Source organism: Bubalus kerabau, chromosome 1, assembly GCF_029407905.1.
Source record: "Bubalus kerabau isolate K-KA32 ecotype Philippines breed swamp buffalo chromosome 1, PCC_UOA_SB_1v2, whole genome shotgun sequence".
NCBI lineage: Eukaryota > Metazoa > Chordata > Mammalia > Artiodactyla > Bovidae > Bubalus > Bubalus kerabau.
The window spans coordinates 265,945,537-266,233,894 of NC_073624.1; the positions used below are offsets into that span (position 1 = coordinate 265,945,537).

The 288,358-nt window shown below is 40.7% G+C and overlaps 4 protein-coding genes, 4 long non-coding RNA genes and 1 pseudogene across 20 annotated transcripts in view; 4 read left to right on the top strand and 5 right to left on the bottom strand.

Moving 5' to 3' along the window:
- Positions 1–15,218: 15,218 nt before the first annotated feature.
- ERAP2 (endoplasmic reticulum aminopeptidase 2) lies at positions 15,219–68,088 on the top strand. The gene is made up of 19 exons (XM_055565313.1): positions 15,219–15,431; positions 17,914–18,608; positions 23,360–23,498; positions 27,037–27,171; positions 30,061–30,181; positions 35,641–35,795; positions 38,994–39,107; positions 40,171–40,302; positions 40,526–40,657; positions 43,287–43,355; positions 44,369–44,544; positions 47,506–47,585; positions 48,648–48,831; positions 56,693–56,849; positions 57,331–57,515; positions 60,716–60,877; positions 61,383–61,523; positions 63,636–63,717; positions 64,412–68,088. Exons 2-19 carry the CDS (start codon positions 18,052–18,054, stop codon positions 64,553–64,555), a joined length of 2,865 nt encoding a protein of 954 aa, XP_055421288.1. The 5' UTR covers positions 15,219–15,431; positions 17,914–18,051; the 3' UTR covers positions 64,556–68,088.
- Positions 68,089–81,540: 13,452 nt separating this feature from the next.
- LNPEP (leucyl and cystinyl aminopeptidase) lies at positions 81,541–181,475 on the top strand. Of its 5 annotated transcripts, XM_055565325.1 has the most exons (19): positions 82,953–83,243; positions 83,992–84,179; positions 124,529–125,369; positions 130,384–130,522; positions 132,132–132,263; positions 143,588–143,708; positions 144,503–144,657; positions 146,243–146,356; positions 147,974–148,108; positions 153,022–153,153; positions 155,503–155,663; positions 157,238–157,326; positions 163,641–163,824; positions 165,389–165,545; positions 171,140–171,324; positions 173,238–173,399; positions 175,711–175,851; positions 176,720–176,801; positions 177,393–181,475. In XM_055565325.1, the coding sequence occupies exons 3-19, from the start codon at positions 124,552–124,554 to the stop codon at positions 177,522–177,524; spliced, it is 3,039 nt and encodes a 1,012-aa protein (XP_055421300.1). In that variant the 5' UTR covers positions 82,953–83,243; positions 83,992–84,179; positions 124,529–124,551; the 3' UTR covers positions 177,525–181,475. The 5 variants fall into 5 exon arrangements, with proteins under 5 accessions (XP_055421294.1, XP_055421304.1, XP_055421306.1 ...); XM_055565319.1 differs by lacking the exons at positions 82,953–83,243; positions 83,992–84,179 and adding an exon at positions 81,541–81,559; XM_055565329.1 differs by lacking the exons at positions 82,953–83,243; positions 83,992–84,179 and adding an exon at positions 81,923–82,051.
- On the bottom strand, positions 171,252–177,546 carry LOC129640127 (uncharacterized). 2 transcript variants are annotated; one of them, XR_008708691.1, is made up of 4 exons: positions 177,391–177,546; positions 176,704–176,771; positions 175,806–175,948; positions 171,252–171,391 (listed from the first exon to the last, which is right to left on the bottom strand). It is a non-coding gene; the product is annotated as an uncharacterized LOC129640127 (long non-coding RNA). The 2 variants fall into 2 exon arrangements; XR_008708689.1 differs by lacking the exon at positions 171,252–171,391 and adding an exon at positions 174,377–174,515 and having other exon boundaries at positions 177,391–177,545.
- On the bottom strand, positions 180,345–187,638 carry LOC129640134 (uncharacterized). Its single transcript, XR_008708692.1, has 3 exons — positions 187,507–187,638; positions 186,424–186,522; positions 180,345–180,479 (listed from the first exon to the last, which is right to left on the bottom strand). It is a non-coding gene; the product is annotated as an uncharacterized LOC129640134 (long non-coding RNA).
- Positions 187,639–193,872: 6,234 nt separating this feature from the next.
- LOC129632506 (FUN14 domain-containing protein 1-like) lies at positions 193,873–194,700 on the bottom strand (annotated as a pseudogene).
- A 112-nt stretch (positions 194,701–194,812) lies between these two features.
- On the bottom strand, positions 194,813–212,575 carry LOC129640142 (uncharacterized). Of its 2 annotated transcripts, XR_008708700.1 has the most exons (5): positions 212,457–212,575; positions 212,259–212,344; positions 211,610–211,737; positions 206,817–207,943; positions 194,813–195,190 (listed from the first exon to the last, which is right to left on the bottom strand). It is a non-coding gene; the product is annotated as an uncharacterized LOC129640142 (long non-coding RNA). The 2 variants fall into 2 exon arrangements; XR_008708699.1 differs by lacking the exon at positions 206,817–207,943.
- On the top strand, positions 212,352–241,831 carry LOC129640095 (2'-5'-oligoadenylate synthase 3-like). 6 transcript variants are annotated; one of them, XM_055565341.1, is made up of 10 exons: positions 215,468–215,626; positions 216,398–216,586; positions 217,374–217,560; positions 220,048–220,238; positions 222,921–223,081; positions 228,820–228,944; positions 236,582–236,786; positions 240,016–240,225; positions 240,892–241,053; positions 241,745–241,831. In XM_055565341.1, exons 1-9 carry the CDS (start codon positions 215,483–215,485, stop codon positions 241,046–241,048), a joined length of 1,569 nt encoding a protein of 522 aa, XP_055421316.1. In that variant the 5' UTR covers positions 215,468–215,482; the 3' UTR covers positions 241,049–241,053; positions 241,745–241,831. The 6 variants fall into 6 exon arrangements, with proteins under 6 accessions (XP_055421330.1, XP_055421334.1, XP_055421316.1 ...); XM_055565355.1 differs by lacking the exon at positions 215,468–215,626 and adding an exon at positions 212,352–212,492 and having other exon boundaries at positions 240,892–241,831; XM_055565359.1 differs by lacking the exon at positions 215,468–215,626 and adding an exon at positions 212,620–212,888 and having other exon boundaries at positions 240,892–241,831.
- Positions 241,832–248,813: 6,982 nt separating this feature from the next.
- The window catches only part of LIX1 (limb and CNS expressed 1), a 53,441-nt gene continuing 13,896 nt past the window's right edge, over positions 248,814–288,358 (bottom strand). Inside the window, exons 1-6 of one of the 2 annotated variants that reach the window (XM_055565399.1) lie at positions 282,613–282,741; positions 282,021–282,184; positions 264,903–265,043; positions 261,719–261,814; positions 252,841–252,918; positions 248,814–250,640 (exon numbers count right to left, since the gene is read on the bottom strand). In XM_055565399.1, coding sequence (XP_055421374.1) covers positions 250,353–250,640; positions 252,841–252,918; positions 261,719–261,814; positions 264,903–265,043; positions 282,021–282,170 — 753 coding nt within the window. In that variant the 5' untranslated portion in view covers positions 282,171–282,184; positions 282,613–282,741 and the 3' untranslated portion in view covers positions 248,814–250,352. Of the gene's footprint in view, positions 250,641–252,840; positions 252,919–261,718; positions 261,815–264,902; positions 265,044–282,020; positions 282,185–282,612; positions 282,742–288,358 lie in introns of those variants that run through there. The other variant, XM_055565396.1, reaches the window with a different exon arrangement.
- Positions 283,114–287,457, top strand: LOC129640168 (uncharacterized). The gene is made up of 2 exons (XR_008708703.1): positions 283,114–283,410; positions 284,320–287,457. It is a non-coding gene; the product is annotated as an uncharacterized LOC129640168 (long non-coding RNA).

Genomic DNA, 288,358 nt, shown 5'->3' on the forward strand with positions numbered 1-288,358 from the left:
GGGAATTCTTTCTGAATTGCGAAGCAACTGAGGAATGTATTTTCCTGGACAGACTATTAAATCCATTTGTAACATGTGGCTGATAATGCTGTATTTTCACTGTATTTATCACCCTCAATCTCCAGGGCTGGTAGAAAAGAACAATAATACTATTAAACCCCAACTGGCTAAATTTTCAGAGGCTTTTAATCTTCCATGGACAAAAGCTCTTTCCTTGGTTCTCCTCAACCTTAGGTAAACATCAATTGTCTCCCTTAGAAATAATTAATGGATGACCTATGCATTTAGAGGAAGTTATATATGAACCACTTCTTAAAAGTGATATTTTAAATTTTTGTCAGGGGCTCGAAGTGTTTTAAAGAAGATGAAACTTTAGTTAACTGACTCCTTCAAAAGTGAGCTCCATGAATACAAAGACCTTAAGGACTACAGGTGACAATCTAGAGATTTTGTCTTTCGGAAAAACATCAGATAAAGGACTCTTTACTGCCGTGTTGGAAGGGACCATATCAGATTTTACAAACAAACCTCTGTGCTGCAAAACTCAAAGGAGTAAACTCTTGGACTCACCTTTCTTACCTCAGAAAAGCCTCCTTCCCTGAATGTACTGTTTCTAAAACCTGGCTTCGACTGAGACTGACATCACCAAGCCAGGATGAGAAGACGACAGCAATGCCAGACAACTAACCCACGTGTCCAGACCAGGACTCTAAGACCTCTTTTATTTTTTCAAATTGTGCCATTTACCAAATGCCTATCAAAATTGCAAGTTGTTTTTTTTTCTAGCTATGTTTTTGCCCCGGTGTTTAAAGTAGAAAGAAAACTCTTAGTAAAGTTATCACAGGGGCAATTTAACTAATTGTTGATTTGTTATCCAACTCCTCATTCAGTTCAAGGCTGCTTTAAACCCCTTGTAATTCCTATTACTGATTTCAGATGTTCCTAATGTTACTATTTACTCAGATTGGCCTCCCTCTAACCTTTCAGGTCCAAATTCTCCAGTGTATTAATATGTCCATCTCCTGCTCGACACTATCGTAGGTCCTTAAGAGTCTGGACACAACTTGTCCTAAGACCACCTCAGTCTGTCCCTTACTTGATTAACAACTGTCTTAAAGAGAAGCATACAGGTCACTTATGCCAGCAACTCTCTCACATCATACAACAGATGTCGGAAAGCCTGCAAAGTGACCCATGATTTAATACTGTGTTAACAAAACTTGCAATTGATGAAGCTACCAATGAGAGCACAGGTGTGTGCTCCTCCAGGTTCTGTCTCCATATGTAATACTGGAATCGACCCACCTTCCCAAGGATGGGCACATAAATGAATTAATAGCTAGCAGGTAGAAAGTTTACACTTACTGGGGTGTTATATTAGCCCACTGTCTATATACACAGAGACAGATGGATCTTCTCTCTCTTCTCAATGAAGCCGGGAGAGCCATACTAGCAGGGTATCAAGAGAACTGATGGCAACAGCTTTTGGGAACCTTGGTTCCTAGTGCAAGAATATATGTAAACAGGAGTATGTGCAGAAGTCTACCAGCCACCATTGGTCAAATGGCCAAAGAGACTACAAAAAGCCTTGCAGCATAACAGACATTCCTAAACTCCTTAGCCCAAGTAGTATTAGATAACAGAATCGCTGTAGATTTTCTACTGGCCAAAAAAAGGAAGTGCTTGTACTACTGTTCAGATTATTCAAGACTTCTGGAGAAGTTGAGAGGCACCTAGAAAAAAAATTTCCAAACTGCAAAATGGTTACAAGATGTAAGAAAGACTGATCATTTAAATCATCTGTTCAGTTGGTTCCTTTCAGGACTAGGCAATTTTTTCTGCTCTGCTCTACAGATGATTACTATTTTCATAAAATGTGTCATTATTCTTTTCCTAGCTATCAAGTTACTCATGGCATGTATCACTTCTTGCTTCAAGTCTGCTGCCAACAGCACTGTTATACAACAATTGTACAGCAAACCAAGATGATTGATCAAGTCTATAATCTACAAAATGTTTCCCCATCAATACATCCTTCTCTGTGCTTGTCGGGCTTCCCAGGTGGCTCAGTAGTAAAGAATCTGCCTGCAAGTGGAGGAGATACAGGTTCTGTCCCTGGGTCTAGAAGATCCCCTGGAGGAAGGCATGGCTACCCACTCCAGTATTCTTACCTGGAAAATCTCATGCACAGAGGAGCCTGGTGGGCTACAGTCCATGGGGTTGCAAAGAGTAGGACATGACTTAGCAACTGAGCATGCTTGTTTACGATATTTGATTAATTTACTCAGTTCTAAAGTTCCATGATGAAAGAAAGTGAAAGTCACTCAGTTGTGTCCAACTCTTTGTGACCCTGGACTATACACTCCATGGAATTCTCTAGGCCAGAATACTGGAGTGGGTAGCCTTTCCCTTCTCCAGGGAATCTTCCCAACCCAGGGATCAAACTCAGGTCTCCCGCATAGCAGGTGGCTTCTTTACCAGCTGAGCCACAAGAGAAGCCCAAAAATACTGGAGTGGGTAGCCTATCCCTTTTCCAGGGCATCTTCCTGACCCGGGAATCGAAACAGGGTCTCCTGCATTGCAGATGGATTCTACCTACTGAGCTATCAGGAAAGCCCATGATGAAACAGTTTTATAAAACTGAATGGCTCTTAATTTAAAAGCAGCTTTACAGGGGGGGATTTATACTCTAATCCTGAATGAATGTTGTATTTTCATACCAGATGAGCCCTCTAATATGGCTCATTTAATGACTCACAGGAAAAATCACATTTCTACATTGAAGGATACTCTGCCTAAATGAAATCTCAGGCAAATAATTCAGCATTGGGATTTCTGGTTTAATCTCTGTTCATGACTTTACTATTGTTTTTGGCTATACTGATTGTGTTCTATATTATTTATAGAGTGATAATCCCTTGTGCTTTTTGATGTATATTTGCAACTCCAAATAAAATAATAATGTTTAAATGATCTGAAACTATTGATCATATGTATAGTTCTACTTAGGGTAATGGGCACACACAATGCACATATGGGATACACTTGGCATAAATTCTATTGGACATCCTAGAATTGAAAATCCAGTCCCTGGCAAGCATTGTATTATTAATAGTATAATCCCCAGAAGAAAGAAAGAAAAAACTGAACTATTAAGACCCAGCTTAGAGGGACATCATGGATTCATGATGGTAAGAAAGCACCCTGGCATCAAGGGACAAAATGTTTGATCACTTAAAACTTTCTATCCAAAGATTCATGCTCCAAAGGGGGGAAATAATGAGGAAAAATCATAAATTTCTCTGTGGCAGGACAATCAAACTAACTGTCAGAATTGAAACACACATAACATGCCTCCATTTGTGTCGGCCTTTTCAATACACTGTGTATATCTGTCCCTTCTCCAGGGGATCTTCCTGACCCAGGGATCGGATCCGGATCTCCTGCATTGCAGGCGGATTCTTTACCATGTGAGCCACCAGGGAAGCTCACAGGTTAACCAGACCTCCTCAAGGCAGGAGGACAGAAGAAACCTTGGAGAAACATGATCCCTTTTTCCTAAGGCCAGCATTGTAATTTTTAAGATTAAAATTACTTTTTCATCCTGCACAGCAGGTTGCATTGACCTAAAGGCTTGCTCTGTATGTGCATACCTGACCAAAACATCTCTGATGAACTTTATGTATAACATTAACCTGTCAATGTGACTGAGAATTCTTTGTCTTGAAAATGTATAAAGTTGCGCCCCTAGCTTCTGACCAGTGGACGAACTCTCAGAGCTTCTGAGAGTCTGTCTCCCAAGTTATAACCACTAGTTTGACTTGAATAAAATTCTTTTTTCTTCTTAGCTTGATTGCTAATTGAATTTTCATTGACACACTCCTCTAGTGCAAACCACTTGCTCTAAGCTGGCAATTTAGCAATCTCATCTCTTAGGGAAAAAAAATTCCCATCTCTATCACTTTGCTCATTTTGTATCATTTCCCTTTTCAAATTCTTATCTTTCTTTAAGGCCCAGTTTATACTCTCTCATCTCCTCAAAGCCTTCTTTGAGCCCAGGTATGTTGCAAATTCTGTACTATAAATTCCTAAGGCAAGGGTCAAGGGCCTAGACAGTACTGTATTTCTTACTGTAGTCATCTCTACCTCCCTTCCCCAAATTCCAAAACTTAGCAAACTTTCAAAAACGTTTCTTGATCATATAAAAGAAGAAATGAATGAAGAAAGGCCTTCAAATATTTCAAGAGATAGAAAAACTAGTCCTGGTACACTTGCTTCTGCTCAGATGAGTGCTGAGCCCTTAGCCGTGTCTGACTCTGTGCGACCCCGTGGACTGCAGCCCACCAGGTTCCTCTGTCCATGGGATTCTCCAGGCAAGAGTACTGGAGTGGGGTGCCATTGCCTTCTCCAGGGGAGCTTCCTGACCCAGGGATCGAACCCCCATCTCTGACATTGGCATACAGATTCTTTATCACTGAGCCGCCAGGGAAGCCCCATTTTAAGATACAGTGTTCCAAAATACTATTGAAAATTAGGGTAAAAAAAACCCAGAAAACAAAACAGAGAAGCTTACAAGTAGTTGCTTCTGGAAAATGTGACTGGAAGAAGGAAGGAGAAGAGAGCATTTCCATTGCTTTTCATTGTGACTTTTCTACTATAAATACTTGATTTTCTTACCATGTGCATATATCGCTGTGGTTTTTAAAATGTGGAAGCATTCATGCACATTCACACTCAAATGTACAAGATGCATCAAATAGGCACAAGGATTGTTTCACTCCCTGGATGAACCTAATACAGCATTTTGCCAAAATGTAAACACAGTAAGCACCTGTTAAATAATGTTGCCACCCTCGCTTGTATTTTAGTAAGGTTTGACACTGTTATTTGACACTGTTATCTTCCAAAGCAATTATGGTTGCCTTATTAATACAGTAACTGAGCTAAACATTATTTAATTTATGCCAAATACATCAGCCTCTGACTCTTTGTGTTTTCACTTAGATTATCAAACAAATGCTCCTTCTTCTCTCAAAGTAATACCCTGTGTTCTCAGAACTTCAAGGAAAATGAATGTACACTGAAAACGACATGTTTCTCAGTACAAAAAAAAAAAAAAGATGATAGTGATAAAGTTTTCAGGTTACTTTGCTACCTTTTGTATGCATCAGTTCAGTTCAGTTCAGTCTCTCAGTCGTGTCCGACTCTTTGAGAACCCATCAATCACAGCATGCCAGGCCTCCCTATCACAAACTCCCGGAGTCCACTCAAACTCATGTCCATCAAGTCGGTAATGCCATCCAGCCATCTCATCCTCTGTTGTCCCCTTCGCCTCCTGCCCCCAATCACTCTCAGCATCTGAGTCTTTTCCAATGAGTCACATCTTCGCATGAGGTGGCCAAAGTACTGGAGTTTCAGCTTTAGCATCAGTCCTTCCAATAAACACCCAGGGCTGATCTCCTCTAGAATGGACTGGTTGGATCTCCTTGCAGTCCAAGAGACTCTTTAGAGTCTTCTCCAACACCACAGTACAAAAGCATCAATTCTTTGGCGCTCAGCTTTCTTCATAGTCCAATTCTCACATCCATACATGACTACTGGAAAAACCTTAGCCTTGACTAGATGGACTTTTGTTGGCAAAGTAATGTCTCTGCTTTTGAATATGCTATCTAGGTTGGTCATAACTTTCCTTCCAAGGAGTAAGTGTCTTTTAATTTCATGGCTGCAGTCACCATCTGCAGTGATTTTGGAGCCCCAAAAAATAAAGTCTGACACTGTTTCCCCATCTATTTCCCATGAAGTGATGGGACCAGATGCCATGATCTTCATTTTTTGAATGTTGAGCTTTAAGCCAACTTTTTCACTCTCCTCTTTCACTTTCATCAAGAGGCTTTTTAGTGCCTCTTCACTTTCTGCCATAAGGGTGGTGTCATCTGTGTATCTGAGGTTATTGAGATTTCTCCCGGCAATCTTGATTCCAGCTTGTGCTTCTTCCAGCCCAGCGTTTCTCATGATGTACTCTGCATAGAAGTTAAATAAGCAGGGTGACAATATATAGCCTTGATGAACTCCTTTTCCTATTTGGAACCAGTCTGTTGTTCCATGTCCAGTTCTAACTGTTGCTTCCTGACCTGCATATAGGTTTCTCAAGAGGCAGGTCAGGTGGTCTGGTATTCCCATCTCTTTCAGAATTTTCTACAGTTTATTGTGATCCACATAGTCAAAGGCTTTGGCATAGTCAGCATGCATCAAGTTGGTACAAATTGCTTGGAAACATTCTAGCAAATGATAAACAGAAATCATATTTCAGGGTTTAAGGTTATTTTTCACAAAACATAATTGTAAAGCAAAATGTTAAAAGTCAATTAATTATAAAAGGGACTTATCGAAGCTCTTATAGGGATACAATGCTTTGAAATGGAATTCTGTTTTCGGTAAGCTATATTTTATCTGATCACTTGGATTTGGATGTTTTGAAGATGCAATTTCAGTAGTAACTTCCTTAGAATATTGGAAAGGTTTAATAGGTTGTGCAAGAGAACTATATATATTTTTTCAAAGTGATTTACTTAGGTGTAGGCTAAAACTTTAAACATTTTCTTAGCAGCCGTCCAATTCATGGAACCATGTGTGTGTTCAGTGATAATCTTATTGATATATGGAAAATGAGCCTAGTAATTTGAGAGACATTTAGGAAGGAGCAGAGAGCCAAAAACACCAAGAACAAATCCATAAAAGAGAAAGCGTATGCAAGCACGTCACACTCAGAGAGCTTCAAGGACCAAAGAGAGCTGGGTAAGCAGTATCCTGACAAGCACAAGAATCTTTCTCCTTTGCTTCCAGTCACCTGCCTATGCTGCTGATCATAGGAAAGATCCAGAGAAAAACAGGAGGTGGAAAAAAATGAAAAGAAGAACATAAAATTATTGAAGGCAATGCAAATTAGCTTTTTAATTATTATTAATACAAGGAGGAGGAAAAAGAAGAAAAAGGTAAATTCTTGTCAACTTTTTTAATATCAAAAAAGCATATCTGGAGATAAAAATAAAAGGTATATTTCTCTCCAGAAGAAAAAGAATCCTGGATTACAGCTAATATTGTATTTCAGTATTTCACCTTTGTTCTCTGTTTCCAGAACTCTTTCTATGGGTCTTTTAGGCAATAATTACAAGTACAGCGGGGGTGACAAGAGTGTGGTCCCTGAGATAATGCTGGGTTTTCTTGCCTTGAACTGACATGTGACTTCCTCAATCCTCCTTATTATCGTCAAAACAAGTGAAATTCTTATCCAAATAGTGCAAAAGGTCTCTGAATATTCTTGCAGACACAGGAAAAATCATTCAAGATCTGCAATTTGTAGAAAACTTTCTACTTAAAAAATGTGGTTAAAGCACCCAACCAGGACAGGTTTGAAGGGAGGTCCAATTCTTTCATTTCTAATGTCCCCACAGATATAAAGAAAGCTGGAATTCCAAAGCACAGTTATTCAAGTATCCAAGTTATGTGTAGTAGTAAACTCCTGTAAGTTCTGATCCCTAGTTCTCAAGCTCACATGTCAAAAATCCAAGCCTATAAATCTGATTATCTTGGGTCTGGGTTGTACACTAGATGAATGCGTCTAATTGTTTTTAGGATTGTGTGATTTCCATAGGATGTATGTTTGCCTGAAGAATGATCCTCTGCAGTTATAACTGTCACCACTAGGTGACGCTACCGCTGCTTTTGGTCTCCTCTCAAGAGAATTTGTTGCTTGGCCACTGGATGACATTGATGTGAAATTTAGGGTTGCTTTGTTCTGAGAGCAAGGTGACAAGTCTATTTTGCTAATTTCAGTAAGCTCAAAGGGCTAAGTATTGAAGTACATATAAATGGCCTTAACACTAACACATGACTTCTCTGTTAGATAAATTTATTAAAAATAAATAATTTTCCTACTGTACATTCCCTACTCTACACTGACTAGTTTTATACCAATTACTGATTTGGGGGATATATAAACAAGATATATCAGGAGAAAGAGCTAACTTCTAATTCCTCTTGGATAAAACAGAGAATTTGCTTACTTAACATAATTTCAAAAGTGTAACCATAAGCCCACTCACTTTTACATGATTTACAGATTTACTAGAGGGAACAGATAGACTGAGAATTCCCATAAAAGAAGGTGGCAGGAGCAATCCAGCTGCAAGGACTGAGGGCAGGGTGTTTGTAGCTGCAATGGCAGATGAAGGACATGGTTACCTGATTTTCTGGAGAGTTCAGAGAGAGAGCTGAAGGAGGTGATGAGCGTTGAGTTAGGAAAGACTAAACTTGAGTGGGATAAAAACTACTCAGTCTTCCGACCATCAGCTTTGGGGAGCTATTATAAAGTAACCAGACAGCTAGTCAGATTGAAACAGTTCTGGTAAATGAGGATGGTATCCAAGTAAAAGTTCTTGTAAGAGCCTTTCTGAGACTTAGGGAAGTTGGGGGAGTGGGCCGGGAGGGACCAACCTCCTCCCACTGAAGACAACAATAACACTGACAAAATTTATGAAAACATCTTAAAAGCATCAGAGACTAAGAATTACCAAGCTAAGATTCACACACACACAAACCCTGCACCGCATGGCATCCAAAATAAAGCAAACTCCTTCCCATCAACCTCGGCTCTTTATGGGCTTTTGAGCAGTGAGCAGCCAGGCCCCATTTTCGGTTACCCTGGGATACAGTGTGATACTTTCGGATCTTGCCTTTAAGATTTGTTCCATGGGGACTTCCCTGGTGGTGCACTGGATAACCATCGGCCATGGGACTTGATCCCAGGTAGGGGAAGATCCCACTTGCAGCCGAGCTACTGAGCATGAGAACCACAACTCCTGAAACCCGTGTGCCTAGAGCCCTGTGCCCCCAAGACAGTAGCTCCCCGCCCCCCACCACTCACCGCAACCAGAGAAAACCCTCCCGCGGCAATGAAGACCAGGGGCAACCAAAAATTAATTTTTTAAAAAATGATTTGTTTGATGGGACCAAAGCAGGGCTTTGTCTAGAGCTAACTGCTCCCCAGACAAGGCGATGGCACCCCACTCCAGTACTGTTGCCTGGAAAATCCCATGGACGGAGGAGCCTGGTGGGCTGCAGTCCACGGGGTCGCTAGGAGTCGGACACGACTGAGCGACTTCACTTTCACTTTCACTTTCATGCATTGGAGAAGGAAATGGCAACCCACTCCAGTGTTCTTGCCTGGAGAATCCCAGGGACAGAGGAGCCTAGTGGGCTGCCGTCTATGGGGTCGCACAGAGTTGGACACGACTGAAGCGACTTAGCAGCAGCAGCGACTGCTCCCCACTGCTGAGACAAGACCCTTCTGGGTACTTTACCTGCGGGCCCCGCAGATCTTGAGGTTCTCCAGTTTGACCGGTGGATGCAGGTCCTTCCACTCCCCAAGCTCTGGGCTGGAGCGGCGTAGGAGCCACAGCCTCTACTCTTTCCAATGGCTCAGCCTCGGGCTGTTTTCCGCACATGTTTGTGCAGCTCAGTGATCAGCTGAATACGCAAAGGGAGCGGGTCTCCCAAGTGCTGGCTCTCTCCCTTCCTCGCTCTCGTGTCTCAGTCTCCGTCTCTCTTTCCTCCTCTCCTCTCTCCCTGTCTGGTCTCTCTCTCCTCTCCGTCTCTCTCCTCTCCGTCTCTCTCCTCTCCTTTCTCCGTCTGTCTCTCTGTCCTCTGTCTGGTCTGTCTCTCTCCTCTCCTCTCCTCTCCCTGTCTCTCTCTCCAGCTCTGTCCTCTCTGGATCCGTCCTGTGAACTCCTCGGCCTCCCAGACCCAGTTGCTCTCCCTCAACCTGACAGTTGCCGCCCTGAACGCCTTTCTGTGCATCTTTTGGGGATCGCTGCCTGCACTTACCTGAAAACTGTCTTTTATCCATTTTGGGGGTGGGGGTGAGGTGGTGTTTAAAGTGAGAGGGTAAATCCATGTCCCTACTCGTTAAAGGCCAGAGTAGAAGTTCTTATAAACTTTTAAGTCTTCTTAGTAGTGGGAAGCCAAGCAATACTCATTTACATCAGTTCGTTTTATCAGTTGGAAGCATAAAATCTTTCTTTCAAAGTAAAGTATGTAACAAGCACAGAATCACTGGCTTATTTTGCAACATTGTTTCTTGTTTGAAAATGTATCGTCAGTTATTTAGATAATCTTTCACTTCTGGAAAATGCCAGAAGGACCAGAAATTTTCAGTTGTTTATTCAATAAAAATTTAAAATGTGGGTACAGTCACCCATCAGCATACCTGGGGCTTTGGTTCCAGGAGCCCCACAAACACCAAGACAGTGCAGTACTCAAGTCCCTGCTATGAAATAGTATCACAAAGACCACAGTCAGCCCCCAGGACCTGCATGCAGGCTTCACGTCCAGGCACTCACCCACCGGTGTATCACTCATGATTCCAGGTCAGGCTTGCTTAATTTGTGTTCTACTTCAGCAATGCAAGATTGTTTTTATTGTTGCAGCCTTCTATTGTTGTGTAAATGTTGTGTAAGACTTAACTAAAGCTCTACATTTTTGAAAAACCGTCTATCAGTTACTGACTTAAAATTCTACCATTATGCCCATTTAATCTTCGGCTGAAGCTGAATTTTTGAAAAACTATAAAATGCTTTCACAATAAAATGTACCACCTTGTGTTTTGCATAGACCCTGGGTCTTTGTGGTATCAGAAACCTTTTTTTCTTTATTAAAACTTTTAAAACCATGTTATAGATTCTGACGTCATTTTATTTGAAGTTGTACAGAGACATAGCAATAATTCCATGAAGTGCTTTCAACAGAGTTTTAGAGATCCTTTTGAAAAGAAGTGAGAGGCAGAGAAGAGGAAGTGGTTTTAAGCCCGTAAGTTGGCGGGTGTTCAGCATGATACCATCTAGCCTGGACAAATGCAGAGCTGTGTTCAGGGGAGGAAATTCAATGGCAGAAAGCGAGGAGGAGATTCAGGGACATCACATTTGTCAGGAGGCCATTTATCATTTCACTTATCCTGAACTCTCCCCACCTGCAACACAGGCAGCACTAGAAAATAATCTTTAAGGCATCTGGGTGTCTGAAATAGTGTCCAGCTAGCTTCATTTGCTGATTTTTCACCTTGCAGCCCTGTAGAAGGGACAGTCTGGACACAGGTCTAGGGAGAAAGCTGAGGATGTCTGAAGGTAACAACAAAAGGCAAATAAAAATTTGATTATAATGTGGAACCTGGAATAAACATTGCATAATATCCTTAACAATTCAGCAACATGGGAGTATTTGTTACCTTTCATTTGCCTCAAGGGCAGCACTTTACTACAACCCAACAGAATCACTGGTTATTGTTATTAAGGTAGCTGATACACGTCAAGAAGTTTAAAGTTTATTTTATAAAACATTTATAAACTGTCTTCCACATTACCTCAAATTGATTCCAATAGACAATGCCTGCATGCATGCTAAGTCGCTTCAGTCGTGTCCGACTCCGTGTGACCCCATGGACAGCAGCCCACCAGGCTCCTCTGTCTTCAGGATTCCCCAGGCAAGAACACTGGAGTGGGTTGCCATTTCCTTCTCCAAATAGACAATAATCCTATGTAATAATTAGGAAAGTATTCATGCCTCTAATTTGGAAAAGAAATGATTTATTTTCAGAAGATGGCTTTAAGTCCAATTCTCTTGATTCTAGGTCCAGTTTGTAATTAAAAATTTGGGTCACTATGATTCTAAATCTATTGGGGATACCCTAAGGGGATAGAAATAGCTGTGATTTTCATAAGAAAGATTTCCATTAAAATTAATTTAAAAAAAAACTTTGAGCATTTTGAAAAATAAGTGTTTCACCTTTTTGGAAACTTTGACTCACTCACTCTCGCCCGTTTGTTGAGGGCCTCCGCCGTACGCGATGCTCTGAGAGGTGCTGGAGAGGGGTGCAGGCATAGTGCTTGCCCCCAGGCTTCTTCAGGAGTTGATAGTTTAAGGAAAGACATGAAGAACAAGCGTCAGAGTGTGAAGTAAGGGCCAATGGAACTGACTCAACAAGTGCCTGCAGTTAGGGACTGGAATGGAAGCACGTGTCACTTCCAAGGTCACTTCCTGGAGGAGGCATTTGCCTGGCAATGAGAAGTTTACACAGGGGACATTGAGAAAGATGAACTGCTCACAGTGGCAGCCTCAGTAAAGGTGAGGGAACACTGGGTTCGCGCAGAAATGGAAAGTTCCCTGGTTTACCTGAAACAAAGGGCATGCATAGGACAATCCAGAAAGAAAAAAACAAAAAGTATTGCAAATGCACTCACCTGTCCAGCAGGTGAAACACATTTCACCTTTTATGTGTTTCCTGAAGGTCTCATACCCCAGGCTCTGCTCTAGACTCTGGGTGTTAAGTGGCAAGCAGAGCAGACAAACTCCCTGCCAGCAAGGAGCGCTTGTTCTAGAGGCATGCTGCTGCCAAGCTGTGCTCCGTCGTGTCTGACTCTTTGCGACCCTATGGTCTGTAGCTCGCCAGACTCCTCTGTCCATGGGATTTACCAGGGAAGAATTCTGGAGTGGGTTGCATTTCCTCCTCCAGGGGATCTTACTGACCCAGGGACTGAACCCAGGTCTGCCGCGTCTCTGGCATTGCAGGTGGATTCTTTACTGCTGAGCCACCTGGGAAGCCCATGTTCTAGTGGGGAGACAAATAAAACAAATAAATGAATACATAGTTACTCAGGAATAAGAGAGCAAGCTAATGGATAGACGCTGGATAGTGGCAGGGGTGGATTGAAGACTGCTACTCTTTTTAGAGCCAAAAAGGAGAGTCTCTGAGCAATAGACAGATCAGAAGACCAGAAGGAAGTGGTATGTGAATTCTATGCGGCAAATACCCAAAGCTTATTCTCTTATCAGGAAATTAAAGGATTAGAAACCCTTTTTGGTGAGAAATAGTTTTAAATAATACACTATGAAGTCACCTGGACCCTACTCATCTTCCTCTTCTGGAACTCAGTAGCTCAATCTGACAGCCTCTTCTCTCCATTCTCTGTCATCACTCCCATTCTCACAGGTAGGGGAGAGTTCTGAGCGCACACAGACAAACACGACTGGGCTGGGTCTGGTGACAAAGTCACAGAACCACTCCCAGCTTGCTACACTTCCTCATCCCCCCCTCCCCCACCACAAAATGAGACTTCCAAGAACTGGCACCAAGGGCCAGTTGACCCCAGTCTTCCCTGTGGCTCAGAGGGTAAAGAATCTGCCTGCAATGAGGGAGACCCAGGATCGATCCCTGGGTGGGGAAGATCCCCTGGAGCAGAGAATGGCAATCCACTCCAGTAATCTTGCCTGGAGAATCCCACAGACGAAGGAGCCTGGTGGGCTACAGTCCGTGGGGTCGCAGAGTCAGACACGACTCAGTGACGAACACTTACCCCAGTCACCTGTTTCCCTCCTCCGTCCTGCCCCGTGGTTCCCCTTTAGCCATAGGAAATTCCACTCTGAGGGATTCCGTTCAGGCCTGTGCCTCTGGCCCCAAGTATAGGCCACCTCCTTGGTTTTGCTCCTTCTGCTTTATTAGGGTTGGAATGATAAAATATAAAAAGAGGAAAGAAATGAATGCTTGAGAGCTAAGTAGGATTTAACCATGGTAGGATTTGAATGTCAAACCAAAGCACAGGTTACATACAGAGACGCACCACGGAGAAGGCATGAAAACCAGTGTGTGAAGGAGGCCTAAGGACAACAGGAGCCAAGCCTGTTACATTTCACGTGAGAAAACGTGTGTGTGTGTGTGGCCCTTTAATGTACTAGGATCTAAACAAAACCCCAGACAAGCCTTGTAAGAGGTCCGGTGGCCTTTAGGCTGCCAGAGGGCCACACACCGTCTCTACACGGGAACTGCCCCTGTGTGTGAACAGGGGAAGAACCCATGGAAAGGTTAGGCACAGGGGCATGGCGTGATCAAGTGAGTGTGTGAGTGTGAGTGCGTGAGAGTGAGTGCGTGAGATTCGCTTGGTCGTGTCCAACTCTTTGTGACCCCATAGAAGGCAGCCCACCCGGCTCTTCTGTCCATGGAATTCTCCAGGCAAGAAGACTGGAGTGGGTTGCCATTTCCTTCTCCACATGGCATGATCAAGCAGTGTCTGAAATAATCTGCTGCCCGGCACCATGTAGGCCATTGTGAGGAGTGATGAGGGCATGGTCTGCTTTCATGATTGTGGAGAACAATTTTTTATGTTGGATACAAAAAGATTAAGAAGGAAGAATCAACAAAAGTTGGTAGCAAACCAGAGTGGAGCAGAATCAAAACAGCGATATGGTCCAAATCATGGACAGCGGCGGAAGACGTGAAGCAGATGAAGCTAAAGCAAAAGGCTCCAGTCTGGGGAAAGAGGACAACGTGTGAGTTGTTAGCAGATCATCTGTGCCAAGGCCGTCCACCGGGCTGTTGGAATTGCAGCAGCAGAACCTGGAAGGAGAGACTGGGAGAGAGAGGTGGGATGGTTGAGGGTAAATGAGAAAACTCCTTAATGAACATATTCTCTGAGAGAAAGAGTAAAGTGAGACAAGAGCAGAGAACAGAGGCTTTTTCTCTGTGGAAGGCACATACACAGGGTGGAGAGGAAGAGAAGACTCATGAAAGATGGGGAGACGTAAAGGTGGGACACAGCCCCTTTATGCCCAGGAGGCAGGCAGTTTACAGACGGAGGGAAGGGGGTCTAGCACCTCTGTTAAAGGCCATTAAACCTGGCTGGGAGCTACCCTTTCCAAGTGGCTGGACCAAAGTCAGATTTGTTATCTTTTCCAAGTGGGTGGACAAAGGTCAGATTTCACGGTAATATGGTATGGAGAAATTAACTGAGAACACAGAGTCAGTCCGGCTCTCCTGCCCCACACTCTCACAGCCTCATACCTTATGTTCTGTAAACAGCAGTATTGCTGACCTTGGTAGCAATGGGCCTGCGTGCCCCTTTGGCCACGGGCCACTTTTGTCTGTGTTAGTATACCAACGTTCTTTGAAAACTCGCTGTTGCTGCTGCTACTGCTGCTGCCCGGAGAAAATAAACATGTGTGCAGTCCCCACAGCTCCTGAGCCTTCTTCCAACTTCCCTGGTCATGCCTTATCTACCCTGGGTTCAGTAAAGAGTGAGAGTGGCAAGACATAGGGACACAGCATGGGGAGGAATTCAATATCATGTCTTAAAATAACCCAGCATCAAAATAAAACAAAGCTAGGTTCTGAAGGTTTTGCACCTGGGGACACGGGGGTGGGGAAGATTAAACAGCAAGAGCAGCAGCCGCTGGGGTATTGGAGTCCTATCTGGCCTTGCCGTGGTCTGGCTTTTACTCTGAAGCTGCTTGTTCATTACAGTTATGCAAAGTTCTGAACCCTGCCGGAAGAGAAAGTGAAAGCAGAAATAAGTTCCCCTCCATTCAAATCTGCAACGACGTGGATTGAGGTAACACAGCTACATTTCTCTTGAATCTGTCTTAAAATCCTCATCTTTCAGTGAAAATAATGACCTGAACTGAAGGTATGAAACTTCTGTGTTGAGGAGCTCTTGTAATCTAAGCCGGGGATCTGGGGAAGGTGGGTGTATCTGGTACTGCTGTTTTAGGACGAATGTGCAGTTAGGATGAGATTTAAGAATCCATTTGACTGACTCACTCTCTTTTGGAGAGTCTCTTAGCTTTTCCCAAATGTTTGCTGCAGTTCTTGGATCTTCTATCTCCGTGTATTTTGTTCAATGCAGCAAAGCACCATATAAGGGAAACTCCACTGACAAGTGGGCCAAGAGCTACATTTCAGTCCTGATTCTGCTTCAGACTTCCTGTTTGATTCTGGGAGACACACTCACCCTCAGTTTCTTTATCTCACTGAGATCTCGTACTAGCCAGCCTTTAAAATTCTTACCAGTTCTAAAGTTAAAGGCCACATCAGTAAATATTGAGGCCTTTCTCTCTTCTCTTACCAAAAAAGAAATATATGTATATATATACTTTTCCTTTGGTGTGTCTGCTACACGTGGGGGAGAGGCTCCATAATTTAGGCCAGAGAATGTGTTATAATAATTACAATAATTTAATGTTTAACATTCATTATATGCTTTCTGTATGCTAGTTGCCGTGCTGTACCAAATTCTTCATGTGAATTATTTCACTTAATTCTCCCAATGTTAGTGTAAATCATTACACTATTTTAGAGGTGAGGAAACTGATGCTAAAATAAAAATCAGAAAATTTGCCCAAGATCATTCAGCATAAGTACAATGACGCTAGAATTGGAACCCTTGCACTCTGATTCCCAGGCCTGGGACCTAACAAACAAGTTATTTCATTTTTTAAATCATCAGAAATTCAAGCTAATTGACCAGTTATGGTTTTATGTATCAGAGGCCCTTGAAACATCGGGATTTGGTAGCAATAATTTAATACTTGTCTAAAAAAGAGGGCAGAAGTGTTGTTTTTCAACCATATTTAACCATTATTTTCTTTGCTTCTTCACTAATATTTGTTGATCTGGATTAATATTGCAAATTGCAGTAACTCTTTAGACAATTAATTCAAGAGAATATGTTACTGATTTGAAAAAAGGAAATGGAAAGAGAGCCATTCATGGGTTTAAGGTGAAGCAGGGAGGAGGTAAATAGAGGCAAATGTTTTCAACATTTGCCCACATCATTTCGTGAGTGTGTCTGGACATCTGAAAGTAAGCTGCACAGGTGTCTCTATTTCGTCTTATAAGTCATGAAGAATATTCAATATTCTTGGGATACTAGATGTTAATATCTAGATACTACACATGGGGGAGAAGTTCCACAATTTAGGCCATAGAATGTGAGTTATAATAATCACAATAATTTAATGTTTAACATTCATTACATGCTGGGTATAATGAACTAAATACCTAAATTATTTAGTGGTGGGTGTCAGAACTGAATACCTAAACTACAACGTATATTGTTTGTCCTTATTTTATATGTTTTGTAGTGTTACCCTTCTAATGAGAAGAAATTGCCTTAGTTTTATTTACAGAGGCAGTGAGTTCAATTTGATTTGTGTTTTCAAAGGTAGCCTGTGATGAAGACCAAAGTAACTTAACATTAGTTAACAGCTTAATAATTACTTAATAATAACTTAATAATCAGTTTGAATATTATAAATCCAAGCTTATTTCCATGGTTTTTGATATATTGGAAATAAACTGAAATAAAAGTTTAGCTTTAACAGTATTCTGTATACCAGCAACTTCACTTGCTCAGTCGTGTCTGACTCTTTGCAACCCCGTGGACTGTAGCCCACCAGGCTTCTTTGTCCATGGGATTCTCCAGGCAAGAAGACTGGAGTGGGTTGCCATTTCCTTCTCCAGGGGCTCTTCCTGACCCAGGGATTGAACCCAGGTCTCCCATATTGCAGGCAGACGCTTTAACCTCTGAGCCACCAGGGAAGTCTCTACAGAATAGGGCCATTCAGCCAATCTTATTTATCAAAAGAGGTGAAATTCAATGCCATTAATGATAGTAATATCTAGTATCCCAAGAATATTCACTATTCTTCATGACTTATTAAGACGAAATAGAGACGGCTGTGCAGTTTACTTTCAGATGTCCAGACACACTCATGACACGATGTGGGCAAATGTTAAAAACGTTCAGCATGCAATGCCTTACACACCTACCATCTCTTCATTGCACAGGAATGCAGAAGGGATTCCACAGATGCAATTTTAAGGCAGAGTCCTTTCATTTGAGTTCTAAAAATGTTTATTTGTAATAACCAGATGATAGCTCACTTTCTACTTTATTTTGTGGAGATTTGGCCTCATTATGACAAAGTAGATTTTCCCCTTTCACATATATCCTTTTGTTGTTTTAAGGTTTTATTTATGAATTGAAATGTTTTTATTTTCATGCTATACATGCTTAATTTTTTTCTTTCTAGATTAAATCTGTTTATTGAAACATATTGTTCGGATCCTGAATGACCTAACTGGAGCCAACACGGTGCTACGGAGGACTATTAGATTTAGCCTGAACATTTGTCTTCCAGAAAATTGATTTAGTATTCTATTCCTCTGTCATGGCTAATTCATGCAGAAAATTAATATTTAATATTTACATAGTATTTTACTGCTCAGCAGTCATCATGCCCCAAATATGTATTTGTTCTCAGTTCACAAGTTCACCTATTGATCAGTTCAATAAGGACCCCAAGGCTTTTCCAGTAGCCACCAATGGGGAAATATTTCCTTGGCATGAGCTAAGGCTCCCCACTGTGGTCATTCCCCTCCACTATGACCTTCTCATTCACCCAAATCTCACCTCCCTGGACTTTGTTGCATCCGAGAAGATCGAAGTCTTGGTTCGAGATGCTACCCAGTTCATCATCTTGCACAGCAAAGATCTTGAAATCGTAAATGCCTCTCTTCAGTCAGAGGAGGATGTGAGATACAGGAAACCAGGGGAAAGCCTAACTGTTTTGAGTTATCCTGCTCATCAGCAAATTGCCCTGCTGGTTCCAGAGAAACTTAGGGCTGACCTGAGATACTCTGTGGCTATTGACTTCCAGGCCAAGCTAGCTGATGGTTTTGAAGGCTTTTATAAAAGCACGTACAGAACTCTTGGTGGTGAAACAAGGTAAGAGGCAGCTCCAATTGTTTACCGTCTTTTGTAATACTTTCCTTATGGGTTATGTCTCTACCAGTAGCCATTTATGAAAAGTCAAAAAACACCTGGAAAATTCAGAAGGAGAAGCTCTGCCATTCCTAAAGTAAGTCACGATAAAGATGAAACGACAGAACCAGAGGCATAAATTGCTAGAGGAAAAATAACCAACAGGAAAGGCCAGTATTTGACTATGACAAGATTGACATGCTTATCTGCTAGGGGAAATGATCTGTGCAGAGAGAGCTAAAGTATGGAAGGCTTCTCAAAGACGGTGAGCCTAGATCTGAGACCAAAAGGAAATGTGCGTAAGATTTGGGTTAGGAGGGAGGAAGTGAGATCATGTACTTCGCCCAAAAACAGCATAACTCAGATCTAGAAGGCAGGAACAAGTTAGTTTGGAGAACTGAGAAATATAGTCTATTCCATCAGCTCATACTGAACACATGCTATGTGCCAGCACCATTCCAGGCACTGAGTGTATAGTAGCGAGATATAGATGAGGAGTTTGGAATAATTTAGCTGAGTGGTCAGAGAAGTTCTTGCTATGGAGGAAGTATACTTAAACTGAGATCTGAACTTTTTTTTAAAGGAGACAATCCTGAAGACACCTAAGTGCACAGTGTTCCCAGGAAAGGCATCAGCAAGTGCAAAGTCTGTAAGGCAGGAGTAATTGAGAGATGAAGGCCAGCGAGGGTGAAGGAGACATGTAGAGGAGAGAGAGGTCAGATCATGCAGAGACTTAGAGCCTCTTGTGTTAGGCTTTGACTCAGGGACCATGGGAAGTCATTGGAGAGTTCTGATGTGATGTATGTTTTATAAAGATAACGTGTATGTTGATGGTAGATTATAGAGAGGAAAAGGTAGAAGCAAACTCGTCTTTCAGGAGGTTGTTGCAGTTGTTCTTGTTCGGGTCAGAAAGGATGTTGGTTTGGACTGGCTGGTGGCGCTTCTTATGAAATGACTGAATTCAGCATTTGTTCCAAAGAAGGGTAAAATAGAATTTGCTGACACTGGTTATGTAAGGCAAGAGGAATCAGTGATGCTTCATGGGGGTGGGGGGATGACTGACTTGGCTGTCCAGGGCTAGGGTCCATCTCAGGGGTAAAAAGGAGTCTGGTTTTGGTGTTCTCCTCTTTTTTTCAGCTGCTTTCAATTGCCAATTTGAGAACCCCCAGTACAATGGCTTTGGCATACAGGGGGAAGGGGGTGTCTTTCTCATGCAACAAGAAATCTGGAAGCAGAGCCTCCCAGGTTTGCTCCAAAGTTCACTAATATTATCCAAGACGTAGACTCCTTTTAACTTTCTGCTTAGCCATCTTTGGTAGATGACTTTCCTCTTAATACAAGATGATTCCTGCACCTCTAGGTATCAAGTTCACATTCCAGGCAGGAAAACAGGGAAATGGGAAAGAGAAAAATGCTAAAAGAAACATTCCAGTTGAGTCTGACACCTTTTCCCAAGCTTTCTCATCCAGTAATTTCAACTAGATCAGAACAAGTTATGTGCCCACCAAGCTGCAAGAGAATCTGGAGAAATGATTCTTTTATCCAGAGACATTGCCTTCCTGAACAAAATCAGGATTCTGCTGAAACTGAAGAAGGGGAATGGGTATTGGTAGGTGATTTTAGCAGCTCAGTGTCTCCTGCCACAGTGTCTCCTCTCCCCTTCCCCACCCCAGATGCTTACTGCCCTCTGGGACTCACGCATGCACCCCACAGCCCCCAGCAGTCCACTGAGGACAGCCCGTCCCCAGCCCATTCTTACCCTCCGCCTGGGAATGCGTTTCCCTCATTGTATCCTCAGTTCTCAGAGGCCTGTTCTCAGGTCTGGCACAGTATTGGATAGGAAAATTACCAACTCCTCACTGAGGCGCCACAGCACTAGTGATGATTTATTTCACTTTCTCAACTGACAAAACCTTCACTTAAAGGAAATACAATTTAAGGATATCATTTAGGGAGACGAGGGAGACCAGTTCAGTTCAGTTGCTCAGTCATGTCTGACTCTTTGCGACCCCATGGACTGCAGCAGGCCAGGCCTCCCTGTCCATCACCAACTCCCAGGGTTTACCCACACTCATGTCCATTGAGTCGGTGGTGCCATCCAACCATCTCGTCCTCTGTCATCCCCTTTTGCTCCCTCCTTCAATCTTTCCTAGCATCAGGGTCTTTTCCAGTGAATCAGCTCTTCACATGAAGTGGCCAAAGTATTGGAGTTTCAGCTTCAACATCAGTCCTTTCAATGAACACTCAGGACTGATCTTCTTTAGGATGGCCTGGTTGGATCTCCTTGCTGTCCAGGGGTCTCTCAAGAGTTTGTTCCAGCACCATGGTTCAAAAGCATCAAGTCTTTGGCACTCAGCTTTCTTTATAGTCCAACTCTCACATCCATACATGACTACTGAAAAAACCATAACCTTGACTAGATGGACCTTTGTTGGCAGAGAGGGTTGTTTTTTAGAGTAGCAGCTTGAAAAGTAACTACTTTCCAGCATGTCTCTCGTAATTAACTGAAGGCTATTTCCAACTCATTCTATGATTAATTTGTCTGCTCTCTTCATACTCAGTTACCTAGTAGGTCTTAATGTGTAGGATGATTTGCAGGACAATGTCAATGGAATTTTATGACCTCTCTGTCTCTCTTTTTCTTATTTACACACACATGCGCACACACACAAGTTAAAATGCAAAAATAATTCAGTCGACAATAATTCTTTGAGAAGCAGGAAGTCACTACTTTACACGCAGCACTAAAATTAATTGTGTAAATAGCAAAGAAAATCTTAAACTTTTGACTTTTTCAGTGTTAGACTTTCTAAACCAAAATTTCACATTAATAAAAATTATTCCAGGTACTTGGGATTCCTTTAAATGTTTAGGAACTGCTACCAAATCCAAGTAACATCAAGGCCCCAGATAAGACAGTTAGATCCCCAGCCTCACTTTTCTGGTCTGAAGTAGGGAATTAAACTGAGGCAAAAATTATCCTAGCAGCTCCTCTTTATTCCCCTCCTGGTCCTTCTCACCCTTTCTCTGTCCCTTGAGATTTTCTACTCTGCCCTCCTCCTCCAGTGGCAATATGCTCTCTAGGTTGGCTTCCTAATTAAAGTCTTCAGGTCCAAAGAATAAATTTGTAATTACACCATTTCAAACATCTTCAAAGTGATGGGGTATAGAGGTTTGCCAGGATATCTACCTACCTGTTATAGTCTGAAAACTGGAGCTGCTTTGCTTGCAAGTAGAGAGAGCTAGAAATGTTTAAGCGGAGCTTGGGTCCTCCAGGAAGAACCTTAGCCCAGCTCCTGCCTCTAGTAGGAGGAAAATTGAAGATGTAGTTTCCATGCAGAGCTGCCCAGGGATGAAGCTAAAGCAGCACGTGGCCTGACTTCTTCCTCTTCCCTGTCCTGCTTCCTCTACTTCTTGTCTCTTGGGCAGCATGGTCTCATAAATTAGGGTCTGCTTCCTGGGAACACAACCTAAGACATCACTCATCTCACAAATATTCAAAGGGCTGATTGAGACCTGCTCAGGCTTATTGATGATACTAAACTATTAACTTCTAGTCAATTTTGAAGTCAAATTGGGCATATCTGTTGAGAGGGTAACAGGCAGGAAGGTCAGGGGTCTCCAAATGGAGGAAATAGGCTTTACGTGTCAGACATTTTTTGATCTCTCTCTTAAGCAGCAGGAGGAAACAAACTACAAGTGTTAGGTTTTTTTCCCTTCTCTATACAAATTTAAAAAGAGGTTTCTTTTAAAATTCTGTGTTGCCATAATGACACCTGGTTCCACCTGAACTTTACTTTTCTCAAACCTTGAGCTAACCAATGCATTTTTCTTATGGCAATGTTTTTCTTAAGCTGTGTTAATGAACTATGTATTTACCCTAGACTCTGTCTTCAAGTTGGTTCCACCTAAGACTCAGAACCAATTTGACAAACCAGTAAGTTTTCCTCATACAATTGCTCTCCTAATCTATGTCAATGAAACCATGTATTTGCTTGGAAACCTGCCTTTCAAGATTTCATGGCCTGGGATGACTCACCTTGTGCCAATGTTATCTCAAAACGCATGTTGTGGGTGAGGGGCCTGGTGTCACTCTGAGTTTTGACACATTTCCTTTCTCTAGTTAGCAGCCTGCTGGTAGCTATATAACATCCAGCTAAAGACTAGCAGGGGGGCACTCTTTCTGCCCCCTGCTGATGTCTATGTCAGAAGCTTTCTCTATCTCTTTCACACTTTAATAAAACTTTATTACACAAAAACTCTGAGCATTCAAACCTCTTCACTGGCCCCAGCTTGAATTCCTCTCTTCCAGAAGCCAAGAATCCCGGCGTCTTTCACGGCTCAGCAGCGACTTTTCACTATCTCAGCAATTTGTCAATACTAGGTAACAATCCTAGTAAATTCACTTAAGTTCTCAGAGCTTCAATATCCTTATCTGCCATAAATATGAAGACAGTCATGTAAATAGAGTGCCCGGTACAGTGAATTATTATGATTGGCAGCTGCTAAAGTCAGACATGACTAAATGACTGAACTGAACTGAAACAAATTTTACCTTCATTTTCTTCAAAAACTAAGAGTCACTAAGATTATAGTTTGAGAAATCAAACATATCACCTCCAGGTTTGATAAGCTGTGTTTTGAAGATAAAATTCTTTCCCTTTCTTTTATGATTTCACTTGTGTATTCCCACTGGAATGTACTTCTTTTCATAGAACGATTGCAGTAACGGATTTCGAGCCAACCGAGGCACGAATGGCTTTCCCTTGCTTTGATGAACCATTGTTCAAAGCCAACTTTTCAATCAAGATAAGAAGAGAAAGCAGACATATTGCCCTCTCCAACATGCCAAAGGTATTGCCACTTTCAGAAACTTTGGGAAATTGTTCTCAAAATGAACTTTGGTTTTTGTTGTGTTTTAATATTTGCTTTGTTTGCAGGACTTAAGCCATTAATTTGTTCTTACTCCATCTACATATTGCATAATAACTCCAATCCGTCTATATTTTGAAATCATTCTGTTTGGGCATTGTTACATAAGAAAATTTTTGTTTTAAAGAAAGTGATTTATATTTCACTTGTGTTTATATGGAAGCAGTGTTCTTTTAAATCAGTGTTACTTGGCCAGCGATGAAATTCAGAATCACCCAGAACAGCACTTCTCAAACTTTAATGTTCGGATGAATCATCTGAAGATCTTATTAAAATTCAGATTCTGATTCAGTTGGCCTTGCTGTGAGGCTCAATATTCTGCCTTTTTATTAATAGCAAGTTCCCAGGTGGTACCACTGCTGCTGATCCAAGCACCACATTTGGAATTAAGGATCTAGAGATGCTCCATTGGCCCATCCTGCAAATTCTGATCTAGGAGTCTGTGATAGAACTTAGAAATCTTTTTAAGTTCCAAGAGTAGTCCTTAAAATTATTTATGAAAATTATTTGAAAATCATATGAAAAGCTACAAACTTTTTAATTGAAAGAGACCTCTGAACACTTTTATTTGGCTCATATTTATGCTCAAAATGCAGAGACTCTGAATGACACAGTAGACCCTTGAGTCTTATTTGATATTTCCTCACTAATGATGTACTTGCCTTTTTTGCTGTTGAACAAAATGTAAAATGTTTCTCCATTGCTACCTAGAAAGTTGGATAAAAATAGAGGCCCTCCTGACAGTGCTTCAGGAGGATGAGCCCAGAAGCAGCCAGATCATCATAACCCAGCCAGTGACTCCAGCCCATTTTCCTCTCTGCCCTCTTCGGTGACCGTCTTCTGTGGATAAAGCAGGAGATGAGTTCATAAGCTAGAAACTGAATTTCCCCCAGATTTCTGTTTAACACTGGAAAGGTTTGAAATGCTTGCAGAGCAGATCAAGGGGGAAAGTAACACATTCCACATGACATATATCCCACCATTTTTTTTTTTTTCATGATCATGCAGACAGCAATTTAATTAGCCTAGTCCCTTTCAGGTAAAAAGGATTTGCTGCTTAACTCCAAGTCTTCTTTTTAATGGAATGTTCATTTAAGGGCCATTCAGTCTGTTTCCTGGCAGCTTTTTATTACTATAATTTTTCACATGAATCATCATGGAGGATAAAGTAAAAATACAAATAGTAATGCCTTTTAATTAAAATGTGATGCAAACATAAATTGTCATTTTGTTATATTAGAATTTCAGCTTTCTGAAATGTTCAGTGTCTCATATTTAAGAAAAATAAGTGAAAAAAATTTAAATATTTTATATAATCCTTGAACTTTGTATTGCTTCAGTTGACTGGGCCAGTTTTCTAGATCATGGCTTTTTCAGTAAACACTGGCTTAACTTTCTGCTCCATATTGGCACGCCCTACCCAAGCTTCCCTGGTTATCCAAAAAAAACAAAAGTGGGGATAGAGAGAGCTGAAGTAATGCTATGATCATACTCTTTGGATAATACCGGTGGCACTTAAGATGGGTTGTGGACTGGTGAGATGTAACACATAATACGTTCTCAGTTAGCTTATTTTGAGAAGAAAAGAATACAAGTTAAGAATACGAGAAAGTGAGGAGTCAGCCAAGTGCTAGGAGAGGCAGTGCTTATCTCTGGGGCATTCCTTTGTCCCCTTCATTCCTTAAGGGAACACACGCCTTCTGGTGACACTTGCCATGTAAGTAGAATCCTGAGAACTTGAGAAAACAGCTAACTCCTTCTCTAGCAACAAGTGTTTTATACTTGGAGCTTACGTCACCATCCTGGAAGAACTTACGCTAACACCGCAAACGCTTCTATTTAAGGCAATGCTAATCTACATGAGTGACTCCAGGTTCCCGAACCAAATTCAGCTTCCATGGGCTGCATCTTTACCTAGGAGGAAGAGATAAATCACAGGGAATGCCCACCTGTCTCCTCACCAGCCCTGCCACCAGCTGTCCAGTGTCACAGACCCATGTCTCCATGGTCCCACAATCTTTCCTCTTCCTCTCCTCACCCATCTACACACTTGTCTAAATGGTTTTGCTGCTAAGCTTGGTCGGAGGACCACAATAATAGTGTCCCCTCCTCAGCCCCTACCATAACCTCTCCTCTGCTAGGGGAATGTACCCATAGAACTGTGGTTCAATCAGACTCCTTACAAAGGAGATTGTTTTTGGACAAAATTACCTTTCAGATAGAGGTGAAACTTAAAGCCCTATATATACTACCACTTTTTCTAGGGTACTTGGTCAGTGTTTCCTACTTTCTTGGAACTTAGGAATTGAATTTTTGATAGAATTCTGTAGAATCAAATTCTGTAGAATTTAATAGCACAAACATTTGTCATTGACATACGCTAGGCAGTTTGTGATAATCCTTCAAGCTATTTTTTCTCGCCAAAGCAAACTGCAATCTTATACAAACACACAAAATATGCTTAATAATCTCTGGTTAGCACTGCCACAACCCTGATGCCTTAAAAGGGGCTTGGAGGGGGTGAGCAAGAAGCCAGTTGAAGACTTGTTACCAATTTGAAGAAAGTGGTATTTTCAGATAACGGGATCTGTGTCCTTTCAGAATTCAGGGGCATTATACCATGGTGAAGACCATCTTTGGAACCAGCTATCTGGAGCAAATAAAGATAAAATTCAGTAATTACTCAGTGAATTTGATGGATGCAGCTGACCAGTCTATAGACTTAAAACTTTTTACTTCCTCAGTAGATAGGCAGAAGCTTAAATTACTAATGACCTCCTTGGCTTGACTGCTTTCATGGCTGAATCAATGAAGCAAAGATAAAATAAGGCTATGACTCAAGCTGTCACACAGCAAGTGCCAGAATGAGCAATGTCTTTGGAGTCACACAGCCGTATCGACATCTTGGTCCTACAGTGAAACTAGCCGTGTGATCTTGGGCAATCAGTTAACATTTCTGAGACTCTGTTTCTTCACCTATCAAATTATACCTACCTCATACACACATAATAGGAGGATTAAAAGATGATGCAAAACATCCAGCACAGTTCTGCTTCCCATTTCCTTCTGCAACAGAGATTTTATTTATTAGGTAACAAAGGGAAGGGGACTATTCTCTGGCACTTTTGCTTAGAAGTACAAATGTTGAGTTGATGCCAGTGTTGGAGATGATTGCATTTCAAGACTATGGAACCATCTAAGATATTTCTATGCTTTCAAGCAACAAAATAGGCATCATTTTCAGGTCCCTAAAGTAGCACATTGTGTCTTCGAGGAAGTCTAGAGATAAAAGAAATAGAGGGAGGCGAAGCCATAGAATGTTGTGAAGAGTCCTCTAATCTATATGGATATCACACGTCCTTCAGAACATCAAGCTCTCCTCTAACTTACATAGCCTATGTCATAGGCATTCTTGTAAAATGCTCCAGTTTTCAAATATCGATTCTTTCACTTCCTGTAGGTTAAGACGATTGAACTTGAAGGAGGCCTCTTGGAAGATCATTTTGAAACTACTGTAAGAATGAGTACCTACCTTGTAGCCTACATAGTTTGTGATTTCACCTCTGTGAGTGGTACAGCCTCATCAGGGGTCAAGGTGAGTTTGAGTTCTCGTTTCATATACAGTGCAGAATAGTGTCCTGAAGGCAATGAGCTGTTCTTTAAAATTTCCCCCCTTATTATCAAAATATCATGTAAATATATTATTTACAAAAATGGAGAGAGATAAAAAGTAAAATAACCTGTGAGCACTACGGGGGCGTGTCCTGGTGTATTCCAAGTATTTTCTGTAAGTCTGTCAGTATACGACTGTATATAATAACAATATATACTGTATAAATCAATATATACTTTTTCAAATAATACGCAATTATTTTAGCTCACCATGCTGCTGCTGCTAAGTCGCATCAGTCGTGTCTGACTCTCTGCGACCCCATAGACGGCAGCCCATTAGGCTCCCCCGTCCCTGGGATTCTCCAGGCAAGAACACTGGAGTGGGTTGCCATTTCCTTCTCCAATGCATGAAAGTGAAAAGTGAAAGTGAAGTCGCTCAGTCGTGTCCGACTCTTAGCAACCCCGTGGACTGCAGCCTACCAGGCTCCTCCGTCCATGGGATTTTCCAGGCAAGAGTACTGGAGTGGGGTGCCATTGCCTTCTCCTAGCTCACCATAATATGCTATAAAAATTAAATGGCATTAAGTATTTTTCTATAATATTAATGATTGCATAGTACTGTACTCTAATGCATAGAGGTACCATACAGATTTTTTAATCAGCATCTTATTCTAGGACATTTACATTGTTTCCAATTGTTTTCTATAATTTTATTTCCTTAATGAAAGGAGGTCTTCATCATTTTTAGAGCATTCATTGTTTACAAAAAGTTACAGTACCCAATAATTGGGGCTTCCCAGGTGGTGCAGCAGTAAAGAATCCACCTGCCAATGCAGGAGACACAAGGGACACGGTCTCAACTCCTGGGTCAGCAACACCCCCTGGAGGAGGAAATGGCAACCCACTCCAGTTTCTTGCCTGGAGAATTCCATGGACAGAGGAGCCCGGCAGGGATCGCAAAGAGTCAGACAGGACTGAGTGACTGAGCACAAACACACACAATAATTATCTGATAAAGTTTTGTGAATATCAATAAATACATGAAAAATAAAAAAGAACTCCTTACCCCGAGGAACTGTTACAGACACAAAAATATATTCAAAGAGCCATAAAATAGTGCTTGTGAAAAATAGCAATAAAACATCGATTATAATTTCCATACATACTAGACCTATGGATACGCAGATATATATTATCAGCAATGTGTCTACATGCATCGCTGCATACAGATATATATATGTAGATAGATATAGGTGTGTGTGACGTCAGACTGCACTTTACATTAGGGGACAGGGTCCTGTCAGTTTCCTTGGGTTCATATCCCAGCTCTACAATTTTCCATTTGTGTGACTTGAAGCAAGTTATTTAATCTCCATGTGTTTTCATTGCTTCATTCCTAATATGAAGAAAATAGCTTCTACTTCAGGAGGTGGCTGAGAAGACTAAGTTAGATTTTACTTGTTTTATAAGTATACATTTAGCACAGTGCCTGGTAAGGTACTGTGGCCATTAACTTATCTTTCTTATAAAATTTCTGAGGGACTTCAGTTAATTCAGAGCATGAAAGCAGATTATGAAATGAAAGCAATACTGTACTTGAAACCCAAGAAAACTGGAATCTAACTTTATTTTTTCCACTTACTAGCTAGTAGTTATTGTGCAGGGAGAGAGTGAACCTATCTGGGCGTTTTTGAGTTTAAAGAAAACACAACAGCTTTGGTTTTTGCTTTAGGACCATGATTTTAAGTTACTGAGAGCATTCATTGCGGGGATCTTTCGTTTCCCTGGTATCTTTCTTCAGACAACTCTGGGCAATACTACTCCATGTTTCACCTCTTGAATCCTCACAGAAGCCCTGGGAAATAAAAACACCACTATGATTAATCTATTTTTTAAAATATGTGCTTCTTCTAATAAGGTGGATGAAACTGGAGCCTATTATACAGAGTGAAGTAAGCCAGAAAAAAAAAACACCAATACAGTATACTAACACACATATATGGAATTTAGAAAGATGGTAACGATAACCCTGTATGCGAGAGAGCAAAAGAGACACAGATGTATAGAAGTCTTTTGAACTCTGTGGGAGAGGGAGAGGGTGGGATGATTTGGAAAAATAGCATTGAAACATGTATAATATCATATAAGAAATGAATCGCCAGTCCAGGTTCGATGCAGGATACAGAATGCTTGGGGCTGGTGCGCTGGGATGACCCAGAGGGATGGTACAGGGAGGGAGGTGGGAGTGGGGTTCAGGATGGGGAACACATGTACACCTGTGGTGGATTATGTATGGCAAAACCAATATAATATTGTAAAGTAAAAATAATAATAATAATAAATTAAAAATAAATTAATTAATTAAAAAAATAAAGAAAACGCAACAGAGGGTGGCTCCAATAAGTTAATGAAGGCTTTTCCACCTAATACTAATGTTTTATTGAATACTAATGTTTTATTCCACCTAATGTTTTATTGAAACTCTTCTGGTGCTCATCATTTTGGAAAGCTAATTCTCAAGGGCTGGAATACATGATCTTGATGAACTGAAGTGAGCTCTCATGATGTGAAGGGTTTATATAGCTTGAAATGTACAGATTAACACCTAGGGAATATACTGTAACAGAAAGTACAGGGTTATCTATAGTTTTCAAGAGGGACTTTTTCTTTAATACTTTACAGAACAACTTACCCTCTGTTGATGACATGTTTAACGGTATCTCAATACTTTCTTTTTTTTTTTTAATTTATTTATTTTAATTGGAGGCTTTCTTGAAAAATACAGTCTCCATTTTTGGGTAAAAGTTGTTAGGAATGGAGTCATGCCAAGGAGCTGTCATTCAAAGATCATTCTTCTCACCAAATTTCCCAGGTGTCCGTCTATGCATCTCCAGACAAATGGAGTCAAACACATTATGCTTTGGAAGCATCACTGAAGCTGCTGGACTTTTATGAAAATTACTTTGATATCCACTATCCACTCCCCAAACTGGGTAGGTTCAAATTCTAGATCATTGTCTTTTATTTTAGAACTTGCTTTGATTTCATCCCTCTTTATATGTGATTAAAATGAGCACTGAGGAACTTCAGTTAGCCCAGAAAGCAGTAATTTATACCTGAGAGATGTCTTTGAGTGTAGAAAATAAAGTATTTATGAGAAACCCAAGTACTTGGGTTCATTTTTCTATTCTTTTATTAGGTTTAATATTAAAATATCTGCATTTTATATTAGATTTAAATGGATGAATTTCTGGAGCATATATTTCCTTCTATATCATATTCATATAAGACTAGCAATCTTTTATAAAAGTTGCCAAAGGTTTATGTAAATAGCTGAAAACTGTCCCTCCATTTGTTATCTACAGAGTGTTTGAGGCTGGAAGATAAGACTGTGGCACATACATTTAAAAAAAAGAGAGAGAGAGAGATTTGGAGGAAATAGGTAATTTGAATGTGGTGGTAGTTGATCTTTATATGAGAGGTTGCAAATAGCCCATCTTTGTTGGTTTCCATTTTCTATCTTAAAAAATAAAAGTTGTGATTTTTATGATGTTGCAGAATATATAAAAACACTGACAAATATTATAACATATAGATTAATTTTTAGAGTTTCGGACAGTGACAAAACATTGTTTTCCTTTGGGACTTAACAACACACACCTTATCATGTCCTTCTTCCCCTTTTCTGACCAACTTGGTGCAGTTTTTCTTAGAGAATTAAAGGACTATCAGAAGACATCTCCAGGGGCTTATTCCCATAGTTCTTGAGTCTCGTGGTATCATTATAGTGCAGGTTCTATATACCCTCTAGAACAGACATACTTAATCAGGTTACCCACAGTCCATTGCTGTCCTCTATGTCAAAAATCAAGGAAAGATCAAATAACAGCCATCAACAATCCTAAGTTGTTCTTGAAAAATGCAACCTCAAAGACCATATGAAATGAATGCATTTAAAATAAAGTTAACTGAAAGGAAGCATCCAGTTTAAGAAAAAGTAGAGCAGATATATTTAGAAAACAGAATTCAGCAACACATCAAAAAGCTCATATACCATGATCAAGTTGGGTTAATTCCAGGGATGCAAGGATTCTTCAATATATGCAAATCAATCAATGTGATACACCATATTAACACATTGAAAGATAGAAGCCATATGATCATCTCAGTAGATGCAGAAAAGGCCTTTGACAAAATTCAACACCTATTTATGATTAAAACTCTTCAAAAAATGGGCATAGAAGGAACCTACCTCAGCATAGTAAAGGTCATGTATGATAAGCCTACAACAAACATTATTCTCAATGGTGAAAAACTGAAAGCATTCCCCCTAAGATCAGGAGCAAGACCAGGGTGTCCACTTTTGCCACTGTTATTCAACATAGTTCTGGAAGTCCTAGCTACATCAATCAGAGAAGAAAAAGAAATAAAAGGAATCCAGATCAGAAAAGAAGAAGTAAAGCTCTCACTGTTTGCAGATGACATGATACTGTACATAGAAAACCCTAAAGATAATATCAGAAAATTACTAGAGCTAATTAGTGAATTTAGCAAAGTTGCAGGATACTAAATCAATACACAGAAATCACTTGCATTTCTATATACTAACAATGAAAAATCAGAAAGAACAATTAAGGAATCAATCCCATTCATCATTGCAACAAAAAAAATTAAATATCTAGGAGTAAACTTACCTAAGGAGATGAAAGAACTGTACACAGAAAGTTAGAAGACACTAATGAAAGAAATCAAAGATAATGTTAACAGATGGAGAGGCATTCCATGTCCCTGGGCAGGAAGAATCAACACTGGGAAAATGACGATACTACCAGATTACAGATTCAATGCAATCCCTATCAAATTAAAAGTGGCATTTTCCACAGAACTAGAGCAAAAACTGTCACAATTCATACGGAAACTCAAAAGACCCCCCAATAGCCAAAGCAGTCTTGAGAAAGAAGAATGGAGCTGGAAGAATCAAGCTTCCTGACTTCAGGTTATACTACAAAGCTACAGTCATCAAGACAGTATGGTACTGGCACAAAGACAGAAATATAGACCAATGGAACAAGATAGGAAGCCCAGAAATAAACCCATGCACCTATGGGTACCTTATTTTTGACAAAGGAGGTAAGAATATACAACGGAGGAAAAACAGCCTCTTCAATAAATGGTGCTGGGAAACTGGACAGCTACATGTAAAAGAATGAAATTAGAACACTCCTAACACCATACACAAAGATGCATTCAAGACCTAAGTGTAAGACCAGAAACTATAAAACTCTTAGAGGAAAACATAGTCAGAACACTCGATGACATAAATCAAAGCAAGATCCTCTATGACCCACCTCCTAGAGTAATGGAAATAAAAACAAAAGTAAACAAGTGGGACCTGATTAAACTTAAAAGCTTTTGCACAGCAAATGAAACTATAAGCAAGGTAAAAAGAAAACCCTCAGAATGGGGGAAAATAGTAGCAAATGAAACAACTGACGAAGGATTCATTCCCAGCACATACAAGCAGCTCATACAACTCAAAACCAGAAAAACAAACAACCCAACCAAAAAGTGGGGAAAAGACCTAAACAGACATTTCTCCAAAGAAGACATACAGATGGCTAACAAACACATGAAAAGATGCTCAACATCGCTCATTATTAGAGAAATGCAAATCAAAACCACAATGAGATATCACCTCATACCGGTCAGAATGGCCCTCATCAAAAAGTCTACAAACAATTAATGCTGGAAAGGGTGTGAAGAAAGGGGAACACTCTCTCACTGTTGGTGGGAATGTAAATTGATACAGCCACTGTGGAAGACAGTATGGTGATTCCTTAAAAAACTAGGAATAAAACCACCATATGACCCAGCAATCCCACTCCTAGGCATATACCCTGAGGAAACGAAAATTGAAAAAGACACATGTATTCCATTGTTCATTGCAGCACTATTTATAATAATAGAACACGGAAGCAACCTGGATGTCCATCGACAGATGAATGGATAAAGAAGTTGTGGTACATATACACAATGAAATATTACTCAGGCATAAAATGGAACACATTTGAGTCAGTTCTAATGAGGTGGATGAACCTGGAACCTATTATACAGAATGAAGTGAGTCAGAAAGAGAAAGATATATACCATATTCTAACACATTTATATGGAATCTAGAAAAATGGTACTGAAGAACTTATTTACAGGGCAACAATGGAGAAACAGACATAGAGAACAGACTTATGGACATGGGGAGAGGGGATGAGAGGGTGAGAGGTATGAAAAGAGTAACATGGGAACTTATATTACCATATGTAAAATAGATAACCAACAGGAATTTGTCATATGTCTCAGGAAACTCTAACAGGGCCTCTGCATCAACCTAGAGGGGTGGGATGGGGAGGGAGAGGGGAGGGAGGTTCAAGAGGAAGGGGATACAGGTATACCTATGGCTGATTCATGTTGAAGTTTGACAGAAAACAGCAAAATTCTGTAAAGCAATTTTCCTTCAATAAAAAATAAAAAAAGAAAAAGTAGAGCAGATATAAGCATTTCTAATGGCTTTGGGAAATAATATAACAAATATAAAATCATTGATGAAATTTAGAAAAAGAATAATTCCCATATTTGAAGTGCTAGTGAATACTAATCTTGATTAGTGCTAGTTTACTTTTTGATTGCATTATACACATTTGCTTTTATCCACTAGAATTAAGCAATACTAATTCAGAAAACGAAGATCATGGCATCTGGTATCATCACTTCACAGGGAATAGATGGGGAAACAGGGGAAACAGTGTCAGACTTTATTTTTGGGGGCTCCAAAATCACTGCAGATGGTGATTGCAGCCAAGAAATTAAAAGACGCTTACTCCTTGGAAGAAAAGTTATGACCAACCTAGATAGCATATTTAAAAGCAGAGACATTACTTTGCCAACAAGGTCCATCTAGTCAAGGCTATGGTTTTTCCAGTGGTCATGTATGGATGTGAGAGTTGGACTGTGAAGAAAGCTGTGCGCTGAAAAATTGATGCTTTTGAACTGTGGTGTTGGAGAAGACTCTTGAGAGTCCCTTGGACTGCAAGGAGATCCAACCAGTCCATTCTGAAGGAGATCAGCCCTGGGATTTCTTTGGAAGGAATGATGCTAAAGCTGAAACTCCAGTACTTTGGCCACCTCATGAGAAGAGTTGACTCACTGGAAAAGACCCTGATGCTGGGAGGGATTGGGGGCAGGAGGAAAAGGGGACGACAGAGGATGAGATGGCTGGATGGCATCACCAACTCTATGGACGTGAGTCTGAGTGAACTCTGGGAGTTTGTGATGGACAGGGAGGCCTGGTGTGCTGCGATTCATGGGGTCGCAAAGAGTTGGACACGACTGAGTGACTGAACTGAACTGAATTCCAGACAGTGAAATTTCAAGCCAAGTGACTTGATTTATTTCAAATTATTATTATTTTTTTTAATTACCTGGCTTTTCAGCCAAAGAACAGTTTTTTTTCCAATATGATCTGGCAGAATAAAAAGAAGTCTAAGATTAAATATTAGCCAGAAGTTTTCTAATCAATATGAATTCATCGACAAAGGATATATATATATATATATATATATATATATATATACTCTCACACAGACATGATATAAATTGGTATATATTAATTAAGCTCCAGGAGTCAGTGATGGACATGGAAGCCTGGTGTGCGGCAGTCCATGTGGTCTCAAAGATTTGGATATGACTGAGCAACTGAACTGAACTGAACTTAATATACATTATACCTGAGGTGCTAAAAGATGATTAAATTTTACATTTTTTCTCTAAAATTTTGTCAAGAAGTAGAGGAAATATTAACAGTAAAAAGGAAATTGAGGTCAGAAAGAATTGATGCCTACAGTTTTTTCCCTTTACTGTCTTAGAAGGACACTTAAGAGGCTATATGTGCTTGAAATATTGACTATAGAGATGCTTCTAAATGGTGTTTTCCTGAAATTTAAAAATCCCTTATTTTCTATTTTTTTTAATAGAAATAAGTTCATTATATGTTTTGTTCAATCCAAATATTTTAGAGATCATTTGATACCTTATATTTTTAAAGTCTTTCTGTAATACTAATATAAAATACAATATGAATGTTTTAAAATGAATGATTTTCTCAGTAGTAATGCACCTAAGGTAATTTCAGTTTAGTATTAGGAAACAATGATTATGTCACTAGGCTACTTCACCTAGAAATAAAACTTTACTAATAAACTTTATTCTGCTTGATAATGGATACTGAGTATTCTTCACAACTACAAGACACCACATCAGTGTTAAGAAAAAAAGATACTCAGTGTTTTCAGAATGTCTGCTTATATATACTGAAAGGATCATAGCATAGTTAAGAAGGAAGCAAATCCCACTTCTGGTGTAGGAGCCGTAATGATTAAGTATGGTTGTTCTTATTTCTCAGATCTCGTTGCCATTCCTGACTTTGCAAGTGGAGCCATGGAAAACTGGGGCCTCATCACGTACAGAGAGACGTCGCTGCTCTTTGACCCCAAGACCTCTTCTACTTCTGATAAACTATGGGTCACCGAGGTCATAGCCCACGAACTAGCACACCAGGTGCCTGGCTCTCACAGCATTCTCTTAGTGTCGGTTCCAAAGAGCGTTATGCAGAACACCCCCAGTCCTCCCCCAAAAATGTAAAATCATGTCATTTTATTTCCAGGGGGGACCTTAGGGATCCTCAAACCAAACACTATATGTCAAGTAGCAGAATGTTGAATCTCTAGACTATGGGTCTCATACAAGAATTTTATCACAGGAGAACTGGCCACTATGTCCTCTAAAACCTTTCAAGGCACAAAGCCTCCAAATGTCTTTTAGTAAATGAGGGTAAAGATCATACAGGTACCTAGAGCACAGTACTAGAAACCCCTACAAATAGAGATTTTTATTATTTCCCCATACACCCTCTAGTACAGTGGCATTCCAATCTAGGACAAAACCAAGCTCCCTTCAATTAGAGTTTGTGACTATTTGGCCATAATGAAGTATTTCAAGTCCATGTACTCCCAGGCTACTGACCCTGGATGCACTACCTAGCTCTCTAAACTTCAGTGTCCTCATCTATAAAATTAAGTTCATAATAGCTCCTGCTTCTTGAATCTGTTGTGAGGGTTACAGATAAGTGTCTGTGTCTGTCACACACCAGGTTCTCAGTAAGTGTTAGCCAGTCACAGCAGTGAGAGTGCCCACCACCGCCACCATTTCTTACAGAATAAGATTTCCAAGGCCTGTCTATCAACCCGGCATTACATACAATTATGAAACAGTAAAATCAGCTCTTCAGATACCAGAGACTTTTTTTCATTCTGTTTTATTTCTGCAAGTTCCCTGTTATGCAGTGAATTATTAAAGACACCGGAAATTCTCTTTCACCATATAGGCACATATCATTCAATTGTAGAAACTGGTAACATCTCTTATTTTTTAATTTTTAACTTTACCCTTTATCATGACCATAGTAATAAGAGGGGTTGTTTGTTTGTTTTAAGCAGCAGACGAAGAACTTGGAGCCATGCTCAGTGCTGTACTTTGAGAGCATATGAACAGCTTCCTCTGGCTTAGCATCTACCCACCAGCTCATCTTAGGGGATTGGATTATTAGTCACTGAAAGCTCTAAGGCACAAGCACTTAATTGAGTCTGGGGGTCCCTAATTTTCTACCCAGTGTTCATAGGGAAATAAGCAGAGAACTCTCCTTTTGAGGCTCCATGCTGCCTTAAGGCCTTCCTTTGAAAGCTTCTCTTTCATGAAGACGCAGAGTCCAGGGCTGAAGCAGCACTGGAGTTTCTGCCTTGACTATTTTGTCTTCCCATTAATCTCCATCTGGCCATGCCAGTCCTCCGCATAAAGCCCTGGCAAAGACTCTCAATGCTGGGTTAGTCAAGGATCCGCAGTGTGTCACATAAGGCCCAGATAACCCAGCTCCCCGCCACCTCTCCGGTCTCTTCTCTGAATGACACCTTCAGCGTTAGCCATCCCAGATGACCTGCCATTACCTCAACAGGCCCAGGTCGTATCAGTTCTCTGTGCTCTTGTTCCTGCTACCTGATCTGCTTAGAGCACACCCTGCTTCCAACATTCCTGGGGACCACTTGTAAGACTCAGGAAGTGAAGCATTTCCCAGTTATCCTACATACTCTCTCAGCGAAACTGATTTTTTCCTTCTGGAATCCCCTCTGCCTCTTGTGCAGATATAAATCATAGTGCCAATAACATTTTATTGCATGTATATCTCTACTGGTTGACCTCCACCATCTGTATTAAGGTAGTGGCACCATTACATACCGGAGAAGGCAATGGCACCCCACTCCAGCACTCTTGCCTGGAAAATCCCATGGACGGAGGAGCCTGGTAGGCTGCAGTGCATGGGGTCGCTAAGAGTCGGACACGACTGAGCGACTTCCCTTTCACTTTTCACTTTCATGCATTGGAGAAGGAAATGGCAATCCACTCCAGTGTTCTTGCCTGGAGAATCCCAGGGATGGGGGAGCCTGGTGGGCTTCCGTCTATGGGGTCGCACAGAGTTGGACACGACTGAAACGACTTAGCAGCAGCAGCAACTATTACATACATCTTTGTATTTGTCCTATATAACAAGGTCCTTTGTTTGCTACTTAAAAAAATAATAATAACCCTCTTATTACTATGGTAATGATAAAGGGTACAGTTAAAAATAAGAGATTTTTCCATGGCATAGTGCCAGGAACATAGTAGATTCTTAACAGATATTCACTGACTGAATGAATTAATAAAATATTCTTCCTGACTGGTGAAATGACCATAACCAGCTTGAACTTCTTGTGTTCATCACTTCTCAAATTGAGGAAACACCCACCATTCCTTCTCACAGATGTCCTTTAGAAGATTGGCATGCATTTGCAATATGATCTGAAAGCTGTAAGAAAAGTATAGAGCTTGAGCAGTTTCTAGAAGCTATGGATCTAGTGACTTCTGTTCTATAACAAGGCTCTTTTGAATCTTAAAATCTTATTATTTAAGCTTCCAATCCATCTGGAGACTGCACTCTTAAAATAGATAAACTAGAGGCACATTAAAACAACAAAGGCCAAATAGGTAAGATATAATAATATATAAAAAATAATAATATTTAAAATGTGTTACAGATCAAATATAGGTCAAGGGTAAATTTCTATTTAGCTTATCTTTTTGCATTCTTTATTTATATATATTTAAAATCTCAGACTTTTATTCTCATTAGTGGCCAAATGATCCCTAGAAGTAAACTGGGACAGAGGTCAACAACGACATTTGCTCATTAGTAATATTATGTAACAATCTGAAAGTCCTAAATGAATTCTTATCCTTTTAAGTACCTGCTACTTAATACATAAAGATGACTTCATCAAGAATATTCTGGCTTATATTTCTCCTTAGACCCTCACTGTGAGTCAGTGACAAGGTGAAATTATACTTATTGTGCAAAATGTTTAAAATAAAATGTCTCATTCTCTTCCTTAATATTAAGTCTAATATCTAGGAAATATAAGGAGGATATAATGGAAGGTAGGGCATTGGAGGCAATGTGGACACAATAGACATAATCAAAACAAGCAAAAATGTGGTGGTGAGGGGAGAAGGCAGGGAAACCAGTAGAAAGATGCTGTGCAGAGAGAAAGGGGTAGCAAAGACAGAGGCCTCAACTACTAAAAAAGAAGTTACCACCCATCGTATTTTTTTTGCTACAGTTAATAATTTTTTATATTTGTTTAACATTGAGTTTTTACCTCCCAGTGGTTTGGCAACCTGGTTACAATGGAATGGTGGAATGATATTTGGCTCAATGAAGGTTTTGCAACATACATGGAACTTATCTCTCTCAACATCACATATCCAGAGCTACAGTTTGTAAGTCACAACTTTGTATCTCATACTATACGTCCTAAGAAATCATTAACTTACTATTATAATTTTTAGAAAATGCCAAAGAGAACACGGCATTGTGTTTTTGAATCTCTGGTATTTTCTTTTGTATAAACAGATTGTATGGGTTTGCTAGGGCTGCCATGACAAAATTCCACAGACTGGGTGGCTTAAGCCAGTGTATTTTCTCACAGATCTGGAGGCTGTCTGGCTTCAAAATACTCCAAATTGCCAAAAAGAAAATTTAAGGCATTATTCTATATTTATCCAAGAGTCTATAAGCAATATGTCTGTTTACATAATGAATTCTAAGATGGTGCTTCCCTGATGGCTTAAATGGTAAAGAATCTGCCTGCAATGCAGGAGACCAGGGTTGGATTCTCCCTGGAGAAAGGAATGGCAACCCACTGCAGTATTCTTGCCTGGAGAATCCCGTGGACAGGGGAACCTGGTGGGCTACAGTTCACAAGGTCGAAAAGTGTCCGACATGACTGAAGCCACTTAGCAAGCACGAAGGAGGTCTGAACAGCACATAAAAAGGTAGTGCTAACTAGTAATGGATAATTAGCTCTTTGGGGTAAATATTTGGTCCAGTACAGTTACAGACAGACATGGATTCAAAGCCAGTGTCTTTTTTTTTTTTTGCTATGTGCCGAGTCTGTGGTTTAATCCAAAAGCTTCATGCACTCTCACTTGTAAAATGTGTACAATGCCTCTTCCTTGCAGAGTGTTGAAAGGACTGCAGCTGAGGAATATAAGAGCCTGACACATAGCACATGCTCACCAAATGGGAACCTTTGTTTTATTTCTGTTTCCAAGGGCTTTGCTCGTGGTAAACATTCAGGTAGTGTCTGAGGAAATATCACATTTATACCTTTAACAAAACAGAGAATTGGTGAAAGGGGACTATATAAGGGGAAAGAAACATTTTGTAAGAAATATTGTTTGAATACTTACTTCTGAGAATATCTTACTAAACCTAGCATCTTTGCTATTGCTTTGAGTGTCAAATGGCAATTGAAAAAAACAAATGTTCTCTCCCGTTTAGGATGACAGTTTTTCGAACACGTGTTTTGAAGTAATTAAAAGAGATTCATTAAATTCATCCCATCCTATCTCCAATCAAGCAAAAACTGCTACTCAAATAAAGGAAATGTTTGATGCTGTTTCGTACAACAAGGTAGGAGATGCTGTGGACCAGGTGGTAAATGCTCTGCCCTGGGAGGAATATAATGAGGCCAGTACATCAAGAGTTGAAGTTCTTGGTGCCAGGTTACCTCTGTGTCACTTTTTGTTTTATTTGCGGTTCATTTATCAGACATTACACATGTTCCACGGCATGTAAGCTTCCTTTAAAAACATATGCTACCCTTTACCTTCTTTTTCTTTGTGTTTTTATTTAGGGAGCTTGTATTTTGAATATGCTCAAGGATTTTCTGAGTGAGGAGACATTCAGGAAAGGAATTATTCACTACTTAAAGAAGTTCACCTATAGAAATGCGAAGAATGATGATTTGTGGCACAGTCTGTCAAATGTAAGTCATTGGTTGAGTTACAGGAGACTACTGGTGAGCCTAAACAGTGACAAGCTAATTATGAAGGCTTATAAATAGTTATAATGTCAGGCAACAGATGTTTATTGCACTTGCCACACCGCCAGGGTTAAGCAGGTAGCACCTATTTCCTCTGGCACCTCGCTAAACCAAGATGCTACACTAGCTTAGCCCCGGGGGCTCAGTATTTGACCTGCTTCTCTTTGGCTTCCCTTTTCTGGTTAACCCTACATTTTGTCTTCTGTTTCCAAACCTTTCATGACTTTGTAATTCCTTCATGTAACTCCTAATCTTCTCTTCCCAAACTTAAGTTTAAATTCTACTTGTTTAGCTTTATGTCCCAGCCCGTATTCGGTTGAGTGAGACCCACCTTCTCCCTCGCGCAGGAAATCCTGCTCATCCCTGTCATCACGCCTTTGTTTCTGGTGCACTTGCTGCCTGAAGTGTTCTTCCTTCTTTTCAGCAACTCAGGTGCTGTCCATCCTTTGAGATCTAGCTGAGGGGTCACCTCCTTCTCAGAGCCAGCTCCAGCACTCATAGCCTTTCTGCTGAATACCTAGAAGAGCACTCGTGAATCTGCTCCAGCGAGTGACGTTCTCTTTTATTGGTTTCCATTGATTTAATGATAACAGTGATAATAATAAACAAAATCTGCTTAAGAGAAAGAATCATGTCAGGCCCCTAGTATTCTATTGTCCCTATAATCATGGTTAAGAGATGGTTAACATTTGATTGAGAAATATATGGTCTCTGTCATTGAGATTCCTGTAGGATAGTATATAAGAGAAAACATGCAGTCAACTCGGATGATTCTAACAATTATTCAAATATTTCTAGATTTCCAAATGCAAGGACAGTACTTTTTTATGGAAATAATAAACTGACAGGGCTTGTGCCTGCAAGTAGAAATAAATACCCTAGGGTATTTGTACACAAAGTGAACTGAAAGTGAAAGTCGCTTAGTCGTGTCTGACTCTTTGTGACCCCATGGATTATACAGTTGATGGAATTCTCCAGGCCAGAACACTGGAGTGGGTAGCCTTTCCCTTCTCCAGGGGATCTTCCCAACCCAGGGATCAAACCTAGGTCTCCCACATTGCAGGTGGATTCTTTACCAGCTGAGCCACAAGGGAAGCCCTTTGTACACAAAAGAGGTCCTCTATTCTTTGTAAGCACTTTTGTCCCAGGGGTGATAATAATATTATTCAATATTTGTATAGCACGTCATAGTTTAAAAAAATTCATGCACATTATCTTATTTGATTTTTCTGCACCCTTATTAAGTCTGGATCCTTAAGGTTTAACTTATTGTGATTTTGTGGTCAAAGAAGCAAATGCAAGTAATTAAAATTTCACAGTAGCTCAAAACTTTTACTGACATTTCTCAAAAACCCTAAAAGGGATCAAATACACCATCCTTTGTAATACTTATAAAAAAGGTTCTTTCTTGGGGTTTCCCTGATGCTCAATGGTAAAGAATACACCTGCCAATGCAGGAGACACAGCGTTGATCCCTGATTCGGGAAGATCCCATAAGCTGCGGAGCAACTAAGCCCACATACCACAACTACTGAGTGTGCGCTCTCGAGCCAGGGAGCTGCAACCACTGAAGCCCAAGTCCCTAGAGCCTGTGTCTTGAAGCAAGAGAAGCCACCGCGGTGAGAAGCCCACCCACTGCAACTCCAGAGTAGCCCCTGTTCACTGCAGCCAGGGAAAAGCCCTCACAGCAGTGCAGACCCAGGGCAGCCAAAATACAAAAGTAAATTTTCAAAAAAGTCTCAAGAAAATGCTCTTTCTCCATCACCTCCTGCAGGTGATCCAGATGATCTCGTCCTGGTTCCCTCCCAGGTTCTCAACAAGAACATTGCTTTTCCCTCCCATCCATTTCCTTCCCTCCTCCTTTCCAAGGATGTGTACTTGTGTGTGTGTGTGTGTGTGTGTGTGTGTGTAGACCTTGCCTGAGCCTTTTTTTTTTCCCAAAGAGGAAGAATCCATCTTTTGTGTGGTTAGTGAGTGGAAAGGGGATTAAAGGAGAGATTTGGCCAAGAATTACAGGTCTGTGAACAATCCTATATTAATTTTTGTCACATTGTGCTTATTACCATCTCAAGAAGGTGACGTAGGCAATCTTAACCCATTTTTTTCAATGGGTTTTCCCATTTTTTAAATGGAAAAACTAATGCTAATGGAGAGATTCGTTCAAGATGTTATACAAGTGAGTGATGGAGTCGTTACTTAAAATCTGTCTTCTGACTCAGTCTAGTATTCATTCTCTCAATGACATCACAGTTACTGTAGAAGTCTCCCATCTAACCTTCCCCTAAAGGTCCTAAATTCTTAGTTGACCCCCTTCTGATGTCAAACGAAATGGTGGCACAAAAATGATAAATTTCCCCAAATACCTAACTCAGCACGGTGTCACATAATATCAATTAAATATTTAAAAGAGTAACTTTTATGCTTTTTAATGAATTGCTATGCTCATTATCATGTCTAGATGAATTACATTTTCGTCCATTTAAGCTAACAATGTTTGCACTCATGTCAAATGTTCATTTTAAGCCAACTCTCAGAGGCCAAATGGCAGCGCTCTTTTATTTTTGTTTTGTAGAATTGTTTAGAAGGTGATTCCACATCGGGTGGATTTTGTTATTCTGATTCCAAGAAGACAAGCAGCACAGTAAGTAGAAAGAGACTTGGAGGGTGGAAGAGATTTGGCTCATCTCCAGACCTGGAGTGAGTCTGTAAAGTTGTCCAGCTGCCCCTTTAAATAACTGGAGAGAAGAATAAACTCCACAATTTTCCTTGAAACAAAGTTGACTGAAGAAGGAATGCTGAGGCCATTAAGGGGAGGGTGGTGCTCTTACTACTGTATTTTTGTTGTTATAATTCAGCTTTCCCACAATCCCACCAATGGCTAAAAATATCTCAGCTCAAAATTCCTCTGAGTGGTTATTGCTGCACTATCCTCAGGGCTCTGCAAAATGCCAAACCAAATATGTTAGGTTTGGAAATAGTATGAATGGCGTTCTTGAGGCCCTTTTTGTTTACTTCTGGGAAGTTATTGGAACATTTTAGGAGAGAGAAAAAAAAAATAGTCATCATGGAAAAAAAAAAAGAAAAGGCAAACTTTTTAAAAAGCGTCACGATAATCCCATCAAGTATGGTTTTAAAGGAAGATTCAGCATCATGCAGTGATCAGAAACCTGTACTAGACACTGTTAATAAAAAGCTAGAGGTTTTGTCCTCCACTCCATATACCTCTATTGATATAATACTGTTCTATTGGAATTTTTAAAAGAGACATTTCTTCCTAAACCTCTGGATTCCATCGTTAATGAAATGGAGGGGAGTTTTTGTTTTGTTTTGGTGGGTCCTTTTTTTCTTCTGTTTTGAAAGGGAGCAGAGAGGGGCCCCAGTCTTAAGCCCTTCCTCTTGGCCTTTCTTGCCCTGTATTGACCCTCAGGCTCCCAGACATGTCCCTCCTTCAGGCAACTTTCCAGGAGTACCCATGGATGGGGAGGGAAGGGGCAGGTCCAGCCCAGGTTCTACATGGCCCCGCTGGGAGACTGCAGTTGGAGTCTGCTCTTCCTGCCCAAGCCATGTCCCTAGCATCCAAGGAGGTCTAAGTATCTGATCTCTCTCTGGTTTCTCTCCTGTGCCTCTGGTTACCAAAGTCACTTGTCCTTTCAGCTCGCGTTTCTGCGGGAAAATGTAGAGCTCAAGGAGATGATGGCCACATGGACTCTGCAGAAAGGCATCCCCCTCGTGGTGGTTAAACGAGAAGGGCGTTCCCTCAGACTGCAGCAGGAGCGCTTCTTGTCCGGGGTTTTCAAAGAGGACCCCGAATGGGGGACTCTGCAGGAAAGGTGGTTGCTTTTTTTTCCTGTCGGTCTAGTTTACCTCATCTCAGTTTACTGACAACTGCATTAGCTTTCTTTCAGCTTCTCTGGCAATTTTATGGGATGCTATTTCTGCTGCTGCTGCTGCTGCTAAGTCACTTCAGTCGTGTCCAACTCTGTGAGACCCCATAGACGGCAGCCCACCAGGCTCCCCCATCCCTGGGATTCTCCAGGCAAGAACACTGGAGTGGGCTGCCATTTCCTTCTCCAGTGCATGAAAGTGAGAAGTGAAAGTGAAGTCGCTCAGTTGTGTCCGACTCTTAGCGACCCCATGGACTGCAGCCCACAGGGCTCCTCTGTCCATGGGATTTTTCCAGGCAAGAGTGCTGGAGTGGGGTGCCATTGCCTTCTCCGATGCTATTTCTACACAGGACTTAATAGGCTAAACTAGCCTCAATAGCAGCCTTAAAGAGCTTCAGGTGACCTAGACTGCGTTGGTGAGCAGCATATTCTTGCTAATCCTGTGGCCACACTTAGGACCTCAGTTCTGATGCAGAAGTTATATTTCTAACATAATATTCCCTGACTGTCTACTAGCCTTCTTTATGCTGTGTGTGCTCAATTGCTCAGTTGTGTCCAACTCTTCACAACCCCATGGACTGTAGCCCTCCAGGCTTCTCTGTCCATGGAATTTTCCAGGCAAGAGTACTGGGCACTAATAAGTTATGAGACAGTAGACTAGACTTCCCTGCTGGCTCAGATGGTAAAGCGTCTGCCTACAATACGGGAGACCCAGGTTCAACCCCTGGGTTGGGAAGATCTCCTGGAGAAGAAAATGGCAACCCACTCCAGTATTCTTGCCTGGAAAATCCCATGGACAGAGGAGCCTGTAGGCTACAGTCCATGGGGTCACAAAGAGTTGGACATGACTGAGCGACTTCACTTCAAGTTATGAGACTGACCCATACCTAGGAAGATAAGATGTATGACAGCTATACATCTTATCAGAAAAGGCATTTCCTGTGTGTTAAGTCATGGGCTTCCCAGGTGGTGCAGTGGTAAAGAATCTGCCTGCCAATGCAAGAGATGCAGGTTTGATCCCTGGATCCGGAAGATCCCCTGGAGTAGGAAATGGCAACTCGCTCTGGTATTCTTATCTGGAAAATTTCATAGACAGAAGAGCCTGGCAAGCTATAGTCCATGGGGTTGCAAAAAGTCAGACATGACTGAGCACACACACACACACACACACACACGTGTTAAATTAGATAAGACCTTCAGCTCCCTTTTATTTTTTAGTAAGAGACTATAAATGTAATGTCTTAAAACATGAATGTTCTTGGTAACAATAAAAGCAAATCCAATTACCCACTCGGTCATCTTGCTCACAAACCTGTCCTAAGAAAACTTGGTAAAGGTTTTACTAAAATCAAGAAATACAACACTGTCCACCTTCCTCTGATCTCATTCAATAAGATGAATGAGATTAATTTGAAAAGAAATAATCCAAGTGAATCAGTGCTGGCTTTTATGATTATTACTTTTTCTAAAATCTAGCTGTCTAAAAACAGTTTTAGAATTTTTTTTGAGAATCAGAAGCAAACTCAAGGCCTTTAACACATAGAATGTAACATTTTCCATTTTGATCTCATCAGATGTCTATTTCCATCCAACAGCAGCCCTTATGCCATTTAACTATGAACACATCCATCCATTTCTCTGTATGCCCTTTTGAAGTCCAAACCTCAGAGAGCTTAAACAATTTGAAGCTTGGCAACACAGGCTGGAAAATTTAATGTTTGATTTATTATTGGGAAAGCAGGACTCACAATTCTGCAACTTATCAAAATGTCACGAGAGAGTTCAATAGTGTGAATGGCTCAGAATAACAAGTATCTATATGAAGCAGGATTTGGATTTCTCTTATAAAACTATTGCCCTCTGATCCATGCTTATCCAAACTTATGAATTGCTACTCTTTCTCTCTTTACTCCCAGGTGGGTTTATCCGGGAAAATCTCTGTCCTTCTAGAGCCAAAATCTATCCATGAATCTTGATCCATTACATCTTAGTGATATCTGTGTGTCTCCTTTTACCTTTTTGTGTAAATATTTCAACTGCTTTGTTGATTATTGGTACTCTGGGTTGGCAGGTAGATTATTTCTTCTGACCTTTTATTAAATCGAGTCTGTGTCTGTTGTCTCTTTTACTAGTTTAGGTTTTTCTGAGGACTAATGGGCATATCCTCAGTTACTATTCTTTCTGTTTTATACCTATTGGTATTTTCAAGCATCTGATTTTATAGGATTACTATAGCTAATATGGCTTACTATGTTAGAGGAAATGAGCTCTAGAGGCAGCTAGAAATTAGTCAGGGAAAAATAGCTAATTTCAGTTATTTACCATAGGAAGGCCCTTCCACAGTAACTGAGGCCTTTTCCTTCAATCCGTTCTGCTTCTCTGCTCTCTGCACTTGGCCAACGAGCAGCTCCTGGCTTATTGCTGCTTGCTGACCACTTAGCAGGCGGGGGTTGAATGCGGATAGCTTCACTGAACAAAAAGATAAGTGGAAGAATCATGCTAGAGTAAGATCTTTACCTTTTGGGGTTTTTTTCTACAGCTTTGATTTAGTTATTTAAATTAATATCAGACTGTGAGAATTTTTGGAAATGTGAAAGGAAGATTTTTTTTTCTTTTACTTAGAAGAAAACAATCAGCAGGAATTGTGGTGGTATAAAATTTAGACTGTAAATGTCACAGGTAATTGTGACAGAGTTCAACTAGGTATATATTACTGCTCCTTCATAATCATTAAAGAATTTTTGCACGCCCAAGGAACCATTAGTCTTAGCCTGTAAAATTTATAAGGCCAATGATAGTGTGAAGGACGGGCGATTAGGTGTCTTTTATAGCCTCTCTGAATCTGACAATGTGGACATTGAAATGGCCATTGATTTCATCTGTAACAGTCTTTACTTTCAAATGTAGGTACCTTTGGCATATCCCAGTGACCTACTCCACGAGTTACTCTCATGTGATTCACAGACACATTCTGAAACTGAAGACAGGTAAAATGAACTAATTAGCCAAAAAACCTTTTAATTCTGAAATTAAATGTGTTCTGAGCTATAGGGAGGACAGTTGCTGCTGCTGCTGCTGCTAAGTCGCTTCAGTCGTGTCCGACTCTGTGCGACCCCAGAAATGGCAGCCCACCAGGCGCCCCCGTCCCTGGGATTCTCCAGGCAAGAACACTGGAGTGGGTTGCCATTTCCTTCTCCAATGCATGAAAGTGAAAAGTGAAAGGGAAATCGCTCAGTCATATCTATACCTATGTGTTACTAAAAGAACCTTTAAGCTAAAAAGTCTGGGTTTTTAATTCAGGAGAAAGTTCTCTTGTGTTTTTAGCACTTAGAGAAGGGTTTCAAGAATTGATGATGTCTGATCTTATGTCTTTTAATGCCTACTGATTCAGTGGGAAAAGGTGTTCACTTTAGAACTGATTGGCCCTGGATTCAAATCCTGATTCTGTCACCTACTGGAAGGATGTATGGCCTTAAGAAAATTTTTTAACTCCTGAGCTTCAATTTTCTCATTTATTTTGAATGAGGACTAAGCCTCAAGAGTTTTTGAGAGTATATAGTAATGTTATTTTACCACCTACTACAATGTCTGAAATATTAAAAATAATATAATTTTAACTTCTCCTTTAAACACGTCACTGAAATTTTAAAATGTTTCCCTCATAATCTCACGTTCAACCTGCAGTCCTTATTTTGCCCCAGATAAGAACTGGACAAATGGATCACCTACTTACATATACATATTTCAACATGCAGCAACCAAACCGTGAGACAAGGCTACCAGAAATGCCTTTTAGATCCGCATAGGCTGCTTTCGAGAACACATTCATCAGCCCATTTCCTAGGAATTAGTTTATTTATTAATTTAATAAAATCACCATTCCCAAAATAAGCCATCCAGCAGACTATGAAAATAAATATCATCATGAGTCTTCCAGAACTTTGTCCTCCTGTTGATTTATTACTAATGATATGAAGAAGAATACTTCTGGAGATATTCATGATGTGTTCTTTGATGAGGAAATACCCATACCAATTTTCTCCTCCTAGATACTGTGGATTTATCTGAGAAGACCGACTGGGTGAAATTCAACGTGGACTCCAATGGCTACTACATCGTTCATTATGAGGGACAAGGATGGGACGAGCTCATTATGTTGTTGAATCAGAACCACACACTTCTCAGGCCAAAGGACAGACTAGGTCTGATTCACGATGCGTTTCAGCTAGTAAGGTAATGCAAAACTTCAACTGATTTCACAGGGCATCACTGCTCCCTAACCAGATATGTTAGATTTCAAATCAAACGTTCAGTGCTAATCATTCATATGATATGGATTTGAATGGAGGTCAAATACTGGCCATGAGTCAAAGCCTACCCACTGATAAAATATTTTTATTCACCTAACGTTTAAAAATTTAATTCAACATTTCAAAATGTGGAGAAATGTATGTAAAAACCCTGACTTCTGGAATCCCTTAAATAATGAGAAGATTTGGCAACTGCGGGTCTTCGTTCCCACAGGGCAGCCATAGAGGAGGGTACAGTGGGCAGATCTTCCTTTAAGCCAGGTGTGCATTTACCTCGGTACTCAAGTCCTAAATGATACACTTGGGGTTGTGCTTCACTCCCTTATGGTAGCCTCCAGGCATTTACGCTTTTGACCTCAAGTTTCAAATTGTTTATGCTAGAATCTTGCTGTTTCACTAAATACTGACATAATCTATTAGACAAAAGGTTATAATCTTTGTAATTTTAAAATCTGGTGCACAAGCCATTCCTTACTTTGCTCACATCAGGGAAATCAATATGAAATTGGTAGAAAAATTAAGGAAGAATTGGCTACTTCTGTTTATTCCTCTTTAGACTTTTCTGGAAAGATACAGTGTTTTCTTTCTTTTTTCCTACTTGTCATCAACGGAATAATAGGTAGAATAAATCAAGTCACCAGGTCACTGGTGGAAGAAAGTTGGGGATCAGTTGACGTATCATGCTCTGTAAACTTTTCCTATTCTGAGAACTACTGTAATGTACTCATTTTATTCAGTGTGACATATTACTTTCTTTCACATGCTTATTTAGGTCAAATTAAGTAAAAGTAACCAGCAAAACATCTCTCAAGCAGAGCTTCTCTGTACAACAGAATTCCCCAGTTAGAAAAGGAAGAGGACTGGGAGCTTAACCCCCAACCCCAAAGGTCTCAGGAATATCATGAGCTATCCTACTTCTGACTGGATGCATGCGAGACCAACTGAGGAGCGGACTATGGTTAGTTGAGGGAGGTTTGTCTGCTCAAAGGAGAAACTCTGAGAAGATTGCAAAGAAAATAGATTAAAAATTTTAAACTAGGCAGAATGAAGAATACTTACAACTCAGAATATGAAAGCCGATCTTTCCAATAGCTGGAAGTCTTTTCTGCTGTTTCTAGCCTATAAATTTATGGGCACTCTCAATTTAGCAGCAGGAATCCTGCAGTTACTGATGTATCAGTAGACAAGCAATCATCATTTCTTTACCAACTAGATAGGTTAATGAGGTTCTGAGTACAAATTTTGGCTTAAAACAGGTCAACTATCAATACATACTACCTCTTCACTTATTGTTTGACTTTTGACAAGCTATTTAACCTTTTTAAACCTAAATTTTCTAGTCTTCAAAACTTTTTTAATCTTTAAAACTCCAGTAATAATAGTGTCTATCATATGAGGTTGTTTTGAGGGTTGCATAAGGTAATGTAGATACAGCCCTAAGTACAGTAATAAATGCTCAATAAATGGTAGCTGTTAGCATTATTAGTCTTATCTAATATAAATTGTTTAAAAGATCATGTACTAAATAGGAAGATGAGGTGACAACACAGAAAAATGCATTTCAAATAATGTGAAAGTGAAAAGAAAAAACAGAATGTAAGCTTAAGTTAGCAACTACATGGAAAAAAAAAATGAGCTAATGGTGAAAAAAACAAAAGGGGAAAGAAATATTCCAAAGACCTACTAATGAATATGTAGGGGTAATGAAATTATGTGTTTTTCCCCTTCTTTAATTTCCAATTGTCTTGTAACTTGTTTATACTACTTTTATAAGAAAACTAATTGTATAAGAAAACAATTTTAAAGTCTCATAATAGGTCTACTTTTTTTTTTTTTTCTTATTCCTCTGCTTTAGTGATATGTAGTTTTTCCTTCCCTGCTTTGTGAAATATCTACTTAAGAGTTTAAGGATATAATCTGTGACTGCATTGAGCTTAGAGACAAAATTTGACCCAGGAATGCATATTCATTTTAACTGAGTTTTCATACTTGTTATTAAATATTTAATACTTGGATCTCCTCTGAGTTGAGTGGAATTAAGATGACAACCATAAATTCCTTACAGGTAAACTATTTATCTTTTGTATTCCAATACCCTAGAAAGAAGTCCCAGATTGTTTCCTCAGGGATACAGTTTATTTCACAAAGGTACCATTTAGCTGAAACCTTATGCAAATAAGTAGATATAGATTTTTTTGTTGGGCTAAAATATATGCATATATATATGTTTAGTCTTTAAGGTAAACAGACATTCAGATAACATTTTGTGCATTAATTGAAGCAGAAAGCAGGTGGTGAGGCGCTGGATTTTTATTAAATAATAACTCCATGAAAATGATTCCCTCTTTGATGAGTATTAAGATTAAAGTATTTTAAGTAGGTAAGTACGAATAAATAATGGAATTTGTCTTAGTAAAAAATCAGTTCAGTTCAGTTCAGTCGCTCAGTTGTGTCCGACTCTTTGCAACCCCATGAACCAAAGCACACCAGGCCTCCCTGTCCATCACCAACCCCCGGAGTTCACTCAAACTCAAGTCCATCGAGTCGGTGATGCCATCCAGCCATCTCATCCTCTGTCGTCCCCTTCTCCTCCTGCTCCCAATCCCTCCCAGCATCAGGGTCTTTTTAAATGAGTCAGTTCTTTGCATCAGGTGGCCAAAGTATTGGAGTTTCAACTTCAACATCAGTCCTTCCAATAAACACTCAGGACTGATCTCCTTTAGGATGGACTGGTTGGATCTCCTTGCAGTCCAAGGGACTCTCAAGAGTCTTCTCCAACACCACAGTTCAAAAGCATCAATTCTTCAGTGCTCAGCTTTCTTCACAGTCCAACTCTCACATCCATTCTTGACCACTGGAAAACCCATAGCCTTGACTAGACGGACCTTTGTTTGCAAAGTAATGTCTCTGCTTTTAAATATGCTATCTAGGTTGGTCATAACTTTCCTTCCAAGGAGTAAGCGTCTTTTAATTTCATGGCTGCAGTCACCATCTGCAGTGATTTTGGAGCCCAAAAAAATAAAGTCTGACACTGTTTCCACTGTTTCCCCATCTATTTCCCATAAAGTGATGGGACCAGATGCCATGATCTTCGTTTTCTGAATGTTGAGCTTTAAGCCAACTTTTTCACTCTCCACTTTCACTTTCATCAAGAGGCTTTTTAGTTCCTCTTCACTTTCTGCCATAAGGGTGGTGTCATCTGCATATCTGAGGTTATTGAGATTTCTCCCTGCAATCTTGATTCCAGCTTGTGCTCCTTCCAGCCCCGTGTTTCTCATGATGTACTCTGCATATAAGTTAAATAAGCAGGATAACCATATACAGCCTTGACGTACTCCTTTTCCTATTTGGAACCAGTCTGTTGTTCCATGTCCAGTTCTAACTGTTGCTTCCTGACCTGCATATAGGTTTCTCAAGAGACAGGTCAGGTGGTCTGGTATTCCCATCTCTTTCAGAATTTTCCACAGTTTATTGTGATCCACACAGTCAAAGGCTTTGGCATAGTCAATAAAGCAGAAATAGTTGTTTTTCAGGAACTCTCTTGCTTTTTCGATGATCCAGCAGATGTTGGCAATTTGATCTCTGGTTCCTCTGCCTTTTCTAAAACCAGCTTGAACATCTGAAAGTTCACGGTTCACCTATTGCTGAAGCCTGGCTTGGAGAATTTTGAGCATTACTTTATTAGCGTGTGAGATGAGTGCAATTGTGCGGTAGTTTGAGCATTCTTTGGCATTGCCTTTCTTTGGAATTGGAATGAAAACTGACCTTTTCCAGTCCTGTGGCCACAGCTGAGTTTTCCAAATTTGCTGGCATATTGAGTGCAGCACTTTCACAGCATCATCTTCCAGGATTTGAAATAGTTCAACTGGAATTCTATCACCTCCACTAGCTTTGTTCGTATTGATGCTTTCTAAGGCCCACTTGACTTCCCATTGCAGGATGTCTGGCTCTAGGTGAGTGATCACACCATCATGATTATCTGGGTCATGAAGCTCTTTTTTGTACAGTTCTTCTGTGTATTCTTGCCATCTCTTCTTAATATCTTCTGCTTCTGTTAGGTCCAGCTTCCCTCGTAGCTCAGACAATAAAACGTCTGCCTACAATGCAGGAGAGCTGGGTTCAATCCCTGGGTCAGAAAGATCTGCTGGAGAAGGAAATGGCAACCCACTCCAGTGTTCATGCCTGGAAAATCCCATGGACTGAGGAGCCTGGTAGGTTACAGTCTATGGGGTCACAAAGAGTCAGACTCGACTGAGTGACTTCACTTGATTTCACTTTCTATTAGGTCCATACCATTTCTGTCCTTTATCAAGCCCATCTTTGCATGAAATGTCCCCTGGTATCTCTAATTTTCTTGAAGAGATCTCTAGTCTTTCCCATTCTGTTGTTTTCCTCTATTTCTTTGCATTGATCGCTGAGGAAGACTTTCTCATCTCTCCTGGCTATTCTTTGGAACTCTGCATTCAGATGCTTATATCTTTCCTCTTCTCCTTTGCTTTTCGCTTCTCTTCTTTTCACAGCTATTTGTAAGGCCTCCCCAGACAGCCATTTTGCTTTTTTACATTTCTTTTCCATGGGGATGGTCTGGATCCCTGTCTCCTGTACAATGTCATGAACCTCCATCCATAGTTCATCAGGCACTCTGTCTATCAGATCTAGTCCCTTAAATCTATTTCTCACTTCCACCGTATAATCATAAGGGATTTGATTTAGGTCATAGCTGAATGGTCTAGTGGTTTTCCCTACTTTCTTCAATTTAAGTCTGAATTTGGTAATAAGGAGTTCATGATCTGAGCCACAGTCAGCTCCTGGTCTTGTTTTGGCTGACTGTATAGAGCTTCTCCATCTTTGTCTGCAAAGAATATAATCAATCTGATTTTGGTGTTGACCATCTGGTGATGTCCATGTGCAGAGTCTTCTCTTGTGTTGTTGGAAGAGGGTGTTTGCTATGATCAGTGCGTTCTCTTGGCAAAACTCTATTAGCCTTTGCCCTGATTCATTCCATACTCCAAGGCCAAATTTGCCTGTTACTCCAGGTGTTTCTTGACTTCCTACTTTTGCATTCCAGTCCCCTATAATGAAAAGGACATCTTTTTTGGGTGTTAGTTCTAAAAGGTCTTGTAGGTCTTCATAGAACCATTCAACTTCAGCGTCTTCAGCATTACTGGTTGGGGCATAGGCTTGGATTACCATGATATTGAATGGTTTGCCTTGGAAACGAACAGAGATCATTCTGTTGTTTTTGAGATTGCATCCAAGTACTGCATTTTGGACTCTTTTGTTGACCATGATGGCTACTCCATTTCTTCTAAGGGATTCCTGCCCACAGTAGTAGATATAATGGTCATCTGAGTTAAATTCACCCATTCCAGTCCATTCTAGTTTGCTGATTCCTAGAATGTCAACGTTGACTCTTGCCATCTCCTGTTTGACCACTTCCAATTTGCCTTGATTCATGGACCTGACATTCCAGGTTCCTATGCAATATTGCTCTTTACAGCATCGGACCTTGCTTCTATCACCAGTCACATCCACAGCTGGCTATTGTTTTTGCTTTGGCTCCATCCCTTCATTCTTTCTGGAATTATTTCTCCATTGATCTCCAGTAGCATATTGGGCACCTAACAACCTGGGGTGTTCCTCTTTCAGTATCCTATCATTTTGCCTTTTCATACTGTTCATGGGGTTCTAGGCAAGAATACTGAAGTGTTTTGCCATTTCCTTCTCCAGTGGACCACATTCTGTCAGACCACTCCACCATGACCCGGCCGTCTTGGGTGGCCCCACAGGGCATGGCTTAGTTTCACTGAATTAGACAAGGCTGTGGTCCATGTGATCAGATTGACTAGTTTTCTGTAATTATGGTTTCAGTGTGTCTGCCCTCTGATGCCCTCTCGCAACACCTTGGATCTTACTTGGGTTTCTCTTACCTTGGACATGGGGTATCTCTTCACGGCTGCTCCAGCAAAGCGCAGCGGCTGCTCCTTACCTTGGACGAGGGGTATCTCCTCACAGCCGCCCCTCCTGACCTTGAACGTGGAGCAGTTCCTCTCGGCCCTCCTGCACCGGCGCAGCCACGGCTCCTTGGACGTGGGGTAGTTCCTCCCGGCTTCCGCCCCTGACCTCGGGTTGGGGTAGCTCCTCTCGCCACGCTTCTGCGTGATCCGTCGCAGCCAGGCTGGGCCAAAAAGAAAAAAAGATTAATATAAAGTGGTCTTATGTATTAAACATTCTTTTCAGAATTTTGACCCTAGAATATAATACCTGGTTTTGTCCTGTTGCTTATCCTCTAAGTAGAGTATACTTCATAGTACCGGTAAAGAAATAATATGTCACACTGAATAAAATGAGTACTTTTCAGTAATTCTCAGAATAGGAAATGTTTCCAATGCATAATACTCCACCTGATCCTTAATATTTTTTCTGTTGGTGACCTTGTGACCTGATTTATTCTATATATTATTCTGTTGATGGTAGATAGAAGAAAACAGCTTGTTTTTCCAGGCAAGCCTAAACATAAGCAGTCAATTCCTCCTTAATTTCTCTACCAGTTCCATATTGATTTCCCCAGTGTGAGCAATGTAATGAATGGATTGTGTACGAGATTTAACATTTAAAATTGTAAAGGTTGTGACTATATTTATGCTTAGCTAGCGTACCACATATCATGACAGTTGCACGTGTGGAAGGAATAGTGACATTTTGTGGATTTGTACTTTTAAAAATACAGCAGACTCTAAAATCATAGCGCATATGGTCCGGCCCTCTGTCGTCAGATGAAATTTTTAGAAAATCTACTGTGGGTCTGTTTTAAAGCTCTATGTCACTGTGACTGAGAAGAGTACAGTCACAACAAAAGTTGGTTCTTTTTGATGCCACTTCTTTCTGGTTTCAGTTCCCTTATTTCAGATGAGCATTTAAAATGTTAAAAATCCCAAAGGAGGTAGGGCATTATATTAATGAAAAATTCAACACAGGTATCTTTGTTCTGGAATCTGTTTCCATATCAAACTATTATGCTTAATATGGGAGTTGGATGCTGGCAAGAATGGGTTATAGATGCTGCAGGGACACAGGTCTTCTCAGAAACATGAGTGAGCAACCACGTTATGGAGGTGACAATATAATAACTTACTTCCTCTATAAAAGACACGCTGAAGTTTCAGCGCTCAGAATAATAGTTTTGTTGTTTGTTTGCATTAAAGGAAAATATAAAGAAGACATATCACTTTAGAATCTAAATAGATTCTTTAAAAACAAAGAAAATCCTTGTTTTGTCTTACTCAGAATAACTGTGGCTTCTCTGTTAGGTTCTAGGAAGGGACGTCAAAAAAAAAAAAGATATGGCACCTGTCCTCAAAATTTCCAAATACACGTGGAGGAACAATTCAAAACCACAAATTAAGCAATTAGAGAATGACAAATACATTAAAAGTTTGATATTATTTGGTACTAGATATTAATATTAGCTGTTTATTTCATTTAGAAAACTCTTATTTATGTTTAGGCAATTATTCTAAGCACTTTACCTATATTAAGTCATTTAATCCTCACAACAGAGATTTAAAGTAGATACTAATATTATTCCCATTATATAGAGGAGGCAGGTGAAGCTCAGAGGTTAATTTGCCCGCATCAGTGGGAGAGCTAGGATTTAAACCAAATGGTTTGAATTATAATGAGCTGCTTCTGTTATTGGTCTCTGTATCATATTTGTCTTACTACTTAAAATATTGAGAACTGTAAGATACGCACAAACCTCCGACGTTTGTTTTATACCTCAGTGCAGGAAGGCTGACCCTAGACAAAGCCCTTGACCTGACTCGCTACCTCCAACATGAAACAAGCATTCCCGCGCTTCTCAAAGGTCTGGAATACCTAGAATTGTTTTACCGCATGGTGGAAAGAAGGAACATTTCAGATGTCACTGAAAATCTCAAGGTTTGTATTCCTTTCAGAAGGTTCATTAAGTAAAAGCCATGGCAGCGGGACGATCAGTGAGACTTGTTCTATTTTGCGTGAACTCTTGGGGTTAAAGCTTGGCGAATCTAAGGAAATCGCCTGGGACACAGTCACCCCTTAAGTATCGAATGGTTGGTTATCCCCTGGTCTATGTCACCATCACCCTAAGAGCTGGGTACCAGGGTCATAAGCAAAGCATCCCTCCTAAAGGGATTTTATCTTACATCAATTGATAGTCCCCTCTCAGATAAGAAATAAAATTGTATTTCTAATGGAGAAAGGAACTGTGGTGGGGGGAGACCACACACCAGAAAACAAGCAAAATGTAGCAATTAGTAGTTCCATGCTTTGGGAAATGTTCATGCAGACTGTTTAGAGTTGAACCCATTAGATGGGTGAGTGAGGGCTGTGTTAAGAACTAAATTTAGCCTCTCTGTAAACCATCCTATGCTTTCTGCAGCATTACCTTCTCCAGTATTTTAAGCCAGTGATTGACACGCAAAGCTGGCTTGACGAGGGCTCTGTCTGGGACAGAATGCTTCGCTCCACTGTCTTGAAGCTGGCCTGTTACCTGAACCATGCTCCTTGCATCCAGAAGGCAACTGAACTCTTCTCTCAGTGGATGGAATCCAGTGGAAAATTAAAGTAAATCTGGACTTCTGTTCTTTGTTCCTTTCACTTTGATGTAAAAGTCTTTGATCATGAGAGACATTAAATCTAAAACCTTTTAGTGAGGACAGGAAAAAAAAAAAAAACATGCTGGGAATTACATACCCTTGTTTCATGCTCCCACATAGTAAGTGCTCAATAGATTTTTGTGGGAAGTGAGGTTTAGTTCCCTGCAGGGAAAAGCTAATAAACATTAGCATGGTTTCAGAAAGACAGCCAGCGGGTGAAAGTGGGGTAGACTAGAGTGGTGCCCGACTGCCAAGAGTAACGCCTTTTAAAGATAAAAAGCAATGTGAAATGTACATGCAATCGAAACGCCAATGATCAATTGATGAAACAAAAAATGAGGTGGTGGGGAGGGAGCTTTGTTCAATGTATTTACTTCCTCATTAACCAATACCATACCATACGCACCACATACCACTGTCTTAGCCTCAAGTTTCAGCTTTGATAGGAAACTGATGATTTGGGCCATCTAAAGGATGTGTAAGGTGGCAAAGTTGATTCCAGTGGTTGTTGTAATCAGGTAAATGCCCAGTGATCAAATCGATTCTGTTGCAGTTCAGTCTAGCAGCTGCAACCCATAGTATTAAAAGGCCCCACAATCTTTTCAATGTAAGCCTTAATTTCTGTCCAACACATGATTTTATATTGTTGCTATTAAAACTCTGAATTTCAAGCTGGATGTTTTGAGAAATCAAATCTGTATGTGAATTAAGGAAAATTCATTTTTTAGAATAGAAGAAAAAATTCACAGCTTTAGTAGCAGGTAAAGCAATAGTGTCAATTTTTCCTCTCCCAAATTTCATGTTATGAAATGCTATCACAATTTGTCTCCATATAACTAAATCTCCATGAGCTTTTTGAAATCTTTTCTTGACTTCTTATTTTTTAAAAAAGTAATTTGCTTTCTTCTTTTTGGACTTTTTCAGTCTTTAGGATTTAGGCCTAAAATCAGTTTCAGAAAAAAAAAATCTTTTAGCTGTATTTTTTTCTTCTTTTTGTTCATGTTTAAATAAACTGTATGAATGAGGCTAAAATATAAACATTCTGCTGCCGTATAGCACATCAGATTATATTCTGTCTTTATGCTACTTACAAGAAGAATGATCTTACCAGAAGTCACTCAAGTCCAATAGATATGATGGTTCAACATCCTATAGTATAGGATGCTATACTATGAAAACATTCTAGGAAAATCTCATTTAAGCTTGTAATCAAGACTACATAATCAAATATTGTAGGTTTATTTTTTTAAAGTTTAAGACCATCAGTATTAATCCTTTAGAGATTACTTCCTTTATTCATGAATTCAGAATATAATGCTTTACAGATTACTTCCTTTATTCATGAATTCAGAATATAATGCTTTGCCTGCTGCTTTTGTGCCAGGTGCCGCAGTTAGTGCCAAGAATAAGCTGGTGAGAGAAACAGCTAGGTGTCCTACCTTCAAGGGACTCACGATTCATTTGTTACCAGTTTTTTTAAATTTGTACAGTTCAATTCAGTTCAATTGCTCAGTCATGTCCGACTCTTTACAGCCCCATGAACCACAGCACTCCAGGCCTCCCTGTCCATCACTAACTCCTGGAGTTTACCCAAACTCATGTCCATTGAGTCGGTGATGCCATCCAACCATCTCATCCTCTGTCGTCCCTGTCTCCTTCTGCCTTCAATCTTTCCCAGCATCAGGGTCTTTTCAAATGAGTCAGCTCTTCACATCAGGTGGCCAAAATATCGGAATTTCAGCTTCAACATCAGTCCTTCCAATGAACACCCAGGACTGATTTCCTTTGGTAAAATACACTAAAATAAAAATAATGTGGATTATAATTTGGTTGCTTTTTGTTTTATGATTCAAAGGCTTTTGGGATATTTATGTACATATAGTACAGTGGAAATAGTACAGTTTTAGGATCATATGTCTAAATCCCATCTCAAAAAAGGCTAATATGTTACCTCAGTGCAAGTTACTTAAACTTTCTGAACTTTATTTCCACTTTTAAAAAATTAGGGTAACTTTTACATCTCACTGGGTAACTTTGGCAGTTAAGTAAGTTGTATAGAGACTAGTACAATGTTATGAACCCTGTATGATAAATGCAAATTTCCTGTCCCATCCCTGCTTCTCTGTACTGTACTTTTCCAAGCCATCAATATGGATATTGGCTATTACTGATCAATTATATTTGGAATTAAAAATCATAACTAAATTAAAATAAAGACTAGTTAGTATCCTTTAGGACAGTAAAACTTGAAAACCATGGTGCCTTCTTTAGGGGGACAGAAAATAATAATATTGCATGTTATCATTTTACAGAATTATAATATAAATGACTGAACTCTAAACAACTGTGCTAAATTACAATTTTTTACACCTAGAGAGTCAGATAACTCTCAAACAGGCCTACTAGAAAATATTCCTAATGCGACATTAAAGCAACAAGTAATAATTAAAAAAAAATCATATAGTACCAATACATGCAATTTATTGACAGAATTGTATATAAACCAGTGCATTTATATTTCAGAAATCACATCTTTTATTGATTTCATCTTCTCATGAAGATTCTCCATGTAGTTTAAATTTTTATGATTATTATTCTTTAAACATTTTATTATCAGTAGGAAAAAACACAAATAGTTTGCAAAGTAACAGTACATAAAATTTTCCATAAAGAAGGCTGGACAACAAAGAATTGATGCTTTTGAATTGTGGTGTTGGAGAACACTTAAGAGTCCCCTGGACAGCAAGAAGATCAAACCAGTCAATTCTAAAGGAAATCAACCCTGGATATTCATTGGAAGGACTGATGCTGAAGCTGAAGCTCCAATACTTTGTCCACCTGATGCAAAAAGCTGACTCACTAGAAAAGACCCTGATGCTGGGAAAGACGGAGGGCAGAGGAGAAGGGGACAACAGAGGATGAGATGGTTGTATGGCATCTCTGAATCAATGGACATGAGTTTGAGCAAACTCAGGGAGATTGAGAAGGACAGGGAAGCCTGGTGTGCTGCAGTCCATGGGGTCGCAAAGAGTCAGACACAGCTTAGTGACTGAACAACAACAGGAAATAACTCAAAGGTGATTCTGTTTTAGAATTTAAAATCATAATAAGAAAAACTAATTTTTTCTTTCGTAGAACTTTTTTTCACTTTTGTGCTTAATGTTACAGTATCCCAACAGATGTTTTAGCGATCGTGTATTCCGTGGGGGCTCAAACAACAGCAGGATGGAATTACCTTTTGCAGCAATATCAACTGTCATTGTCGGGTGCCGAAAAAAACAAAATTCTGTATGCATTGTCAACCAGCAAACATCAGCAAAAGTTAATGAAGTAAGTGAATTTAAGTTGTTAAAAGTAAACTTACACATATTCAGGAAAGTTACTAAAATTCAGCCATCAATTTCAAAGGCATATAATAATAACTAACTCAGGATTTGAACCATTTTGAATTTTTTCCAAAACCCGTGTATTGACAAAATGCACCTAGTGAAAACAGATGTTCCTTAATCATGTGATTGATACTAAGCAAATAGCTATGTTTTAGTGTCAGAATCTTGGAGGTAAATTATTATTATTGAAAAATACATTTTTGTGTATAAGAAGCTAATTGAAGTTTACTGAAATAATAAGTGGATAAAATTATTTCTAGAGAAACGTAAACATTTAACTGGAATATTAAAAAATGTTAGCCAGTAGAGAGTTTATTACTGTTTTGGGTACATTACACTTTCATTGTGCCTCTTTCTCTCTGATGCTTTTAATATACTGACAGTCTGAGTTAATTTCCATTATACATCACATGCCATGAAAAATTAAGTGATCTTTGTTTCTTCAGGTTAATTGAACTAGGAATGGAAGGAAAGGTTATCAAGACACAGGACTTGGCAACTCTTCTTTTTACGACTGCCAGAAATCCCAAGGGGCAGCAACTAGCCTGGAACTTTGTAAAAGAAAACTGGACCCATCTTCTTAAAAAGTTAGTATTTGTTTATATCCTAATAGTTCAGTTGGTCAAGAATCCGCCTGCAATGCAGAGACCCAGGCTCAATTCCTGGGGCGGGAAGATACGCTGGAGAAGGGATAGGCTACCCACTCCAGTATTCTTGGGCTTCCCTGGTGGCTCAGCTGGTAAAAAATCCACCTGCGATGCGGGAGACCTGGGCTCAATCCCTGAGTTGGGAAGATGCCCTGGAGAAGGGAAAGGCTACCCAGTCCAGTGTTCTGGCCTGGAGAATTCCATGGGCAGTATAGTTCACGGAGTCACTAAGAGTCGGGCACAACTGAGTGACTTTCACAATGTGTATTCTTCCACCCAGATACTTCAGTTGCCTAAAACCAAGTGTAATCAGATGTTCCCTAAAGCATATAAATGATACTATTTTTACTCAAATGGTTTGATGAAGTATATCAATTTTAAAACTCACTAGCCCGCTGTCCAGGTATAAGGGAGAGGAATGAAAAGAAGGGGATGGGAAACAGATTTCTGTTACTCATCTCCGGCCATGAAGAATTGCTGGGAACAAGTAAGAGCTGAGTTAAATCCAGTCATGAACCCCATCCCCTTTTCCCTTCTGGCTCTCTCCCTAGCCCAGAAGAATGCAATGAAGCCATATATGGTACAGCAAACTATTTCGTTTACTTTGTTAATATAGTTTTGTTCTGGGGGAAAAAAAACTTCAGAAATTTTGAAGAGAACTAATCCCTACCTCCAGTTCCCTTGGAGAGGTAATACAGTGGAGGGCTTGGAGGCAGTAGAAGAAATTAATCAGAAGTGCCTGGGGAGCTGCCCTCCAAAACTGGATAGGTTATGAGTCTTCTCTGGGGTTTCAACTTTTGGGAGAACTATAGCTCACTGCAATATGCTCCTGGCCCTAAGATAGTCCCAGAACAAAAGCAATAATAATTAGATTTCCTCGGAATGTACAGGATGGCATGGTTTTCTCTCACAATAGACCACCTGCGAAGGTGTTCTACCATTCCTCATCCAAATCCAAAATATCACTTATTAACTCTATGAAAGTACCCTAAATGAAAGAGCTGTGCAATTTGCTTATTTTTGTGTCATTTAGCATGTCTGATGCCAGTCATCTTCAGTCCCTCATCCCTCCCATTTCTTAGTCATAAAGGACTCAGAGTTCTCACTGATAGCTTTTTGTGAGCAAAAAGCACATTTCTACCCCTTCCAGACCTTAAAGGGGCTAACATCCACATGAGACCAAATTAGTTAGAAACTGTTTTTTTTAAAACAAAACAAAAATCACTTTCCTTAAACACCCTACTGGAATCATTGGTTTTGTTGTTTGCTTGACTCTCTGTTCCCTCCTGGATGATCATATTTCTCTGCAATGCTGTAGATTTATTTTGTAACTGGAAATTATTCTCCTCTCCGAGTGTGTACAGAGCCCAGACTTGGCAGCATGTCTGAGATGTATCTGTGCTCTGCTTTACAGCATGAACCCCTTAGACCTGTGGCCAGATTCTTTATGTAAGACAGAGGGGTAAAGAATGCCATCTGTGGCTTTGAACAAGAGTTCCACCAACAATGCCCCAATAACGATGTTTAAACACAGTGATGTCCAAAATGAGTTGGGGAAGTTTGCAAGACAATGCCTTAGAGCGCAAGAAGAAAATATTACTACATGTATCATTTCTTATCTCATGCTCTTATCTTATTCTTATCTTATGTTTTCCTTTTTACCTTTAAATTAGTGTATATATATAATTCATAAATAAAAATATGCACATTGGGAAATTCTTGGTCAAAAAATTTTGTTGATGGAATGCATAATCAAAAATTGTAGGGTGCTGCTTTAAATATGAACTTAAATTTAAACATAAACATTCATCATGTTTCCTATAAAAGCTTTATCTAAATTTTAATCTTATAGTCAAATTTGATAAATTTCATAGCTTTCAGATTTTCCCAGATGCATATGAGCTATTCTTGTGGTAATTGATAGTATCCATTGTAACCTACAGGCTTATCGTATAGTTACTAATGTTACATAGTTTAAATATATATAATGTGTTATAAACATAAGGTCATTGTTCCTATTACTTACATCTATGAAATTCCTTTTATTTTCAGATTTGAGTTGGGCTCATTTCCCATAAGAATGATCATCTCTGGTACAACATCTCATTTTTCTTCCAAGGATGAGTTGCAGGAGGTTTGTGACTCTCTATTACCAACAATTTAAAAATAAATGTTCAAGTTATAAATTGAAAGTAAATTTAGATGCAATCTGGTTTTAAGTTGTTATTTTATTAAAAGAAAATAAGCTGTTTGTCCAATGTCACCTAGAAAGTAAATGGAAGAGACAGAATTAATGTTCATAGCGTTCAAAATGAAAATTACACTTGAGGGACGAGTCCTTTTGTATTTAGTTTGCATTGTATCATCGCTTGAGTGATTATATTGAAGTTTGAAAGAGTGCTTGAAGGTGTTTTTAACAATATTACTCTTTATGGTAGTTCTACTAGCCTCTTTTTAAAAAGCATTCTTGTGTTTTACATTGTCTTTCCACAATAAATCTTGAATTTATTTACTTTTAAAGCAAATTCAGAACTTAAATCCCAGATCACTGCTTACTTTATGAATTTGACTCAGTCTCTTACCTTTTTTTACCTACAGTGTGCTTCCTTGTAAGATTTGTCATTCCTGTCTTACTTTACCTATTGTTTGAAGATAAAGTGAAATAATTATGCCCCCAAAAGAGATGAAGAAAATAATTTTTTAGAGGTTGGCAGAGAAATGCTTGCACCTGTGTTTGTATAATCTGCAAGCTGTTTTGAAACCCTTTGAAAGATAAAGTGTTTTATGAACCATATCAGTAATTCTTTTCTGGCTTTTTTTTTTTTCAGGTAAAAGTGTTCTTTGAATCTCTTAAGGCCCAAGGATCACACCTAGATATATTTCAAATTATTCTGGAAACCATATCCAAAAATATAAAGTGGCTGGAGAAGAACCTTCCCACCCTGAGGAAATGGCTACTGACTAGTATTTAAATGGCCAAAGCGATCTTGAGAAAGAAGAATGGAACTGGAGGAATCAACCTACCTGACTTCAGGCTCTACTACAAAGCCACAGTTATCAAGACAGTATGGTACTGGCACAAAGACAGAAATATAGATCAATGGAACCAAATAGAAAGCCCAGAGATAAATCCACGCACGTATGGACACCTTATCTTTGACAAAGGAGGCAAGAATATACAATGGATTAAAGACAATCTCTTTAACAAGTGGTGCTGGGAAATCTGGTCAACCACTTGTAAAAGAATGAAACTAGAACACTTTCTAACACCATACACAAAAATAAACTCGAAATGGATTAAAGATCTCAACGTAAGACCAGAAACTATAAAACTCCTAGAGGAGAACATAGGCAAAACACTCTCTGACATACATCACAGCAGGATCCTCTATGACCCACCTCCCAGAATATTGGAAATAAAAGCAAAAATAAACAGATGGGACCTAATTAACCTTAAAAGCTTCTGCACATCAAAGGAAACTATTAGCAAGGTGAAAAGACAGCCTTCAGAATGGGAGAAGATAATAGCAAATGAAGCAACTGACAAACAACTAATCTCGAGAATATACAAGCAACTCCTACAGCTCAACTCCAGAAAAATAAATGACCCAATCAAAAAATGGGCCAAAGAACTAAATAGACATTTCTCCAAAGAAGACATACAGATGGCTAACAAACACATGAAAAGATGCTCAACATCACTCATTATCAGAGAAATGCAAATCAAAACCACTATGAGGTACCATTTCACGCCAGTCAGAATGGCTGCGATCCAAAAGTCTACAAGCAATAAATGCTGGAGAGGGTGTGGAGAAAAGGGAACTCTCTTACACTGTTGGTGGGAATGCAAACTAGTACAGCCACTATGGAGAACAGTGTGGAGATTCCTTAAAAAACTGGAAATAGACCTGCCTTATGATCCAGCAATCCCACTGCTGGGCATACACACTGAGGAAACCAGAAGGGAAAGAGACACATGTACCCCAATGTTCATCGCAGCACTGTTTATAATAGCCAGGACATGGAAGCAACCTTGATGTCCATCAGCAGATGAATGGATAAGAAAGCTGTGGTACATATACACAATGGAGTATTATTCAGCCATTAAAAAGAATACATTTGAATCAGTTCTAATGAGGTGGATGAAACTGGAGCCTATTATACAGAGTGAAGTAAGCCAGAAAGAAAAACACCAATACAGTATACTAACACATATATATGGAATTTAGAAAGATGGTAACAATAACCCTGTGTACAGCAAAAGAGACACTGATGTATATAGAACAGTCTTATGGACTCTGTGAGAGAGGGAGAGGGTGGGAAGATTTGGGAGAATGGCATTGAAACTTGTAAAATATCATGTATGAAACGAGTTGCCAGTCCAGGTTCGAAGCACGATACTGGATGCTTGGGGCTGGTGCACTGGGACGACCCAGAGGGATGGAATGGGGAGGGAGGAGGGAGGAGGGTTCAGGATGGGGAACACATGTATACCTGTGGCGGATTCATTTTGATATTTGGCAAAACTAATACAGTTATGTAAAGTTTAAAAATAAAATTTAAAATTAAAAAAAAAAAAATGGTCAATAGAAACAGCACATCAGACGCTGTGTCTGTGGGAAGTGGGCGGAGCTCAAGCCAGTGTTCCAGATAGTTTAACCTGTAAAGAGCCTCAAGAAGTCAGCCCACACAGCTGCCTGTGCTCAGCTATCACTTCTAGCTGACAGACATATGATGCTGGGGTGGAGCCCCAGTAGCCTATTTTAAAGTAAACCTCCTGAATAATGGAGATATGTGGAGATATATATAGAAATAGCTGCCACAACAGACTGTCTACACTGCCCCACTTTAGGCAACTACTCTTTTGCTTCTTTGATGCTTTTTAAGCCTTGCATAGTATCCTGGAGTTTTCCCAACCAGGTTACTTCCAAGGAAACATAACCAGTCTGCAAAAAAAAAAAAAATCTTTCTTTCGCATCTTTCCATCTCCTCACCCTTCTGCTTTCTCAGCTCAGCCTGAATAGTTTGTTTATTTTTTATCATTCATGTAAAATCTCAAATTATGAAGCATATGGATCAGGAAAACATGCTGCTGCTACTGCTGCTAAGTCGCTTCAGTCGTGTCCGACTCTGTGCGACCCCATAGATGGCAGCTCACCAGGCTCCGCCACCCCTGGGATTCTCCAGGCAAGAACACTGGAGTGGGTTGCCATTTCCTTCTCTAATGTATAAAAGTGAAAAGTGAAAAGTGAAAGTGAAGTCGCTCAGTTGTGTCCGACTCTAGCGACCCCACGGACTGCAGCCTACCAGGCTCCTCCATCCATGGGATTTTTTAGGCAGGAGTACTGGAGTGGGGTGCCAGGAAAACGTACTTATTGCCAAATCTCAGGTTATTACAAACTACACGTCAGGGTTTATCAAAGAAGCGAGGAGGGCCTTTTGGCTTGAGCCTAACATTCATGAAGAGCTTTGAAAGCAGACTTCTGAGGTCATCTCTAAATGAAGTTAAATCTGGAGTCACAGTGATACAGGAGAGAAAGATGATATCACCCCACTTTAACACACACCCTATTGCATTTGTAATAAATCTTGTGAAAATTGCAGAGTTAGATCATACTATTGGATCTATTTTGGCTTAAATATATTTTGTATACATTTTGGCTTAGTTTGATGTAAATATTTAAATGTATCACTATATTTTGTAAATCAGTTTTGGCATTTCTTCATATTTTAAGGGAATCTCCATCTTTGAAATTGTTTGACTTAATGGTTTGACTAAGGTATTAGGAAATAAAACGTCACTCTAAATAAAGGTAGTAAATTTATTAAATTCATGATCCACATATAAGTCAGTGTAAAGTATAATAAATTCTTGAAAGATTTGAATCAATACACAGATTACTGGCTTATCTTGGTTATCAAAGAAGGCTGGGATTATTTGGGTGGGAGTAGGGTGGCAGGGTGTTATCCAATCCCTTTTAAATTATTTCATATCATAAAGGTCTGTAGACCTTTCTCTACTGCCACAGTCAGAGACAGGATACATTTTGGATGGACATGGGCATGATCCAGCACATATTTTGTTAAGTTTGTTTTTAAATAATTTCCTGGAGTCTTTCAAGCATCTTGGGCTCTAGAGTTGGCCTGTTCATGGCTCTACAAGGTTTGCATAACATCTAAGTGATGTCCCTGTAGAAGTGTGTTTTTGCATAAAGAAACTGAAAGAATAAAGAATACTATTTTTTCCACCAAAATAATATGTAAATTAAGCAGTAAAGTATATATGAGTTTTGATTGAATTGTGCCATTAACATTGCCATTAGTAAGAAAAGTTCTTTCTCTTGTGTAATAACTTATCTACCATAAGTTTCCAGGTTTTTAATTCTCTTCCTTTTAGTTAATCTCTCAGATTGTTAAGAATTGAGTACAGAAAGTGGAAATTTTATTATTTGATGAGACTGAACATGAGAAGTGCTGCGCCAATGATGTTTTAACGAATAAAGAGTTTTTTTTAAAAAAAGAAACACATTTATTAGTGTGGTATTTCAAAACCTTTATGGTGGATGCCAGACCCCTAAAACAAACTAAAGCTTGGCTAACATTAGTTTTAGTTTCTTTTACCTTGAATGAGGACTTTCCTAGTGGCTCAGAGGGTAAAGCGTCTGCCTACAATGTGCGAGACCCGGGTTCACACCCTAGGTCGAGAAGATCTCCTGGAGAAGGAAATGGCAACCCACGCCCGTACTCTTGCCTGGAAAATCTCATGGATGGAGGAGCCTGGTAGGCTACAGTCCATGCGGTCACAAAGAGTTGGATGACTGAGCAACTTCGCTTTCACTTTCACCTTGAATGAACAAACAAGTCATGAAAAGGTTATATACAATACCACGAATAATGATGGTGTGACCGACCAGACCCAACTTCACCATGCTTCCCTGACTCCCCACAGAGGCACAGGGAAATTTTTGTGGTTTCCAAAGCATACTCAGAGTGAAAACCTCCCAGATCAGGGGAGCCCAGAGCAATGGCTTGTTCCCTTTAGTGTCTGTGTCGGACAGAATAAGTCTTTCAGCCCTCAGAGTCCAACTCACTACCGTGATATGAATTTCTTTACCTAATTCATGTACCTACTTCTGCATTTAACTCTTTGCTATGTCACTGGGGTCTATTTGAAGTTGCAGAAAAGCAAGCCTGGCAAGAAACTTCCTGGAGAGATCCTAATTTTCTGAGGGAAGTTCTTAGGTTTGTTTTGTGTTTTGAAAATTTTTTTGGCAGGGAAAGGGGTTATTCCATTTCAAGAAAAAAGGAGAGCCTCTATATAGTCACAGGACCTAGTTTTCTTCTTAAACGTTAATGTCTATGAAATACAAGATTGTTTATAGTGGCCACATTTGTACTCTGCAACAAAATACCCCTTTATCGGAATTCATTGTGACCTGATTTCCATTTGACAATGTCACTATTTTTCATTCTACATGTAATCACATTTACAGACTTTCAATCAGCCATCTGTTGTCTGCTAAAACCTTAATCTTATCAGTCATGTCTCCAAGTCCTAAAGAAAAAAGAGTGAAAGGGATTATGAAAGAAGTGGGTTTGCTGGATTTGAAGTATATGTGTATTTTACATAATCTAATATTTTAATAGGTAATACCAAATTATTTTCCTGAAAGGGGGTCTCAATTCACTTTCTTCTTACCCTTATGGTCTTACTTGTCAGTATTCAATGGTAATTTTTTTGTGTCTAATAATACTTTCCACAGTCAGGGACAGTTTCCCCAGCTACTTACATAACTATGCCACTGGTTTCTTTTGGTTTGTGTTTTCTTTGAGCATCTTCTTGAACCCTGTTTGAATTTTTCTGTATGCTTTAGTTTCATATGAGTCATTTGTAAACAGCCTACACCTGAATTTTGTTTTCTATTATGTTCCCTAACATAAGCCTACTCCTTGGAAGAAAAGTTATGACCAACCTAGATAGCATATTAAAAAGCAGAGACACTACTTTGCCAACAAAGGTCCGTCTAGTCAAGGCTATGGTTTTTCCAGTAGTCATGTATGGATGTGAGAGCTGGACTGTGAAGAAAGCTGAGTGCCAAAGAATTGATGCTTTTGAACTGTGGTGTTGGAGAAGACTCTTGAGAGTTCCTTGGACTGCAAGGAGATCCAACCAGTCCATTCTAAAGGAGATCAGTCCTGGGTGTTCTTTGGAAGGAATGATGCTAAAGCTGAGACTCCAGTACTTTGGCCACCTCATGCGAAGAGTTGACTCATTGGAAAAGACTCTGAGGATGGGAGGGATTGGGGGCAGGAGGAGAAGGGGACGACAGAGGATGAGATGGCTGGATGGCATCACTGACTCGATGGACATGAGTCTGAGTGAACTCCGGGAGTTGGTGATTGACAGGGAGGCCTGGCATGCTGCGGTTCATGGGGTCACAAAGAGTCGGACACGACTGAACTGAACTGAACTGAACATAAACCTGGCTGGCTCTAGCTTCAATCTCAATCCCCTCCACTCTCAAGCCTTGAAAACTGAAATTTTAGCCCTCAAGGTTAACATTGGCTTCAGCCTTCTGCTAACCCAGCTTTCCTGCTTGCACTTAGCTTTTTATAGACGACTATTCTCCACTACTTTTCAGGTGACCAATGCACTCAAATAGTTTGAAAAAATATATTTCATTTTACAGTTTTAGTTATTTTTAGCAAGAAGGTTAGTCAGGGTACCTAGTCTAGCATATTCCCAGAAATCATTATAACTTTTTTCCAATATGCAAATGCCTTACACTTACATGAGAGGCTCCTTAGGGTGGAAATTGGTTTGTGGTATTGATTGTGTAAAATCGATTTCTCAGAAATAATGTTGTGTGGTGCCTAATCGTGTATCAAACTTAAGTTAGCAGTATAAACAGACTGTTCAGGATTTAAATCAGGAAAAATTTCCAATATTCATTAAAGAGAAATGGTTAGAAAGTCTGAGAAATGCAGACTTAACAAGATAGGAAAACATTTCTATCTCAATCACTTCTGCAAACTTTACTTTGCAACTGTAATTTCAAGATCTTTTGCTAATTTGTTTTCCTTCCCCCCAAAGTCCTTTTCTTCTACCATACTCTAAGATAAGTTCGGATAACCAGTTTTCTATTCTCAGTACATGACTCATTAATTCTCATCTTTAGGTATCTACACACATGACTTCCCACACTTCAAAGTTCATATCTTCCTCTTTTGAATTATACCGTATTTTTTGTTTTCAATACAATATTTTGGGTTGATGCCTTTGTAAGGAGTTCCCATGTTAATACCACCTGGCATGTCCCTCTAGTCATCCAAACAGTCCTCAATTATAATCACAAACCTCATTTTAAAGTAGGCAAAGCAAATTGCCTATGAAAAGACTTAAAAGATACGAAGGACATTATTTCTCAGTTTTAGAACTGTGCAATCTGCTATGTGCTCAGACGCTCAGACATGTGTGACTCTTTGAGACCCCATGGACTGTAGCCCACCAGGCTCCTCCATCTATGGAATTCTCCAAGCAATAATAATGGCGTGGGATGCCATTTCCTCCTCCAGGGGATCTTCCTGACCCAATTAGCACCCCCTGGAGAGCCCCTTTAGCACAGTTCAGTTCAGTTGCTCAGTCGTGTCCAACTCTTTGCGACCCCATGAATCGCAGCACGCCAGGCCTCCCTGTCAATCACCAACTCCCAGAGTTCACTCAGACTCATGTCCATCGAGTAGGTGATGCCATCCAGCCATCTCATCCTCTGTCGTCCCCTTTTCCTCCTGCCCCCAATCCCTCCCATCCTCAGAGTCTTTTCCAATGAGTCAACTCTTCGCATGAGGTGGCCAAAGTACTGGAGTCTCAGCTTTAGCATCATTCCTTCCAAAGAACACCTAGGACTGATCTCCTTTAGAATGGACTGGTTGGATCTCCTTGCAGTCCATGGGACTTTCAAGAGTCATCTCCAACACCACAGTTCAAAAGCGTCAATTCTTTGGCGCTCAGCTTTCTTCACAGCCCAACTCTCACATCCATACATGACTACTGGAAAAACCATAGCCTTGACTAGACGGACCTTTGTTGGCAAAGTAATGTTTCTGTTTTTGAATATGCTATCTAGGTTGGTCATAACTTTCCTTCCAAGCACAGTATTCTCTTTTAAAAACTGCTTTCTAGTAAACCAGTGAGTTAGGAAACCCTAACTCATTTCTATTATTTTGAGTTGGAGTTGGAATAAGGATAAATAGAACACTCTAAAAACTTAATATGGAAAGAGGTGGAGAAAGGGGGTGGGGGAATTTTTCTGAAAGAGAAATAGTTGTCTCCATGGTATAAGGCTGCAGATATGAAATTTTATTTTCTTCCTATTCATATCTCCAGATGTAGAGTCAAAGAGTAAAAGCAGAAATCTTAGAAGAATAAACAGAGTTTTTTTAGCTGGGAAAGGGTAAACAAGTAGAGATATGTCAGCTGATAAGGATTAAAGAAAAGCTCTGGTCTGAAATAAGTATGCACAATCTATGTGATCCAGACAGTTCGAACCCATCGAAGTCAGATCCTATGTTCTGAGTGAGTTAATTCAAGTCATGCTCAGGGACTGAATTAGGTCATTTAAGCGGCAATGAATAAAAGTGAAAGTGAAAGTCCCTCAGTCGTGTTGGACTCTTTGAGACCCCATGGACTCTAGCCCACCAAGCTCCTTTGTCCAAGGGATTCTCTAAGCAAGCATACTAGAATGGGTTGCCATTTCCTTCTCCAGGGGATCTTCCCAACCCAGGGATTGAACCTGGGTCTCCTGTATTGCAGGTGGATTTTTTACCATCTGAGCCACCAGGGAAGCAATTAAAGGCTTGTATTTGTTTATTCTTGTTCTCAGTTCAGTTCAGTTGCTCAGTTGTGTCCGACTCTTTGCGACCCCATGGACTGCAGCATGCCAGGCCTCCCTGTCCATCACCAACTCCCGGAGTTTACTCAAACTCATGTCTATTGAGTCAGTGATACAATCCACCCATCTCATCCTCTGTCATTCCCTCCTCCTCCCACCTTCAATCTTTCCCAGCGTCAGGGTCTTTTCAAATGAGTCAGTTCTTCTAGAAAATAGTTTTGATACTATTGATCAAAGCACAGTCTTAAAAATAATGCTCTATATTCTAGAAATGCCATTACCAGGTAGGAAAAGCATGTTATTCACCTACTTTCAGTTGACTATTTCTCTGGGACACCAAAGTATTTGGATTTTAAGTCCAAGGGAGGTGGTGTTGGCTCCACCACCTCACTGAGGACCTAGAAAGAAATAACACCTTTACTACTGACCTGCAAAGCCAAATCTAAGTGCTGCCTAAAAAGGGAAACTCATGGATTTTTTTTCCACAAAAAAATACATCTCTTCTTATCTAGTGGCCTCTTCTTCTATAATTCCACAATTACAGATTCATCCCTTTCAGTTAATGAAAGTTGAAATATTAAATTGTAACTCATTAATCATGCTTTAGTGTGACTTCTTAAAAGATTTTTTTATATGGGTCATTGTTAAAGTCTTTATTGAATTTGTTACAATATTGCTTCTGTTCTATGTCTTGATTTTTTCACTGGGAGGTATGTGTGATCTTAGCTTCCTGACTAGGGGTCAAACCCACAACCTGTACATTGGAAGGTAAAGTCTTAACCACTGGACCACCAAGGAAGTCCCTTGATTTCATTTTTTTTTTAATTAATACTTATTTCTTTCTAGCTAACTGGCAAAGGGGCTGTAAGGAAAGAAGACCCTCAAGCTGGAAGAGGATTGGGGGAGTGGATTTTGGAATGAAAACAGTACCCCCAGAAAGGACTGTTTGGGTAGGAAGCTTGAGAGGGCAGGATCTGTTACTTATTTATGGATACTGTATACAGAGGGCATTTCATACATATGTATTGACTATGTGAAGCAGCACCTAGAAGTGAGGAAGGAAAATAGAAAATGAGACCTCGGAGAACTCAGAGACAAGCCCACCTGGCAATTTTGTCTCAGAGGCTCCTGCCGGTACATGATTGTATAATTGCGCATCATGTATTATGCATTGTGGATGAATCCCGTGTGCTGGGCCTGGTTGTAAAGCCTTAAAAGCAAAACCTTAGCTCCCGTTTTGTTTTCAGTTCTCTTTGGTCTCTGCACACCGTGGGCATCCCACAAACAATGCTGGCTGAATAACAGGCTGTGCAGGCAACCGTCAGCCAGGGGGAGGAAGAAGGCATCTGAGTCAGCCTAGAGTCAGCCAAGAACTGCGGCCAAGTGTCATTTCCTGCATAAATATTGCAGGACCTTCCCCTGGTCAAAAACAAACAAAAACCTGAAGGACACATTCTACCGGAATGAACCGGAAGCGCACGTCTGTTTCAGCACAGCTGTAAGAAATAAAGGAAAACGAAAATCAGTATCTTCAGAAGTGTAAACATCTCCCTAGAAAGAGTAAGCCGTTCAAAAATTCCCGCAGGAGATCATCTCTAAAAAGATTTTTTTATATCCTCTGATTTGTAGAGCCTGTGCTTGGTTTTCACAGCTGGAGTAAGTCCTACCGTCTCTGCTGGACTAACGAATCAACTGGACACCAAAAACTTGGTTTTCTCAGGACACCGTTATTTTAAATCATTAGGTTAAAATATGTCAGTGTTAGAAAAATTGGTTTGCTCTTGCAGTATACCTTGTGAGTCTACTCTTTTATCTTTTCATGCAATATACATGGAATTAAAGTTTCACAATTCACATTTAATAATAACAGCAAATACCTCTTTGGTGCTTATTTTGTGCCAGTCTCTACCTGAAAGCATTTTCAGTGTGTTACTTCATCTTATCCTTACAGTAACCTTAAGAGGAAGGTAGTTGTCCTCAGTTTGCAAGGAGAAAATGAAACCCTGGGAGGTTAAGCAACTTGCTGCAGTCAGAGGCAGTGGTCTTTAGTTTATTTACAGAACTGTGCATTCTCAACATGGTCAATTTTAAGAGCATTTTCATCACCCCCAGGAGGAATCTGTACCCATTAGAAGTCACTTCCTTCCTCTCTTCACTCTTAGGCAATAACTAATCTATTTTTTTTCTCTCTATAGACTTGCCTAGTCTGGACATTTAAAAACACAAAATCAAATAATACAGCATATGATGCTCTGTATCTGGCTTCTTTGATGGACATTTGGGTTGTTCACACTTTTTGGCTATTTTGAATAATGCTCCTATAACCATGGTAGCTTCCCTGGTAGCTCAGTTGGTAAAGAATCCATCTGCAATGCAGAAGACGTGGGTTCAATTCCTGGATAGGGAAGATCCCCTAGAGAAGGGAAAGGCTACCCACTCCAATATTCTGGCCTGGAGAATTTCATGGACTACAGTCCATGGGGTCCCAAAGAGTCAGACACAACTGAGAAAACTTCACTTTCCTATGATCATTCATTTGCCAGTTTTTGTATGAACATAAATTTTCAGTTCTTCTGGGTACATAACCAGGAGTGAAATTGCTGGATCATACAGCAACTCCATGTTTAATCTTTGGAGGAACTACCAGACTATTTTTCAACACATTATTATTTTCAACACGTTATTTCCACCAACAGTGTATGAGCTTCCAATTTCTCTACATCTTTGTCAACATTTACTTTTATCTGGCTTCTTGATTCTAGCCATCCTATGCCTATGTCTAGCCATAGCATGAAGGGGTACCTTATTATGGTTTGTATTTGCATTTCTTTCATGGATGATAATACTGAACTTTTTCATGTGTTTATTGGCCATATGTGTTTCTTCTTTGGAGAAGTGTATATTCAGATATTTTGCCCATTTTTAGTTAAATTATTTGTCCTTTGTTGCTTAGTTGTAAGAGCTGTTTATATATTCTAGATGCAAGTCCCTTGTGAAGTATATGCTTTGCAAAAATTGCCTTTCATTATTTGGGTGTCTTTTCATTTCTTTGGACGCTGTCCTTGGAAGACAAATTCTTTTTCACCCTTGTCTTATTTCCATTAGAAAGATGCTGTTATGATGAGTTGAACTGTGTCCTCCAAAAATTCATATGCTGAATCATACCCCCCAATACCTCAGAATGTGATTTTATTTGGAAATAGGGTCAGAAATGTAATTAGAAAAGAAAGAAAGTGAAGTCGCTTAGTTGTGTCCGACTCTTTGTGACCCCATAGACTGTAGCCTACAAGGCTCCTCCATCCATGGAATTTTCCAAGCAAGGTACTGGAGTGGGTTGCCATTTCCTTCTCCAGGGGATTTTCCCAACCCAGCGATCCAACCTGGGTCTCCTGCATTGTGGGCAGACGCTTTTACCGTCGGAGCCACCAGGGAAGCCCAGGGAAGTAATTAGTTAAGATGAGGTCCTGTTGGAGTAGGATGGACCCCTGCTTCTATCTGATATGTGTCCTTATTAAAGGGGGCGATATGGACACAGACAGGAAACAGGGAGAATGCCTTGTGAAGCCTGGAGCTTTACTGTCATAAGTCAAGGAACTACCAGAAACTAGAAAAGCGCCCTGGAACATATCTTTTCCTGGTGGAAAAGGGAACATGGCCCGACAGACACCTTAATATTGGGCTTCCAACCTCCAGAACTATGAGACAACAGCTTTCTGTTATTCCAGTCACTTGGATTATGGTATTTTTTTTTTTTTTTTCCCACAGCAGCCTTAGAAAGCTAATACAAATGCCTAAGATTTATTTTTCCATTTTGGTAGTTACTTTCATGTCAGCCCCCTTGTGGCTCAGATGGTGAAGCGTCTGCCTGCAATGCAGGAGACCTGGGTTTGATCCCTGGGTTGGGAAGATCCCCTGGAGAAGGAAATGGCAACCCACTTCAGTAATCTTGCCTGGAAAATCCCATGGATGGAGGAGCCTGGCAGGTACAGTCCATGAGGTTGCAAAGAGTCAGACATGACTGAGCGACTTCACTTTCACTTTCTTTTTCACTTTTCAGGTCAAAATACAAGACTTAATAATATAACATTTCTAGGTTTGAGATCCTAGTTATATTGATCAATCATATGAAAAATTACATTGAATTGGGCTCTATCTTTACATTTTTTATACAAGTATCTTAGGGTTTTGAAAAAAATTAAAATATTTGGCTCTTAGCTACCTAAGCAGACCTTATGCTTTTTAGATTTAAGCTTAACAAAGGGAAATGTTATAAAGACTCTTAGTAAAATAAGGTGACATTATAAAATTAAAATTTCTCTTTTCTATTAGAAGTTATCGTATACCACAGATATTAATTTCTGTTTTGTATTTTCTCCCTTTTTTGTAGTTCTTGTCTTAACAACAACATAACTATGTGAATTAATCTCTTTAAAAATAAAACGCCCTTTACATATTTTCTTAGATTACAGCTTATTATTTCTTGCTTATTAGAAACAAGCTATTTTATTTTGAAATGTTATTCAATTATTTCTATCTGATTATAAATATAAGGTGGCTAGTTTTGATGAATATGCAATCAATCAAATACAATACAAATAGATTAGGGAACTTGATTCAAATGTCAGAAGAATCTTGCCAAGTAGTATAGGTCCAATGGTGAACAATATTGAGAAAGGAGCTTAGAACTGGATTTGAAAAGACAGAGTGATACTCCTTTTCTGATTGAGCAGCTCGATGGCTATGGGATTGTGGGCAAATCACATCTCCTTCTGAACTTCTCAGTTACCCTACGTACATTATGATTTAGATTCCTTTGGTATAAAGACACTCAGGAGCACTGAAGTCCTGGTATTTGTGTTTGTGTGTACGCTTGTAGTTTTGAAGTGGTGGTGGGGTGTGGGGGCATGGGGTTGCTATTATTGAGCTATATCACATTAAAAAGATACAGGATTAAATACCAAACGTTATTAAAATATATCAATATTCATAACATTGGGTAGACATTTAGGTTGCCTACCTAACATTTTGGTTCACTTAATCTGTTTTTCCTTTCTGAATAAGAAAAATGAGTTTGTCTGAGTGCCCGCTATATCCCCCATATGAAATAAGGGAAGTGATCCTAGACCCTGCTTTGTTTAGACACCACTCACAGGAACTTTATTTTCATTTCCAGAGACTGGCTTAGAAATGTACATAATAAAGTTTTGGTAAATGAAACCCAGGAAGAATTCTAGTAGGGTATTTCTTAGAAAAGTTTCTTTGTTCTTAAGAAAGAGACATCAAGAGAAAGGTTCTTTCTTCTTCCCCTGCCAAAGCCACCTTGTTGACTAAATGGCCCTCAGTCTCTCAGAAAACTGCTCAGAGAGTACAGAGTGAGAAATTGGGTTTTTGATGAGGTTGGGGAGCTCTGACTGGAGGTTGCCTTATTTCTTCAATTGTTATATGAGATGGTAAATGTCCTTATTATTCAAACTAGTTTGATTCAACATAGTTTTTTTTGTAGTCCAAAGCATCTGCACTAGTATATGACTGCTCCTCCTTGATAACCTTTTACTTCATTTGGCTGAATCTTTTGGTTAAACTGTAAGCTATTCAAGGACTTCCCTGGTGACTATATGGTAAAGAATCTGCCTGCAATCTTTCCTGCCTGGAAACCTGGGTTCAATCCCTGGATTGGGAAGATTCCTGGAGAACAGAATGCCTACCCACTCCAGTATTCTTGCCTGGAGATTTCCATGAACAGACGAGCAGTTTATGGGGTCACAAAGAGTCAGACACCACTGAGCGACTGAGCGCGCATGCAATACAAGGGCTTCCCAGCTGTCTCAGTGGTAAAGAATCTTCCTGCCAATACAGGAGACACAGGTTCAATCCCTGGTTAGGGAAGATCCCCTGGAGAAGGAAATGGCAACCCATTCCAGCATTCTTGCCCGGGAAATCCCAGGGACAGAGTAGCCTGGCAGGCTACAGTGTGTGGGGTCAGCTGAACGTGACTGAATGACTGAGCATGCACAAGTTACAAAAGAACTCTGTTGGATAATCATTCTGCTTTCCTCTGTGCTCTAAACATTTCTCAACTTGCTATAACGGATGCAGGGTATGTGTGCTGCAAATAGGTTATTGGAGTGATGAGATGTCAACTCCTCCGGTCCTTGAAGTGACTGGAGACTTCACGGTGGTCACCTGTGTCCTGGCAGGAAGCTGTATCCACCATTTATTCAAGAAGTGAATAAATATCATGTTCAAATATGTGCACTGAATTAATGTATTTTAATTGTCTATTTCAAAGTCATTAGAAAGCTTATTTAATAATGCTAAACCTAAATTTGACATGGACTATCAATAAATTATATGGGAGTATCAATTAAACAGTGAAATAGCCATCCAGTAGCCTGAGGTTAGCTATATTTCTCTTTAATTCATATCCATTCCATGGATTATTGTCATTGACCTTAATTTCCCTGCGGGAATAGGGAAGAAACAGAAAGCTCCAGAGTTCTGGTGTAGAGCACATACGATCTGAGTTCCATCCTGTCTGCCACCTGTGAGTAAATCCTCTAACCTCTTAGACTTAAATTCCCTCATCTGTTCAACAAGGCTTGGATTAGCTGTCCATGGCATAGGAAGTGTTTTATTTTGATGAAAAAAAAAGTTCCTATTTTCATTGATTAGCAAGTTTGTTGCTTCTTTATAACTAAACACTGTTTGTTATTCAAGGAGCTCATATTTGCCTTTCATGTTATTTATTATACATTATAATTAGCTCTCCAAATTTTTGGCTTTAAATATTAAATAGACATCAAGGATTCTGAAAAGAGTAAATGAGTATAGTAGATAATGTCACACTATCTCCTCTGATAACGAATAGTTACTTCATAATAATTTAAGGTATTATGCCCTTCACTAAAGAGGAAGTTCTGTGTGGGAGGATAGGAGGAGGTTAGAGACTGAAATATAATGGGTTTTAGCTTGAGTCTGTGAAACAGTGTTCCCTCAGAAAGGCTTTATGAAGTGAAATGTAAAATAGTATCCAAAAAATAAAAACCCAGACTAAAACAAAACAAAATTCATTTTTTATTCTTTTGAGGGTAGATAGGATTCTGAAACATTTTGATTTTCGTTACTCTTTCTATCTCCAATACAAACCCACAAGTCTTTAAATGGTGCTTTCGTATGTGTGTGTGTGTGTGCACGTGTGTGCATGCATGTGGGCACACCCACACCTGGGTAGGAACAGGAGGCAAAAGTTGGCAAAGGGAAGATAAAGAAGTTATTTGTCTTTATGCCAAAGAAATCACAAAAGATATGATGATCCACCTATATTTGTTAGTGCAATGGTGAAGCATTTTTACAAGTCTCTGCAGAATTGACATATTTAAAACCAAACACAAGCTAATGTGTTTCACACTTAAAAGCATGACAGACTCCAGCTTACAGGTGAGGTGAGGTGAGGAGATTTAACAAGCTGTGGAGTTGTAAATATCTCTAAGTGCTTTGACTGCAAAAATAACTCCAAAGGAACATGACAAGACACTGACTCATCAGAAAAGACCCCGATGCTGGCAAAGATTGAAGGCAGGAGGAGAAGGGGAGGACAGAGGATGAGATGATTGGGTGGCATCCCCGACTCAATGGGCATGAGTTTGAGCAGGCTCCAGGAGTTGGTGATGGACAGGGAGGCCTGGTGTGCTGCAGTCCATTGGGTCACAAAGAGTTGGCTGAGCGCCAAAGAACTGATGCTTTTGAACTGTGGTGTTGGAGAAGACTCTTGAGAGTCCCTTGGACTGCAAGGAGATTCAACCAGTCTATCCTAAAGGAGATCAGTCCTGGGATTTCTTTGGAAGGAATGATGCTAAAGCTGAAACTCCAGTACTTTGGCCACCTCATGTGAAGAGTTGACTCATATGGAAAAGACTCTGATGCTGGGAGGGATTGGGGGCAGGAGGAGAAGGGGATGACAGAGGATGAGATGGCTGGATGGCATCACTGACTCGATGGACGTGAGTCTGGGTGAACTCCGGCAGTTGGTGATGGACAGGGAGGCCTGGCGTGCTGCGATTCATGGGGTGGCAAAGAGTAACTAAACTGAACTGAGTGACTGAACTGAATTGAAAATATAGGTAAGAGCCTCCTGTCTAAGCAATACAATGTATGGGGTCCTTTTAACAAAATCCAGCACTACAAATACTATATAATATTTGAACACTTATGTACCAGCCTCTGTGATTCACTTCCTATTTTTGGTTCTGAAGTAGACACGGTGTGGGGGGGTGGGGGTGGGGGTTGCTGAGGAGGCAGCCTAAGGGCTCTGATTATGTTTAACATAATGTCAAGAGAAGTGGCTTCCCTTGTAGCTCTAGGTAAAGAATCTGCCTGCAGTGCAGGAGACCTGGGTTCGATCCCTGGGTTGGGAAGATCCCCTGGAGAAGGAAATGGCAACCCACTCCAGTATCCTTGCCTGGAAAATCTTATGGACAGAGGAGCCTGGTGGACTGCAGTCCATGGGGTCTCAAAGAGTTGGGCACGACTGAGTGGCTAACACTAAGAGAAGAGGGCAGCTTTGAAGTGTCATATGATACAGACCTTCTCTGTACTGATCACAAACACATCACTCAATACAGAAATGTTCTCTGGAAGGGTTTTCAATACTGCAAGAGAACTAGAACTCTAAATACTGTGGCATCCATTCACAAATCCTAGGGTTTAGGATACAGCCCTTTATGAAGGTAATGACCCTGTCTTCCTGGAGCTTGCATTCTGGAAAGAGAGATTGATAATAATAAAAGAAGGAACAAAAACACAGTTTTAGACAGTGCTGGTGCTGTAAAGATAATAAAGCAGGGCTCAGTCTTTACTTAGCAGATCACGTTCGGACCTATTTTCCGTTGGGGGGTCAGGGAAGAGCTCTGCAGAGATGACATTTGAGTTGAGCACCGAAAGACAAGAAGGAACAAGCAGGGAAAAGCACGAGGCAGAAGGAACAGTTCATCCACGAGGAACGCATTACAGGAATGATTGGATGTAACTTGGCGACTTTCAGGAACAGCCAGAAGGGCCTCCGTAGACAAAGCATCGTGGGCACAGGTAGGAGATGCGGTCCCAGAGTTCAGGCAAAGAGTTTCAATTTTATTCTAAGTGTCGTTGGTATCCACTGGAGGTTTCAAAGCGGAAGTGGGCGATTTAATACGATCGACATTTTAAAATGAAACATTGCAAAATACAATAATTGCACGCAGCTTTTACTTCTTCGAAACCTAATTTCTAAATTCCCACTCGGGTCAAACAGCGCCGCGGCCGTCCCCGTTTGCCCAGGCTGTTTGCGCTCGCTTCCAGCTTGTTTGCACGCGACACCCTGCTGTTGACAGCCTCGGAGGAGAGCCTGTGACAGTTGGCAGGCGCCGGGAGGCGTCGCGGGAGCCAAGTTGCTGCTGGGGCCAGGGCTGCGCTGGGGGAAGGACGGAAGAGGGTATGGGAGGCGGTGGCCGCGCCCTGGGAGGGCTGCGATGCACCCTCTGAGCAAGGGATGAAGAAGCCGGGGGCCCAGACGAGCTTCCCCGGGACTCAAGGCGCCCCCCGGTTTGTTTCCGTCCTGCCCAGGGTTTGACGCCGGAAACAGTGATGGCTGGGGGGCTGCTGGAGGCTGGGGCAACCGAGGGAGTTTCCGTTTCTCGGGCCTAGCTCCTCCCGGCCGGGCCGCAGCGGCGACACCCTGGTGGGTGGTGGTGGTGGAGGGGGGAGCCTCGCCAGGTGTTGATTTAAGGCTCCGCGGGGCCAGGCCTTCTGCCCACATCCTGCGGCGCCAGTTGGCCCCGGCGGATCCAGCGCCGCGTTTTGTCATTTGCCTGCACCGGGAGGTAGAGGCGGCGCCCCCAAACCCGCTAGCCCCCGGGGACAGGACCCCAGGTGCCTGCCCCCGGCTGTGACCCCCCCCCCCCCCGCCCTTTCAGTCTCCAGGCCACCGATCGCTTGGGACCACTATGCGGCGAGCGAGTAGCCTACGGAGACGACCCAGAGTGCCTGTTCCTTGGAGTCTTGCCGAAGGGAGCTGGATCCCCTCCGGGGAAACTCGAAGCTTGGGCAGTCAGCGGACCGCCCTGCACTCGCAGCCTGCTACCTACTCTGCCTTCAGATCTCGGCGCCCGTGGCCACCTCCCACCCAGGTCTCTGTCCTCACCCAGCCATCCGAACCAGCGACCCCACTGGGTCTGCATCCTATCACCCTAACTGAAGGCTCAACAGGAGGGGCGTGTGTTTCAGCCTCGTCTGTGGCCTGTGTTTCTCGTCCCACCTCTGGAATGTCCGCTCCGTGGGGCGATGTGTTACGCGCGTGGTGCCGGGCTCCCGGCGTCTAGAGCCGGGACACCTGCCAGACGCGACAGACCATCCCGTTTGCTTTAAAGGGACTGGGCGCGGTTCCAAGCGCTGGACCAGAGCGAGCGAGAGCATGAGCCCGCCGGCCTTCCTGCCCGGGGCGGGGCTTGTTCCGGACACGCCCCTCCCAGGCCCGCCCCCTCCCAGGAGCCGCTCCCCCTTAGATTCCCCGGCTTTCTCTGCAGCTGTCTGCAAAACCCGGAGTGGCGGATCCCAGAGAGGGCGGAGCGGCGCCGCCCCTCGCGGCACCTCCCCGGCAGCCCTGGGCGCCGCGCCGGGCATGCTCAGTGCGCAGGGCCGCTCGGAGCTCTCGGAGGAGGAAGCTCGCGCGCTCCCGCTCTTAGGAGCCGCGGCCCGGGGCAGTGGGGGCCGCAAATAATGGAGCCTTTCACCAATGGTGAGTAGGCGCGGCCGGAGGGAGGCCGGGGCTGAGAGCCGGGCTCTCCCGGGGCCCAGAGGGTCATGGGGAGTCGTGACACGCGAGGGCGAGCTGCAGCCGCCTCCAGCGCAGGTTTCCCGCGAGAGGTTTTGCGGTGAGGGGGGGTGGTGCTGGTGTAGGGGACCCGGGGGAGAGGCTGTTGGAGGCTCGGGGGAGGGGGCAAGAGGCGGCAATCGCCAGGCTCGGGGGTCGAGGGCGGGGGGCGGGGGTTGCTGGCGTGAAGGTCAGAGCCACCGCCCGTCCCGGGTGGGGACACCCAGTGTCCCGGACACCTCGCTGCTCTGCGCAGCCAGGTGGGCGAGCTGCAAAGTTTGGGCTGCGGTGCGCATTGGAGAGGGGGCGGCCGGGAAAGTTGGCACAGCTTGGGTTTGCCCCGAGTGCAGAGTGGGCTTTGGGGCGGGAAGGGTTAACGGGCGGTCAAACCCTCAACTTGGGTGGCGCGCCCTGAGCTGTCCCCCTACCCTTCGGCGAGTTGCCGGTGTGACTTTTGCTGATAGGGCTGGGTGGAGGGGTGGGGGCTTGTTAGGTTAATTCAGTGGAAGGTAGAGAAAAACTTGCAGAAAAGCTGGATCACCCCGGCTGGACGCCGGGGAGGTTCCTGCCCGCATTGCCGCTCTCCCCGTCTGTTGCGGAGGCATTCCGCAGGAGGTTCAAGCTTCCTCTCCCTTGCTCCCAGTAAGATCGTTTTTTTTTTTTTTATTTTCAGTCGAGACTCATTAAATATCAAGGGGCCGTCACGGTGATATCACAGTGTGACTTGAGGCGAGTGTCCAAAGCCGGAGCCTGCAGGAGGTTCGGCTAACAGCCACAGCCTTTTACTGACCGAAGGGAGCGAATCCATCCCACCCTCCTTAAAACCGTGGCTTTTGTTTGGACCACAAGTGCCATGTAGGGGTGAGACGCCTTTCAATTTGCGGTGTTGAGTATATAGATTCCCTTTTGGGGACAGAAAGTAGGAAAACTGCCAGCAAGGGAGAATTCACGCTGAAATGGGAGAGTTCACTCTCCGAGTGGACATGTGTTTTCCTGCGGGTGGTTGGTTACTTAAGGTAGAGAGTTTGTCGCATTAATAGAAGGCACAGTCTGCCTCTGTTAGGGTGGGTCACTTGCCACCCGGGAGACAGAGACATTGTCCACTAGGTCCCAAACCCGAGTCAGACTTTGTTGTATGCTGTGTTTCATCCCTGGGACTGCGAACTACTAATTATATTCTCCCCGTCCCTAATTCAGAATGCTTTATTCTACTGCCATCTTCCTGTCTGTACTGTTTAATTAGGTTTAATGATGACAGCTTTAATTCTGAATTTTCTCATTCAGGTTCTATTTGTAATTACTGAGGCTCTAAGAGTAGTCTGGTAAAGTTGGCAAAGAAAAATAAGGACGATGTGAGCTAAAAGGAAGCTTAGTATACAAAGTATACGTTTAATACAGATTCTTAAATCCTTTCCAGTGAGTATCCTAAGGCTTATCCTGTGTTCTAGGTAGAAAGCTTGGAGCTTCCGCGTTGGTAGGATTTTAAATGTGAAATTTCCTCTAAATTCAAACAAACAAACAAAAAACTCCTCTCAACAAGGCTGAGTCACGCATTTGGTTAAGATTATTGCTAGCTGATTTGGTGAACCTGTGCCTGTAGAATTAAAGTACATTCTCAAGTCTTAAAGTTGGAGCCTTTTCTCCCATCTTAGAATAGTTTTAGAATATGTACCTCTGGATGTGAATATTTGCAAATTGTCATATTTTGACGGGCAATGAAAAAGTCCCAGAGAGGAGAATAAAAAAAAAGCAGTGCTTCAACTTTCATATAGGAAATTGGATTTCTAATCCTTTCCTGTCTAACAGATTTTCAGAGTCTGTGCTGGAGATAGTTGAGCAGTGTATCATTTTAGTTAATGTAGTAATTACTCCTTGGAACCTTATCTAGCATCTTTTAGCAAGGGAAATAGAAACTAACATCTAAAGTCAAGAAGAAATTGGTTGATTGGTTTAGTTGCTAAGTTGTGTCCGATTCTTTTGTGACCTTGGGGACTGTAGCCTGCCAAGCTCCTCTGTCCACGGGATTTCACAGGCAAGAATACAAGAGTGGGTTGCCATTTCCTTGTCCAGGGGATCTTCCCAACCCAGGGATCAAACCCCAGTCTCCTAGATGGCAGGCGGATTCTTTATCATTGAGCCACCAGGGAAGCCTCAACAAGATATTAGGTCCTAGCACTTTGAGGTGCTTTTTGGGTTTAAGGAAGGCTCATTATTTTGGAACTTTTGAAGAATAGCTGTAGAATTTTCTAGTGTCTTCAAACAGGACATGGTATAGTGGAAAGTACACTTATCTCTGTACTTAATCCTTTTGAGGGCAAAGAATATGTACATCTAATTCTCTCATAGGTCTCAGTGTTCTGGTGCAGAATATTTTCATTACCCATAGAATTTATCATTGGAGGGTTTATCAAGTATGGTGTAGGCTTTTGTTACACATTCATTCTCTTTTAATAAAATTGTCACCACTTACACTTTGTCATATATCTCTATATGTGGAGAGAGGTGTGAGCGCTTATCGAAAAGTTTCAGTAAGTCGGGGCCATGTATCTTTCAGTTAAAACCTTGTCAATGATTTCTCTCCCTGAAAAGAGGTAAATTTGTAAAGGAGGCAGATTTAGTTTGTTTTGCTAATTTGGTTTTCAATACTCATCTATTCCAGTAAGGCCTTTTCTGCTTTCGGTGTTTTCTGTCAAAACTTGCTGCTGGTATGGCTCATTTTTCTTGGACCCTGCTCTCTACCTGCCGACAGTGGATTTATTTGATGACCATCCTGTGTTAACCTGTCACTACTGCAGTCCATTTAATATGCAGATCTCCAGAAAGGGCTTACAAGGAGAGACGTTATTGCCAAGAATTTCCATTTGGCTCAGGAGATATTTTTGGTGTTGCCCTTGGTAGGGACTGCTGACTATTATGCTAAAGACAGGACATCCAGTCTGGCTTTGGATATTTGGTGCCTTTTCTTTTATGGGGAGAGGAATGTGCTGGACTAGTAGTCAAGGTTGGTTTGGTAGTAGCTATTATGTTCTGTTAGGCAGGTAGAAGTGAAACTATTCAGAAGCAGTGATTGCTGTATTACCAAAAACCAAACAAACAAAAAATAGAAACTCTGTAGGTCTTTTGATAAATGTACAGGGACTTCCCCGGGAGACCCGAGTTCGATCCCTGGGTTGGGAAGATCCCCTGGAGAAGGAAATGGCAACCCACTCCAGTACTGTTGCCTGGAAAATCCCATGGATGGAGGAGTCTGGTAGGCTACAGTCCATGGGGTTGCAAAGAGTCGGACACAACTGAGTGACTTCACTGTCACTAGGGCAAGCAATTATTTGATGACTGTCTAGTTTTATTTGTCCTCACTTGCACATAAGATTAAGGCATTTTAGAATAACTTAAATTTATGTTAAGGAATGTGGATACAGAGCTCACCCTCCGGATCTGATTCAGAAAGTCTGAAGTTGAGTCTAGGAATCTACACTTAATTTTTAGTGTACTAAAAGTATTCACCAGGAGGGAGCTTTTGAGAACTTTACTAGATAAGCAAATTCCATATGTGTGTGTGTGTCTATTTTTAAATGCTTTCTAGTTTGTGGTATGGCCCAACGTAAATCTCCAGAGGGTGGAAAAGCATTGATATTTTGAAGCCCCAGCACTGAAAACACAATTTAAATCGTTTTATTTTTCCCAAAGCCCCCAAGAATCACTTTAATACTACATCCTGGTATGTAATCTAACAAGGGGGGCTTTCCTGTCTTTATAAAACTGTTTTTGTTTTCAGATTGGCTTCCAAGTGAAAGTATTTCCCAACTTCCAAAATGGGAAGTCAGGATAATGAATTAGATGTTCATGAATTATAAGGCAGTATAAAATTGTGATTTCATCATTTTAATCTTACAGATAGCAGTTATCCTGTTAGGTATGTGCCCGTGTGTGCTCAGTCATGTCCAGCTCCTTTAGACCTCGTAGCCTGCCAGGTTTCTCTGTCCATGGGATTTCCCAGGCAGGAATACTGGAGTGGGTTGCTATTTCCTACTCCAATCCTACAGGTGTGCATTTGTTTTTAAAAAAAGTTTTTTTTAGCATTTGTTTAAAAAAAAAAAAGTTTTTTCTAGCATCTATCAAAGCTCATCTATGTGAGCTTACTGCACTGTATTCATGTGTAGTTTTCTTTTGTTCTGAATAACTTACCACATTGAGAAAAAACCTTTAAAATGGAAGATAATAGTTTACATGATAGGATATAAGTTAAATTCTGCTTTTACATTTCTGTCTTACATCTTTATTTCAGTTAAGGGAAATAGGAGTATATAGGATTTGAATATTAACATCATTTAGTAGTATAAGGTTGATGCTGTAACTAGAAACCAGTCCAGCTGTTAACTGGAAAGCAGAGGTGGAAAAGTTCTGTACATGACAACTTCCCCAAAAAATTATCTTGAGACAAGATAAATATCATATTTTAGAAACTATTAGAACCAGTGATTATTATTTATCTGTAGATGATTCTTGAGAACTCTACTTGAAAGAGACAGAACCAGGAAGATTGGTTATAAGGAAATTATCATATAGAGAATAAGAACAGTGATTTCTTTCTCAGGAATCAGGCAAATACCATTTTTGGAATGCCTGTTTACAAGGAGATTTTCTGCTAGGCAGTTAGCAGAAGCCCCATAGACCTGCTATCAATTAATGCTAACCTGATCCTAAATCAAGATGGTGGAAGAATAGGACAGGGAGACCATTATGATTATGCAGTGGAAATGGCAAATAGATTCAAGGGATTAGATCTGATAGACAGAGAGCCTGAAGAACTATGGACGAGGTTCGTGACCTTGTACAGGAGGCAGGGATCCAGACCATCCCCAAGGGAAAAAAAAATGCAAAAAGGCAAATGGTTGTCTGACGAGGCCTTACAAATAGCTGAGAAAAGAAGAGAAGTGGAAGGCAAAGGAGAAAAGGAAAGATATAACCATCTGAATGCAGAGTTCCAAAGAATAGCAAGGAGAGAGAAGAAAGTCTTTCTCAGTGATCAGTGCAAAGAAATAAAGGAAAACCATAGAATGGGAAAGAGGAGAAGGCAATGGCAACCCACTCCAGTACTCTTGCATGGAAAATCCCATGGATGGAGGAGCCTGGAAGGCTGCAGTTCGTGGGGTCACTACGAGTCAGTTACAACTGAGCGACTTCACTTTCACGCATTGGAGGAGGAAATGGCAACCCATTCCAGTGTTCTTGCCTGGAGAATCCCAGGGACGGGGGAGCCTGGTGGGCTGCCATCTATGGGTTTGCACAGAGTTGGACACAACTGAAGCTACCTAGCAGCAGCAGCAGCAGACATCTCTTCAAGAAAATTAGAGATACCAAGGGAACATTTCATGCAAAGATAAGCACAGTAAAGGACAGAAATGGTATGGACCTAACAGAAGCAGGAGATATTAAGAAGAGGTGGCAAGAATTCACAGAACTGTACAAAAAGATCTTAATGACCCAGATAATCACAATGGTGTGATCGCTCACCTAGAGCCAGACATCCTGGAATATGAAGTCAAGTGGGCCTTCATAGTTCATCACTATGAACAAAGTTAGTGGAGGTGATGGAATTCCAGTTGAGCTATTTCAAGTCCTAAAAGATGATGCTGTGAAAGTGCTGCGGTCAGTATGCCAGCAAATCTGGAAAACTCAGCAGTGGCCACAGGACTGGAAAAGGTCAGTTTTCATTCCAATCCCAAAGAAAGGCAATGCCAAAGAATGTTCAAACTACTGCAGAAGTGCACTCATCTCACATGCTAGCCAAGTTATGTTCAAAATTATCCAAGCCAGGCTTCAACAGTACATGAACCGTGAACTTCAGAGGTTCAAGTTGGATTTAGAAAAGGCAGAGGAACCAGAGATCAAATTGCCAACATCCACTGGATCATCAGAAAAGCAAGAGAGTTCCAGAAAAACATCTACTTCTGCTTTATTGACTACACCAAAGACTTTGACTGTGTGGATCACCACAAACTGTGGAAAATTCTGAAAGAGATGGGAATACCAGACCACCAGACCTGCCTCCTGAGAAATCTGTATGTAGGTCAAGAAGCAACAGTTAGAATTGGACATGGAACAACAGACTGGTTCCAAATCGGGAAAGGAGTCATCAAGGCTGTATATTGTCACCCTGCTTATTTAACTTGTATGCAGAGTACATCATGTGAAATGCTGGGCTGGACGAAGCACAAGCTGGAATCAAGATTGCTGAGAGAAATATCAATAACCTCAGATATGCAGATGACACCACCCATATGGCAGAAAGCAAAGAAGAAATGTAGAGACTCTTGATGAAAGTGAAAGAGGAGAGTGAAAAAGTTGGCTTAAAACTCAACATTCAGAAAACTAAGATCATGGCATCTGATCCCATTACTTCATGGCAAATAGTTGGGGAAACAATGGAAACAGAGACTTTATTTTTTGGGGGCTCCAAAATCACTGCAGATGATGACTGCAGCCATGAAATTAAAAGACACTTGCTTCTTGGAAGAAAAGCGATGACCAACCTAGACAGCATATTAAAAAGCAGAGACATTACTTTGTCCAAAAAGGTCTGTCTAGTCAAGGCTATGGTTTTTCCAGTAGTCATGTATGGATGTGAGAGTTGAACTCTAAAGAAAGCTGACCACTGAAGAATTGATGTTTTCGAACTGTGGTGTTGGAGAAGACTCTTGAGAGTCCCTTGGACTACAAGGATATCAAACCAGTCCATCCTAAAGGAGATCAGTCCTGGGTGTTTATTGGAAGGACTGATGCTAAAGCTGAAACTCTTTGGCCACCTGATGAGAAGAACTGACTCATTTGAAAAGATCCTGATGCTGGGAAAGATTGAAGGCGGGAGGAGAAGGGGATAACAGAGGATGAGATGGTTGGATGGCATCACTGACTCGATGGACATGAGTTTGAGTAAGCTCTGGGAGTTGGTGATGGACAGGGAGGCCTGGTGTGCTGCAGTCCATGAGGTTGCAAAGAATCGGACATGACTGGGCAACTGAACTGAACCTCAATAAGAGAAAAGAAAGGGAATAGTCTAGTTTTGTTTTCATGCTAATATGAAAATAATAGAATATGGAAGTTAAAAAAGCAGTAAAACCTGGGACAGTTTTCTAATTATTAAATAAATGAATAAAGTGAATAAAGTGAAAGTTGCTCAGTTGTGTCCAACTCTTTGTGACCTCATGGACTGTAGCCCACTAGGGTCCTCTGTCCATGGAATTCTTCAGGCTGGAATACTGAAGTGGGTTGCCATTCCCTTCTCCAGGGGATCTTCCCTACCCAGGAATCAGACCCAGGTCTCTTGCATTGCAGGCAGATTGTTTACCAACTGAGCCACCGGGAAAGCTCACAAAATTCACTAGTTTTAAACAATGGTTGGAATAAGATTTTAAAAGGCTTTGTTCCCTTTTTTTTCCCTTTTGTTTTCAGGATTAGAGATGGTCTAGATAAGTGATCCGGAGAGCTCTGATCTCAAGGTACAGGCGGAGTTACTTCCTCAGGGCAAGAATTCTTAAAGAGATACTTTTTTTTTTCCTTCAAGCTTTCTCTGGAGTCCAGAGAATATTGTGACCACGTTGTCAAAAATCGTATTTATCTGTGTTCGATTGTCTTTGTAACCTGTTCATATAACATTTGTCAGCAGTAAGTTTACATTTCTATTGATTAACACTCCTGCTAGGAAACAGCAGCATTCTGACCCTCTCTGTGAAAACATTAGGAGATTGAAATACAGAGAAGTCTAGGCAGAATTACCCCAGAAGTTGGGATGGAGCTGGATCAAGCCTGTGGTTCTTGGCACTTGAAGTGAGGACCGTGCGGCCATATTCTGTTAATTAGTTACCTCATGTCTTGAAAACTGTAGGAGGTTGGAGCTGGAGCTAATGCTACTACACCTTTCCATAATTTTGGAGCGACCTGAGAAACACTGTTTTTTTAATTTGAATTCCTGGATTTGTACCCTTTAAGAGTATTCGCAGAAAAGTAGGAATGAAAAATGAGGAAAATTCTGGAGCCCACGGTGGTTCAGCTCCGTTTTTATCTAGCGGTTTTTATAGAGAAGGCTGCTCATTGCCCTGGTATTTCTGTGCAATAGAAATTGGGTTTCTGTGTCTATGAAAGAGTAGTCAGGATTCTCCTGTAACCCGATTCACTGTTGTAATCTGTTTGTGATTATTCCTGGGAGTGCCTGTAAGACTTTGAATCCAAAGATCTTAAGGGGAAATCGGGACTTAGGAGAATTAGTCATGAAGATGAGCGGTATATGGAGATTTAAGGTAAGGAGGAATCAAAAAGGCAAAATGGTCAATACCTTGACCCTTGCAAGTCTTTGGCTTAGAAATGAATCTCTTCTGGAGAGTAGGACACTCTTGTGTGAGGCTGAAAGGCAAGAGTCGGGCTTGGAAAGGTGAAGCAGGTGGGTCTGGTTGGACAAAAGGAATTGAGGGGAGAGGGGATGAATGAGTTAAGGCTGGCGTTTGAGGGATGGCAAAAAAACATTTGCCATGAGTTTAATCATACTGTGTATTTTTCTAGTCAGAAAAGTCATAGTTGCTTGTAAGCTAGTGTTGTTCGCTTTCCTGAATGTTTCAGATCGCAAGAAGAAGAAACTATAAAGAAGGCTAGTGACCCATTGACCCATCATGGGATGATCATGGTGGCAGTCGCTATTCTTTATTGACTGCTTTTGACTCACCTTTGTACCGATGCTTACGGTAGAACAATGAATCAGTTAAAAAAAAAATCCAATCTTCGCATCTAAAAAAGACTAGGAGGAAATCAGTTCCAAATAAAGAAAATTGAGTCTTCCAAGGGAGTTTGAAAAAATGGTGCAGAATCAAGTTCAACTGTCGAAGACCCTCTGAAGCTCTTTTCCTTAATGAATGTCCTCCCAGGCGTTTTCTGCCACATAGTTCAAGAGTGTGGTCATCAAAATAGAACTCCGGCCAATTGTCTGGACTTCTGTAGATGACGGGATTAGATGGTCAAGAGTCTTCTCCAGGCCTCTGTGCTATTTGGGGAGGCCAAAGCCGGTGATCTGGGAAGAAGGGTGTTTAAGGAGGTATTCCGATGTTTCTACAGGGGAGACAGCTTCGTAAGCTGGGAGAACAGGAGAATGGGAAATCCAGTGAGAAAACTGGACCCCTGAGGATTGGGCGTGTTTCTTTGCTCCCTGGATCTCACAAGCAGATGATGACTGGGCTGTGTGGCAGCCCTTTTGTCTGTTTCCCAGACAACTGCTTTGGGTGTCCTTTGGTGCCATAGAGGGACTTTCTGGTGGGCAGGAAGGTTTGGATCATGGTATTCCTCACAGCTGAAATTGTTGTTTTATAAGATTTAAAACAGTTGTTAGAATACTCATCACTTCAACACCATTACACCATTTCAGAGTTCTCTTTGATGGAGAAATGGAGTTTAGTGGGAGTGATTAAGGAGAGCTAAGTGTGATTTGAAGACAGAAGTAGTATTACATTTGTCTAGTTTCTTCTTGTCCCATAATTGTCAAAAGGGTTAAGTAAGGCCACTGGGGCTTGATGGGTATCCTGGATATATCAAGTTGATGCCCATAAGTTTGGGCTGGTTTCCCTTTATACTTGTAGCAGTAGTTTTTCTGCCTTTTAAATGCTTAGTACCTAAACCTTTTGGGCCACTGATACTGTCCTTTTAGTATGTAGATTTGATGCCTAGATTAAGGAAACAACTCAGACTGAGCATAGAGTGTTGAGTGTTTGCGGAAATAAGAAATGCATTGCCATTTAAAATAGCAACCTCACTTCGATCAGCATTCATACAGGCTTCCCAGAGACTTAGTAACTTTTTGTTTAGAGGAAGCACATAGAAGAATAATTCAATGTAGGAAGGAAGGTCAATGTAGGAAGGAAGGTCTTCTTGGAAGGAAAGTTATGATCAACCTAGACAGCATATGGAAAAGCAGAGACATTACTTTGCCCACAAAGGTCCGTCTAGTCAAGGCTATGGTTTTTCCAGTAGTCATGTGTGGATGTGAGAGTTGAACTATAAAGAAAGCTGAGTGCTGAAGAATTGATGCTTTCGAATTGTGGTGTTGGAGAAGACTCTTGAGAGTCCATTGGACTGCAAGGAGATCCAACCAGTCCATCCTAAAGGAGATCAGTCCTGGGTGTTCATTAGAAGGACTGATGTTGAAGCTGAAACTCCAATACTTTGGCCACCTGATGCAAAGAGCTAACTAATTAGAAAAGACCCTGATGCTGGGAAAGATTGAGGGCAGGAGGAGAAGGGGACGACAGAGGATGAGATGGTTGGACGGCATCACTAACTTGATGGACATGAGTTGGAGTAAACTCCAGGAGTTGGTGATGGTTGGGGGGGTGGGGCTTGGTGTGCTGCAGTCCATGGGGTCACAAAGAGCTGGACACGACTGAGTGACTGAACTGAACTGACATGAACTGAAGCACATGTTCACTAAAGTGTGGCTAGCCTTGGGTGTGTTTTTTCATTACAGTGGGATGCTATTGAGATAAAGACTTGAAGAATTCATGCATAGAATCTTTTCTTGACAGTTAATCAAGTGACAATGACTATTGGTAGAAAAAATGTGGTTTCAGTCCCTGATTTATAGTTAATCACTATTTTTTTTTTAAATAGGTTAATGAAAATCAAATTGATCCTCAGTAAGTTGTATTTTCATGGCAAAGTTTTTGCTATAGATTTGGTCCTATCATTTACCTTGTGTTTTATCAGTCTGATAGAAAAATATTTCAGAGAAATATCAGCAAAGTAAGTATTAGTTCAGATCCATCTGAGATCATGTCTAGCAGATTTATTCACCAACTGAGGTATTCTCTAACTCACAGGCAATGTTTATAAGAACATTAGAGTTCTTATAAATTTCTTCTGCAAATCTCATGCAGTGATATGCATTCTCTGTTAAATCACTCAGAGGTGTTTCTTATGCCTAATGCCATTTTTAAAATAAGGAATTAAATGCAGTTAACATTTTTTGAAACAATATTTAGGTAGTTGAAATTAAAAACAAGCTTTTTAACTTTAGATCTTATAAGGTTGGTAACTTTGCCTGAGAGATTAATGAGCATAAATATTTAGTCATCATTGACATTTTCAATTACTTTTTATAGCTAAATCGCTCAAAGAGGTACCCTGAGGATTGTCAAGGACTGTGGGACCTTTGTTATGAGGAAAGATTTTTAGAAATATTTTGTAAAATAAAGATTATGTTTGATTGGGGAACAAGTTTGATACAAATATAAATATTAGGGTAAAATAAGTTAGCCTAGAAAATGGAGAAGGCAATGGCACCCCACTCCAGTACTCTTGCCTGGAAAATCCCATGGACGGAGGAGCCTGGTGGGCTGCAGTCCATGGGGTCACTAAGAGTCGGACATGACTGAGCGACTTCACTTTCACTTTTCACTTTCCTGCATTGGAAAAGGAAATGGCAACCCACTCCAGTGTTCTTGCCTGGAGAATCCCAGGGACGGGGGAGCCTGGTGGGCTGCCATCTATGGGGTCACATAGAATTGGACACGACTGAAGCGACTTAGCAGCAGCAGCAGCAGCAGCAGCCTAGAAAAGGAAAAGAAAATTGAAAATTAAACTAATAATATTTTTCTCCACAAGGATATTGGTTAACTTTTAAGTGACCAAAATGGCATATCTTTATGTGAATCTGATCATTGTCATAATAATAAATAGAAGGATAAAGGAACTAATTACTCTTCATATGCTGAACTGTTTGTCTGTGTTTTCAGTCCATGGAATATGATGTTACACTGATAACTTGATGCTTTTTGGTGTCCTCTAAGCCAGAGTTGTTTAACTAGATTATTTCCGATGTGGAATTGACGAACATTTTTGAGTGCTGGCTTTTCAGTAGAACTAAATGGTGGTTATTATAACCTTGTAAATTATTATAAATTTTCTGTTTTCTCTTGGTTTTTTATTAGTGGATAGCAACCAGAGAAAATAAATGCAGAAATATATAGGACAAAAACTTTGTGGAAGATGAGTGCTTTGAGCTTAATTCTGTTTTATTGAAACCAGGTAGTGATGGGCTTCAAACCTACTTAATTACTGTCTTCTCTTTTTTTGTTATTATTTTCCTTTTTAATTTCATTTTGGATTTTTTCCTGTTTACATCATGCTCACAGTTTTTCTTCATCTCTTATTTTTATCACCCAAGACTAAAAATATAACAAACCAAAATTAGTTTTCCATGTCTCCTTGCTGCGTTCTTCTACTGGGGAGTCAGGAGTGGGTCAGACAAGACTGTGAATGTTTGAGTACAGTCTTGCATGCTGTTTTAAACTGCCTCAATTAACAAGTATTTTTTAAATTAGTGTTTAACACATTCCTACTTCTCTCTTTCTAAAAAGATAACCCTCTTCAAATAAATACCTTCACCGTATGCTTACTTGTTCCAAGCTTTATTCTTAAAGCTGGAGTACAACTATGAATGCAGAACGGTCTCTGCCTTTGAGGAGCTTATATTCTAGCAGAGTTAATTTTTTCTTTTAAGGTATACAGATGCACAAATCAGTACACGCCCTTCAAAAACTTTCAGACTTTGAGAAGGCCAGGTCCCATCCCACACCACTTTCCTTAGATACATTTGGTTTGTACTTTTATTTTTTCATTTTAGAGATCTCTCCGTGAATCTACCTCATTTTGTAAGACTTCTGTGTAGTATGTTGTAATGGTGAAGAGCAGTCAGACCGCTCCTTTTAAGTCCTGGCTCCTCACTCACTAGTTCTGTGATTCTTATCTAAGGATGTTACCAAGAGGTTTTAATATCTTTAGATAAAACACTAAAATATGTACAGTAACTCAAAACATTTTCTTATAGTCACCAAGTTTAAGATATGGGGGGTGGTTTGGCATATTCCCGGCTTCCCTGGTGGCTCAGCTGGTGAAGAATCCACCTGCAATGCGGGAGACCTGGGTTCGATCCCTAGGTTGGGAAGATCCCCTGGAGAAGGGAAAGGCTACCCACTCCAGTATTCTGGTCTGGAGAATTCCACGGACTACACAGTCCATGGGGTCGCAGATTGAGCGACTTTCACTTTCACTTGGCATATTCCAGCCATAGTGAGATTTTGAAAATTGGGGAACATGTATTTCTTACATCTTGTTTTAGTAACATTAAAGGCTTGAGACTACTATAGGAGAGGATTCTTTCCAATTCATATTTATTAATAATGATTACACATTTGTGACACTTTCGGGGAAGTGTTATCTAAGAGAGAAGACCTGTTCATTTCTACATCCTGTGTAATTCTGGCTTAGGTGTGTTTTTCCGGTTCCTGCAGGCAAATGTTATACATAACACCTCATTATTCGTACAAGTAGAACTTGTTTCATTCAGTCTTAGGTGTTTTATAAATATATATATATATTTTAATCTATTAGGTGGGGGTTGAAATAGTGAGGAATTAAAGACCAAAAGGGCATAGAGGGCATAGTGTTAGCATGAGAGTATAGGATAAGGGAACTTCATTTACTGACAATGAAGCCTGTGTATATCATAGACGTCAGGAATGCAAACAAAGATGTCTATAGTTTAATAGGAACTTAAGTTCATACCTATGTTGTTATGTATCCTCACAGGAAGCGTACTAAGAAGCTGGTTTTACTAGTGAATTTGTATTTCTGCTAGTGACGGTGGCACTTATTTTACTGTTATTTTTTGCTAACTAAGTGTAACTTGGCAGCAGCTTTTGGCTCTGAGAATCTATTTTGAATTATGGCAGTTACCTCCTTACTTCATCCCTGCCAGGAGTCTCTAGATCTGGTTTTTATCTTTTTTTTCTCGTCAGAACAATATTTTGAACTTCTGAAACATAGAAGGTAGTGATTTTCATCAAACAGCAAGGTGAAGGATGTAAGGAATAATACTTAGAGTGTTTGGTGGCCACGTGAGTGGACTGCATGGGAACAGAGTGGAGGAATTCCTCCCTGTGGGCTGTAATTGCCCCTGGGATGCCTCAGGGTTAAGAAGATAGCGTTTTCCCACAGGAGTAAGTTACCGGAGTCCACATTTATTCCCAGGGATGCTCACAGAAGCATAAGGTATATTATGAAAGCAGAAGTACCACTTGTTTAGGGTTCGTTTTCTCAGTGGTTCAAACCATATTTCAAGTTCTGTGTGAAGAACGTACATGCTTGTTCAGCCAGGAACCATCAGTTACGTTTAACAGATAAAAACACAGTTTTCTTGTATTTGGTTCCTACTAGAGTTTGGAGAAGGAAATGGCAACCCACTCCAGTGTTCTTGCCTGGAGAATCCCAGGGACGGGGGAGCCTGGTGGGCTGCCGTCTATGGGGTCACACAGAGTCGGACACGACTGAAGCGACTTAGCAGCAGCAGCAGCAGCAGAGTTTGCACCTAATGTGGTGCTTCCTATGTATTAGTTCAGTAAATGTTAATCTGAAACTAATATTACATCAGACAACCTCTAAAACATTTAGATAAGAACTTTGCTTTGTGCTCTTTTTTTTTCTTTTTTAAAAATTATTTTAATTGGAGGATAATTACCATATAATACTTTTGATGGTTTTTGCCATATATCAACATGAATCGGCCGTAGGTATACATGTGTCCCCCCATCCTGAGCCCCCCTCCCACCTCCCACCCCACTCTATCCCTCTGGGTTGTCCCTGTGCTCTTTTAATTTAGAGGGTTTTTAAATTTTTTTTCAAGTAACGTTGAATTTCAGTGCCTCTCCTTTTTCTATAAATACCTCTATAACAGAGTAATTTCAAGTCACTTTTTTTTGAGTATTCTTATCAATGTTCATTCAGCTTCCCTTTCCACTGAAATGCATTTTGAGCACTTGCTGTGTTTCAGCACTTACTGTGAATGTGCTTTTTTGTACAGGGAAGATAGTGCCAAATGAGACATGGTCTCTCTGTTTGAGGAAAGACGATGCTGAGAGGGAGGGAATCTCTTACTCTGAAGCATTTTTAAAGTCAAAATGTAAGACTGATCCAACGTTTTCCTCCCTCATACTTTTCATCTGCTGGGCCTTTCTCACAGCTGGAGAGCTGCTGGGGGTTGGAGACCACAGTGGTTCAGTTAAATGAGTTTCTTTTCCTGCAGGGCTGTAGGGCCTGCTGACCGACCTGCCACTGGGGTATTTTGCCCTTCGTTAGAGAGCCACTGAAACAATTCCCAAGCCAGTTAGATTTGACTTTAAAAAAAAAAAAAAAAAGGAATTTCCTGGAATTGGTAAGAGGCATGAACGGGTCTTGCATAAGCCTTCCTGTGACCCTCATGTAAAGAGTAAAGGAGGTGAAACCGTATCATAGCTGTCAATCTTAGAGCCATTGAGAGGTGGGGCTCTCTTAACATAATAGCTAACTGTATGAGATAGTTACGGTATGAACTGAGATGTGAAAGCATGAATTTTAGACCTGACACTAACCAATAGGAAAAAAATGTGGATGTTTCTGTCCTGACACTAATCAAAGGAGAAAAAGAAAAAAGAAAAAAAAGTAGGCGACATCTTGAGAATAACAACACTTCAACATATCCTCAGTGGCCACAGCATCAATTATGGTGTGTGAACTGCAGGTATCTATTCAATGTCTCCTTCTCCCATTTTCACCCTCTTACTCGGTATATTTATGGATGCTCATATGGAAACAGTATGCAGGCAGGGTACCACAGACGGGGTGTCTTAAGTCCCACAGACTGGGTAGCTTAGCAGAAATTTTCTGAGAGTGTGAAGGTTAGGAGTTCAAGAGGAAGGTGCTGGCATGGTTGGTTTCTGGTGAGAGGCTCTTCCTGGCTTGCAGATAGATGCTGGCCTCCTTGCTGTGTCCTTGCGTGGCCTTTCTACTGCACGAACAGAGGGAGCTCTGTGTCTTCCCCTTATAAGAATGCCAGTCCTTTCAGCCCTGCTCCTGTGACCTCATTTCACTTTAATTACCTCCTTAAAGGCCCTATCTCCCAACACATCTCACCGGGGATCCGTGCTCCAGTATATGAAGCTGGGGACGGGGGGAGGAACCGCTCAGTCCATCACGGGCCACCTTCGCTTTGGATAATCTTGTACACCATCAGGTGAAGAAGACTGTGTTTTTTCACAGGGACAAATTATTAAAGGCTACATTCCTACCTGAGGATGCTCAAATGAGCATATGTAGTTAAATTCAAGATTTTTTTGGGGGGGGAGACCCAGGAATCCAGGGTGGTCTAAAACCCCATGTCCCTTCCTGCCCTCCTTTGGGGTGATTCAGACCTTCTGCACTTTCCTTACTTTATGTGTTACTCCATGTGCTTTTTCCAGCAGTATACTGAGACTTGCATGCTTGAAGATGCAAGATGTCTGAAGAGTTTGGGGATTGTTTTCTTCATCTTTGAAGGCAGTGTTACTCTTCTTACACTTTTTAGTCTAGGACCCCTTTAATACTCTAAAAAATTATTGTGGACCCCTAAGAGCTTTTGTTTATGTGGATTATATCTCTCAATACTCACTGTGTTAGAGATTAACACTGAAAGATTTTTTAAAAAATATTAATATTTTTCATAATGACAATGAAAATCTTTTACATATTAACATAAACAACATATTTAATTTCCCAAAACAGAAATATTAGTGAGAGGCATTATTTTGCATTGTTGCAATTTTTTTAAATGTCTGCCATAATAGAATACAACTGGATTTTTAGATTTGCTTCTGTGTTCAGTGTGTTATATAAAGTGTCATATAGGCTAGGGAAATCTCCATGGTACACTCATGAGAGAATGAGTGTGAAAACTGAAATAACATTTGATTATGAAAATAGTTTTACCCTTGAAGACCTGCTGAGCGAGTATCAGAAATTCCCAGTGGTACCCGTACTGCATCTCGAGAACTGTTGCTCTGCACGTTAAACCTGTCTTCGGTAGAGACTGGAGAGGAATATCTTAGGAATACCTTTTATACAAGGTAGAAAATGGAGCTGTTAGAATTGGGTAGCGAGTTTCTGAAGCAAGATCTAGGTCACAGAAGAAGGAAATGGCCTAGCCAGGCATATCTGACTAACCACACATCAGATGCCTTTGTTATCTGAATATTCTACAGTCATTTATTTCCTCTCTGGATAGTTGTAAGCTCGGGAAGACACAGAATTATTTAAAATTCTTAAATTAGCTTTAAAAATAATTACTGATTTTTTAATCTGTTCTGTGTTTATACCTGAAAGGTTTTCTTCTTTATTATTAAAAAATAAAAACGACTTTATCGTTATTTTTTGACAGTTGCCAAACTGTGATGTTCTACTTGCAGCAGTCGTTTTACACATATTAGTTCCTGCCAGGCCTGTCTATTTACTGAAGTATAGTTGGTTTACAATATTGCATGCAGCAAAGTGATTACGTTATGTATGTATACATCCGTTCGGTTCAGTTCAGTCGCTCAGTCGTGTCTGACTCTTTGTGACCCCATGAACCGCAGCACGCCAGGCCATCCTGTCCATCACCAACTCCCAGAGTCCACCCAAACCCATTTCCATTGAGTCGGTGATGCCATCCAACCATCTCATCCTCTGTCGTCCTCTTCTCCTCCAGCCCCCAATCCCTCCAGCATCAGGGTCTTTTCAAATGAGTCAGCTCTTTGCATGAGGTGGCCAAAGTATTGGAGTTTCAGCTTCAACATCAGTCCTTCCAATGAACACCCAGGACTGATCTCCTTAAGGATGGACTGGTTGGATCTCCTTGCAGTCCAAGGGACTCTCAAGAGTCTTCTCCAACACCATGGTTCAAAAGCATCAATTCTTCTGCACTCAGCTTTCTTTATAGTCCAACTCTCACATCCATACATGATCACTGGAAAAACCATAACCTTGACTAGACGGACCTTTGTTGGCAAAGTAATGTCTCTGCTTTTTAATGTGCTGTCCAGGTTGGTCATAACTTTCCTTCCAAGGAGCAGGCATCTTTTAATATGTATACATACACACACACATATATACACATTTCTCTTTATTTTCTATTATAGGTTATTATAAGATACCAAGTATTGTTCCCTGTGTCACACAGTAAATCCTGTAGTTTATCTGTATTATGTAGTCATGTGTGTCTCTTAATCCCATACTCCTAATTTATGCCTGTCCCCATCCTCCCTTTTCCTTTTCAGTAATCATAAATTTGTCTCCTATGTCTGTGAGTCTGTTTCCGATTTGTAAATAGATTCATTTGTATTATTTTTTAGATTCCACATGTGAATGATATGTAATACTTGTCTTTCTCTGTCTGACTTACTTCACTAAGTATGATGTTCTTCAGATCCACTCATATTGCTGCAAATGGCAATATTTCATTCTTTTTTATGACTAAGTAATATATATATGTGTGTGTGTGAGTGTGTGTGTGTGTGTGTGTATCCACCACATCTTCTTAAACTAGTTGTATGTTGATGTGCACTCGGGGTTTTAACAAGCTGTCTCTTTCCCAAAACCCTCTGCCTCCGACATTCAATAATATGGGTATATCATTTATCTTCTGAGTCCTTTGGTGAATTCTTAGACTTACTTTAATTTTGATGAATTAAAGGCCTATAAGTTTATAAGTTCAATTATTTTTTTTCTACTTGTCCTGATCTATTGAATAATAGAAAATCCTTTGTCCCATGCCTGTCCTGCCATAAAATGATCTAGACCTTTAAGAGAACTAGAATCAACTCTCTTTTTCCCTCTGGGTTCTTTGGGGCTGTGAATGACTGGGATTGATCTACTTAAACTGTCTTGCCCTTCAAAAAATATCTGCATGCCTATGTTCACAGCAGCATTATTTATAATTGTGAAGATGCGAAAATACCCTAAATGTTCTTCTGTGGATGAATGGATAGAGAAGTTGTGGAGTGTGTGTGTGTGCACATGTATGCATATGCATATAATATATGTACCTAAATGTACCTAAATGTATGTGTGTACACACACACACACACACACAATGGAATATTATTCAGCCATAAAAAGAGGACATCCTACAATTTGCAACAACATGAATGGACCTAGAGGCTAAGTGAAAGAAGTCAGAGAAAGACATATTTTGTATGATCTCACTTATATATGGAATCTTTAAAAAACAAACAAACAAAACAACCCATGCACACACACACATCAAACTCAAAGAGATCAGATTTGTGGTTATCAGAGGTAGGGGTTTCGGGGAGGGGAAGTTGGAGAAAGTGGACAAAAGATACAAACTTCCATTTGTAAGGTACATAAGTACTGTGGGTGTAATGTGCAACGTGATGACTATAGTTAAGACTGCTATATGATTGCAAAGTTGTTGAGAGAGTAGATCCTACGAGTTGCTCATCACGAGACATATTTTTCTTTTTTTAAAATTACATCTACATGAGATGATGGATGTTAACTAAACCGATCGTGGTAATCACTTCACAATATGCGTAAATCAAAACATCATACTGTATACCTTAAATTTATACAGTGATGTATGCCAGTTATTTCTTAATAAAAGCTGTGGGTGGGTTGGGGGGAGAAACTGTCTTCTCTTGCCCTACTCCGCAAATAAGACATATGGTGAACTGTGATGAGATGGAAACAGGTACACCCTGGCATGTACACGTTAAGTTAAGCCAAGTGAACTAGAGTTCTGTGAAAGATCCCTCACCTACTCATTCACAGTACCTTGAAATACTTACTAACATTATAGAGAATTTAGCCCATCACTGTGTTGGTGTTCATAGTGTCAGGAGTATTTTTTAACAGAAGACCTTCATGGTTCCTTTGGGTAAGTGGACAAGAAATAATTGTGGAACAAAGGCTTAGAGTGTGGCATGCGAGTGTGCAGTAATTGTTCAAGTAAATAGCCTCTCAGATTGGTCTTTGTGTAATTAAAATCAGAATACTGTAATGGTGCATATTCCTGATACTTGCTGTTATATTTTTTAAACTTAGAGTCAAAGCCAAACAAAATACTCCCTTCCTTCCTAGGCAACCACTAATCTGTTTTCTCTCATTATAGATTAATTTACATTTTCTAGAATTTTATATAAATGGAATTATACAGATTTTACGTAAATGAAATCACGCACTGTTGTTTAGCCTGGGTTCTTTAACTCAGCGTAATTGTTTTGAGACTCGTCCAAGTAATATCAGTAGTTCCCTTTTATTTATTTTTGCCTTTTTTTTATTTATTTTTTATTCCATTTTATGGATATACTATAACTTGTTTATCCATTCGGGTCTTAATGGACATTTGTTTCCAGTTCGGGGTTAATATAAGTCTCCCTTGATTTCTAAAGTAAAAGTCTTTATGTAGGCATTTGTTGTTTCTCTTGGGTAAATACTTAGGATTTGATTGGTTGGGTCTTCTGGTTGCTGTATGTTTCAACTTTTTTAAGAAACTGCCAACAATTTTCCAAACTGGTTTTACCACTTCACATTTCCATCAGCAGTGTATGATAATGCTTATTCTTCATATCCTTGCCAAAATTTAGTGTGATTAACCTTTCTAATTTAGCCAATCCGATCAGTATGTAATGATATATCTGTGGTTTTAATTGGCCTTCCCTGGTGACTACTGATGACATGAAGTTGAGCATGTTTTTTTTTTTTGGCCATTAGTTCATCTTCTTTTGTGAAGTGACTGTTCAGATCTTTTGCCCACTATTTTGAATTGTAAGAGTTCTTTATGTCTTTTGGGTACTAATCTATGCAAAGATATAGATATATTTGTGTAATACATGTAACATATGTATCATATATATTGCACAAACATATATAATGGTTCCATGTATATAAAAACACTAAAGACTATTGTTTTCTGGTCTTCGCTGTTAAGAAATCCATTGTATTTGAATTGTTGTTACTCTGTGTGTAAGATGGAGAAGGCAATGGCAACCCACTCCAGTACTCTTGCCTGGAAAATCCCATGGACAGAGGAGCCTGGTGGGCTGCAGTCCATGAGGTTGCGAAGAGTTGGACACGACTGAGCGACTTCACTCTCACTTTTCACTTTCATGCATTGGAGAAGGAAATGGCAACCCACTCCAGTGTTCTTGCCTGGAGGATCCCAGGGATGGGGGAGCCCGGTGTAACATGTAGCTTTTTATTTTCCAGCTAGTTTCAGGTTTTCCTTCACTTTTGGTTCTAGCAGTTTGTTTCTTTGCTTGGTTTTCTTTGGACTAAATATTTTTTGATGTTCATTGAACTTCTTGAGTCTGTAAATTTGTGTCTTTTACCATATTTACAAAGTTTTGGGCTGTGGTTTCTTTGGATAATTGTTTTGCCCAGGTATTTTTTTTTTCCCCCTGTAATTCTGGGACTCCAATTACATACGTGTTGTTAGTTCTTTTGTGCCTTTGAGGCACTCCTCACTTTTTTTTCCTCAATTCTTCTTCTCTCTGTTTCAGATTGAATGATTTCTGTTTACCTTTAAGAAATGTTTGTTGTCTGATATGAGAATCATAATGAATATTGACCTTCAGCTGAACTTTTAATCCCCTAAAAAATAGCTGGAGTTAAACAGCTACAGTGAAACTTGGTTCAATGAATAAAACTAAAATATAAGTTTAAAAAGTATCCAATAGAGTATGATTTGTTGTAAACTGTTGTTAATTGAAATGCGTTTTTGAGCAAATTGGCCAAATGATGAGGTATGCAGGTATCATTTCCTATAAAGGTACTTTTATCATCCATTCCTATAAAGGTACTGAGTTCTATTTCCCATCAAGCTTCAGTGCAGTCATTTTCCCCCAAGGGTGACCATATGTTGCGTCTCGTCTTTGTAAGAGGACGAGAAAGTAGCAAAATGTATTAGAAATATTTGCATCAAAAATTTAAAAAAAATTTTAGTAACGTTTCATCACTTAGCCAGAAAAAGTGTGTTAGTAATTATAGATTCTCTCATCCCTAGTTATCATGTTTTACTGTACCAGGATTTAACTAGTACTACAGGAAAAAAAAGAAATAGCAGATATATTTTTTCAAAAAATCAACTACAATTATGACATGAGAAATTTCTCTAAAGATGTAATTTTTCAGTCATATCTGATCTCTGTTTTGTCTGAGATCAGGATGAAACCATGTTGCTCAGTCTCAAACTGTCAGCTTGTCCCTTTCTTTCAGTGACTTTTATATTCCTCTTTGGGCTTAAAGTATTGAGAATTCATTTTATTGTAAAATGTAAAAACTCATTTTTAAGAAACATGTTCTCTTTGTGCTTTTTAATGGAAGAAAAGGATATCTAGATTAGAATAATAACTTGTAGCATCTTTTAGATTTTTTATTTTAGTTGATGAGTGCTTGGACAATGTTAGGATGTTCTATTACCTAAAAAGGACTCATTAAAAAAAAAATATGTACCACAGTGCAAGAACAAATGACTTCTCAGAGGTTGCTTAACCATTTCCTCTAAGTCTGAGAAAGTGGTTGTTTTCAAAATCACCCAGCTGAATTTGGGTAGAACTAAACTTAGCTGAGCAGTTCTGTGGGTTAAACTCACTCACTGTTTCACTTCCATCTTCCTGTAAAGAAGTTAAAGTTTAAAAATTTAAAAAAAAAAAAAAAAAAGCTTTTTGGTTCCAGTCATTTTTACTAGCCAGCTGACTGGACAAAAGTTCATTATTTTCTCTGTAAAACATAATAGGTTTAAAGGGTCTCTAAGAAAGCATCACTTCATGGTAAATAAAAGAGGACAAAGTGGAAGCAGTGACAGACTTTATTTTTGGGGGCTCCAAAAGCACTGCTGACAGAGACTGCAGCCATGAAATTAAAAGACGCTTCCTCCTTGGAAGAAAAGCTACGACACCTAGACAGCATATTAAAAAGCAGAGACATCACTTTGCTGACAGAAGTCTGTATAATCAAAGCTATGGTTTTTCCAGTAGTCATGTACAGATGTGAGAGTTGGACCATAAAGAAGGCTGAGAGCCAAAGACTTGATACTTTTGAAATGTGGTGTTGGAGGAGACTTGAGACTCCCTTGGACAGCAAGGAGATCCAACCAGTCCATCCTAAAGGAAATCAACCCTGAATGTTCATTGGAAGGACTGATGCTGAGGCTGAAGCTCCAATAATTTGGCCACGTTGTGCAAAGAGCCGACTCATCGGAAAAGACCCTGGTGCGATGAGATGGTTAGCATCACTGACTCAGTGGACATGAATTTGAGCAAACTCAGGGAGACGGTGAAAGACAGGGAAGCCTGGCATTCTGCAGGCCAGGGGGTCGCAAAGAGTCAGACATGACTTAGCGACTGAACCACATAAAAGCTTCTACTTTTCTAAAATAGCAACCAATAATGGTTCAGTAAAATGGTCAGACACTGCACTGTATTTGGATAATTTCATAATCATAATGAGCAGGGGGAAGGAGGGAGTCCACCTTACTGCCTGTGATGGAATAGTAACACAGTGAATATAGTTGGACAAGATCAGTGTCTGAATATCTACTAAGTAGTGGCTCAGAGAACTGTGGGAACCGCAGCACGAGTGTCTGGCACCTTGTGGTAATTGTGTTCGTCTCTGAGGCCATCCTGAACCTCAGTTCTTCAGCTCTGATCTAGAGGTGACTGTGATCAGAGCCTGTGAAGATACGGGGCCTGTTCCTGCACAAGGGGCTAGTTTAAGTTACGCCGCATGGAGCTGAAGGGTTTAGCTACTGCAGTTGAGAAAAATGGGAGTTTGAAACTTGGTTGTGCCACTTCCTAGCAAGTTCTTTCACTTCCCTGCCTCTTACTTCATCCATAGAATGTTGTGGGGATTAAATTAAATGAGATGACACCTGTAAAATGTTGGTTACTTAATACAGAACACTACTAATTATTGAGCACTTGCTGTGTGCTAGGCTCTGTTCTAAATATTTTACATGGTGTCTCATTTCATTCTCACAACTCAGTGAGGTAGATCACTGTTATTATCTCCATTTTACAGATAAGCAAACTGAGCTTGGAAAGACGAAGTAACCTGCTCAAGGTTACACAGGAAGTGACAAAGCACTCTGGTTCCAGACACATTCGTAACTTCTCAGCTGTTTCCAGCCTGTTAGCATGTGCTAAACCCCTCAGTGAATGTTGACTTTTATCACCATCATTATTGGCGGAGGTGTTAAAATGGTGGGCGGTGGTTATGAACTTGGTCTTACTTTTTTCAGTATCTCTCCTGGGCTTGCTCTGGAACACCTGTTAGGCAGAGCATCCTCACATCCACTGATGAAGGAGCGAGAACCTCCCTCAAGTCAACTGCATCCAGGTCCTTGGTCTTTGGAGGAAAAGCCCACAGCTGCATGCAGGATTTTTGTGTAAAGAATGTAAAATGTCCTGAGTATACCAAGTGTTCCATTCTCTCCCTGTGTGTCTGAGTTTAAATCTAAAATAACCAAGAGACCCTGCACATGTTCCCATTTCAAAGATGTCAGAGAATCACAGAACTAGTATGTACAGTATAATCTGTTGTTTTAGGAGGATAAATTAGTCTGTAAGAAGAGTACATCCCAAATATTAATGGTATACTGTGTGGATGATGGGTAAGTTAGTCATCTTTTGCTATGTAATAAATTACAGAACTTAATGGCTTAAAACGGCAACCGTATATTGGCTTATGATTTTGTAGGTCAGCAGTTTGTTCTGGGCTCAGCTGGATGTTTCTTCCACCGTTCTTGCCCGAGGTCACTTGTAGCAGCTGTGATCTGGTAGCTTGATTGGTAGGGAGCTGGAAGATTTAGGATGGCTTCGCTCCCATATCTGGCAGTGAGTGCTGTCTGTTTGCAGGGCTTTTTTTTTTTTTTCCCCATTTGATTCCTCATCCACAAGTAGGCTATCTCAGATTTCTTCTCGTGGGGCTCTCCAGGTCAGCAGAAGAGAAATGGCGGATGCTGTGCTGCTGCTGCTGCTAAGTCGCTTCAGTTGTGTCCGACCTCTTAAAACCTAGGATTGGAAATTTTATAGTGTTGCTTCTGCTGGCATTCCATTGCTTAAAACAAGTTACAAGGCCAGTGTGATTGGAGATAAAGTCTCCAATTCCTAATAGGAGGTCCCATGAGAGATTACTAGCAAATTTTATCCTGCTATCCAGGTTTTTTGATTTCACTATCTAGGGCCATTTCTAAGACACCTCAACTGTTGATAATTTTCATTAATTTATCACTGTTAGATCTTGACTGGTTAAAACATGATCTACACATGTTGGAAGGCTTTTCCTGTTTTTTGTTGTTGTTGGTTTACATATAAAACATAGAAAATATAAAAACATCCAACTTACCTTTAATTCCACCTTCCAGAAATAACCACTAATATTTTTATTTTCAGTGTATCCAGCAAGATGACTGTTTCAAGTTCTGTAACCTGCCTCTTAATACTATATTTTGAACAGCTTTTCATGTATAAACGATGTAAATAATTTTTATGTATGCATAATATTTTACTGGATGTGAATATACCTATCGCTTGATGTTACATATGTAAGTTTTTTTTTTTTTCTTGCTATGTGAACAAGACTGCTGTAAACACTATACATATGTGTCTGTGCAGTTACTCTTAGGAGAAATTCCTCTTGTGGAGTTATTTGTTCAAAGAACGTATTTTAGGCTTTTGACATGTATTGATGAGACATGATTTTTAAAATTACCTGGTTCATTAGTAAGTATTAGCATTGCAGAGCTAGGTTCTTAAGCGTTACAGTGAAATTGTTCTTTAGACATTCACAAGTAAATGCATACATTATGGTTTGTGTTTGGGGAAATGTGTGTACTCTTGACTGCCAAGATGAATTCTTAGGTGTGAGCCTTAGACTTATACCAGTTGCCTTTAACACGATCTCAAACAAAATGCATACTTTTTAAAACCTTGTTAAAAATGGAAACTAAAGAAGACTTCACATTCCTTTAGCATTTCATGTCAAAGGGTGTAAACGTAGTTGCTAATAATGTCTTACTGGCTAAAGCTTTTCTTTTGCCTCTGGGACCACTGACTAGAGTTCTACTTCTGTCTTCTTTCGTATCTCTGTGCTACCCATGATGCACCTGTCATTTCCAGGTTCTTTTTTGTTTTCCCAAATGGTTTGAGAATGTTAACATTTTGCAGCCTGGGTGTAAACATTTTTCTAGGACAACCCACCCCCCCCCCCCCAGTCTTTTTTGTTTTTCCTGCTAATATTTAATTTGGTAGCAGTGTTATTTGGGAGTCACCTTTGTAGGGTCTTCCTGATGTATAACTCAGTTTTCATAGAAATAATTAAAAAAATTTTTTTTCATTTAATACTTAATTATTCCATAACCATAATTATAATGTTAACTAGCATAAACTGCGGAGAAGGCAATGGCACCCCACTCCAGTACTCTTGCCTGGAAAATCCCATGGACGGAGGAGCCTGGTAGGCTGCAGTCCATGGGATCCCTAAGAGTTGGACACGACTGAGCGACTTCACTTTGATGCATTGGAGAAGGAAATGGCAACCCACTCCAGCGTTCTTGCCTGGAGAATCCCAGGGACGGGGGAGTCTGGTGGGCTGCCGTCTGTGGGGTTGCACAGAGTCAGACACGACTGAAGCGACTTAGCAGCAGCTTAGCAAGCAGCATAAACTGATTTGTGAACAGACACTAATTCTTGGTAAGGATGCAGCTGCTTTGATGGGGGCATACATGCTTGAACCTTGTAGAGAGTAGCCCTTTAGTTGGAGACAGTGAGCAGTGGCGTTAGAAAATGTTGCAGAGAAAACAGAGAATGTTGCTTAATTTGGAGTTTTGTTAAGTGGGCATAGGTTAAAAGAACATCTACCTTGTTTGTTGAGGTAGAAAATGCCCTTTCTTTCCTGAAGGAAATGACTCCTCCCTGATTTTTTAATTCTTGTTTTTCGTTTTTAATATTTATTTATTTGGCTGTGTCACGTCTTAATTGCGACACACATCTTGCGTTGTAGTGTGCGGGCTTAGTTGCCCTGTGGCATGTGGGATCCCCACAGGGATCGAACCTGTGTCCCCTACGTCAAAAGGCAAATTCTTAACCACTGGACCACCAGGGAAGTCCTAATTCTTGTTTTACAATTCTTATGTTAAACTGCAGGTGTTTATTTGTTCCTCTTGTTGATCCTTTGCATTAAATTCTCTGTCTGAAGCATTTCATGGTGGGATTCTTTATGTGCTGTGTCCCTGTTTGGTACTCTCCTGGGTCATTGGCATTCTCTGGCAGAATGTCTCCTTTTCCTTTTAAATGTTCTCCTTGATAGATATTTAAAATAAAGTGCTTCATAGCTGCAGCGAAACTAGCAAGTAGTTCCACTTCTTTGCTCCCTTCCCTCTAGCACTGAAATGCTGATTTTTGCTCATTGGACCACCCAACTGCACAGAAAATAGCAGCTGTGATTAGACTCAGTAAATATATGCAGTGTAGAATTTGAAAATGGTAGAAAATTTATCAACTGAATGTTTTAGTTTATAAAGTAAAATCATTGTCTATGTTATATGCTGCCTTTTAGGTTATTTCAGCCAGAAAATGTTGAGCATTATATAAGTTTAAATTGTCTTCTTAGCAATTGTAACGGTCATTGGATATCTGAGTTTTATTGTGTAAGTGCATTTATAGCAAATGAGTGTGGCTTTTAGATACACTTAATCCCTAAGGATATTTTGGGAAGAGTTGTAGTGTCTTTACAATCAAGGCAGCTATTTGGCAAATATTTTAGGAGCTAGATGCCTTAAAAATGTAAAACCTGTGTATTAAAATCTTTGAGAATCAGATATAATAATCTAAAGTTATCCTGTTCCACACTGGCTGAAGTCTGCCATGGACATTGCTGTTGCTGAGCCTAATTGACATCAAGGTCAGCATGAGGTTTCTAGACTCTTCTTATTTTATGAATTTATTTACTAATATATACTGTAATGACATTTAAGCATCATATTTTATAATAAAAGATGTGAGGGAGGAAATTATATTGGTGGATCTTAAAGAGAAGTACTAGTGTGCTTGACTAAAAGGTAGAAGATCCATTTATTTGCTTATGATTTTGAAATTCCTACCCTAGTTAGGTAATACATTGTTGTTGTTCAGTCGTTAAGTTGTGTCTGACTCTTTGCGACCTCCTGGACTGTAGCCTGTCAGGCGCCTCTGTCCATGGGATTTCCCAGGCAAAAATACTGGGTTGCCATTTCCTTCTCCAAGGTAGTATATTAGCAATAGACTATTAATGCAGCATTAAATAATTTGCAAAGTGTTGTCGACCCACTTACCTTATTTGACCCCTATGATAAAGCAGACAGAGCAGTTATTATTCCCATTTTAACAGTGAGGAAACTGAGGTTCCAACACACATCAAGTGATGGAGTCAGAATTAGAACCTCCAATTTCTCTTCACTATACTTTATGCCTCCTAAACCACAATTGATTTAAATTACATGCTGGCTTTGAGGAAAGAAGAGGAAATGTAGTCTGAAGAATCAGTGTCCAGTAAAAATGAATTGCAATGACTCAGAGCTAATAATCACTGAAATAGTACTAAACCCAGCCTCAGAGCAGGTGTTAGAAGAACTTTCTTAACCTCATAGCTAGCATGTTAACCTTGTTTTATTCCAAGCTTCAGCTCTCAAAGATTTTATGAGTGAAAATGAACGTGATTTTAATTAATACTTCATTTTAATGTGTTGGGTATTGCTACTTTGATTTCAAGCTTATTGCAGGCTTCTGCCCTGGTAGGCACCAGGCACACAAAGGTGAATGAGATAAGAGCCCCTCCCTGGAGCAATTATCTAAGTGTGAAGCAAAATTTTAAATTATAGTTTACTGACGCAGAAATTCTCTTCTCTATGGGATAAACCAGGCCTTGAAAATTTTCTAAACTGTCTCTTTCTCAACCTCTAATCCTTTGATAGGCAAAAAGTTGCCAGGATTAAAATGTATTTTGGAAAGTATAGGTAACAGGTATTGGAACTCATCCTAAATGTGAGAGCTAGATAAGCATGTGTGCACATGTAGTGTGCACAAGTAGTGTGCACAGCTTCCATCTGCCAGATTTGAGGGCTTCCAGCAGTGTGTAGCAGAGAAGGCAATGGCACCCCACTCTAGTACTCTTGCCTAGAAAATCCCATGGACGGAGGAGCCTCGTAGGCTGCAGTCTATGAGGTTGCTAAGAGTCGGACACAATTGAGGGACTTCACTTTCACTTTTCACTTTCATGCATTGGAGATGGAAATGGCAACCCACTCCAGTGTTCTTGCCTGGAGAATCCCAGGGACGGGGGAGCCTGGTGGGCTGCCATCTATGGGGTCGCACAGAGTCGGACACGACTGAAGCGACTTAGCAGCAGCAGCAGCAGCAGCAGCAGTGTGTAGTTGGAGAGGGTACAGTGACTCATAATTCAGGAATGATTGTTTTGATCTCTCCCTGTAGTCTCTGTAGAACATTGGCAGGGCAGCCAGCATAATTAACACTGCACAGTCTAATTATAAATAAAGCGCCATAGACAGTGGAACCAAGCAAGCCTGTCCTGGGACATCCTCCAGGTTGGCAGGATTGCTTTAGAATGATGACTAGATAATGTCAAGTTTGCTATAAATCAAGTTGCTTTTCCTAGATTGTCCAAGGAGTTACCCTACTGGGAGAAAGTAATATCGGTGGAAGACTCACTGGCTTCACTTTTTCAGGGCTCATTTAAGTATGTTATTATTGCAGTCCTTCTAACCTTTTCATCCCAAGAGAAGAGTTAGGCATCTTAATTTTTATGGTGTACAAACAATACTTTGGCCACCTGATGCAAAGAGCTGACTCACTGGGAAAGACCCTGATGCGGGGAAAGATTGAAGGTGGGAGGAGAAGGGGACGACAGAAGATGAGATGGTTGGATGGCATCACTGACTCAATGGACAGGAGTTTGAATAAACTCTGGGAGTTGGTAATGAACAGGGAGGCCTGGAGTGCTGTAGTCCATGGGGTCGAAAAGAGTCGGACAGGACTGAGCGATGGAATGGAACTGTTTTAGGGAGAGTAGTGGAACGGGTCAGAGTAGGACATTTGTTCCAGCAATGGTTGAATTGATTTTAAAAAGCTGAAAACCTAGGGATTTGAAAAGATTACACTGGACTAGTGTCTTAAAGAGGGCGGGGAAAAGAAAGGCTTGTGGGCGAGGAGAGTGAGGAGGGTGGGGTATGGATACAAAGATGAAGTGGCCACAGAAGCCATGCGTGCTTGAGGGAAACTGAGATGTTTGCAACATGCCATGGTCTCACTGTGGGTCAGAGGCGGAGCAGGCCCTGTGCACGGGGCTGCGTGTGCTTCCAGGATTTGTGGAAGCGTGGCTTAGCGCCAAGGACCGACTGAGTTTATATATAGTTTTGGGCATCGGGTCACTGAGATTTAGAACAAAGGTGCTAGCTATGTAGATTCCTTTCACAGAGCTGAAACCTGAACTACTGCTAGATGGTTGTGTTTCTGCATAATGAGAGTCAAGGTTGTCGTTACCCTAAATGAAGTCGGCACTTTAAATCCAACGCTTAAAAATGAGGCCTCTTTCCCCACCCCCCCACCCTCCCCCACCCATGGCATTTTTCCTATTGAGAAAGTACTCAGCTAAAATTTTAAATGGAAAGTTAAAAAGGGGGTTCACTTTTTAAGAGAAAAATATGCAAAAATCTAAATACAGAAATAATGACTCAAGTATAGTTTTTTGCTTAAGAATTTTTTTTTTCTTTACTTTTGAAGCAATCATAAGAGTTTTCCTTTAAATGTGTGTGTGTGTGCTCAGGGCTCAGTCATGTACTATTCTTTGCGAACCTATGAACTGTAGCCTGTCAGGCTCCTCTGTCCATAGAATTCACCAGGCAAGACTACTGGAATGGGTTGCCATTTCCTGCTCCAGGGGATCTTCCTGACCCAAGGATCAAACCCGCATCTCTTGTATTCTTGGGCAGATTCTTTATCATGTACCACCTGGGAAGCCCCTTTCTTTTAAGAAGTAGCTCTCTGCTGCTGCTGCTGCTGCTGCTAAGTCCCATCAGTCGTGTCTGACTCTGTGCGACCCCATAGACGGCAGCCCACCAGGCTCCCCCATCCCTGGGATTCTCCAGGCAAGAACACTGGAGTGGGTTGCCATTTCCTTCTCCAGTGCATGAAAGTGAAAAGTGAAAGTGAAATCGCTCAGTCGTATCTGACTCTTAGCGACCCCATGGACTGCAGCCCACCAGGCTCCTCCGTCCATGGGATTTTTCAGGCAAGAGTACTGGAGTGGGGTGCCATTGCCTTCTCTGAGCTCTCTAATCCATTTTAAATACTTAGTTTTACCACCCCACTCCCACATACACAGAAAAACATTCTCTAGGTTTCTATTTAAGACGAGGAGTAGAACATAAGTATTTTTGAAGGTAATGGCACCCCACTCCAGTACTCTTGCCTAGAAAATCCCATGGACGGAGGAGCCTGGTGGGCTGCAGTCCATGGGGTCGCTAAGAGTCAGACAAGACTGAGCGACTTCACTTTCACTTTTCACTTTCATGCACTGGAGAAGGAAATGGCAACCCACTCCAGTGTTCTTGCCTGGAGAATCCCAGGGACGGGGGAGCCTGGCGGGCTGCCGTCTATGGGGTTGCACAGAGTCGGACACGACTGAAAGGACTTAGCAGCAGCAGCAGCAGCAGCATTATCACTGGCTAAATATTTCTGTGTTTTCCAGGTCTTCTTGAAAGAGGGACACGCCTAAGACTTTTGGGCTTGTTAAAGAGCACCTCTGTCTCTAGCTCAGGACCCAGTTCTGATCTGTCTCTGTAATGAGCCTAAATAGACCTTTGAGTAGTAGAAACTGCTCTTGGAGATCCAGCAGGACTTGATATATGTGGCTTTTTAGGCCAGTTTCTGGGAGAATATGAATTACAGCCAGTAACACTGCTTCCTTGCCCTCCACCAGTGTGTTTTGTTTGACTTTATGTTGTGACTCTGTTTTCTAGTTCATTGAGCTCTGCCCTTTATTGTTTCTCCTTAGGTTTCTACTTAGGTTTAATTTGCTTCTTTCCCCCCAACTTCTTAAGGGTAGAAACTTAGCTCATTGATTTTAAACCTTTTTCTAATATAGCAGTAAATTTCTCTCACGTTTTAACAAGTTGTGTTTTTACTTTAAATATTTTCTGAATTCCTTGTGGCTTACCTTGGACTCCTGGATTATTTAGGAGTGTATTTTCTATTTTCCAGATATCTATCTAGAGATTGTCTGGATTTACTATTACTGGTTTTTTGGTCAGAGAACATAGTCTTTAAAAAAAGACTAGTTTAGTCTTTTGAAATTTATTGAGATTTATGGCCCAGCATGTGATCCATCTTGGTAAGTGACTCATGTATTCTGTAGTTATTTGGTATAATGTTCTGTAAATGTCAATTAGGCCACGTTGGTTGATAGCATCTTTCACATATCCTGTTGCTTTACTTATTTGTTGCCTACTTGTTCTAACTAGTATGAAGAGAAATGATAAAATCTCCAGTTACAGTTGTGAATGTTTTTGTTTTGCTCTTGAGTTTTGCCACTTTCTGTTTATGAATTTTGAAGCTTTATTATTATGTACATACATGTTTAAGAATGGTGTCTTATTCTGATAAATTTCTCCTTTTATCATTATAAATTTCATTCTATTTTGTTAACCTATTTGTCTTTTAATTTTTAATTCATCTCTTATAGACAGTGTGTAGTTCAATCTTGGTTGTTTAAATATGACAATCTCCGCCCTTTCGTTGGCTGTTTAATCCATTAATAGTTCATGTAATTATTTATGTAAGTGGGTTTAAGTCTACCTTTTTGCCATTGTTTTCATTTGTCCCTTTTTGTTTTTCTCTTCTAATGCCTTCTTTTGGGTAATTGGCTATTTTTTAATACTTCGTTTTATTTATTCTATTAGTTTCTTTGCTATGCATGTTTTAAGTTATTTTTTCATTGATTATTCTAGGGCTAATAATATGCAACCTTAACTTTTTAAAGTCTGTTTATAGTCAGAATCGTATCACTTCACATTTTACCCCTGACTTTTCTTCCTACTTCACACCTCCAACCCCTCACTTGACACATCCATTTCATCTTCTCAATTCACAAATATAATTTAATATAACTCTCCTTATTCACCTTCTCCACTTTTCATGCTCTTGTCATATCTTTTATTTCTGTTCAAAACTACTTGCATGTTATTCTTGTTTAAAAGAGTCTTTTAAGGAAACTTGAAGAAAAATAAAAAATACAAACTTACTTTTTGGTAACTTATTCATCATTTTGGAGAAGGCAATGGCACCCCACTCCAGTCCTCTTGCCTGGAAAATCCCATGGACAGAGGAGCCTGGTAGGCTGCCGTCCATGGGGTCGCTAAGGGTCGGACACGACTGAGGGACTTAGCAGCAGCAGCAGCAGCATTCATCATTTTTGGTATCCTCCTTTCCTTCCTGAAGACCTGAATTTCCATATGGTATTGTTTCCCTCCATCCTGAAGTACTGTTTTTTTTGTAATTTCTTGAGAAGAACTTTGTCAGCTTTCATTTTATTTGAAAATATGTTTATCTTGTTTTTGAAGGATTTTTCACTAGATAGAGAATTCTGAATGGAATTTTTTTTTCTTCTAGCCCTTTAAAAATGTTCTGTCATCTCCTGGTCCCCATTGTTGTGATGAGAAGTTAGTGTTCTTTGCATTATTTTTCTCCTGTATGTAACATATTGTTTTGGGGTCCCTTTATTGATTTTCTCGTTATCTTTGATTTTCAGCAGTTCAACCATGAATAAACTAGATATGATTTTCTTTGTATTTATTGTCTTGGGAGTTTGATGAGCTCTTTGGATATGATAAAATAGTGTTTTCATGAAACAATACAATTTTAACAATTATTTCTTCAGATATCTTTTCTGCTTTTATTCTCGTGGTCTTTTTTTGGGGGGCTCTTAATACATACGTGTTAAACTGATACTGTCCTACAAATGTCTGATGCTATGTTCATTTTTCTGCAACTCTTTTTTCCTCTTTATTCCTCAAATTTGTAATTGGCAGTGATCTGTCAAGTTCATAGACTCTGTCTTCTGCTATCTCAAATCCACTCTTAAGTCTATTCAGTGACCTGTATTTGAAATGGACAACCAACTAGCACATGCAATTCCACTTAGTGTTATGTGGCAGCCTGGATGGGAGGGGAGTTTGGGGGAGACTGGGTACATGTATAGCTATGGCCAAGTTGCTTCACTGATCACCTTAAACTATCACAGCATTGTTAATTGGATATACTGATAAAAATTGAAAAAAATATCTATTCAATGACTTTTTCATTTTAGTTATTGAACCGTTCGGTCCTAGAATTTCCTTTTTTTTTTTTTTTCCCTCCCATTTGGTTCTTTTTTCTAGTTTTGATTTTTTGAGATTCCTATCTGTTCATATATTCTTTTCTATTGTTGTTTTTAAACAGAATGTCCTTGACTTTTTGAGACATATTTATAATAGCTGATCTAAAGTTTTTACCTACTTTAGATACTGTGTTTTTAAAAAATGGCTTTGTAGGGTGTTGATTTTTGTTTTAGTAGGTGGTTTAGTTACTGACTGATCTTCTTGTATAGGCTTAGCTTTATATTTTGCCATGGCTGATCTGTGGAAGTCTCAAGGTTTTTCCCCAGGCCCCTTTACCTTAGCAAGGCTCATCCTCCAAATTCTGTTTCTGCTGTGGATTCTATTAGGGCTTAGTTTTAGGCTTTGTTAGCGTATGTCTAGAGTAGGCCTTATCCTGGGGTATGTTTTTACTCCTAAAGCAAAGCCTTCCTAGTGTTTCATGCCCAGAGTGTTAATGAGTTCTCTTTGTTTGGACTGGGTTAGACTGCCAGTCTTTCCCTTAAGTCGCTTGACCTCTCATATTTCTGTTAACCTTAATACAGCCACTCTTTTGTAAGCCCTATGTAGTTACATGTCCTGCATTGGTTAAAGACTCTCAGGAAGCCCTTATACAAACTTCTGTGGCCCCCTCTGTATAACTCCCTCCTCCCCAGGACCCTATCCTGCCTCCCAGCCCTCCTCTGCCTGGAATCCAGCTCCCTGCACTACAGTCAGGAAAATACCCCCAAGGCAGAGCACCAAGCAGATGTGGCCTGATGACCCTTTCCTTCTTCCGGAGGTCACATTCTTGCCCCGTCTCTTAGCTGGTACCTGAAAATAGTTGCATTATTTTGTCCAGTTGTTTATGAGAGGAGGAAAGGTCTGGGACCAATTACTCTGTCATACTGGAGGTGGACGTCTCCCACGGCAGTTTTACATGCATTAAAGTGAACTTCAGGGTAGCATGAAAGGGCAAAATAAATCTTAGTCACTCTTGGAACCAAATAGGTAAAGTGAGCTTACGGTGTTCATGAACCGGACCATTTCTCTCTGATCTTCCCACCTCCCACCCCTAATTATCCATTCACTTGTCTTCTGTCTTCTCAAGGGAGATAAGGAGGGTGAGGGGAAGGGAAGAGAGAATGACCTTACTTGGATCCTGCATCCTGGGCTGTGACCTTGGGCCTGTCAACTGAAAAATTAAGTGCAGTTGGTGAAAATGCACTGTTATTAGTGGTAGAAGTAGGAATGCATGTCGGACTCTGTTTGTGTTTTATGACACTGTTTGTACCTTGCGGTATACACAAACAGGATGTTACCAGAAAAGGGACACTTAAAACTTCTTCCAAACTTATATACAGTGCTAATGACTGCCCTTCAATGGTGAGAGACTGATATATCTAAACTCCTGACTTAAAGTGGGCCTTGTGGTTATAGGGAAGAGGTTTTCTTTGAGTGTGGTTTGGGGGTTGGGTAATGTTTTGCTAGATTAGACTTGTATAGAAGAGTCACTTTTTTTGTTATAAATTCTAGTCTTTCTATTTTCTTTTGCACCTTAAACTTCTTTAAAATAAAACCTCTTTTTGATAGAAAAGGACTGCTCATTAGAGAAATAGTTACTTTAGTTGATAATTAGCTATCTTTTTCAGAAATTGAATGGTTTCCATTTAGAAATCATCTAGAAGATATAAATGCTGTCTCACACATGGAGCTTTTCCCTCTATTTAAATATGTCATAAGGGCCTCAGAAGAAGAATAATCCTTCATTGTTAGGGCCTAGTTTGAATATCGCACGTTGCTGTAGTACCTAATTGAATATACCAATTCTTGTATCTGCCCAACAAGCCTTAATTTAGATTAGGTTTATTCTTTTAAAGTTGTTTTGGCTTGTTGATTTGAAAATACATCCTTTAAAACTTCATTTTCTCAGAAAATGTGATAGCAATTTAAAGGGATTAATGTCTGTGGGAAGTTTGCTCCTTTTATTTGACTCTTGACCATGTCGTTTGCCGTAGCTTTGCTTTCTGTCCTGTTTTCTAAATTGAACACCTCGGTTAATCACTTACTCTTTGTGTATTTTCCCCTTTGTCTCTCACCACATCCTCCCTACATGTTTAACCCTGGATTAACCATCTGCTCTCCCTTTCTTTTTTTAAAAAAAGTTTTCACTTGCTTTTTATTTCTAATTATGGTAAAATGCACATAAATGTGCAAATACACACTTAGGTTACTTCCACCTTAGACACAGGCCAACAAACAAAAGCAAATGGATTTAACACTTCTGTATGCCAGTTTTCTTTTAGTTTGACCTTGTGTTTCTTTCTTGATGTACAGCTGTGTGCTCAAAAGAACTGCCTGCAGCACTTACTACCTGGCTTTGTTAACTTTCCCTTCTTTATTTGGGCCTCTGAAGTCAGGCTTTCACTTGCCCGGCTCCTCTGAAGTCACCTCATAAAAAGTCACTGGTTCGCGGGTTGCCAGATCTAGTGGCCTCTCTTTGGCTTCATTGTATGTGACCTTCCTAAGGCATTCAACACCAGCCGCTTCCTTCTTCATGGACTCTTCCTTTGCTTTTTACTGTCCTGATTTTCCTGCCTCTGGTACTTCTCCTCCTCTGCGGCCTCTCTCAAATAGTAACGCTCTCTGATGCTTACTTCCCTTCAGGAGTCTCATCTATCTGCATGATTTTAATCCTCAGTTAAATAAACACAGCTAATTCTGAAACCTGAATCTTCCACCCAGATCCTTCTTTTGAGTCCAGGCCCACATAACATAATCCTTGTAACAGACTTACAAAGTAGTACTGTTTTCCATATTTATAGGTGAGGAAATTGAAACTCAGGGATGTTTGGTAACCTGTTTAAGATCAAGCAGTCAGTGGAAGAGCCAGGGTTTGAAGCTCTGTCTTACAGTGAGGCTTTCAGTGCTTTGCATGCGTGTGTGCTCAGCTGTGTGTGACTCTGCGACCCTATGAACTGTCCTTGGGATTCTCCAGGCAAGAATACTGGCGTGAGTTGCCATTTCCTCCTCCAGGGGATCTTCCCACACCAGGGATCAAACCCCCCGCGTCTCCTGCACTGGCAGGTGGATGCTTTACCACTGAGCCACCTGGGAAGCCCCTTTACTGCTATAATATGCTATTACGCAATCGTCTCCACTTGGCTCTCTGTCAGATAAGTATGTCATGTCCCATACCAGATGCCATCTCGTAACTCCATTCTTGATGTTCCCTTCCCCCTCTTCCCCCCAGAAAACCAACAGGGGAATATGAAGCCTGTGTTCTCATCTCAGTGACTGGCATTCCCTCTTCATTATCCAAGCCAGAATGTGCATAGGTGGTTGACATAAACTTCCTTCTGCAGGCCTATCTCCATCATCCTTCTATCTCCATCATCCAGCCCAGCAGAGCATCAGTTCCTGTGTATTCTCACTCTTTAACGTGACTTTTCATCCATTTTTCCCTCTTTTTCACTTCCACTGCTCCTGTCATAGTTGTTAACTTTGTATCCACCTGAGTTGCCAGTAATGCTGATAGTCCAGCCCATTGCTTCTCATATGACCTGAGCTGGAGAATCAAGATTCCTGGTTTTTTGGTTTTTAATTTTTAATCTGTTGTAGAAATTGTATATCATATAAAAAATGAATCATTGGAAAATCGAAAAAATATACGCTCCATTTTTAAATTACTGAACTTGTTAAATGTAACATTACTGTAAATCTGCTAAAAAAGTTTTAAAATATCAATATTCTTCATGTGGCCTATTGCAGATGGATAACAAACAGTTTTCAGATTGGTGCTGGTCCACGGGAGCACCAGTTCGCAGTATCTGATGAAAAGAAATATCTTCCATTTTCTTAGATCATAACCACGTGGGCCTATGTTGTTTGAAACCGAAATAGTTCAACTAGGACCTTCTTTGCCTTGGGCTTATAGATAGCTTGTGTATGTAGATTTAAGAAGTTTTAGAAAATTTCCTGTTTCTTTAGGCTCCCTTCTTTAAATACAAAAAAAATCCCTTTAGAGCAACGGGTAGTCATGTGTTACCCTCAAATTTTAATGCTGAGATCAAAGTGTACTCACTTAAGAACCCAAAGCAAGATTTCTTAAATAGGCTCGGAAGTACAGTCTTCATGGGCTACCTGTAATAAAAGTATTTTTCCTTGGTTTGATATATTTAACTTGATATGATTGTACATGCATACAAAAGTTTGCTTCTAATATGCAGTAAAAATATGGCAGATGAGGTGGTGTGCTCTATTTCTGAAAGTTTAAAATTCCACATAGATATTAATCTGATTGGGTGATAAATAATTAAATTAGATTATCTGGATGTGGGCAGGCATCTGACTAAGCCCCACTCAAAAGATTGGAAGTTAATGAAGTGCAGACAGGAGATGCTAAAATGGTCAGACTGCAGGATACCCCTTGGCTTTAAACAGGGCATGGCTGAGGAATCAAAGACACAAAGATGAAGTTCTCGGGGGGTGGACTTCAGGCATGGGAATGCTCTAAATTATTAAGCTGAGACTATACATGAGAGTCCCTTGGACTGCAAGGAGATCCAACCAGTCCATTCTGAAGGAGATCAGCCCTGGGATTTCTTTGGAAGGAATGATGCTAAAGCTGAAACTCCAGTACTTTGGCCACCTCATGCGAAGAGTTGACTCATTGGAAAAGACTCTGATGCTGGGAGGGATTGGGGGCAGGAGGAGAAGGGGACGACAGAGGATGAGATGGCTGGATGGCATCACTGACTCAATGGACATGAGTCTGAGTGAACTCCGGGAGTTGGTGATGCACAGGGAGGCCTGGCGTGCTGTGATTCATGGGGTCACAAAGAGTCGGACACAACTGAGCGACTGAACTGAACTGACTGAACTGATATTTACAGTTAGTTTAGAAATTTATTAAATTAAACTGTACTGCTCCAGTGTTCTTACCTGGAGAATCCCAGGGACGGCGGAGCCTGATGGGCTGCCATCTATGGGGTCGCACAGAGTTGGACACGACTGAAGTGACTTAGCAGCAGCTCAGACCCCATGGTTGTCTGCATTAGGCCTGAGAGAACATGTGGGCAAATGCCTAAGAGAACATCATCATTCCATAGGAGATAAAAAAGTCAGAATGACCTTTTAATGAAAAAGCAAATGAAGCAACCAATCTGCACCACTGTACCAGGTACTTAAAACGACCACAGGAGGTGGGAGGGGGGTTCAGGATAGGAGGACACGTGTTCACCCGTGGCTGATTCATGTTGATGTATGGCAAAAACCGCCACAATATTGTAGCTATCCTCTAATTAAAATAATTAATTAAAAAAAAACTACCACAGAAAATTTCTAACTACTGAGATTTTATTAAAAGTTTTACAAAAAAGTTTTTGAGTTCCATTATGGTAATATTCGCTCTGTTAATGAAGTCCGTGAGTCTCAAACACAATCAGCTATAAAACAAAACACAATTATGTCACAAGAAGTTGGAGCACTGAAGGATGTTTAGGAGGTTAAATTCCCAAAGCAGAATGTTATAACTGTCACCTTTTTTCCATTTCTAGATCATTCATATGAGATGGGTAGATGGCAGATTGCTGAACCCATACACCTAGAAAGTGATTAAAAGTTTTATTCAAAGAAAACTATAAAAGTAGCATCAGTCAGTCAGTTCAGTCGCTCGGTTGTGTCTGACTCTTTGCGACCCTGTGGACCGCAGCACGCCAGGCCTCCCTGTCCATCACCAACTCCCGGAGCTTACCCAAACTCATGTCCATGAAGTCGGTGATGCCATCCAACCATCTCATCCTCTGTCATCCCCTTTTTCTCTTGCCTTCAACCTTTCCCAGCATTAGGGTCTTTTTCCAGTGAGTCAGCTCTTCACATCAGGTGAATAAAGTATTGGAGCTTCAGCTTCATCAGTCCTTCCAGTGAACACCCAGGACTGATTTCCTTTAGATGGACTGGTTGGATCTCCTTGCCCTCCAAGGGACTCAAGAGTCTTCTCCAACACCACAGTTCAAAAGCATCAATTCTTCAGTGTTCAGCTTTCTTTATAGTCCAACTCTCACGTCCATACATGACCACTGGAAAAACCATAGCCTTGACTAAAAGTAGCATAGGTTTTATAAATTTGGGGATGGAGAGGAGATAGGAAAAGGCAACCTCACGGGGGTCTCTATGCCCCCCCAAAAGTGAGAGGAGCAAGATGAAATGAAAATGTATTTTTGAAAGGTAATAAAGAGAAAGGGAAAAACAAGAAAATAACTTTTCCTTAATTTTCACTGTAGCAAGTTAAGATGAGCTGTGGAATAACAGGTGTTCACTTGGTGGACTAGGGTGGGGGAAATGCTGACAGTACAGGCAAAGGGACCAGCAAGGAAAACAGACATGGAGGATGAAATAGAAGAGCCGCCTGGCTCGTCTCAGATGAGTGAGCAGTCTGGGGTGGCCAGAGCACACGCCGGGATGCTGTGTCCAGTGCTGCCGGGATCTGACCATGAAGAAGCCTTGGACCAGTGCTGCTCAGACTTGTTGTCATTCAGTCGCTAACTCTTGTCTGACTCTTTGCGACCCCATGGACTGCAGCACCCCAGGCTTCCGTGTTCCCTCAGGACAAGGGCCCAGGTTGTTGGGTAGGAGTGTATTAAAGAAATCAGTATTTAATCTCAGCTGTCTTTTTTTTTTTTTGATACTAGCCTGTGTATTTAGCTTTCTTATTTCATTACTGTGATATGTTGTTACCTATAATTGAGTTTTTAATGAATAATACCAGAATATTATAAGTGTCATCTAATTCAGTAGCTCTGAAATAGAAATAAGTCTCAGTGATTTAAAAAAAAATCCTTAGATTAAATGTGGCCTTGCTAGTAGACCTTTTATTATGCCCTATCTCCCCTAACTCTGTGCCTGGTCCTTATGTTTTGGTGTTTGTTTTTTTTTTTTTTAGATCGGCTTCAGCTCCCCAGGAATATGATTGAAAACAGCATGTTTGAGGAAGAACCAGATGTGGTGGATTTAGCCAAAGAGCCCTGTTTACATCCTCTGGAGCCTGATGAGGTGGAATACGAGCCCCGGGGTTCACGACTGCTTGTGCGGGGCCTCGGTGAGCATGAGCTGGATGAGGACGAAGAGGACTACGAGTCGTCTGCAAAGCTTCTGGGCATGTCCTTCATGAACAGGAGCTCGGGCCTCCGAAACAGCGCGGTGGGCTACCGGCAGAACTCGGATGGGACTTGCCCAGTGCCCTCTGCCAGGACCATAGGGGTCTGTGCTTTCATCATCCTACTTGCTGTTGCTTTAATCGTGGCGATTTACTTCCTGCCCAGGTGTACCTTTACCAAAGAAGGCTGCCATAAAAAAAACCGACCCGTGGAACCGACTCAGCCCATCGCAACAAATGGAAAGTTGTTTCCGTGGGCCCAAATCAGGCTGCCCACTGCCGTTACGCCAGTGCACTATGACCTGACCCTCCACCCAAACCTCACCTCGATGACGTTCAGGGGTTCCGTGACGATTTTGCTTCAGGCCCTTCAGGCCACGTGGAACATCGTTCTTCACAGCACAGGCCACAACATTTCCAGAGTGACCTTGATGACCGCAGTTTCAAGCCAGGAAAAAGAAGTTGACGTCCTGGAGTACCCACTGCATGAACAGATCGCCATTGTTGCCCCCGAGACCCTGCTTGAAGGGCACAATTATACCTTGAAGATCGAGTATTCGGCAAACATATCTAGTTCTTACTATGGGTTTTATGGCATCTCCTACAGAGACGAAAGTAATGAGAAAAAGTATGTAGCCCTCTTCAGTGATTCTGCTTCTTTGCTCTCTGATGACTTCTGCAATATGGATCTCTTTGCCCACATCAGTGACATTGACTGCAATTATTATTATTATTATTTTTTAAGAGATTAGGTGCAAAATAATAGAATGGTGATTTGAAAGAGTATACTGTAGCTCAGACGGTAAAGAGTCTGCCTGCAATGCAGGAGACCTGGGTTTGATCCCTGGGTGGGGAAGATCATCTGGAGAAGGGAACGGCAACCTACTCCAGTATTCTTGCCTGGAGAATCCCATGGACAGAGGAGCCTGGTGGGTTACAGTCCATGGGGTCACAAAGAGTCAGACACTACCGAGCAACTATCACTACTACTCCTCTTTCAGTCAAAACCCTGAGCGGATATCATGACATATGTCATGTGTCATGGTGGAGGTAGGGGCTTGCTGACGGAAGGAAATGGCTAAAGATTATATCAGTTACATTCTCAGTTGCAAGAACTTACATTATCTTGAGCTTTTCATATCTTATGAATCTAGTTTTTGTCCCCTTAGAAGGTCTCTATGTGAAGCAGAGTGGAAAATATTGATTATCCCTTAAGACTTATTTTGCTGTTATGTGGAACTTTTAGGAGGTGCTTACTGAGATAGAGAAAGGAAGCATTAAGTGCTGTAAACTTACACATATATGATATATATCACTTTTAGCATCTTTAATTTTTGCTGCTTTATTTATTTTTTTAGTGCCACTTTATTTTGGATTTATGATGGAAATTTTTTTTAATTTATAAAAAGGAAAAATATTTAATATATAACAATGTAAGAACACAAATCAACCTGAAATGAATCATCCCAACCCTAAGTGCACACTGTATCAAGTCAGTTTTTTCACTCTTTAATATTTATATGATTAGTCTACTTTTCTTTTTTTTTTAATTTTTCTTTTTTTTATTTTTTAACTTTACAATATTGTATTGGTTTTGCCATTTTAAGAAAGAAATTTTAGAGAGAATTTTAATTTTAAAAAAGAGACTTAAAACATAAAATTCCTAGACTCCCCATTTAGACCACATATTTTGTTCTTTGGCATGCTGCAGTCCATGGGGGTCACAAAGAGTCAGACACAACTGGGAGACTGAACAACAACAACATTCTTTAACATTGTTTAACCTTAGTGTTCAGAGATACAGCTTGAATTTCTGGAAGGATGCGGAGCACAGGTGCATACAGGTCATTCTTCAGTAGCAGTAATGACATTTCTCTTACATGTCCACATTCCTTGTCAGATCTGCCTAATGCTTTGGAGCATTCTCTCATATTCCTTTGCAAACCAGTGAATTACTGATGCTGGCCATTTGGCTAATGCATGTTGATATGTTGAGAAGAATAGATGAATATTTTAAATCTAAAGTGTTTTGGTCCTTCTTAAATAGAGAAAAAGATAAGCAAAATCTTTACTCCTATTCAGATAAGTAATTTTTCTCTTTCCCCTTAATGTAATGTTTTAAAAATAAATGGCCTACTGGCTCTCACCGTGAGATCTGACATAAAAAGCAAATTTAAGTTGCAGTGGTAGCTTGGGGCTTCTTGGCTTTACTTCTCCTTCTATAATCTCCATCATCCTCTAGGAATTATAGGATATATATAGAAACAGTGTTCTTAGTATGTGGCAAATCTTTGAATAAATCCCCTAGTCATGTCTTCCATTCAGATTATTGCCATTGGGTTCTCTTGGGCCCGCCTATATGTAATGGGAAGAGTGGTGGTCTTGGATATTGTCACTTGTTGACTCTTGCTATGGGCTGGATTGAGTGGTGAAAAATGCTAGAGAAATGGAAGACAGATTCTTACAATTAAGAAATAGAGTATTTTCTCAAACTCTGCTGTTCCAGAAAACATATATAAATTTATTTACTTACTGGTTCCATAAAATGAATGCCCCACCTAATTGTATATATTGATACAAGATAAAAGTTTAAAAGATTATTTATACCTTTCAAGGGATCTGAAAACTATAATTCAAGACAAAGTAACTAAGGAATATACTCCTTATCGATTGGAAAATCAAAGTGTGTGTAAATGTCAAATGTACGGACACTGCTTGTGGTAGAGGAACTTTAACCTGTGTCATCTATGAGGCGGAGCTGGTCAGTAACCTTGCAGTTAAATCTAGAAGTTGTTGACCATAGACTTAAGGTTCTAGATAACAAACTGATACTAAACAAACTAGTAAAGAAATTTAGGGTGGGGATGTGTTTTATTTCTTTGTCCTTCCATCTCTCAGCGTCGTTTTCTTGAACCCTCTAAGCATCTTCTTAACTAGACCTCTGACCACTAATCCAACCACAGCTCTCCCCTTCTCTTTCCCTCTTCTTTCACATAGGCTGCCAGACTAGTTCTAGAAGCACAGACCTGACCATGTTGGTCTTTGGTTTATGATCCTCCAGCAGTTCCCCATTTTCAAGATGACGTAGTTCAGTTTCTTCCTAGATCTGGGAGTTTTGGTATCTTTTTCTTTTTCTCACAGCCCTCACCTGTCTTCATGAACTTCATGTGCACTTTCTTGGATTCCAGTGATAACGGCAGCCCGTATTTACTTGAGAACTGAAGTGCTAGAAACTGGTGCAAGCATGCTGTATGTTTAGTTTTTTATCCTGTCAAACTCACGAAGGGGTAGAAATTATATTTTATTCACTTTTCAGATGAGGAAGCAGAGGCACAAGAAATAACTCGTTCAGCATCTTTTGACTAGCAAGTAGCAGAGGGGAATTCGAGTCCAGTCATTTTAACTACAAAGACCACATATTCTTAACTGCTGTGGTACCCTGCCTCCTTCTTCACCCATTCACACCTCTTTACCCATTGTTATCACCAGTGCTTCGAATTCCTTTACCTGACCCTCAGCTAATTCATAAGTGTCTTCAGTGCTGCTGGAGGTGGTGCTCAAACTGCAGCTAGTATTTCTGAAGGCAAATGCAGTCACTAATCAGAGAGTAAGCTTTGTGGTATTCAGCTTAGGTTGTTCAGTTCAGTTCAGTCGCTCAGTCGTGTCTGACTCTTTGCGACCCCATGAATCGCAGCACACCAGCCCTCCCTGTCCATCACCAACTCCCAGAGCTCACTCAAACTCAACGTCCATCGAGTTGGTGATGCCATCCATCCATCTCATCCTCTGTCGTCCCCTTCTCCTTCTGCCCCCAATCCCTCCCAGCATCAGTCTTTTCCAGTGAGTCAAGTCTTCGCATGAGGTGGCCAAAGTACTGGAGTTTCAGCTTTAGCATCATTCCTTCCAAAGAAATCCCAGGGCTGATCTCCTTTAGAATGGACTGGTTGGATCTCCTTGCAGTCCAAGGGACTCTCAAGAGTCTTCTCCAACACCACAGTTCAAAAGCATCAATTCTTTGGCACTCAGCTTTCTTCACAGTCCAACTCTCACATCCATACATGATTAGGTTGTAATTAGCTTAGGTTGTAAGTATCATCAATTAGCCTTCTCAAAGGGACTTCTATGTAAGAGCGTTGTTATTGCATCTCTTTTAACATCTCTTTTAAGATCTTTTTGGTCTCAGAACATTATAATCCAGTTTTTATCCAAAATGATGGTCTAAGTAGACTCTCATATGAATAGTATGAATTCATCAGACTTTATCTCCGCCCCCCCAACCCCCACCCCCAGTCCCTTGTGGCCCTCTTCCAAAATCTTCTGTTAACTGGGTAAGAATTTTGGAGTTGAGTGAAGAGGTAGAATGTCAGAAACATGTTTCAGTTGTTTCATGTATGCTAATTGCTATCATTCTTGCAGTTTGCTCTAAGAAATAGTTATTTGGGCACGAAGGAAGAGTTATGACTGTCTAGTATTTATAATAGACATCTGTGTAGGACTTTGTGGCATAAACGTGGCTGTCATTTAGTATCAAAATAGAATTTTGAAATAGAATCAACACCCCTAAATGTTTGGTAAGGGATCCTACGTCAATCCTAGTTTCACAAATAAGGATATGGGATGTAGGTCACTGATATGCTTAAGTCACATGGCTGGTAAGTTGCAGAGTTTGGGTCTTCTGCCTTTAAATCTTACACTCTTTTCCTCTTGCTTTTTAAAAATTTTCAGTAGAAACTAAGCCCTAAGGAAGCAAGGCCATCATCTCCGAAGTGGTGGTTGTCTAAGTACCATATTGACTATATTGATTATATTGATTTGTGCACACCAGCACCGCATTTGTGCCGATTGCTCTAGGGCCATGTTTGAATGATTTCCCAAATGCAGATCTACGTTATTCTTCTGCTGAATTAAAAATCTACATTTCTTGTCTATTTATGCTTTTCCACAAACCTTTAATTGAGGACTTACAGTTAAATTCTCAAGTGTTGTAGCTGTGTTGTAGGAGGGGGAGGAAAAATTTTGATTCCCTTCTGAAGAGAGTAAAGAACCTCAGCATACTGTTGGACGCCTGGTTTTTTTGCGTCTTTGTTCTAGTGCAGATTGTGAGTTTGAGGTTTAGTGTTAGTCATAGTCTGTACAGATGAATAAGGGCAATGGATGAACATCTTTCATGCTATTCTTTGCTCAGAAACCTTTTTAAGACCTCAGTGGCCAGCTGTCACCTAGCTCTGTGGCTTCATCTCCAGCCACGTCAGACATCCACCCCCAGTCCCTGAACATGCCCTGCTCTGTCCTTGCTTGTGCTTTCTGCTCTTTCTAGACTATACCCTCCTCCCTCTCTCCCTTTGCAAATAGTCCTCATTTTTAAAGGCCCTCTTCATATTTTGTCGACGGTTCTCTTACAGTGTCTCTACCACTGGGCAGAACCCTACCCTTTGTTCCCACTGCTTTGTTCTCACCATTGGACATGATTTACAGCCTGAGAACACTTTGTCGATTGTATAACCTCTGCCTCTCCCAGTTGATTGCAATATCCTTTAATGCCTGGACTTGTATGATATTTATCTTAGTATCCCTAGAACTTGGCTGGGTGCCTTGAATAGTAGGTGCTCAATAACTGTTGGATGGATTTGCATTCATTTTAGGTACTTTGCAGCAACTCAGTTTGAACCCTTGGCAGCAAGATCTGCTTTTCCTTGTTTTGATGAACCAGCATTTAAAGCCACATTTGTCATCAGGATCAGAAGAGATGAGCAATACACTGCTTTATCAAATATGCCTAAGGTACTGTTCTGTTCCTTGAATGTAAAATTTTTTGAGTGGGTCTCTTTCTTTGTTATGAATACTTGGATTCTTCTTTGCCATACCACTGAGAATGATTAAAATGATATACTTTCTTATTCTTTCTTAAAATGCTGTAATAAAGGTAAAATATGTATTGGAGTCAGTTGTGAAGTCAGCCTGAGAAGCACTTGCGGAAGGAGAAAGACTGGATGTGGAATGCATGGGCAGGAGATGTGAAGTGTGTGCTATGTGCTGAAGTTCTGTAAATATTAATGCTATGAACTACTACTAACGAGACAGTGATATTTTTGGAGACATGTGAATTTGCTGTTCTAAACTGTGTTATTTGATAAGTGTTGAATCACGATTGACCTTGATGTTTTACTAGTTATTGAAAAAGTTGATATTGTGACATGGAGGTTTAACAATAAGAACGTGGATGTCTTTCTTGGCTGTGAGCTCCACATGGGAGGTAGTGGGAATGAAACCAGGCAGAATTATTTTTACACTGAACAGAACTCAGAGGGTCCTTTTGTTACCTGGTGGCTCAGATGGTAATCTGCCTGCAATGCTGGAGACCTGGGTTCAATCCCTGGGTCGGGAGGATCCCCTAGAGAAGGGAATGGCAACCCACTGCAGTATTCTTGCCTGGAAAAATCCCGTGGACAGAGAAGCCTGGTGGGCTACAGTCCATGGGGTCGCAAAGAGTCGGACATGACTGAGCGACTTCACTTTCACTTTTCACTTTCCTGCACTGGAGAAGGAAACGGCAACCCACTCCAGTATGCTTGACTGAGCAGCTAACACTTGGGACACCTGAGAGCTGTATGCAGCTGGATAGAAGCTTCTCAGAACCCCTGTGGCTGGGGGCGGGGGGTGGGGAGGAGCAGCAACATCTAACTGATTGTAGAGTCAGCCCTTGAGTCCAGAAGAGGACATGGTCTGTCCTTCAACAAGGACGTCACTTCAGCAGCTCTGCTCCTCACCTTAACTCTTCACCTTAATCTTTCTTTAAGAGAGATGGAGTGCTTACTTGCCTAGGAACCTAAAACATTTTAAATTCATGGCTGGCAAATCCTGCAAGGTTGCACACGTTCCCTCATCTTGTGTCTACTGCAGACTTCTGTAGTGACTTCTCACCTTTGATCCTGTAGCCTTCTTGTGGTCATCAGCACAGTCCTTTATGAAGCCATTTCAGGTCATTTGGAGGGATTAACCAGCTGTAGCTCCTCCTCGTGTGAATGTATGATTTTTGCAGCAGTAGAATGGCGTATTCTCAGATCACGAGGAAGGCTTTTTGTCTTCGGTGGTGTTTTAAAGGGGAGACACAGAGCCACTGTCACTTCTCTAACTTACATTTATTTAAAGCCATGGTTTGAAACTAAGAGCATCTTAAGGATTTTACTGCACTCAATAAGTCCTCAAGATGAAGGAAGGTAGAGCAGGCTGAGGCTGAGATCTGTACTGTTTAGAAACTTGTGCTGAGAGATTAAAATAGGCCTGCATCTTCACTACGTATTTCCTATTAGAGTTTTCAGTTGCCCAGTTTATATGTCACCCCCACGTATCCCCATAGTTACAGAACTGTCGTTTTCCGCTTTGCTTGTAGAAGTCATCAGTTGTGCTGGAAGACGGACTTGTTCAGGATGAGTTTTTTGAGAGCGTGAAGATGAGCACTTACCTGGTTGCTTTCATTGTGGGCGAGATGAAGAATCTGAGTCAGGACGTAAACGGAACCCTGGTACGTATGTCATGGCAGTTGTCTTAGAAACCTGTTTATAAGAGGTGGAGAGGAATCCTTTCATGATATCTGGCAGCTGCTTTGTGAAGAAACACAAGCTTTTGATTCACCACTCTGACATTTTATGCCAGAACTGTTACTTTTACTTAGTGGTTATTTACTATTTGGATACCTAAAAAAATCAGTGATTTTTAAGTTCCTTTGAATTTTACTTAGTTAAGAGAATTTCAGTAAGGCAATATGTAAAGGCAATAAAGCCTCTAGAACTGAGCTGTACAGTATGGTGGTCACTAGTTTTATGTGACTATTTAGATTTAAAATAAGTGGCAGCATTGTGGCTGGATAGGGACTTTCCTGGTGACTCAGGTAGTAAAGAATTGCCTGCAATGTGGAAGACCTGGGTTTGATCCCTGGGTCAGGAGGGTCTCCTGGAGAAGGGAGTGGCTACCCACTCCAGGACTCTTACCTGGAGGATTCCATGGACAGAAAAGCCTGGCACATTACAGTCTATGGGATTGCAAAGAATCGGACATTTGAGTGACATGCACACACATAATGGCTTGATAAGATGTCCCTCTTTCATCCCTGTCTGCTCCCCCGCCCCAGGAACAACAATTTGGCATCTATCAATGGACAGAAATGCCCTTGTGGAAGATGTGGGGTCCAGCACTCTATTCCTAAGAACCTGAGAGGAGCCTTGCCCTCTCGTGCATTAGGTCTCAGCATACAGACCTCAGTCCTGGCTGTGGACCCTGTTGTGACCCACACAATTACTGTGGTCCCTTTGGCTGTGTTCTGGGAGCTCTGTAAAACAGTCTTAGACAATTATGCGTGGATAATAGAGACTTTGTGGAAGTCCACATTTCTAGCAGAAAAGTTCTAGTACACTTTTGGAGCAAAGCATACAAGTTTAGATGCATTGGAGAGAACAATCAGTAAAGACCAGAGAAGGTGACTGCTGTTTCAGATGTGAAAACACTAATGCAACGATTTAAGGAAACACCGTACCACCAAAGGGTCACAGTCATCTTCCAGTAACCAGTACCAAAGACGTGGAAATCTGCCATTTACTCAATGAAGGCTTCAGATTAGCTGTTCCAGGGAAACTATGAACTACCAGAAAATAGAAAAAGGCAATTCGATTAAATCAAGAAATAATACATGAACAAAATGAGAAGTTTAACAAAGACATTGAAATCATTAAAAAAAAAAATTCTCAGTCTGAAAAATACAATGAATGAAATGATAATTGCAATACAGAGAGAGCATCAACAGCAGAATGGATCAAGCAAGAAAAAGAATTTGTGAGTTAGAAGACAGGGAGTTTTATATTATCTGGTCAGAACAAAGGAAAAAGAGTGACGAAAGCCTGCATGATCTGTGGGACACCATCAGAAGAAACAATTTGTGAATTATTGGGGTTTCAGAAGGAGAACATAACAAGCAGTGGGCAGAAAGTTACATAAAAAAAAAATTGCTGAAAATTTACCACATCTGAGGAGAAATTTGGATATCTAAGTCAATGAAGCTTGTAGCATACCAAAAACCTCTGAAAAAGGAAAGGGAAGGAAAAAAGAAACTGCCAACCAAAAATACTCTGTCCAGCAAAGTTACACTTCAGAAATGATGAAGTGAGAAAGACTTTTCCATATGGAAAAAAGGCAGAGAGAACCCCTTACCACTAGACCTGCCTTACAAGAACTGCTGAAAGGAGTGCTTGCAGCTGAATTGAATGGACACTACTTAGTAACATGAAAACATGAAAATGTAGAACACACTGGTAAAGGTAATTACATAGTAAAACTCAGAATGCTCTAATAGTGTAATGTAGTGGTATATTTATTATATGGCATGTATCGAAAGCAGTTCTAAAAGGGAAATTTAGATTGATAAATGCCTACACCAAGTAAAAAGAAAAATCTCAAACAACCTAACTTTGCACCTTAAGAAACTAGAAAAAAGAATAACAATCTAAGCCCAAAGTTAGCAGAAGGAAGGAAATAAACAAAGATCAGAGCAGATAAATGAAATAGATACCTGAAGAAAAGGAGAAAAGATAAAACTGAGAGTTGGATTTTAGAAAGAAATGAAATTGACAAACTTTTAGCTCAACTAACTAATAAAAACAAGCCTCAAAATCAGAAATGAAAAGGAGACATTCCACTTGATACAGAAATACAATGGATCATAAGAACCTACCATGAATAATTATAGGCTAAGAAATTGGATAATCTAGGAAAAATGGACACATTCCTAGGAATATACAGTCTGCCAAGACTAAATCATGAAGACATTAAAAAAAAAAAAAACATGAATAATGTAAAGACAGATTCAATTAACAATCAAAAACATCCCAACAAAGAAAAGGCCAGGATCGAATCAGTTTCTCTGGTGAATTCTACTAAATGATTTTTTTTTAAAAATCTATAGATTCAATGCAATAGAATTCCAATGTAATTTTTCACAGAAATAGGAAGAAATCCTAAAGTTTTATGGAACCACAGAGACCTCAAATAGCTAGAGGAATTTTGAGAAAAAAGAACAAAGTTGAAGGTATCACACTTTCTGATTTCAAAATGGTTACAAAAATAAAGTAACCAAAATCTCATGCATGGTATTCAAAAGAGTATGATACTGGCATAAAATTAGACACACAGACCAATGGAACAGAATCAAGAAGCCAAAAGTAAACTCCTGCAAATATGGTCAACTAATATTAGACAAGAGAGTCAGAAGTACTCACAGGGTAAATGGTAGTCTCCTCAATAAATAGTGCTGGGAAAAATGGATCATCACATCCAGAAAAATGAAAGTGGATCCTTGTCTCTCACCACCCACAAAAATTAACTGGAAATGAATTAAAGACTTAACTGTAGGTCTGAAAGTGTGAAAGTCCTAGAAGAAAACATAGAGAAAAAGCTCCATGACATGGGTCTTGGCAATAATTTTTTTTGTATATGATACCAGAGCACATTCAACAAAAGCCAGAATCAACAAGTGGGAATATCTTAAACTGAAAAGCTTCTTCACTACAAAAGAAACAGCAAAATAAAAAGGCAACCCGTGGATTGGAGGAAAATATCAGATAGCATATATCTGATAGGGTTTCCCTGGTAGCTCAGCTGGTAAAGAATCTGTGCGATGCAGGAGACCCCAGTTCTGTTCCTGGGTGGAGAAGATCCCCTAGAGAAGGGATAGGCTACCCACTCCAGTATTCTTGAGCTTCCCTGGTGGCTCAGGTGGTAAAGAATCCGCCTGCAATGCGGGAGACCTGGGTTCAACCTCTGGGTTTGGAAGATCCCCTGAAGAAGGGAACAGCTACCCACTCCAGTATTCTGGCCTGGAGAATTCCATGGACTGTATAGTCTGTGGGGTCGCAAAGAGTCGGACACGACTGAGCAACTTTCACTTTCAACACTTTCAATATATCAGGTGGGGATTAATATTCAAAGTATATAAAGAACTCATAGAACTCAGTGGAAATAATACAAATGATCTGGTTAAAAAATGAGCAGAGTTTTCCAAAGAAGATATACAGATGACCAACAGATGTCTGAAAAGGTGCTCAGCATCACTAATAGGAGGGAAAATGCAAATCAAAACCTCAGTGAGGTACCACCTCACACCTGCAAGAATGACTGCCATCAAAAACAGATGACAGACATTGCTCCAAAGAAGACATACAGATGGCTAACCAACACATGAAAAAATGCTCAGCATCACTCATTGTCAGAGAAATGCAAATCAACACCACAATGAGGTACCATGTCACGCTGGTCAGAATGCTGCTGCTGCTGCTAAGTCGCTTCAGTCGTGTCCGACTCCCTGCGACCCCATAGACAGCAGCCCACCAGGCTCCCCCGTCCCTGGGATTCTCCAGGCAAGAACACTGGAGTGGGTTGCCATTTCCTGCTCCAATACATGAAAGTGAAAAGTGAAAGTGAAGTCACCCAGTCGTGTCCGACTCTTTGTGACCCCATGGACTGCAGCCCATCAGGCTCTCCATCCATGGGATTTTCCAGGCAAGAGTACTGGAGTGGGGTGCCATCGCCTTCTCCGGCTGGTCAGAATGGCTGCTATCAAAAAGTCTACAAGCAATAAATGCTGGAGAGGGTGTGGAGAAAAGGGAACCCTCTTACACTGTTGGTGGGAATGCAAACTAGTACAGTCACTATAGAGAACAGTGTGGAGATTCCTCAAAAAACTGGAAACGGAACTGCCATATGACCCAGCAGTCCCACTGCTGGGCGTACACACCAAGGAAACCAGAATTGAAAGAGACATGTATACCCCAATGTTCGTTGCAGTACTGTTTATAATAGCTAGGACATGGAAGCACCTTAGATGTCCATTGGCAGATGAATGGATAAGAAAGATGTGGCCCATATACACAATGGAATGTTACTTGGCTATTAAAAAGAATGCTTTTGAATCAGTTCTAATGAGGTGGATGAAATTGGAGCCTATTGTACAGAGTGAAGTAAATCAGAAAGAAAAATACCAATACAGTATATTAATGCATATATATGGAATTTAGAAAGATGGTAATGATGACCCTGTATGCGAGACAGCAAAAGAGACACAGATATAAAGAACAGTCTTTTGGGCTCTGCGGGACAAGGCGAGGTGGGATTATTTGAGAGAATAGCATTGAAACATGTATATTATCATATGTGAAACAGATCGCCAGTCCAGGTTCAATGCATGAGACAGGGTGCTGAGGGCTGGTGCACTGGGATGACCCTGAGGGATGGGATGGGGAGGGAGGTGGGATAGGGGTTCAGGATGGGGAACACGTGTACACCTGTGGCTGAGTCAGGTCAATGTATGGCAAAAGCCACCACAATATTGTAAAGTAATTAGCCTCCAATTAAAATAATAAAAACCAGATGACAAGTAACAAGATGATAAGGATGTAGAGGAAACGGAATCCTTGTGCAGTGTTTATGGGAATGTAAATTGGTGCGGCCACTAAGGAAAACAATATGTGTGTTCCTCTAAAAATTAAAAAACAGTACCACCATATGATACAGCAATCCTCAGGATATATATCAAAACAGGATCTTAAAGAGATGTCTGCACTTGCTTGTTTGTTGCAGCATTACTAACAATAATACTATTATTCACAATAATACCAGTCTAAGTGTCTGTGCATGGATGGATAAAGATGAGTATATATTTATAATACATATGATGGAATGTTGTTCAGCCATGACAGGGAAGGAAATTTTGCCCTTTGGGACAACATGGATGGACCTTGAGGGCATTATGCAAAGTGAGATAAGTCAGACATAAAGACTGTAGGACCTCATTTATGTGTGGAATCTAAAACTGAACTCATGGAAGCAGTAGACTGGTGGTTGCCAAGGCCTGAGAGCTGGGGGAGATGGGGAAATGCTGGTCAAAAGGCCCAAACTTCCAGTTATAAGGTGAATAAGTGCTGGGGATCTAAGGCACAGGATGGTGGCTGTAGTTAACCATACCTGTATACATATTTGAAAGTTGCCAGAAGAGTTCATCTTAAGTCTTCTCATCACAATAAATAAATGGCAGTTATGTTACTGCCTGTAGAATTACATTCAAACTCATCATTTTGTGATATTCAAGGCCCTCTTATAAATTCAGTTATATTTCCAACTGCTCCAGTGGAATTCTTTCATCTAGCCAGGCTGAATTATTCGTTGCTCAGATAGATACCATGTGTGTGTATATATATATATGTATATACAGCTATATGTGCGTGTGTGCTTAAGTTGCTTCAGTCATGTCCAACTCTTTGCGACAATTTAGACTGTAGCTCACCAGGCTCCTCTTTCCATGGGATTCTCCAGGCAAGAATACTGGAGTTGCCATGCCCTCCTCCAGGGGATCTTCCCAACGTAGGGATCAAACCCACATCTCTTATGTCTCCTGCATTGGCAGGTGGGTTCCTTACCACTAGCACCACCTGGGAAGCCCCATGTACCTATATATACACATATGTATGTATGTGTGTATGTATATATTGTCTACAGCAGTTGAATCTTGAACAACATGGGTTTGAACTGCCCAAGTCCACTTATTGTGGGGTTTTTTCAATAGTAGATACTATAGTACTGCACGACCCACAGTTTGAACCTTAGCTGCAGAAGACTGTAAGTTATACTCAGATTTTCAACTACCTGGAGGGTTGTTACCCCTCACCCCACTATTTGTTCAAGGGTCAGCTGGAAAGAGAGAGAGAGAGTAGTATAGGTGACTTTTTTGCTTTTTATTTACATATATTTGGAAGCAACTTGGTTAAACATGGAACCTGGCATCTGCCTGAGCTCAGATCTCTCTATACAGCTTTCTAGCTGTATGCCCTTGGGCAGACTGCTCTGCAGTTCTCTAAACCTCACCTTCCACAACTCTAATACCTTATTGTCTATATTAGCCTGCCCTCGCAAGGATGAAAAAATTTTAATTCCTATAAAATCTCCAGTTCCTGGCAGATAGTAATGCACAGAGGAAGCACCCCTCTCTTTTTTTCTATATGCAAAAATATTATAAACTCTTCTGTCTGTGTGTAAACACAAATAATCTTTATAATTTTTAATGCTACCCAGAAGTAAATGTGGTTTGAAGAAATTAATGTTATACAAATAATCAACAGTCTTCTTAACTTTCTGGTTTTATTAGGAAATGGGGAAGAATCTCGCATGTGCAGAATTATACTGTGTGCTAGAAGTTGTTTTTAGCTTTTATTTATAAACACCTTTTTATTTTATAAACCAAATGAGGGGAAGGCATTAGCCTCATATTGCTGATGAGGAAACAGTGTCCCAGAGAGGATGAGTGATGGACCTAAGATTACATAGCGAATGCGTGTGTGCATGCCAAGTCACTTCAGTCGGGTCCGACTCTTTGCGACCCCACGGACTGTGGCCTGCTAGGCTCCTCTGTCCATGGGATTTTCCAGGCACGAGTGCTGGAGTGGGTAGTCATTTCCTTCTCAAGGGGATCTTTCTGACCCTGGGATCAAACCCATGTCTCCTGAAGCTCCTGCATTGCAGGCAGGTTCTTTATCGCTGAGCCAGAGGGGAATCTCCTCGAATAAATGGTAGGATTTACTGGCTACCACAATGTGCTGCTTCTTACACCAAATGACATCAATAATTTCTGTAGGTATGGTGATTAGAAATTCGGACTAAGAGTCTAATAAAGGATTTTTGTCCCAGTAAAATGCTGTAATCTCTAGGCTGTGTTCTGTTTTGGAATATTTGACATTAGGCCTATTTCACAGGATTCTGGAATAGGGCAGTAGAGCTTTATTGACAAATGTCAGTCAGTCTCACCAAATAGCTGAAATTGTGAAAGGGTGTCCAAATAGCTGAAATTGCGAAATTTCAGTGCTAAAGACTATGATGTTGTCAAAGACCTGTAGAAAGAGAAAATTGTTTTATCAGTTCTCTCTATTCTTCAGTGTTCCTTAACTCTCTGTCTGCCTTCAGGAATGCCAGAATTACCTAGAAAATTCCAGCCCAGTTTTGAAATACACTGCCTTGAGGTTTATCAGTTTGCCTTGAGGTTTTTGTTTTGTTTTTGCCATTGCCTGATTTTGTTTTTACCACAGACCAGTCTCATTTGTAGAATCAGAATCCATTGGCGGTTAGTCAGATGTAGACACTATGTCTCTTTAACATTCAAACAGAACCTTCAATAGTATTATCCCTGTGAAGTTATCTTATTCAGTCAGAAACATGACTTCATTCCAAATCTCCACTAACAGCATTTCCTCAAGTAGCCTTCCAGCAACTAAGGACATTATACATAATTGATATCATTCTCCCAGAGTCCCAAGTCTCATCTAACCAGTTTTTCTGGATAGACTTCATTCTGGTGGGCTTTTTGGTTGTTGTGTTTACTTTCAAGACATTTATGCTTTTTGTGTGTGTATTCAGCTGTCTGTTTAGGAAAGCTGGTATTTTTCAGGAAACTTAGTATTGGAAAATTCCAATATTCTCGATTTTCTATCTTTGTGAATCTCACAGGCCATGTTATTGTTCTTTTGGGAGGGTGAGGTTTGGTTCTGGTTCTACTTTTATTTGGTTTTTGCTTATTAAGGAGCAGAGTAAGTGAAACCTAACAATCTGTTATTCCTCAGTCTTAACCCTTTTCTCTGAGAGCTGATGAGACTTTATGGACATTTTTTGTGTCTTTTATAAATCTCCTAGGTCTTAGCAAGAGATCTTGCAGAGAAAGTTTGATCTTGCAGACACAGACAGCTGAATACACACACAAAAAGCATAAATGTCTTAAAAGTAAAAACAACAACCAAAGAACCCACCAGAGAAAGATGTAAGTCTTAAAGCCTGAGCACTGGTTGACTTGCCTTTATCAGTATTTAGAGTGCTCTTACCAAGGGTGGAGGACTCCTAGATGGCGCCATGGTAAAGAATCTGCCTGCCAATGCAGGAGATGTGGGTTGGATCCTTGGGTCAGGAAGATCCTCTAGAATAGGCAATGGCAAGCTTCTCCAGTATTCTTGCCTGGGAAGTCCTATGGACAGAGGAGCCTGGTGGGCTTCAGTCCATGGGGTCACAAAGAGTCAGACACGACTTAGCACACATGCATTCTACCAAGCATTCTACAAAACTTCTTTGCCGAACTAGATTGTTCTCTTGGTTTATTTCTACTACTACTATTGCTCTTAAAACAGGCATGATAATAATTATAATGACCTGATGATCTATCTTTAGTGAGGATTCATAGCACATTATTTTTTAAAGGAAGAGAAAGAGAAGGAAAGAGAAAATACCAATCTACCTTTTTCCTCTAGTCACTGTATTCCAGAAATGGGACGAAGTGGATCCTTTGGTCAGATTTCAGTTTCATATGAACTTCCCTTTTTCTCCCTTTACTTTTCCTCTGATGAAAGATGCTTTCACACCTGGAGATGGGAGAGCCAAATGGTGTGTGTGGCAGAAGGATGTTTGGGAGGAATCTGGAGTATGTGGGTGGTGCTTCTTTTAGGACAGCATCTTCTAGATGACTGCATTGACTCCATAAAATACGTGTGCCTGGAAAGAACAGGCAGAAGTAATAAAGACTGGCCTCAGATTCCACGTGATCTTGGTACAGTCATTTATCATGGTAGTTAGATTTAAAAAGACTATTTCAGACGTGTGTGTGTGCGCACACGCGAGCACTAACGCTTTAGAGGGGGAATGATGCAGGAAGCGTGCGTGTTCCTTAGGCTGGTGGTGACTGAATTCAATAAACTGTGGTCACAGCCCTGTACCAAGGATGCAGATGTTTGAGTGCTGGGCTGGGGAAGTACAAATTTGGCCACATAATATGGGATTAAATTTCTTCTTAATTACCTTAAGAAAGAAACATATTTTAAACGAGCTAACTTTAGTCCTAACACTTCATTCTTCCTGTAGCTTTTGCCACAAACGCTCTGCTCACACATATTTTATGCCACTTCTGATGGGACTCTTATTTATAATAATGATAATAACTACTCTGTATTGAACACTTGTTTTCTGTCAGCCGCTATCCTAAATTCTATATGTATTCGTTCATTTAATGTGGGGATGGGAGCTACTTTTATCACCCTTGAATAGATAAGGAGATTGAGGTTAACAAACCTCCTCAAGTTCACACAACCAGCAGAGATTGGAACCTGGCAGTCTGACTGCACAGCTTGTACATTTAGTTTTGTTGTTTACTTAAAATTTTTTTTCCTTAATTTTTTTTTCTTTTTTTCTTTTCTTTTTTAACTTTATTTTTAAACTTTACAATATTGTATTGGTTTTGCCAAATTTAATTTTTATGCCATGTTACCTCCATGTTTCTGTAATTAATGCATATGTTCGATAGACTAAGGCCCCACATAAAGTGGCTGAAATTATGACCTCTTAGAAATTGTTGCCTGTTTTTCAGTGCTTTAATGAAAGGCTATTTTTAGTCTTTATTTTAATTTGTGGTTCGAGTTCACCAGTGTATTTTTTCCAAATGCTCAATTAATCCATAGGTCTCCTTTTCCCACCTGCCAAGATCTTTATTTTTGAGGTTTTTATCTTCTGCTATGTCTTCCCCATATCCTGCTTTACCGACTTGAGTACAGAGGACTTGTTTCTTTCAATAAATTGAAAACAGTAAATACTGCTTTTTAAAACCTATTACTCTTAATGTAATTACTCAACTTTTGCCTTTTGATGCTCACTGATAAGACAGGTACAGTCAGTTACACCAAATGTGTAACTTACACACTTAATCGGAAAAGAAAGAATAACAATTTAGTAACGTGGGCAGCTGCATCTTCCCTGGAGCACGTGCCCTGGATTCATGGGCATGAATCCTGTTATCCTTTTCATTGGTTGTTTGTTTTTTAATTTTTTAAAGTGTGTACCTTTTTTTTTTAATGGAAGTGTTTCTTCTGTGCTGGCGTGTGGTTCACAGTGCTGTGGTGGTTTCAGGTGGACAGCAGAGGGGCAGCCGTGCATATGTAGCTGTGCCCCTGCCCCCCCAGACTCCCCTCCCATCCAGGCTGCCACGTCACGCCGAGCAGAGTTCCCTGTGCTCTACAGTGCAGCCTTGTTGGCCATCCGTTTTAAATACAGCAGTGTTCGTTACTGTGAGCCACTCACTGAGAGTTTTTCACTCTGCTGGGTACAAGCCAACAGCGTGAAAAAAAAAAGTAAGCAGTGCCAAGGCTGAAAGGAAACCTGGCCGTGCCATGCTGACTGAAGGAGAATGTGCTGCTCTCTCGTGGGTGGGCTCAGGGCAGTTTCAGCCAGTGTGCCGTTTCTGTCTCAGGTGTCCATGTTAGAAATAACTCTCTTGTAAGCTCTGACTTCTCTGCATTGAATGCCTGCACGATGCCAGGCACTGCGTTGGTACTAAAAGGATGAAAATTTAGTTTTGCCCTTCGGATAATTCACAGTGTGCAGCTCATAGACAAGGAGGGGCAGCTGTGGGTAATAGGAGGAAGAGCAGATGTTTATAACTGCTATATGAGGCAAAATAGTTTGGATATGATGTTAGTTTAAAAAAAAAAGAATCAGTATGGCAAAACCAATACAATATTGTAAAGTAATTAGCCTCCAATTAAAATAAATTTGTATTTTAAAAAAATTTAAAAAAAGGAATCAGTAAGTTTTTTTGAACATTGTTGTATGTATAGAAATGACTTGCTACGTCCTCTAGGGGTTAAAAGAACTAGAAGCAAGAATTTCCGGCCTGAGAAATCTCTCATACCTCTGTGTAGTCTCACGTATGCTAATCTTGACAGTGTCCACTTGATATCATGCCATTTTAATTGTACCCGTCCTTACATCATACCTCTTCCCTTTCAGGTTTCTATATATGCTGTCCCAGAAAAGATTGGTCAAGTTCACCATGCCTTGGAAACAACTGTGAAGCTTCTTGACTTTTATCAAAGCTACTTTGAAATTCAATACCCACTAAAGAAATTGGGTAAGAATTCAACAATGCCTCCGATTTCATTAACAATAATAACTTAGATTTAGGTTGCAAATTTTTTCAGAAAGAACTTTTGCCAAAGTTATTTCAAAGGGAAACCAAGAAACTCTGTTAATTGTTTGCTTTAAGAATTGTTTGTATTTGTTAAGATTATTTAGATTCCATAGATACGTCTGAATGTGTAGCTTAAAGCATTTAGAAGTTTATGGAAGTGTTTCAAAGGTGCTGTGTAAGTAGGGATTTGCTTAGGGCTTAACCTGGAGTTGGACTAATTCCAATTTCCTAAGAAATTCCTAATTCAAATAATAATAGGAGTAATGAGAGCTCAGGAAAGGAAGAGTACTTCAGTGTCATTCAACAGGGTGCTGATTTTAGCTGGAAGAGCGTTGGCTCTGCCTTCTGTCCTCCTTGTTCTGAAAAGTTCTTCACTGTGAAGGAATTAGATCTCCCTTCTCTTGCTAAGGGACAGAGCAACAGTGACTCTATAGGTGGTTGATCAGATCTTCTCAGCTGACAGGTAGGTAAGGAGCATATGAGCTAGAAAGTTTCCTTTCCCTGCATCTGCTGCTAAGTCGCTTCAGTCGTGTCCGACTCTGTGCGACCCCATCCCTGGGATTCTCCAGGCAAGAACACTGGAGTGGGTTGCCATTTCCTTTTCCTAGGAGTATGTAAAATGAACTTACTGATACAGTGACCTTACTGATAGACCAGTGGGTAAAATACTTGGATTTAACTAGGGAGTGCCTTAGATGGAGGAGAGTTGACCACTTCTTTCCTGTTATATCCAGACTTGGTGGCTATTCCTGACTTTGAAGCAGGAGCAATGGAAAACTGGGGTTTGCTCACCTTCCGAGAAGAGACACTTCTGTATGATGCTAATACTTCTTCAGTGGCAGATAGAAAGCTGGTTACTAAAATCATCGCTCACGAGCTGGCCCATCAGGTATCGGCAACCAAGGCTGTTATATCTCACACCTGTGGTCTGTTTCATGTCCTGGAGTTTTAGAATACATTGAGATGCTAATAATAATTCAGCTTTATATTCTTTCATAATACAATGGTGCTTTTTTTTTTAACACAAATTTTTGGATAAAAATGTTGTCTAACAGTTGTTATAGGATTTTACAGTTTATCAAGCATTTTGACTTCCTTTATCTCTCTTACATTTTATAACTTGATGGGGAAGAAAGTTTCCCTGAGTTGCATGCCTCTTCTCCTTGGACTATAGTAGTCAGGACTAGATTTACCGTTTTGTCTCCTGCTAAAAACTGGGTTCTTAATTTGGGAGTGGGAAGGTACTCGGTATAATGTAGATAAAAGGAAGGAAAATTATACGGGTGCATGACCCTCACTCTTTCTTCCCCAGTACCTGGTCCCTCTCGTGCCCTCGATGCGGTGTTCATCAGGGTGGGTTAGTCGGGGTGTCGCAACGGTGGGAGGAGGTAGGCGAGAGTGGGGTGTGCTCTGGCCGATTGACCTCAGCCACAGTCCACAGCGCGCCCAGCCTCGTGAGGACTTCGTGACAGGCTGGCTTATGAAGCGAGTGCTTATTTACTCTTACAGTTACGCGTGTAGACACACTGTTTTTTCGGGGATCTGCTCCAGGTCTGCTATTCCTGGGGCCGGCCATCACCACGGCAGGAGTGTTTCCCTTGTACTTCTTTACGACTTAGAAGTCATCTTCTTCTGAAAGAGGTTTTTAAGATATTAATCTTTGAAAATATGCTTTTGTGATTCTCCATAGTGCTTTGTTTCAGCACCTAATAATCTTACCATTTTGCTGTTGGTTTGAGCCGAGCCCTTGGCTACAGTGACTGAACTGCACACTTTTTATTAACCACGCTTTATTTCAGGGATTTTTGAGATGCATTTTTTTAGGGGTGTCTCATCTTCTTTTTCCTTCTTCTTATTACTTCATGGAAAAAAGCCATTTAAAAGTCTTTCTGATTTTATTTGTATGCATGCCAAATTTCTTAGGGAATGTTGTTTGAATTCTGTTTTGAATCATGTAAATACTCAAAGTGGTGACAGGAGAAACATGCAGTCCAGGCTCTCTGACTATAGGAACATCCCTCATATAGACGTTCATTTTTTGGTTGTCATGATGATTGTAGACATGATGGAAAATACTATTACTAAGTTGACACTAGAAAGTAGAGGAATTTATTGAGGAAATGTTTTAATGAGGTGACTAAAAACAGTTTTTGTCTACCTAGTATACAGCATGTATGTTAAACTGATAAATAAGCCAGTTGTCTTTGTTTGTTTTATTTAAGGTAAAATGTTAAATTTATAATTTTACTTTAAAAGTGAATTTATTCAATGTATGCAGTTTTACTTTTAAAGTAAATTTATATTACAAATACAATTTATTTCTAAGACTTAAAGTTGAATATAGTTTGTTTGAACTACAGTAAGTATACTTTTAAGTAGTTGTAATCTGGTTATAGGTGATAAATCTGACAATTCAATTAATAGAAAATTCTTGAGAATGTGAAGTTGGTTAGTTGTTTGTTCTTTCCCCGCAGTGGTTTGGTAATCTGGTAACAATGCAGTGGTGGAATGATGTATGGCTAAATGAAGGTTTTGCTACATTCATGGAGTATTTCTCTTTGGAAAAAATATTCGGAGAGCTCTCCAGTGTAAGTACGCTGTTTGTTAGGCCTACTGTGAATGCCAGGAAGTAAAATAGTCCAATCATACTGGACATGTATTTTCCATGCATTTGGAGCAATGAAAATATTTTAGAAAAATACAGTAAAACTGACCCATGTTACTGATCTCTATACCTCTTGAGATTTGACAGTGAAATTGTGCTTTTTGTTACTGATGTATTTCAGAAAGCAGAAATTATGTGAAATTACTTTAGACTTTGTCATTAAGATGAACATTTTAAATTGTTTTGCTAAATTCTGTGTTTCATAGATGTGGCCCTTCTGCTTTAAGGAATTTAAATAGAGTTGAAAAACATTTTTTTTTTTTTTCAAAACAAAACTTTTTATCCTACTTATAGATTAGAAATTAAGACATTTTGTGGCAATGCTATCTATTATCACTGTGATCATTCTTACAACAGTGATACACATGTTGATACAGACAAATAATTTGCTCTTTTTAGGTCCAAACCATATTTTGTGCCCGTTTCAAAGACGTGGAACCCCATTCTTTTACGGAGAGCGTGATAATGTTGTTACTGTGTTCTTAGACTCTCCGGAGATGTTTCTTCTCCTTAGAGAGATTTGGACATACTAGGTCGTATATGGGAGGAGGGCATGGCAACCCACTCCAGAATTCTTGCCTGGAGAATCCCCATGGACAAAGGAGCCTGGTGGGCTGTAGTCCATGGGGTTGCAATGAGTCGGACACAACTGAGCGACTAAGCGCACAGCACACAGCTCAGGTCAGATATGACAGATACTGCCAAATAATTCAGCAGTATTAATAAGCAGTAAATGGAAGAGTATAAGGATCCCTTTCTACTGTGGAATTCTGTGACTTTCTATTAAGCTTCTTGAGTGTATGATGCAAAATTGCTTCAAAAGACGAGTACTCTCAGAGCTTTCAGTTTGAAATTTTTGTGTAGGGCCTATTCAGAGATTTCAAATGGTAAAATGAACTCAGTTTAAGCTAGAATATTAATAAGCAAAGTAATGTAAATCTGGGTATGGTTCTTAATTAAACAAAGAGATATACAGTTTCACCACATGGTGGTGCCCAGAATGTTGAAAAGCTTTTAGTATATATTCTAGAGGAACTCATCTGTTGAACTCTCAGATTTCTTTCTGTTTAAGACTTATATTTTACTTAAGAATAGCCTCAGTCGAGGGAAATGTATATTATCTCAATAGAAAAGCTGGATTATGTATGAGAAATCAACTTAAGGAGCAGTTCCTTTTTTTTTTTTAATTTAAGGTTTTATTTTACAAATATTCACTAGCCATTTTTAAATAATCATTTGAACATCTGGATTTAGCATATGGTCGCTTTAGTAATAAACTCTTAATTTATCCTTGTGCTGTTGTTTAGGAAACACTGATTTTTGTGGAAGTTGTAATTTTATTTTCAAATTTAAGGAATACGCATAAATGTCACACTCTTCCTATATCTTCAGATTATTTCTAAAGTTTAGCGAAGCTAGTTGATTTTTTTTTTATAATGACCTTAAACAGTAATTAGTCTAATTCCTATCAATAATTACTAAACTTGCCTCTGTCTTTAATACTGTTCATAGTTTCTTTATTCTGTTTCATTTTTTGTAGTATGAAGATTTCTTAGATGCTCGATTTAAAACCATGAAAAAAGATTCGTTGAATTCATCCCATCCAATATCATCATCATCTGTTGAGTCTTCAGAACAGATTGAAGAAATGTTTGATTCTCTTTCCTATTTTAAGGTATTGCCATGCACAAAAAGTACCTGGAGTGGGTTACAAATTAATTTCATACGTAAGCAAGCTGCCTGATTTAGATTATTTTAAAGATTACACAATATTATTTTCAATTTTCCCGTTAAATTTTTAAGATGTTTGCTTCTACTTAAATCTGGATCTTAACTTGATCTAGGTTTTTCTTTCTTTCTCTGTCTCTTAAGTTCTCTAACTAGTATTCTGGCTAGTTAACCAGATCTTATAGTAATGTATCTTTTAAAGTTGGATCACTGTCCAGATCTACAGGTAGAATATGTCCAGGGGAGGCTCTAAGCCTTTGGCTGTGTTATTCAGGACTGAAGTGTGTTCCAAAGTCAGAACTGCCAAAACAGGTAAACAAAAGGAGATTTTTTACGAATCAAAGATTCTCTTGTAGAATTAGAAACGTAGACTCCAGGTATGGAAGTAAAGCAAAAACAGAAATTTAAAGACCTGATTAGGATCATCGGAAGTCAGAGAATAGGAGAGGCGGGTATCACATTTGTGTAGGGAAGGAGGGCTGAATTTTATAGCTTACTTGCCTCCTTAGTCTGGTTACCAGATTAAGATCAATCAATTGAATTCCCATCCTGAACAGAGAAGAAGATATACAAAGCATATGAGTTACAGTTCATGTCATCAAGAAACGCAGAATTTAGGTAGAGAGTACTTGTGAAGCAGTAAGAAAGAATGTGTGCTAAGGGAATGGTACAGAGTATTTTTGCCTGGGATCATGGAGAGAAATTTCTTGGAAGAACATGGAAACTAAATAATAGGAAAAACATATAGGTAAAGAGCAATGGGAACAATAGAATAGGGCAAGAGTGGCATGATGAGGTCTGCAAAAAAGAGTCAGGGCAGGGAATTTTTGTTTAGGGGGTAAATGTTTGCAGTGGAAGCCACATGTAGGGTAGGGAAAGATGAGAAAGGTAGGTTGGATCTCAGTTGTAGAAGGTCCTGAATGCCATCAGGAATCTGGACTTTTTCTATAATCAGTGGGAAGCTTTAAAAGATTTTTAAATAGAGGAATGGCTTTGAGATTCAAGTGACTAGGAAAATTAACTTGCTTCAGTTTACAAAATAGATTTAAATGGAGAGAGACCTAAAATCAGGAAATTGCTGCTGAAGTTGAAGCATGAAATGGTAAAAGTTTAAAATTAGGAGTGGTAGTGATAGTGGAAGGAAACTGATGGGTGTGAAAAAACCCCTGGGCAGAGGGAAATGTTTAAAGGACTTAGTGATAGGTCAAAGCAGGTGAAGAAGGAGGCAGAAATGTTTTCCAGGTTCAAGCCTGACTGGCAGGGAGAATGGTAGTACTGTTATAAAATGAGGAAATCAGGAGTACAGTTAGCTATATGAATATATTCCAATTAGAGCTACTGCTATGGGTTGTGATTTTTAAAGCCCATACTGGTGCTACCAATAAAGAAAATTTTACAACTTGCAATTCTTTTCTTACACAGAACAGTTATTTCAGGATATCTTGTTATAGAGCTCTTTCTGTCTCTGACCCCCATCCTCCAAACCTAGAATTCAGTGTCTTCTGAGCATGTTGCTTCCATAACATACCTTATGCCTGTCAGTATGGTAAGTACTATTTCAGAATTGGGAATCTGGCAAATGTCCCATCCACAGAATTGAGAAAAATAGTTCACTGGATAATTGTGTATAAGAAGAAGTGTCAGTGTTTGACAGTAAGTCATGTGTTTGGCAGACATACTCTATTTGATCTTCATAATCTTTAAGCCTAATTCTGATGCATGTTGCCTTATGATAATTCAGTCATTTATCAAATTATAGAAGCACCAACCATGTACCTGGTGTTTTCCTAGGTGCCGGGAATAGATCAGGAAAGAAGGCAGACTATGTCGCTTGTACCATGGAGCTTCCATTTCTGGGCTCAGAGATAGGGACATACATAATACAAATGAATGAAAGATACTGTGTTGGTGGTTAGTGTGAATATGAAAATGAAGCACAGTAAGGAAAATGAGAATGACAAGGGAAAGGCTGCTTTGTATACGATGGCTGGGGAAGACCACTGATAAGGTGATATTTGAATACCATCTGGAGGATGTGAGGGAACGAGCCGTGTGGACTTCTAGGGGGAAAATGTCCCAGGCAGAGGGTGTAACCAGTGCACAGGGCTTGTGTGCAGACATCGGTAGCGTAGTAGGCCTGAGACTGCTGTCCTTCGAAAGGCATTATTGTGAGGCTTGACCTTGGCTAATTCCTGGCAGATTGGATTTGGGGAGAGTTCTCACCATTCCCTGCTAAGAATGACTCACTGTGCCCACACTGCGAACAGTGTGGTTTATGGTAAATATCTGCTTTCCTTCTGGGAGTCTGGAATTTTGGTCCTTGCTAGGCAGAAGATACTTGCATGACTGGCCCCCAGTAAAAATCATGGGTACTGAGTCCCTGAGGAACTCCCCCGATAGCCAGGATTTCATACGTGTTGTCACAAGTGGTCGCTTGGAGAATTAAGCGCATCCTGCAGAGGACTATTAGAAGCTTGTACTTGTTCACCCCATGAGACATTTCCCTTAGCTGATTTAGCTTCACGTCCTTTCACAGTAATATAAATCACAGTGGTGAATATGACTGTGTACTCAGTCCTGGTCCTGTGAGTCCTTCTACCATATCTGGGACTTGTTTTGGGGACCCACACAACTTGAGATGAAGTTTGGTTGGCGTGTTTAAGCACCAGCAAGGAGCCAGGGTGTCTGGAGAGGAATAAATGCAAGGGAAAATAGTAGAGGAAGTGAGAAGGATTATAAGGGGCCAGATCATTGTAGATCATCTTATTAGATTTGATAAGGACCTTGATTTTATGCTCAGTGGAATGAAAGCCATCTGAAGAGAGGAGTACCATCGTATGGTTTATTCATTTTTGGAATAAGTCAGCCTTCAACATCACGTGCAATCAAGGTGACTAGTTAGGAGGTTGTTGTAATAGACCAGTAGCAAGGAAATGGTGACACGGATAAAGGTGATAGTAGTGAGCGTGATAAGCCATGTTTGGTTTTGAAATGTACTGTGAAGTTTAGTCCAGTAGAATTTGCTAATGGATTAGATGTCGAGTTAAGAGAGTAGTCGAGGATGACTTCAAAATTTTTGCCTGAACAGCTGGAAAAATGGAGTTTTTATTTGTTGAAATGAGATTATTGGAAGAGTATATTTAGGACAAGAAGGAAAAAAAGGTCAATTTTTGAGTAAGTTTAAGGCGCATAAGTGGAAATAGGCATGTAATTGGATATGAGCCTGGAATTGAAGCAAAGTCTGGTTAGATATATAAATTTGGGGGTCATGTAAAACCCCTGTGGTTGAGAAGATCAACAAGAAAGTGACTTTAGAGAAGAAAACACGTCTGAAGATTAAATGCCAGGGACACCAAAAGTTAGTCCTTGAGAAGATAAGGAGGATGCAGCAAAAGAGAGAGAGAGGGATGCCCAGTGCACAGGGGGGGGATCAGGAGTGACGTGCCAAAGCCAAGGGCAGGATGACTTTCACGGAGGAGTGAGTGATCGGTCATATCAAATGCTGCTCGTGGGTGAGCCTGAGAATTGACATTGGTTTGACACCGTAAGGCTCACCAGTGGCCTTCATAAAACCACTTCCAGTGGAGTGATGATGGGTGGAAGATGGCTCAAGAGGAAATGGAAACAGAGCAAATGAACATGGCAAATGCAGACAGCTCTTTTGAAGAACTGACTTCCCGAAGGAGGGATGAGAAATACGGTGATAACTGGAGGAGGCGTGAGGTTAAGGAAAGGAAGCACGTCTTCTGTTTAAAATGAGAACTGCTGGGTGTTTTTTTTTTTTTCCAAGTGGAGTGTTGCAGTGTTACAGTAGAGAGGAAACGTTAGTGATGCAGAAGAGAGGGGGGACTATTGGGCACAAGAATGACTATTTAAATTTATACAACAAGTACCACTGAAGTGTGATACAAAAATAAGAGAGTAATAAGTATTAAGTTCAGTTATATGTATCTTGTAATCTTGATGACTTAACATTGCTACATTTTTTATCAGAAATTCAGTCATTCAGAATTTTTTTGCATTTGAGTGCCTTCTATGTAGTAGGCATTTTAGTCATAGGAGTTGAGCTCCTAGCTTCAGTTTTTCCATAATTAGCTTACAGTCTAGAAGAGGAAATAAATACATCTCTATAGCAGATGCAGGAAGTGTGATATAAATTGCTTTTGAATGTGGAGGAGGTGGTTGCTGTTTTAAAACTGGGGATGGTGACATGCATCATAATATAGCGTGGCCTTAATAGTTCCATGTGTGACTCTGAATTATTAGTGTGTGCTTACTACCTATACACACATTCATATGTTCCGAACATATTTGAAGTGACTCTGCAAGAAGAAGAGAGATCTTGGATACTTCAGAAATTTGACACCTTAAAACTGGAAATTAATGTACTGTCTAGCAAAGAGACTTTTGAGAGTTCAGCAATGTGCCCATGAAGTCAGCTGGGACTTCAAGCACAGGGGGTAGGGGTGGGGATGCCACAGAAAATTCAGCAATTTTTAAAGTTAAAAATATATGTATAAACACTTAACTTTTTAACATTAACACTGAAACATCGAGTAATCGATAGACTACACAAAATGGCCCATAGAAGAATTAGTGCACATAGGTATTTTTATTTTTCAACTTCTTTAAAATAATTTTTAAAGAATTAGTTCTTTCTAAAATTCTTTAAAATAATTTTTAAGATAATTTGGCCATAGTCCACAACTGGTTACATGAAACAAAATAACAGCGAATTATAACTGGGTTATTAAAGTGTTTGCTTAGAATGATTGTATTTTGAATTTTAGGTTCTTATTTCTATAATCTTATTGTATTCTATTATTTTTGTCCGTTTTTCACTTTTCTTTTTTGGAATAGGGAGCTTCCCTACTGTTGATGCTGAAAACTTACCTTAGTGAAGATATATTTCAACATGCCATTATTCTTTACCTGCATAATCATAGCTATACATCCATTCACAGTGATGACCTGTGGGATAGTTTTAACGAGGTAAGTGACCTGGATATTTTATTTAGCTCTTGAAGTAAGAAGAGAGGGGTTCTTGTATTTAATATTTTTGTCAGGTATGTAAATAAGCTATGGTACCAAGGACAGTTTTTAAGAGAAAGAGGAATGGAACTTAGTGTATAAATGTTTATGAGTAAAAGCACAGAATTAAAAGTCATGAAATGGAAGTACTAGGCTTAATTGCCAAAAAGAAAAAATTGCATGAGGCCTTATATAAGCATGTTTAGTCTATATCTTAATCTCTGTTCCTACCTTGTAGGACAGTTCTCTTTCCTAATGTTTTTGCCGTTTTTCTGCCTTCCATTCGTGAATTTTTTGCTCTATACTTGGCCCTGTGACTCCTCCTGTCTTTGGTGGCCATACGCCACTAACGTGTTACAGATGACGTGTCACAGTGTGGCCACCATCGCTGAGTTCTGCCCTCGGATCATTTTGCTGCTTGGATTTGGTTGTGCCTATGGATTCTAACAAGTAGTGTCATTAGTTAGAAGCTATGCTTTGTAACAGTGCCTGAACTCAGCTTGCATCACACGCACACATGCTGACTGCGTAGCCTTTATAAGCCTTTGAATTTGTTACCCTCATCGAGATCAATGGTTTTTCATGTTTTGGAAGATCACAGACATATCTGAACATTTGATGAAAGTTATAGACATATTCGCCCCAAAATCCACAAAGATGCAAGATGTCACACACAGTTTCAAAGTTTTCTGGATTCTGGGTGAAGAACCCCTGCTCTGAAGCTTTTCCGTATGCTCTCTGCTTCCTCGCTTTATCTGAAATTTGGAACCTTCTAGTTGTTAACCCTTTTCCCAGAAGATATATCTTCCCTACTCTCTCAGTTCTCTTTGAGAAGAAGGATCAGTCCTTATCACCTAAGAGTTGCTTCTAAATGATCATTTTTCTTCTTATCATGTAGTAGTATTTCAACTGAAAGCCACATTATTTACTCTGTACTCAATGTATTATCTCCTGCCAGTTAGAATATATTTCTGCCTTCCTCACTGACTTCAGCTTTTGCATCATGGTGCTTTCCTGTCCTGACCTAGCCCCTAATATTATCCTCACATGTTTCAGCATCAGCATCAAATTATGCACTGGCCTCTTCATTTCAATTCTGTTTCAAAGACCCAGAAGTGCCTTGCTTTGGGGCAGTTTTGTTTTCTTCCCAACCCCTTGTCCAGAAAGAAATAGATCAGAGCCATTGAACATGTAAGGTTAGTATCACAGTGCATTTAGAAAGATTTGCTCCATCCTTTCTGGCTTTAAATAAGTAGGTGTATGTCAACTGAGGTAAGGCCAGTCATAGTGGCATGATATTACCAAATGATTGTACCATTTTAAGTGCTTGACGATTTGAGTTGCTTGCAATTCAAATCCATATGTAATCTAGAAAAATAATTTGAATCATAAATGTAACTCACCTGCTTCAAAAATTGCTTCTTAATCATTGATACCAGATGTCCTAGGGACAGTAAGCTTTAGAGGGCCTGTGAACCTCTGACACTGGATTCTAGATTTATAGATCAATTCATGTATTTTGTGGAGAAAGGACTATGTGCTTGGAAAAACGTGCACCACTGTTTTCTGGAGAGACCTAAACTCTGGGCAGCCGACCTGTTTATATTTCACTCCTCTGCAGCAGCTGCTGCTCCCATTCTAGGGCCCTCCCACAGGATGAACTCTTAAAAAGATAAGCTTTACCATTTGTAATGGGCTTCCCTGGTGGCTCAGATGGTAAAGAATCGGCCTGCAATGCAGGAGACCTGGGTTCGATCCTTGAGTTGGGAAGATTCCCCTGGAGAAGGGAACAGCTACCCACTCCAGTATTCTGGCCTGGAGAATTCCATGGACTGTACAGTCAGTCCATGGGGTCGCAAAGAGTCGGACACAACTGAGTGACTTTCACTTTCACACCATTTTGTAAAAGCAGAGGGTCTTGTGAATAAAGAGAACTCTGGATCTAGCTGACAAACAGGAATAAAAGTAGTGTTTCTAATTTCTCGCCTATGTATCCTTAGGCAAACCTTCTAAACAGTAGTATTGTGACCTGAAAGAGTGCTTATCCCTTCTTAGGGATTTTAATGTACCTATAGTTGGTTTATAGCATCTGTGCTGCCTTTTTCAACATATGCTGCCTCTCTCACTCTCTTTAGTTTTCACTTATTTCTAGTCCAGGTTACTTTCTTTTTAGCAATTGCTCATTTACCTAGAGTAGAAATGTAAATTCAACTCAGCATGGGTGCATTGTGGTAGAGAAAGAGGGAAAGATACTATAAACTTTTTAGACTCTTTATCTCTGAGAAAAATAATCTATTCTTCTTTCCGTAGTTCACAAACAAAACACTAGATGTAAAGAAAATGATGAGAACCTGGACCCTGCAGAAAGGATTTCCTTTAGTGACTGTTCAGAGAAAAGGAAAGCAAATTCTGGTACAACAGGAAAGATTCTCTTTGAACGTTAAGCCTGAAATTCAGCCTTCAGATGCAAGGTGAGAACCCACTGTCTCTCCTGCTATCTCTTTAGTGCCAAAAAAGGGCAGTGCCAAAGAACGTGCAGACTGCTGTACAGCTGCATTCACTTCACATGCTAGTAAGGTGGTGCTCCAGATCCTTCAAGCTAGGCTTCAGCAGTACACGAACCGAGAATTTCCAAATGTACGAGCTGCGTTTAGAAAACGCGGAAGATCCAGAGATCAAATTGCCAATATTCGTTGGATCATAGAGAAGAAAAGGAAATTCCAGAAAAACATCTACTTCTGCTTCATTGACTACATGAAAGCCTTTGACTGTGTGAATCACAACAAACTGAAAATTCTTAAGAGATGAGAATACCAGACCACCTTTCCTGTCTCCTGAGAAACCTGTATGCAGGTCAAGAAGCAACAGTTAGAACCTTAGATGGAAAAACTGACTGGTTCAAAATTGGGAAAGGAGTACAACAATGCTGTATATTGTCACCTTGTTTATTTAATTTATATGCAGAATACGTTGCCTGAAATGCCAGGCTAAATGAATCCCAAGCTGGAATCAAAATTAGTGGTGGAAATATCAACAACTTTATATATGCAGATGACACCATTCTAATGGCAGAAAGTGGAGAGGAACTAAAGAGCCTCTTGATGGGGGTGAAGGAGGAAAGTGAAAAAGCTGGCTTAAAATTCAACATTCAAAAAATTAAGATCATGGCATCTGCTCCCATCACTTCATGGCAAATAGATGGGGAAAACGTGGAAGCAATGACAGATTTTATTTTCTTGGCCTCCATAATCACTGTGGATGGTGACTGCAGCCATGAAATTAAAAAACAAAAAAACAAAAAAAATCTTGCTCCTTGGAGGGAATGCTATGACAATGCTAGACAGCATATTAAAAAGCAAAGACATTTACTTTGCTGACCAAGATCCATATAGTCAAAGCTTTAGTTTTTCCAGTAGTCATGTACAGATGTGAGAGTTGGACCATAAAGAAGGCTGAGCACCAAAAAAGTTGATGCTTTTGAACTGTGGTGTTGGAAAAGACTCTTGAGAGTCCCTTGGACTGCAAGGAGATCAAACCAGTCCATCCTAAAGGAAATCAGTCCTGAATATTCATTGGAAGGACTAATACTGAAGCTGAAGCTCCATTACTTTGGCCATCTAATGCAAAGAGCCAACTCAATGGAAAAGACCCTGATGCCGGGAAAGATTGAAAGCAGAAGGAGAAGGGGGCAACAGAGGATGAGATAGTTAGAGAGCATCACTACCTCAATGGGCATGAGCAAACTCCAGGAGACAGTGAAGGACAGGGAAGCCTGGTGTGCTGCCGTCCACGGGGTCACAGAGTCAGACACAACCTAGTGACTGAACAGCAACAACAGATCTCTTTTGCACCCTCCAGGTTAGAGTGTTTTTAAATGTTTTGTAATCATAAGTTCTTAGAAAACCTAACAAGGTTATACCTTTCTCGAAATAACTCGAAAAATCTCACCTTCCTGGCAAAAAAGAAACCACTCAACAAAGTATGTGTAACTGACTGAACTATTGGAAAGAGTTAATAATCTTCCAGTGTTTTCTTTTTATTACAGCTCTCTGTGGCATATTCCACTATCCTACATCACTGATGGAAAAAATTACTCCAAGCATGGATCAGTATCTTTACTGGACAAGAAATCAGGTTTGACTCTTTTAACACTTTTCTGATAAATTAGAAACAGCATATTTTCTGAAAATCTTAACCAGGCAGCGGAGAGGAGATGACACTTTCCAGTATGCACAGCTCTATGAGCTGGTTCTATGAGACACCTACAGAAAGTGTGGCTAAAGTGAGATTGATTCTGTATGCAATATCATACATAAAACTGGTCTTTCTTAATCACGCGAAATAAGGTCTGAAAAACTGCGCTGCATATGCTAGCAGTTGCTGTAGAAAATAGCAAATGCTGTGTTTTTGTATTCACGATAACCATTTTATGTTACAGAGTAACAAGTAGAAGATGAGTTTCCAAAGGATACTCTGCTGTCCACTCTCTGTGGGTTGGGCTGGGCCCACTACTTTTTTATAAGCACCCTAGATGATTCTTAGGCATGGCAAAGGTTGATTCATGATGCAGAGTTGTAGTAAATAGTTACTACAAGATGTCCTGTAGACATAGAATACATTTTTTGATAATGAGAAAATAGAAACTATGATTGTGGAGGGTGATAATAAAATGTACAGATTGTATATGCAGACTCACAAGGGGTCTATAAAAAGAAACTGAAATGTAGTTTCTGACCATCTGTTAAATACCACCCAGTGCCACGCCATGTAGCATCTTACTTTACATCCTGAAAACATGAGGCTCTTGCATTCTGCAGGACTCGTTAGTGATACTTGAGATTCATGGAGCGGGAAAATTTCTTGTTTGAATTTGGGTCTGGTGTTCAGCCCTCTATCGTTGAGAGGGAAGTATAGCTTAGTGACAATATGACTTTGGAGCCAGATTGCTTGGTTCAATCATACGATTTTAGGTGAGCTATATGACCTTTCTGAGTCTCTTTCCCTAAGCTATAGAATGGAGAGAGTAATTGTACTAAAGTTATAGTGTTATGATTTAGTTCATTTAGTTCATGTTAGGATTTAGTTCATTTATATGAAGCACCTAGAATAATGCCTGGCACTTGTTATGTGCTATAGAAGTGTTAGTTATCATTATTTATGTTACTAATGAAAAAAATAATTTTAAAGCATAACATATCCACATTACATAAAATCCAGAAGATGGAAAACAAATTTTATTACTCTCTTGTAACTACTCTGATGACTATTTTTTTCTAGTAATTTTTTTAAAATAGTTTTTTACTTGGGTTGATGCTGTGTACATGTGATTTTTGTATTAATATTTTAACTTTCACTAATTGACTTATTCCTTAATTACTGCTGGACACTTGATTTACCACTTGTATCTATTTTAAAAATGCCTCAATAAAATCTGAGTTTTTAAATGCTTTCCCATTGTATGAACTTTTTCATAAGAATGCTTCTCAAAAATGATGACTGTGTTACCTTTTGTGGTTTAATGCATATTCCCAGTTGCCCTTCTTTTGTGTGGTAATAACTTATAAGGCCAGTTGAACTATATGGGCATACCAGTTGCATTTCGGTCTAACTGGAGTGTTACAGTAATTATTTAAAACATTAAGTACAACTGATGATGTCATCATATCTTTGATTAACTCAGCATAGCTGGAGGTGCAAGAAATTGCTGCTTTCTCTGATTAAAAACAAAACCTCATACTTTCAGTGGGCCTTGCAAGCAGTCTCTGACCTAAGAGAGAACAAATAATCCCATCTTGTATTTTTGAAAGGGACCAATACAGAAATTTTGCAAACCTCTCAATAGTATATAAGTTTTTGGTGGTATCAGAAATAACCAGACAATAAGAAATCTGCTTTTATTAGCCTTTTACTCTTTTGGCTCAGTTGGTAAGTCAACTTTTTAAACTCTTTCTGAGAGTCAGACCCCAAAGTCATGCCCATGTTTTCCTGCTGTAACCTTTTCTTTCTAAGCACTCTCTTCTTCCACTGCACAAAAATTGTATCAGCAGCTCAAGCATGCTGTGCTGCCTCTTGTCTCTGGGCTTTTGCACATGCTGTTTTCTGTCCTGGAAGAACACTCTTGCCTCTTGACTCCCTAGTTTAATTCCTATTCACTCTTCAGATCTCAGCTAATCCACTGCTTGTTCTAAGGGGCACTCCCTCATCCCAAGACAGGTTAGATGCCTCCCTTATGTGTTTTAATGATATTTTCTACTTTTAATATCCTCTGGTTGTTTAGTCCCTAAGTCATGTCTGACTCTTTCTCGACCCCAGGGACTATAGCCCGCCAGGCTCTTCTGTCTGTGGGATTTCCGAGGCAAGAATCCTGGAATGGGTTGCCATTTTCTTCTTCAGGGGATCTTCCTGACTCAGGGATGGAAGTCTGGTCTCCACATTGGTAGGCAGATTCTTTACAACTGAGCCGCTTACTTGTATCTGTCCCCACAGGAGATGTACCCCCCACTGAAAGTGGGTATCTTAGTTCCACGAGTCACTTTTGCAGTGCTGGCACCCTGTAGGCACATAAAAACTTATTGAATAAATACATTTTAGTTTATAATGGAGTGACTCAAATGTCACTGTAAAAAGCTCTAGGAGCGGAGCGTTCAGAGCTTGGTGAAATGGCAACTTCTCCTTCTCTTCGTTTGAAAATATTCTTCGTAAAGGAGAACCTGTGACATGCACTATCATGTGGCCGGTTTAAGCTAGAGGTGGAACCGAGGCAATGTATGACGAAAGCAGTGTCGGCCACTTCCTCTTCTCAGCCGTGCTGCTTGCCTTTCCTGGCAGTTCAGGTTTTGAAAGTCCACACTGCACACGTCTGTCCTTAGAAATGGTGTTTGACCCTGAGAACAGTTGAGTCTTCTTGGTTCCTGATGGTCCTGTGAAGAGCCAATTTTGGTTTCACTGAATTTTAGTCTTCTCTTTTCTCAAAAGAAATGGAGCACAGACGGTGACACAGAGGCTTATTTTATGCCCTTATGACATCGGTACAATGTGTTAACTTGGTGGTCTGTTAAATCCGTAGTCTATTTCCGTGAGTTCTAATGCCAGGGTTTCTGGGTTCGTCCCTTAGTTCAGTAAGATGTAGAAGTTATATGTGGTCAATATTTTGGTCACTTTTTTCCCACGTCCACGGATTTTGAATGGTTAATAGTTTTTGTGCATAAGAAGGGCTGAAATGGGACTGTTTTTCTAAACCACCTGTTGATGAAATTCCACCAAAGTGTCTCCTTGTTCCATCTCTTCCTTCCTCTCCCCCACCCTGACCTCTCTTTCTCTCCCATTTTATTTTCAAACCTAACCTCTTTCACTAGAGGACATTTTTATATTAAATCTACCTTGGAGCATTCATGTTTCTAGAAGGACATCACTGTGCCATAAACATTTTTCTGAAACGAAAGGACATGGCACTGAAATGAAAGGCAGTTGAAAAAAGGGAGGAAGGGCATGTAGATAGGATAGGATATTTATCACGTGCCTTTACCCCTGATGAAACAAAGGGGAAGAAAGGGGTATGGGAGAAAAAGGAGTGCTTCTGAACAGGAGGGGATGTAGTTCAACTGTGTGTATCGTGCTAGCTCTCTGGAGCAAGCCATACAGGGAATTTTGCAGCTTTGTAGTAAAAACATGTTTTTTTTTTGTTTCTGTGCTTTAATGTTTCTTTATAAAACAGTAGTTGAGTTTCATAACTCATTGACAAGTGTTTTTTTTTTTTTTAATCACTATTAGATTACTTAATCTGGGCTTCTGCCATTTAACATCGGAGTTACTCTTTTTTTTACTGCTCAATGGACTGTGAAAATTGAACTGTTAATCTGTTAATAATTATAATAAATTAAAAACATATGAGAGTAGCTTCATCCACATTTGAGCTGCAAGATGTAGTTACCTCCCTTGTGTGCAAAGCGGGTTTTTTTTTTTTTTTCTTGATACCTGTGGTTTTAAGGTCCTCTATTGTGAATCATTCAGAACACCTGAAAGAGACTAATATGTTGATTCTTTAAATGATAACTCTCCTCTCTAAGCTGCTGGCTGCACCGCTTCATATTCTGTCATCAAAATGACAGTAATAATTTCAAGTATGCTCCCAGCTGTGTTCCTCCTCTCTGCCATCTGGACTTGGCTAGGTTTACAAGATAGCGAGTTGCTTATCATCCAAGAGACTCTGTATTTCAATATTTTCCTGTTTCCATCCAATGGGAAAATTGCCATGCTTATCATTCCTTGCCTCCTGTTTTGGGAAAGGGAGATTTGAAGCTCTTCGGTTCTTTTTCCCAAGGTCCTTTCTTGATAAAAGCCCTGTAGGAAATTGTTTGATGACCTAGAGAGTGTTGATATTTTTGCATTAGCTACTGATAAAGTTAATTTCATTAGTCGTAGCTTTGTTAAAAATATATCCACTTGGAGCAGCTACTCTTACCAATGCAAATGTTCCTTAGAACTGTATTCTGCTTTAGAAAAGGAATAAACCCGATTAATGTGATTAATCTATTCCGTCTGTTGCTATATCAGCAATAAAACAAATTAGTATAAATTTTTTTTAATGAAAAAGACTGATTATCTGATATGTCATGTTAAGACATGATCAGAACATAAATCTTTACATCTTAAAAATCTTTGACAGTCTCAGAATTAGAGTAACTAAGGTATTAAGAAAATCTGATAAATTTAAATAATTCATGCTTTTGAAGTTGATCAATCCTAGATTTCAGGTACTAAAAAGGTTTAAATGTGTTTCCAAAGCCTTTTGTGTGTAAAAACCCTCATATATAATTATTATGATAGTAAAAATTTTAAAACAGCCTAAATATTTCCAAATAGAAGATGGGTTAAACTGTGGTATGTCCCAAAATAAAATATCCTTAACATTTTGAATCCTGCATATGAAGGCAGTGGGAAAATGGCAGGAAATGGAATCTGATATGTGAAAAAGCAGTATAATATAATGTATAAAATAATGTACATAGATCCAGTATATTAAATATTACTTCAGTTAAAATGTGTACAGGAAACATCTTGGTAGGAAATATACCCATGATGCTTTTATTGTTTGAGTTTAGATGATTTTCTTTACTCCCCTTTTATCTTTTAATTTAAAAACTGTATTCCCCACTTTAAAGTGGGGAAGAAAACTTACATCATAAACAGCTGCAAACCTTATTTAGATTTGTTTGAAACCACTTACTGTAACGTAATTGTTTTGTTTATTCATCCATTAATGCACCAAGTATCTCTTGAGTACCTACTAGGAACATTGTTCTAGGTCCTGAGAGATTAGCAGTAAACAGTAATGCTCATGGGGTTATAGTCTAATAAATATTAAACCTTAAGATGCTTAGAAGCATACCCTTCACTATTGTTTTAAATTCACATCTTCATTGCCAACTTTAAAGGACGTTTCCTGGCTAGTAATTTTAAAGGTTGCAGTCAACTTTTGTAGTAATATTTTTAAGGTTGCCTTTTTTTTTTTTTTAGCTTCTTATTAATCGCACATTAATTGAAGTCATTCCATATAAATTTCTAGCAGTTCTGTCAGCATTAAAATGTAATGGTAGGGGTTCACAAAGTACGCTATCAGCTTTCTGTTATTTTAACTCATTATTTCTTATTTGTGCCTAATGAGACATCTGTCCTTCCCTAATGTTTATTTAGCTATCTTTGACTTATGTGACTTTTTAAAATGGCTTTGTGTGTCCTTTCTTAGGCTGTTAACATAACCAAAGACAAAAGGCTGAGAGGGAACACATTTTATATGCTAATAGATCGTTTACTTACTGTCTGCCCTGCGCCACACCCTGCACACACTCCCAGCGTGAACTTGGGAGCCAGTTGAGTGCATGGATGCCATGCACACTTTCTCTCTGGGCCTTGAACACTTATGAATCCCTCTTTAGCTGGCTCACAATACCTATATATCCTGAAGTCTCAACGGTGATGTCATTTCTCCCAAGAAATCTCTCCTAACCTTCCCTCGGGGCTGAAGCACTTCTACCCTGTTCTCCTACAGAACGCCACGTTTTCTTTTTCCATCAACAGCATGTGTATGGCACCCTACTCACCTGGTCACGTTGGGTTGTAGGATCCAGGAGAGCAGGCACATGTACCGTGTTTACCATTAAATAAAGACTTGTTAAGTGAATAGGTGGTGATCTTTGGTAACATGAACACGACTGCCCTGGGAGGCAGACATTTAGTTTCTCGGTAGAAATAATATAAGTATTTTAAAATATAAAATAATAATATATAATATTATTATATTATTTATTATATCATAATATTAATATATACCTTAATAATATAATATTTTTAAATATAAAAATAATACCATATTAACTTCGAAACATAGTATTCATTTAATGCTTTTCTTTGCCTAACCTCTCTCTCTCTCATTTTGTGGTCTGTATTAGGTGTCATCAATCTCACAGAAGAAGTGCAGTGGATCAAGGTCAACACCAACATGACTGGCTATTACATTGTCCATTACGCAGATGACAACTGGGAAGCACTGATCAAACAGCTGAAAATAAATCCTTATGTGCTGAGCGACAAAGATCGAGCCAACCTCATCAACAACATCTTTGAACTTGCAGGGTAGCGTATGCTTGGCTTGGGTCTAATTTTGTTTCTTTTTTTTTGAAATAAGTGTTCTTGAGGAAAAGGACATTTAAGAAAAGCAATTGAAAAGAACTAGCATGTATTGCCTGGTAGGTATAATTCATTTTGGAGAACTGAGAAGATAGAAGACATATCCCTTGTCTATCTAGAAACATCAGCACAAGCATATTGAACAGTTATATAATAAGATTTGAATCATGTTTCAAGACTGTAGATACTGACAAGCACAACACATAAATTTGCTGAATAAATGGATACAGAATTTCAGGGTTTGCTTTACTCACGAGAAAACTCTTTTCAAGAAGCCAGTGTTTTCAGCATAAAGCTTAGTGCTCATAAATCGGTATGAGACATGTCTTGAGAGCTGGCATACCACTCACCTCCCCAGCTGCCCCCAAGCTACACAAGCCCAGAATGGCAGTGACCTCATGTACCAATGCCCTCTGAAGAGGAAGATCACCGACTTAGGTCCTCAGTGGGTCTAGACACACAAAGAAAAGAAAGAAAGTGAAGTCACTCGGTTGGTTGTGTCCGACTCTTTGCGACTCCATGGACTCTAGCCCACCAGACTCCTCTGTCCATGGGATTCTCCAGCCCAGAATATTGGAGTAGTTAGCCTTTCCCTTCTCCAGGGGACCTTCCTGACCCAGGGATTGAAGCCGGGTCTCCCACATTGTGGGCAGATGCTTTAGCCTCTGAGCCACCAGGGAAGCCCAAGGAACAAGGAAGCCCAAGCACCAGGGAACACCGTTCCTTTTGACGGCTCTTGACCTTCCTGTTACATGGTGACCTCACACCATCTCAGCCATCGATGTGATTTCTGTCAAGTGGTTAATTTTTTAAAGGTGTGCACTAGAAATTCACAGTGGCCCTCGCCTGAACAAGTTTGACAAAATTCCCATACAAATAACAAATTACTTTCTAATTCAAATCCTCTTTCTGCCACCTGATCAATTTAAGTAACTAATGATAAGTAAAATTGGCACGCTTCATCATTTCTCATCTAAAATGTTATGATACTTTTCCTGAATTGGTAGCCATTTACAGGTGACTTATAGAACAAAGAACTGAGCTGTTGCTCATCTTTCTCCTGAAAGGCGTCTTTAACCATGAGTTGCACACGCGAAGTTAATCAAAGATATTTAGTCTAATTTTACAGAATATTGGGCTTCTCTGGTGGCTCAGATGGTTAAAGAATCTGCTTGCAATGCGGGAGACCTGGGTTTGATCCCTGGGTTGGAAAGATCCCCTGGAGAAGGGAATGGCTCCCCACTCCAATATTCTTGCCTGGATAATTCCATGGACAGAGGAGCCTGGCAGACTGCAGTCCACAAGGTTGCAGAGTCAGACACTTTGCAACTTTCACTTCACTTCACTGAAGACTATGGAGCCATAGGATACCTACCACTCAAAGCTTAAATTTTAGGTCTTCAGGATTCCCGCTCCCCCATCTAGCCATAGTTTCTCTCTCGGCATGCATACTTTTTTGGCATATTTACTTTTCTGACATATTTACTTTTTTTGTTCTTTTACCCATTAGCCTAGGCAAGGTGCCTCTTCAGAGAGCTTTCGATCTGATTGATTATCTTAGAAATGAGACGTACACTGCACCCATCTCTGAAGCCCTGTTCCAGACAGAACTCATCTATAACCTCCTTGACAAACTCGGGCACGTGGATCTGGCCTCAAGACTGGTGGTAAGTCTGCCTTTTTGCCAAGTTCTCTTTGTTGCTTGCCTGTACTGTTGTTATTCATGTGCCATTCAGCAGTCACAGGCTGAAAAAGCAGTTATATTCCATTTTCATCACTTTCCTGGTGCTGATATCTTAACTTGGAATCAACATGTCGTTTCTCACCATGAGGAGCTGATAAAGCATGACGTATTCTTGTCTGAATATCAAGGTATATAGACTTCTGACACTGAAATCAAAATGAGGTCACATGAAAAGAAAAATTTCTCCATCCAACTCTTGGTTTATTTTCATATAATAAATGTTTGAAATAGGCCCTTTAGCGAAGTAGGGCTCCCCATTAATTTCCTGGTGGTCATTATAAAATGACACCTATGTTTGTACTGGGACTATTTGGTTTTGGGGGTCCTCACTGATAACTATCTTATTAAGGATGGTGATGCTGGTTAATATAAGTTTCTTTGCAAAGCATTACTGGTTTTGGAGACTGTTTTACCTTTTTTAAAACCAATTGCCTGGTCTTAACAGTTGTTATTTTAGACACTTTTGGTATTAAATTTTCACTGTGTATTTAAAAGCTTGAGAAGGAGTGACGAATTCTTTGTCTTATCTAATTCTCTGAATCACATTCAGACAACAAGGTTTGCTTTGCCAACCAGTCAGGTTTTCCAAAGAGCAGGCAAAAGGCAGCTTTCAGGAAAAAGGTGATGGGCCAGGAATTAGAATAAGTCTTTTAGAACTTTGGCATCCTCATGGGTAAAAGGAAGGGGCTAGATTTCACCTTAAAAAAAGAAAATCCTCTTTTCTGCTGTCCTACTGTGCATCCCTGTAATTCTCAGTGACGGGGAGGGAGTACAGGGCAGGGGGCCATACAGAGCTTGAAAAGCCCCTTCCTTACAAGTTTCTGATCTGACCTGCAAGGAGCCACCCCCGCTCCCTACCCGCAAGTGAGATGCTTCAGTTAGATGATTTCTGAGGTATCGTCTGATTACCAAGATTTTTGTCATTCTTCTATTTCATAAGGCTTTCAACTACCAACCTTAATAAAAACCAGCGCCTGGAATGTGACCTGGCCCATAGTGACACTCAGTAAATGTGGGCTGAATGAGTGAGTGGAACATACGAGAGCAAGTGCACTTCAGCGCTTACTGTACCCTGCACACCCTGCTTAGTGCTTAATGCAGATAACCTTGTTTAACTCGCACACAGCAGCAGATTTCTACCCTCATTAACACAGATGAGACTGAAGGACTTCTCCAAAGTCACTTGCCTCGTGAATGATGAAGCTGAAGACTCAGGCCCAGATCGCTTTCACACCAGACCCTCCTCTTTGTGTTACAAGGCCGTATTTTCATGTGTTCTAGCTTGTCATCTATCAGAGGATACCCTTTTATTGGAAGAATCAAAGCTGCTTCTTGCTATATTTTCCCCTTTTTTACACCGATATTTTAAATTAAAACAGTTTGAAGGCTTACTAAACTTCATGATGGCATAAGTCCCTCTTCTGCCTCTCTCCATTAATGTGTTGAGGGCCTGGTGTCAGGAGGCATTTGATAGTTAATTCAGGCTGGCTGTGTGCTGAAAGCTCAGATGCTGAACTCAATTCCAGCAGTTAGATCTTTTGAATATCTCTGCATCTCAAATGATGATTCCCAGTTTGCCGGGCAGGTATGTGTTTACTCAGGACGTGGCAGAACATACCAGTCCATGAGACTGGTGGTTAGAGAATTGGAACAGGAGGCTTAGTGTGTGTTTATGAGACCTTTTACCATTGTACGTCTTCATGCACTTGACTGGCATGACAGTTAAAAGTTATGGTGAATTAAAAGTTATGACAGTTAAAAGTCATGATGGCTTTAATTCAGGAACAAGAAATTCTCTCTCTAAAATTCTTGTTCTGATCTTAGGGCATTCGAGTAGGATCAGAATTCTCAAGATATGAAATTTGACCCACTGTAGATGAGACTGGAATGGCAGAACCTTCTGAGACCTTGGATCCAATCATCAAGTAGTAGTTGTCATTAAGACTGATGACAAATTAATTTTTTAAGTTAGTGTCATGAGAGCATTGTGTGCATTTATTGGTCATTTTGTTATTTAGGCTACACAGACCCGTGTAACACATATTACCTATATATCACATTTTGTGATGTCTGCTCTGATATGTGATGGCTGGAATCTGGAGGCATATTTGAATTGTGTCAAATTGTTCACATCTGATACTAAAATCTGATCTCAGCCATATTCCTGTTTCATCACTTATAACTCGTTCTTTTACATATGAGGAACTGGTGGGATAAACCTTTTGTAATAAAAGTTGACACTTCACTTTTAAGAAGCTCAGCTGACCCAAGAAAGAACTCCCTGGGAACATCAGTGTAAAATTAAAGCAGTAAATCAAAATGTAATAAATAACATAAGGGCCAGCATCTTGCCCTGTTTTATTTTTAAAGTCATCCTGTGTCATTGTTGTTGCATTTTACTGCATGTACGTACATTGTATGACTCATCAATTTATTCCCTCTCCCTACCATCTTCACTTTATGAAATCAGAGGATTGAATTCTGATACCTAATGGGTTTAGATTTCAAAAAAATTAATGTAGAATAATGAAAAAACAGGTTGAATTTTACTTATAAAAGGGAAAGATGATTTGAAGCACTTGCTGTGGTCTATTAACATTAAAAAAATAACCTCGATTACTTACAAAAATATTGAAATATTGAATAAATTAAAATATTGAATTACTTACAAAATATTGAAATTTTTAATTGAAATTTATAATTGAAAATTTCTAAAAACAGAACTATTATTTTTTAAATGAAGTCATTTATGTTATCATTTGATTTTTTTTTTTTTTTTTTGGCTGCACTGCATAGCTTGCCAGACCTTAGTTCCCCGATCGGGGCTCAAATCTGGGGTCTGGCAGTGAAAGTGTTGAATCCAAGCCACTGGACCACCAGGGAATTCCCCTGAAATATATTTAAAAATCAACCGTTTGGGGACTTCCCCTTGGCTCTTGGGTATGGGCCGTAAGTAAGAAAGTTACACCCCATAACTGCAAAGGAGTAAATGCCCAGGAATTGGCTACAGCATCACTTGAGGTTTCCCTCGCTGCCAGTATTTTGAAGTGCCATTTTCCCCACTGCTTTCTTTGTTTTAGTATAAACTCTCAAGAGTGGTTGCCATTTTTCTCCACTGAGTTGTTGTTGTTGTTGTTAATGGTTTTGCAAGTATGGGGGGTTTCTTTTTTGTGTCTCATTCTTCCTTTGTTTCTGTTTGACAGTTATGAGTAGCTTGTCACTCTTTCATTTGTCATAATGCCATCATGATGCCCGGAGAAGGCAACGGCATCCCACTCCAGTACTTTTGCCTGGAAAATCCATGGATGGAGGAGCCTGGTGGGCTGCCGTCCATGGGGTTGCGAGGAGGCAGACACGACAGAGCAACTTCACTTTCACTTTTCACTTTCATGCATTGGAGAAGGAAATGGCAACCCACTCCAGTGTTCTTGCCTGGAGAATCCCAGGGACGGGGAAGCCTGGTGAGCTGGCGTCTGTGGGGTTGCACAGAGTCGGACACGACTGAAGCGACTTAGCAGCAGCAGCAGCATCGTGATGCCACTGAGGTCAGGCCAGCGGAAGACAGCGTGTGTGGTGCAGTCACGGGCACACTGCAGGGGCGCCCACACTCCTGTTAGCTTCCGTGCACCGTCAGTCAGCGTGGCAAGTAGCCTTTCCCACCACTTCACACCCTCCCGTGACTGCAAGCCTGCGCACATTCCACAGGGCGTCTGTTTGCTGTTTCATTGCCTTTGAAACAAGCAAACAGAAGGGAGTTGACCTGTTATCACAAACTTCGCATCCTTCTTCTTATACGGAGGCTTTTTTCAAAACCATTCTCATAGTCAGCTCCACAAGAGACTTACTCAGACCTCAGAGAAAGGTCTGCTGAAAAAAAAGACCTCAGCAATTTAAAACTTTCCTACTAGGACTCATTTTAAGTACCGACAGAGGCACTCTAGAAGAACAGTATGCTCTGTGAAGAATTAGAACTAGTTTGGAGGGCAGTTAAGAGGTGTTGTACACGGTCATCTATGGTGCTTGAAATAAGACCGGTCGTGGTAGAGTTCCAATACCAGTGACAGAAAACCCTCTTGTGCCAAGAACACTGCGAGAGGGGATGTCTGTAAACTGGTTTCATTTTGATCCTCCTCATTTGTTGCCATGAAAGTTATCTAAAAAATACCTATAAGCATTTTTATATTAGGATTTTGGTGACATTCACAAATGCATATTTTACATGGTGATTTTTAAAGCTCCCTGTGCCCTCTTTTCCTTCCCTCCAGCACAGCTTGGAGTATGGAAATAGTTCCATACATTATGAACAGCTTTCATGCTTTTGTCATGGGAGATGAAAAAGAAATGAGAGATCTGTTGATTTCTTAAAACCATTGTTGTTGTTTTAGTAGCTAAGTCGTGTCTAACTTTTTTTCGACTCCATGGACTGTAGCCCACCAGGCTCCTCTGTCCATGGGATTTCCCAGCCAAGAATACTGGAGAGAGTTGCCATTTCCTTCTCCAGGGGATCTTCCCGACCCAGGGGTAGAATCCGTGTCTCTGCATTGGAGGCGGATTCTTTACCACTGAGCCACCAGGGAAGCCTTAATACCATAAATACTTATTTAAGAATGAGATCTCAGTCAGAGGTAATTATAACAATGGACTTTAATTGTAGATGATTTTACTGAATAACTGGTAATTTTCTTAAGTGTGATAAGGTATTGTGGTTGCATAGGAGAATGTCCTTATTTCTGAGACTTGCATGCTCAATTATTTATAAATGGAATCTCATGATATCTGTAACTTGCTTTCATATGGTTGAACTAAAACCAGAAAAACCAAGTGTGTGTATATTTGTGTTATACACAAATGTAAGAGTATTAACAAAACAGTGACTCTAACATATGGCTATTCATTTTACTATTCTTGTGGCCTTTCTGCAGGCTTGAAAATTTTCAAATAAAAAGTTGGGGAAGGAGGAAAAAGAACTATAAACAACCTTTCTTCCCTATAGGCATCATTTTCTTAATTTGATTAGATTAACTTGTTAGAGCATCAAGCTAGATGATACTTTAAATATTCCTTTAAAAATAGATTCAGAAACATTTAAGCACCTACACATTCTATTTTTCTCTCATTGCTTGATGGATTTATGGATGCTAAAGTCACCAGGTCAGGAAGTTTCAGCTTTCTTCCAGCAGTGGTTATAGATGATACTTCTTGGCAGGAAAGCAACTTCTAGCTGAGTATACACAGAAGAAAGGTTCCCTACTGCACAGTCATTAATTCTTTCTGTCCTATGTCATTAAGTCCACCTTGGGTATAGCAGCCTTATCTATAGCCTCAGTGATATTGAATGGTTTCATCCCAACGACATGTGAGCTTCATATGTCAGTTGTTATTTAAATGAGTAATATCTATGTCCCTCCCCCTTTTTTTTCTTTTTTGGGTAAGTGTAGGAAAAAAAGAGCTCTTGTCCTGATTTTCCCGGTTGCCCTCATTGTTATTACTCTGTTATAATCCATTCTGTCTCTCTAGAACAAGGTATTTAAATTGCTTCAAAGCCAAATCCAACAGCAGACTTGGACTGACGAGGGCACCCCATCTACTCGAGAGCTCCGGTCGGTCTTGCTGGACTTTGCGTGCACGCACAGGCTGGAGAACTGCAGCGCTGCTGCCTTGAAGCTCTTCAATGACTGGATGGCGTCCAATGGCACTCAGAGGTGATGTGTGCTTCTCTCTCGCTCCTGTGGGCCCCACGGCATGTAGTGAAACCAGGATCTTCATGTCCTGAATCATAAAGGTTATAAAGCCGAGCGTTAAGTAGGTGAACTCTATGTACGTGATTCTCAAACCAGACTGTTGCTTTAATTGTGATCAAATCCACATAGACTTTAGTATCTTGATTTTTAAGTGTGCAGTTCAGTAGTGTAAGTATATTCACATGGTTGTGCAACGAATCGTCAGAACTTTTCCACCTTGCAAAACTCCCCGTTTTCTCCTCACCCTAGCCCTTGGCAGCCAAGGGATTCTGTAGGAGTTATACTGCTCTAAGTACCTCATATAAGTGAAATCATACAGAAAGTGTCTTTTTGTGCCTGGCTTTCAGTTCAGTCACTCAGTCATGTCTGACTCTTTGGGACCCCAGGCCTCCCTGTCCATCACCAGCTCCTGGAGCTTGCTCAAACTCATGTCCATCGAGTCGGTGATGCCATCCAACCATCTCATCCTCTGTCATCTCCTCCTCCTCCTGCCTTCAGTCTTTCCCTGCATCAGGGTCTTTTCCAAGGAGTCAGTTCTTTGCATCAGGTGGCCAAACTATTGGCATTTCAGATTCAGCATCAATCCTTCCAATGAATATTCAGGACTGATTTCCTTTAGAATGGACTGGTTAGATCTCCTTACAGTCTAAGGGACTCTCAAGAGTCTTCTCCAACACCACAGTTCGAAAGCATCAATTCTTCAGCATTCAGCTTTCTTTATAGTCCAACTCGCACATTCATACATGACCACTGGAAAAACCATAGCTTTGACTAGACGGACCTTTGTAGGCAAAGTAATGTCTCTGCTTTTTAATACGTTGTCCAGGTTGGTCATAGACAACCTAATAATGTCCTCAAGATTCATCCATGTTGTAGCAAATGTCAGAATATCCTTTCTTTTTAAGGCTGAGTAACCCGCTGGATGTATATACCACATTTTGTTTTATCTCTTCATCCACTGATAGACATTTAGGTTGCTTCCACCTTCTGGCTCCTGTGAATAATGCTGCTGTGAACACAGGTGTACAAATACCTCTTTGAGACCTGCTTCATTTCTTTCATATCCAGAAGTGGTATCGCTGGGTCATGGGGTAGTTCTATATCTAATTTTACAAGAATCCCCATAATGTTTTCCAGAGGGGCTTTACTGCTTTCCATTCCTACCAGCAGTGTACAAGAGTTCTCCACGTCCTTGACAACATTTATTCTCTGGGCTTTTGATAGCCATCCTCCTAATAGCCTGAGGCTTCAAACGGGTATCTTTTAATTTAGGAATAAAACATAGCAGGTGGCATTAGCAGTTAGTAGAAATGTGTTTTATGATGATTGGTTTTCTCCAGGTTTCTTACTGGTTATATGAGAAAAGATTCAAACACCAGGTGGAGACTTGGGGTGTAGGGTATTGGGGTAACCTGTTGAAGCCCTCTGAGATCTTATTAAGACAGAAGACTGTGCTCCTACCCCTGTTCTTGCCCCTCCTGCTGCATTTGCTGATAGATTTCTACCATGGGACTTATCACGCTGTGTTACGACGTCTGTATTTATCGTTCTGTACTTGATGACGGCCCGTGAGCCTCCCAGCAGGTGACTGTGTCTCATTCTTCTTCCCTGCTCACAGCGTCCAGCCAGTTGCCTGCCTGGTTCTTTGTGGGTGAGCAGTAACTAATTACTGTATTGAATTCATAAGCTTTTTAGTCGCATCACTAGGAAAGGAGCGGCCATGGGATTAATCATTTTCTTGACAATTAATTATACAGTGAAGACTCTTTAGTATTACCTGCTCAGTCCCCCAAAGCACTGCCCCTAGTCAGTTCTTGTCTTTGTATTCAGTGTTTTTTTCTGGTTGTTCTCATATCAGACCACTTGTCTTACAGCCTGCCTACAGATGTCATGACGACCGTGTTCAAAGCTGGAGCAAAAACTGAGGGAGGCTGGTCATTCCTCTTAAGCAAATACGTCTCTCTAGGCTCTGAAGCAGAGAAGAATAAAATACTCGAAGCTCTTGCCAGCTCAGAGGATGTACGGAAGCTTTACTGGTATGAAGCCACCAAATGAATATGATCTATGGAAACCAAAAACATAAGACCACAGAGCCCCTTGGGAGGGGGGATCCTCCTTTTCCTCCCTTCGCTCACAGGCCAGGCCTGACCTGGGCAGGGTGGTGAGGAGACCCTCGGGGGTTGGGGGGATCCCCCTTTTCCTCCCTTCGCTCACAGGCCAGGCCTGACCCGGGCAGAGTGGTGAGGAGACCCTCGGGGGTTGGGGGGGATCCCCCTTTTCCTCCCTTCGCTCACAGGCCAGGCCTGACCCGGGCAGGGTGGTGAGGAGACCCTCGGGGGTTGGGGGGGATCCCCCTTTTCCTCCCTTCGCTCACAGGCCAGGCCTGACCCGGGCAGGGTGGTGAGGAGTCCCTCGGGGGTTGGGGGGGGATCCCCCTTTTCCTCCCTTTACTCACAGGCCAGGCCTGACCCGGGCAGGGTGGTGAGGAGACCCCCGGGGGTGGGGGGGATCCCCCTTTTCCTCCCTCGCTCACAGGCCAGGCCTGACCCAGGCAGGGTGGTGAGGAGACCCCACAGGCAGGGGTTCGTCTCAGGGACCAGACCTGTCCCCACAGACGACAGTGCTGTGCCCAGAAGGAACTGGAGGTGCCAAGAGTCACAGCCCTGCTTTCTTCTTAAAAATGTCTTCCTTCCCTTGGCACATTGTCTTTAATTCCACACCTAGCTTCATTCTTTCTGGGCAAAGGCACGGTTCTATCCCAGCCGTCTCTTTTAAAATGCAGACACTTCAGGAAAAGGTACTACATAAAAGCTTACAGGTTACACCTTTATGTGAATCTGCCAGACTCTTTAATTACTCAGCTGATGACGACCTGGGAATGGAAGGCTCATGTGAGGAAAGAAGGGTAGTGAGTAGGTCTCCCGACAGGAAGAACCAAGGAAAGGCGTTCTGAGTCGCCAAGAGACACTGGAAGCATCTTGAAAGTCAGTGCCCATAAAGGGGTGAATGGAGGCGCTGGGGTCTTGTCACTTCTCTTGTACAGTTTTGCTCAGATAAATAATAGTGTCCCCGAGATGTCTTCAGCAGCTGCCCAGACCCACTTTCCAAAGGATGCACTGTAAATGGTCATTTTCTTGAAAGTAGTAGCCAGGCTGTAACCCAAGCAAACCGAGAAAAGGCTTTGTTTTTAAATCAGTAATAATTTTGTTTTAGACCAGGAATATGCTGATAAATTTCCACCCTGAAGTCTTTAAACAGTACCTAAGAAATGGAGTAACACATAAAACGACCTCTTGTTCAATCCTTCAGTCTTGTTCTTATCCCCTCCTCTGTTAACACTGTCAGTCCTGGCCTGTGTACTTGCTGCTTTATTCTGTGCCCAGTGTTTTGTGACATTCGTTTTAATGAATGATCAGTCCTTGAGATTTGCCGCAAAGCCTACTCCATTTTTCTTTATAGCTGTGTATTATTCCATAATATGGCTCTATCATAGTTTATCCAACCCATCATGTCTTGATGAGCAGTTGGGGTTTTTTCCTGTTAAAAATATTGCTGCAATCTTTTAGAGGTATGTGTGTTCTCATATGTTTGGAGAAGGAAATGGCAACCCACTCCAATATTCTTGCCTGGAGAATCCCAGGGACAGGGGAGCCTCGTGGGCTGCTGTCTATGGGGTCGCACAGAGTCGGACACGACTGAAGCGACTTAGCAGCAGCAGCAGCAGTGTTCTCATATAAGCAGATATTATCACATAGTAAATGCTTATGTTCAAATGCCTAACTTTTATATTTATTAGCAATAGCTGTGTCCCTGGGGTAATTATATAACCTCAGCTTCTTAAACTATAAAATGAGGATAGATAGTAATGACCTATTTCAAGCATTGTTATTCAGTAATTTAGAACATTATCTAGTACACATATCAGTATCAATTTATTGAGTGCATTCTGAAAAGTATCTTCATTTTTATATGACAGCCCAGTTTAAGAATAATAAGATACCTTCCTACTCAAAGTTTTTAACAGAAAAAACAGTACCAGTTTTCAGAATTATAATAAATTCTACTGGAAATTATATCCTAAATGTCCTTTTTTTCCCCTAAATGTCCTTATTACATCAAGAACAATTTATTACTATGTAACAGTGTATTTATGTGTTTATCTCATTGGTTTTTACTTCATCTAGAAACATGACTAGTTTTCACTGTTAATGAAGCTTAGACAGAACCAAAACTTGTATCTCTTGAATTGCCACAGAGCTTTAATTAGGAGACCAGTATTAATTTAAATTCAGTCATCACTTCATCATGAATAATTATTTTGGAAGCTCAATCTGCTCTGCTCTCCAGGTTAATGAAAAAGAGCCTCGATGGAGATCTCATCCGAACACAGAAGCTGTCGTTTATCATTAGAACGGTGGCCCGGCATTTTCCCGGACACTTACTGGCTTGGGATTTTGTCAAAGAGAACTGGAGTAAGCTTGTACAGAAGTAAGTTTCTCAGACAGTTACTGATTTTCAGTATCTGCAAGCCTTGCATCTGAAAGCAGTTCCCAGGGTTGTATTGGTTCAGAAGAGTCACACTTTGCTGTGAGAGGAAAAAATGCTTCAGTGATAGTTTAACAAACACAGAAACAGTCACATTTGTAAACAGCATTCCTTAATGCGAGTCAATTTAACAGTGGTGTTTGTTTAAGTAATAGTACTGATCAAGCCCAGCCTTGCTCAGCACCAGCTCACTTAGCTTGAGTGAGTGAAGTCGCTCAGTTGTGTCGGACTCTTTGCGACCCCATGGGCTGTAGCCCACCAGGCTCCTCAGTCCATGGAATTTTCCAGGCAAGAGTACTGGAGTGGGTTGCCATTTCCTTCTCCAGGGGATCTTCCCGACCCAGGGATCGAACCCCGGTCTCCCGCATTACAGGCAGATGCTCTACCATCTGAGCCACCAGGGAAGCCAACTCACTTGGCTTGGCCACGGACTATTTCAGAATAGCTGTTTAGTTTCATGTGTTGAAAACACCTCCTTGTTACCAAGGGATCGTTTACAAACTCAGACCCAGCTCAACAGCACAAGTCGCTCATTTTTTCCTTTTAAATCAGTAATGACACCTTCTGGGTGTATGATGCTGTTTTTGAGGCAAACATGGGCTGTTAATTTCTCTGGATCTCCTGCCTACTGGGAGAGGTGTGTGTGGGGTGACTCTGATGCAGCAAGCCCCCCATTCCCAGGAGCAGGACTCTACTCTGCCTCGGGCATGTGGAGTTTACAATAAGCATGTCCTTTGCGCTCAGGAACTTGGCCTACCAGCAGCTGACTCATTCTTTTTTGCCTTTTTCCCTTACCTTTGTGTTTCTTCAGGTTCCATCTGGGGTCCTATACCATACAAAGTATCGTTGCTGGATCAACTCACCTGTTTTCAACAAAGGCACATTTATCTGAGGTTGGTTGTATCAAATGCTTTTCGGGGAGATTAGGCCATCCCTTTGCCCTCAGGGTGCTCAGTTTTAGTCAGATGGTGGTTTCTCCTGCAAAACCTTGTCCCTTCTCTCTGTCTGCCTTCATCAACGCTAATGATCCTGCACTGGGATTATTTCTAAAGGGTGGATATACAGCAAGGAGGAAAAGTTCTGCTTCCATTCTCAACAGTATTCCATTGTCTCCCATCTGATACAGATGATTTTTTGAATTAAGATCAACATATGCCAAGTTTATTTTTAATTGGCGATTAGACTGTTTTTGAAGAGTTCCATTCAGAGGGTAAAATTAGGCCCCAGGCCTAACTTTAGACTCTACCTTATTTACTGTTACTTGGCCTTTCCACCCTTCCCACCTCAACTCTCACCCCCCCACCCCAGCCCACCCCCCACTTGAAATTTGAAAACTTCATCCTTGTGGGAGTAAGGGGAATTCCTTTTTAAAACAGCTTCACATCAGCATGACCATCACTAACTTAAAGCTTATTTGAAAAGGATATTCAAAGCTGCGGTATGTCTTTCTTTTCTTTTGAAATACTTCTGTGTGCAACTTACAGGTCCAGGCATTCTTTGAAAACCAGTCAGAGGCCACCTTTCGACTTCGCTGTGTCCAGCAGGCTTTGGAAGTCATTCAGCTGAACATGCAGTGGGTAGAGAAGAATCTTAAAACCCTGACATATTGGCTGTAGCATGCACACCTGTACCTCATCACCCGTTCAGAGAGCTTGTTAACTGGGCCTCTGCTGCTTTTGCAAAAGCCAAGGTGAAACCAGGATCGCTGCTGAGTTGTGTGCACTCTTAGGAGTTCTAGTTTGCTCAGGGCCAGTCTGTATTTTTTCATCTGTCTTTTCTGAAATGTCTTTGGGCAGTGTGTAGTTATTTATTACCAAATTATATTCACCTGTATGCCAACCATCTACAAAAACAATGGGTAATTTTTCTACTTTGAAGATATTCAAATGGGGAAAAAAAATCTGTTTTGCAATTCTGTTCTCGGTTTCTGGTAAATGTCGACACCATGAAATAAGGAAAGAGCTACCACGGGAGCCACCATCTTTGCAGGCTGCTGGTTGCTTAGCCATTTGTTGCTTCTTGTTGATAGATGTTATTTGAATGTGGTTCCAAGTTAGCATCAAAAAGTATAGTAATGAAGTCATCGAATCATGCAGCTGTAGAGAACTGACCTCAGGTGTGCAGATCTACTTATTGGGGGTTTTGAATAATCCTTTCTTTTCTGGAAAAAGTTTATAACTATTATATTTTTTTCTGAAAAATAGTGAGGTGCTACAGAATTTTTAAATTTTTGTTGTAAAGCTAAATAACAAGGCCAAAAGATTAAACTTTCCAAATATTTAACACCTTCTTTTTCATCTTTCAGGAAAATACTTCAAACCAAGTTAGCGTTAATTATTTTACTTATGAATTCCAGTATTCTCCAAATCTCTGTACACCTTCACCACTCCCTGCCGTAGATATCCCTTGTGTTACAAATAAGTATTTCTGCATTTATGGCATTTTTTAAAATACTGGTGTCTCTTATCATGACTTTCTTACCAAGATTTACAGTTTACAGTTTGTTTAAGTTGCTTTTTGGCATGATAGATCACAGACACTTTCTCTTGATCATACCCATTGGGTGGTTTTTCATTTTATATGATAGAGTTGCATATTAGAAGTATATTTTAAAATAGGGCCTTTGAGAAATTGAACATTTTTATTTGAAGTTCACCATAATACCTTAAAGGGATAAAGAGAATGTGGATAGGAATAACTTGATTTAGGTTTATTTTAATATGGTGGGCTTTGAATTTTTTCTACTGTCAGAAACAGTACTTTTCTTTCGTTGAAAAATCAAAGTTTTCTTTTATAATGGCCAAACTAACAGACTATAGGGAATGGCCAAGGAAAGAAAGAAAGAATCCAAAACTATATGGCAATTTTACTCCTTCTAAAGGGGAAATACTGTACTTGAATTTTTTGAGCTATGCAGACTTATACCTAGATTGTTGTGTTTCTTTGATTCTTAGGAGAAAAGCTTTCTTCCTAGTATTTATTGTACTTTCTATTTTGCTTGAAAACACCTACGTACATAAAAAGGGTATTTACCCATTTTTCAGCACTTAAAACACTCCACTGAATCAGACAATGGGAAAGGTCACCTTTTTTTTATTCAGCAGGTATCAAGTGAGAATATATGGAATTATGTATAAAATTATATTTTATTTTATGAAAATATTTTTATATAGCAAAATTGAAAAGACTGGCAATAGAAACTAAAGATAACCTTCTTTAGCCCTAGTGTGTTTTCTCCCAATTTAGTGTTTTCTAAACAGCACTTATCTCTCTATTTTAGAGTAGAAAATACTATTATCTGAGAATCACAGAATCATCTGAAGATGTTTTTTTGAAACTAGGGTGATTGTAGGTCTTTATTACTCTTGTGCTTCAGTAAATGAATGATAATTTAGTTGATATTTGAAAGTGTGTTTTTATATTTTTAGAGTGGGGAAAAATACTAAAATTTTGGAGGATTTTTTGTTGCTGGGTTGTTTTTTTTTTAAACCATATTACTAAAGTCCACTTTGATACAGAGTTTAAACTTTGCTACTTCTCAAAATCATTTAAGATTCTTCGTTTTATCTGCCCATCTTCACATTGTTTCTATAATATTTGTTAGCTCCGCATATGGCAAATCTTGTCTTGAATTATATCATTCTTTCCTGTGAGTGTGTGTGTCTGGAACGGGGTGGGGGTTGTTATAATTAATTTTATCAAAACATGGGCTAAAAAGGAGGTAACTCAAAATCCATTTCTATCTTTGTACTCAAAAGCCATTCATTCCCATAATACCAGATCCGTACCAATTGTATTTTTCATTTACAGGCCTCACCTCAGATTTTCCTGTGAAATTCCAAACTTTTTTAATGTTATGCTATCCCATCTATATAGGGCTTCCAAAAACCAACTCTTAAGTCAGGAATATAAGGTTAAATAATGGCTAGACCGTGTAGTATAATAAGTGTTGTTGAAGCGTTTGAAGTTTTTTCCCCCAGAATTTTATTTCACCATTGTATTTCTGAGAACTCAGATAGAAGCACAGCGGTTCTTTGTTCTATGAGCACACAGATCCATGACCAATTCAGTACTGTCTGACAAGTGTTATATTCATTGCAGAGAGACAGTCGACTTGAATTAATAAAAAGACACATCATCCCATATTATTACGAAAGGCAAAATTGGAAATCTGGAACTGTAGAAGAAAAGCTTAGGCTTTGGAAATCTGAAAGGCTACAAAACTAGAAATCCAAGGAGTTCAGTTTGTTGATATCTAATCGCTTGTTAATACCAACTGATTAGATATATTAAACGGAAGTAGTGTCAGCAGCTACCATAAGCTTGTGCCTTGCTCCATCTTGTTTGATATGAATCTCTTTAAGTGAAATTGTGTTGTTTGCCACTGTTTTGGTGTTCACGAACTTTCTTACTGTTGCAGGTTCCACTTAACACTAATGTTCTTCACCATTCGTGTTCTCACATGTACTTTAGCCACAGTGGGAACAGAGCTGTCAGAAGAGTTCTGGGTATATAGAGGATACTGAGCCACATCAGTCTTCCTGGGTGCAGAACAGAATCCTTTCTGAACACTGGAAAGGAAGAAATAAAAGTTAAGTGCTGAGTTTGTTGGATTACAGATAGCCTGTTCCTGAGTTGGCTTTTGAGCATCTACTCAATCTAAGGCACATAGAAAAATAATCTGTAGTCAGGTTGCTGAATATTTACATAATCCTCATGTATGTCATGGGGGTGCAGGGAAGGTGTATGCATCTCAGGAGATGTGCAGACAGCAATTTCTGGGCTGAGTTTGCAAAACAAGACCTGAATTTCATAGGTATGATGTAGTTCTTCTCCCCTTTGCCTTTTTTTAAAAAATTGGAATTAACTCTTTTCTTCCTCCCTTACCTCCCCATTTGTATTTTATAAAGCCTGTGTGTTCACTTTTGCTGGGTTTTGCTTTCTTTTATTTTGTGCTTCATTTTCTTCATTGGCAACTAAGTACCAAATGAAAAGTGGAAGTCCGAAAGTATGATAAACCTCCTCTTCTCCCCTTCCCTTGTTGCCTACGTGGGCAACAGCTCATAGAATAGTTGATTGATTTCTTTGAGGGTTCTTTAGGGGAATATACTTTTTAAATGTATGCATGTGTTTTGATGTTTTTATATTCTTTCATCTTAGTATAGTTTATCCTGATGAAAAATGAAAGAGACATTGTCCTGTGAAATCTCTTCTAGCCTTTCAATTTTTCCTGCCTGGGCAACAGCTACAGAGTAGTTACTTGATTTCCTTCTTTGGAAGGAGATGGCCATAGTGGGAGAAGAGCAGAGTATGTGCTTTTTAAAATATATCTAAATCACTATTTTGTGGGTGTTTGATTTTGTATTTCCTTCATCCTCCTCACGGATAAGTAGAGATCTAATGAACTGTGAAGGTCCCAAAGTATGACGAATGTCTTATCTACCCCTCTACTTATTGCCTGTATGGACATAAGTGAGTAGTTATAGTTTCTGTTGTTTTGATCTAGTCTGTTCTTGAGGGCAGAGATGGGGGAGGGTTGTATATTCTTTTATTCAAGTGTATATAAATGTTATGCTACTTTTTAATATTTCATTTTAGGTGTGTTCCTTTGCATGAATGCATATGTACTTAATGAAAACAGAGATTCAGAGTATGACAGATCTCCTCTTCCCTTTTCCTTACTGCCTTTTTGGGCAGTAGCTAGAGTAGTTTTTGTTTTGTGAGGTGGAAGACAGTGGGGTATGTACTTAATGTATATAAATAAATCTATAACTTTGTATTATAACTAATCATTTCGTACTACGTCCTTTTCATAGGATGTGAGAGTACCTAATGAGACGTGGAGGTCCACATGTATGACAATCTCCTCTTGACCCCTTCCCGTGTTGCCTGAGAGGGCAATGGCTAGTAGAGTAGTTGATTAGTTTCAGGGGCTCTTTTGTGGGTATTAGGGTAAATGCTTTTAAAATATATACTCATGTTTTTTACTTCCTTATTATAGTATTTCATTTGGTACCCAGCCCTTCACTTGGGGGCTTCCCTGATGGCTCAGCTGGTAAAGAATCTGCCTGCAATGCAGGAGACCTGGGTTTGATTCCTGGGTTAAGATCCCCTGGAGTGTGGAATGGCTCCCCACTCCAGTAATCTGGCCTAGAGAATTCCATGGACAGAGAAGCCTGGCAGGCTAGAGTCCATCGGGTCGCAAAGAGCTGGACACAACTGAGTGCCTTTCACTCACTCACTCTCCTTCACTTGGACTGGTAGGTTGCTAATGAACCACAGAGTTCTGGATATAGAGCAGTCTTCTTTCCCTTTTTATCCGTGTAGTCAATAATTTTAAAGTAGTTTGGCTTTTAGAATTTTGCAGGGGACGGGGCTGGGAAGGGACTGAGGCGGAATATATTCTTTTGAAATCTGTATATATGCAGTGTTTGTTTCAATATCATGTTATTCCATTTTGTACTTATCCCTTGCTTGGATGTATAGGTCCCTAACGAGATATGGCGGTATGGATGTAGGAAAATCTTCTGTCTTCCCCTTTCCTTGTCGCCTCTGTGGGTAATATTTGTAGAGCAGTCTAGATTATTTTTACCTCTATCACTCTCTTGCCTGGGAGCGTAGGGATATGTACTTTTTAAAATGTATATAAATGTTTGTGTTCCTTTTTTTTCTGTTACTTCATTTTGTACCTAAACCTTTGCATGGATTCTTAGGTACATGATGAACATTAAGGTTCATTCTATGAAAAAAACCTCCTCTTCTCCCCTTCCCTTATTGCCTGTGTAGGCAATGACTAGTAGTGTAGTTTTTTGAAGAATTTTTTGCGGGGCGCAGAGCGGTGAAGGTTTTCTGGGTTTGCTTTTGTGTGTGTGAATAAACGTTTGCTGCATTTATTTGTGCTTTCATTTCAAGCCTAGTGTCTTTTTTTGACTCCTAAATATCAAATATAATGCAGAGGTCCAGATCGGGGTGTAATAAATCTTCCCCGCCTTTCTCCTGTAGCCTGTGTATACCGGTGGTATAGGAGTACTTGAGGATTTGGTTTTCTGTTGTTTGTTTTTGAGGTTTTTAATGGGGGATGAGCTTGTTAGGCAAGATATATAAATTTTTAAATGTATACAAGTGTTTCTGCCTCTTTTGGTGTTCATTTCATCTTGAATCCAGTCTTTTGCATGACTCTTTTGGAACTTTATGAAAGTTTGATTCTATGAAAGATCTTCCTGCTCCCTTTCCCTCACTGGGCAATGGCAGAAGAATAGATGTTTGGCTTCTGCTTTTGGAGAGGTAGGGATGGGAGAGGTGTGTGTGTGAGTACACATATATATACTTTTTTAATGTATAAATGTTTGCTACATTTTGTGTGTTATTTCATTTAGTACCCAGTCCTTTGCTGGGATCTGTAGGTACATAATGAAACATGGAGGTCCAGATGTATGATAAATCTCCTCTGCTCCCTTCCCTGACTGCCTACATGGGCAATAGTTCAACAATTTAGGATCTTTTTTTTTTTTTTTTTTTTGGAGGGAAAAATTATTGGGTGGGTAGTAGTTAGTGGGAAGGGATGGGGTATGCCCTTTTTAAAAGTGTATATACATGTTTCCATGTTACTGATTTTATACCTAATCCTTTGGGTGGATGTCAAGTTACCAAATGCAAACTGAGGAGACGTGTATGACAGCCTCCCCTTCTCCCCTTCCCCCCACTTGCCTGTGTGGTAACAGCAAGTAGAAGGGTTGTATGTTGTTGGCTTGTTTTATAGAGATTTATATTTTTGGCGGGGGAATATTCTTCATGAGTGTTTTCATTTGTTGCTGTATTCTGTGTTTAGTCCTTCACATGGCTATGTACGGAACTGGTGAAAATTGACTCCCCTGATGAGCAGCGCACTTTCTTCCTTTCCCACATATCTGCTCCTTCAGCTGCAGCCAGTATACTCACTATTTTGTGGCTGTTTTTATCCTCTCAGATATATGCCTTTAAAGATGTACATGGATACATGCACATATATGATTTGCTTCTTTTCTTCCCCCATTATTTTCCTTTAATAGTCCCTTGCAGGGCTCTGAGTGCATCTTTCCTTTAATAGTCCCTTGCAGGGCTCTGAGTGGATCTAACAAAAAATGTCCCACCAGATCCTTGCCATCTGAGCTAAAGGTGTAGCACTGAGGTGGGGTAACCAATGGCACCAGGCAGGTAGCCCGTAAGATGGGAGAAGACACTTGGATACGGTTGAGTTGTGAGAGCTAATCACATCTAGTAGGTCTCAGGTTGACTCACACTGAATGAAATGGTAGGAAGGGAGGGACCTGTTCTTTGGCAATTACAGAGAGTCAAAAAGACAATACTTCAGGTGTGGTTAAATTTTTTTTGCTGTTCATCTCTCAGTGGCACTCATTCAAACTCATTTGAAGACCCTTGAGAGTAGCTCCTTTCTGAGGCCCTGGATTCTGGCTCCGTTGGCTACAGTTCCATCAGTTACATATTCTTCTGTACTCGGTAGAAATCATTTTGGGTTTTGGAGTGAATCTTTTGAGTTATTGCCATCATTCTAGTAAATGACAACATGGGCCCCAAAACTAATCCAAGAAGAATTGGGGTGGCAAGCTCTTTGACTCCCAACACCTTGCACATGGGAGGGCGAGTTGGCCCTTTCCTCCCCAGAGCTCTTCTGCGTGGCTGCATCTGTCTGCTCTCCCTTCTCCACTAGCTGGACCATTCCTGTTCATTTCTCCTTTTTGTCTTCAGTGCTTGCGCTGTTAGCTGTTATCTTCAAGTGTCCTCGGAAATGTGAGCCCATGTTGCCTCTTTGGCTCTCTGTCTTTGCATGCATTTCACACATCCAGACCTGTGTGTTAACTTTCAGCATTCTTCAGTGATATTTCACACTGACTGTTCATCCACCACATGGTAAATGTCACGACTCAGTATTTATCTGTTGCAAAGAAAATGCATGTGGAAAATCCATCCATCCCTCTCTTCCCTTCCTTCTGAGCTTCTGAGCACTGTTTTTTTTTGTTCTGAAATGTATAACCAATATAATGCTGAAGATTTGCCATACTGTTATAGAAACATTGAATGGTAGGACTCCTAGAAAATTTGCAGAGACGTTATTCACCATATCAGACTCTCAGGTTCTAGTGATGAAAACTTTGCTTATACTTTGCTGTTACTTATACCTGCTGCTGTACGGAAAATAAAAGTTTATTCATGCCACATTTAACTTTGACCATAAATAAAAGGCAGCATCTTTTTGGAGTTAGTCATGGTCATATTTAGTGGTATTTCTCAACAGTTCTTAATTTGAAATACTTCAAAGGAAGTAAAGGTCAGGGCTTAGCTGAATGAAATGCTCCAGAACTTGAAGTGTAGAAAGCATCAGTACAGTAACATATTCATGTGTATAAAGTGGCAATCACAGCACAATTGGAACATTTGCATTAATCAACAAACTCACATTGAGACAAAACTGAATCTTACAGCTTTCTTGATTAAAGCCAAGTGTTCCATGTTGCTGTGAAGAATAGTCTCTCAAACACTTTGAAAAGTAGTTACTTCAAAATTTGTGAAGGTATCACATTTTTGTATTTAAACACTTACAGAGATCTCCAATTTCTTGAATCTGAGCTTGTGGGTAGGATTCTAAATTTGTATCATAATCTTGTCTTTTGTGAAAGATTTTGAAAATAGTATGTATATATATAATATTATATATGCAAATTGTGTTTTGTCACTTGTAAAGGGAAAAGGCTTATTTTTCTTTATACTTCTGATACCTTGTTTTGCATATGACCAGCACTGACTGAAAGGCATGTGTACCTGCAAACACTGTTGCTTTTTTTGTGAAATAAAAATAAAAGTATTTAAATATAAATATTGTGTAGACCATTTTCACTTTTAAAAAGTACATATAAAGTGGTTTATGATCTCAGCTGTACCAGAACAGGAACCGTATTCATTGTCTTTTGCAGCGTTTCCTATCTCACCAGTGCTCCAGTATCTTTACTGCATGTAACTCAAGGGTTCACAGACTCATTAGTGCCACGTTGGACTGTCCTGGGTATTGTATGATGATTACCAACATCCCTGGTCTCTAATGCAAATAGCAACTCCACTACCCCCAGTGAGACAACCAAAAATGTCTCCAGACACTGCTAAGCACTCACTGGGGTGGAGTGGGGTTAAAGTTATCCGTGGATGCGCTCCATGTAGGGGAAGTCTTTTAGAATGAAATGATTCTCATAAATACACAGGTCACTTGAGTAGCCATTTGGTCAGATCTACAATAAGAAGTTCCTTGTTTTAATTCCCATAAATATTCTTGGGAGAGAACTGAGAATATCTTAGGCTCTTAGGTGTTGGAATTAGAACCAGTATTCTTCTATATAAATTGTTAGCACTTAAAGTTAGGCATTTTAAGGCAAATAGAGTTTGGGGTAAAAGAACTGAGACACTATTTCTGGGCATACAAAAATACACATTGAAGCAATACACTTTTAAAATATCACCAGAACTTACCTGGTGGTCCAGTAGTTCAGACTGCACATCCAATACAGAGCCACGGGTTCAATCCCTGGTTAGGGAACTAAGATCCCACACGTCACAGGGTGCTGCTTTCTAAAGATAAAAAAAAGGACAAAAGTAAAAAAAAAAAAAGTTATTACCATTAATAATTATTGGGGGAATGCTCTTAGAAATTAAAAGATTTTTGCTCAGAAGCTACTAGTTCAATTTCTGATACTTTGTTCACAGACATGCACAGTAAAAATTGAAATAAAACCCATTATAGATATATTAGGTTGGCCAAAAAGTTCATTCAGGTTTGAAAGACTTGAACAGACTTTTTGGCTAACCTTATAGAAAAAATGTTTTTATTCCAGTGGAATTTATAGATGTTAACTGACATAAATGCATCATCTATAAGTTGAGAATTACATTTTATTTGAGGACTACAGTCCAGGAAGGCGGACTCTCAGTTCTGACAAACTTCCAAAAAGGTAAGGCAGGGGCCAAGATATATTGGAGTTTTTGCATTTTTGCTGAAAATACGTGGTTGAATATCAGTTACTCTGAATCACACACACAGAAGACATCAAGGTAAGAGCTTTTAGTGCCTTTCTATATATGGAAAGAGTCTGGGCTCATTGAAATTCCTTTGATATGTATTTTATCCAGGGCAAGGATCCTGTTTTTCTCATTTCTGAATTACCCTCAGGGTACGCTGTTGGGGGCAGGTGCAGTGGCCGAGGGCTTGATGGTGGGGCTACTTCATTGATTATTGAAATGACAGGCAACTTTTTTGTCCATAGCACCTCCTTGTGGTCATAAATTAGATGAAGGTTTGGGAGACATTTCATGACCAATTTTCCCACAGCACTAGGAATTACGACCCAGGAAAAATTCCCCTTGTTGCTTCTCTCCATTTCTACAGTTGCACTGTTACAGTTATTCTGGGTAGAGTTACATTTGATCAACTGCCTCAAGACGTTCAGCCATTAGTTTTGTCAGAGGACGGGCTACCATTGCAAAGTGCAATAGAAAACTATCTTCCCAACCCAGGGATCGAACCCAGGTCTCCCACATTGCAGGTGGATTCTTTACCATCTGAGCCACCAGGGAAGCATACAGGTAGTATCATTAATAAAATCATAGTATAGCAGGTAGCTGCTGCTGCTGCTAAGTCGCTTCTGTCATGTCCGACTCGTTGCGACCCCATGGACTACAGCCCACCAGGCTCCTCCATCCATGGGATTTTCCAGGCAACAGTACTGGAGTGGGGTGCCATTGCCTTCTCCCATAGCAGGTAGAGACAGGCATAAATAGCTGGAGAAACGAGAGGACAGAGTAAAACAATAATTGGTGTAACTGGATGTAATCTGGTCACAATAAGTCATCAAGTCTACAGGGGAGGCAGCTGGAGAAGAAAAATTCTAAAGGGATCAAATAGAGATAAATCATACCTTTTGTAAATGAAGATAACAATTACCAACTTGTTGCAGGTCAAAACATAAGAAAGGCTTTCTGAAAGAGATTAAAAGGCAGTGTTTTAGAAAAAAGTCATAAAATTATAAATGATTTATTGCTCATAATTCCTGTTGATCTGGGTGAAGTCAGGTTTTCCATTAGAGTTCTGTAATTTCTTACGCATTTTAGTAGTATGATCTAAAAGTCATTAGAAACTTGTTTGTCCAAAAGTCCTTTTTATGAATCATCTCAAGGATCTTTATAAAAACATCTGAGTAAAATAATGATTGTCTATTAATACAAGTGACTAAAGACTTAAAATGGCATGGTTAAAAATCTGATTATAATGCACTTGACAAGAAACGTGGTTATTTCTGTGACATACAGCATTTTAAGATAACTAGAATTATGACCTGATAACATACCAGGATGTACCAGGATTTAGATTTTGGAACATCTATATTAATGATATCCACCTATGTAAGAAAATTTTACCATCACTTGACCGTATTTCCCATGTAATATATCCAATAAATTCATTTAGTTTAGTATCTGTCTTTGGAATATTTCAGGGGCCCTTTGAAGCATCCCAAAATTAGCTACAGGTCAGAAGAATTTTGGTTAGAATTTCACTTAGGCAAGTTTGTAAGAGACATCAAAGTTTTAAAACACTATCAGACCATTAAAACACTATCAAATAAAATTATAGGTCAATGAAACAATACTTAACCAACTGAAGAGACAAAAGATTTTTAAGGTAAATACCAATCATTTAGAAGACAAATAAACTCATAATCGTGTATCAAAAGTACCCTAACATTTCCAGAAAGCTTTTCCCTCTGAACAGAAGAGGAAACTCCAGCCCTTCACCAATCTACCTTGAATTACAAAGTTCACTTACCTAATTAAATGTAATTCAATCTCAGCCTAATCATGTCCAAAACTGTTCTCAGTCCTCCCTTTGCACAAACTTTGCACAATTTTCTGTACCTATTTAGTTTATTCTTCATTTTCTTTTGCATTTAGAATTAATTAGGGCAAAAATCTCTTTTCCCTTAACACAATACATTTCCATTCTTCATACCTTCTTTTGCTGAAAACACACATCCTGCTTTCCTTGCATACTAAAATATTTCCTTTATTTCCAGTAGCTAATTCCCAATCCTTAAAAACCTTGATTTCTAGCGAAAACTAAGAAGCAAGCAATTATGAACACACCAGTGTTTCTTGATGGGTAAACTTATGAACATATTCTATAACCTCTAGAAGCATGCACTTTCTCATAGAGTATCTCTCCTTAATGTGCTACAAGATGTGTCTAATAACCAAACATCTTTAGTTTTCAGCAATTAATGTTCCAGGATTTTATCTTACTTGAAATAATCTGGATATTCAGTGAATTCCACCATTTACCTTAGCAAAGTTCTAAAGTTTCAAGTTACCAAAAATCTGGAGAAACTATTTTAGGTAGATCCAAAACATTATTCCTAAAGAGTTCACCAGAAAACTCTTATTTATATTTTATAACTTGCAAAAACAATACACCAGGTTAATTCTGCTTGCTGACAAACTTTGCAACAGACATAATTAACTTACTGACCTTCAAAACACCTAGGTACAATAAAAATAAGATAGGTCTATTGGTTAAGCCAACAAGCTTAAGCTAGCTTTAATACCAGATATTAGCATTTACTGGATTACATGAACCTAAAATTCTATCTGGCCAGTTTTCTTCATACTTAGAAGTATTTAATTTGCAAGCACTTACTTTTAAGTAAATTAGAGCTCTTTTATAAATTTTGGGAATACTATCTGGAGATAGAGACATATGTACAATTTGCACAGACATAAACAGACATAACTAGAGATCTTAGGCTTAGTTATGAGTCAGGCATTACAATATAAACTTACTAGTTTATAGCAGTGAAATAAGTTTATTTACTTAGATGATTAAGGCTTTACTATTTGTAGAAAAGACTTAAGATTTGTATTTGTCTATGACAAATCCTTAATGAAGCTGTGAATTTGCTTTTGGTGAGGGAGATTTTTTCAGAGGTTTAAGTTTAAAAAGGCTTCCTCCCCCTCCCCCCCTTTCCCCTTTGGTTTCCGATTCCAACTGATTGAGGTAATCAGGCTCAGTCTCAAGTCACTGTGGACTGTACTTCAAATTTTTGATTTGTTGAAATCTGCTAGACAGTTGCTTTTAACTCTCCTAAGAACCGATCGGCCACCTAAATGGTATAAAAAGATCGATTTGCCCAGCTACATTTTCTTTAGTTTTTTTCTTTTTCTTTTTTTTTAATGAATAAGAAGATTTCCAAGTACACTGAAAATCAGGAATTCCATATTCTAGAATTTTAGGGTTCAGTTCTTCAGGGCTTCAAAAGTTTGCAGAAGGTATTCAACAAAGACCCTCTTTCTGAGGGTACAAGTCAAATTCAGAGCAAAAAGGCCCCTCTATTATTGTTTTTATGAACCCCAGAATATTAGCTCCCAGTTTCTAATATTTTGTGGGCTTAGGTAACACTACCAGTTTCCTTTAGTATGTTTAATTGATATCACCTTAGGGGTAGATGTATATGCCCCATCTTAAAGTAGGTAGGGGACACATTCCCCAGTGAGAATCAATGTCTATCACACGATCTAATTAGGTACAGGCGATGTAACCATGTCATATAAAGCCCATGGAAATACACCAATTTTTGGACACTTTCATCTCAGTTTTATACCTTTAACTTCAGTTTTCAAGAGGACCCCATCATCAAGAAGCCTTGGTCTTACTAGGAGTCCTAGAAGCTTTCCTTTTTATCCTCCAGCCATTTTATCTACTTTTTTTGTAAAAAGGCTTTGAGGTTCCCAGTGAGGAGCTGAACCAGGGGACTCAGGCCTTTGTAACCTTTTAACTTGATTAGTTGGCCTAACGTTGCCACAAGCAATTGCTGGTCAGGTATCTCAGTGTAATTTTTTCCAGTCTGCTAAATATATATGTATTGTTTAAACTAAGGTAAATACAGCAGACTTGGTTGGGGCCTTTCAAGGTTAAATGGAACAAAAGGACCCCTTATTGGTCCCCAACACTAGGTAGTATTGTATCAAACCTTTGTTTTAATCCTATTAATACCTGTTTTATCTACCCTAGTTCTTGAGAACTACCTGAAGATTTTTTTTTTTTTAATCCTTTTGGAACAAGTCCCTTTAAAATGTTCGCCTTGTTGGCAAGAAGTCTTTAAACTGTCCATGAGCTTCTTACTTCCCTGTTAATCTAATTAACAATCTCATGTTTTATTAGCAACTGTAAGACTCACTAAGAGGAAGTCTAGACCACAAAAAATGTTTCCCGAACTTTGCTTATTTTAAACTAAGGGAGTTTCTAGGTTATATACGCGTGTGTGTGCGCGCGTGCGCATGCGCGCGCTCATGTCTCTAGTGTTCTTGCTGGCTTTCTGGGAAGTCCCATGGACAGAAGAGCCTGGTGGGCTGCAGTCCATGGGGTCACAAAGATTTGGACATGACTGAGCACTCACACACAAACACACATATATATAAAACCTTCTAATTTCCACACCTCCCCCCTACCACCAATAAAACAGCTGAGAGTTCTTTAAATATTTACCAATGTAAAACCTTCTCCAATTTAAAGGGTCCATCACCTGGCCGCTGACAAGTAGTATCTTCATAGCAACTCACACCAATAAGATGCAAGACGTGTTCCCACAAGGGAGTGCTAAGCATGCAGCCTTGACAACATCTACAAAGGTTACTTCCCCAAAGTCTAAGAAAGTGAGGGGCCATCACTGTATAGGCAGGCAGAATGAAGTGAAAGATGACCAAGGGGTGGGGCCCTTATGACGAACGTCCTTGAGAGCTGGCACAGCTGGACAAAAGGCCAGCCTGGAATTCCAGTCTATTCAACTGGCTGCCAAATGTACACCAAATGTGTGCCTTCTGGATAAGAGACCCAGGTCTCAAACCAGAGCAGGCGGGAAGGGGGATTGTGAGGAGGGACGCCTAAGTTCAGGTGGAATGTTTCCATCTCAAACACACAGGGAGAAAAAAGCAAGTCCTTCCTAGAAAGGCTTTTGTTACTTTAAGGACAGAACTGTGAAAAGATGTTTTATCCAGCCGGATTTTCTCTAGCTGTGCACACACACAAAAATTAATTCTGTAACCTCTAAAGAATCTCAGTTTGGCCATCTTAAGGGCAAGATTTCCTTTAATTTCCTGTTATGTACTGGAAGTTTAAGTTCTGTATGTACATATTAAATCTTCCTAGTGTCTTTCAACAGAGGTTAAGCCAGGTATCTCTTCTTGCAAGTAAGGTTCTAAGAAAACCTGCTTCTTCAGGGAGGAGTTGAACCACCACCAAATAAAACTTAGTATCTTGCTCCTTGGTAGGAAAGCTATGACCAACCTAGACAATGTATTAAAGAGCAGAGACATCACTTTACCAACAAAGGTCCATATAGTCAAAGCTATGATTTTTCCAGTAGTCATGTATGTATGTGAGAGTTGGACCATAAAGAAGGCTGTGTGTTTGTATGTTAGTTGGTCAATCATGTCCAACTCTTTGTGACCCCATAGACTATAACCTGCCAGACTCCTCTGTCCATGGAGTTCTCCAGGCAAGAATACTGGAGTGCGTTGCCATGCCCTTCTCCAGGGGATTTTCCTGACCCAGGGATTGAATACGGGTCTCCTGCATTGGTGGCTCAGAGGGTAAAGAGTCTGCCTGCAATGCGGGAGACCTGGGTTCGATTCCTGGGTTGGGAAGATCCCCTGGAGAAGGAAATGGCAATCCACTCCAGCACTCTTGCCTGGAAAATCCCATGAACGGAGGAGCCTGATAGGCTACAGTCCATGGGGTCGCAAAGAGTTGGACACGACTGAGCAACTTCACTTTCACTTTCTCCTGCATTGTAGGCAGATTCTTCACTGTCTGAGCCACAAAGGAAGTCCAAAGAAGGCTGAGTGCAAAAAAAAAAAAATCAACCCTGACTATTCAGTGGGAGGACTGATGCTGAAGCTCCCACACTTAGGCCATCTGATGTCAAGAGCTGACTCTGGAAAAGACCCTGATGCTGGGAAAGACTGATGGCAGAAGGAGAAGGGGCAGCAGAGGATGAGATGGTTAGATAGCATCGCCACCTCAATGGTCATGAATAAAAAAAAAAGTCATGAATCTAAGCAAACTCTGGGAGATAGTGGAGGACAGGAGGCCCTGGAGTGCTCCAGTCCCTGAAGTCACAAAGAGTTGGACATAACTTAGTGACTGAAAAACAACAACAAAATCTCATAAGCTAATAACCAGGTATCTGAGAGCTAAGAGAGACTCATCTAAACTCATCTGGACTTTTTGAGGAAGGGCAAACAGGATAAGGGGGCTTCTGCTGATACCAAAGCTCCCGTTCTTTGTAGAGTTCAAGAGAGGGAGAGAAGTCTGTTCTGGATCTCTTTGTTGGTTGCCAAAACTGTCAACTGGAAAACACACACACACACAACCTAAAAATGTAGAACTATATTTTGTACTGAGGACTGGAGCCTGGGAAGGCATCGCCTCAGAAAGCTCTGAGGGACTATTCCTAAGAGGGAAAGAGGGGACAGGATATATAGGAGTTTTGTTTCTTTCTTCTTTTTAAATAAAATTAAGATAATATTCTACTGGGGAATATATGCAACAGATTTTTTTTTTAATCTCTCCATATCTACCTCCAGTAGTAGCGTTTTATAGGCAAATTTTAAATGGACACAAATTTTTAAAAATAATGAAAGCCATGTTTTGCTTAGGGATAATATTATATATATACCATACAGGTTATTTTACAGCAGATACTCGTCTGCCAAATTTCAGAGGACAGAATGCTAAGCAGTGAGCTTGGTGCTGTCTAGCTAGCTGTTTCTTGGCATCCACCCTGGAGAATCTGTCAGGGTGTAAGGTCGAGACCATTTTATCACCACCAAGTCTCTTCTCAGAGGTGACTGCACTGTGATAGAACATTCATCTTCTTAAGATTCAAGGCCTGGCAAAAAGCCTCCCACGAGTCCACTGGATATGACAATGTTCTGTCTGACAAATTCCGTTGCTTCTTCTATTACATTATTGACTTCGGGTGCTGCCTTATTTGCTCGTTTCTTCATCCGTCCTTTTGCTTTGTTTACATCTTTCTCAGGTCTCTTCCAGTCGATCTGCACATAGCCACCATCACCGGCCATCTGAAGGAGAAGAAAGCCACCACCTACCGCAGTGGCTGCAAGTTTTCAAACTTTCTGGAACAAAAATCCCGCACACCAGCCACTCACTCCACCCACTGCAATCTGGGTGGCTACTGAGTATTTTTCTACCATAGGTCCGGAGCTGTGGGCACACACTCGATTCCACCAGTGCTGTTTTCTGGCATACTCAGTTAAATCCAACACTTTGTAAGAGTCAGCATCACTTTCATATTCTTGGGGAGGGAGGTCCCGGGTCGCCGTGATACTGCCGCCGGCTGTACCGAGGCGGTCCCAACCCGCCCGCCTCTCCCCACTACTTTAAAAACGGCTCTAGGCCCAGGTGGAAGTCTATGGTAGGAGTTTTTGCTGAAAAAAATTTTTAGTCAAACATCAAAAGACTACTACTGATCACACACATAGACACAAAAGACATCTTCAAGTTAATGATTTTAGTGCTTTTTTATGAATGGGAAGAGGCAAGATTCTAGACCAACTGACATTATTTCTTTGATAGGCATCTTAAACACCCAGGGCCAGTATCCTGTTTTTCTCCATTCTGAATTCCCCTCAGGGTGTACCATCAGGGACAGCTGCAGTGGCTAGTGGCTTGATGGTGGACATTATTTGTTGTTTACTGAAATGGCAGGCAATGCTTTTTGGTCCGCATTTTCAATATTTCAGAACTTTTAGAATTAATGGCACAGAAGAGTTTCATTAGGCATATTTTCTTTTATGCTTTACTTCTTATCACAACCCACCCCCACAATAAAACACAAAAGCATCCAACTTGTACTGAAACTTGTATGTGCAATGAACATTTGATTCACACAGTACACAGGGGTGTCAATTACCAGAGAAAAACATTATTTAAATTATTATTACAGCCCACCCTCTAAGTCCAACAATTGGTTATATGCTTCTGAGGCTTGATGTTTCATTCTTCACTTTTATCATTTTCCTCCACGGATGGAGATCCAAGCATACAACCAGAGTCCAGTTGACATAAGCGTACTTTGGGGCTCCCTGTGCTCTTTGTTGTTGGCTGAGCAGAATTATAATCAGGACTTCTTACACTTATAACAAACTTCACTCTTGTTCTCCACTCATTCTTCTAAAGGGAAAACATAATGACAGAGTCATCAAAATTGATACTTGGTGGTGTCAATGTGTTGCTTATTCCAGTGCCATTTGTATACAAGCCAAGTATGGGAAATTGGAAGGCTTTTTGTTTCACGCTTTCTGATGTTGTTGCTCTTCTATGTGAATGTAGCTGATCCTTGGGTGTTTTGTGCAAGATTGCACATTGGCTGGCTTCTGAGTTCAGTGGTTGTTTTCACCTTCATTTTCTTTGCCTCTCAGGTCTTTGGAATTTTTAATTTGAATAAGATTATTAGAATATTACTATTATTACATAATAACAAAGTCAATGTGTTCTAGAAATTTAAAGTACTTGACAGCCTGTAGAGCAAAGATTGGTATTAATCAGGATTGGAAGTGATTCTCGATTCAAGCATTTCCCACTTGTCACTTAATTCCTGCTGTTGCTGCTGCTAAGTCGCTTCAGTCATGTCCGACTCTGTGCAATCTCGTAGATGGCAGCCCACCAGGCTCCCCCGTCCCTGGGATTCTCCAGGCAAGAACACTGGAGTGGGTTGCCATTTCCTTCTCCAATGCATGAAAGTGAAAAGTGAAAGTGAAGTCGCTCAGTCGTGTCCAACTCTTAGTGACCCCATGGACTGCAGCCTACCAGGCTCCTCCATCCATGGGAGTTTCCAGGCAAGAGTACTGGAGTGGGGTGCCTTGCCTTCTCCACACTTAATTCCTATTAGCCTCTATTTTTCTCCATTAATAAAATAGGCATTCTATCTACTTTTCAGGTTTGTTAGCATTAAATACCCCACTCCAGTACTCTTGCCTGGAAAATCCCATGGACGGAGGAGCCTGGTAGGCTGCAGTCCATGGGGTCACTAAGAGTCGGACACGACTGAGCGACTTCACTTTCACTTTTCACTTTCATGCATTGGAGAAGGAAATGGCAACCCACTCCAGTGTTCTTGCCTGGAGAATCCCAGGGACGGGGGACCCTGGTGGGCTGCTGTCTATGGGGTCGCACAGAGTTGGACACGACTGAAGTGACTTAGCAGCAGCAGCATTAAATAAAATACCTATAAAGTACCTAGCATATTACTTGTATCACGATGACAGTAAATATCAACTGCTATTGTTAAAACTGCCAGTGGCTTTTTGAAGCACATGAATGTTAAAATCATTACATATGGAAATGAGGTGGTTTTTTTCCTAATTGAATAAGGTTATTTCAGTTAGGAAGTTAGGAAAGTTATTTTAGTCTAATCTTTTTTATAAATTTAAGCCTTAAATTTGCAAATGTATTTTTGTTTGAGAGGTACTATATATTAGAAAAAGTATGCTGGTATGAATCTAAAAATCAATTACAGAGAGAGAGAAAAATGGGAAAAGCACAAACCCATGGAGAATAAACAACATGCTACTAAAACAAACAAAAAAAGGGTCAGTGAAGGAATCAAAGAGGAAGTCAGAAAATACCTGAAGACAAATGAAAATGAAAACACATTTTTCCAAAAATTTATGAGCTGCAACAAAAGTAGTTCTAAAGAGGGAAGTTTATAGCAATACAGACCTATCTCAAGAAAACAGAAAAAATCTCAATTAACCTCATCTTGAAAAGAATAATAAGCAAAGCCCAGAGTCAACAGAGGAAGGAAATAACAATCAAAGGGAATCAGTAAAGCAGAGACCAGAACAACAATAGAAAATATCAATGCAGGAGGCTCAGCGGCAGCCTGAAACTACGCTGACTCAGTAGCAATGGAGTCCAGTGGGCCCCCATGTGGAGCTCAGAGGGGATCGGGCCCTTCCCCCAAGAGTGAGGCCCCAGCCCCAGGAAGCAGGGCAGAAGGAAGGGAGGAGAAGGGAAATCAGGGATGTCAGTCATCTCTGTCAGGCACGGGTGTTCTGGCTTTACTGAAGGAAATCATCCAGACAAGATGGTGGAATAGAAGGGCTTGAGTCCACCTCCTCTCTTGAAAACACCACAATCATAGCCAACTTCTGAACAACCACTGAGAAAGCAGACTCAAACCTACCAGAAAAGATATTCTTTATCCAAAGGCAAAGTAGAAGCCACTATATTCTATAGGCAAAAAGTTGGGGTATTTTCATGGTATAATCAAATCCCATACCCACCAGGTGGGAGATCCCCGAGATGGAAAATAATTATAACCCAGAGATTCTTCCCCAGGAGTGACAGCTCTGAGCCCCACATCAGGGTACACAGTCTGGGCGGGGGTGGGGGTAGGGTGTTCAGGCATTGGGAGGAGGAGTCCCCAGAGCATTTGGCTTTGATGGTCAGCGGGGCTTGAGTCCACAGGAAGTGGGAGAACAGGGACTCCACTCTTGGGGAGCACACACAAGGTTTCACATGCACTGGGACCCAGGTCAAAGCAGCGACTCCAGAGGGGTCTGGGCCAGACCCACCTGCAGGTCTTGAGGGTCTCCTGGGGAGGCAGCTGTGTCTCACTGTGGGGACAAGGACACTCAGGCAATACTCATGCACGAGCTCTCCCCAACGTCACCGTACTGACACTGAGGCCTGGCCCCAACCGACAGCCATTTGTAGAGACATGGATGGATCTCAGGATTATCACACTAAGTGAAGTAAGCCAGAGGACGCCAAATACCATATATCAGTTATATGTGGAATAAAAAAAAAAAAGTACAAATAAACTTATGTACAAAACAGAAATAAATAGACCCCCAGACATAGAAAACAAACTTACGGTGACCAAAGGGAAAAGGTTCAAGGGAGAGATAAATCAAGAGTTTGAGATTAAAACTCCTGTACACAGTACTACATACGAAATACATACCCGGAAATTCCATGGCAGTCCAGTGCTTAGGATTCCACACTCTCACTGCCCAGGGCCTCAGTTCAATCCCTGGTCAGTGAACTAAGATCCCACATGCCATATGGTGCGGTCACAAAAGTAACTAATTTTTTAAAGTTAATTAATTAATTAAATTAGAAAACCAGCAAGGACCTGCTGCATGGCACAAGTATCTATATACTCCATATTTTATAACCACCTATAAGGAAAAAGAATCTGAAAAAATATATATGTGTGTGTAATAATCACTTTGCTGTATACCTGAAACTAATACAACATTGTAAATCAACTATACTTCCATAAAAAAACAAAAATACCATTTCTCTCGTGTGTGTGTGTGTGTGTGTGTATCAAAGTATATACTGTGAAAAAAAAATTTTTTAAGGGAACCATCCCACATGGTTTGTGGGAATGTAAATTGGTACAGCTATTATGGAAAATAGTATGCTGCTACTGCTGCTGCTGCTAAGTCGCTTCAGTCGTGTCCGACTCTGTGCGACCCCATAGATGGCAACCCACCAGGCTCCCCCGTCCCTGGGATTCTCCAAACAAGAACACTGGAGTGGGTTGCCATTTCCGTCTCCAATGCATGAAAGTGAAAAGTGAAAATGAAGTCGCTCAGTCGTGTCCAACCCTTAGTGACCCCATGGACTGCAGCCCACCAGGCTCCTCCATCCATGGGAGTTTCCAGGCAAGAGTACTGGAGTGCAGGCGGCTGCGACGGGCATGCTAAGCATGGCCAAGAGGAGTCACCCACATCCGAGGTCAGGGGCAGAAGCCAGGAGGACTCCATGCCCGAAGGGCAACGGCCAAGAGGAGTTACCCCACGTCCGAGGTCAGGGGCAGTGGCCCAGAGTGCCAGGCTGCGATGGAGCAGGAATGGCTGAGAGAAGATACCCAGCGTCCGAGGTCAGGGGCGGCACCGGGAGGAGATACCCCACGCCCCAAGCCGCAGGACAGGGGCAGCGGGCAGAAGGAGCAACCCCACACACGAGGCCAGGGGTGGTGGCCGGGAGGACCAACCCCACGTCCAAGGAGCCATGGCTGCGTGGGTGCAGGAGGGCCTAGAGGAGCTATCCCTCGTTGAAGGTCAGGAAGGGTGGCGGTGAGGAGATACCCCTCGTCCAAGGTAAGGAGCAATGGCTGCGCTTTGCTGGAGCAGCTGTGAAGAGATATCCCATGCCCAAGGTAAGAGAAACCCAAGTAAGACGGTAGGTGTTGCAAGAGGGCATCAGAGGGCAAACACACTGAAACCATACTCACAGAAAACTAGTCAATCTAATCACACTAGGACCACAGCCTTGTCTAACTCAATGAAACTAAGCCATGCCTGCGGGGCAACCCAAGATGGGCGGGTCATGGTGGAGAGATCTGACAGAATGTGGTCCACTGGAGAAGGGAATGGCAAACCACTTCAGTATTCTTGCCTTGAGAACCCCATGAACAGTATGAAAAGGCAAGATGATAGGATACTGAAAGAGGAACTCCCCAGGTCAGTAGGTGCCCAATATGCTACTGGAGATCAGTGGAGAAATAACTCCAGAAAGAATGAAGGGATGGAGCCAAAGCAAAAACAATACCCAGCTGTGGATGTTACTGGTGATAGAAGCAAGGTCTGATGCTGTAAAGAGCAATATTGCATAGGAACCTGGAATGTTAGGTCCATGAATCAAGGCAAATTGGAAGTGGTCAAACAAGAGATGGCAAGAGTGAATGTCGACATTCTAGGAATCAGCGAACTGAAATGGACTGGAACAGGTGAATTTAACTCAGATGACCATTATATCTACTATTGCGGGCAGGAATCCCTCAGAAGAAATGGAGTGGCCAGCATGGTCAACAAAAGAGTCCGTAATGCAGTACTTGGATGCAATCTCAAAAATGACAGAATGATCTCTGTTCATTTCCAAGGCAAACCATTCAATATCACAGTAATCCAAGTCTATGCCCCAACCAGTAACACTGAAGAAGCTGAACGGTTCTGTGAAGACCTACAAGACCTTTTAGAACTAACACCCAAAAAAGATATCCTTTTCATTATAGAGGACTGGAATGCAAAAGTAGGAAGTCAAGAAACACCTGGAGTAACAGGCAAATTTGGCCTTGGAATACGGAATGAAGCAGGGCAAAGACTAATAGAGTTTTGCCAAGAAAATGCACTGATCATAACAAACATCCTCTTCCAACAACACAAGAGAAGACTCTATACATGGACGTCACCAGATGGTCAACACCAAAATCAGATTGATTATATTCTTTGCAGCCAAAGATGGAGAAGCTCTATACAGTCAACAAAAACAAGACCAGGAGCTGACTGTGGCTCAGATCCTGAACTCCTTATTGCCAAATTCAGACTTAAACTGAAGAAAGTAGGGAAAACCACTAGACCATTCAGGTATGACCTAAATCAAATCCCTTATGATTATACAGTGGAAGTGAGAAATAGATTTAAGGGACTAGATCTGATAGACAGAGTGCTTGATGAACTATGGATGGACGTTCATGACATTGTACACGAGACAGGGATCCAGACCATCCCCATGGAAAAGAAATGCAAAAAAGCAAAATGGCTGTCTGAGGAGGCCTTACAAATAGCTGTGAAAAGAAGAGAAGTGAAAAGCAAGGAGAAAAGGAAAGATATAAGCATCTGAATGCAGAGTTCCAAAGAATAGCAAGAAGAGATAAGAAAGCCTTCCTTGGTGATCAATGCAAAGAAATAGAGGAAAGCAACAGAATGGGAAAGACTAGAGATCTCTTTAAGAAAATTAGAGATACCAAGGGAACATTTCATGTGAAGATGGGCTCGATAAAGGACAGAAATGGTAAGGACCTAACAGAAGCACAAGATATTAAGAAGAGGTGGCAAAAATACACAGAAGAACTGTACAAAAAAGATCTTCATGACCCAGATAATCACAATGGTGTGATCACTCACCTAGAGCCAGACATCCTGGAATGTGAAGTCAAGTGGGCCTTAGAAAGCATCACTATGAACAAAGCTAGTGGAGGTGATGGAATTCCAGTTGAGCTATTTCAAATCCTGAAAGATGATGCTGTGAAAGTGCTGCACTCAATATGCCAGAAAATTTGGAAAACTCAGCAGTGGCCACAGGACTGGAAAAGGGCAGTTTTCATTCCAATCCCAAAGAAAGGCAATGCCAAAGAATGCTCAAACTACCGCACAATTGCACTCATCTCACATGCTAGTAAAGTAATGCTCAAAATTCTCCAAGTCAGGCTTCAGCAATACGTGAACCATGAACTTCCGGATGTTCAAGCTGGTTTTAGAAAAGGCAGAGGAACCAGAGATCAAATTGCCAACATCCGCTGGATCATGGAAAAAGCAAGAGAGTTCCAGAAAAGCATCTATTTCTTCTTTACTGGCTATGCCAAAGCCTTTGACTGTGTGGATCACAATAAACTGTGGAAAATTCTGAAAGAGATGGGAATACCCGACCACCTGATCTGCCTCTTGAGAAATTTGTATGCAGGTCAGGAAGCAACAGTCAGAACTGGACATGGAACAACAGACTGGTTCCAAATAGGAAAAGGAGTACGTCAAGGCTGTATATTATCACTCTGCTTATTTAACTTCTATGCAGAGTACATCATGAGAAATGCTGGACTGGAAGAAACACAAGCTGGAATCAAGATTGCCAGGAGAAATATCAATAACCTCAGATACGCAGAGGACACCACCCTTATGGCAGAAAGTGAAGAGGAACTCAAAAGCCTCCTGATGAAAGTGAAAGTGGAGAGTGAAAAAGTTGGCTTAAAGCTCAACGTTCAGAAAACGAAGATCATGGCATCCGGTCCCATCACTTCATGGGAAATAGATGGGGAAACAGTGGAAACAGTGTCAGACTTTATTTTTCTGGTCTCCAAAATCACTACAGATGGTGATTGCAGCCATGAAATTAAAAGACGCTTACTCCTTTGAAGGAAAGTTATGACCAACCTAGATAGCATATTCAAAAGCAGAGACATTACTTTGCCAACAAAGGTTCGTCTAGTCAAGGCTATGGTTTTTCCTGTGGTCATGTATGGATGTGAGAGTTGGACTGTGAAGAAGGCTGAGCGCCGAAGAATTGATGCTTTTGAACTGTGGTGTTGGAGAAGACTCTTGAGAGTCCCTTGGACTGCAAGGAGATCCAACCAGTCCATTCTGAAGGAGATCAGCCCTGGGATTTCTTTGGAAGGAATGATGCTAAAGCTGAAACTCCAGTACTTTGGCCACCTCATGCGAAGAGTTGACTCGGAAAAGACTCTGATGCTGGGAGGGATTGGGGGCAAGAGGAGAAGAGGACGACAGAGGATGAGATGGCTGCATGGCATCACTGACTCGATGGATGTGAGTCTCAGTGAACTCCAGGAGTTGGTGATGGACAGGGAGGCCTGGCCTGCTGCGATTCATGGGGTCGCAAAGAGTCAGACACGACTGAGCGACTGATCTGATCTGATCTGATCTCCATGGGAAATAGTATGGGGGTTCTCAAAAAGTTAAAAACAGAACTATAACTCAGCAATTCTACTGCAGGATTAATGAAAAACACTAATTTGAAAAGATACATGTACCCCAATGTTCATAGTAACATTATTTACAATAGCTAAAATATGGAAGCAATGTAAGTGTCCATCAACAAATGACAAAAATGTAGCATGTGTATACATATATATATATACACACACACAATGAAATATTAGTCATAAAAAAGAATGAAGTTCTGCCATTTGCAACAATGTTGAAGGACCTAAAGAGTATTATGCTTAGTGAAGTAGGTCAGAGGAAGACAAATAGTGAATGTTATCTGAAAATGTAAAGTAGTATAATATTGTTAATCAACTACACTTCAGTAAGAAACCAAAAAGCATGAAAGTTCTATAGTTTTCACAACTGAAATATCATTCACAGGGTCACTGAATTTGAGCAATTATAAATAAGTGTGCATTAAAATTATAAAAAGTGTGCAGGGTGACTAAGCTGCAGTGAGGGTATTAGGAGGATAGACCTGGTGCTTCACAGGTGCTCAATTAATACTCTTTTCTGCCTTTTCTTTCAATTTATTTGCCTTAAACATGCAAAGGAATGAAGCACGCCCAAGTCTCCTTTTTAACTAGAAAATGTTATATATAACTTACAGCATAAGAGAGAAGTTAGCCAAATTTTTTAAGATCTGTTAGTGCTTGAAGGAACCTTCCATATGACCTAGGATAACTCCGTTTTTACATATAAATGGTGCCAGAAATGGCACTTATGCCTTATCTGAGACCCCCATCACATAACATTATGTGCTAAATTTATGTGTTTAAACTAGAAACAGTTTGTCTCACCTTTGAGACCAATGTACAATTGCCTACAGGATGCTGTCTCACAGGAGACAAGTGTATTAGAATTTACTATTGAGAGGAGGCTTTTCATTATTTTAATGTGAAGCTAAATTAGGCTGTTCTAGTATTTTAACTTTGCAACTTGATGTGAACCATCCAAACCCTGTGATCTCAAAGGAATAGCCCTTCGTTTCCATGAAGTGGTTGCATGGAAACAATCTCTCAGGGTGAAGATACGAATGTGAGGGGGCTGTCAGACCGACTTCCCTCAGCACCAAAGGAGATGCCAGGGAGAAAGGGGGTTGCTTAACCACAGTGAGGGGCCAGGTGCCATAAAGGCGGATGAATTGGATGGATGGGTCATACACGTATTCTACGTATGTTCAACAACTACAGGTAGAAGCGGAAAATGAAGCATTTTCCTAAACTATTGTGAGGCCAGCCCAAGGTGGGCCTTCTGTCTCAGGGTTGGGCTGGGAAACATAGGCTCCTAGACCATAGGGGGTGGGGGTAGGGGGGTGTGTGTGTGTGTGTGTATATTTGTACACACTCAGTCATGTCCCACTCTTTGCAGCCCATGGACTGTAGCCTGCCAGGCTCCTCCATGGAATTCTCCAGGCAAGAATACTGGAGTGAGTTGCTATTTCCAGCTCCAGGGGATCTTCCTGACCATGGGTGTACAGCCCGCTGTGTTTTTTTTTTTTCCTATTTTGACAGATTTTGACAGACCTCCTCATATTGCCAGAAGGACAGGATCTTCAAGAAGTTCACAGTCATGGGAAAAGAGACAATAAGTGGGATGATTTGGGAGAATGGCATTGAAATACGTATAATATCATATATGGAACGAGTCACCAGTCCAGGTTTGATGCATGATACTGGATGCTTGGGGCTGGTGCACTGGGACGACCCAGAGGGATGGTATGGGGATGAAGGAGGGAGGAGGGTTCAGGATGGGGAACACATGTATACCTGTGGCAGATTCATTTCGATATTTGGCAAAACCAATACAATACTGTACAATTTAAAAATAAAATAAAATTAAAATAAAAAAACAAACAAAAAAAACAAAGTTTTCAAATTCAGAAAGAGAAAAACAGATATTATTAACATATTAGCATATTAACACATCTGTGTGAAATCTAGAAAAATGGTACAGATGAACCTATTTTCAGGGCAGGAACAGAGAGGCAGAGAGAGAACAGACATGCAGATACAGGGGGAAGGGGAGGGTGGGGTGAGTTGGGAGATTCACAGGTAAACACTACCATGTGTCCGATAGTGGGGAGCTGCTGCATAGCACAGGGACCTCAGCTCAGAGCTCTGTGATGACCCAGGGAGACAGGCTGCGGTGGTTGGGTAGGGACGTCCAAGAAGGAGTGCGTGTGTGTGTGTACACACGGCTGACTCAAGCCACTGTACAGCAGAAACACAACACTCTAAAGCAATTCATGTTGCTGTTCAGTTGCCCAGCTGTGTCCAACTCTTTGCGACCCCATGGACTGCAGCAATTATACTCCGATTTAAAAAATCACCTACTTCACACATTTAGTCTTTGTTTAAGAGGATATAACCTGAATGTCAGTTGCCCCTTTCCTTCCCCGAGTCCACGCCTGTAGTCTTTTCCTGTCTTGAGTTGACCTGAACTCAAAGCTCAGCACCTCTTCAAGGTGACTTTCCAGAAAACTCACTGCAGCCAGAGCATTCCTGAGTGATGGAGTTTTTCCAGGATCCCACAGGGGAGTCTGAGGGGGAAGAAGTTACCCTCACATGCCACAGCAGACAACTTCATCCTCACTCGCTGTCTCTCTCTTCACGGCCTCTTCCTTACCTGGTCATTTCTGGGGGAATTGTTTTCACTTACAGTCCTCATCCAAAGCACCAATGCACACACGTGTGCATACACACACAGGCCTTGGGGACTACTCACTCTTGCTCCTAGACATCCCCCAGAACTTGGCATGTCCCTGCCGTCTGTGGCATCGTGCCTTAAAGCATCTGCATTCGGTGCACAAGGCCAAGTCCATCAGGAGCTCGAGGAAGCTAATGGCTTGTCATTAGCCGCTGGCATCCCGTGTGAAAGGGCTGGTCTGTGGCTTGCGAGCTCTGGACAGACGCCTTGCAATCTCAACCCTTCCTCCCAGCAGCTGATCAACTATTTAAAACAAACACGTTGTTCTTATAAAAGGAAACTTCAGCTACTTCTTTGGACCAGAACAGATTTCTTCCTAGTTTTTTCCTAGGCTAGCCATGAAAACTGGCTTATAATAGTGGAGCGCACCCTGACTCTGTGTGAGACAAAGCAGCCACAAATTGCACCAGCAGAACGAGGAAGCCAGGCCATACTTTTAACATGCTTCTCATGGATCATTTCAATAAATATTTATAATCATCTACTATGCTCCAGCCCCCCACGCTAGGTGGGTACATGAGGCCTGACTGTGTAATATGAGCAGCTGGCTGCAGCTGGGAGGATGCCACCTGGGTCTTATAAACACGGCCTGCGTGGTGGGTGGTAAATAGTTAAGGGCACTCGGGTTCACAAGGAACTGAAGTGAGGGGTGTCGCAGTGGGAGGTTTTAAGCTCTGAGACTGGACGCGGCTGCAGCACTCATATAACAGCAACTGTGCTGAGCGGGGTGAGCTTGGGGAACACTCATTCCCCAGCCAACATTCATCTGAGGCTCATTTGGGGGTGCAATGCAAGAAGCATCTCTCCGGACGCTGTTGAAGTGCCCGCATTGAAAGCCTTGTGTCCCATAGTGAGAACCAAAGACTGCTCTGATCTGTGCCGAGTAACCACACAGGTATTCCTCCCTAGGGGTGTTCCAAGCAAAGGACGAGAGGCAGGAAGTTAATTGCCTGTTTCAGTTTCATGCTAGGTTCCCCCTAAATTCTAATTGGCAATAAAAGAGCCTGACTCCCCTCAACCTAAGTTGTAAGGGTGCTTTCTGGTGGGAGTTCCGCAGTGTAGCTAAGCAAGAATAAGGAGAGTGTTTCAAGAGGAACTTATAAAGCAAGGAATCTTGACTTAGACATCTAAGTTCATTAACACGGAGACGGCCTGTAGCTGCCTATAATTGAGAACCCACAGATGAATTCCCACAGTATGATTAATTAAATACACTGTACAGAAAAGGTACCATCTCCTTGGCTTCTAGATGAGAGGCACTCACCTCAGTTATTCCAATTACTACCCTCTAGCCTGGGTTCCCTGGTGGCTCAGTGGGTAAAGAACCCGCCTGCCAATGCCAGGAGACATGGGTTTGATCCCTGGTTCAGGAAGATCCCCTGCAGAAGGAAATAGCTACCCACTCCAGTATTCTTGTCTGGGAAATCCCATGGACAGAGGAGCCTGGTGAGCTATAGTCCGTGGGGTCATAAAAAGGGATGGGCACGACTTAGTGACTAAACAACAACAACCCTCTAGCCTCAGTAATTCAGAGGAGGAGTTCTGATCTTTGACGTCTCCAAGATCCTCACCTTAATTCCGGGACAGTCTGCAGTAGTCTTTTAGAAGATGCTTGGGATGCAGCTTCAGCTGGCCAGTGGGAGAACTTTGGTGATGCCTGTCTCAGCCCAGAGCTCACCAGGAGTGATCAGGAACAGTCTGGGTAGACTTGTCTGTCGCAAAGTGGCTTAGAGTCCACACAACTCTCATGGGACAAACCCAAGATTTTCACAGAGCCTAGAGGAAATTTGGATGAAAATTGAAGGAATCCTGGAAAGTGTGCTCCTTGTGGGAGGATACTGGGAAAAACTAGTTTCAGACAGAGTGGCCAAAACCGAAGTACTTCCCTCTGTATTCTGAGATGGGTGCTTAGCTAGCTCCAAAAGACATCCCATACCATCCTGTGAAGTGACCAGGCACAGCTGTGGTCCAATAAAGGCAGCTGAGAAATCTGACAACCAAGAAAAACTGTCCTGAGCAGGACCTGGTACAGAAGGGGTTCTGGGAGGTGGTGCTTCCCCAGGGCAGCAACATCTCCTAGGGAGGAGGAGCCACCTCATCCCAGAGGTGGAAAAGAGCTGGCAGGAGTCCTCCCCAGGGTCTGTGAGACAAGGGCCCTCACAGGGAGGCAGGAAGAGAGCTGGTCCTCAGAAGTGTTCCTGTGTGGTACTGATGGGGAGATGGTTGTAGACGGTTGTCCCAAGTGAGCCCATGAGCCCATAGTACTGACTGTTGGAATGTGGTTCCAAGCAACATCACCCGAGTACAGATAGAACTGCCTCTCGGCCCCCTCGACCTATAGCTGCTCCATGGAAACGTCCTTTCAGTCTCTACCAGGCCAGTTCGGCAAACAGGCAGAAAAACAGAGGGCTGCATTCAGACAACATTAGAGAGAGGGATGGGTGTTCGGGTATACTGGGCACCAGACTTCAGTGGGAATGCAGTCTGGCAAATATTCCCTGCATCATTTTTGCAGCTTCAGTCTTCATACTGTTCGTTTAAGGTGATGTTTTAGAGACAGGTGTTTCATGATTTCGAATCCTGAACTCAGAGATGCTCCGTACATATGAACAGTCCACTGTGCAGATCCTCTTAGAAAGGAGGAAATGTCTCTGGGGTGGTGGAACCTCTCCTTTCCTTCATGCAGGCCAGCCATTGACTAGTGAGCAGGATGAGAGAAACAGGTGGGTCATGATTTCTAAGTGGAACAAGTGTACGAGGCTGCTCAGGTACTCAAATTCTTGTGTATTCTTGTCTTATTCCTTTACCTACTGTTGATTTTTAATTTATGGCCCTAGCAAAATAGTAGAGGCAGAAGATATAATAGGAGAGGCAGAAGAAAACTATAATCCAATATCCTTTATAAATAGAAATGCAAAAATCTTACACTGAATATTAGCAAACTGAATCTAACAACGTATATGAAGGATTATACATCACGACCAAGTCGTGTTTATTCCAGGATTCAAAGGTGGATGTAACAGTTCTGAAATTAACCCAAATCATTAACACATCACAGAAAAAAAAATAAAAAGATTATCATCTCATCAGATGCTGGAAAAACATTTGTTGAAACCTTAACAAAAACCAACACACTTTCATGATAACAACACAGAACAAATTGAGAATAGAGGAGAACTTCTTCAACCTGCTAAAGGGTTTCTATGAAACTGATAAATACCACACTTAAAAGATTTAAAGATTTTTCTCCTAAGATCAGCAAAATAACAAAGATGTCTACTCTCAATACTGCTATGCAATGTTATACTTGAAGGTGTTCCCAGGGAAATTTGACAAGATAAAACAAGTTAATGATTAAAAAAACATCCAGGTTAGAAAAGAAATCAAACTATCTCTATTGCAGATGATAAGCAAAATATGTAAAAAAATTAGCGAGCTTAAAAGGTTGAAGATTTACAAAACTCAGTTGTATTTCTGAACACTAATAATAAACAATTCAAAGAAGAAATTATGACACTAATTCCATATACAACAACATCAAAAAAACTAAAATACTTCAGAATAAATTTAACCCAAAAAAGTTCAAGATTTGTACACTGAGAACTATAAAACACTGCTGAAAGAAATTAAGATTGGGATAATACTATTAGGATGTCAATACTCCTCAAATTAATCTAGATATAGAACTTCTGTTCAATCAGAACCCCAGCTGGCTTCTTTATTGAAATTGATAGGTTGATCTAAAATTCCATGGAAATTCAAGGAACCTGAAATAGTCAAAAACAATCCTGAAGGGAGAACAGATTTGGACAGCTAACATGTCCAATTTCAAAACCAGTTACAAACACAGTAGTCAAGACATCATGGTACAGGCATAAGGACAGACGATCAATGGAATAAAACTAACCCTAGAAATAAACCTATACATTTATGGTCAGTTGATTTGACAAGAATGCCAGGACAATTCAGTGGAGAAAAGATGGTCTCTATTCAACACGTTGTGCCGGAACAACTGTCTGCTGCTGCTGCTGCTGCTCCTGAGTCGCTTCAGTTGTGTCCGACTCTGTGCGACCCCATAGACGGCAGCCCACCAGGCTCTGCCGTCCCTGGGATTCTCCAGGCAACAACACTGGAGTGGGTTGCCATTTCCTTCTCCAATGCATGAAAGTGAAAAGTGAAAGTGAAGTCGCTCAGTCGTGTCCGATTCTTAGTGACCCCATGGACTGCAGCCTACCAGGCTCCTCCATCCGTGGGATTTTCCAGGGAAGAGTACTGGAGTGGGGTGCCATCGCCTTCTCCGAACAACTGGATACCATATGTAAAAAATGAATTTTGACCACTAACTCACACCACCATATATAAAAATCATCAAAATATATTTAAAGGCCTAAATATAAGTGCTAAAACTATTAAACTCTTAGAATAAACATAGGTGTAAATATTTATGACCTCGTTTTACTTAACCAGGCTCATTTTGCCCAAAGTGCATGAGATGCCAAGGTTTGCAGCAAAGGAGCTTTATTCACAAGGCAGCCAAGCAAGGAAATGGGAAAATTAGTCTCAGAGCCACCTCCCTGAAGGCAGGGTGCAGGTATTTATGGGATAAAGAATAAAATATTGTAAATCAACTATACCTCAATAAAAAAAATAAGTTTTAAAAAAGAATAAAACAGCAGGGCTCTGTGACACACAGGGAGTGTGAGGAAAGGTGATTGGAAAAAGGTGTGGTAATGGTTGTTCTGAGCAGACCTAGCTAAGCAACAGGCCTCTGTACTTTCAAAAATGGAGCCACTCACCTAAAACTATAAAACTCCTAGAAAAGGACAGAGGTGGAACACTCTTTGACATACTCATAGCAATATATTTTTTTAATCTGTCTCCCAAGGCAAAGAAATGAAAACAAAAATAGACAACAGAAATCCAATTAAATTTAAAAGCTTTTGCACAGCAAAGGAAACCATCAACAAAATTAAAGGACAACCTACCAAATTTAGGCAATATTTTCAAATAATATGACTGTTAAGTTAATATCTAAAATATTTCAACAGCTCATACCAACCAGTATAAAAAAAGAAAATCCAATTAAAAAATGGACAGAAGACTTGAATAGATGTTTCCCAAAAAAAGAGATACAGATGGCCAACAGGCACATGAAATATTCATCATTAATCAGAGAATGCAAATCAAAACCACAATGAGACATCACCTCACACCTGTCAGAATAGTATCAGCAAGTCTACAAATAACAAATGTGGAGAGAAGTAAACCCTTATACCCTGCTGGTGGGATTAGAAATTGGTGTAGCCACTGGGAAAAACAGTTTGGAGATTTCTCAAAACACTAAAAATAAAACTGCCATGTGATACAGCAATTCCACTCCCATGTATATGTAAAAAACAAAACAAAAAAAGCAACTACTTCAAGAAGATACATGCACCCCAAAATTCAGAGCAGCAATAGCCAGGGTATGGGAGCAATTTAAGATGAATGGATAAAGATGTGATGTGTGTACGTATGTGCTGGGCTTAGTCGTGTCCAACTCTTTGTGACCCCATGGACTATAGCCTGCCAGGCTCCTCTAGCCATGGGATTTCCCAGGCAAGGAAACTGGAGCAGGCAGCCATTTCCCACTCCAGGGGATCTTCTCAAGCCAAGGATCAAATCCACGTCTCTTACATCTCCTGCATTGGCAGGTGGATTCTTTACCACTTGCGCTAGTGGGAAGTATATATGTATGTACACACACATATATGTATATATACACGCATACAATATACATATACACACAATGGAATGTTACTCAGCCATAAAAAATAATGAAATTCTACCATTTCCAACAAGATGAGCCTATAGAGTATTATCCTTAGCGAAATAAGAAAAGGCAAACACTGTATGTTATCATGTATGCGGAATCTAAAAACCAGAGCCCAGACCAACTCCTGGTGGGGTTGAAAGGAATACAGCATTCCTTTTTCTCTGAGCCTTCAGAGAAGGGGAAAGTTAGGGTTAGGGGTTAGGGTTAGGGGTTAGGGGTTAGGTTTATTGTTAGGGTTAGTGTTGGGGTTAGGGGTTAGGTTTATTGTTAGGGTTAGTGTTGGGGTTAGGGGTTAGGGTTAGGGGTTAGGGGTTAGGTTTATTGTTAGGGTTAGTGTTGGGGTTAGGGGTTAGGTTTATTGTTAGGGTTAGTGTTGGGGTTAGGGGTTAGGTTTATTGTTAGGGTTAGTGTTGGGGTTAGGGGTTAGGGTTAGGGGTTAGGGGTTAGGTTTATTGTTAGGGTTAGTGTTGGGGTTAGGGGTTAGGGTTATCGGGCATTGGGAGCAGGGTCAGGAGGAGGCAATGGACGATCAGCACTGCCGTCGCCCACCTTTGTATTAGAATCGAGAACAGGTTTCTCCCTCTTCCCATTCTGCTGGGCCATAACTTTCCATATTCTTTGCGCAGGTTGATTCTGATGAAAGAATGTATATAGGGTATTCTTTCCCATTTTTCTTCCTGTTTCCAAAATAAATCCAGTCGCAACGTTGTATTTTAATTGAAGGCCATTTTTCTCTGAGCCTAAAGGGTGTTTGCACTATGCAAGGGTATCAAAAGGCACCATCTTTTTCTTTTCCATAGATTCAAACTTAAAGTCATCCAGTTTTGGAGAGTGGGGCCTAGAGGGCTGCAAGGGGGAACTGAATTAGCATTTCTCATTTTGCAATGGGGAAAAAAAAAATCTCATTTTGTTTCTAGATGGTTGCTGCAAAGAAATCTATCTTAGAGTACATGCTATAGTCATCAAGAAGCTCAGTCTCCAAGAGTCAATCCTTAACACTTCAGACAGTTAGACATAGATAAGAAAAGAAAGATCAAAAATCACAGCCCTGGGCCTTTAACCCGGATGTGGGCTGCTTCAGCAGCTGTAAACTTTTATACTGTCTGTCCGAATCCAGCAAGCTGGGCCTCCAACCCACCATCTGGGTGGGACAGCCAGACAATGAAGGCACAGGTGTGTCTCTAACAAGATTACTCACCACAAACACGTCTTCCAAACCCCAAACTCCAAAACCATTTCTTCACTGCAAAATAAAGCTAAATTCTGAAGGTTGGCGGCACCTGGCTGGGGAAATCAGGAGGACGCTTGCTGGAACAAATCGGCCAGGTAGTTGCTTGGCCTCTCAATACCCACAAGGGGCCAAGGAACCACAGAGGAAAGGCGTGTCTGGACTTACCTTCTGGCTAGCTCACCAAACCTGTCACCGAACCAGGTACTACCTTGTTCTACTCAACACACACCAAGGCAAACCTCCGAGACACAGTGCTTGCGTGCTAAGTCTCTTCAGTTCACAGCAGCGTATTTATTTGCAAGGCAGCTAAGTAAGACTGAAAAACAAACCTCAAACTGCCCTCCCTGGAAGGCAGGAGGCAGGGTATTTTGAAATAAACAGCGGTCTGAGGGGAGCTCTGAGGCATTGGGGTGCACAGAATGGAGAAAGGTGATTGGAAAAAGATCCGGTGCTTATAGTTAGGCGCAGGCCTAGTTCTCCACTGGTGTAGTTCTGCGCAGACATAACTAGGCTATAGGGTCTTCTGCTTGGTTCAGAGATGGAAGTGCCTACCAGGATCTGAAGCTCATCAAAAGGCTACTAAGCAAACAACAAAAGGTCAGTAAGCATACACACTTGTGCATTCCCAGTTGGAGGATAGATTGTCCTGTTCAGTCTTAACCAGCTCACCTCCAACTACATACAACTGACTTCAAGTTTCTGGAAAATAACTCAAACAACTTACTGCTTAGGCTACCTGTTGCTTGTTACTTGGAGGACAACAAGTCTTTGGTGAAAGTGAACGTGAGTGAAAGTCGCTCAGTCGTGTACAATTCTTTGTGACCCCATGGACTGTTTAGTCCCTGAAATTCTCCAGGTGAGAACACTGGAGTGGGTAGCCTATCCCTTCTCTGGGATCCTCCCAACACAGGAATCAAACTGGGGTCTCCTGCATTGCAGGCAGATTCTTTACTAGCTGAGCCATAAGGGAAACCCAAGAATACTGGCGTGGGTAGCCTATCCCTTCTCCAGCAGATCTTCCCAACCCAGGAATCAAACTGGGGTCTCCCGCATTGCAGGCGGCTTCTTTACCAACTGAGCTATGAGGGAAAGGCAGCCTTGATTAGTTAGGGCGGGTGAAAGGAATTTGACTGATTACCCATGGTTTCCCTTGGCTTAGGAAATGGTGGTTTTTTTTTTTTCACTGTATCACACCAAAAGCACAAGCAACATAAGGAAAAATAGCTTTGAGTTGATAAGAATTTAAAACCTGAAAAAAATTATATGTTTGGCTGCGACAGGTCTTAGTTTTTAGCACGTGGGAACTTTTTAGTTGCAGCGTGCAAACCCTTAGTTATGGCATGCGGGATCTAGTTCCCTGTCCAGGGATGGAACTCGGGTCACCTGCATGGGGGGCTCAGAGTCTTGCCACTTTGGACCAACAGGGCAGTCCCAGAATTTAAACCTTTTGTGCATCAAAGAACAGCATCAAGAAATGAAGGGACAAACCGCAGAATGGCACAAAATTTTCAAATCATACATCTGATAAGAGTTTGATTTTCAAAATATAAAGAATGCATACAATTCAACAATAGAAAGACAAATAATCCTATTCTAAAATGAGCAAAGTAAATAGACATTTCTCTGAGAAAGATGTACAAATAGTCAATAAGTACATGACAAGATGTTCAGCAGCATTAGTCATTAGGAAATGCAAATCAGAACGCAATTAGATACCACTTCATAGTTGTAATCTGTAAAATATGGAGAACAGTTTGGCTGTTCCTCAAAGAGTTCAACATAGAGTTATCCTGCGACTTAGCAATTTCACCCTCAGCTATCCAAGAATTCAAAACATACGTTCATACAAAAACCTGTACATGAAAGCATGAATGTTCATAGCAGTATTATTCATAAGAGCTAAAGAGTAGAAACAACCCAGATTGCCATTAACTAATTTGTGGATTAAAAAACAAAACAAGGGGTATGTCCTTACAACAGAGTAGTATTTGTCTGTGAAAATGAATGAACTAGTGATACCTGTTACAAAATGGGTGAACCTTGAAAACAGTATGCTAAGTGAAAGAAGGGTGGGGAGACAGCTCATTGAGGAAACCTAAAAATTCCACCTTTTTCCTCATTCTTTCCCTCTTCTGATCCTGGACAGAAAGCTTGTGCTGGGACGCTCTGATTGATAGGCTTTCATTTCTGTAAACCATGAATGCCCAACATTGCCTCTGCAGCCCTTAGAGAACTTGGCACATAAGATTGAGTCCAGTGTCTGCCTGGGTTCACTGTATCTCAGTCCAGGTTGACTGGCCCAGAAATGAACACCTAGGGCAGGGCAAACATCACAATTTGGGCAGATCGAATCAAGTTCTGCAAACCCCACGACCTTGGGTCTTACAGGGACTCAATCCATCCATTCAGAGGAGCTTTAGGGCTGGTTAAGAAGCTGATTTTCAAGGTGGTCTCTGAGGTAGTGATAGAGTAACCAATGTGTCCCAATCTGCCTGAGAATTTCCTGACTTTAGCGCTGAAAATCCTGTGTTTAACAGGGACCCCCTTACTCTTAGGCAAACTTGGTGGTTGGTCGCCCAAGAATGTTTCACAAATCATTGTTTATCTTCACTATGTTCAATATTCTCTACTTTTATTCTATTTGATTTTTTTAAAGTGCTGCCATGAACCACTACATTGCTTTCACATCTTCCTTATGTGACAGGACCCGTGCTGTTCTCAGTGGAAACAGCATCTGCTCAGTAGCAGATCACCCAGCAACTCCATATTTGTTTGACACAAAGTCCCCAAAGCCCATCAAGCACCAAAGTTTTTGTAAGGAGTGAATGCATTTTGCTTTTCTTCCACCTTATACAGATACATTTTGGATTCATTTCTATTCCTGATTGAACTTTAGAGCTACAGTGTGGTGGGTGAAAAAGAATGCCCCCCCCCCAGGCCCCCCACCAAAGATGTCCACATCTTAATATTGGGAAGCTCTGAGTTTATTACCTTACAAGGCAAAGGAGAGTTAAGTTTGCAGATAGCATAAGGCTGTTAATAGCAGACCTTAAAATGGGAAGATTATCCTGGATTATCCAGTTGAGCCCAATGGAGCCACAAGGGTCCTTAAGAGGGGAAGAGAACAGATCAGAATGGTTGGGTGTGAACAGGATCCCACTGGCTTTTGCTGGATTTTGCTGGCTTTGAAGATGGAGGAAGGGACCCCACCTGCCAAGGAATGTGGGTCACCCTCTAGGAAGTGGATCTTACCCAGAGCCTCCGGAAAGAAATGCAGCCTGATTTTAGCCTGGTGTGACCCATGTCAGGCTTCTGGCCTACTGAACGACAAGCGAGTAATATTATATGCTAAAGCCATTAAAGTTTGTGACAATTTGTTACAGTAGCAGCTTCAAACTAATCTGAGTGCACTTAGAAATATTTAATCTGACCACTTGCTAAGAAACTGGTAATTACAAATCCCACAATGCTAACCTCTGAGGAAGGAGCTCTAAGCTTCAGACAAGTTAGTACAAATCCAAGTCGAGTTACTTAGCAACGAGAGTATAAACAGCTTCAAAAGCAGCCAGGTGGAGAATAGAATCGCCCACATCTTCCAGACCCTGTCCCTTGGTACAAACTTCTGCATTTTTTTACCTTAAAAAAGAACAGAGTTAATTTGAAAGACGTAGAAATCATCACTCATGATAATTTTCTCATTTATGGGAATTCATTGAGTGATAAAAATTGAAGAAATGACTCCTCTTAGAGAGTCCCTGAGTAAAGATAATATCTAAATCCATAGTTAACATCTCTTAGGTCACAGATTCATTTGAAACTCTTTTTCAAAAAATGTACTTATATACCTACACACACAGCTTCGCACTTGGTTTTGTTGGCTTTACAGCTTCCTTAATGTTTATCAACTCGAGTTACAGCAGCTGGTTTAAATGACTATTCTCATGCTATCATAGTTGGTATCAGTGAGAAATAAACGTCTTGGAAAACATTCATCCAATAGAGCACAAATTAGCACACTAGAAACAATATTATCTTTATTCTGGTTAACTCTGAGGGACTGGATTTTCTTCAAAGGGCTTATTATCTTTTTGCTTTGTCGTCAACAGGATCTAAATCTGATCCTTCACTGGGAAAGGATGTGGACTCTTAAATCCTACAACTGTGAGCACTGCGGGAGTGACTTTATCAGCGGCAGGGCTCTAAAGTATCACTTTCAACAGAAGCATCTTGGAAAAGTTCACCGTGAAAAATGTGACCAAGAAGTCCTGAAGGGGAAGCAGCAAGGTCACAGTGAGGTACAGTGAGCGAAAGTGGGGGGCGAGGAGCGAGAATCTCCTCCTTTTCCTAAAATACTTATGCTTTGTGTTTGTTGGTTTTGTTTTTTTCATTCTCTCATGAAGATTTATTAACAGAAAACTGAAAGGAAAAACTCGTGGCCACAGGCCACAGGTCAGATGCAGTGGTTAAAGCTGTGTGTCTCAGTCTTCTTGGCTCTAAACGACCCATCCTGCAGAGCTGCTGTGAAGGGCACTGGGCAGAATTCCCTGGACCCAGGCGTTATACCCAGGGCAGGCGCTATTGTAATTATTATTCCAAAGCGCTTATGTGGGGATGGAGTCCTTGCAACCCTAGAATTTTTCACTTTTAATGTGCCCTTACAGGTAGACTAATTGACTTCCCTTGCCTCCTTTCCCCTCCCCCATTTTACAAATGAAGGATCAAAGACCCAATTAGGTTGAGTGATTAGCCCAAGGCCTGCAAAAGTAAACATCAGAAAAAGAACTGGGCTCTCATTCTTCTGATTTTATAAAACATAAACTAGTGCTTTTTTAAAAATACTTTTTTCAGCAGTATGGTTCTCATGGTTCATTGCTTTATTAATCTGCAGCAGTTTTCCATCTGTGTCAAAAAAAAAAAAACAACAAAAAACCCAAACTAATGGACTTTGCTATGTTTTGAGAACATAGAATGAGAATTCTCTGTGCCCATGAATGGGAGCATTTAGTGAGAAGCAAAATGAAAACCAGCAGATCTCTGAAATAGCTCTTATAATTCCTGGATTAAGTATTTACTTTTTCTCAGTCTACACGTGACAGGTCAACCGTGGAGACACACAAGCTACACTGGGAAAATCTAGAAGAAAGGAATGGAAAATACATGGATACAAAAATATCAAAAACATGTAGGATGTGTTCTAGATGCTTTGGGACAGTCCTTAGTCGGGAGAACCATGAAATACAAGACCATCACTTTACAGCCCGCAAAAGAGGTAATGGAGATGCCCAGTGCTTTCCCTGTATGGATGTTCACGCCGTATAGAAACTGTCTTGTGGCTTCCCTATGTCAGAGCGTTACAGGTTGTTTCCAAGAATGGCAAATAGAGAGTGCAGAGGGTGGAGCTAGTATATACTTGAGATTGTATACTCTTGGGGCATGCATGTGTACTAAGTCACTTCAGTCGTGTCTGCCTCTGTGACCCTAAGGACTGTAGCCCGCCAGGCTCCTCTGTCCATAGGATTCCTCAGGCAAGAATGCTGGAGTGGGTTGCCATTCCCTCCTCTAGGGGATCTTCCTGATGCAGGGATCGAACCTATGTCTCTTAGGTCTCCTGCATTAGCAGGCGGGTTCTTTGCCACTAGTGCCGCCTGGGAAGCCCATACTCTTGGGGGTGGGGGATAATTCTGTAGAGGCACATTGGAGGAGGAAGCTGGGAAACTGAGGCGTTGTGCAAAGAGACAACTCAGAAGCAGCAAAAATGGGATAGAATGTCAGGATCCAAGTGGGAGTCAGATTATGGTCTGTCCATCAGAAATGACCACAAAACTAACGTAATACACCTTCTGCTCTCATACTTATGGTTCTGTCCCCTAAAGTAACTGGTGGTTGCTGCTCTATGAAAGTCTTTTAAGATAAGAAAACTTTTTTCGGGAAACAGTAATTGGCTCCGAATATAAAATAGTCACTGAAAAGTGATCAGTTTTTGGTGAAATGTCCATAAAAGGAATGGTAACTATGTTTCAAGCAAAGGAATCAAAATGTACAAAAACAAAAAAACCCCAATCTGTTAATTTGGCATAACTGATGAAATTTAAAGAAGAGGCTGTGTATCCTCTGAGTGTTAATGTAAAATTTATTATTGTTTAGTACTATGTTCTGATTTATAGTGTGATTTCTTCTGTGATCTGTGACTCTTTTGAAGTATGTGTTTTAAAACTTTCTTAAAGTATGGAATATGTTAGCTATTTTGTTACTGATTTCTCATTTAATTGCACATTGGTCAGAGAATGTAATCTGTGTGATAGCACTTCTCTGATAAGTGTTGAGTTTTATCTATAGCTGAGTATATATTCAATTCTGTGAAACTTCCATATATGCTTGAAAGGGAAGGATCAGTTGAAAGTTCATTTCCAGAAACGATTAGTGAGTTCTTCTTCAAGGCATTTGCCAGAGGCCTCTCTCAAATTAACTCTCCATGATAATATGAATTTGTTATATAAACCTAAATGAGAGCCAGTTTATTATTGCAAATTCTCAGGGATTTTTTTGGTGTGTGTATGATCTATCCTGATGTCTTAAGCAGTAGAGAATCCACCTGCCAATGCAGGGGACACAGGAGATGCGGGTTCAAACCCTCAATTGGGAAGAGCCCCTGGAGGAGGAAATGGCAACCTACTCCAGTATTCTTGCCTGGAAAATTCCATGGACAGAGGAGCCTGGCGGACTACAGTCCATGGGGTCATGAAGAGTCAAACGTGACTGAGCACGCACACACTATGATCTATCGAGTACAAATTTATGAAATTTTCTGAGCTGTTGAAAGGCATCAGGTATATGCCATCTCAAAATGTGCCAACTCAGCATATTGATTATTTTGAACTTCCCAGCGTCAGGGTCTTTTCCAATGAGCTGGCTCTTCCCATAAGGTGACCAAAGTATTGGAGCTTCAGAATACTCAAGTCTGATTCTTGGTAGTTTTCATTTCTTTTCTGGAAAGGACTCTGTGAACATTAAAAAAAAAAAAAAGAAAAAAAAGATCAATAAAATCTGTATGCTTTTCCTCTGGTTAATCAGTCTATTGTCAGTTTCGCTCACATGCCCCATTTACTGAACTTAAGAGTTCAATTATTCAGTTCCTTCCTGTGAAGTGTGTGGCCAGTCTCGTCAGCATTTCTGTCTTAAAACACAAACACACACATCCACTAGCAGACACACCTCTAATGTCCTCATTTAAAAAAATGTACTATCTCTTGATTTCTAGCTGTTGACTCAGTTTCTTCATTTTGAAAACTCTGTGCATGTCTAAAGCAAACATTCCGCAGGTAGAATTTGGCCTGTGGGCTGGCAGTTTAAGACCTTTAGAATAGATGGCTTAACGTAGAGTGCTTTATCCTGGGATCATTTTATTGAAACTTGATAACATACATGTTTTTCATTTAGAAACTTCAGGTGATTTATGAATCAGGGCAAAGACCTTTTCCTGACATAAGAATGGATATCTCAATTTATTCTCAGAGAAATTCAGCCATTTCTCTGTTGGGACTTAGGGTTAACATGCAAGCTAATTCCAGAGGGAGTGAACTCTGCTGGTTCCCCTCACGCCCTACCAGCAGAGAGGGTAGGTCTCCCTGTGACAGAACAAGGCAGTCCTGGTAATTAACTAGACATAACTTGAGTACAAAATTAGACGCTTGTGTCAGACACACACACATCCATTTCTGTGCAGCAAATGTCAAATATTGATCTTTTCTCTATGAAGCCCAAATGTCCACAGGATTTTCACCTCATAATATGTTGGAGTGTAAAGGTCCCCAAGAGCTACAGAGATTTGCAGACCGAAAAATCTGCCCTGCCTCTGGTTCTCAAAGAGCTGCTTGTGCAGCTGAGATCGGTGCCCTGCTCCAGCTGATCCAGACTTCCTTTCCGGTGCCGGCCTCCCGAGTGATCCAGGTAATCTGAGCCCCCAGCCCTCAGGCTGGACCACGCAGCCCTAAGGAAGCCATTCCTTTCTCCTGGAGGTGACGGACATCAATCGGGCAGGGCCACGTGTTCAGAGGCCAGCTTTGCCTTCTGTAGCGGCTGCAAGAGGCCTGCTAGGAGCCCTTTGAAATGCCAGGGCAAGCTGCTGGCTGGCGGGGCAGGCACTCAACCATGTGACAGCTGGAACCCATTAAAGTTGGCAGTTTTTGCCCAAGGGGCGAAAGTGCCTTTACATTGGCAGGGCCAAAGACTTGGCTCTCACTAGACCGATGCTTTTAAATGCTTAAGGGAATTTCAGGCAAAGGAGGTACGCCTGTCCCCCAGAGCACTGTTTCATGCCTGAGCAACCTGCCTATGGAAGTAATTAGGTGGTGTCTTGATGGACTTCCTCTCAGCCTAAAGACAGTTCACTGTGTCCGGGAACAGTTGTCCACAGAGCGCAGGGTCATTCTGTGAAAACTGCCTTGAAGGAAAATACCCTGAACACAATGAAGGGATCCTAACAACAATGATGGTGTGATTTCCCTTCTATCATTATTATTTATAATGTTAGTATCACTACTACATACTATCTCATCAGTGTTTAGAGGAAAAAAAAATACAGGACATAGTTCTGAGGGCTTTTTTTTTTTTTTTTTTTTTACCATTTTTCCATTTCTTCATTTTAAAGTGCACACATGATTGTTATAAAAGTATCTTTAAGCCTTGTCTATTTAAAATAAAAATGTTAACTTTTAATGTAACAATAGCAAAGATGATTTAAGAGTATGATTAAATGCTACCTAATATAGCAGTGGAAAAAGCCTGAATATGAAAGAGCATATTTTCTTCCACAGAAATAAAGCATGATCACAGGAGCTAGAAATGGGGAGTCAGAGTTCTATTCCAGTCCCACAAGGTGAAAACAAGGGCCGGTGATCAACTAAGTTGTGAAATTGCTGTGCCCTATATTCCATTCTTACTCCATTCCAGTACTATTGCCTGGAAAATCCCATGGATGGAGGAGCCTATTGGGCTGCAGTCCATGGGGTCGCCAAGAGTTGGACACGACTGAGCGACTTCACTTTCACTTTTCACTTTCATGCATTGCAGAAGGAACTGGTAACCCACTTCATTGTTCTTGCCTGGAGAATCCCAGGGACGGTGGAGCCTGATGGGCTGACGTCTATGGGGTCGCACAGAGTCGGACACGACTGAAGCAACTTAGCGGCATATTCCATTCTTGGAAGTTGACTGTACATGTTAGCACATTACAAACTCTCTCTGGTTAAGGAAGCACTAAAAACTACATTTCCCACATTCCCTTGCTACTGTGATAAAATGGGTTTCCTCAATTAGTTGCACTACCACAAGACTGAGTCCAGAACCAAGTTAAGTCAGAGCAAAGGCAGGAGGGCACAGGGTGCCTATTTCACCTGGTCCAGATGTAGCGGGTGCAGGGTGACTTTGAAGCCTAGAGTTCTGGCAATGACTTCCTTCTCTGGATTTTTAGCAGGGCAGGCATTTCTGGGATTGCACAGGCAGCTTCTTGATCCTTAGATGTCAGCTAAGGCATATAATCCTAGAGTCAGCAGTTGCCATCACAGCTCTCAGAACAGGCTCTATAGCACAGGAAGCTCAGCTCAGTGCTCTGTGATGACCTCTGTGGGTGGATGGGGGTGGTGGGAGGGAAGTCAAAGAGGGAGAGGATATATGTGTACATGTGGCTGATTCACGTCATCGTACAGCAGAAACTAACACAACACTGTAAAGCAATTATACTCTAGAAAAAAAAGGTTGGCTAGGTCGGTGCCAAGAATAAAACTGGCACATTGCTGCTTGCTTGAGCGAGCCACATGGTGCCTGACGGAATGGGCTGTTGGAAGTCCTTAAGAAATTAACATGCAATAAATGGCAGAGGACTGAGAGCTTTACAATGTTTTCTAAACCTCTTGAGAAATTGTGTTGTCACAGTCTGTTGTCAGGTCGCTTTTACCTTGTGGACGTAATGTTTCCCAAATCATAGGTAACAACAGCTTCTTTTACTGCTAAAGAGCGTCCTTTGGGAAATTGCAACCTAAAGTTTTCTTTGAGTGCTAAGTAGAGCAAGGCTGTGCTGCTAACTAATTTAAGTTTTGACTTTTATAAAATTATATTTAGTTAAGAGATTTGCAATAAGTACTCATTAATTATAATGACAGAATACTTTATTGAACTCATTGGTGATCTATTTGGAAATATAGCAAACAAACGCCCTCCAGAAGCACCAGTCACTCAAGGTTCCAACTGGTAGGAATGGGTTTATTTCAGGACACCTAGGTACCACATGTACTAGTCGGGAATTTAATTCCCACCTTTGTGGACTCCTCAATCAAGTGGCTCTCAAGCAGAAACTCTGAGAACTTCTAACTCTCTTTATTCATAAGGATTTTCAGACTTTTCCTGCAAATTCTGCTTTCTTCCCATAACTGAACCTAAGTTCAGTTGTGAACCATTGTAGATGACTTTCTTCTCCTGTCTTTTTTTTCCTCCCCAAGTTGAGGGAAGATAAAGTAGCATATATTTAAGCTATTCACAGTGTTAATTGACCCTGAAACATGCTACAGCCAGGAATCTACACTTCCCTCAAGGTTAGCTGAGCTTTTCCCCACATCGTGCCCGCTGTCTTCACAGGGTGGTTCTTATGTGAAAGGGACCGACACCCAAGGATGCTCGGAGATTGACATCGTGCTGCTCAGTGAGGTGTTTGCCGATGTGAACCATTTCAAGAAACAACTGAGAGAAGGGTTGGAGACTCTGCGAGAAAGCTTGACTCGAACTGCATATGGGAACAGGTCTGGGTGAATGCACTTCCGTGAATTCATTTCAAAGGTGAAAAAGACTGCCAGAGGAAACTCTTAGCACAGGAGACCATTATTGAGTAATGTTACTTGTATAAGTGAACATTAAATTCTTGGGAGAAAACTTGGAGAGATTGCCCCGGGGGCATTTTTTTTTTTTAAAGACTTCTAGCTAAACTTTCAAGGAAATTCATGAATTTGAGATCCTATGATTTAAGGACTAATTATATCTTCTCCAATGCACCTTTATTCAATTTCCCTCTCTTAGCTGAAATCTGACCCTGAGGAATGCAAACAGGAAGGACTGAGAAAGGTGCCTCCAAGAAGGAAGAATCTTTGGAGACACATTTGTCTGATAAACATTCCCTTCAGCAATGTCCTGGGGTCGTTTGCTGAACTGGCTTTGCTGACATTACACGCAAGCTTTCTTGGCCTTCAATGTTGAATTAGCCAGCTAGACAGAGCTTTTGTGTTTTTTTTGGTGAGTTACAAAAAGAAAAGAAGAAAGAAAAAACCTTGACACGTTGCTGTTTATTTTTCTATTTCAATTTTACATCTTCTGCTATTTTATTCAGTCTAATGAATTGTGGATGAAAAAAAAAAATACAAAAAACTATGTCGTAAAGTGAGTAAAACATTTTTGGGGGAGAAAAATAGACCAGGCTGTGTGCCACTTCAATCCTAAAATAAGATCCATGTTTTAAAACAACGTCCCAGAACTGTTTATTAATTTAAATAATAGATTCATTACCAAGCCCTTGCTTCAAATTAGTATACAGAACTAGTTTGAATGTGTCTTTTAATGAAAAACACTACCTTTAGGAATACCAAACACCTACTAAATTGTGGTAGTTAGCAAAGACGTCAGATGAATGGCATGATGGTGATTATAATGAAGCACGCTGGGGTTGGAAAGGCAAAAAGGGAAGTGATGGAGTTTCACATACGATTACACTTTGAACAGGGAAAGACCACCTTTAAGAAAAGAAAAAAAAAAAAAAGAAAGAAATAGGAGAATGTGTTTTTCATTTTTACCCATTGCTTCTTCCAAGTTTTCCCCATTAAATTTGTAAACTATAGGTTACATTATATCATTGTTATTATTATTTATCAAAATACGACAGTTAAAGTACTCTCAAGGCACATTAAAAATAAGAGTTGGGGTATACCCTTTCCCTGGTGACCTTATTTGGAATCAAAATCTTTGTCCTTCACTGTAATGTCCTAATTCTATACTCCCTGCCCGCTCAACGTCAAAGACCCTAATTGATGAGCTCTCCCTAATTCCTTTTCCTCTCCTCTGGATATCAGGCAGGCACTCTTCTCCTGGACAAAATATGCTTGAAGCTTTTATTTTGTTGGATTTCTAGAATGAATTTTGAAGTAGAACCTATGAAAAAGAACAGCTCTGAAAACCTTCATTTACTTGTTCTAATTGTTCCTAAAAACAAGCAAGCTCATTTTCTAAGCTCTATTCCTTCTATGCTTTCAACTCATTAAATAATTTAATTGAAAAGCCTTGAAAGTTGAACCGAACTCCCAGGTAACCATCATTCTTTCCTTCATGTTTATTAAATGCCTATTCTTTTTCTCAGAGTGATTTTTCAAGGGGCTATAATGGTTTTAGTTCAGCACAGAATATGCCTTATCCCCTATTTTGTTTTGCTGACGATTTTGGCAAAAAAGGGAGCATATTTGCAGGAAGAATGAGACTTTAAGGCAGCCTGAGTGGAAAGGATTGTGAAGTCAGGAAAGGAGGTAGATTGTCCAGGATGTTCCCTTGCACTAATATCTGTATACAGCAGTTGCTTTTTCTGGCTTTATTCTCTGCTTTTCAGAGCAACCAAGACCATACTGTGACTCACTTGAAGGGAAAATTGAATTAAAAATGGAAAAGAAGCAGATATGTGAGTCTGACAGTTGGTTTTGACTCCCACCCACTGAGAGAGTAAAAACGTTTATTGTTTCAGTTGATACCTGGTTTTTGGTGATATATTGTTTGTTGCTGTTATTTTTAAAGCTATTCAGTTACTTTATTTTGAAAGATGAGTGTGAGAAAAGCCTTTCTTGTCCTTTGGACCAAGTCCACGTCTTAACCTACCAGTAACAGCAACTGTTCTATGTCAGTCATTTTCTGGGCGCTGCTTATGAATGAAACCTCAGGAGACTTGCCCAGTAAGCCCAAAGTACTAGAAATCGTTTATGCACCAGAGGCACTGGGCTCCTTTCTGCACACACTGGTGTGTTTATTATTGAAAACCACAATGGGGAAATGTATTCTGAGCTTTTAATAAGACACTGCTGTAAAAAATGCATCATGTCTATAACTTGTAAGTTATGTTTGTGATTGGGATTTCTGCCCATTAGCTCTTATTTCTAATTGCTTTGATTTAGAGATCTTAGAAAAACAAGAAGCCCTCTTTATATTATCAGGTCAGATAACTTAAGACCCTTTTCTGATACATGATCCTTTTAAAGCCACATGACAGGACAGAGTTGTCCTGACAAGACATGGCCAAGACAAAACATGTTGATGGATTAGGCTGAAATAAAGTGGACAGTGGCAAATATATCATTTGAGGACTCATGACCAAGCACTGCCAGGATCCATGTCCCATTTCCATGGATATTAATAGCAAAAATATTTTGAGATACTCATTGGATATTAAGTTTCATGTAAATTAGCCTAGGATAGTACTGACATTCTCATTAATCTTGACCCATTCTAAAAGTGATCTGAACTCCCCAATTGATTCAATATCTCATTTAAGCCCTCTGGCATCCACAAGAGTAAACTTTACCCACGTAAGACAGTGTCTACCAAACACAGAGTTTTTATATTGAGCATAGCAAAATCTGCCTCTAAATGATGACAGGAGTGTTGGACTACTGGTTTGTTTCATTCCTTTTCACCCTTCCTGACTGAGAGAGAAGGATATAGTCATGATAATAATGATTTAACCTATTCCTTTGGTGGTGTGTGTATGTGCTCAGTCATGTCTGACTCGTTGCGACCCCGTGGACTGTAGCCCACCAGGCTCCTCTGTTCATAGCATTTTCAGGCAAGGATGCTGGAGTGGGTTGCCATTTCCTCTTCTAGGGGATCTTCCCAACCCAGGGATCAAACTCGCGTCTCCTGTGTCTCCTGTGTCTCCTGTATTGGCAGGTGGATTCTCTACCACTTGAGCTACCTTCATGTTCTTGACATTTAGAGAAAAGTGCTGAGGGGATTTAAAATTTCAGAAATCTTGTTCAATTCAAATGAAAGGACATTATATATGCAATTTTTTTTTTTTCATTTTGGATGATGCCTTTTGGCTTGTCTTTCAGGTCACTAAGTCTCTTCTTCTATATGTAATTTTTGTAAAATTTTTCTATAAATTTCTCAAGTTCAATTATTTTTTTCGGTTCTATAATTTCCATTTTTTAATATATAGAAAATCTATCTCTGGTTTAATTTTTCATCTTTTTGTCTCCTTGTGCTGTCTATTCCTCTGTTCACTGAACATATTAATCAGTTAAAATCCTCATCCATTTATGCCAATATTTGGATCACCTATGGGGTCTGTTTCTACAGTTTGGTTTTCTTCTTAGTTTAACATCTTATAGCCCTGTGTCTTAGAATTCCTATTGATTTGAAATTTCATTTCTAGTGATTTAAAGATTAAAACCATGGCCCTGTGCATTAAACATCTTAGATGCTTTAGCTGACGGTCTCTTTTTCCAGAGAGGTGTATCCTTTCCTCACCAAATGGATAGAATAAGAGTTGATCACCCAGGTCGCACCCCCAAACCCATTGACTAAAATTATCTGGAAGTGAGCCAAGGCATCAATACTTCTTAAGGACCTCCAGCTGTCTCCAACATGCAGCTGAGTTCCTCAGCATTACAGTCCAGCAGCTTCACCAAGTCCTCTCCTCTAACCTTTGTCTCCACAGTCCCCGAGACTAAATCCCGATGCATGTTGTCTCAGCCTGGACAGACTACCTACACCTCCATTCAACTTTTCAAGATGACGTTTTGCTTCATTTCATAACCATACCTGTCCCAGGCATCTTCAGAACTCAGCAGATGTTTGGAGGGAAAAGCAGGTCATATCTTGAATTCAATTCTCCACCCTTCCCTTCTCATCATGCTTGTGATTTCCAAGTCTTTGCATTGCTTCAGCCCCATAAGCTTGATAAAGTTCTACTTGTTTCTTGAACCCCCAAAGCTTCTCCTTGTCCAAAGTCTTTATTTTCAGCTTCTTGTCTATTTCCCAAATCAGCGTATGTCCCCAGGAAACAAGGCAGCTGACTCTGAGTCCATCTTTCCACAATCTGCCGCCCCGGTCCTCACTAAATCCTGACCTTTCTAGCAGCAACCCTCCAGTACCTCTAAGGCACACATGCATATAATTTTTTAAATCCAGTTTTCCAGTTGTTCCCAATGAGCATTGGTTGGCTGTTCACTTTTCCATTATACTCAGAAGTCTAGTTCTCTCATTTCATTTAATCATATTCATAATTAACAGTATCTTATGCCCCAATCCATATTTAGATAATAATTCATTTAAAAATTATTCATCATCTACTTTGTGTCAGATACTAGGGATAGAACAGTGAACAAAACAAACAGTTTCTGCCTGTGTGCACCTTATACCCCCCTACGAGAGAAATAACCAAATAATACAATGCCAAGTGGTCCCAAGGCTATGGTTTTTCCAGTAGTCATGTATGGATGTGAGAGTTGGACTGTGAAGAAAGCTGAGTGCCGAAGAATTGATGCTTTTGAACTGTGGTGTTGGAGAAGACTCTTGAGAGTCCCTTGGACTACAAGGAGATCCAACCAGTCCATTCTGAAGGAGATCAGTCTTGAGTGTTCTTTGGAAGGACTGATGCTAAAGCTGAAACTCCAATACTTTGGCCACCTCATGCAAAGAGTTGACTCATTGGAAAAGACTCTGATGCTGGGAGGGATTGGGGGCAGGAGAAGAAGGGGACAACAGAGGATGAAATGGCTGGATGGCATCACCGACTTGATGGACATGAGTTTGAGTGAATTCCAGGAGTTGGGGAGAAGGCAATGGCACCCCATTCCAGTACTCTTGCCTGGAAAATCCCATGGACGGAGGAGCCTGGTGGGCTGCAGTCCATGGGGTCGCTAAGAGTTGGACAAGACTCAGCGACTTCACTTTCACTTTTCACTTTCCTGCATTGGAGAAGGAAATGGCAACCCACTCCAGTGTTCTTGCCTGGAGAATCCCAGGGACGGGGGAGCCTTGTGGGCTGCCGTCTATGGGGTCACACAGAGTTGGACACGACTGAAGCGACTTAGCAGCAGCAGCAGCAGCCAGGAGTTGGTAATGGACAGGGAGGCCTGGCGTGCTGCGATTCATGGGGTTGCAAAGAGTCAGACATGACTGAGCGACTGAACTGAACTGAACTGAAGAAACATAAAGCAGGGTAAGGAGATAGGGAATAGGGAAGGAGTTCTTGTTTTAAAGGATGGCCAGGAAAGGCCAAATGGGGCAGCAGGGACCTGAATGAAGCTGGGATCCAGCTGTGTGAATTATCTGAGTTAATTGTAGTCCAGATAGAGGAACAGAAACTGCAAGGGAATACCCCTGGCATGTCCAAGAAAGTGCCAAGGGAGCAGCAAGGCTAGAATTAGGTGAAGGATGGTCAAAACTCATCTCATTTTTCTCTTTTCTTTCTCTAATCATTCATACAATGTCATGCTTCTTTTCTAAGGATACTAATGGGAAAGAGAACACCACTGTCTTTAAGATTCAGTTTTTTATGTACTGAAAGTCTTCACAGCCATTCCTTTGAGATCATGGCCTACTATGATGTCCTGGGACCTACACCTTCTACAGGTAAGGTTTATTTGTTTGGTTTCACAAGAAACCTTTAAAATGGCTATTGATTTAACATGTATTTATGGGGGACTGACCACATCCAGATACAGTACTGAGCTAGGCTTCTGGCAGAACTGAATTGCTTACTGGTTTTGGAAGTCACTTTTTTTTTTCCCTGCAGTGTATTAACACCAGTCATCCTATTAACTAGTTGTCCAGTATAACAGGGGCCTTCCAAGATGGCGCTGGGGGTAAAGAACCCACCTGCCAATGCAGGAGACATAAGAGACCTGAGTTCGATCCCTGGGTTGGGAAGATACCCTGGAGGAGGGCATGGCAACCCCTCCTGCATTATTGCCTGGAGAATCCCATGGACAAAGGAGCCTGGCAGGCTACAGCCCACAGGGTCGCAAAAAGTCAGACACAACTGAAATGACTAAAGCATGCATGCCAGTATAATAGAGTGGAAAAAGGACACAGAACAAGTTTGGACTTGGCCTGCAAGGAACTGCTTTTTATTTTTTTTAATTGAAGGATAATTGCTTTACAGAATTGTGTCGGTTTCTACCAAATATTGATATGAATCGACCATAGGTTTACATACGTTCCCTGTCTCTTGAACCTCCCTCCCTAAGATTTTGTGGTATCTAGAGTGAGATATCGGAGAAGGTAGTGACACCCCACTCCAGTACTCTTGCCTGGAAAATCCCATGGACGGAAGAGCCTGCTAGGCTGTGGTCCATGGGGTCGCTAAGAGTCAGACACAACTGAGTGACTTCACTTTGACTTTTCACTTTCATGCATTGGAGAAGGAAATGGCAGCCCACTCCAGTGTTCTTGCCTGGAGAATCCCAGGGACGGGGGAGCCTGGTGGGCTGCCGTCTATGGGGTTGCACAGAGTCGGACACGACTGAAGTGACTTAGCAGCAGTAGCAGCAGCAGAGTGAGATAGGAAGCATAACCACTAATCATACTCAGAAAAGGAGAGATAGAGTATCTCCATTTTAGGCAAAAATATGAGGGCCCTATTATGGACTGGATGTTTGTGTCCCCCAAAATTCACACTTTGAAGCCTACCTCCAGATGTGATCATCTTGAGGTGAGGCCTCTAAGAGGTGTCAACAATTTGGTTTAGATGACATCATGGGGGTGAGGCCCAGTGATGGGATTCATGCCTCTTGTTAGAGGAGACACCAGAACTTCCCCTCTCAACCACATGAACAGGGAGTGGGAAGTCAGCCTTCACCTCCAAGGTAAGCCAGGAAGAAGGCTCTCACCAGGAACCAAAATTTCCAACACTGTGATCATGGACTTCCCAGCCTCCAAAACTGAGAAAATAAATTATTTCTGTTGTTTAAGCCACCCAGTCTGTGGTATCTTTGCTTTGGTAGCCCAATCAGAGTCTCAGATGACTAAGGGATTTATATAGATGTAAATGTAGCCTCTAGAAAACTTGGGGCTTGAGTGTAAGTGTCTGCTTGACTGAAACAGTGGTATATTCTCTGCAGGGCAAAATGCAGAATGGAAAAGGCCATAGCAATTTGTGAGCCCTTCTCTGGCTTAGCAGCAGGTATCAAATATGTTCATTGATCTATTGATTCATATACTCCATTCAACCATCATTTCTGGAATACCTACCACGTACCATTAAATACTTAACAATGAATTCCATAGGAGCTCAATATTTTTGCTCTTTTGGGGCTCACATTTGGTAGAGGAGAGGTTCATGAGCCACTAATCCTTAAATATTTCCTTCCTCTCTCTGTGTCTTTGTACTGTGTGTCTCCTGATAAATCTTTCTTGTCCCATCCTACACTCAGCCTTGAAAGTTTCTCCTTAACCTTCAAGACCTGGTGCACCTTCGGTGACCTTCCTTCCCTCATCAGTCCTTTCTGGACCTGCCTCTTCTGCATTCCCATGGAATCCCCCATGGTTTGCTGCTGAACAGCATCCGCTTATATTGCCACTGTGCATTGCATTTGGAGGTCTTTGAGGTTAACGTTTGCATTTGCGCCTGAAGTGAAAGTGAAAGTCACTCACTTGTGTCTGACTCTTTGAGACCCTTTGGACTGTTTGAACTGTATAGTCCATGGAATTCTCCAGGCCAGAATACTGGAATGGGTAGCCTTTCCCTTCTCCAGGGGGTCTTCCTAACCCAGGGATTGAACCCAGGTCTCTTGCATTGCAGGCAGAGTCTTTACCAGCTGAGCCACAAGGGAAGCCCCAGAATACTAGAGTGGGTAGTCTATCCCTTCTCCAGTGGATCTTCCTGACCCAGGAATCGAATCGGGGTCTCCTGCATTGCAGCTGGATTCTTTACCAACTGAGCCACCAGGGAGCCTGCATTTGTGCCTAGAACTTTTTTATTCAGTAAATATGTATTGGAAAAGGGAATGAATGAGCATAGCATTGATCCTACCCTTTCTCAGCCAGACTCCAGTAGAATATGTTGACTTTCTTAATCTGGTTCTTTACTTATCAGCACTGTTGGACAATGTGCTGCTCATATTAAAATTCTGTTGTGCTATAATTTGTTAATACATATGTTCTGCATGCCTACCATGTTCTAGGAACTGTGTTAGGCCTAGCGGGCACAAATATAAATAAGACATAGTTGACTTTGTAGTCTGGAGGGCCTTATAGTCTGGAGACACACAAATAGGTCATTTTATTATAATACCATCTACATTGGGCAGAGATAAGGAGAACTCTGAGATACGAAGGACTACTAGGAAGGAGGGTGTGAACTCAGCCCAACCTGAGTTTTTAGTAACCCTATGATACTCTTCTGGGAGAAGGCAATGGCACCCCACTCCAGTACTCTTGCCTGGAAAATCCCACGGATGGAGGAGCCTAGTAGGCTGCAGTCCATGGGGTCGCTAGGAGTCGGACATGACTGAGCGACTTCACATTCACTTTTCACTTTCATGAATTGGAGAAGGAAATGGCAACCCACTCCAGTGTTCTTGCCTGGAGAATCCCAGGGACGGGGGAGCCTGGTGGGCTGCTGTCTACGAGGTTGCACAGAGTCGGACACGACTGAAGTGACTTAGCAGCATGATACTCTTCCTGAACCTATGATGTTTTTTAAATGTTGTGATTTATCCCACACCTATTACATGGCATACATAATTCTCATTGCCTTAAGATTAATCTGATAAATGAACCTGCACGAGAAACCTGAAAAGAAGCTATTTTCCCAGTTTGAATATTTAAAAACTGAGCCTTAGAAAATTTAAGAAACTTGTCCACATTTATGGAGTTAGTAAATGTAAGAACTGGGATGAAAATCCAGGTCTCTCTCATTGTGTAGGCCCTGTGTAGACTGACATGACATCAAAGTTATGTAGTAGACAGTACATACTGGGCTTGAGGCCAAGTCTCAACTCTATTTCATATTATCTGTGTGAACTTAGGTAAGTCATGAGAAACTCTGAAGCCTCGCTTTTCATCTATAAACTGAGATAAGAAAGTTACCTCAAGGATAGTTGTAAGAATTAAAAGATTTAATTTCAAATCACATAGCATGCAATTGTATTTAGTTCAATGAATATTTATTAAGAAAAGATACTTCCTTCTCCTTAGGTCTCACCATAGCCCATGAAGCTCTCGTGTTTGTGTAAAATGCTTTTTTTTTCCCTTGTGTGCAGACTTCAAAAGCACAATTGTTAGCCATCTCTTGGGTAGTCTTGAGAATCTGAGTTTATATCAGTGGCTCTGAAGCTAGAATGTCTCCCAGTGGGACATAAGTATATTTTTACTCTGGCTTCTAATTCCCCTGAGTTCTTGAGCACAGTTGTGTGAAATGAATTTTTAAGAGACTGAAATTATTATGTAACCCTGCTTCTCTCCACTGATGATGGGGAATGGGTTTGACAGGAGAGGAGCAATTCAGAGAAGCCCTAGGATTCCAGGGAATTTTAATGGGCAGCTAAATGTTGCCACTGATTGTCAGAGCAAGACTCAGATGATCACGTCAAATCCTCACAGGCATCTTAATATTATTCCCTGTACATCTCACATCTATGCTAGACAATTAATAGTTTGCCCCTTCCGCCACAATGAAGCCCAAAGCCATGAGGTTTGATGAGGGTGTGGTTGACAGTATTTCTGCTCCAGATATGATTCCAGATCAGCAGTAGCAGCATCACTTAAGAACTTGTTAGACATACAGAATCTTGGGCACCATCCTAGACCTACTAAGTTGGAAACTGCATTGCAAAAGATCTCCAGGTGACTTGTACTCATTAAAGTCTAAGAAGTATGGAATTAGTCACTGATTAGGAAGCATTTGGGCTCAGATCTAACCTGTGACATAGGATAGTAAAATGGCAGTAGATGGCTTGACTTCCTAGTTGTGTGACTTTGGGAAACTTAATTTCTCCAACCCGATTTCCTTATTTGTAAATGGGAGATAGTAATAGTTGCTATATCAATGGTTGTTAAAGAGTAAATAAGTTAATAAATGTAGAGTGCTTAGAATATTTACTTAACTAATGACAAGGGATCCAAGTATGACTGTTTTACAAAAGACCATGGTGATAAAATAAACTCATCTAAGTCACAACAGAGTAGAAACAGACAGTCACAAGCCTCAAAAATAATTTAAGTTAGAGACCACCAACTTAGGTTCCTGTCAGTGAAGAATCTTGAAGTAGGGGAAATGTTGATACAGAGGTGGGTTTGAGTAGATAATCTCTGGGTCAGCCAAGACATCTTATCATATAATAGGAAAAGGTCATCAAATATCTGATATACCTATTGTATACCAAAATTTAAGTTAAAATATTGCTTCTCTATCTTTTATCATCATAAACCTGAGTTTTTGTCTAAGTCTGTTTGCTAAAAAAAGTTAGACCGTCAGTAAAATTGAAAGGGTATTTTAAGAGTTGTAATGACTGTTGCCTTATAAGTTTAGGACTAGAATCTATTTGCTCTAACAGCATTTATGAGAATATTTGCCATAAACAGCTTCATTTGTTCATCTATATTTATTACAGGAATCTGATTTTACTCTCAATCCTGTTGATAATCAGTCTACTCTTCTGTCTCCGATTTGGCCCTAAACAAGTGGACCTGTATAAAAGGACTGTAGAGACACTCTTAAAATTAGAAATCCAGATAAAGGCAAAAGCTTTTTTTTTTTTTTTTACAGTATTTTACAAGTAAAATAGTTTCTTGCCATTTAACTTAAAATTGTGTATTGCAGAATCTAAATGTGCCATGATTAACAAGTGTGCCATGGTGTGACAATTTAATTGGGCAGGACAGGTACATATAAAGGTATACGAAATAGATTCATATTCAGTTCAATGCAGTTCAGTTCAGTCACTCAGTTGTGTCTGACTCTTTGCAACCCCATGAATCGCAGCATGCCAGGCCTCCCTGTCCATCACCAACTCCCGGAGTTCACTCAGACTCATGTCCATAAAGTCAGTGATGCCATCCAGCCATCTCATCCTCTGTCGTCCCCTTCTCCTCCTGCCACCAATCCCTCCCAGCATCAGAGTCTTTTCCAATGAGTCAACTCTTCGTATGAGGTGGCCAAAGTACTGGAGTTTCAGCTTTAGCGTCATTCCTTCCAAAGAAATCCCAGGGCTGATCTCCTTTAGAATGGACTGGTTGGATCTCCTTGCAGTCCAAGGGACTCTCAAGAGTCTTCTCCAACACCACAGTTCAAAAGCATCAATTCTTCGGTGCTCAGCCTTCTTCACAGTCCAACTCTCACATCCATACATGACCACTGGAAAAACCATAGCCTTGACTAGACGAACCTTTGTTGGCAAAGTAATGTCTCTGCTTTTCAAAATGCTATCTAGATTGGTCATAACTTTCCTTCCAAGGAGTAAGCGTCTTTTAATTTCATGGCTGCAGTCACCATCTGCAGTGATTTTGGAGCCCAGAAAAATAAAGTCTGACACTGTTTCCACTGTTTCGCCATCTATTTCCCATGAAGTGATGGGACCAGATGCCATGATCTTCGTTTTCTGAATGTTGAGCTTTAAGCCAACTTTTTCACTCTCCACTTTCACTTTCATCAAGAGGCTCTTTAGTTCCTCTTCACTTTCTGCCATAAGGGTGGTGTCATCTGCATATCTGAGGTTATTGAGATTTCTCCTGGCAATCTTGATTCCAGCTTGTGTTTCTTCCAGTCCAGCATTTCTCATGATGTACTCTGCATAGAAGTTAAATTAGCAGGGTGACAATATACAGCCTTGATGTACTCCTTTTCCTATTTGGAACCAGTCTGTTATTCCATGTCCAGTTCTAACTGTTGCTTCCTGACCTGCATACAGATTTCTCAAGAGGCAGTTCAAGTGGTCTGGTATTCCCATTTCTTTCAGAATTTTCCACAGTTGATTGTGATCCACACAGTCAAAGGCTTTGGCATAGTCAATGAAGAAGAAATAGATGCTTTTCTGGAACTCTCTTGCTTTTTCCATGATCCAGTGGATGTTGGCAATTTGATCTCTGGTTCCTCTGCCTTTTCTAAAACCAGCTTGAACATCAGGAAGTTCATGGTTCACATATTGCTGAAGCCTGACTTGGAGAATTTTGAGCATTACTTTACTAGTGTGTGAGATGAGTGCAATTGTGTGGTAGTTTGAGCATTCTTTGGCATTGCCTTTCTTTGGGATTGGAATGAAAACTGACCTTTTCCAGTCCTGTGGCCACTGCTGAGTTTTCCAAATTTTCTGGCATATTGAGTGCAGCACTTTCACAGCATCATCTTTCAGGATTTGGAATAGCTCAACTTGAATTCCATTACCTCCACTAGCTTTGTTCGTAGTGATGCTTTCTAAGGCGCACTTGACTTCACATTCCAGGATGTCTGGCTGTAGGTCAGTGATCACACCATCGTGATTATCTGGGTCGTGAAGATCTTTTTTGTACAGTTCTTCTGTGCATTCTTGCCACCTCTTCTTGTGTCTAATTGGGAAAATTTAAGTAGATTATGATAAAAGATACCGGACATTTATATATCATTCAGTTAGAATAAGCACAACCTGACTTAATGATGTTTTGTGAGATTTTATAATGTTTTATGAGTAGTAATAAGATAGAGATGTCTATTTGGTCATGCTTGCTATTTAACCTCGTCTTCCTCCCTCATTAATGTAGTGCTAACTGCCAGACTGTTTTCAATGTGACCAAAAGGCATCTTTTAAAGTCATCTCTATTTTTGTAAATAGAATCAATTTCTTCAAGTGTCCAGGTAGTAGACTGTCTTCTGAAAATATATATACAGATAATAACCACTTAGATAATTAAACAGAAGAGATTGTATAGGTTCTTGTGCACAGAGCATAATGGTATTTAGTTTATATGCTGGATGATATTTGCAAACGGTAATGAAATTTGCTTCTGAGAAATAAACTTCCTCTGATGATAGAAAATTTTCCTCCTCAGATGAGAAAGATTTCCTTGCACTAGCGTTTGCTCCGTTTGAACTGCTCCGGCACCATAATGTTGGAGTTTCCTCTTTGAATCACTTGGGTACACTGTGATACCTCTACTAAGCACAGAAATGGTTTTGTTTTAAATGCTGAAGTTCTAACTAATCAGAGTAACATAGCTCGTTGGTACCGCGGGAAACCAGGAGAGGAAAGGAGGGAGAAAGTCTCACAGTTGTCTTTGTTCCCTGGTGTTAACAGATTTAAAACTTCACCTTTACCGCAAGCTATACCCCTGTAAGGACAGTGACGAAGCCCAGCTGTGTGCCTTGGCCCTCGTACGATACCAAGTGGATTTCGTCAAGGCCTCTGTCGTAAGGGTGAAGGAGCTCATTCGTTTAATCATACATTGGCTGAAGACATCATTTGCCAGCCCCACCGAAGAGAACAAGTATGTAAGCAGCATGTGGGTACCCGTGAGGCTTTTGATTTTCACGTTCCTTTTCTCTGCTCTTTCAGGTCCCACGTCTTTCTTTGGTAGGCAGAGCGAATACGTGTAGAAAGGGAAAGAGAGAGAGAGAAAGGAGAGAGAGAGAATGAGGGTTGTTATAAAATATGGAACATCTGTCTTCTCTTATTCCAGGTATAACATAACGATTTGGTAGAAACCAAAATATTCAGTGGCATAACCAAATGGGTTGCTGCAAGGAAGGAAGGCACAGGAAAGGAAAAGGGAAACTGTTAGCATGATCTGCATGAGTCCTTCAGTGTTCACACTTGGTGTGCCTTCCACTGTAGCCGATTCTAACAGAGCAGAGTCATCCTCTGTGGAGATGCTGCTGCTGCTGCTAAGTCGCTTCAGTCGTGTCCGACTCTGTGTGACCCCGTAGACGGCAGCCTACCAGGCTCCCTCAACCCTGGGATTCTCCAGGCAAGAACACTGGAGTGGGGTGCCATTGCCTTCTTCTGTGGAGATGGGCTGCCTCCAAAGTTGATGATGTGGCTGTTGTAGTCTTTTTCCCTCATTTTGATAGCAACAGACTCTAATGTATAGTAAAGGGATGTGAGGGAGACTCAGATACTGGTTTTAAGTACTATAAGATAAACTTTTGAAAAACAGCTAGAATATAGTTATATGAATTCTCCATTTGGCAGTAAAAGCAGAGATGGGATTTATTATAACATATTTATATATGGCCATTTTCTACATGGAATAAATCTTCATCTTTATATGAAGTTGTTAACAATCTTGATTTGTTCATCTGAATCACACTCTGTTTACTCTTTGTATGTTTCTCTGTTTAATGTTGATGATAACATTAGGCAGTTTGTTAAAACATACATTACTCCTGTGTAGTTACCGCCTATCTCTATGCATCTCTAACCATCCTATATATTTTTTTCTCTTTTGGTTGAGTAAAAATTTACTAGTGAAAACAGAAAAAGAAATAAACCTTCTTACCTTGAGGAGATATTTGGTCAGATGACAAGCCTGGTTTTGAAATCTAACAAAATTTTTTTTTTTTTGGTAGTGGAAAGCATTTACAGGTCTGCAAGAAGAAACTTATCTATTAATGTAGCAGAAAAATCATTCTAAGACTTAAAAAAGGTGGTATTGTGGGGAATTTGGACCACATATGTCCCAATACGATAATTGGTTTTCTATTTTGGGAAAGTAATCTGGCAATGTGTATTAAGTATTTATTATGTGTTAAGGATTTTAAAATATTTGAACCATTTGTCAACTTAATTCCCCTCTGAGTTAAAAAGAAAAAAAAAGTAAAAGTCAGAAGTAAAATAAATATTTCTTATTATTTGGTTTTAAAAGAAGAATTGAGGCCATTTGTATTAAAATATCATTAAAAAAGAGTATGCAAAATAAAGATTTTAAAAAGAGAGATCAGAAATGCTTAGATGAACTACCCTTACAGAAAATAAATCACATTAAAAAAAGTAATTTGTATAAGCATACTCAGAATAGTGCTACTAAAGATAATGAAAATTGGGAAGGAAAATTTCCCTGAGGTACAAGTAAATTTGTCATATAATTTTGATGAACTACTATTCAAGAAAAGTTTGGGAAACATGGAAACATTTACATGAAACAATTTCAAATGACTAAAACAGGATATAAAATAATATGAACACATATCAGAGCTATATAAATATATATGTAATAATGGTATAAAAATGTGAAGTAAAATAGTTCAATGCTTATTAAGTCTCCCCCCACCCCTACTATATTTTCTTTCATAAAATGTGAAGAACATCTCCTGCTTGAGTAACTTTCACCATGATTTACTTTGGGCATTTGGGAACATCAGTAGAAATGGATTTTAAATCTTGTGTTCATTGTTGACAACCCCTGAGGGAAAATCATAGGAACTGAGCTACTGATCATCTGAAATCACTGAAATGATTCACTATTCATTACCAGGACAAGAGATTTTGTCTACTTTTAGTTTTTATATTTCCTTCATTGAGGTAAAAACAAATGTTTAATGTAATAGTAGGAAAATGCTACTCTGTTTCCCCTAAATTCTATTAGAGGAAAAAAATTGCATAATTTTGCAATATATCATCAAAAGATATTTCTATGACTAGTGGATGCCAAGGCAGTAAAAACACATATTTGGATATCAACCATCATGAAATCCTAAAATTCTCATGTTGGGTTTTTTCCTCTTTTCCTCCCAAGTTTGTTTATGAACTTTCATTTTTTCCCCTGATAAATAAACTACAATTTAAAAGACTTAATATAAAAAAAGCAAACACATTTCTTTCTTCATCCTCAATCCCCAACTCCCAACAATGTGTTTAGAGCATCTTCTCCAAGTTTGTTTTTTGTGTATGCTTAATTTTTTAAAATGTATTTGCTGTTAATTGTTTTAAAATTTTTTCGGTTAATCTACATTGTATCTTTAGATCTGTACATTGTGAGCTATCTTGCTTCTTGTACAGGACAACACTGTCTAAAATAGAAAGTAAGGTTCAAATACAAGCCTCATATGCAATATGATATATTCTAGTAGCCACATTAAAGAGGTAAAAAGTAATAGGTGAAAGTAATTTTAATATTTACCCAGTATATCCAAAATGTTATGTTTACAATATGAAATCAACAAAAAAATTACTCACATATTTTACTTTCTTTATATTTCTTGAAAATATAGTATATACTTAAACTAGCCACGTGTCAAATGCTCATATTCACATATGGCTGGGGGCTGCCACCTTGGACAGTACAGTAGGACATGTACCATGAGATCATCTAATTAGTCCCCTACTGATGAACATTCCAATATTTACTATTTCAAACAATAAAATAAAAAACATACTTTTGTTTATATCTGTCTTTGAGTACTTGTAGATGTTTCTACAGAGTGAATTCATGGAAGTGAAAAATGCTAGGTCAATAGGATGGAACAAGTCAAATTTTAATAGAATTGACTCCAAAAAATACTTTATTAATTTAGAGTTTCACCTATAGAGTGTTCATCTCCTCACAAACTCACCGATGTTGGATATTAAAATTCCTGCTTTTTGCCAATCGGATTGATGGAAATATTGTTATTATTTGCCAAGTAGTGAGATTGAGAGTGAAATTTCATCCTCTGTTAATTGCCTTTAGAGCTGGGATTTTTCTCATAACTGAATAAACTTGTCTTCACTTTCTGGGTTCATTCTGTGTCTAGATTCCGGAGACTTCCCTCCTCTTACACAGTGGAGCTCCTCGCCATATATATCTGGGAACGGGCTGAGAAGCCCCTGTCCTTCAGCCTGGTGCAGGGAATGAGGGCAGTCCTCAAACTTCTGGTTCAGTATGCAGATATCGACGTGGTTTGGCACAGACACTATCATCGCAAGTTCCCCATTTTTGTAAAAGTGAACCAGAAGCGCACAAGGTAACTATTTCTCTTCCCTACCCCCTTAGGGTATAGGAAATGGGTTTGTCATCAAGGAAGGAAGTCTGTAGCTTTAATGGGATTCAGTGTAAATGAGATGGCCCTCATTACTACAAAGTCATTTCCTTTAATTGCTTCTCACAGAACTTTAATTCTAAAGTGTGAATTAAGAGGAATTTGAGCAAAACGAATAGAATGTGGTTATAGACAACAAGTGAAGTGGAAATGTTTGCCCTAATCCAGGGAGGACAGATTTCCTCAGTTGGGAAGGTAAAATGAGTAGGAGTCAGGGTTGGTGGGGTTCCAACAGGCGTGGCTGGTCCTCCCATGGCTCCCGGAGATTCCTTAACAGAATTCCATCTTTAACTCCAGCATTCCCCTCTTCTACCAATATGGCATCTCTGGTGGTTCAGATGGTAAAGAATCCACGTGCAATTCAGGAGACCTGGGTTCAGTCCCTGAGTTGGGAAGATCTCCTGGAGGAGGGCATGACAACCCACTCTAGGATTCTTGCCTGGAGAATCCCATGGACAGAAGAGCCTGGTGGGTTGCAGTCCATGGGGTCACAAAGAGTCGGACACGACTGTAAGCACACAGCACAACCATCTGGCAAATTGAAACTGGTTTAGAGATGGAGAGTGGGAGGTTTGTTTTGCTTTGTTTTAGGCCATTCGTTTTAGACCCTGTAAATCCTACTGTCAACGTGTGTGATACCTGCAATGCCTGGGATGAAGTTGCCCATGTGGCAAAACTCAGCTTACAGAAGCCTCTCTTCAGCGGAGTGAGAGCTGAGCCCCCCTGGCTTTTCACAGATGCCTGGTAAACTGGGTGAGGAGCTGCTTACTGTCCTTGCATTTCTATGGAGAAATAAAAAGGGTTCAAAACATATTGCCAAGAAGAACACTCTGGATGAAAAGCAATGTGAGGAAAATTGTCTAATTAATTCACCACTTTAGTGAACCCAATCTTTAATAGACATCGCTTAAGATAAAGGGATCTGCTTCAGCCTTTAAGAGAATTGAATTCCCCTCCCCCATTTTTTGGACTCACTTGCTTTGGTGGCCTTGTGACCAGAAAACATTAAAAAAAAAAACAAAATCCAAGTGTCGACAGTAAACAAATAAATAAAGCCCCCAGATCCATTGAGAGAGGATTAACTGAAAGGGTAAAATAGCTCCCATTTTTCAGTTTTAGTTCATTAAAGTTTCAGGTTGACTTTTTATTTGGCTGCATCCATCTTAGTGGTGGCATGAGGGCTCTTTCTTGCAGCATACAGGCTCTGTAGTTATGGCATGTGGGCTTAGTTGCCCTGTGGCATGTAGTATCTTAGTTCCCTGACCAGGGATCCAACCCCAGTCCCCTGTACTGGAAGGCAGATTTTTAACCCCTGGACTACCAGGGAAGTCATTCCTGTTAACTTTTCAATTCTGACAGCTAAGTACTTCCCTGGGTCACCTGCATTTTCAGAATTTTCACTATGAAAACCTGCTCGCACTAAGTACTGTCTATTTACTTGCAGACATCATCTAGCTAATTACTACATGGAAATATGGAAATATCTGAGAGATACACGAGGGATTGCCTCAGAATAAATTGTTTCCAAAAGCATTTTATGGCTACCTGCGTCATAACTCCCGGGTCAGAGTGGAGCCGTACTTAAGGTTCCCACGATGCCCAGCCATGAGTTGGGTAAGCAAACTCTCTGGGCTATTGCACTGTCCAGTTTTGCCACAACTGTTTTTCATTGTTGGGATCCACTGTTTTCTTTTTTATTAAAAGCATTAGCAGCCACTGATAATGAAAGCCAGGGCCCACCAGAAATAGACCAGAGGAAGTTTCCTGACTCCCCAGCGTAGCAACAATTCATCAGCACTGAAGATATATGAAGTGTGACTGCAGAGTAATGCCAGTGATGAGGCTTCTCCACACAACAGAACTCTTTACATACAAATGAGCACCATTCCCTCAGGCCAGTCCTCAGAGAGCCTGTATGCTTATTGCAGTGCTGTGATTGGTCTGGAAACACTTTTAGATTTCCCCTCCAGGGGGAAAATGTTCTTTTGAACATCCTTAATGGTGACAAAAGTTGTCCTTTGAGGGTGAATTTGATTTTTGGAAATGGTACAATGTATTCAGAGTGAACATCTGGTCTACCCAGAATCCTGTTCCCCGACTAGTAGTTGGAGAGACGGCATTTCTTCTATTATTCACTCTGTCTCTGAAGTCTCTTGAGGAAAAACAGTTTCAAAAGTGTCCTGGGAAATGGCCACATTTTCCCTGTGTTCCTATCTGAACCCGTATTTGCCTGAGGTGACTATGGCTCCCAACCTGGTCCAAGTCATGGAGGTGGCCCTCCCTGCTTTATCACTAGTTCCAGGTGGGCAGACCTGAGACTTGGGTGACTGAGTCAACGGAAACGCCACTATGGCCCTCAGTTCTGGATTCACCACTGCCGGGAAGAGAGTGTCTCACTCTGCTACGATGTAAGAATGAAACTGCTGGCCACCATCTTGCTGCTCCAAGGGGAGAGAGCCTTACTAAAAACGGAGCCAACACAAAAGAAAGGAGATTTGAGAAATGAGTAGTGACACAAATGAATGTGCACACATCTGTATAGTGAGAGAGATCAAGTACTGATTTATGCTCCTGGATCCAGACGTACTTGGAGTAAACACTGTCCCAGGACTCGTTTGTGTCAATAAACTCCCCCTTTTCAGCCAGTGGACCCCCCTTTTGGGTAGTAGGTTTGATTTGGGTTTGCCTTGCTGCACTTGTGCATGCTAAGTCGCTTCATTTGTGTCTAACTCCTTGCGACCCCATGGATTGTAGCCTGCCAGGTTCCTCTGTCCATGGGATTCACCAGGCAAGAATACTGCAGGGGTTGCCATGCCTTCCTCCAGGGGATCTTCCCCACTCAGGGATTGAACCTGTGTCTCCTGCTTTGCAGGTGGATTCTTTACTGCTGAGCCACTGGATAATCCTGACTAATTAGTGAGTGATTACTAACTAATGCTATAGAACAAAGCCAGGTCTGATGAAGGAATTAACTGATCAAGCAAGGAGTAAGGAAGGCACCAAGGCATGATGACAATCATTCACTGAATGTTCCTCGAGTAGAAATTCAGATTCAACTATACTTACTACCTGCTAAGTATTAGGCCTAACAGTTGAGATACTGAAATAAACTAGTCTGTTCAGGATGTAAGGTGCTTTCTGCTGACAAAAGAAACTGATTTTATTCCTTCGCTCACAGGGACTTAGAGGGCTTTCCCACAGAGGCGTTCATGACAGAAATGTCTTTGGCAAAGACAGCACTCTTGAGCACTGTCAAATTACGTTATTAGTTTTCCAAGGTGATTAATTTTTAAAGATGCAACATTTATTTGAGATTATGAATTCTATCTGTAAACATTGAATTCTATTTCCCTCTGTTCGTGTGGAACATGAGAACACAGGAATTTCTGTGAAGGGGAGGAAAAACACAGGGGTTAGCATATAATACGTAAATTTGTTGCAGATTTGGGAAGTCCTCCTGACTGGTGTGAGAGCTTACATTGGAGTGGAAGGGGCAATGAGTGGGCAGAAATCTAACTCTCTTGCCAGTCCTAAGTCTAGTTTCCTCAGCAGCATTTCTGTTGCTTCTATTTCTACTGTTTTGCCTCATGTCAGTTTTCTTGGTCTCTTCTCAGGAGGAAAAGTCCAGGTAAATCTAGAGTCATTTGCTCTGAAATTAGTAAGGTGAGATTTCTTTGGTTGCGAAGTGCTGATCAAGTCAGCTAAAGAGTAAGTGAATTTACTGCCGGGGGTGTGGGCCGGCCCCTCTTCCTGTTTCCTCGGGGCCTCATAGTCTCACCTTCAACTTGTGTTTCTCCCTCTTTTTGCATCTGCTGTCTACACTGACCACCTTCTTCTCGTCCTCCTGACCAGCTTCCTCTGTTGACCCACCATTCCTTCTTCCTCATCCTTTCAACTTGCACAGCGCTCGTCAACCTGACTCTTCCAATTTGAGCTTCCATCTCGAACTGCCAAATTCCTCCATGTTTCTTGGTTCCCATTCCTGAGGCGGATGGACTGATCAGTCCCGTTTGCAGTTTTGAGCCAGATTACCCAGAGTCACTGGCTAGCTATGGGGCATCCGTGCTCAGGATGGGGCAATGCCGTGGGGGCATCCACTGAGGACACCAAGGAAGTAGGGGAGTGTAGGGCTGGGAGAGTGCAGCTCCACGTCCGGTGCCTGTGTCTTTCTCTGCAGGACCTGCACAGAGGCTTAGTAGCTGCCATTTTTAGGTCATCCAATGTTCCTATTTCTAGTGATGCCAGTTGTTCGAAATTTTCAAAGTGTGTGTGGGATAGGCAGGAAGGAAAGCACTTCTCCAGTAAGTCAGCAAGTAGAAGAAGCTGTGATCGGAAGAAGAAACAAAAGATGGCAAGGGGTGGGGTATTGTCAAGCTAATCTTGGGGTGGGGATGGGGAGCAAAGAGAAAACAAAGGGACTCTCTGGAGAACCAGTTTGAGAGGAAGACATATGCCCTAGGGAGGTCTTCAGTAATATGCCTGAGACCCACAGCTGTCTCACTTATTCTACTCTCCCCTGCCTACAACCTAGAGCTGTATTATGTCCCATAGATCCATCTGTAAGTTACCCTGTTGTTTATATGGGATTTCCCAGGTGGCACAGTTGGTAAAGAATCTGCCTGCTGATGCAGGAGATGCAAGAGACACAGGTTTGATCCCTGGCTCGGGAAGATCCCCCAGTGTTCTTGCCTGGGAAATCCCAGGGACAGAGAAGCCTGGTGGGCTACAGTCCATGGGGTCGCAAAGAGTCAGACATGACTGAGCACACATGCATAGTGCATATATATATTTGTTTACATAGGCTCATCTGGGAAACTTGCCATCATTTATGACCTTGCTCCTGTGGAAAAATGCATTGTTAGGATTGAACAACTGAATTACAAATGGACTTGTGAAATATGCTTGCTGCTAAAATTGGGAACTGCCTATAAATAGATAGCAATCCAGGACTTTCACTTGGGAACCAACGATCACTAGAGAATCAACAGCTCTCAGGAAAAACTTCTGCTTCCCTTTCCCACAACTTACTTTGCACCAAGAGAGAATGTGCTACCAGAGTTGGGTAAGGTTTAAAGAAATGACTTTAACCATAAGCTAATAGAAGATTTTCACGGTTTCCAGTAAAGAGATTAAAGCTAATTCCAAATGTTGAAGCCAAAGTGATAAAAAGAGTGGGAGCTACTCTTTTGGAAGAGAAAAGGCAGCTAGCCCTTCTGTTTCTCTTTAGCTCCAGGAGAGTGAAGAGGCAACCTCCCCGTCCTCCTTTATTCCTTTCTGTACTCTCCACCAAGAGGCTGATTATGTTAGGCCAAGGCTGTGCTGCCTACTAAAGAATGTGCTAAGTAGCTCTTGGCCAAACGAACTCAAATTTAAGTGTGATCAGAAACACCTGGTGAAGTGGTAAATAATCCAGACTCTCTCCTGGAATTTGGTTAGCAGGTCTGGGCATGGACCAGGAACTTGTATTTTTAAAGGATGATTCTGGTAAAGGTAGTTTGTGTGGCATATTTGAGAAAAAGTCTGGACCTGGAATAGAATCTGGCTCTCCTGCTAAGATAAGATGTGTGTGTGTGAACACATGCTTGCCCAACTTTAGTTCTGGGCTCCAGGAAAGCCTCTTGCCCAAGCAAAAGGTTTTGCTTCTACCTAAATCAGAAGAGCTCAATGTTTTTAATTTGGGGCCAGTGCCAAGTTAAGTAACAGCTCCCACTAGTTAGTCTGCAGGCCTTTGAGCCAGAACTTCCTGGGTAGAACCATGGTTCTAACCTTATTGCACACTGGAACTACCTGGGACCTCTAAAAAATACTGATGGCTGGTCCCACTTCCAGAGAGTCTGATTTCATTGATCTGGGGATAGTCTGAATAGCTAGGATCTATTAAATCTCCTTGAATATTTCTAATGTGAGCCAAAGTTGAGAACTACTGGGGTAGGGAAAATATTTTCATTTCCCTGGAGCCCTGGCTAAAAATAATCTTAATATTCACCCTTTAACATGGTGGACACCATAGAAGAAATCTTGAGTTTTGCATTTCTCCAAGGTAAAACAAAACAAAACAAAAATCAACAATATACAAGAGCTAATGTCTTAAATAGTCTTTACCTGTAAACATAGTCAGGGATAATAAAAATATTCTTAGTCTGGCTTCTTTTGTCATTTGGCAAGAAAGAGAGGCATGGCATGACATAACTGAGAACCCTCTAAAGTATTTCAGAGATTAAGTCAACTACAACAATGCTCCTGATGTCAACAACTTTCTCTAAAGAAATTGAAAGGTGTTAAGCTTTTATGTTTTCTTTCTTGTTTTCCTGAGACCTAGCTGATCAGATTTATCATTGATGTGGGTACAGCATTTCAAGAATATCTATGGCTTGATTCTTTTCCTTTTCTAGAAATAGGTGAATGAATGTAACAGCAAACATACTGAACAAATGGACGACCAAATTCTGATCATTAGAGGAACAATGACTTTATTAAATCTGTGATATTCTGATATGTTCATACAAGTTAAGTGACTAATTTTCTTTAAGCGGTTTTTTTCATAACAATCTGGGGTATTTGGGTTTTGTGAAAATTAAACTATCTCTTGTCACAAATCAGTGCAATTCTTTTTTTTTCATTTTTTCATTTTTTTTTTTTAAAGAGTGCAATTCTGTATTTAAGGATGATGACATTTGTCTCAGAGACAGGTTAATGGGACTATGTCTGAGTTAGGTTGGAGCCCTGCTGAAAAGTTTAAGAAACTGTAAGTAGATATGCAAAAATTAAGAGTTTTAAACTGGGCATCCTTTCAACAGAGCAATGTATGGATTTTGGGGAGTTTCACATACACTCTGAAACAGTCTGTGTAATTTTGAATGTAATTGTTTCATCCTGTTTTCCTAGGATAAGGTCCATAGCTTCTATCAGATTCTTAAAGAATTTATAACCACAAAATGTTAGAACCCAGGGTTCTATATATTTAAGTAGAGAATCCTCCACTCCAGGCCCATTCAACACAGTGTGTTATTGAGAACAAGATATAGAAAATGAAAAATAATAATAGTCTACTTTGCTCTTCAACCCTGCTAGTCTCAAGCCAGAATTACAGATGTTTATGTGATATACCTTGGAAGGAAACTTATGACCAACCTAGATAGCATATTGAAAAGCAGAGACATTACTTTGCCTGCAAAGGTCTGTCTAGTCAAGGCTATGGTTTTTCCAGTGGTCATGTATGGATGCGAGAGTTGGACTGTGAAGAAAGCTGAGCGCCGAAGAATTGATGCTTTTGAACTGTGGTGTTGGAGAAGACTCTTGAGAGTCCCTTGGACTGCAAGGAGATCCAACCAGTCCATCCTAAAGGAGATCAGTCCTGGGTGTTCTTTGAAGGAATGATGCTAAAGCTGAAACTCCAGTACTTTGGCCACCTCATGCAAAGAGTTGACTCACTGGAAAAGACTCTGATGCTGGGAGGGATGGGGGCAGGAGGAGAAGGGGACGACAGAGGATGAGATGGCTGGATGGCATCACCGACTCAATGGACGTGAGCCTCAGTGAACTCCGGGAGTTGGTGATGGACAGGGAGGCCTGGTGTGCTGCGATTCATGGGGTCACAAAGAGTCAGACACGACTGAGCAACTGAACTGAACTGAACTGAACTGATGTGATATAATGACAGACATTAGGTCTCAGCTGATACTGATTTGTGATAAATGAACATCAAAGGGAGTGGCAAAGATTCTTACTTTTGCTTATTTTGCTGAAACTCCCACACCGTGGTGGGAAGAGTGGGCAGTTTTGACCAGTCAGGAAAAGTTGATAGTGGCCAAGCCAGAGCCTCTGCTTCCAGTGTACGGAATGGGTACAGTTTTTCTAACTGCCAGGCAGAGACTACATTTAATGTTTTCTAGCCGATTCTTGTTCCTGCATCTAGTTAGATAATGTCAGCCTGAGGTGGTCATTGTTAAAGACTGCAAATGCAGTACAGAAGTACCTACTTTTCATCACACCTAACACGGGAAGCTGTATCTTTTCTGAAATGATAAAGAGTAATGACTTCTTGAAAACATTACTTTAAATAGGATGTGATTTAATTTTAAAATGTATTCACTTACAGATATTAATTCTAATTTCTATTTGGGAATTTCTTCTAGGTGGCATTTAGCCTCATCATGGGGAGGGATGTGATTATTTTTTGTTAAAACAATATTTTAAATAAAATGTATCTAATATTATATAGTATTATGTCTGCAAGACATTTGAGTAGGGAAGGTATATAGCTAAATTTTTCCCTGGGGTGAGAAATATGATGTGTGAAGTTAATTTTTATTAATAAGGCTACTTCCAAAATACATGCTCAGTATACAGTTTCTTGGGGATTCAAGGAGTGACAATTAGCATTGTAGATATTTAGATATGAAGCTACAACTATCACGTTTTTGTAAACATTTGTGTAATTACAATGGTTTCAGCTTTCATGAAAGTTAATGTGCATTTGCCTAAACAGGAAGAAAAGGAAATCTTATTGAAAATTGAGAAAACTGTTTTTATTAAATTTGACATTGGAGTAAATGCAAGATAATCCATCCCATGTTAAAAATAAGGAACTATGTATAAGTGTTTAAAATTGGCACTGCTACCATTCTTAAATTTGAGTGACGAAGAACCATAAAAACTGGTTTGTATTTGCTTTTGGTTTTCTAATCAGTTGATTGACCCAAGCCATTTTAAAAGAGAGATGGCAATGTTTTATCTCTCCTTTAAAGAAGAGTCCAATAATTTAAACGGAAAAGTGACACTACATTTGAGCTACTGGTGGCTTAAGTTCCCGAACAACAACAAAGACAATTAATAATTCCTTTTCTCTAATGGAGGAGAAACAAATCAAATGTAAATATAAGTACTGTTAAATGCTAATGATTTTTCAAAACGTTTTAGTCTTAGAAATGCCAGTAACTGTCCCCATTATAGATATATGACTGAGGTGGCAGACATAAAAATAAAGCACTTCATCTGTTTGCAAATTAAAAATGCACATGACTGATTGAGGACTCACAAAAACTGGATATTAATTCTTCTCGAGGAAAACAAGTAAGGGTGCTATCCTGGGTGACATTTATCCCCATATGGAAGAGCGGGCTTTTTAAAAAAATTATGACAATGACATTTTAAGCCACATTACATTTATATAGTGTTTTCATACCATTAGCACTTCAAAATCTTTGATAGTGGGATGTCCAGATAAAATCCCCGCTGAAGTTTTATGTTACACCTGCTGCTGCTGCTGCTAAGTTGCTTCAGTCGTATCCGACTCTGTGCGACCCCATAGACGGCAGCCCACCAGGCTCCCCCATCCCTGGGATTCTCCAGGCAAGAACACTGGAGTGGGTTGCCATTTCCGTCTCCAGTGCATGACAGTGAAAAGTGAAAGTGAAATCGCTCAGTCGTGTCCGACTCCTAGCGACCCCATGGACTGCAGCCCACCAGGCCCCTCCGTCCATGGGATTTTCCAGGCTGGAGTGGGGTGCCATTGCCTTCTCCATATGTTACACCTAGTGGAGTGTAAATGATCTTGCAGCTGACAAAGCTTAAGAAGAAACTCTGACCCCTGGATATTTTAAAAAATAATCCATATTGTTTATTTAATCCCAAGTATTTTTTAATTGCTATCATGCTACTTTCCCTAGTCCTGGCTGGTGTTTTTTTCGGAGTTGCTACACTGGTTCTTTCTTTGAAACAACATACGTAATCCAGCAAGGCACATGTCAGCCAGGCTTCAGGTTGAAGCCAGGCCTGGGAAATATTTTCCAAACAATCCCGTCTTCATCCTTTCGGCCTGAGGTGGAACTATTGAGAACGCAATGGGGAAATTGCACTGAGGGGCACGTTGGGTCCTGTAAGGGTCCTACTACTCTTGAGATACTGTGCATGGAATAAGTGAGGAGAATTACTACCGCCTTCATGTAGCATCTGGAAGTGCTAAAGCCTCTGATGACCAAACCTCTCCATGAGCTTCCTCATGGGAGAGTCCGGCTTCTGCCCACCTTGGGGGCAGCTGGGACCTGGTCTTGCTAGTGATAGCCACAAAGGGCCGTGAGGCTCAGCTGATCATCACTGGGTGAAGAAGCGTCAGGATCACTGTAGATCTGCGTCAGGGCTAAACTCAGGATCTCTTTCTTTTCTTTGTAAAACCGTAGTTCTTGTCCTGCTTTCCTGGCTTCCTCCAGCTCCCTCAGGGCCATTCGCAGCTCTTGGGAGAGAATTCCTGGCGACTCCCGCTCCTTCATGATCCAGTCTAGGGCCATGTGGCTGCGCATCTTTTCATCCAGGGAGTACTGGGAATAATAGGAGATGACTTCCTGGGAACCAAGAGACAAGGTCCAGAGCATCAGTGAAGAGCAACAAAAGTACCTGGGCTCATGGCCTGCTGACACTTCGTTTCCTATGCCTCCACCCACCACCCCAGCACACAAACACCCTTGGGGGTTCTACGGACAACTAAACCTCTCTGACGTTCACGAACTGAAGCCCAACCCCAGGACACACCTCTTAAAGGATCAAAATGACTTAAGTTGGTACCCAAAGTAAAGGTCACTCCAGGTTGAATCAAAACACTGCCACCAGGAATGACCTAAAATTATTCACAGAACAGAGCTCTAACCTTACTGGAAAATATATATTCCTTTGAAACTGCATTGTTACAACAATTAGTATGAGCTTTACCTCATTTATTTATAATCCTTCTGCCCAACATTAGCTGCTTTGGCAAGATAGAGGGAAACAACTGCACAGAAGGATTCGGGCAGAACTGGGTTTGGTCACACCCACTGCGGAAAACAGGAAGCTTTGAGTCAGGACAAGACTTAGACACCAGGAGAGTCAGCTTTCTACCTGCTGTGTTGTTAGCATAAGGAAGATGACAGACTAAACAGCTCACAGTAACTATGGGAAGGACCCTAACAATTATGGAAGATAGGTATTATCATCACTGATATCATAATGGTAACTTTATGTGCACTGTCTCTTACTTTTTGCAGACAATGCAAAATTAGTCACTATCTTCCAATTCTCATGTTTAAAATTCGCCCGTACACTGTAATGTCATGTGTAAGTTTGATGAATGCTCTTTAAAAAGACCTTGTGGAGTGGATGTGTTGCTTATTTTTATTTTCAAGAACATATGGTATTTATTTATGACCTTAACAAATTAAAAACAATCACGGAAAAGTGTTTGTAACCAACTCGGCATGTTTCAAAGGCTTTTTATGAAATCAAAGGAAAAGAAAAAAATAGCCAAAGCCATTGTCAGCTACTCATTTCTTTTGCATCTTTGACATTTTGAAAGCCAGGCTTTCTAGGCAAAGAACAAAAACTCCTGGGGCAGCAGTGCATGGAAAACTTTTACATCCGCCCTCATCTTGCTGACTAGTAGAGGCTGTGCTCCTCATACAACTTCCTGTTAGCAAATTCTCAAAAATAAACTACTATCCTCGAAATCTAGTGGGATAAAGGAAGAATAAATCTTCAGTGATAGTAGGGTGAGAACCATTAAGTGCATGGGAGGGGTTTGCCTTTGCCACCAAAAAAGGGAGCAGGATGCTTTTCATAGATAGCTAAGAAATAGTGAGGCCCTGTCTCTGAAAAATAAAGAAGGAACTTCCAAACCCCAAAACTGAAGTGACTGAAAAAAAAAATTGAAGTTATAGAAAACAAAAACAAAAAATTGAAGTGATGGAAATACCATGTCTCCCACCTTTATAATCAGTTCTGTTACCCGCTGGGAACATTGGGTGGGGGTGAGAAGAATCCTCCTGCTACAAATAACTACCTGTTCTCGGTGAGGAGGTTTGGAGGTGGTGCAGACTCACATTTCTTTCTGCTTTGAAGAGTGGGAGGGGCACACTGCATGGAGTAGATGCCGTATCTGACTTAGGAACTAAGTCTGTCTTAGTGATCCCTCCATTCTAGCGTTCAGTACAGGTGTCTAAAGCTGTCCTATGGCCAGCCAACATTCTTAGTGTGTGTGGTCAGTCCCTGATGCAACCGGATTGATATATCTAGATCTAAATCTAGATAGGTATATCAGAGAGAGATATACCAGATAGAGATATACCATATATATATATATATATATATGTTAGTACACTTATATGTTGCACATATAGTTATGTGCACATAAATTTACATATATATGTTAGCATATACATATATACATGTTAGTATACATATACTTCCCTGGTGGCTCAGACAGTAAAGTATCTGTCTGCAATGAGGGAGATCTGGGTTTGATCCCTGGGTTGGGAAGATCCCCTGGAGAAGGGCATGGCAACCCACTCCAGTATTCTTGCCTGGAGAATCCCCATGGACAGATGAGCCTGGCAGGCTACAGTCCAGAGGGTCTCAAAGAGTCGGACACAATGGAGTGACTAAGCACGGTATATATATATATATCCTCTGCTTTTAATAAATAAGGTGCTAAAGAGAGAAAAATTCAAATAAAGGAACCTCAGTGGAAGATGCCATACAACACAAACCTGCTTTTTATTGGGAAAATCTCACCTGTCGGGAACATTTTGTTTCACGAAGGGCTTTGAGGCTTCCATTCCAGTGCAATAGTTGGAAAATGGTCATGAGCTCCTATAAAACCCAAATGTTTGTCATTAGTCTCAAAGCAGAAATGTGAAGGAAAGTGCCTCAGTGATTGCTGAAGAGGTCGTAACCCTAACTCCAGCTATATCAGGCAAATGGAATACACAGTACTGTCAGAACACTTTGAGACTTCAAATACCACAGCCGTAGGCTTCCGGAGCGTTTTTCCTTCCCTCCTCTGTTTTATCTATATTTGGCATGAACTATTAAATAATGGACAAATACCTCTCAACAGTGTAAACACATATGCTGTAACAATTTTACACCCAGGAAGTTATATAAATATACCAGCGCATCTTCGAATAATGTGTAGGCAAGGCTATTTATTGCATCATGTAAAAAAAACTGCTTGAGACTGGCAATATTTTAAATGTTCATTTTTAAAGGAATGGTTAAATGAAATGGTTACAAAAAGGAATGGTTAAATCCTGAATTGTAGCAGAATATAGCACCCCCAAATATGCAACTTTGGTATATTGATTATTTTGAGCTATAACTACTTAAAAAACTGCAAACAGAGGAAGAGGCTTTCTCTGAACTCCCCTTATCTCCCAAAAGACAGATCCTCCAAAAGGAACTTAATTGTTATAAATCCCTTCTCCACAAGTTTCATCAACCAGGGTGTACTGACTCTTATCACAGAAGTAGAAACTGAAGTCCACTCCATGCTCAGCCAAACTTTGTCTCTATCATATCTCCTATCTATTCTTCTAAGGATCAATTCATCTTTCTTAAAGATTATCTCCTTTCTCCTGAGGGGCTTCCCTGGTGGCTCAGCAGTAAAGGATCTGCCTGCCAATGCAGGAGATCTAAGAGACACCGGTTCGACCCCTGTGTCGGGAAGATCCCCTGGAGGAGGAAATGGCTGCCCATTCAAGTATGCTTGCCTGGGGAATCCCACGGGCAGAGCGCCAGGTGGAGCCTGATGGGCTATAGTCCGTGGGTTGCAAAGATTCAGACATGACTGAGCAACTGAGCAGGCACACATGCGCTTTCCTGAGAGGCCCACACTCGCTCTCCCTTCCGTATTAAGAGGGTATTTAATCCTGAATTCTATGCCGCCTTGTGGAGGTCCTCATTTTTCCCTGGGTATCTCTCACACATACATGAGGTGTACTTCTGTTTTTCTCTTTCTAATCTGTCTTTCATTACAGGAGTCTCGGCTAAGAATTCAGAAGATAAAAAGAAAATGATTTTTTCTCCCTTACAACATGGTCATCCTAGTAAATACACGGCAATCACAAAGGGTGAGAAGGCGCTTTCGTTCTAATGTAGAGTCTCTGTGAGGTGGTGTTAAAAGCAAGGTGTCCAACATGTATACTGAGTGCTACTACTTGATTAAAAAAGAATTAGAAGATGCCTATAAATATTTGCTTATAAATGCCTAGAAGAGTTCTGACAAGATACAAAAGAATCTGGCAACATGAGTCGCCTCTGGGGAGAAAAATGGAGCGAGACTTTCCTCCGACACTCGTTTGTACCTTTTGAGCTTTGAACCAAGTGACAATATGCCATATGAAAATAATTTAAATTTAAAAAAATTCAGGCCAAAAAATAAATATAGAGCATATAATGGACAAACTACAGAAACTGTAAAATACCCCTGAGTTTATAAATTCAGTCAAGAAAATGCCTTAAAATATGACCAAGAAGGATGAATTGATATTAAAGCCACCCACAGTTTTCACATTCAACGGCCAGGGCTGAGCACAGCATTTAGCTTTTCTGTCAGCATCATCCTTTCCCTGCATGATACCGAGTGCAAGCTAACATGTATTCAACATACTGAAGATTTTGTTTTTCCAATCTGATTAGGATTAGCAGTCTTCCGTAGGAGTTGGACACGACTGATCGACTTCACTTTCACTTTTCACTTTCATGCTTTGGAGAAAGGAATGGCAACCCACTCCAGTGTTCTTGCCTGGAGAATCCCAGGGATGGGGGAGCCTGATGGGCTGCTGTCTATGGGGGTCCCACAGAGTCGGACATGACAGAAGCGACTTAGCAGCAGCACTGAAGTTACCTACATTTTTTTTTTTCTTTTTTGATCAGAGAAACATCTACAGTGGATTAGTGGTAGTACAAACCACAGCCACATACCTATTGGAAAATAACAATACAGTTAAGGAACTTCCTGGTCATGAGACAAGTTTTGAAAGCTTAACATTTGAATAGATGTCTATGCCCATTCAAAAAAAAAAAGTGGACTTTTATTGTCTTTATGTCTGCTTGCTCTGGAAAACGTTTTCACTATGAAATCTGGAGACATAAGCTCAGTTTGAGATTACAGTTACCTTGAAATTATGAGGTAAAATTTAAAGAGATACGATCATCAGAATAAATATTCTCATGTCTAAATGTCTCCTGTCTGAATAGCACTATTCTCACGTTTAAATTGCCCTTAGAATGTAACGCTTTTCTTCTTTTCAGTTTAGGATTTTGTGTATGTATTACTACACGGTAAGCACCACAAGAACACACTTTGTTAGTCCCTCAGTTGTATCTGACTCTTTGCGACCCTATGGACCGTAGCCCACCATTCCTCTGTCCATGGAATTCTCCGGGCAAGAACACAGGAGAGGGTTGCCATTCCCTTCTCCAGGGGATATTCCTGACCCAGGGATCAAACTCGGGTCTCCCACACTGCAGGCAGATACTGTCTGAGCCATCAGGGAAGCCCAAGAACAGACAGAGACCTTGGTAAGGGCAAAACCATGTGTTTCCATTAATTAGAATATGACATGGACACCAGCTGAGCCACACACTGACCCCATGTCTGCCCAGGGTCCTGGGTCCAGTGCCAGGGGGACTCACCCCTCTTAGGACTCCTCTCCACTTCTCTCTGCCCCCTTCCAGATTTCCACTCTGTCACAGCACTATGCTGCTTTGGGAAAGTGAGAATCTTTTGTTCCCAACCAAATCCATAATCTAATCCGGCTCCCACCACTGTGCCTTTTATTAAGATAACCCCAGTGGCTGAGGAAGGTAAACTTGTGTTGCCCTCCTTGCTATACCCTCAGGCCTACTCACCGAATGCTTTGCAGACATAAACAAAAATGGATAGGAACGCTGTTTAGGTTCCGATATGAAGCAGTCTCCATGGTGTTACAGGAGGGACAATATTGACAAATGTTTTATTGTAAGACTCCTCTTAAATTTTGCATTTTATTGTATATGTCTGTTTCCTTAAAGAAGAAAACGAATGCCACTCCACTCCTTTCCTTATCCTGCAATCTTCACATAATGTCGACAACCCAGAAAGAGGTATTGAGTTTATTCTGTGACTTCAGTAACCCTCCTGGCATCGTCCTTGCATCCATGTGGCCCAGTTTGAGAAACAACCTATTGCTAAAAGGGCTCTTAATTCCATCCTCTGATAACTGTCCTGCCTTTATAATATATTTTCCCTCCAATGTCCTCTAAGCTTTCATTCTTATTTTTGTGCCAAGCCCCTCATCCAGATAAATTTCTGTTGTGTCACTCAGCAACCCTCCGAACACTGTGGAACCCACAATTCTGTGAACAGAACTGGAAATCTTTCTCATATCCCTTGACAACCTACCCCTCTCATAAAACTTCCCCACTGAGACTTGGACTGTTTTCGCCTGCAGGAGGAGGATTATCCTCCTCACCTCCTCTGGTTTGTCTAAATTTCTATCCTGTCATCAAGCAGTTCTTTCCTCTGCAGTAACACAACTGCCTCTTCTTCCCTGCAGCTCTTGTTCCTAAATCCCCTAGGAAAGATAACCTTCTTTCTACCTTCTTACTTTGTGTCCTGATCTATAGTGCTTGCCCTCCTCTCTGGAGGAGGATAACAGATCTTACCATTGTTACATGAAGTATACTGAAATATTTCCACATTCTCCCTGTCCCATTTCTTTATTTCCCCTCCCATGACCAAGAATTGATGCTTTTGAACTGTGGTGTTGGAGAAGACTCTTGAGAGTCCCTTGGACTGCAAGGAGATCCAACCAGTCCATCCTAAGGGAAATCAGTCCTAAATATTCATTGGAAGGACTGATGTTGAAGCTGCAACTCCAATGCTTTGGCCACCTGATGTGAAGAGCTTACTCATTGGAAAAGACCCTGATGCTGGGAAAGATTGAAGGCAGGAAAAGAAGGGGATGACAGAGGATTAGATGGTTTGATGGCATCACCGACTCAAAGGACATGGGTTTGAGTAAACTCCGGGAGTTGGTGATGGACAGGGAGGCCTGGCATGCTGCAGTCCATGAGGTCACAAAGGGTCGGACACGACTGAGTGACTGAACTGAACTGACCTGAACTGACCAAGTTCGCTATCTTCAGATCTTCCTGAAGCTGTGTGAACCCTGGCTCAACCCCAGGAAATCCTTGCATGCTTATCATTGATGGCATTGGAAATCCTTGCATTATGAAAGACTGGCAAGGAGAGGGTGGCTGTGGGCTTCTGTGAGGACTCAGTTCCTAGTTTTCCCATGACTCCTCACTGCCTGGTCTTCTCAGCCTTGTTTTCTACTTGTTGAAGCCCTATCGTTTTGAATGAAGTCTGTTTGGTGGGCTATCTGTCCTGTTTCTTCCTCACTGAAGTCTTTGAGCTGTGTTTGTAACGTAGGCTGACCTAGAAGCCTGGCTCCTCTCCATGGGCTTACAGATAAACAAGAAGCTGGCCTAGAGGTGGGGTTGAGACTAGGGCCAGGTAAGTGAAGCAAGACTTAAGGTGAGTCGCACAAGTTCAGGGTCTGTTATTTAAAATCCTATCTTCATTTAAAATTTGGATGTTTCATTTGTCATAGATTTCTGCACATTTATTTTGAGTTTTAAATGTATTACATTATAATATTATTTGCCTTGATTACTGAATTTTTTGTTGCTCCTTTAAATTTTGTACCCCAGTTAAATGCTTGACTCTTCTTACCCTAGTCTGGGCTGTTCTGGGGATCTTGTCTCAGGGACAAGGGCAGTTTCACGAGCTTGGGATCTGTGCAGTCACACACGCTTTGAGCTTGGTTTAGTGCTTTGCTATCTTTAAATTCATAGCAATTTTTGAACAAAAGGCCTTAAACTTTCATTTTGCACCAGGCCCCATACATTACATAGCCAGTTCCCTTTACCAAGTATTAATCGCTCAGTCGTGTCCGACTCTGTGTGACCCCATAGACTGTAGCCCACCAGGCTCCTCTATCCATGGAATTCTCCAGGCTAGAATCCTGGAGTGGGAAGCTATTTCCTTCTCCAGGGGATCTTCCTGACCCAGAGATCGAACCTGGGTCTGCTGCACTGCAGGCAGATTCTTTACTGTCTGAGCCACAGGGAGCCCCCATAAGTAAATTTGAAATCAGATGGTGAATCGAGTCCTGTGTTTTCTTTCTCTTCAGGAGCATTGCAGTTGTAGCTTTTGTTCTACAGCTTTTCTGGTTCATGTTGTCATTCATTAAATCTAAACCAACAACGACCGGGGTCTGTCCTCACAGAGCTTCCTGGTGTTGCCTCCTACGAGAAACGATGTGTGGCCTCCCAGCTACTTCGCAGGGAGAAAATGAACACTGCTTCTCTCTGGAACTCTGTCTGGGAGACTGGCTTGGTTCTGTGATTCATCAGGAATAAGAAAAACAAACAGTGTAAATGGAGAACTTGAAAAGCAGGTGGGCACCATCTCCCCACCCAAGAGAATGGATTTAAGAGGAAATTTGTTTATGGGATGAGGTTTTAAAAGGCAACCTGGAGAATTTAGCAAAGATGTAAATAAACAGCTCATCTTTGGATTGCATTAGGCTTCAGAATAAATATATTAACCAGCTTCAGTCAAAGTCTGCCTTGAATCTGACCTTGACAAGACCCAGTGGCTAGAGCTGCCGCCATCCCACCCCTGCAAACATGAGGCAATTTTCTCTACGGAGAGAGGCAAGGCTACCTTAAGCAGGCACCCCAGCCTCCCGCCCACGAAGTGAAGGTAAGCAGAAGCCGATCAGGTTTCTTCTGAGCTCTGCCTCCTTAACGGCCACCCTGGAAAGCCGGAGGGCAGTCAGGAGACACCAGTCTTGTTTTTAGACTGTATAGTCATCCGTAGCTAGATACAAACACACATCTATTACCCACCAGGGGGACTGAATTGCTGTGTTGACTGCAAACAGCCCAGGCCTGTGGTCAGTTCCCATTATGAGCAGAAACAAGTTGATGCATTTAACCCAGGCCATGGAGGAATGTGTAGGAAACCAGCAGGCAACCTGGGACTGGAGGAAGGAAGAGGGGTGTACTTCATGGCCCTCCCTGTGGGTTGCCAGCATCCCTACTGGGAGGAGGGAATTTGGATTTTTCCTGCTCTCACATCTTCCTCTACCTCTGTCTCTCATCCGGCACCCAGCCTCCTTTACGAGAATTTATGAAACATTTCCACAATATGAGTCAAATTATTATTTCACATTCTTAAATACCTTAGTACGCAGACCACACAGAAAACATGCAGCCCATTGTAAGGCAATTAAAAAAAAAAAAGTATTACTAAAAGGTGGTTGAGTACAGCCTTTCATAGTACTTGGACAGAATTTAAAAATTAAAAAAATTTTTTTTGCCTTTCCTATATTTGGCAGACTAACCCACTGTATTAAAAAAAAAAATCATTCTTGATTTTTCTGAAAAGAGTTACTAAATCCTATACAAGCTACCATGTTCTTGGCCAGGCAACATTCATTCTGTAAGAAAAAAAAAAGTACAATATTCTTCTGTCAGGGAGAGAGGAGAAATTAAAATAAATGATTTCTTTCTTAGGGAATCATTGTGCTAAATGCTTTATAAATGCCACATTGTATAAGTCCCACAAAAAGTCTACACAATGGACATCATGATTCTTATTTTGTAGATGAGAAAAACTGAGTCTCAGAATGGCTGAGTTCACAGGCGACAAGTGGTAGAACAGGCTTGGCTCTTGGATCTGTATGATTTGTTTTAGTTTGTGTTCCTTCTCTTGTGTCATGCGCCTCCCTTTCATGTTCCCTCTGACTTTAGATTGTTATGGGATATAAAAAATGACTCTTGCCAGTTTCACTCTTGTATTCTATAGCAGGGCTTCCCCCATAGCTCAGTTGGCCAAGAATCTGCCTGCAATGCAGGAGACGCAGGGCCCTGAAGCATTTATTGCTGGGAAGCTACTTTGTCCTCTTCTGGAGCCTTTAGGTTAGATAAAGCTGTCAGGGGAGTCCATCCGGTAGCCTCTGGCATTTCAAGTAAAGCAGTCCTTCTTCAGAAATATATATCTATCAGTTGTCATTTTTTACTGAGCATTTGCCATATGCCAGGAACCGTTCTGAACTCCCTATGCAGGCTCGTTTAATCCCCACAATGGCACAGTGAGGTAGCACCGCTATAATTGCTATTATTATTCTTCCTGATTTATGTACAAACGAGGAAACAGATTTAGAGGTGGGCAGCCGAACCCACTCCCCAGCCAGGGCTGAGAACCACTGGCTGCTGCAAGCCGCTGTCTACACCAGAAGGTGAGCTTCAGGGTCTTTTGCAAACCAAGACAAGCAACGTCAAAGGTCCGTGAGACCACAACTGCTTAAGGAGAAATCTGGATGACTGAGATCTTCCTAGGAAAGGATGAGAACAGAGCAATTTTGCTTTAATCAAACAAGAGAGTGGTGAGTGAAATTAATGAATTTTAAAATGGGCAGGACGGACGTACCCACCTGAGAAGCGGCTGTGGCACCGTAATCAGGAAAAGAATTTGAAAGGTACCAAAGACGGTATTTGAAAGCTGGCTTTAAGGTTCAGCTATACCGCCATTGTAAATTATACCACGATGAACATTTTTGTCCATAAAACTTTATATTCTGATTGCTTCTTGGAATCTAACCTAAAATAATAGAAATCTTGGAGGTAAAGTCTCCTTATTATAACACTGCATATTGATTCTTAGTAGCATTGATGTATATGGATGGTCAACTGTATTCAAATTTAATTTTTTAGAGAGCATACTTTTCATTCTCAACCACTATTGAATTTTTGTCTGTCAAGCCCAGTATAGGATAATAGTCAAAATATGAACTCAGAAATCAGACTGCCTGGGTCTGAACCCAGGCTGTGCCATTTACTAAGCTGTGTGACATACTTCCTTCAATGATGACATGGGTATAATAAATACTCATACGTTTATTGTGAAGGTTAAATTATGGTAAGACTTGTTAAATGCTTAGCACAGTGCCAGACAAGGTAAGCATCCAACAAGTGTAAGCTATTCTTCTTCTTCTTACTACTAATATAATTAATTTACAAATAACAGGTAATATAGTTCCTTAGCTCTGTTATTGCTTGTCAGCAGTGGAATGAAAACAGCTAGAGCTTGCTAACTTTTTTTATTTACTTAATGATAGGAGATGGCAGATCTTGTTTAACAAAAATACCATAATGGACGGGGAAATTATTTAATATACATTGCAGTCACCTTCATCTATAACTTCTGAAAATTAAGAACCAAACGGTCATGAGCAGTATTTCAAGCTGTTTGATTTGATTTAAAGGGGAGCTTTATACTGAAAAGCTGGTAAAGTGCTAATAGGGTCATAAGATGGTAATGTTCCCTACCTGTTTCTTAGCTTAAGTCTTCTACTTTCCTTCAAGAAGCAAAGATCGTGCCTTGTTGACTTGTTTGTTTTAGCCTACGGCAGTGCTGCTAAAAGAGAGTTACAGTGCTGGATTCTAAGAGGGTTAAATGAAAATGACCAAAATAAACAAAGAGCTGTTTGTGATAAGACTGGCATTCCCCCAGGCTTCTAGGGGCTGTGTAGCAAAATAAACATGTGGCAGGTACCTGAAACTCTAGCATGGTCTTCCCCATGTTTGACTCCAACATGTAGTGATAGGCTCCGATGCTGGTGCTTGGGTCGTCTGCGTCATCCAAAGTGCCCTTGGGAAGGAAGCAGAAAAGGAAAGCATCACGGATTTTTCCTCCTCTTCTTTGGGGGTCATGAATGAATCCTGTGGCCCCACGGTGAAACTCCTGTGGTTCTAACCCTTCAGGTGTGCACCTTATAACCGTCTCCAGCTGATTTGGGATAAAAGCCTTAATCTCATCATCTCTAAGTGAAGAGGATTTTGAAGTCAATTTGAATCTAGCTTTTCATTAGAATGTTAACTGATTATATACTCAAAAAGAATAATTATACTAAAGCAGAAATTCCCACATCTCTATAGAGTTTTTGTTGGTAGTGGCATTAATGCCACCCTAGTGAGCAGCCGTGAAGTTAAAAGGCGCCTACTCCTTGGAAGGAAAGTTATGACCAACCTAGACAGCATATGAAAAAGCAGAGACATTACTTTGTCAACAAAGGTCCATCTAGTCAAGGCTATGGTTTTTCCAATGGTCATGTATGGATGTGAGAGTTGGACTATAAAGAGGGCTGAGTGCTGAAGAATTGATGCTTTTGAACTGTGGTGTTGGAGAAGACTCTTGAGAGTCCCTTGGACAGCAAGGAGATCCAACCAGTCCATCCTAAAGGGGATCAGTCCTGAATATTCATTGGAAGGACTGATGCTGAAGCTGAAACTCCAATACTGTGGCCACCTGATGCGAAGAACTGACTCACTGGAAAAGACCCTGAGGCTGGGAAAGATTGAGGGCAGAAGAAGGAGACGACAGAGGATGAGATGGTTGGATGGCATCACCGACTCAATGGACATGGGTTTGGGTAGACTCCGGGAGTTGGTGATGGACAGGGAGGCCTGGCATGCTGTGGTTCATGGGGTCACAAAGAGTTGGACATGACTGAGTGACTGAACTGAACTGAATGAATGGTTGCCCTTCAAGGCTGTTTTCATCCATTATTGAAATCTTGAAATGCTGACTTGCTTCATAGGATTCTAATGATCACCAAGCAAATTATGTAATTAACAGGGAAAAAATTTCCAGTTGTATGGACCATTCATATTTTACCACCATGATTCTTTTTTTTTTAAATTTATTTATTTTTTAATTTGAAGGTTCAAGAGAGAGGGGACATATGTACACCTATGGCTGATTCACGTTGATGTTTGACCACCGTGATTCTCAATGGGAACTTTTCATAATAGGCTGGTGTTCAACCTGGAGACATGGATTTTGGTTTACATTTTTTCAATTCTGGGCCACTTAATCTTTAAGAAACAAGGTGGGTGGGTGATGGGGAAAAATGAAATTCCCCTTCAATATTTGGTTATGGGGAGTGGCAATAAAAAAGCTAACATGAGCTCTGGAATGGCATTGGGGCCTGCCCTTCAACATCCCATGGCCTTGGATTCCTGGGAAGGTGGGCAGTGGCTTTGTGAGACTGAGCAAACAACTGCCGGCCTCAGATAGCCGCAAATTTATAGCTTTTGAATGCAATAACATTAACACACTACTGCCGAAATATTTATGTTGGCTTTTTAAATATCCCAGAGGAAATCCATCCAGAAGCCTATGAACCATATATATTCTCCTTCCTTAGAAATTTCCATGAAAAAAAATGATAAATTACATTTACACTGAGGACCCCTCCCTGCTCCTGAGTAAATTCCACACATATAAATCAGGCATCATTTTCCTAACTTCTCTTCCTCAAAGGCACTTGAAATTTACAGGGTAGAAAAATAAAGGCTTCCTTTCATCCTCAGAGCAGAGACAGACCAGAGCTCCCTGAAGTCTCTCTGCCAGGACAACCACTCTCAGTCCCTACCGCTCTCCCCCTCATCGCTTCTCTGTGTGATAAGAGCATTTATGAGCGGGGAAGGCAGCAAAAAAGGTCATAGCTGGTGTGATAATGTCACCTTCCTTATCAGTAGCTTCTCCAGAATGACAGAACCTTGACTTGCATAGTCAGGTTAAGGGAAGCAGGGAATGAAAGTCTCAGGGTTGATCCATGCTAAAGGCGAAGCAGGAGGTGGCTTATCTCTTTGGTAATGCCCTTTGGTTTCTGCACTTTTGGTAATGCCCTTTGGTTTCTGCACTTTAAGGACACACAGGGAGATGCCTGCCCCAGGTGAGACCCAAGGCTTCCTCCATGGTGAAAATGGTTTATAGTTTGGAGGTACAAGGATCAGGAGCACCAAATAATTCATGGGGCAAATAATCTACTCCTAGATTGGCGAGAAAATGTCCTGTCTAAATTTCTAAGACATAGTTCGGCTCTCAAAGCACTTTGCATTTAATTACATCTATTACAGAAATTTCCCGAGCTCTCGGAATAAAGTAATCGATATTAAGTGTGATAAGTCTAACATCTAACAAATATTAGGCATACAGCTTTTCTCATAGCTGAGCAGTTAGTGGGTTTCCCTTGTGGCTCAGCTGGTAAAGAATCTACCTGCAATGTGGGAGACCTGGGTTTGATCCCTGGGTTGGGAAGATTCCCCTGGAGAAGGGAAAGGCTACCCACTCCAGTATTCTGGCCTGGAGAATTCCATGGACTGTAGAGTCCATGGGGTCACCAAGAGTCACACACAACTGAGTGACTTTCACTTCACTTCACTTCAAGCAGTTAGTATTTCCTTAAAAACACAGATTGCAGGACCTCGTGCTGGCGGGGGAATTGGCACTTTTAACAAGTGCTTCAGATAATTTTTATGATTAGTCAAGTTTGGGAAAAACTGAACTTCTTTATGTCTAGGTTAAAGTGGTATTCAACTGCATGCATCCTCAGGCCCTAAAAGAATCAGTGCTCCTCAAACAGCAAACACCCAAATAAACAAATCAAGATGGATAATTCGATCCACTTTGATAGACAGCATGATTAACTGTGATCCAGGAAGGCTGAAGAATCTTGCTGAGACATGGCTAGGGAGACAGCCCCAATATCATGATTTTCAAGCTAAGTGCTCTTTTTGCTGAAAATTAATGATTTAATGGGTTTAAAAAAAAAAAAAAACAACAAAAACACCTGCACAGTTCTTAAAGAACTTGTACACATAGCATCTCCCAAGATTCAAAGGCCTCAGTACTCTCAGTATAGCCAGCTCCGCCTTCCCTGGTGGGTACTCACGCTGGTGGAGGCAACTGCTTCCTGCACACTCTCCATAATGAATTCCTTGGTGATCCGGCGAGAGGGCAGCTCGTTGAAGAGGGAGTTGATTAGGGCCACTTTAGCTGCATCCCGTCTGGCCTCAGCTCTACTTAAGCAGCACTTAAGAAGGGAAGGAGAAAGGAGTCATTAAAGAATCTGGCATCTCATCATTTTGCCCCAACTCAATGGGTCTCTGGACATTTATTTCTATTTATACATTTACCGTCTGCATCTATTCTTCCATAGCCATTGCTAATCCCCTTGATGATCATGCAGACTTTCTTGCAGCCCCAGAGCCCATGCAAATGTCTTGGTTAGTCTTCAAATGTTTTAGTGTTATTTCACAGTCACTGAATGCCTACTATGTACGAGAGGCTTTCACGCTCTGTTAATAAATAATAACAAAAGTAATAATGGCAACTGTTCTGTGCTCAGTGATTGCACTCATTACCAGGGCCCTCCTCAAATCTTTATTTCAGAGAAAAGAAAGTAAGGAACGAAGGAAAATGGGAGACACGTTTAACACAATAATTAAAAACATATATTCTGGAGTCAGACTCCTTGGGTTCCGATTCCAACTCTGGAACTTACTAGTTGAAAAACCAGGGACAAACTTGTCTTTCTGTGCCTCAATTTCCTCCTATCTAAATGGGAATAATAGTGGTCCCTGTGTCGTAGGGTTGAGGATAGGCTCAATTCATTAATATAGAGAAAGCACTGAAAATACTCAGAATGTGGTAACACTCTATGAGAGTACCTCAGGCTTATGTGTTTTTAACCTTCAGGTTAGGACCAAGTGGCTTCTGTGAAAGATGGTTTGGGCTTTTTCTCTTTATTGTTGGATGGCAATCTATAAGCTTTTCAGGTAGCTTCAGGCAGCAACACCCTTCAAGCTTTAGACCTCTCTCAAGGTTTAGGCCAGCTGCCTTAAACCAGGGGTGTGGAGACTGGGAGAGGTGTCTTTGCAGTTATGGATCTGGCTGGAAATATTTGTACAGGATACGAATTCTGAGTCAGTAGTCTTTCACTAAAGCTTGGGTACCACCTCTTCCAGGAGACCTTCCCTGAGCACTCCCGGTTGCAGGCTGGGAGGACCAGCATCCATAAGAGGCACACACCACACTGAGGTGTAATTGTCTACTAGCGCTCTGCCGCCCAACCCCAGGCTGTGAGCAACCTAAGGGCCGAGTCTTTGACCTAATCTCTCTCTGTCTTTGCCCCTGCAACATAGTTTGTTGAATGAATAATTGAATATAGCCTAGGAAATTGAAAGCACCCATCACTAAAGCGACTGACAAAGTATTTAAGAAATCCTCTTAAAGAAGAGAATTTAAGATATACACTTATTAATTTTTAGAAGTCCCATTTCAATATACCCTTTGTTGTATTCATAATCCAGTAATAGAAAAATATACTAATATGTGAATTGCAGAGGGAAAAATTGGCCTTTTAGTTAGGCGCTCTGAGAGTACTCATTTTGCCCGAGTGTAGGATATGTTTATTATTCTTTGGAAAATCAGTTCCCTGTTAAAAAGCAAACAGAGTTTTTGCAAATATTACCTGACATCTGTAAAAGCAGCTCATTTTAATAAGAATTTGCTGTATGAAACATATAATAATGCCATTGGGGTTTTAGAATTTAGAGAATTAGATTCAGATCTGGGCACTCTTACGAAACTTTATATAACTTTCTATCTAAATAATAGCAATTTAAACCATCTTTCATAGAGCGAGACCTAGTAAACACGACTTAGATAAAAGAAGCTATCTATTTTAAATAAGACCAGCTAAGTACTAGATCAAAGGCGCCACATACATTTACAACCAAATGGCACTGCTTCTGAGATCAAAGTGCTGCAGGGCTGAGAGAACAGAAAAAGCCTTTACCCAGAAAGCATGGAAAAGGACTCTGAGATTTAACCAGTATCGAGATTTTTAAAGAAGACACATGTCTTTACTTATTTTATTGTTTCAATGTACAGAGTCTTTGGTTAAAATGGGGGAGAAAGTGTACCAATTAATAAGTACATAAAATAAAATAAATTCTGAGCCATCAAAGGCTTTCCTTGCTATTGTTCTTTGCATTTCTGAAAGACAAGTACTTCAAAATGTCTGTAATGTTAACCAGCCGCTTTCTTTTAAATTTTGGAGCTACAAATCCAAGCCAGTAAAACTGCATATTTTTCTTTAGGGATCTTTTAGTGGGAACTCTCAAACTGTAAGGACCTGTGTTTGGACAAGAAATTTGGCCAAAAGCAATCTACTTGGCAAATCGAAATCCGAGTGTGGATTGCGCTGAAAGCACAGGCACTGTGAGAGTTACCATCAAACAGTGGGAAATGCTGCAAGAAAATAAAATATGGTAAGTGACAGGACGTTTTATTGATGTGTCCAAACTGGTCGTCAAAGACATCATTTGGGGAGTGAATGAAGTATGATGTTATTTCAAAGCAACTTCCTGCTGGAATTGGACTCCCCAGGTTGTATGGTTTATTCTTGCTGTTTGTCAGCCAGACCCCAATCATAAATACAGATTTGTAAACCATGACTTATCCGCTAACCATTCTTACTTGTTAACACAGAGAGACAACTTCTGTCCTTTGCACTTTGTGAAAGTGCAGGGCTGGAATATTTAATAGTCAAGATTTTACTAAAGGCAGCTGTGGATTTCTTTAGCATGTGGAGCCACATGTTTTTCAAGAGGCTAGAAGACCCCACTCAGACATTTATCTTGATGCTTGGATGCCTTTCATTTGCCGGTAGATTATAAACAACTATAATCATTTCAAAGCCTCTCAGCTCTAAAATTAAAGCCAAAAAAAAAAAAAAAAAGAGCATCTGTGGCATTGCTCAGGAAAACTATTTAAAGGTGGGGGTAGCCAGCCTCTGAGAGAACCCCCAGCGATCCCTGCCTCCTGGTATTCACACACTTGTACAGTCCCCTCCCATACTGTACAGGGTTGGTCTGTGTAACCAACAGAATACGGCAGAAGCTATGGTACGTCACATTTGATATTAGATTATAAAAGGCACTGTGGTCCTTCCTGGTCACACTTGCTTTCTCTCTAGGAAGAGTGAGCTGCTGTGTTGTGAGTAGTCCTACTGAAAGGTACACATGCTAAGGATCTAACTAATTCCTACTGCCAAGAGCCTTCTGAGGGAGATTGGAAGCTGATCCTCCAGACCCCATCAAGCCTTTAGATGTCTGTGGCTCCAGGCTTGACTGCAACCTCTGGGAGACCCTGGGCCAGAACTACAAAACTAAGCAGCTTCCAGATCCCTGATCCTCAGAAAGAGTGAGACAATGAGAAGTTTTGTGGCAATCTGTTACCCAGCCACAGATAGCTAACACAGAAGCTTTGCTCCCATCAGGTAATTGGGAACTTCTTCAGCCCACCCTTGAGGTCTGTCTGTCTTGGTTGTTCAGTCGTGTCTGACTCTTTGCAATCCCATGGACTGTCGCCCGCCAGGCTCCTCTGTCCATGGGATTTTCCAGGCAAAAATACTGGAGTGGGCTGCCATTTCCTTGAGGCAGAACTCACTAATAGTAATCCTTGTTGCTGGGTGCTGAGCTAAGCTGTTCCAGGTGGTGCTAGTGGTAAAGAACCCACCTACCAATGCAGGAGACAGAAGAGACGTGGGTTTGATCCCTGGATCCCCTGGAGGAAGAAATGGCAACCCACTCCAATATTCTTGCTAGGAAATCTCATGGACAGAGGAGCTTGGCAGGCTATAGTCCACAGGGTCCCAAAGAGTTGGACACGACTGAAGTGACTTGGCACGCACGTACAAGCTGAGTGTTTTATGTCGATTGTCACATTTAGTTATCACCACAATCTTGTAAGGTTTATTTTATTGTGATCCTTACTTTTCCCTTGAGAAAACAGAGGTTATATAGCCCAAAATCATACAACTTAAAAAATTATCAAAGCAAGATTAAACCCCCTGTCTGTCAGACTGAAAGCCCAGATTTTTAACCACAACACTATTCAGCTTGTCACAGAAATGGTCACCTACCTTGGAATAGAGAAGAGAGATAATTTGGCTAAACTCTCCCAGCATTCCCCAAATCAGTATAGATAGTACTTCGAGTGAGTGAAGTCGCTCAGTCATGTCCAACTCTTTGTGACCCCCATGGACTGTAGCCTACCAGGCTCCTCTGTTCATGGGATTTTCCAAGCAAGAGTACTGGAGTGGGTTGCCATTTCCTTCTCCGGGAGATCTTCCCAACCCAGGGATCAAACCCAGGTCTCTCGCATTGTAGGCAGACGCTTTATCGTCTGAGCCACCAGGGAATTCATACTTTAGCCCAAGCTAAATACTTGGTACTCCATGGATTGTTTTGACATAAGATTCCAAGAATATCTCTTCCCATTCCCACATGATGAACTCAACTTCTTTTAAAAGAAAAGGCCAAGGAAGAAGCAGTGTAGGGTCTCAAGAAACTGTCCTCAGTGATGAAGGCATGTGCTAACAATTATATTAATATCATCTTCTCTCCTATGTCCTTTTGGTTCTTTTCTTCACTTGGACTGTAGGGATAAGGAAAATGGAGAAAGACCAGCTGTGACTAGAACAGGAGATCAACTGTCAGTCCCTGTTAGAATTTTCTTGTGCTGTCTGGAATTGTTCCCTTGGTTAAGAATGGAGCCAAGAGACTTGAGAGTTTTACCACACAAATTTTAAGGGTTTTTACCTCAACAACTTTAAGATATATTTGGTAACCCTTCAAGAGCAAAAAGTCATTTAAATTAAACTTCTCCGGCTCCACCGGATGAGAAATTCTCCCAAGACCAGCTCCTTCTGGCTCTTTATTTTATTTTGGATGTGAGATCATTGACAAGCTACTAGGAGCCCACAGGGTATGTTATAAAGACCATTGCTAAGCCTCGGCCAGCAGTCCCAACCAAAAATTCGAAACCTTTAGTTTTCTTGGTAAGATCACCTGGGGAACTTGATAACATGCACATTCCCAGTCAGAGTCTCTTCAGATGGACTGCAGTGGGGGTCTGCATTTTAACAAGCTTCCCAGGTGATTCTGAGGCAGGTGGATCCAGGACTATCCTTAGAGGAATGTTGCTGTAGCTTCTGTCCATTCTGTGTCTCATTTCTAATCAGCAGAGGCAGAACCAGGTTTTGTGTGGGACCTGAAGCTTACACAGTTTGAGGGATTTTGTATGAGAAAAGCAATAAGAAATCACACATTTTAAAAACTGGCCTGTGATTTGAAGTAACCTATGCAGCAGAAGTTTCACTGGCTTCATGGTTGAGAGGGAGAACAGTCTCTGGTCACCACCATATGTGGGGTTTTCCCCTTCACACCAACTAACTCTCTTGTTCCAGCTGGGTATGCTACAGTTCAGTTCAGTTCAGTCGCTCAGTCGTGTCCGACTCTTTAAGACCCCGTGAACCGCAGTACGCCAGGCCTCCCTGTCCATCACCAACTCCCGGAGTCCACACAAACTCATGTCCATTGAGTCGGTGATGCCATCCAACCATCTCATCCTCTGTCGTCCCCTTCTCTGCCTGCCCTCAATCTTTCCCAGCATCAGGGTCTTTTCCAATGAGTCAGCTCTTTGCATCAGGTGGCCAAAGTATTGGAGTTGCAGCTTCAACATCAGTTCTTCCAATGAACACCCAGGACTGGTCTCCTTTAGGATGGACTGGTTGGATCTCCTTGTAGTCCAAGGGACTCTCAAAAGCCTTCTCCAACACCACAGTTCAAAAGCATCAATTCTTCAGTCCAACTCTCACATCCATACATGACCACTGGAAAAACCATAGCCTTGACTAGATGGACCTTTGTTGACAAAGTGATGTCTCTGCTTTTTAATAGGCTGTCTAGGTTGGGTATGCTACAGTTTAACTCAATTCTGAAACTGTCCACCTGGAGATAGCATCAGATTCCATAGATGGCTCTGTCCTACCAGATTACCCCACTTCAGACACCAATCACACAAGTCCAGGCTGTCCTCTGTGTTTCTGACCAAACTGCTAAAAATGACAGATTCCTACAACTCCTTCCTCAGCATCCATCATTTGCTAGAACAGTTCAGAGCACTCATAAAAATTAGTTACCTACTAGATTATTGATTTGTTATAAAAGGATACAACTCAGGAACAGTCAGAGAAAGATGCATAGAGCAAGGTGTGTGTGGAAGGACTCTGTGCTTCCATGCCTTCTCCCAGCACCACCAACCTAGAAGCTGTCTGAATCCCACCATTTAGGACTTGTATGGAGTCTTCATAACATAAGCGTGATTGACGAAATCTTTGGCCACTGGTGCATAAATCAATCTTTGGCTCCTCTCCCTTATCAGATCAGAGGTCGGGGCTGAAAATTCTAAACTTCTCGTTATATGGCTGATCCTCCTAGCAACCAGGCACCATCACTATGAGCTTCCCCAAAAGCCACTTCATTAACATAAACTCAGGTGTGGTATAACCCTTTATTTGTTATAAATACTAAAAGATACCTTTATCACTCTTATCATTTAGGAAATCCTAGGGGTGTCAGGGGCATTTGGGCAGGGGCCAAAATATATTTCATTATGAATCTCAATATCGCAATAGTATATCCACCTCTGCTAACATGAAACAGCCTAATTTCTCACTAGAGAAATTACTTTTACACAAAAGTTAGGGACAGCAGCATTCAGGTTGAAAAAAAAATCGTTTATGACTGTTCTTCTAAAATTAAGCCTTTAGGAAGTATATAGGCACTTCTAACTTAACTGAAGTCTCAATATTCCTTTTTACTCAGCGGTTCTTATTTCTTCATGATAATTTTCCATGTGTCATACTATACAACAGAAAAATTAAACCAAGATTTATTGGTTTAATAAATAAACAGGACAGCCAGTGGGCTGTCCTGAAATAAAATGGTAGTTAGTCCATTTTTTTAGGATGTACAGAAATTTTAAAAATTCATTGAAATAAAATTTTAGCAGTCATGTACATATTGTAAACATAGAAATGCCTATAAGATACTAGTTTTATTGTTAATTATTGATAACAATAAAAATTGAAATTATTATAAGTGCATTACTATTCACAGAAACATTTTCCAGCCAGGATGACACAGTTTATATTCTGAATATTAACTTTCCTAGTATTCCTCATTTTATTAACAGTTTTTCCCATGCTTTGTATTAGAACATGTATTGAGTGACTGTTTCCCGATACTAATATTTTTCTGTCCATACACCCCAACTAAAGGGCTTTCAAAAGAAAGTCTGTGGAAAGATATCAATATAAGTGACTTTTCTCCATCTTAAACAATAGACTTTTTAGAATTTTTCACATTTACATTTTAAAGACATCAAGAAAAATAAAAGTGTGCAGATCCCAAATCAAGTTAGGTACACTTTATTCTGTGCCTACCAGTGGTAGCTGAGGAGCTGAAAAGTGGTTGGTAAGGAGCAGGTTTTTTGAAAAAGACCCGTTGTGTATTATACATTTGACAGACCGTGTCTACATGTAGACTCGGAGCTGAAGACGCCATCTTCTCTGGGGCCAATAGCAGGTCAGTGTTATTTAGTGGCCTTTGCTCAGTAGCACGTCGGACCCAAGGGGCTCTCCCAAGCTGGGGCTTTGCAGGTGGCAAAACCAAATAAACGGACTCTGTGCGAGGTGAGAATTCTTGCCCAGATTCTTTAGGCTGTCAAGCCTGTCATTCAGGTGGTGGGGGGCATTTGCTGGTGTGACTCGGAGTCCAGGTCTCAGCAAGCGACTTGCAGAGTCTGCATGTACGGCCTGCCAGCTCTGGCCAGTGTCACCAACACCTCGCTTTCATCCTGACAGCAAGCCATCAGCACAAAGAATGCCACACAAACCAGGCCCTGATGCTAATTGTCCCCTTTCAGTTCTTTAAGACCTCGACTGCCCTGGTCTAAGCATGAACATGTGCATATGCTCCAATTTATCTAATTGTGGATATATTAGCTTTTTTTTTTTTTTCCTTCCCAGATGGTGATGAGAAAAAGGGCAACCGTTAAGACTCAATCACCCAAGTTAATATGGTGTCTCTTCCCCCATAGGTCAGGCTGGCTGTAAATACATTGGGAACAATTTGGAGCTCTGTGTGTGCTGGGAATAGCGGGGGGCGGGGGGGGGGGGATGGTTTTTGCTAGGTGTGGGGGAGGGGCTGGTCTGGGAGTCCAATTTTCAGGGAAAACTCACCCAGTTCCTGTCAACTGAAAGAAACGTTTCACGCACATGGTGGGTCAGAATGTTATTTTTATAATATAAACCACCTGGCCTCCTCCTTCCTTTACCTCTGCTGCAAATGCTATTCTACACACATACCTAGACCCAGGTCCCTGGCAACTATTACAAAACCATGTTGTGCTTGGCTCCTGCAGGTTTTTTTTCTTTTCCCTTTTTTCTTTTCTTCTTATTCTTTTTTTTCAAGTTAAGGTGAAGACAAGATGGATTGATCAGAGCTCAAAGTTTTGGTTTATTTTTACAGTTGCTTTGATGTAAAAGGACTTGGCTCTGATTGTGTGGAGAGAGATGCAGGGATGGGGTGGGGAAAGGTGAAGTCAGCCTTTCTTCCTCACTCAGCAACTCCTAAGACTGTGAGCATCTTCCTCAAGTTTAATAGCAAAGGCTGGGGATTGTCCCTCTGGAGATTGTCCCGAGTCGATTTACCTGGAGCCTTTCCCAAAGCATTATCTTTCACTATATGTGGAGGTTCTACTGGGAACAGCAATAACTATCTCTGTTCACTTTGCTTGATGAAAAGTCAGCAAAGAGTTCTGGGTGATAACCAGGTCTCATTAAAACAATACTCACTTCCAGTTTCACAGGCAAGCCATTAAAGCCTGGATCATTAGCTGACATATGACTTTCAAATGGGAAGGGGTTTTAACTAATCTTCCTATCTTTGAGTCTCCTTAGTTGCCAAACAGGATGCTTTCCTGTGGAGATTTCTACCAGGAAATACCTCCTTTAGAAGTTAAGTTACATTGCATAGCATGTCGTGCGTCTGAGTCAAGGTATACACATCTAGTGACAAAGAAGAGGTCGTGGCTGATTTCAAACAGTAATAGTTGACATTAAAACAGCATTAGTGCAAGGCAGTAGTCTCAATTTTATGGCAGGAACTAAATCTTTCTTTGGAGCATGGAATGTTAAGGCTAGGCCTTATTTAATAATCAGTAAAAAGAGAACATTACAATTCCATTTAGCCATGACTATGAATTAATCAAATTTTCTCCTAGTCCTTCTCTCTTGGGAAAAAACTTAACTTTATAAACTTAGTTCATTGTGATTTAATACTTTAAAACAAAAAGAAGAATCATGCAACCTATGAAAGTCTAAAATATGTTTTATATCTGATAGTAAAGTGCATTTATTGCCTTAAAAATGTTCAGTTGCTGTCATGTCCAACTCTATGTGACCCCATGGACTGCAGCATGCCAGGCTTCCTGTTCTTCACTATCTCCCAGAGTTTGCCCAAAATCATGCTTATTCAGTCACTGATGTCACCCAACCATCTCATTCTCTGTTGCCCTCTTCTCTCTGCCCTCAATCTTTCCCAGCATCAGGGTTTTTTTTTCTCCCAATGAGTCAGCTTTTTGCATCACGTGGCCAAAGTATTGAAGCTTCAGCATCAGTCCTTCCAATGAATATTCAGGGTTGATTTCCTTTAGGGATTGACTGGTTTGATCTCCTTCCTGTCCAAGAGACTCTCAAGAGTCTTCTCCAGCATCAGTTTGAAAGCATCAACTCTTTGGCGCTCAGCTTTCTTTAGGGGTGGTGGCATGGAGTCAAGCACATGTTCTAGAGTCAGGGGAGGGCTTGAATCCTAGTCCTGCTGATGTAGAAGTGTGCTTTTAGGTGCTCCGTTCACTCTTTTTGAGCCTTAATTTCATCATATATACTTTTGGGGAGGGGGGTGGACTAGAGATACTATAGCCCTAAAAGTAACTAAAACAAATGAAACATACCTATCCTTCTTTTGGGTAATATGTACCTTGGAAAAGTAGTTTTTCCAGGTGACTGGCTGTAGAAAAGTAGTCTTTCCAGGCAAAGGCTTTGGTGTGAAAACCAACTGGCATAAAAATGGAAGGCCTCTCAGAGACAGTGCTTTGGAAGAAACTCATCTGCTATGAGTGTTCTCCCACTTACTTCTCCCAACTGTGTGACCTTGTTACACATGCCATATACTGGTTGAAAATGAAAAGAAAAGAAAAAAATCAATCAACATATTTTTATGGAAATATTAAATGTCTCAATTTTATATGGTGCTTGGCATGATACGAAAAGCCCAAGTACCACAAAATAGGTGAAAAAAAAGTATGGTACCGCAGTGAATTAGTGTTTTAAGCGTCAAATAAACTATCACATCAATATTTTAGCCAGGGGATATATTTTTTATACAATCAAAACTCATATACATAAATAATCACATGGTGTAGTATTATACTCAAAAGAGTTTTTACTTTTTATTCCAAATAAGAATAAAGTGCACTAACCCAAATCATTCTAGCAGACTATAGGGAAGACTATGTCACTGGCTTGAAAACAAAAACTTGAATCACAAAACTTTTAATCAAAATATAAAATAAGAGAAAATACTCAATTAAGTTCCCCCTTTTGGATTTGGAAACAAAAACAGCTGCTGAAACAATGAGTGGCTTTCCTTCTGAGTTCATCAAGAGGGGAGCCAGACGTTGAGCTGATGGCTCTTGTGTTGCTCTTATTGTAAAAAATGGAAATTATTGCAAGTTTTCATGGTCATGATATGTGGCTAGGGAAGGATTAACTGCCTAGACAAAAATGGCATGGAGAGAATACATCCAAAATGCATGAATTCATACTAAATGCCTGCAGTATTTGAAGATAGTTTCTTTTATAAAAGACAATAAGCACTAATGTGTTTCAGTATAACTTTCTAAAAGCAAAATAGTTTAGTAACAATAGATTGTTTTATTTATTGTTTAGAAATTCAAAAACAACTCATATTTTCACTTCTCTTTTTCTATACCAAAGTAGTTTATGAAGGCATGGTTAAAAGGCAGATTTATGGTTGATTTATCTCCCTCTGGCTCTGTTTTTTAGGGGGTTGTGGTATCAAAACGAACTGAAAATTCTTCAATTAGTCTTCTTGGACACAAGCCTCCCGTTTACTTCAGTGGGAGGTTTCTTTTCATAAAACCAGTGGTTTGTGTCCACCAGAGCCTTTTGACTGATTTCCTTTGATTAATCAGAAGACTAAGCTCAGTCTGAATACCGCTTTTCTAAAGAATGAATGGGCGTAATCTCTTAGAGCTTTCATGAACCAGAAGGATTAATCCTGCAATCCAGTCCCATACTCCACTTCAAGTATTTTCAATTACTTGGCACCATTGGAGGTGACGTCCATGGCTCAGTAAGAAGGCTACTGCTGGCATAATGATTTCTCCATGTCCCAGCACATGGTCTTGGCGTTAATAATCCATCGTGAAATGATTTGCAATGCACAAGGGTGACATTTGATTATGTGAGAGGCATTGCAGGAATGAGCATGCGGGCTCTCACAGACCAACTGCTGGCAAAAATATGATGAAATGTTATGTGGTGAAAATAGCATTTAAGACGGTCTCTGAAGAACCAAGAAAAGTGTACGGACATTGGTTTTGGAGAAATTTTCTTTTTCTCTTTTTTCCTTCCTGGTTTTCCTTTCTCAAATCACATTTTTGGGGCCAAATGGGTTAAGATTTGGCAGCCAATCACCCAAGCACATTTTCAAAACATATTTGATTCAGGAAATTCTGGATCTTTTAAAGCAAGGATGTTAACAATCCTCCTGAGAACCTTAAAATATGATGGTTTAAACATAAGGAAAAGGAAACCCTGAAATGATCAGAGAAATCACCAAGAGGCCACCTTGCTGAAGAGTTCAGTTTTTAAAATTTTGTTTCCTACTTTTTAGAGACCACAAGGAAGATGGTAAATTTACTACATATGGAAAGTCTTACCATTTGGGATAGAAATTTATGGGATGATTGGGAAATTCATAGTTCTCAAGGCAGCAAATGCAAAAACAAAACATTAAAATTTCTTAGACTTACATCCTCTAGATCTATTCACAGATCTGTCAAATGTATTATATTCTAAGTACATTATAATAAATATAGTTATTACATATGAACAAACATAACACATCCCTGGGTGTGAGTATGGCCAAATATTGGTTATGTGAGATTGTGGGTGGAGGAAAAGTTACTTTGCATAAATGAAATTCAGAGAGAATTAGAAGGCTTTTTTTTAAAATCAATAAGTTAAAATTAATCCATTTTACAAACTAATCACAGACAGGAACACAATGATATCAGCTGATTTTAATGTTACTGATTTTTCCTTCCTAGCCCACCATCTTGCAGAATTAGGTGAAATACCTTAGTTGATGTATTATGTTGTATATAGTAGTATATACTGTTTTGTATATCAGTCAATAGTGATAATATTCTAAAAAAGGACAAATATAAACTTCATTGATTTTTTTGATTTGTTATTCATCATTTAGTTATTCATTCAACTTCCCTGGTGGTTCAAATGGTAAAGAATCTGCCTGCAATGCAGGAGACCTGAATTTGATTCCTGGGTTGGGAAGAGCCCCTGGAGAAGGGAATGGCTACCCACTCCAGTATTCTTGTCTGGAGAATTCCATGGACAGGGGAGCCTGGTTGGGCTACAGTTTATGAGGTTGCAAAAAGTCAGACATGACTGAGAAACTATCACTTTTTTCCTTTTCAATAACATTTATTAGGCACTTACTATATGCAAAACACAGTACTTGACATTTTAGTGATATAAGAATAGAGACTCTGTCCCTGGGGCACTTACATTGTATTATAGAGACCGAACATGCACATAAGTAGCTGTTGTTGCTGTTTAGTCACTAAGTCATGTCCCACTCCTTTGTGACCCTATAGGTTGTAGCCCACCAGGCTCCTCTGTCCATGGGATTTTCCAGGCAAGAACACTGGAGTGGGTTGCCATTTCCTTCTCCAGGGGATCTTCCTGACCCAGGGATTGAACTCAAGTCTCCTGCATTGTAGGCAAATTCTCTACTGCTAAGCCTACAGGGAAGCCCCATAAGTAGCATAAGGTAAAAAAAAACATTAAATACTAGAAGAGAAACAAGGATAACTGCTTTGGAAAATCAGAGGAGGTAGAGACTTCTAATAGGAAGATTCAGGGAAAATTCATGGAGAACGTGCTATCTGAGTAAAGTCTGGGAAGGCAGGCAGGGTTTAGACATGAAGAGAAGGTGGCGATAGAACTTCATAAGTAGGTCACACTCACAAATGTCTTTCTTATTTATCTTTTCAAAGATATAGTTTTTGATTTTGTTGACCAGGTTTGCCAGTTTTGGCCCTATTTCATATCAGATCCCCCAAAGGTATCCTACATATAAATCCAATCTACCTTAAAAGAAAACAAAATCCCCACAGTGAAATCAATGACGAAAGTCCTTTGATCCATGAACAGAATGCTGTCCCTAAGTCTCATGCAGTCACAGAGTTGTGTAACTTTTGTTATGAACTTGCTTGGAATATAATGGGCCATTTCAATATGAAAATCTGTGCTGCTTTAAGTCAAAGAAATTCTCTTTGTATTTCTTTGTATTAATACAAATTCTTCTTTGTATTTATTTCTTAGTATTTGTTTTGTCCCCTTATTTCCTTTGTCTCTTTCTAGAACTCTTATTGGGAGAAGGCAATGGCACCCCACTCTAGTACTCTGGCCTGGCAAATCTCATGGATGGAGGAGCCTGGTAGGCTGCAGTCCATGGGGTCGCTAGGAGTCGGACATGACTGAGCGATTTCACTTTCACTTTTCACTTTCATGCATTAGAGAAGGAAATGGCAACCCACTCCAGTGTTCTTGCCTAGAGAATCCCAGGGATGGCGGAGCCTGGTGGGCTGCCATCTATGGGGTCGCACAGAGTCGGACACGACTGAAGTGACTTAGCAGCAGCAGAACTCTTATTAGATGAATGTTTACCTCCAGGATTAGTCCCACGTTTCCTGTCCTGTCTTTTTTCCATCTCTTTGTCTTTTTGCTCTAAGTTCCAGAAAATTTACTTTGTTATTTAGTTTTTACTTTGTTATCCTTTATCAGTTTGTCTGTGATCTATGTCTCAGTTCAGTTCAGTCGCTCAGTCGTGTCCAACTCTTTGCGACCCCGTGAATCGCAGCACACCAGGCCTCCCTGTCCATCACCAACTCCCGGAGTTCACTGAGACTCACGTCCATCGAGTCAGTGATGCCATCCAGCCATCTCATCCTCTGTCGTCCCCTTCTCCTCCTGCCCCCAATCCCTCCCAGCATCAGAGTCCTCTCCAATGAGTCAACTCTTCGCATGAGGTGGCCAAAGTACTGGAGTTTCAGCTTTAGCATCATTCCTTCCAAAGAAATCCCAGGGATGATCTCCTTCAGAATGGACTGGTTGGATCTCCTTGCAGTCCAAGGGACTCTCAAGAGTCTTCTCCAACACCACAGTTCAAAGGCATCAATTCTTCGGCGCTCAGCCTTCTTCACAGTCCAACTCTCACATCTATACATGACCACTGGAAAAACCATAGCCTTGACTAGACAAACCTTTGTTGGCAAAGTAATGTCTCTGCTTTTGAATATGCTATCTAGGTTGGTCATAACTTTCCTTCCAAGGAGTAAGCGTCTTTTAATTTCATGGCTGCAGTCACCATCTGCAGTGATTTTGGAGCCCCAAAAAATAAAGTCTGACTATGTCTACTTATCTATTTACTCACTTTTTTATTTTATTGTTCCAATCTGGCAATCACATTTTAAATTTCCTGTTTCCTGCTTGCTTCTTTTTTCATAGCTACTTTAGGGATACTTATCTTTTCATAATTTTCTGAAGATACTTTTTGTAACACTCTTTTAGGTACTCTGCTGTTTGAATTGTTTCTGTTCTTTTATTTGTTTGCCTTTTTTCTTTTGCTTTTCTTCAAATGTTTGGTGATCTTTAGATCTTTGACATTCGTGGACAAAAAAATAAAACCCAGATTATTTAAGCAGCTGGCAAGACCTTGCTCTGTGGCTGAGTAGGTCTGTTTTCTTAGGAGGCCTCCCCTGAATGGAAGTCTGATGCAAGCTCTGTATGAGTGGGCAGCTTTCACCTTGAATGCTCAGTGATGGACCCGCAGACTCACAAGGATTAGAGAATCCTCTTCTCAGGATTCTCAGGATTCTCGCTGCCCTTCTTTCCCCTCCCCTGTCCCTCATTCATGCCTAAGTGTCTAGAGTTACATCAAGTTCTGTTCTAAAGCTTCTAGACCACTTTCAAATCATCCTCATCAGGCAATTCACTGTCACTAGTCAGATGTAAAAATCTACTGCTGACCACAGCTCAGGGCAGAAGAAGGCAAGACCCCACTGGCTGGCAGTGTCTGAAGTTTTGAAAGCAATTCTTTAAAATTACCCCCATGCTACTGTCAGAGTAAGTCTTCTGAAACATGTTTGAATATATCTTGCACCTGCTCAGAATCTTTCAAGGGTTTTGATTTTATATAGAATAAAACCCATTCTTCATTGCGAAGCATGAAGATACTTACAGCTTGATGTGAGAGCCTAACCATCTTCTACCATTTCATTGCCAAAGACACACTTAGGCTCCTCACATTCTGAAAATGCCTGTGGTTCTCTCATTCCATGCCTGTGTACACTCTGTTCGCTAGGCTGAGAATGTCATCTTGCCTTCACCAATTGGCAAAGACACCCTCAATTGCCCATCTCCGTTTGTGATTGCTTCCTGTGAATTCTTTTTTGACTTTCCCTAGGCAGACATAGGGTTGTGGGTCTATTTATTAAACTACATCTTCCCTTCACTCCACAAAGGATTTGAAATAATATAAAACAGATACATGGTAACCGGATGAAACAAAATGAGTGAGGCACACCGAGTTCAAAGGGAGAGTAAAAGTAGAAATATAAATAATATCAAGTATGTGATTAGTCCTAAAAATTACATGATGCAGAGTTTTATAGATTTATACTACAAAGAGATACACTGAAATCTTGCCCCTGAACTTCTTAGTTGTCAAAGAGGGGAAGTTGAGTTCTTCTGAGTTTCACATTGTCCATAAACTATAATTGAGGAATTTTTGCCAGCTATTGAAAATTAAGAAAGTTCACTGCACCAAAGGGCTATTTACAAAGGTGATTGGTAAACTGAGAAGTTCTTACCTTTATGCCTTCATTGACCCCTGAATATAATGATGTAATTACTATAACTTTTTTTGTACATTTCTTTCCTCCAAGTAATTACCATATATCCTCATTACTCGGCCCAGTGCTTGGTATTTCCTAGTCACTCAATGAGTATTTGTTGCACACACTGGATAATCTGATGCTGATTGTTTGTACAAACAATCTAGGGCTACAACTAGAAATGTATCATCATTTATACCCTTTCATAAACATAATAAAGAATTAACCAACTGGAAGACTCTTTATACTAATGATCAGAACAATACTTAGAATACCTCTATAACTAGATAAACACATTGCATGTATATCTCATATGACTCCCAACCAACCGCATGGGTACTATTCCCTATCTCAAAATCAGGGAAATAGATAAATGTTTCCCCAAGGTCTACAGGTATTCAGAACAGAACTTGGGATTAGCACAGGTGCCTGAACCCAGCCCTGTGACTCTCAGCCTTTGCTGTAGGTTCATACTCTGGTGTGTAGTAGATTGATTACTATTTGACTACAAATTTCATGAACATGAAGATTTCCTACTGATGGAAAGGCCCTGATGGAAGGACTTTGCCCAAGTTCCTTTGTTCTTTAAGGCTTATTCCAAAATGTTTGAGGGAAAAGGGAGCAGCTATCAGGCAAATGAAATGCTATAAAATTCATTTTCCACAAAGCAATATCAGGGGATAGCACCCTAATTAAAAACTACTCAATTTAAAAGCCAGAACCTCTGACCAATTTTTCTCATATGTAATGGAATATGGCACAACTTTTTTTTCATTACAACCAAGAAAACTTAACGATGTTACCATTTTATAAAAAGGCTTACTCTATGTTGTCTGCATCAGCTTTCACTGATCAGTTTATGGTTTCTTACCTGAAAATTGCCAAAACAGCTTCCCCCTGGGAGGGTCACATAACTCACATAGGGTGGCCCAGGAGATGGCAGCGACTCGTAGACCACCACACCTTCACTCGGGAACGCAGCCCTCTGCTGCTGCTTGCTTTCCCAAAATTCCTGTAACATCGACACAACATTCACTGAAAAAGACAAGAAAAATAATCAGTAATTAAGGGTGGACATACCCTGGCAAAAACAATATTTTATTTGTGGGTTGGATCGTGTAACATGTCATTTCCAATGTAAGGAAAACAGAGTATGTGTATGTTCTGGGGGGGTGGGGGTGGGGTGCTTTCAGTTGTGAAAGAGGCAAATACTATTTAGCACAAAATTGTTTGACTTTTCATGAGCATGGCTGAAGGGGTTTGGCACCATAATTCTAATGACATTGCAGCCTGTTACAATTACAATTTAATTTTTGATATCAAATTAAAAATCTCTTCCTTCTTTGACAATTTTCCTTAAAAATTCTGTCCAGAGCTATGATTATCCATGAATCCCATTTCTCACAGATCCTTAGACCTGCAAAGGGAAAAATACAAGCAATGAAACTTTCATTGGAACTCACCTATTTTAAGATTTAAGAGGAGAAAAGCAGAGAGAAGAAAACTCTTTCATGCTCCTCTCCACCCTAATCTAAAAGAGAATGAAAGCAATTGTGTAATAAGCAAGAGGCTGGGGGGCGGGGAAACAAACTCTAAGTGAAACTAATAACATGGAAACCTTGTTAAGGACCACGTCTGTTAGATGACTTCAGAAAACATAGTAATGGCCACAGCCATGTGTTTTGGATTAAATGACCTGTGATAGCCTGCAGAAGTTCCAGATCAAATTAGCTTGGTTTGTTTATCCTCTACTGCAAATTGAATTGTGGAAATTAACAAGGATAATAGAATTGTCGAGGCAAAGGAGACCCTATAGGTCACGCAGGCGAGACTCTGCTCCATGCCCGAATTCCTTGCACAGCTCCACTGCCAGCTGCTCATCTGCCCTGATTCTGAACATGTGGAAGGACCTGGTCCTTGGCACATCGTAAGGTGCACCATCTCAAATGCTAATGGTTTTAACTATAAAAAGGTCCTTTTGGGGAGTGAGCTGAAATCTGCATTCCTATAATGTTCCTGCAAGCGGGCTATTTCTCATTTCTGGGACTCTGACCTCAGAGAAGTTAATCCCCATCTTCACAAGAAAACCCACTACGTACTCGAAGGTGGCATAGGAAATATGTTGGTTTTGCCTACCTGGCATTTGCTTTTCCCCTTTGTAGGAAAAGCCTAAAAGCTTTCTTTAAAGAACCACCTTTCTTTCAATTGTGTCTTCTCCAGGGCTGAAGGATGGATATTACCTCAAAGTCAAGTCACTTAGGGTCAATAATTTTTGTTGGGAATAGTGGAAGACTGGATTCTCCTTTTTCACTAGATTGTTGGGGGTATGGGAGAGAAGTGTGGTGCTGCCCAAGCAAGGGGGAAATCACGGCTGAAAAGAAAGCCAGCATAGAGAAGGGCAGAACCAAGAGACAGGGAAAGAAAAACTAAGTTCTCATGTCATAGTTTGAGCTCCTGAATGAACACAACTGCTTTTTCCTTAAGCCATTTTGAATTGGTGTTTCTCACTTGTATATGAAAGCGGACTAATGTAGAAAGCTCTCAGGTTTCCTCAAGTTCTAGATTAAACAGCTTTTTTCTTTCAAACATTCTTTGTGTAGTATGGTGTCTAGGCCCTTTGACATCCTCCTGATGTATTTCTGAATATATGTGCTTCAAAATGTAGGGCTTTGCTATTTTGCAGGAAATTAGGAGAGTCACAGTTTGATCTGGAGGCAAAAATATTTCACAACCACCTTCTAAGCTGTTGAATAGAGCACCTGGTTCTTTTACTTCATTCTTAGGTCACTGATCAGCTTCCAGTTTACAGGGCATAGTTCAGGAAAATTATCAAGATGCCTAAGGAATTGGATGTCTGTATATATTTAAGAACTGCAGTTTTTAGTATTTATGATGTGTTTTGGGAAATAAACCGGGAAATATAAGACTGTCAGGGGGGATAATTGAATTAACCAATAAAATGTATGCTGATTGGTCAAGGTGAGCTTGGTAATTACAGACGTTTTTCATTCATTCAAAACTATTTGAAGTGATATTTTCTACCAATTGACGTCACTCAGAATAGAACATTTATTTCCTAAATTGTATTTCTGCTCCCTATCTTCCACTCCCTCCCATGTCCAGGAAAACAAGTATTTTTTGAGCCAGCTGATCTGTCTTTCTACTTGTAGGTGACCTCCAGAATTCAGCAGTGATGTCTTGAAGATTAAAGCAGTGATGTCTTGAAGCCTAAAACCAAAACCAGCGGTCTGTTGCTCTGATAGTCAGCAAGGGCCATTAGGCTGCTATTTTAAGTTAGTTCATTGCTGAATGATGTTCAGCTAAGACCTGGAGTAGGAAGATGAAGACTCATACTTATCTAGGTAAAATGAACACAAGAATTTTGGCATGTAAAACTGTGTGGATTAGAGTTCAAAGTACGTCCTAAGTAAAATTTATAGAGGAATAAAAGTAGCAGTTTTCAGATCTTTTATTCTGCAACTTTGAAGGATTTCTTTGATGGTCTTACGTATGTCATCACCTCTGAAGAGTGCAACATATGTCATGCACACACAACTCATCTTTCTATCTCTGTCTTCTCTTGTCGACTGGAAAACCAGATGAATGGAGTGCAGAGGGAAGAGGGCCAGCTTGTTGTTTGGAATTCCCAAGATCAGCATATCTGAAGATGCTTTATTTATGAAACACACGCTTCTTTATTTTTTTGAAGTAGTAACAGCAAAGTTCACCGACAGCGTGAAAGAGAACGCTAGCAAAGGGTCAAGAGTGCTGAAGAAACCACCCAAACTGGAGGGAAGGCCTCATGGCCAGTTTAGACTCCAGCAGCAGCTGCGCCTTCACGGACCAGCCAATGATCCTGACTTTCACGTTACAAACTCAGGCCACCAAGCATGCAGTATCTCTCCTCACATCTAGGGACCCACCTGTGCATGTGCTCAGGCCCACCTTACTTCCTTCAGTCTCACATCAATTGGTGTCGCTTCTACTGGGCATTGTTCTAATAGTCATTCTCTTGACCTTCTATTTTTAAATGTTTCTTCTCCTCACTGCTTCTCAGCAGCCATATGTATGCCCAAGACAACAATATATGAATAATCAATCAAAAGAAGTACTTGACCTTGGGACTACTTTTGGTTACTAGTTATTAAAATTTTCTCAATATACCCCAAGCTGCTGGAAAGAATATTCTGTATTACTCTCTCTGCTTCTCTATCTTCCATTCATTTTTAACCCACCACAATCTGGCGTTCTGCTACATTAAGCTTCTGAAACGACTCTGGCAAATGTCACTAATTCTAACTTTCAGTCCATATTTATTTGACCTCTAGCTGCATTTGACACAGCTGATAAATTTCTTCTAGAAACTTTCATATCCCTAGCCTTTTTTGACTGTATTCTCCCTGTTTCTATCATTTCTTCTGAGTCATTTTTATGGGTCTCTCTTCCTCTGCTCACCCTTCACGGTGTTTTGTGTGAGAGCCTTGTCTTCGTCTTTTCTTGCTTCACTCTGTTGCTCTTGAATGACAGAACCTATTTCTAGTCATCTGTCTACCATAATATATGCCAATGATTACATTCTCCTGTAACTTCAGCATTGTTAATAGATCTTTCCGTTTTTTTATTGCTTAAATTCAACATATTGCTCAAACTCAACCCATTTGCTTTTCCATAAACTCTTTTCCTGAGCCACTTAAAAAGTGATATTATCATCTATGCAGTCACACAAATCAGAAAACTGACAGGAACTTTCAACTTAATTTCCTCTTTCCAGACCTAATAAGTGCTAGAGTTCTGTCACTTCCATATCCCGATGTCTCTGATCACCGCTTCCTCTCCGTTAATATTGCCATTGCTTCATGGGTTCACATCTCACCGTATATACTGCAGTACCCTCCTGACTCCAGCCACCCTCCCATCTAACCCATCCTCAGTGGTTTCCAGGTAATCTTTCTGAATGTCATGGTTGATTAAATCACTCCCATCTTAAAATCCTTCTGTGAGTCCCTCATTACCTGCAGAGCAAATAACTCCTTGGTAAGTCATAGAAGGCCCTATGTCTTGATTCTCTTTCTCATTCCAAACTTCTCTCCTCAAATCACACCCCAGGCCCCCCTCTCTCTCAGGCTTTTTATGCTACTAGCAAGCCCCTTACTTCTGTTTGCCCTCTTGAATGCCTTTCTATTCTCTGTCATCTTCCTGGCTGGCACCTACTCATTTTTTTTTTTAAAGATCTGCCTCCAGTAATAGCTTCTTAAAAATGAAAACAAACCCAAAATAATCTCTAAACCCTTCCCCTGGAAATTGTAGTTCTCTGAGAGATAGCATGGATATTACTTGGGGACTTGTTAGAAATGCAGGGTCTCAGGCCCCACTCCAGACCTACTGAACCGGAGTCTACATTTTTAACAAGATTCTCAGGCAATCTGACGCACATTAAAGTTGGAGAAGCCCTGGGTAGGGTAGGAAGAAGTTGCTCTTCTCGTCTCCCTTATCACGTGCCTATTATATGCCAGGTATTAGGCATTTTCTCATTTAATTCTTACAGCACCTTCTAGAAATAGGTATTATCATTCACAACTTAGAGATAAGAAGTTAAAAGATGCTCAGGGTACAGTCCAGTCGCACAGCTATTAACTCTCAGCCTTAGGATTTTTAACTTAGTTTGGTCTGGATGTATAGTCTTGCTCTTTGCTCATTCTGAGCTACTCCTAATTATAATGGAATTTGAGTTGTTTTCATGCGTGTCTACATCTATCAGGAGGATTTTAGAAGCATAATAAATATTGGTTGAACAGCTGATGCCATGAAAGTCATGCAAGATGTGTTGCCTTTGTGAAGTTGTTGGTAGGGAAAGTGTAGGGGACTCTGCACAAGAATTACTTCACCTACCATTTTCTATGGACCATTTTTCTGATGCTTGTCTTTGGCAGTCAAACAAAGCAAAGGGTTAATATTTGTATTTCTCCATGCACGTGATACGACACATTTCCAGCTTGGAATTGTCACAGTGAATGTCAGTCTGTGTCATGTCAACAGGTGTCCTGATCAACCTTCAGCCAATACTCTGCTCTGGCTAAAAGCAACACTGTAAACTCCCAACAGTCATGGGCTTCAGAAGGGGCTGTGATTAAGTCTCACATTCCAGTCCCTCCTTTCAAGGAAAAATGACCAAAGAAGAGACCACAAGAGGAACAACAGCAAATGACAGAAGACTGAGGAAGGCCTTGGAACCAGTGTCCTGGGAAGAAGGGCATGAACACAAGTCAAGGTCAAGTCTCTCTGCCTGATTGTGCCTTCTCCCTGAGGGTCAGGGAGCTATAGTCTGGAACACATATTTTTCTGGCTATGTATTATTTCTCCCAAAGTGTAGTGAAATTCTTTTTGAAGAGTTTCTACATTGTTTGAATGGACACTAAAGGAAAAGGCTTTTATTCATAAGCCAGGATAAGATACACTAATCATTCACGGGGAGTCTAGACACCAGACAGGAGAGAGGCAGTGAATCCTGAGCTGGAGATCCAGAGAAATCAGATGGGTAACAACCTGGCTGATGCTGGAGTCAGGACAAGTTGAGCGACCCTCCAACTTCAGGGTTTAACACTCATAGGCCATCCATAGGTCTTGCTTTTGATAAGGCTACTGATGTTTAACTGGAAAAATTACAATACAGAAATAGAATATCAAATGGCTGAGGCTGGGGGTATGAGAGGAAGTGGAAGGAGAGAGAATTGTTGGGGAGATCCTAGGAATGATAGCATGAAATCCAGTTCCTTTTTGTGACTACTATCAGATTATAATATCTGAGAGTTAAAAAAAAAACAAAAACAAAACCAAATTAACCCCTGAGTTGACTTTGCACATCAGACTTTTTAATCACACTCCATTGCTCCACGTTGCTTTCTCAGACACATGTAATAGACCATGTTCTGGACTAAATATTTGTGTCTCTCACACATTCATATGCTGAAGCCCTAACTCACAATATGATGTTATTAGAAGGTGGGGACTCAGGGAGATAGTCAGGTTTAGATGAGGTTATGAGGGTTGAAGTGAAGTGAAGTCGCTCAGTCGTGTCCTACTCTTTGCGACCCCACGGACTGTAGCACACCACATTCCTCCATCCATGGGATTTTCCAGGCAAGAGTACTGGAGTGGGTTGCCATTTCCTTCTCCAGAGGATCTTCCCGACCCAGGGATTGAACCTGGGTC

Excerpts from the sequence above, each read along its gene's own strand:
- ERAP2 (XM_055565313.1), top strand. The coding sequence starts at position 18,052 with ATGGCTAATTCATGCAGAAAATTAATATTTAATATTTACATAGTATTT. Across the intron at positions 43,356-44,368 it reads CCAAGAAGACAAGCAGCACA|CTCGCGTTTCTGCGGGAAAA; the intron begins GTAAGTAGAAAG and ends TTGTCCTTTCAG. Across the intron at positions 56,850-57,330 it reads ATGTCACTGAAAATCTCAAG|CATTACCTTCTCCAGTATTT; the intron begins GTTTGTATTCCT and ends TGCTTTCTGCAG.
- LNPEP (XM_055565322.1), top strand. Across the intron at positions 130,523-132,131 it reads CTTTATCAAATATGCCTAAG|AAGTCATCAGTTGTGCTGGA; the intron begins GTACTGTTCTGT and ends CTTTGCTTGTAG. Across the intron at positions 175,852-176,719 it reads TGGAGTAAGCTTGTACAGAA|GTTCCATCTGGGGTCCTATA; the intron begins GTAAGTTTCTCA and ends GTGTTTCTTCAG.
- LOC129640095 (XM_055565337.1), top strand. The coding sequence starts at position 215,483 with ATGGAGGAAGGGACCCCACCTGCCAAGGAATGTGGGTCACCCTCTAGG. Across the intron at positions 216,587-217,373 it reads AGCAGCAAGGTCACAGTGAG|TCTACACGTGACAGGTCAAC; the intron begins GTACAGTGAGCG and ends ACTTTTTCTCAG. Across the intron at positions 223,082-228,819 it reads CGAACTGCATATGGGAACAG|GATACTAATGGGAAAGAGAA; the intron begins GTCTGGGTGAAT and ends TTCTTTTCTAAG.